The 288,358-nt window shown below is 36.9% G+C and overlaps 3 protein-coding genes across 3 annotated transcripts; 1 reads left to right on the top strand and 2 right to left on the bottom strand.

Moving 5' to 3' along the window:
• Positions 1–9,786: 9,786 nt before the first annotated feature.
• LOC150108784 (facilitated trehalose transporter Tret1-like) lies at positions 9,787–14,125 on the bottom strand. The gene is made up of 2 exons (XM_090414212.1): positions 13,885–14,125; positions 9,787–11,063 (listed from the first exon to the last, which is right to left on the bottom strand). Exons 1-2 carry the CDS (start codon positions 14,114–14,116, stop codon positions 9,889–9,891), a joined length of 1,407 nt encoding a protein of 468 aa, XP_090270338.1. The 5' UTR covers positions 14,117–14,125; the 3' UTR covers positions 9,787–9,888.
• A 6,635-nt stretch (positions 14,126–20,760) lies between these two features.
• On the bottom strand, positions 20,761–27,337 carry LOC150108783 (facilitated trehalose transporter Tret1-like). Its single transcript, XM_090403218.1, has 2 exons — positions 27,090–27,337; positions 20,761–22,798 (listed from the first exon to the last, which is right to left on the bottom strand). Exons 1-2 carry the CDS (start codon positions 27,271–27,273, stop codon positions 21,591–21,593), a joined length of 1,392 nt encoding a protein of 463 aa, XP_090259344.1. The 5' UTR covers positions 27,274–27,337; the 3' UTR covers positions 20,761–21,590.
• A 36,314-nt stretch (positions 27,338–63,651) lies between these two features.
• LOC150108782 (UV-stimulated scaffold protein A-like) lies at positions 63,652–286,819 on the top strand. The gene is made up of 9 exons (XM_090414211.1): positions 63,652–63,836; positions 102,280–102,407; positions 142,691–142,901; positions 165,306–165,425; positions 190,190–190,310; positions 216,254–216,526; positions 240,873–240,985; positions 286,594–286,720; positions 286,806–286,819. The coding sequence occupies exons 2-9, from the start codon at positions 102,289–102,291 to the stop codon at positions 286,817–286,819; spliced, it is 1,098 nt and encodes a 365-aa protein (XP_090270337.1). The 5' UTR covers positions 63,652–63,836; positions 102,280–102,288.
• The last annotated feature ends 1,539 nt before the right edge of the window (positions 286,820–288,358 follow it).

The following is a 288,358-nucleotide window of genomic DNA, read 5'->3' as shown; positions in this document are numbered from 1 at the left end:
GTGGGATAAGAGCCTTATGCCATACATAGAAGATAACTACCATTCAAGAACCTTTAAAGAAGCAGCTACAGTCGTCCGTAAAACTGAAAACCTAAACAAGAATCAAGGTCTAATTTTACCAGAAATTTGGAAAACTTTTATCAGATCATTAAATATCAAAGAAATGAACTTTCATAACAATTACGTCATGAGTCATCACGAATAAATCACGTTAACGAGACACGCACATTGTCGCGCACAATACCAATTTTTTGTATGATTTAGAACCATCGGTTATAACCTAGTCTGTAACCTTCATTTTGTGCTTACTGATTTGTATTCCCTGAGGATACCAATAGAAACAGATTGGCGAAACATGTAGGAGGATAAAAATAAAGCTGCTTGATAAATATTTTATAAAGAAGTGTAATAGTCTTATGAATCCAAAGAAAATTTAAAGGAAGCTTTCAGTTTATGAATTCACATTTATCTTACTTTTTTGTTTATGAATTACCTAATTCTTACTTTTCCGTCATTTGAGGTTTCGTTTCGATACGAAAGAACCGAAAACAAAGCAAAAGCATAAATTTCCTTGACGATTGCGAAGAATAAACGACAGGCGTCAGTTTTAACTTGTTATTTATTCATATCACAACAAACGACGAAATTCTTTACCGTCCAAGGGTATTCACACGCAGTCCATGGCCAGGGTGGGGATTCTAACTCACAATTTGTTGGTTGGAGAGCAAAGATGCGAACAAACGCCGACATCTTTGGTTGTGCTTAGAATGCATCGGTGTTTATGCGATGGTGCCTGCTTTGATAATCCCGATCCGTAGAGCGGGCACAGAAAAAAAACCTAAGCGCACATTCACGCGATCAGATTTCCTCCCGGATGTTGGTATCGAACATTGCACTGCCGGTTTGTGTATGCGATCTGTGCTTCGTACCTGAAGATCGCTGTCCTGAAGGAACTGTCGCTGTTACTGTTGTTGATTGGATTATCAGTAGAAGAAAGTAAGAATGTAAGGCCAGCATATTCTGTTTATCAATTGCTGCGGTATAATATCTTCCTACGGTAAACCCGCTCTTCTGGCGGGTTTACCGTGGGAAGATATTATACCGTAAATTAATACAGTATAATTCTGTAGTAACTTTAATTAAAATGAATGGCTACTTTAACAAATTTGGCACGAAACTAAGAAATAAAAGGACAAAGACAACGAAATAGGCAGTTACACCGAAAACATCAACTGCATCCTGGACGAAGAACCTTTAGAACAAGTAAAATGCTTCATGTATTGAGGTACAATTTTTAGGAAAGATGCCAAATTAAATATGGAAATAGACAACAGAATTAATAAAGTTGGTAAGGCAGGAATTCAACTGAATAAATTTATATGGAATAATAGAGAAATTAGTCAAAAACACTAAGTTAGCTGTATACAAGACAGTGTTCAAACCAATTTTAACTTATGGATCTGAGAGTTCAGCTAGATATAAAACAGTTGCAGAAACTAGATACCGCAGATATCAGAAAATTTATTTTTTTTTTGCGTAGGGACCTAGGAAGTAATGTCCAATTCCATAATCTTGAATGCAGGTCATAAAGGCTTTTCTTTCAGTTGTTCGTGAAAGACTTTTTACAGATTTTTAAGTTAAAATTTAATAGCGAGTATTGAAACAGAAATCGAAAAATTTCACTGCCTAGTCGCAAATATTATTTATTGAAATTTCTTAACACTGAATAAGAAGTACAAATGAAAATATAACACACAACAGATGCAGCAAGTACAGTATTACGAACAATACAAGTGATAATATGAATAGCAAAAAGAAATACTACACATGTCATAATATATTTATCGTACAATTATTTTCCAAGTGGTACCGCAGAGATTAACAGTTCAAGAAAAGAATTAAGAATGGAAATCGATTAGAAGCAACTGTACAATGTGTGTGTGCAACCAATGGCCGTAGCCACACTGGCTACTATAAAATTGCAAATGTAGGCGATACGGTCACTAAAAAAGTTAAATGACTATCTACGAGGACACACGAATACATACAGAAAATAACTGAGTCATGACATATAACATTTAGTGGAATTTTCTATAGCGTGCGTTTACAATAAAAAGTCGACATTATTTAGTCCCATGGGTAGCCTCTCAATCTTTTATACAGCAATCACTTCACAGGAGTTTTGTAAATTTCCACCTCTTTTAACAGGATGGATTATATTTAATATCTTCAAGATACCAAAGACAATATAGCAAATATTACCAAAGACAATATCAATATCTTTAAGATATTGATATTGTCTTTGCTAGTTTGAAAGTAATTTTATTCTCAATTACTGTTTTGGTTATCCACATTAATCTGAACCCCCGTATATTCAATTTTTCAATTAAAACCCTGCAGGTTGAGAAAATCTGCGCCGAAGAGCACGCCGAAATATATACCTTTAAATTTCCAGCGTGGTTAGCGTATCCGTTCTCCAGCCAACAGACTGCGAATTCGAACTCCACATGAATGTTTGTGATTCTCTTCAGATTAGAAATTCTCTTTAGATGAATTTCATCTCTGACTTGAAGCCAGGATTTCTAGACTAGGTAACAAATTAATTTTAAATTTCTATTGCACAATTTCTTCCCGGTGCACATTTTGTGTCCATCTGCAAATTTCAATAAAGGCTGACAGAAATTCTTCCCAGGATTCCTTTAATATTAGAAGAGACTAAGGAGATGTGCGTTGTACTCCGTGAAGGCAATAGAAGGAAAAGAGCTTTTCAAGTGGAGAGAAGGAGGTAGAAACCTGAAGTTTTGTACTAGAATATGTAGAATGTATTCTGAAACTGCTTTGACATAAGGAATAATTTGTAGGTATTAGGGATCTTTCATTAGTGTTTGTACAATACACTAGAGATTCGCCAAAACCGACTAGTTTCGTGAACATTTATAATCTAGTGGATTCTCAGGGATTTTTATGAAAGAAATTAAGAAAGCAGTGAATATTAAAAAAAAAAAAATAGGAAAACAGGGTATGAGGTTATCTAGATAAAGTAAACAGTTGTCATCTTCTATATTTTCTAATTCCTTTTTCTGTATTTCCGCGCTGGTGTTTGACAAGTTTTTAGTTCAAAATCAAAATTTCTTCCACACTCTTTAACTTTTGCAGCTATGTGATCGAGCTCTTTCAGTTCTGTATGAGGTCAAGTCGCGTCTTATCCAATAATGAGTGTGGCCACAGCCATCTCATTAGGCGATACTCAAAGTTAGAGGGAAATGAGGAGAACAAACGCAGGAAATGAATCCTCATTATTATTCTGAATAAATTCATTGTGAAATCAACGAAATCGACAGCCTGCATTGCATATCCTGAAGTCATCAGCGAGTATTACTGCGGAACCTCTATCTTACTGATGCTATTTGACAGCCTTCGCAGCGCTACAGGTGCACCATCAACTTCTCGCTTTATTGCTCGCTCCGTTATGTCTCAGGACGTCAGAGTTGACAACAGACCCTCTTTATCCACATGGGCGCTGGCCACGTCTCCGTATTGTACTGCATCATACGAAGGGATTCTGAGAATCAGTGCCGGTCGCAAGATTTTCAACTCATGACGAAACCCCCGTGCGTTCATCGAGTTTTTGCCTGCTTGATACCTTCCATCACTAATACTCAATCTTGCTAGGGCCCTCCGTGTCTCAGTTGGTATTAACGATTCCCTTTGATGTCAGTCTAGGAGCCAGAGAGTACTTATGCGGTGTTTTTTTTTTTTTTTCTGAGAACAGTTAGCTCGTCGCACACAGAGATAACAAAGCTTCTTCTTGAAGAAACAGTAGTTTTTGTCCAGCAAACATGCTAGACTAGAAAACACGCACTTTACAGACTAACTATCCTGGTCTCATGGCCTTGCTTCGGCATAATTCCCACCAGTCTTCCCAATCTCTCTCTCTCTCTCTCTCTCTCTCTCTCTCTCTCTCTCTCTCTCTCTCTCTCTCTCTCTCTCTCTCTCTCTCTCTCCTGGGTCATAGGGTATTTATCCAACAATTTACCCTAAAACCAGTTCAAGGAATCTTTTAGAACTGTCTTTTATTTGTCTTACTAATTCACTAGACATCCGCAACACTTTCGTCTTCTCAGAAGAGGAAAGTGTTGCGAAGAAGAGCGTGCACTGAGATTCGTCTCTCCATAACGCAGCTTTCCAAGTTCCACGTCCCACTGAACAGGCTCTTTGCACCACTGAAGAGGATTCGGGTAATGTAATGAGAGACTTGCAAATTGCTGTCCTATCATGGAAAACCATGTTGTGAGCCTCGCTTTTGAATGCTTTTGTGCTGATTCGTGTTCCTGTCGATAACCAGAATTTCACTTTCACCGTGTCGGCCGATGAATAGCTATTTTTACATATTATCCTTCATAGCATCCTACGATCACTTTCGGTGAATGTGGTGGGTCGTCCTCTTCTGGTATCACTCGCAATTGACTCCCCGCGCATCCATCACAGTATGGTATCACTGATTGCTGATCTCAAATGGTCTCTTTTGTCAACAATTTGCCGAAGCCTGCAAAGAGGCATTCCATCACACCGCCTCTTTCAAGCTTCGTCACTTCCCATCTCGAGGCCATTCCACCTGGACACAGTTGCTCTGACTTGGAGCTTTGACTTTAAATCAATACATTACTAAACAAATACCGAGTGAGTAGGAAACATTACACAAGTACAACAGAAACACGTGGAGTGTGGGTGCTGGCACATGGTAAGTCACTGCTCAGCAAGTGCGTCCGATAGTTAGCAGAGAAAGTAAACTCTGATGTGTTTAGAGATATGATGAGCGACTTCCAAATGTCACACAGAATAATCCCTTAGTTTCTCTTCAGGATCCCTTGTGAGTGGATTACCACTGTAGCCTCTTTTATGTTGTGGGAGCTGTACTCTTCTTCTATGTGTGGAATGGCGCCTTATCCCATTCAATGTTGTGGTGAGTGTTGGAGAAACGGAATGCCAACCCCGAACTGTCCTCTCTGTCGGTGTTAACATTTCCAGTATGTTTCTTTTGTCTTGTTTCTAAACTTCTCGAAGTTTGTCCTATGTAATTAAGGTTACAAGAACATGGAATGTTGTAAACTTCAGGATGTTGTTGAAAGAGTTGTGGTCCTTGGGTGAGTGTAACAGATTTCGTACTGCCATAATTGGTTTGAAGGCTACTCTAATGTCGTGAGATTTCAGGAAATTAGAAGTTTTTTGCGAAAGTTCGCCAACAAAAGGGATGGAAATTGAAGTTCTGTAATGAATGCCATGAATTTGTTGATCTACAAATATTAAACCTTCAATTTGGTGGAGATATGTAGACGACATATTCATAATAGGGAAACACGTGTAGAGGAATTACATGATTTTCTGGCATCAATTACCCTTCAATTAACCTGCTTCCATCATAAATCATCATAAATCAAATTCGCCTTAGAACTTGAGAATAAAGGAAAATTACCTTTTCTAGACATTTTAAACAAGAAACAAGCAGACGAAGGCATTTCTCTTTGTGTACAGTAAGTCGACCCACACAGGTCGTTATCCATATTTCTCCTCTTTGCACCATTTTCACAAAAATTGGGCAATGCTGAGAGAGAGAGAGCGATGTCTGTGATAAGAGATGAAGGAACATTTACCGAAGAATTCCATTCTATTCTCCAACCATTAATCAGTAATGGATATCCTAAAAAAATAGCAAAACGAATACTACTCTCTAACTTCTCTCTACAACAATTTCGTGATATTCATTACAAAACTTCAATTTTACTGCGTTGGCTTTTACTGCAAAATCCAAAGTGACCTTCTCTTGATAACTTGATGAACTTCAGGATACCAATCATCATCAAATTCCCGATAAGTACCCTTACGGGTTGTACAGGTATATTATGATACTTCAATAAATACAGTAATTGGTCTCGAGAGAGAGAGAGAGAGAGAGAGAATGTATATTAAGAATATATATACTCGTATGCAGTATTACAGAAACATATACTAATCTGTGTATGATCTGTTTTGCGTCACAGAAGCGTTACCGCACAATTGTACGTCTGCGATAATTGATAAAAAGTCAAGAGATACTCGTTGCGAGTATCTCATGTTGCGAAGCAAAAAGAAAAAAAGAACGTTAGGAAATGTTGATTTAGGAGATACGCGAGTTATTTAATGTAATCACCTATATTTTTATCCTAGTGTACTAAGTGTTCTTGCACCATTTCTGAGCAAACGTATTCAGTTAATGGGAATATATAGTCCCACAAAAATGTGTCCTTGAACGCTCAATACTCGTTTTAGATAAAAACAAAAAATAAATAAAACTCAGGATTATGAATTCGTAATTTGCATACCGAAGAGGAGTGGTTACATATTGAAGACTTTTCCATTCCGACTGTTTTCAGTTTCTAAAAGCAATTCTAAAGGAGCATACAGAAAAGTCCTTTCTTTGAGAAGAAAGATCTTTAATGATTCGGTAGATAGATAGATAGATTTTTTTTATTATATTTCTTTTGTTTTTATTTAACTTGTTAAAATAAACATTACACGATAGGTAACAAGGACTATTTACATATTATATATTATAAGTTTTTAAGTATATATATTTCAGAGAAAGAAAACATTTTCCTTTCTGGTGTACAATACAGAATGCAACAAATGAATTAAAAATTTACAGTTCAGTTTCAGTCTGAGTTATCTTTCAGATGAAGCACATTGTCGTCGTCAATCCAGAAGAGGGTACCAGTCGGATTCCACGCCTCTATGAATTTCGCGACAGTTCTTGTTTCTTTGAAGTGCTCAAGTTCCAATATCAGCCTGCTTTTTAGTTTCCGACGGAGGATATACATGAGCGTTTGTGCAGTTTCAGTGATAGATGGGTACTGGATACTTCTTGTCTATTTTAGGTAGAAGCTGTAGATGACGGCCTTAGCGCAGATGAAGATGAAATTGCATGTTCTGTGTCTGTTTTCTTCTGCGTGGACTAAATTTCAGTAGTCTTCTTGGCTGTGTGCGTAGTTACAGGTGCTAGAGGCAGTATTCAGGGCATAGGTGATTATCATTTTGTTTGCGGGACAGGTCAGATATGTGTGTTCCAAGGAACATCACAGAATAGACACAGATCCGTTTCTCTTAGCTGAAATTTGTAGAGCTTAGAAGGAGTTGGCAAGATGCTGTGCCATAGTCTCCACTGTATATCGGAATCCGGTTTGGCACATTTTGATTTATATGGCAGATCCCACTGAAAACTGTGTGGTATATGCAGCCTTGTAGATGAGAGTGTTAAGGCTGAGTATAAGAAGGGCGAGGATGGGGACACTGACATGAGGAAGTGGTATATTTTCTTGTAGTTGGAGGGAAGAATTGGAAGTGAGGCTTCAGATTGTACAAGATGGAATATTGGCCCCGAGCAGTTTCTAGAAGGAATACGGATTTCCTGAGGTGTAGCGATATCTGGATAGGATTTAATAATGGAGGCTTGCAGCTGTTGATATTGCTTTTCAGTTTTTGGGTTCTTCATTGGTAGTCTTGTGAATGCTTTCCACTTTAGGGTGTTGGTTAGGAGGTCTCCTATGACTCTTATTCCTGCCCAGTTCCATGTAGGGAAAAGAAAAGGCTGGTCCTTTGTGAGACTTGTGATGTTTCTGTTCGCAATTGTGGTTCTGTAAGTACAGCTGATTCTGTTGATCCTGTGAGTGTGTGCTGAAGTCCTGAGTTTTTCCATTGCTGTAGAGCGTCTTTGTAAAAATGAGGTAGTTTAGGAGGAGATGGTGCAGGACTGGCCATTCGGAGGATTGTGGAAAGTGTATTGCATTGATTGCATTACATCGCGTAATGTAAGTCCTCTGGTGGATGATTTCGTGATGTAATCGAAGGTGGTTACATAAGTGTGATTGCATTGAAGTGTTTTTAGGAGGAGGATTATCCTGAAGGATCTAATCTTGTTTTCAAGGGAAATCAGGCCTTGACCTCCCTTGCTGAGTTGCTTGCAGAGTTGAGGGTATGTTGTCCAGTGAGTTTTGTTCCAGAGGAAACGTTTGATTTCCTTTTGAATGTGGTAGAGAAATTCTTCAGGAGGTGTGAGTACTTTGAAGGTATGCCATAAGATACTCGCAGCCATCTGGTTAACTATTAGTACTCTCCCTCTAAGTGAAGACATGGAACGAACGCTGTTCCATTTACCTAGCACCTGTTTAAAACGATTCTACAGCTGTGTCCAGTTCAGTGAGTCGGTGCTTTCCTTTTACTTATTTCCATTTTTTATTTCTCTGATATCCGGAAAAATGTAGCACATTTTAGTTCCGATTGGCAGAAAGGGAAGAGAGTGACGATTTCTGATTCTAAGTGGATAATCGGAAGAAAAGATCCATGTGGACATATAATGTATATTTTAAATACATTATATATATTCATGAGTATATATATAAAATTGGAGTTACATATATACGAACTGGGGGTCTGAAAAGTTCTGATAAACGCTTGGAACAAAAATGATATTTAAGCAACTGTTATAACTCCAAGAAAGTGCATACATACTGCTAACAGAGCTGAAGATAACTTAGATTCTTATATTCATATATCCAGGATCCATACGGTACATCCTGGGTTTTAAACTGAAAGGAACATTTAAAATGACTTTTAAACTACAGGTACTCGCCAGTATTACGGAAAAGGTGCACAGCATTTCCCCTGGGAAAGTGACTTTCCCAACCTGAAAACAGACAAATGACGAACATAATGAACTGGTCTGGTGGTCACCATCAACTCCATAGACGACAAAACTCTAATCACGAGGTTGAGCATGACTTGACGAGTGTGGTACGAAAATGACTGATCGCTCTCTCTCTCGAAATAGCTAAGTGTCTCGAAATGCTGGATCTTCTCTGTCTCCACTTGACATTCATTGATCCGCATCCCGATATTAACTAAATACATCGCGTAATGCAATTTTTAAACGATGAGCGAAGCGTTACTCCGATGCGCCTTTCAACATTTTAGCCTCGTCTTTGTCGCAGATCAGATCAATCTCATTGCTGACAAGTATTCATTTAACGCCTAACATTTCATATGACTAATTCTTTTTCTCCTAACTGTGGCTTTCTTTTCTAGATTTCGATCTAAAAAGAAACTTTACGACAGTAATAGCAGCTGTCAAATGTCATCGTTAATGCGGAAGTACTAATCAGCAGAAAAACAATTCGATTTCGAAATGTTCGCTAATTTTCTTTGCTCCTGTAGCATGGGGTTCATGGATGCTTCAACCAAAAGCGGAACTCTCATCTTCTAACCCGTTTACTCACTTTTGTGACGTCACCTTTGAAAGCCTAGTAATCCTCGTTTCTCTCTTGTTCCGCCAGCATGAATGTTCGTGTCTTTCTGGTAATTCCTCGAGTAAATGGAGCATTTCCTTTGAAACAGTTTGATGTAAAGGGGATGGGCAGTGCTTGCCAGTTCCCTTTTCATAATTTTATTCCGTTAATTTATTTATATATTTGGTAATTCCAAAACGAGTTTATAGAAAAATAAATAAAATTAAACGGAAAACGAAACTTATTTTCACGCTTGTTGGGAATTTCATGCCGGCAACCGAGAATGAATCATCAAGATTCGATTTTGAATAACAGAAAACTTTAAACGATTGAAGAGAAGCTCGAAATAATTTATTTTTGTGTCTTTATATTTGTAACAAAAGCTTGACGGACTTTGGAATCTGCGAAGTGTGTGCATATTACAAAATGGGATTAAATTTCATGAGAAATATTTGTCTTTATTGTAGCCGTTCAGTTAGTCCCACATCTCGTGACAATCGAGTTCCTTCCAGAATCTCAAGATATTGCCTTATAAAGCAGAATTATTCTGACCGTAGCCGAGTAAATTTCCATTTCAGATGCAGTCCATGCCTTTTTCGGAAACGGGTTTAACTCGTTTGGTGAACATCAGTTGCACTTCCTCGAGAGATTTTCCTTTTGTCTCCGGCAGAAACACAAACACAAATACGCAACTACAAAGACTTGCAGCTGCATAGAACCAAAACGGCACATATTTGTGAACGTTGCTCATGTCCCCGAAAGTTTTAGTAACAACAAATACCGTAGTCCAATTAAATCCATTTGCGATTCCGCTTATCAATCCACGGAAGCGACAAGGAGATATTTCTGCAACTATTAACCAAGGAACTGGACCGAAGCCAATAGAAAAGAAGATTATATATGCTGTTAAAAACAGAAGAGGTAGCCACGAATTGTTGACGGCGTTGCCACGTTCTTCCACAACGAAGTAGGCTCCTATAGCGCTCAGGCTGACTGTCGTACCAATTCCCGATATCAGCAGCAATATCCTACGTCCTGTCCTGTCCACTACAATGCTGCTGACAAAGGCGAAAACCACCTGAATGGCAGCCACTATTACGGCGCACGCTGATGGATCTAGAGAACTCCCTGCACTCTCAAACACCGACACTACGTATGACATAATAGCGTTGATGCCCGAGAGCTGCTGCGAAATCATGAGACCGATCGATAAAACAGCCGGTATCATTGTGGTGGACCTCTTCAGTTCGCTCACAGTCAGTTTGTTTGCAAATTGCGACTTGATATCTTCTTCAATAGTTCGGAATTCCTTCACCGGATTAACTTCGGAGCCATGTAAAAATATTATGGCCTGCAGAGCTTCTAAGCACCGGTTTTGGGATAACAACCATCGCGGAGACTCGGGCATGGGGCAGAGTAATATTAGCGATAACACCGGAATAGCGAGACAAGCGATGCCCAACCATGGCCATGACATAACGGCACCTAAACCCATCACCAACAGAACCCCAAAAGTAAAGAATACTTGAAAAGATGTTCCGAGAAGTCCTCTAACTTCTGAAGTGGCGATTTCGACAACGTATACAGGCACTGTGACGCAAACGAGCCCGCAGGAAAAACCAGTGAAAATCCTTCCTATGAATATGACTGCGACAGTGCGGGAATAAACGATGCACAGCCATCCTACCAAGAACGGAAGTGAAGACAGCATCATCACGCCTTTCCTTCCTAGGAGCGTGCACAGAGGTCCTACAAGGGAACAGAAATAATTGTCAAAATACTGATGTCGATAGAATATAATTTAAATATTTCTCGAAATAATTCTGACCACCGTTTCTCGAAATGGTGGTCACAATTAAATCTAAGGTATGATAATAACGCAAGATATGTCATCGAAATCAGAAGACGTTGGTAAATCCAAACCGATCAAAATGCTTACTGGAAAAATCATGGAAATTACTCATTGAAGGAAAGAAAAAAAAAAAAAAAAAAGAGGAGATTCATCTGATTGCTGGGTTCTTGAAACCGATTTTCTCTAATTACAGGATAGTGATGATGCTCTCGCTTTATCGCTATTCCCACCAAAACTATGTTTTATTTCCAGTATTTTAAAGGAAAATACTTTCTTAGCCTAACATCACGATGTGTGAATATGTAATTTTATTCTATTTTACTTATTTATTTTCAGTGACGCTGATCGGCAACATGAACAGATTTCGTGAATTTTCCATGGATTAGCTTCCCCTGACGGATAAAACAGACTTTCAAAAGCGCACTTCGTGCACTCTCTGTTTATAAATTTCGAATGCTCTGATTCCTGTTGAACTGCAGCATTTTTTCGTGATATTTCGTACTTTTAATAAAATAAATAATTCAACGTCAGGCTAAAAAATTTTTAATTGTTCTTCCAACAAAATCTTTTTCCAAACATTATGGCGCAATTTTTTGTTAATATTAATTTTGAAAACAAATCAAATCAAATCAAAACAGAACAGTGTAGAATGTCTGGTTTAAAAATAAATCCCAAATCAAAAGGTTTAGAAACGTATAAAAATCGAATTTAAATAAATAAATTGAAAATTCGATAAATAAATAAATAAATTCATTAGTATGATTTGTGAGGAGGGGGACAAGAACATAAAATATTAATAAAATAGATAAGTAACGAAATACGACTAACGGAAACAACGAGGGGGGGGGGGGGAAAAGCGAAGTGTAACTGAATTGATTGCTCAATTAAATACCTTCGGCATCAAAATGAAATTTATTATCGGTAGTAAGGTTTTCATTATAATAAACGTTCAATAAATTATAATAGTTTATTTGTGCTTATCCATTAAGCAATTTGAAATGAGTACGTACTAATGCAAACCTCAGTTTGGGAAATCGAAACAGCAAAGCGCAACTTCAGATTTCACACGAACCAGACGGTACGACGAGGAAAACATTTACGCAAAGAGCAGTGACCACTTCCGTGTGCAGATTTAGGTATGCTCAAGTAAATGAACTTTGCATAAACATATGCAACGGCATAATTGGGCTTATTCTCCCTTCCTGGAGTGATCGGATACAAAAAATTAGTTCGCAGCCAATTGGAGGGGCCGCAATTAGTAGGAAATTATGCCTAATGAAATTGTTAGCCAAGCCAAACCGTCAATATATCTTCATCAGATTCCTGATATGGGTCCTCTGGGTGAAGGGTGTGCAGATTATGACAGCACTACATCATCATCATGAAAAGTTTACATCACCACTTAACTTCCTATTGGCAATTTTCTTAAAAAATATACCTGTCAATACTCCAGTATTACGAGATTGTATATTTCTATCTTCTAAGGCACTTTTTACTGCATCATTCCACCTCAATCTTGGTCTTCTTCTGTTTTATTTTCTGCCAGCCTGAAAAAGAACATTTGTTTTGCTCATCTTTCCTCCTCTCCCATTCTGTTTAGTGACCATCCCACCTGAGATTAGCTCTAATAACACATTCCTGAATGCTAATAATGTCAGATTCCTTCTAAATATTCTTGTTTGCTGTTAAATATATTATACCTCCGCCTATATTATATTATAAAAAAGTTATAATATCAAAATATATTATAACTGCGCCTTTTCTCTCTCTCTCCGGATATCTTGTTTTCCGAGAAGGAAGCCATGCCACTTCTGTATGAGACTAACTGACCTTAGTAAAATTTCTGTTTACGTCTTACCTAAACCGGGTGTAGAATTAGTTTCACAAAACGTTTACCAGAACACAGAAGACCCCGAGTAGGTCCTACAAACTGATAACTTCTGATAGTGGTGATACATCAAATTGAAAAGCTGGACGAAAATGACATGTTGGGGGCGGGGGAATAAATAAATAATAATATTATTATTCGCGCACAAAAAGTATTCTGTCGTTAGAAATTGAATGGAATCCATTAGCAAAGTCGATCCGACTGATTTGGGTAATTAAATAGGTAGTTTGGATGAACTCCATTCAGAGCTCTTCGAATAGAAAACGTGCATTTACGACAGTTGATATTCGGAAGTTAAAATGTTTGCTTTTGATGAACGAACAGATTTTTACGATGACAAATTCTTTGTGTGGACTTGGGTTCGGATTCTTTGTCTGTAATGATTGCAAACATGAGTGTCCGCAGAGGGGGGGGGGACAAGCAGGGCACTTGCCCCTAACTGGGATCTACTTGCGAAAAAATAAATAAATAATTAATTAAATAAAAATTTATTGATGTAATTATTCGTCTCCTTGCTTTGCTCCCCTGGAAACTTTTTTTCTGTGACGCCCCTGATTGCAAAGACAAATACAACAGCTAATGAGGGGTGTGCGCACTTTGTGAAATACTTTGCTGTGATGGCGTGATGCAGAACACTTCATCTAACAAGTCCAAATAAGCACTTGTTCGATAACATCGAAATCTGCACATTCCAACGACCTTTGCATAAAATTCTTCTGAATCTTCCATAAGAAAAAATTGAAGCAAATGTTGCAGTGACGCATTAATTTTATATGCAAGAGAAGCAATTATTTTGATAAAAGGAACTTAATCTTGGTAGAATGACTTACCTGCTGTTACTCCTCCGATCAACCCTCCGATTGCGATAAGGCTTCCTATCCACATGACGTCGTCTTCAGATATTCTCACCGGACTAGTCGCTTTTAGCATGTCTGGCGTCGCCGGCGCTGAGTAAGATACGCTCATGCCCACCGCAGTCGCATTCAAAAGAGCGGCTACGGCTGCTAAGTACATCTTACGAAATCGCAGTCTCGGGAAAGAAAACACCGCCCTTAGACTCATGATTCTGACGACGAAATATCAAGCTGCTGAACGGAAAGGATTTACGCGGACATGAAAACTGGTCTGCAGGTTCGGATTTCTGTCGAAGCTTATCCAACTGTAATTGCTTATCAGAACTCGTGACGATTTTCGCCTTTTTCCGGCTACCACTTACTAATCAGACCGAATATCAGCATCGCTATCTCACATTTCAAATGCTGATAGAAACTTCTTCGCACCTCGAAATACAAACTGGAGGGGGAAAGGGTCTTCCATTAAAGAATTTATTATTAAACGCATTTACATTATTTTAATTGCATATAATTTTAGATATTTCATTTACTTTCTATTTAATTTCCATAATAATAATTTGCGCGTGTGAATCCCATCCAAGACAGATTGAAAACCTATAGCATATTTTAATCTAACCCTTGCCATGTGACCAGGGTGAGGGTTAGATAATCCACGAATTCATGGCACTGTGGGATTCCGGCACACAGCCTGGCATGTTTTTTTTTTTTGTTTTTTTTTAATTTTAATTTTATTTTATTATTAAGAACAACTTACTCAGGATTGCCGCCTTCATGGCAGAAGCCATAATAGAATACTGTTAATATAAAAGTGCCGAATTTCGTGGGTGAAAAAAAATACTGGAACACCACTAAATTAGAAAAAAAATTTCTTTCTTATGCTTAATAATAGTTTATGCGTACTTCTCAGTACACACGAAGTATTGTTACAGTTGTTTCATGCGTCCTCTCCAAATTTCGAAGTTCTTCTCTAAAGTTGAACCCAAGAACAAGATTAGTGGGACGAGGCATCCGTCCTGGGTAGGTCACATAGCCAGCTTAATTTCTCTCTTTATATTATATTTTCTTAATAGTAATTGGGGTATCGATGACTGTAATAGGAATGCAAGCAAGTTCTAAACTATGTAATCGCGTAATCTAATACAGAGGATGGTCGGATAACGAACATAATCCGTTCAAAGACGATGTTCGCTACCCGAATTGTTCGTTAACCAATCATCGATTTACCATAGATTTTTATGGGAATTCGATTAATTCGTTCTGGAGACACAAAAATAAATAAATAAATAAATAATTATATAATTTCTTACTACGTTTATTTATAATAACAATAATACATACATACACAGTCTTGCATTTTCATCAGTCATTTTTTTCCCTTTTGTAGAGCGTTCAAAAATCTGTCCAATGTCAATTGCTTTCCTCTCTTCAGGATTTTTCGGAAGTGATTAATAGCACTGTCGTGGTAAAGATCCCCAAGCCTATTGACCTCAACCTGGTTTAGGTGCCATTCAAAGACTGTTGTTCTGACATCTCTCCCACTTCTCCAAAAGATCTTTAATAGCAGATATCGGGATTGTTCCTCTTTCGTCTTCCTCTTTTTCCGAAGAAAACACATCTCGCTGAGTTTCTTGGTGTTCTTCTGTCGTCAGATCATTTTCATGTTCCATTATGAGCTTTTCAATGTCATCTTCATTCACTTCCAATTCCAGATCTCTAGCAGTTGTCACAATTTCATCCATAATTTTAGGGACATCATCTCCGTCTCCCTGAATGCAGGATGGACACAGCTTTCGCCAAACAGAATTCAACTGTCGTTGAGTGACTTCTGACCATGCCTTTTGAATGAGACGGATAGCTTCAAGAATATCAAATTTTTCTTTCCAAAATGTTTTTAATGTCATCATTGAGGCGAACTGGCATGCTTCAAAACACTGACGAAACAGCGCGCGAGTGTATAATTTCTTGAAACCAGCAATGACCTCCTGATCGATTGGCTGAATCAACGAAGTGGTATTTGGAGGCAGAAATTGAACTGTCAGCCAGGGAAAGTCTTCCAGCAAATTATCTTCAAGGTCTTTTGGGTGTCCTGGTACATTGTCCAAAAGCAACAGTGCTTTCAATGGCAATTCATTGGTCTGAAGGTAATCCTTGATGCTTGGGGCACAAACTTTAAACAGCCATTCTTTGAAAAGAACCTGCGTGACCCATGCCCTTTCATTCGATCTCCACATCACTGGCAGTCTTTCTTTAATTATGAAATTTTTGTTGAATGTTCTAGGGTTCTCAGAGTGATAGACAAGAAACGGTTTAAGCTTCATATCACCACTAGCGTTAGCTCCCAAAAGTAACGTCAATCGTTCTTTCATGGGTTTATGCCCAGGAATATTTTTCTCATCTTTCGTGATGTAGGTACGGTTCGGCATGCGCTTCCAAAATAAACCAGTTTCATCAAATTGAAAATTTGTTGTGGACAATATTCTTCTTTTTAATGAATTCTTGAAATTTGAGACAGAACTTCTCAGCTTCTTCTTTATCTGCACTAGCAGACTCACCGTACATTACCACATGTTTAATGCCAAATCTTCTTCTAAACTTTGCAAGCTATTCAGTGGTAGCCCTTGAATTTTATCTCCTCATGTGACGAATGTGGAGTTTATTTCTTGAGTTCTTCAAAAATTTCTCTAGCCTTCTCTTGAATTTCCCTTTCTTTTATCGTTACAGTTCTACAAATCTTACACACAACATCGCTTCTTCTTGTGTTTGTTCTGTGAGGTGTTCGTTATCCGAACACGTGTTTGTTGTCCGAACATAAAAATCTTTCGCGAAAGTGTTCGTTGTCCGATTTGTTCGCAGTCCGAACTGTTCGTTAACCGATCACCCACTGTATTTGATCATAATTTTAAACCCCCATCCCCATCCCACTCCCATTTCGTGTTATGCTCAGAGGCCTGCCACGGCCAAGTAATTGGCTTCCTCGAAACTGGAAGCTGCGTATGATAAAGCAGCTCCTATGATTACCTTATCATGCTCATGATAACGCAGTCCTATCTGCATTGTCAGTTACGGCTATAAATTGCGGGTGTTGCTCTTCTGGCCGGCTTGCCTATTTTGTGGGATGAAAACCCAAGTTTCCGAGAAGAAAACCCTTCACTTGGTTACGGCTAACACCGGCTAACGCACTGTCAGATGAAAAGCCCTGATAAAGGTTTTTCGTTTGCTAGACGGTGTTTCGAAGTGAGGTATTTCGAACGAAAGGGAATCGTCTATGCCAACTCAGTCGCAGATGAATTTTATTTTAAACTCCGAAATCACATTTCTGACCATATTCCGGAAACCCAATAGTTCGTAAGAAACGAAATAAAACTCGTCAGTTCCGGTTCATCATTGGATTACAGTGGTTACAGATTTGAGTTAAGCCATGATGTGTAGTCTCCCGTATTCTACAGTGGATGGATAGAAGGATATTGGTGTATCCATGTATCCAATATCTTGGTGTATCCCTCCATCCTTTTCCTCCCAGAAAGTCGGGTTTTTGATCCCGCAGAACAGGAAACTATCCAGCAAAAACTAAGGCTGTGAGATAGTGTTATATCTGTTAATTGCATGTGTTTTCTTCTGACTGCTTGCTTCTTCTGCGAGCAGTCAGAAGAAAACACATACATGCGGGATAAAAAAAAAATTTTCTGGGAGGAAAAAGTCCGCCGTTACCTCTGCATGAGGCAGGCTAACAGGTAGGTATTGCGAGTATGAACGCTAAAATTGTTGCGAGTATTGGGAAGATGCTGACAAAAAAGTGTCTGTTTTTGAGGAGGGAAATATCCGACATCACAACAACAGTCTGACACTCAAGTCTTTCATCGTTCGTTAATATCAATTGATAATATTGATAATGATATCAATAACGGGTCAACCGTTGTTAGATGGAACGCTCCTGGAGTTCTGAAGGAAAGGGATCGATGAATGCTAATGATGAAAACTGGAAACTTCTACAACCAAGGCATTTTATAGAGGCCCTTCGAGTAACACGGAATATCATTTTGTGGTAAAATGGTATTCCAATTACAGACATTCCTCTGTTCGCATGCTTGATGGCAATGTTACGCGGCAATGTGTTTGGTGATTTTTTTTCCTTTAATTTTTGTTTTCATATTCTGAATTTTGTGCTTCGTGATATGTATGCTTTCTGTTCTGCTTTAAGTGATCATCTTTGCTATCATGTGAATACCAAGAGCTGCCAGAACGAAGACAATCACTAATTTCGAATGTCAATTTTATGGAATGCAGTTATTTTATTGTCATTATTTTTATTTTTTTATGTGAATCTCACGTATAAAAGAGTTGATCGTGGAAAGAGTGCATTATGTCCGCTATAATGCACTGTCCTCGAGGTAGATGAATTTTCCATCGACATGTGCAAAACTGCATTCCCACTTATCGAAGCTCTAAAGTGGTTTGTAAACGATCCATGTTTCGTCTCTAGAGCAAGGATTCCGGAATATCTACATCGTATGAATAAGAGAACTCACCATTCAAACTGAAATTTCAATGAAACTCTAATAAAGCTTTATGATGTTCGAACATTGAATGGATCTTATCAGGACTTAACTTTCCAGCTGCAGGGAAGGTGCTTTCTTTCCACTGTTTGTGGAGACGCCTAATTTACGAAAAACATTCTCACTTCGCAATAGTTTTGTGAATTGTATTTGCAGAGTCGTTCTCGTGCTCACGCATATTAATAAAATTATTCCAAGAAGTGTTTGTGCCTCGCAGCACCATTACTTGATCGTCACAGGACAGTTGTATTCTTTTGAGTGTCTCGCTTGGAGACTCCCACAAATTCTTACGAGAATGAAAGTTAATTAGTTAAGAGTATTTGTTTCGTGTGAAAACTGTTTCATTACGGTTACTAACAGCAGACTGATCCAAATGATGCTCCGCATAATCAGAATGCAAACTCGTTAGAACATATCTCCGCACGCTGCTGGAATGAAAAACAAAAAAAAATTTTGTTTCCATAAGGCTAATTTTAATGCTAATCTTAATGCTAATTTTACCCAATGCATAAGATTTCATCTCAGAAGTGGAGGGCAGCCATCTAGAAAAATGTAATTCATGAACCCCGAAATCAAATTCACTTCTTCAAGAAAGTCTCTCTCTTTGAAAAAACCCTGGAAAGCTTGCTGATGAAGAAGATATGCCTCTCTAATTGTATGCCACGAGGAATTCACCAACGACTGAGTAAACGATATGACATGCATAAGAACATTTATGTAATCAAAATCCATAGCAAATATTTCCGTTCTTTAAAAACTTCTGGTAAGATTTCACCGGTATTCATATTTATATCACCTTCCTTTATAAGCTACAAAATTGAATAGAATTTTACAACAGAATTTTAAGACGGCTGGTTTTTATTTATTTATTTTTCCACAATATAAAGTAGAAGAGAAGATCTCGAAAGACAAATTCATTTTTGACGAAAAGGAATCCTGCTGTCCATCGGCTTTTTTGTTGCTCCAAAATCTGTGTTATTATGTAAAATATTAGCCCAAAACGTTTGTCTTTTACTGACCATGAAAACGTGTATTGCATGTTAGACTTTCGTTCTTTAATCTATTTCAGTATAAAGTCTTATTTCCAATTACGAAATTAATTTATTAATTAATTAATAAAAAAAAAACATGCTATCAATTGTAACGATGCATTAGCTTGCGCTGGAGAGGAAAATATGTATTCGGAAGAATGACGTGTATTATTTTGTATTTGGTTATCTAAAATCCTATTGAATGGGAATTTAGAAGTCCATAATGTCCAGTACTTTCTCTTTTTCCTAAGCTGATGCCACGAAAAAGTGAGTATGGTATTAACCTAGATCTTCATGTATATTTCTCAAGCTCTTTTTACAATGCTGTTATAGTTTAACAGTGAACACTGTCCTTGTTGCATATCTGAACCTTTTGTTATCTTTTATTAACACTCCATTGCAAATTTTTCGTGCTGCTTGTGCATGATTACCGAGAATTTACATCTAAATGTTGCTCACTTCTTGAATGTAACCTGTAAGTCTAATCTTTCTCTCACGACTTTTGATTTCTTTCAAGTTAGTATTACCGTTATATTGGTGTTTTCCAGACAGCAAACTGGTTCTAAGTTTTTTTTGTTGTTGTTGTTGTTGTTGTTGTTTGTTTGTTTCTTTAGAGGTTGGAAGAACTAAATGTAAGCGTGTTTTGAAACCTGTGACTGGACGAAATACGAGTTACAAATATTAGTTAGAAATTATCCCCCCGTAATGAGTTAATTTTCAACAGGAAAGAATCCACCCCCCCTTTATACTGACAACATGCTGAAATAAATATAAATCAATCATGTGATCATTTTTTATATCAATCCCGACTGAAAAGTATTATATCACTGCCGTGTGGGTCAACTCATTTCCAATCTTAGAAAATTTAATCATTTACATTCGTTCTGATAAATATAAGAAAAAAAGTTTATTGTTCTTCACACGTCATAATCAGAGCATGTGCACACCCACTGCAATTGAGAGGAAGCATGTCAACATTAAGATTGCAGCATTTAACAAGTCCAGATCACAAAGAGAATACCATGTTCAGTTAGCAGATAAAACAAAACAACGAAATGCATCCAAGGATATTTACTCACAACTGATTTCTGTTTGCATCAGTCATATTTTATGTGGATAATTATTACTTTTAGTTTTCATTTTTAGTCGATTCCCAAAGGAGCCAAAATGGTGTTTTCTATTAAACTCCTGGAGAACATGTCATCTCAGAATTCAAAGTCTACAGCAGGAAGAGCAATACTAAATTAATAAAATATTAATAACAAAAAGCAGTCTTTACAATTATTTATTCATAACTTACGATAGCTCCGCGTTTTCACACAAACTCTCTGTGTTTATATTTACAAAGTAATGCACAGCTCTCATTCGTGGACGTACGGCATGCAGCCGTACGTCCACGAATGAAATTTTCACGAAGTTCTCTTGCAGGTCACAAAACCCGAATACTCAGAAGCATCCTCTCTCTCTCTCTCTCTCTCTCTGTGTACAAGTATAAATTAACGAAATAAATATTTCCAGTTACTTTACAAGAAATACTAACAACGTGGCAAGATGAACGCCTTCACCTTAAATTCCTTTACAGAGATCCCCCCCCCCTCGACTTTAAAATCTACAGACCGACGAAATTTACAAAGTACTTCGTTATAAATGAAAAATAATTAAACAGAAAATAAGTATTTAAGAAATATGAGTTCTTCTTTTCCTGGTATTTAAAGTATTACGCTCATCTTCGAGTTTTTTTTTTTTTTTTATAATGATTCTTCATGATTTTATTCTTCCTTTCCTCGCGAAAGAAAGGAAAGATAAAGCTTTATTATCATGACAGCCGCTACTGTTCTGACAAAAATGATCAGTGTCTAACTGAAGCCCTGAGAGCGAAGAAATAATTCTGGTATCCTGCACATTCATTATTAGCACTCATTAAACATGCAACTTATTCCCTGAATTCGCCTCGAAGTGAAAGTTAGTCGAGTTTGGCATCGCGTTGTAAGATTAAACTTGCTGCTTAACAGATCAGTTACATTCAAATTACAACCGCATATTCATTGGTAAAGAACAAGACGCATTGCTAACCAGCTGAATTGCAGAACGTCGTACATCAGACTTCATTTGTTTCGTTTAGAGTAATGGAAGATATAGTTGGTTTCTTTTTATTTTTTTCAATGGCTAAAAATATTTTCTGAATTTCTTCTAGAGACTTCTGTTTAGTTTCCGGTATGAAACGCCAAACGAAGATGCAACCACATAAGCACACTGTACTATACATCCAATATGTTCCATACGAAGAGAACAAGGAATTCATCTGATCGAAAATTTTAGTCACGAGAAATGCCATCCCCCACATGACTGCATTCGAAATGCCAAACACAACACCTCGAGCCCTAGTCGGGGTTATTTCGGGAATAATAATCCCTGTCATGCAGCCATAGCCAATATCAAAACTAATTACAAATGCTGATATACTGACTAAGGGAAGCCAACCGTGGGTGCTCATAAATAAAAAATGCTTCTGCGTGAGCAAGTCAAAAATGCCTAAAGCTATCAAGCTCAAGGCCATTCCAAATCCAGATATAAGCAGTAATGTGCATCTGCCAAGTCTGTCGGCTAACACACTGCTTGTACACGTTGCAATGATGCGACTAACTGATACGACAATAAGCGATAAGAAGAGATCCAAAGAGCCGCCTGCAGATTTCAAAACATAAACTGTAAAGCACGATATGGGGTTAATACCTGACCATTGCTGAAAGCACATCAGTCCTATAGATAACAGAGCTGGCTTGTATACCGTGGGATGAATGAACTCACGCCAGCTTGGCCGTCCTGTTGCTTGCAGGCGAAGGTCATCTTCAATGAGCGAACATTCTTCCTTTGCGTTTATGGTATCGCCTTGCAAAAAAACAATGGCGGAAATCGCTTCCTTACGTCTACCTTTGGCAACTAGCCATCTTGGAGATTCGGGCATAAAACACATAAGAATTACGGATGAAGCCGGAAAGACGGCACAACACATTGCTAGCCACTGCCACGAAACGTAGCTACCTAAAGAATTCACCAGCAAAACACCCATCGTAGCGAGCATTTGATACCACGCTCCCAACAGACCTCTCACGTCGGGGGTTGAGATTTCGGCAACATAAATGGGAACCATAGACGAAACAAGGCCGCAGCAAAAGCCAGTTAAAAGACGTCCTAAAAATATCATAATCACGTTCTTGGCGAAAAAGATGCAGAGCCATCCTGCCAGGAAAGGCGGTGAACAGAAGATCAGAATCCTTCGTCTTCCTGCAGCATCCGAGATGGGACCTGAAACAATTTATAAATTTTGTTACCACTTTTCCTTGACAATGCGTAAACAATTATAGAATATTTTTCACAAGTAAACGATGTCCATAAATAGTCACATTTTCAGATTTCAGTCGATCCACGTCGACCGTACAGAATTTAAGTTAAAAATAAATGTATGCCTAATGAACTTATTTACATAGTTAAGTAAACATTATTTTGAATATGACGAAATTTGCTAATAATTGAAAAATGAGCAAAAAGGATCGTTTGAATAATACGGAGCGATGTATTATTATGCTCTAATGTAGATGGGTGGTACTAACGCAGAAGGGAGAACTAAAATCGATAGTGTTTATTTTCAAATAGATTTAAATTGAGGCCATTAATGAAGGAACATTGGAGTGTGTATGGTAGAGGGAATAACAGTAGGAATGCGTGATGGCAAACGAACAAATGTTCAGCCTCATCGTGCTGATACGTAAAGTTTTTAACACTGTTATAATATGAAATGCTGTAAAGAAATGACACTTTGCCAGTGACAACAGGTAGAGAATATATATTAAAACAGTCAAAGATCATCCCTCTCAAAGAAACAAGAAAAGTAGAATTAGAAATCAGAGGAAACTGCGACAGTTACAGCTTTCGTGGCGGCAAGCCTCAAGAATCAAGACTACATTAGTGTGAAGATGTGTTTAAGATGGCTGAAAAGATTCCACACAACCAACCAGCTGCCAGTCAATCGTAGTTCATAAATATGGACGATAGATTTTGATATCGAAACTTTGGCTCAAATCTTGTTCAGGACGCAGAATAGTATAAGTTTTTTCATTGGAAGGTGAGTCAGGTAGCCTCACAAAGATGACAGTGTTTTCCTTCCAGAAACTCGAGGGTTCTTTATTTTATTTATTTCACAAAGGTTAACCGGCAACAAGAACACGCGATAGTTCAGACATACTGAACTATCGTCGTCTTAACATTTCCAAATAAGAGAGCCAGTAACTGTTCATCCAAAAACAATTTAGGGCATTTAAAAAAATAATAATAATTTTGATTCTGCCTGATTTGATGGTTTGGTCACATTCACTTATTCAATAAACTTCTTGCAGCCACTGTTCTAGCTTTATGACTGTCTGCGCAAGTCTCGAGTGCGGTAAGCCAATCAGAGACCTGCAGGAGTCGACCCTGATTTTTATGCTTCAGCTCGTTTCTACCAAGAGGCAGCGACTAACTTCCCCTCCAAATATTTTTCTGACCAAATGCACTATTTAATACCATGGTGTAAAATTTATTACTATACACTGCTTGGAAAGAAGTCAACGGGCACCCACATTGGCAAGATAGTTCGTGCCATGACGAGTCATGCTTATAGTTTATCAAGTCAGTGCAACTATGTCCTGGTGAAATAACTGCGAGAAGGAAACTGGCGAAATTTGAAAGAGGTGTTATGATAGGATGCCATGTTGCATGTTCGGCAAATTGTTAACAAAGTTGGCCATCCCACGTGAACAATCAATGATACCATACTGAGATGGAAGCGCAGAGAGTTAAATCCAAGTGCTACCCGCAATGGACAACCTACCACATTCATCGCGTGTAACCGTAGGGTGGATATGAAGGACAAACTACGAGGGTAATACGTAAAAACCACCATTCGTCGGCTAACACGTTGAATGGGGGAGTTCGCTCCCAGCATCGAGGGGAACACAAATCTGCACAAAAGCATTCAGAAGCGAGAATCACAACATGAGCTTCAATGGTAGGACTGCAATATGCAAGCTTCACATCACCCGAACCAACATGCAGCATCGTCTTCAGTGGTGTAAAGAGCGTGTACTGTGGGACGTGGAAGTTTGAAATTGTTTTATGGAGCAACAAATAACGCTACACCCTCTGCTAAGCAGATGGACGTCGGTGAGTGCGGCGGATGCCCAGTGGACGTCTCTAACCACAGTGCGTAATTCCATGAAATATGAAGTTGGTGGAGTGATGGTATTGTCCTGTTTTTCCTGGTTTGCCCTCTGACTTCTGTTTGTGATACCATAAACATTGAACTCCGAGAAGTATATGAACATTCTGGACAATGCAATTCTTCCTACTTTGCGGCGCTTCTCCGAACTGACCATTGTCTCTTTCAGCAAGACAGTGCATCGTGTCTTAAGTATCTGCTGATGCAACTGCGTGGTTTGTGAACATGAATGCCATGACACTTGACGCCCTGTATTGAACACCTGCGGGATGAACTGAGTTCAAGGGACGTCAGCCCCACAATAACCCACGACCTCATCACATGCCTGCAGGAAGAATGGTCCACAATTCCCATTGATTGCACTTTTTATCAATTCCCATTGATAAAAAGTGCAATCATTGTATCTCCCGTGAATTAATATCGTAGATAAAGTATTGTATATTTAGGGAACCAATCTCTACAAAACATTGAACGTTTTCCTGATATAAAGATACCAAGCAATTTTAAACCTGGTTTTACTCCATTTCCCAAGTAAGCAAACAGACTAAAAGTCAAGTTTGCGCCTGCAATTGATGCAAGTCTAACTGATCCCACAGGTAGTGCAAGACCAGGGCAACTCGTGGTAAAGGTGGAACAAGCTCTGATCACTAATCTTAATATTTACCTTTAATGGCAAAACACATCTCCAAGAAGGGGATGTATGATGTTTTGTATTAAAGGCAAGGGGCCACTACCCAGACCGGTTTCGACCTTTATTGAGGTCTCGTCAGTGGGAGCTAGGCTAGAAATAGAAATACCAAGATTTAGTAATACAGAGCTTGTAAGTATTTCACCAAAACAAGTTACCATAAGGTGTTTTAACCTTATTAAATAAAAATCTCAGGAGGAGATATAAATGTAGAAAGTATTTTTACCTTGGGTATAAATATGTTAAAGATACCAAGCAATTTTAAACCTGGTTTTACTCCATTTCCCAAGTAAGCAAACAGACTAAAAGTCAAGTTTGTATTACTAAATCTTGGTATTTCTAGCCTAGCTCCCACTGATGAGACCTCAATAAAGGTCGAAACCGGTCTGGGTAGTGGCCCCTTGCCTTTAATACAAAACATCATACATCCCCTTCTTGGAGATGTGTTTTGGCATTAAAGGTAAATATTAAGATTAGTGATCAGAGCTTGTTCCACCTTTACCACGAGTTGCCCTGGTCTTGCGCTACCTGTGGGATCAGTTAGACTTGCATCAATTGCAGGCGCAAACTTGACTTTTAGTCTGTTTGCTTACTTGGGAAATGGAGTAAAACCAGGTTTAAAATTACTTGGTATCTTTAACATATTTATACCCAAGGTAAAAATACTTTCTACACATATATATATATATATATATTCCTTTATACCTTTACCTCCTTTCATTCCCTCCCGGGATCAGGTCGAACTTCTCTAGCCCTAACTTATGGAAATCAGCAGTGAAGCCAGTCTCTACCCTTAGCTGACCCCACGGTTACTAATGATTTTAGTGACATCGCAACTAGAGTACGGCACACAACTGCCAGTGGTAATGCTTCCTTTTTTTTTTCTCTCTCTCAGAAATTACTGTTTAACTAAAAATGGCTTTTATGTGGATTAATTCTCATCTTTCGCGAGCATTTTGTATCATTTTTTAATCCGTCATTCTCTAAACACTTTTGCTATCGCTTAGCGAGACGCTGCATGCTGACTCCGTAAAAGTCTTCACAAACTGTTTGCTTTTAATACTCGTAGTCTACAAAATTGGCTCATCGAAGGGCTAGTAGGTAGTTAGAAGGTGCTAGATTCGGGCTATGAACGGTATGAGAAGCATCAGTCCAACGAAATGGTTCATGTATCCCTTGTGAGCACAATGGTGCGAGATCGGGCGGTGTCATTACAGCCCAATGTATAACTGCTCAGTCAACAGCTTCATGCACACTTTCAGATGGGAATGAATTTTCATCAGACCGACATCTTCCGCATGGAATTTTCTCACCATTCTCTCTGGTTCTGCTGTTACACATGCATGTTTAAACAGCTGTCATTTTGAGCTACGCGCGTATGTGTGTGTGTGTGACCGATTTCAGCACAACTCACTGTGATGGAAGAACTACAACTGTCTACTGAGGAACGTTAAAGCCTTTTGCCACGCTCGAAGCAAAAAGTAGGGAAACAGGCGTATTAGTTTTGTATACTCCTTCGTATATATTGTTGTTGTTGTTGTTGTTGTTATAATATAATACAATGTAATACTAATGAATAAAAAATATCTTTGAAAAATGCTTTGTATAAACTTTTAGTAAGCTGGATTTAAGAGGAACACGAGGGTAGTACCTACCTGCAGCAATTCCGCCGAACAAAGCTCCTAACGCCAGTAAACTGCCAATCCAGCTCATATCACTGTCGGTCACGGTGACTGGACTTGTGGGTTTCTCCATGTCTGGAAGTGCAAATGCGGTGTAGGCAGCGGCCATACCGACTGAAACACCTCCTACTAACGATGATAGTGCAGCTAAGTACATTTTCCTGAATTTAGTCTCACATTTTCTGGCAACAGGAACTTCACTAGACCACGGGAGGTCTGTCGATGGCACATTTAAATTATCCATAACGACGGACACACTTTTGAAGCAAACTGCTCTTCTTTTATATTTACTTTATGTCGTAATCGACTTGACTAGATGTCTGCTGACTAGGGATCTTTAAATAATTCCTTGTGTCCAAAAAAATTTATTATCCTCTTCTCGATGACTTACTGCATCTTTTAAGTTAATCTTGCTTAATTCTTAGGTTTCTGTTCTTTCCAGTTTTAACCTGTCTATTAAACCGGAACGAACTGAAATATAAACGTTCTTCGAACGCTGCCGTTGTGAGGAGATTTCTTTTTGTGACGTCGAGAAATATTTAACTCGACACAGGACGTGTTACTGGAATAACTGTCGTATTACATAGTTTATTTTTCTGTGCATTCATTAAAACTTTTCCCTCATGTACGCAGTTCATATTTTAGAATTAATAGTTTAATTCATAGGATCTTCTGACATTGTACGTAATTCTCTTTTGAATGTATTTTTTTTTAAATCTCATTAAAGCGTTATTCCTTCTGCTTGTACGCTTGTTTGCAAAGAGCAGTTATAAAACCTCTTATGTGTGGGATTACCATGGAAAATAAAATACAGCAATGGGATTTCTCCTTCACAAGTCGCCGAAAACGATGCATTGCATCGCTTTTGGAGAACTTGTAAGGAGAGGGGGGGGGAACTGTGGGTGATCATTGATTTTATGTGGGATCGTTCTTTTTGTTACATTCCTCGAATATATTGGATTGCTATACGCATTGGAGCACCCAGGGAGGGGGCCAAGAGGCCCTGGCCCACTCCAAAAGAAAAAAGAAAAAACACCAGAAAAATTTCTAAAAATCTTTCCCTAATTAAAATTCTTTTTTTTTTTTTAATTTATGTTGTGTCGTGTCTGTCGTGTACCCCCCCCCCCCCAAAGATAAATCTTGAGTGCGCCACTGGCTATACGAAATTATTGTTTCTAACGGTTTTCTGAATGTTGCAACATCGTTACATGACTTGTTGAACATTTAAAAGTTTAATTTTCAGTAAAGATGATATTTATTGCAATGAAATGGAATAATTTAATTTTGCCCATGTTGGGTAAGAAGCAGCAGTTTGTGATCCCTGAATTTCTCCCTTTTCTATAACCACTATTCTGTTATTTTAATCAAAATGCTGTCCTTATTGGTTCTTATGTTCCATGTTTTTATTTAATAAACAACAGAGAATGACAATCTTTGCTTTTGCTTTAAAATACAATGAAGTAACTAATTTAATGAAATAAATAAAAGAATTTCCCGTCGACCTTTTTTCTGATATTATAATATAATATCAGAAAAAAATGCATTTTAGGAGAGTCGCTTGCAGGTCATACTTCTGTAATCTTTGTCATATTGTTCATCATGATAAGAACTGTCACAGAATTCTAACGTATGAGGTTTTAATACGCGGATTATTAATGCATTGCGACAATGTTCGAGGATTATTTCAAAATAGAACGAGCAATTTGAGCAGTCCTTTTGGCTGTGCCATTTAAGCAGCATGGGCGAAGTACAGGATTATCACTATCTACCTTCTGCTGATATGTTTTATTAGGTGCGTTTGGTTGTCTCCTTGATGCAGACCTATTTTTAAAAAAAAAGAAAAGAAAAGAAAAGAACGTACATTACTCAAATACACAGCTTAGCATAAAATCTTAAGACGTTCTCCCTTTGCACATTGGCAACCACTTGTAACCATTTACCAATCAGTTGATACGACCCAACTGACTACTGATGGTGTCACAGAAATTCGAGATATTTCTTTTCCCCATAAAACGCACATTCTTAATAACTAAAACATGGTTACTTTATTGAAGAGTAGGTAAAGAGACGAAATATTGAGGAAGGGATATAGGGGAAAAGTCGAGTTATTCAAAGAATTGTACAAAAGCATATACAAGAATACAGGTTAATTCAGTTATGATGGGTTCACGGACAATTCATCGCGGGAAAAGAAATTGCAGGAAAATTCATCACGGGAAAAGAAATTCGCTAGAAAATTGCAATGATGTTGCATTGATACCGAGATATGAAAAGTAAATGCAGTGCAAGATAAATTTCAAAAAATATAGTGTTTTATGTATTTGTATGTATTTAATTTTATGTATCACCGCGGGATTTACATAATGATGATAGGATTTTCGGAATTTTATTATCATTTTCTTTGATATAATTACTCAAAGTGCACGATAACAGCGTACAACATGTCTTTTGTATGCAGGAAAGTGGAGTCATTTTCAAAATACACGTGCATTCAATAACTGAAACACGTCACCTTCTAAATTAGTTCAGATAAAAAAATATATCACACCTGGATAGATGTCTAAATGCGCAGAACAGAAAAATAGTGAACGGTTAGAAGAATAAATATTCTTAAAAATTGTGCCCTTTCTCCTTAACTGTTCTTAAATATTTTATTTTCCTAATAACTATTCTAATTCCATCCACAGCGCCTGTAGTAAGAAAGAATATTAATAACTTTATACGGAATAAAAAAAAAATCAGAAAGCTAAATATAATCGAAATATTAAATAATATATAAAATATTTTTTTTTCACATATGGGAAATATTTCTTCTTTTTTTTTTCATATATATCCGCGAAGAATTTTCATGCGATTAATTTTCCCGCGCTGAAGAGTCTCCGCGTCCGTTGTGAGACCGACTAATTACCTTCAGTTGAAAAGCTCTGATAACGGTTTTTCACGTCCTAAGAGGGATTCGAACCAAGGTCTTTCCAGTCAAAGCTCTTCGTTTATATGGACCAAACAACGGACCAAAGAAGCTCTACACTAGAATGCACATACGAATAGATTTTTTTAAACATACAGTCAAAGAGGTTTGTTCTTCTTCGTGTTGTTTTTCCTTAACGCTAACTAACTGTCTGAGGTAAATAGAGACAGCCACAGTTTCAAGAGGATCACCTGCTATAGTTCAATCTGATATGAATTAGTCGCTGTTTTGTTTTTTAATTTTTAATAATTTTTCCTGCTTTTTCTGTCGAGGTCATTTAGCATTTCTTGCGCTTCTTCTTTATTTTACCCTATTTTTTATTTTTATTTCTTTTGCAAACTGTTTATTTATGCAAAATGTAAATGAGTTAGATTCCTTGCGTTGATGTTAATTCCATAGTTATCCTATGGTACATTCCTAAAGACTTCTTCCAGTGTAGTAGAAAACATTTTAAGTGATATTTTGGATCTCCTTGCTTCAGCCTGCCTGGCCGGCCGAGTGGTTATCGCTAATTATACATTATACACAAAGAATAATGCCAGACAAAATAATCTGTACCCTTCCCCAGTCGCATGGCAAAATACCCAAAATGTTCTATGAGATTGCGGAAGGATATAGGTTCATTAACAATTACATAACAATAAATGAATTCCTAAACATGAAACCCAAAACAGCGCAAATCAATCTCACGCGAGCTGTAATCGAACCCCCTCAGCACCGTGAGATTGAAAGAGGACAAATAAAACAATCCTATGTACTAAAAAAAGTATTCACATTACCCATTAACCTTAAACTTAAAACATTCTTTTACAAAGTGCATCACTCCTGTTTACCCACAAAACTATGGTTCATAGGGAAAGGCATTCCACTGCACCATCCAGCCAAATGTAATTTTTGTCCCCAACCAGAAATACTATACCACATAATGCTCTACTGCCCTCATACGTCTAAAATATGGAACACCGTACAGCCTCATACACAGCACAAAGTACCCATCACAGAACACACACTCTTCTGGCTAAACGAAGGACACATTAACAACACCTCAATAATCATCATTTCAGCGATGTATGCTATCTGGACCTGCAGAAGCGATAAAGTTTATGGCAGAGAAGCAGGCCCAGATATAATTACAAAGCTGAACAACTACTTAAAACAAATCATTACAGACACTATACACAGAAAAAAGATTAGAAGAAACCAATGGCGCAGAACAGGTCTCATAACAGAAGATGTGGATGAACAAGTACTTATTCAAGAAATAATTAAAGACCCACCGTAAAACAACAAATCAAGCCCATCCCCTATATACGCATACATACAAGAGATAATGATGTAGCAATAACCCAATTAATGATATACGGCCAAAAATATATGAAAGAAACTATATGTATAGAATATGTATAATAGGTAAATAATTATATCTATAGAATATGAATGATCATATGTAGAGAATTTGTATTATATGTAAAGTAGTAATAGGTATATATGTATGTGTATGTAAATGTGTTTATACGTATATACATATATAAATATGGTATATGGAAATAGAATTCAGTTGTCAGATTAATTCACAATGTAAAATCCGAACCTGTATATGTTAAAACAAACCTTACATAGGCTTATGTTGAAATTTTTCTTGACAATTATTCATAAGACTATTACACTTTTTTATAAAATCTTTATCCAGTAGCTTTATTTTTATCCTCCTACATGTTTCGCCAATCTGTTTCTATTGGCATCCTCAGGGAATACAAATCAGTAAGCTAAAATGAAGGTTACAGACTAGGTTATAACCGATGGTTCTAATTAATACAAAAAATTGGTATTGTGCGTGACAATGTGCGTGTCTCGTTAACGTGATTTATTCGTAATGACTCATGACGTAATTGTTATGAAAGTTCATTTCTTTGATATTTAATGATCTGATAAAAGTTTTCCAAATTTCTGGTAAAATTAGACCTTGATTCTTGTTTAGGTGTTCAGTTTTACGGACGACTGTAGTTGCTTCTTTAAAGGTTCTTGAATGGTAGTTATCTTCTATGTATGGCATAAGGCTCTTATCCCACTCAATGTGATGGTTAGTAGAGGCAGAGTGGCATGAAAGGCCTGAAATGTCTTGTCTGTTATTTCTGACATATCCTATGTGTTCTTTCTTTCTCGTTTCAAAGCTTCTAGAGGTCTGACCTACGTAACTAATACCACATGAGTAAGGAATATTATATACTCCAGAGTATTTGTAGAATGGGTGAGGATCTTTCGGTGATCTTAAAAATTTCCGAATAGTGTTGAATGGTTTGAATGCCACTCTCATCTTATGTGGTTTTAAAAGGTTAGCTAATTTTTTGGAAAGGTTGTTGACAAAAGGAATCGTAATTGTACTGATGTATTGGACGTCATCACGTTGTCGATGTGGTATATCAGTAAATAGAATCTTGTTATAGAGTCTTTTTGGGTAACCATTTAAAGAAAGTTCTCTGGATATTGTGGTTAATTCCGTTAGTAGGTCATCCTTGTCTGTCGTATACTGTATAGCTCTTTTCTTGAGACTGTCTCAAGCACATTGTCACACACAATACCAATTTTTTGTATGAATTAGAACCATCGGTTATAACCTAGTCTGTAACCTTCATTTTAGCTTACTGATTTGTATTCCCTGAGGATGCCAATAGAAACAGATTGGCGAAACATGTAGGAGGATAAAAATAAAGCTACTTGATAAAGATTTTATAAAAAAGTGTAATAGTCTTACATAGGCTTGTTTTTTTAAGTGACTCCTAACAAGAGATACTAACGTAGATCGAATCCCATGTGTAAGTGGAAATATACAACAAAAATATATGAATATCATATAATAGAAGGAAATATGATTTATCAAAATAGATATGTGACTGTTAACTTAAATTCATAATATAGAATTGAATGGATACAAAAGATATGTTATATTAAAAGAAAAAAAATACTGCTCAGCTCATGTTGAAAGGACTTTAGGAAGAAGCAGACACTGAGCAGATTATGATGTTAAAAAATCCGGAAGAATAAATTGTAAAAATATATACCTATTGCTAAGATATGAAAAAATGTAAATCAAAATGCCCAATAGAATAAGCATTCTATGTACATGTGTATATATATTGTTGTACATATATTTATTTTGAATGTACATGTGTATATATATAGTTGTACATATATTTATTTTGAATGTACTTAGATGCTTTGGTGTAAATAAAGTATAGTGTCAATGCTCCACCCAAGAGGCTGCGGGTTCGAATCCCGCAAATGGACTTCTGTGATTACCGTACATACTGCAGTATGTCTTTGCGTCAATTACCTTTTTTTGCATCCGAATGGCGTGGCTAATATCGTGAAATTTTTGCACCGGGTAAACATGATCCTGTGTCCTGGCGCAGTATGTCTTTACGCCATAAAAAATCAAAATCAATCATCATTCCTAGCCGCATTCCTTTCTCTGATGGGCAAATCAGCTGCATGTCGAGTTCAGATATAGTTTTTAATAATTTACTGTGCTACTAGACTGGTCTGTTGTTTTAAGTTTTTTACTATTTCTGATTGATATAAAGAAAGAAAGTCTTTCTCAAAATGTACGAACACTAAATATTCATTTCCTTGTTCTATTATGTAGGTAACAGTGTGGATATAATTTAAGCTTTAAGCTGCGGATATAAGATTTAAGAATAAAACAAGACAAAGAATAACAAAGTTTTGGCTGTATGTCAAAAAAAAAAAAAAAAAAGAAGCCAGGTGCATTATTTCAGTGTAGAGCCTCCATAGTGCAGTCCACATAAACGAAAACCTTTCATTGAAGACACCCAGGTTCGAATCTTTCTGCTGTAGATAATGTTTGCTCTGAAGTCTGCTATAATAATCACATGATTATTATAAAAATTACGTGAATCTGTTTACGTTAACGACATAAAATTTTTGTGCAATTGTGACAGCAAACTGATTGGCCTATAGTTAATAGTATAAACTTTGCCCCTCTTTTTATATAAATAAGATCGTTATTGATTTATGCGCTTGGGATAGAATTCTTTCTCTAATAAAAAGATCATTACAGATATCCAGTACAGGCATGAAACTGCGAACCTTCTCCTTTTATGTGTTCTATTAATATATTATCTTCTTGAGGTCTTTGATTTGAATCAATGATCACGAGAATACTTAACGAAAGTGTGACAAAATCATGTTTACCCGGTGCAAAAAATTCACGATATTAGCCACGCCATTCGGATGCAAAAAAAGGTAATTGAAGGAAATGATTGTTTTGATTGGTACAAATAATTCGATACCGACTACGTTATGATAGAAGCAAACCGAGGAGGATGGCTTTGATAGCCAATGAGACTAAGTGTAGATTGTGCAGAAGGAAAGATGTACGATTTGTGGATCTGTGGTCACAGTTTGGCGGAAAGAAGAATGTGTACAAGGCTGATGGACTGCATCTAAATGGTTTTGGTGTTAGGTGTCCAGAGAGAGCTTTGTTCATCGAGTATGCTGAAACGCAAATTCAGGAAAACTTAATCAATTAGGGTGGAAGCTAGTGAGTTCTGTGAACGCATCCATGAAGCGAGTGAGTGTGAGAATGACCAAGCGAGAAATTTAGTCTCTCAAGCAAAAATATCGAATAGCGTAGACAATTCAGAAAGTAAAGATGGGTCGTAAGCTAAATGGATGCTGCAGTTTCTATATACTAATACCAGAAGGATCGGATCAGGAACAAGAGGGGGGAGTTCTTGGCATTGGTTAGTGCAACCTCGCCAAAATCATAGGCATTAGTGAGACCTGGCTAACAACAGATGATGCAGTTACAGGGACAGCATGTGAAGGGTTTAGTATTTTCAGGGATGATAGAGGATATCGGAGGGGATAAGGGGTAGTGCTGATGATAGCAGATACACTGCAGCCAAAAAGAATACGGGATAGCAGGAGGGTGGCTGTTCATTTGAAGCAGTCTGGTATGAGATCAAGGCCAATAACTGCAAAATATCAGGTTGCTGCTGCTAAGGACCAGGGAGTTCCAGGAATGATCTGAAAGACATACATGAATGAGTGCAGATGAAGTCCCCCATATTGATTATTATGGGTAACTTTAGCTATGGAGATACAGACGGGAAGGAAGAGAGATCACATGGCAGATGAAAGTGTATTTATACACCTACCGAGAGATAATTACTTGAGGCAACATGCGATAGAGGAAACTCTGGGTACGAGAGTATTGGACCTGGTCACAGGATTAGAAGAACTATCCATAACCGAGGAGACCACATTCCGTCCGATTTGTGAAGGTGACCACGCGGTCTTGACCTGGGAGATGGTAAAACATGAGGAATATTCTGTCGAGGAAGTCGAAATCCAACAAAGCAGGTGATAGGAAATCCCAAAGAGTTCTTTCGTTATGTGGCAAGTAAGAGGAAGAATGACTATGGAAAATCAACCTTAATGAGTGGTGATGATGAGACAGAGGCAGATAAAATAGTTAAGTTATTGAGTGACCACTTTGCAAGGATACATCTTCCTAGTGAGGTTGCTGCTTTAGCATATGCGATAAATACTTATGTGGGAACAGAAGTGGATGAATTGGGGGTTCTTAGGATATTGCAGAATCTCAATGTAAATACAGTTGTAGGTTTAGATGGGATATCAGCTAGAGTTTTGCAAGAATGTGCAAAGGAACAGGCAATGAATGTGAAGAGGTTCGAAAATTTAAGTCACAACTCTGTGTAGAGTCCCAAGGGAGTGGAAAGAGAACAAAATACTTCCCTTGCATAATCGAAGAAAGGGGGATGGACATGACACTGGTTAAGTGGATAAGAGGGTGGCTGCAGGACAGATATCAAAAAGTGGTATATGGAGGCAGAGGCGTAGCTAGCGGGGGAGGGGCGATTGGCCCCAGGCAGCACTTCGAACCTTTTTGAACTTTTGCAGTTAATTCTAAAATACAGTCTCGAGAACTCATTTCCAAATGTTGCAATACTACTGCGAATTTTCCTCGCAATTGCTGTAAATGTTGCTAGTTGTGAGAGGACTTTTTCTAAATAAAAGTGATTAAGAATTACCTTCGTTACTATGAAATAGACTTCGCCAATGTCATCGACGATTTTGCTAACAGAATTGCAAGAAAAATAACATTTTGGAATGTTGAAATTAAAGTTTTACTTCAAATATAAACATAGTGTTTTAACTTATTTCCCTATACGTCGTTTTGACTTTTTGTAGTATTTTTGGTGTGTGTTGAGAGGGGTGGCAAACTTAGAGATCGCTCCGGCCGGCAAAAACTCTAGCTACACCACTATAGAGGCGAAAACAGGTGACTAGTGGTGTGCCGCAAGGTTCAGAACTGGGACCATTGTTGCACACATGCTTAGACCAAAGAAGAAATATTTTCACGAGCTGCGGTATCCATGATCAGGCCCGTTCCGTACCGGGGTGCAAAGGGTGCAATGAACCGGGAAGCACAATTTAGGAGCGGTATAATCGAACATGTTCATAAAAAATAGGAAATAAATAGAAGAACATCTCAGTAGGAAATGAATAAAAAGAAGTTTTTTATTTTTTCTATTTGTGTTTTTTCTTTATTTTAATATACATTCCTCTTAATGTGCAGTATAATAAAATGATTCGTAGCGTGTTATTGTACTCCGGGATCTTTTAATTTTTAATGGAAGGGGGGGCACAAAAATTTTGCACCTAGGCGGTGCAAACCCACGAACGGCCCTGTCCATGAGGTATACATTTTGGTAGAAGACGAATATGAATTGCTCTCTAAAAACATCTGCAATCTTTTCTTTTAATAAAAGATCAAAAAGCACGTGAAAGATTAGAGTCTTTCAGAATCTGAGTATTAGTTGCAGAGTTTGAGAACATAAATCCATCCACCATCTCACGTAATGTATTAAAAGTAGAATATAACCCCGATGGAGATCTCAAAACATGAATCATACAACCGGAGCTTATTAATAGAAGACTTTTTTGCTATAGGCGATCAAATGCATTTGAGATAACTGAGAAACCCTCTGAGATGGAATGGAACCACTAGAATGGATTCCATGGTATTTGGCCATGAATTCCATACCGGTCATCTTTTGTTAGTTGAGAGAGAGAGAGAATGAGCGAGCGAGTTAGGGAGAGACAGAGAGAGAGAGAGAGTTTCCATTTAGTGTAGAAATAAATATTTTGTTACTTTCGTTCAATCTGCATTTTCGTATAACTTTTTAACATAAGGGAAAGTTTATTTTCGGTAAAATTATTAATTACAATCAGTAATTAGGCAGTAATAGGCCGTATTCATTATTAAAGTCTCTGAAATGTTTACTGCCTACCAGTAAAACTGATTTCAGAGGCAGTTAATAAAAAAAAAGCAAAGAAGCGGAGATGAGAGACGCAGTTCTTCAACAGTGGCACACCCTACTTTGGAAGAAGAGGAACGTGACATGAAGTCTACCATGATTGCGAAGAATCGACTTTGCTTTCCAAATATATCTACCAGAAAATCTACAAAAGGAGCATTTCAGTAACCACTATGCTATGCTTCTTCACATGAAAAAAGTTTTACAAATGTGGTAGTGAATTCCGTTTACTGACAACTGAGACGGAGTTGTTGAGAGGAGCGTTAATAAATTCACATTCTCTCATTCTGCTTGATCAAGTACGCGTTCAGTGAAGAATATTCGATGTACATCGAATCTTCGCTTGATGATGATGATGATGTGAGCATCACTCTTCATTGTTGCAATACATTTTCTTCTCTGTTAGTAACCACTAACAGAGAAGAAAATGTATTAAGTAACCACGCACATCTGGCATGCTGACCAACACATTTGAACCTAGTTAGATACAGTAGGCTTAATAATGATGTGCGACTTGCATGCTTTAATTGTGAAAATATTACTGTAAGACGTATATCCTGAAAATGGTTGGATTATTCACCAATAAAAGAGCAAAGAGAAATTCAATCGCATCTACAGACCCATAACTACACTCTACTTATCAAACAAATTATGCATTTCATGTACTATAACATAAAACGTTTCTAGCAGTGCATATTGTAAGTGGTGGGCCTCTGTACCCATAGTTTAAAAAGTACAACCTCCAGTGAAAGAAACAAATAAAAAGCATTGGATCATCCCACAGTATACAGTTACATGTAACCTGTGGAGTTCGAAATGGAACTGTTTCTCTCTCTCTCTCTCTCTCTCTCTCTCTCTCGCTCTCTCCCTCTTCATTAACTATATGCCTGATGCCAATCAGCTACCTCTCAGAAGTAAGATACACAGATAACACAGCAATGGTAACAGACTACCATACCGACATAAATACTGCCCAAGCAAATTTGCAATATGACCTCAATCCAATCACTAAATGATTCACTAAACGTTGACGTAACCATCTACCATTTGCTTATAAGACAAAATCAGTGATATTCAGAAATCTACTCAGCCAGACAGTTGACAAGGCACATAAATAATACTACGACATCACCATAGAGGTTGAAACATCATGATACGTTGAAATTTACCGTCATGCAGATATGATCTGCAATGGCCACATAAAAGACCTACAAAGTAAACTCCCGATAATAGCAAGCAAACTACACCGACTGAAAGATTTAGCTCCTATATATCATGTGGGCATTATGTAAAAACGTGGGCGACTTCAATCAAAATGCATAGTTTGTAGTCTGTATAGGATGCTTAAGCATCCTATACAGACTACAAACTAAACAGATGGATATCACTGCTATATGAAATAATTAAGCTGATCTTTTGGGAGCAAGGATATGCCAACTTTCTCTCTACCGTATAACAGTCAAATATCTATGCTAAATCATTACTTTGATGCTATCTATGGAATAACTAGAAGCATGCCATATAGAAGCAAGACCTGAGTCAATTAACTATAAAAAATAAAATCGGCTAACGCCGCTTATTCCGGTATATACAGAATAGGCGAAGCTGAGTGGGCAGTTCAATCTCTACTGGTACCCAATCAGAGATAGCTGGCCCAAGACTAGCACTAATTAAGTGGCATGCAGTGAAGAGACGGCTCAACAAGTGCAGCCATCTCGTGGTCCCTTACCCTAACACAAAATATATTTAATGTATGAAATAGTGTGGGTTCTACGGTCGATTTTCTTGGTTTACGGGACGAAAAACCCTAGTTTCCGGGAGAAAAAACTCTCTTCCCTGTGCTAGAGATCCATTAACTCAGGAACCGGTCAAAAAAAAAAAAAGGCTTAGAAAGGCTTCCTCTAGTCGCCGACCAGATTTGAAACCAAGTCTTCCTTTCTGCGGTCAAGAAGCGCCATGGTGTGCAAACGACACATCCAACTACCTACACAGACTGCCAAGTAAATACAGGGTGATTCAGAACTCTTGGGCCACACTTCAAGGGGTGGTAGAACACACCTAAATAAGCACTTTTCGTCATACAATTCATGGTCCGAACTCAAGCGGTGAAGGCCTAGGGGTTAGCAACTACTGTGTCAGGAAATGAAGAAATATAAGAATTACAGAGGAGATTTGAAACAATTGCAGAAATTACAGAACATAAATTAAAGAATTTTATTGAACAAATTACAGAAACTGCTCAAAAGAGCGACCCCCAACATTAATGCAGGCTTCACACCTCCGACGTAGTGATTGGCGTACATTGGCGAAAACACCAGGCATTTCTCGTACAGCAGCAGCGGCAATAGAAATCCTGGCAATAAGGTTCTCATTGGAATCGATAGGGCTATCGTAGATCAGGCTTTTCATATCGCCCCATAGGAAAAAGTCCAGACATGAGAGATAGGGCGATCGTGGCGGCCAAGCGATGGGACCACCCCGACCAATCCATCGTCCTGGAAATGTTGCATCCAAGGCGTTCCGCACATCCACTCTGAAATGGAGTGGCGCTCCGTCGTGTAACCACATACTTGTTTGAATGTTTGCTGGAACAGGGTTCAGTAATTCTGGCAAGACCTCTTGTAAAAATACGAGGTACTTTCTCCTATTCAATCCTGCTGGCAGAAGGTATGGGTCAATCAAATGGTCATGTAGGATTCCAACCCAAACATTTATGGAGAAACGTCACTGGTACCAATGTGGACGTGTGGCGTGCGGATTTCTTCTCACCCACACATGATAATTGTGGCTATTAAAAATGTCCTCACGTGTAAAGATGCATTCATCAGTGAATAAGACATGTGCATCAAAGTCCGATTGCACTGCAGTCTGCTGCAGGAACCCCTGTACAAAATCCACACGAGGCCAGTAATCTGCAGGTGTCAAGGCATGCACCCTCTGTGCATGGTAGGGGTGTAATGGTTCGTCTCGTAGAACTAACCACACCGTCGATTAGGGCACACGTACGGCATGGGAAATTGCTCGCATGCTACATTCGGGATGATCTGCGACCCTACGTAGAATTTCCTCTGTAACATGTGTCGTCCTCACACTCCTTGCACGCCCTGCATCCTGCATGCCACTGACAAAGGAGCCCATTTCGCACAGATACCGCTGCAATCACTGAAAGGTTTTGCGATCTGGCACGGCACTCGTCTGGTCAGAAAGCGCTCTAGGTACAGTCTTTGGGCTTCCCTCACATTCTCGACCGCAGCTCCGTAAATGAAATGCATGTCAACCTTCTCCTGATTTGTGAAAGACTCCATCATTTTTGCATTCCACGGTAGAAATAACGGCGACTGCAAAAACCTGCGCTAATAAGTGTTCACTGGAAAGCGCCCCTCTAGCGCTTCACCGCTTGAGTTCGGACCATGCATTGGACGAAAAGTGCTTGTTTATGTGTGTTCTATCACCCCTTAAAGTTTGGCCCAAGAGTTCTGAATCACCCTGTATATTACATATAAATATAACAATCATAATGGAAAAGCTACTCGAATATTTTATATTCCACAGATGTGAAACAAACTACCATTTGATAAGAGATACTTTGCAAACTGCAGTACTCTAAAATGAGCCCCAAGGTTACACTATGAAAGAAAAACACATACGTTACTTATTGTTTCGTACGCTTCTGTGGAATGAGGCCATACATAGAAATGTGTCGCCGGTATTCTTCCATATGAAGAAACAAATGGAATGTAAATAATTTATTGACTATTCAACCTTAAATTGTTTCCTGAAAATGTGTGTGTTTCGCATCATCAGAAAAATAAGTGAATAAACTAAAAAATAAGGGATGATTTTACATAAAGTCTGGTTCTCCCTAGTAAAACACAACACTCTCGCGGTTGTCACTATTTCGTAAGTACAGTGATGTATTCTCAGATTCTTAGATTGTGTGTGTGTGTGTGTGTGTGTGTGTGTGTGTGTGTGCGTGCGTGCGTGCGTGCGTGCGTGCGTGCGTGCGTGCGTGCGTGCGTGCGTGCGTGTGTGTGTGTGTGTGTGTGTGTGTGTGTGTGTGTGTGTGTGTGTGTGTGTGTGTGTGTGTGTGTGTGTGTGTGTGTGTGTGTGTGTGTGTGTGTGTGTGTGTGTGTGTGTGTGTGTGTGTGTGTGTCCCAAGAAGATGCACTGGCATACATATGAATTACTGCCGCTAACACAGCAATAAATGTAGTATGCAATAACTAATCAATAATATCCACACATAATCTTAATACAAACTTTGAGGATGCATCCAATTTCATCATAACTCATTCAGAGCCAATATTATTAAAATGAAAAAATATCTCACTTATTTTAAATATAGCATTGTAAATATATGTAAAAATGCAAATTTCTTTATTATTATTATTATTATGTAATAGTAGTAGTATACAAAGGTTGGATTGTAGACCAGCCCCCTACGTACAGGTCCAAATCTGTCAGTCGCGAGCCAGGAGACTTCCCGATCAACTGGCACATAATGCTGCTGCCACATACCTGTATTCTGCAAGGTCGTATCTCAAAAGTGAGACTGAGTAGTGGTATATTGAAGGCAGTGTTGAAACTACTTTATAGTAAAGAGACTGCTCATGCTTTGTATGGATGTAAAGCCCAAGAGTCTATCTCCTCTCAATGCAAGTCCCCCACTCTGTCTGTCCTTCTAACCACTAATGAACTAATAATAATCATACAAACAAAGATAGCGACACTGGCACCAAAAAAAAAAAAAAATCAGCTAATGCCTTTTTATTCCCGTATAGGGAGTAGGCGAGGCCATTTAGCCCTGTCTAACTTTTGGAGACTGAGTAGGCAGTTCAATCTCTACTGGCAAACAATCAGAGATAGCTGGCCCAAGGCTATCACTAATTAAATAGCACGCAATGAAGAGATACGGCTCAGCAAGTGCCACCATCTCGTGGTCCCTAACCCTATCACAATATATTTAATGTCTGAAATAATGTGAATTCTACGGTCAATTTTCTTGACTTTACGGAAAGAAAACCCGGGAGAAAAAACCCGTTTGCCCATGCCAGAGATCGACTAACTAGGGAACCGGTCGAAAAAAGGCTTAGAAAAATTTCCTCTAGTCGATGACTAGATTCGAAACAAAGTCTTCCTTCGTGCGGTCAAGCTACGCGTGGTATGCAAACGCCACATCCACTGAACTACAGGCACCAAAAAAAAAAAAAAAAAGAATTTCCCGTGTAAACTAACTTTAACTAAAAGCCACAATGCAACCAGTCAAAATATAAAAACAATGCCAGAATCTCCTCAATAAAAACTTGCTTTCGTATCAATTTTATTAAAATCTGTGATATTACCGAACAATTGCCATCATCTCAGTCCTCTCCTAAATAATACAGAAAATCATCAGCAGCCAACTTCTCTGCTATTGAGAGAACCAGCGGTTAATCAACGACCACCAGTATGGATTCTTTGCCATTCAGGATCCGCAGCTGACATTTTCACTTACATCACACACCGCTAGATACGTGCTATCGAAACTTTCAGTAAATTTGTGCTGTCGCTTTTGATATTTCTAGACTGTTTAGCCTTGTCTTCCATTGAAGGCTTGTAAACAAATTGCTATCCTTTGGTCTACCTGCTTTCTTCTTTAACTAGATTGCCAGCTTCTCTCTGTTCGTTCAGTGTGTCATGGATGAGTGCTTCCTCTCGTAGAGCTTCACTACCAATGCAGGAGTCTGCAAAGCTCTGTTCAATCACTCCTCTCTTTCTTTTTCACATATGACCTACTCTTAATCACAGCTAATCCTATTCACATTTTTGCAGTCGATAGTACTCTAAATTCTTCCTATTAAATGTCAAGATCATCCACAACTTGACTTAAACATAAATTTATGTACTATCTTTCAAAGGCGTGAGGACAATCTGGTCGCTTTCGTTTCCACCAAAACACAGTCTTGCCTCGTTTTCCACAAAAAAGAATTATGTCCCATAGCCTTACCCTTATTAACACAAAAATCATCAGGCAAAACCAAATCTCTCTGCTTGCAGTTACACTTACCCCAGTCTCTCCTTGAATAAACAGATCCTTCAATGGGAAACACAATCTGTTCACCTTCGTTGACAAAACAGAGTTTTACCTCTTCTCTGCAAAGTACATATCATCTCATCTACCCATATACCCAGTAAATCACCAGCCAAGATCAAATCTCTCTGCTTGGACTTACACTTACCTCCAGTCTCTGCAGGCATGAATATATAAATACAGCAGCTTCCTCAGCATCCAAGAAACCGGGGAATTCTCTTTCGTTCTAGATGCTGTTTTCAAGAACCCCTTAAGTTTATGCTAATCTCAACTCCCAAAATCTTAGAATACTGCTCACCCTGTTTGGTTTGTTACACCTAAATCCTTAAAAAAAAAAAAAATTGACTTTGTCCAGGAAAGAGCAATTTGCGCATAGGTGATCCCACTCTTAGTCTCACTTCAAATTCTATTTCGCAGATACAATGTTTCTACACTGTGTCTATTATACGGGTACTTCAATGGCTACTGCTCCACTATACATGATCCCCCCCATGCACCTACAAACACATCAAGACTGCTTCTCCTTTATCTCTTCCATTCCATTTATCTCCATCCTCTGGTCAGCCATTCACAACAAGTATTCCAAATCACCTACAAATTGCAAATCATTTACAATTTGCATCTAAAATTTGGTCACTATTGAAACAATTTACAATAGTGACCAAAAATGAATCACCAAATAGAGACGATGCGGGCAAAAAAGTAATCATGATGGGCGAATTTAATTATCCATACATTGGTTGAAACCAGTAAAATCTCTCAAGAAGAATGAAAGTGAATTGACTGAACTCTTGTGAGACAACTTACTCAATCAGCATGTGATTGAAGCAACTCCGAGTCTAACAGTGTTAGATATGATTATAAAGTCAGAGGGGATTTCAGTTAAAGGTGTTACTATTCTGCCTAAGGTTGATGACAGTGACCATGCAGTATTCACTTGAGAAGTGGCAAGGTTTATGAATATGCTTTGAGAAAAGGTTACATCCTCAACTATAAAGCAGGAAATTATGACGAACTGAGTAATATGGGGATTCAGAGCCATGGTATTGGTCGTTGGATAAAAAGGATATGGGCAGTTTTTAAAAATATTTAAATGATGAAATATCAGAATACGACCATACAGTTCGAAGAATAAATAGAGTAGGAGTAAAATGGATATCTAATCTAATTAAGCAGAAATTCGCAAGACAAGGATGCTGTGGAAGGAATTCCGTATACATTAGGATGATGTCAGTTATGAAAATAATAAGCAGCAGGGCAGAAGGGTCACAACTGCGGCATCCAAATAGCACGAAAAGAAACTGGCTTTGCAGCAAAAGACAACCCCAAAACAATTATATTGTTATGCTGCATGAAAAGCAGAGAAAGAATAACTCAAATGAATACAGTGGAGCAAAGGTGATAGATGCATCAGAGGTTGTTAAACAAACCAGTGACCATTTTGCTAAAAGATATCAATCTGATGTGTGCAACATTGTACTTGCTACTGCCATTTCACTCAATAAAGAACAAAGAATAAATAAAGAAACTTGGATGCATGAGGAGGAGAATTAGTGCTGGTGCATACTAAATAAGAATTCAGCAATAGGGACTGATGATTTATCAGCACCGATACTAAAGTATGTTCATCTGAATTGGGTATTCCTTACAGCAGACTATACAATTTAATTCTCTGAAGAGGGAAGATTCCACAGGAGTGGACAGAATGTAACGCAATACTATTGAAAAATGCCATTGAGCAACGACTGATGTATCCAACTATAAAAAGGAAAAGGTGGTACGGTTCAGATTCAGAAATGGGTTGGCAGAGAATCTCTACTTTGCAATGAACAGCATGTGTTTAGTAAGGGAAGGTCATGTTTTAGCAACTTGCTCACATTCTATAATAATGTTAACATTCAGTTAGAGAAGGGAAAGGATCCATCATGATGCTTTTCAAATTTGCTATAGCTTTTGACAGAATACAGCATGGCAGACTGCTGCATAAATTGGAGAATATGGGTTTGGATTATAAAATGTTATCATGAATAAGAGGATAGCTGACTGACAGATATCAAGAAGTGTTATATGGGGATGTGAGGCAGCAAGATTTAAGGCAACCAGTGGTGTATCACGAAGATCAGTTGTTGGGCCATTCTTATTCAATCTGTACATTAATAACATTGGGAAAGAATTGACAGGCGATACACAGCTATTTGCTGATGATGCAAAGATAGGTAGGGAAAGTGGAATTCAGTTGATATGCAGATGATTTGAATAGTCTCGTGCTGTAGACATGTGAAAATTGCCATCAATTCAATGTAAATAAGTGTAAAATCATATACTTCGGTGAGATTTCCAATATCGTATGATATTGGTGGGATTATGCTAGAAGAAATACATCAGTTTAGGGATTTTGGAGTTTTGATGGATAGGAAGTTGAAGTTCAAGGGACACATCAAAGATTGTAAATACAACTCAAAAGATAATTGCAATGTTGAAATGAACTTTGTCGTGTAAAGATAACTATGCCATTTTTTTTACAAGGCCTTGATAACACCTTACTTGGACTATTGTGCGCATGTCTGATTTCCTTGTTTCTGTGGTGAATCTGATGCAGTCGAGAAAGAGTGCAAAGGACAGTGTTAAAAAACGATATCAGAATTGTGAAAATTATGAAGACAGATTAAGAATTTTTAAGCTGCAGAGACGCTAGCAAACAGGAGAAAGGGGGGTGTGATATGATTGAGATTAACAAACTTCTGAAAGGATTATACAGAATAGCAGTTAATGGAATATTTCATTTTATAGAGGTTGGGAAAACGATGAGAGGGCATCCTTAGTATGGATGAATTCAAGGACAAGTACGATAGCTGGTTCATGTAGTATGAGTCCTCCCTCAATGAGTCCCTGACTCCCTGGAGGTCTGTCTTAAGAATAATAATAAGAAGAAGTAGAAAAAAAATCATCTAATGCCATCTGCAAAAACATTTCACAACTTCTCCGTTTTCTTCTACAGTCCATTTTTTAATGTTTAGTTTCTTCTGGTCACTTTTCAGCTTCCTTCCCTGGTTATCCAGCAACGAAAGACGGGTCCTCTAGTCTATTTCTTGCCTGATGACCAGGATCCCCAACATCTGATGTCCTTCATGACTGGGCGTTGAATGATCTAGTATGGTTTCTTTTTGCTATTCACCATCAAAATGGGAGATAGAACAGTGTTAATATTAGCCCTCCTCAGTTGAGATTTGTCTGACAAGGGAGGCCCTAATGGTAGCTATGCAACCACTAGCATAGCTTTCAACATCATTGAAGTACACAAGCCCAAAACACGTGTTACTTTGGCGGGATTATTATAATAAATAATAAATAATATAATAATCTTAATAATCTAACCCCTTTTATTTCCTTATAGGGAGTACGTGAGCCCTTTTAACCCCATCTTGCTTTTGGACACTGAGTAGGCAGTTCGAGCTCTAATAATAGCCAATCAGAAATAGCTGTTCCAAGACTATCACTAATTATAAACAGCAACTGAGGAAGAGACTAAAACAAGTGTGGCCATATCGTTGTGATTTTCTATGATTTTCTTGATTTTACGGGATGAAAAACCAGAGTTCCTATGAGAAAAACCAGCTTTGCCCTTTCCAGAGATCGACTAACTCTGGAAACAGTCAAAGAAAGACTTAGAAGAGCTTTCTTCAGTTGGTGATTAGACTTGAACTTTAGTCTATCTCAGGTGGCCTAGCAGCAAGCAATGCAAACGCCTATTGCACTGCGCTAATAATAATACATACATACATACATCTTCAAGGCCCACTCTTCCTAATTGGGTTGTGGGGACAGCAGCTGCAAGAGGAACTTCCAATGGTCACGATCCTCTGCCACCAAGCACAGGTGTTCTGATGGGATTCCCAAACGTGTCCACCCAAGGTTTTGGATATAATCTATCAAGCGAGTCCTTGGCCTCCAACCCTCTGGCTGGGAAAAGGGGGCCTGCTGAGGGAGCCTCTCTTGTGGCATTCTGACCCGGTGCCCGTACCAACCTAACTGTGATCTCTCAACACGGAGAAGCAGCGGTTGAGTATTGAGGGTTTCCCCTCAATACTCAACCGCTCAAATTGCAGAGCTTCTGAATCTATCGAGTTTTGTCAGCCCTGCAACCCCTGGAAGGAACCTCATTTCAGCCGCTTGGATTCGTGTCCGCATTCTTTCGGTCATTACCCAACTCTCATGACCATAGGTGAGGATGGGGACATAGACTGTATTGAATACAGCCAGCTTTGCCTTCTGGCTTTACTCCCGCTTCAATACTACCGAACAGACAAGCTCCTGCAATATTGAGCTTGCTAAGCCAATTCGAGTATCTAGCTCTACATCCCATTTTCCATCATTCGTGAATATGGACCCAAGGTATTTAAACTTCTCCACCTGCCTCATTGGGACTCCACTTACATTTAGAGTGCACTGGGATGGTTGTCTTGAGACCACAAATGTTTCAGTTTTGGCCACACTGATCTTCATTCTGACATCTGCACAAACAGCTAGAACCCTATCCAGGGTCCGCTGGAGGTCATCTGTGGAAGAGCTAAACAGAACTAGGTCATTTGCAAAAAGCAGATGTCCAATGCTACATTTTCCAATTCTGATATACTCACTGCCTCGGCTGTGCCTATCAATCCAGTCCATAAATATTATGAAAAGGAGGGGTGACAGAACACACCCTTGGCGGAGGCCAATGGAGAATGTGAAAGGTTCAGACTTTGTGCTGTTTACCCTGACACAAAACTCTGGGCATTCATACAGGGACTTGATGGCAGCTAATAGTTGGCCATCCACTCCATACTCCTGTACTACTTGCCAATGCTTATCCCGAGGAACCTGGTCATATGCCTTCTCCAAGTCCACAAAATATGTGTAGACATTCTTGGCATATTCCCAAGATTTCTCAAAGACTTGCCTTAAAGTGAAGATTTGGTCAGTTGTGCTTCTACCAGGACGAAAGCCACATTGTTCTTCCTGGAACTTTGACTCAACTATGTTCCTGCACCGTTTTTCCAAGCACCTAGCATACACTTTCCCAGGCAGGCTGAGCAGAGAGATGCCACGATAGCTACTGCAATCCTTCTGGTCTCCCTTCTTAAGGATTGATATTATTATGCCTGTCTGCCATTGCTTTGGTGCTCGTCCAGATATCCAAGCAGCCTGACACACTCGAGTCAGCAGAGAACACCGTCTCGATTTAAGGCTTTTAGCATTTCGGGCCGAATTTCATCATTGCCAGCCTTGCCCGATTTTAGCGATTTTATTGCTAAATGGACCTCTTCTGCTGTGAGACTAGTCATTGCCTCGATCTGCACCTCTTGGATGTCCACAACTGCTGGGCCACCGGGGTTAAGAAGGCTCTCAAAGTATTCCCTCCATCTGTGGAGGATATCCTTCTCGGTTGTTAAAAGTGCACCATCAGAGGCCTTAATTGCCCTTGCTGTGCACGATTTTCTCCTTCGAAGGCGGCGGATGGTCTGCCAGAATAATTTGTTTGCATTTGCATAGGATGAGTCTAATCTTTCCCCAAAGGATTCCCAAGCCTTCTGCTTTGCTGTCTTTACTGCCTTAGCAGCAGCTTTTCGTACCTCAGCGTATCTCAGGTGACCTGACTCTAAGCCATGTTAAGTAGGACTCCTTTTTTTTGCCCGGACAGTTTTTCGGACTTCTTGGTTCCACCAAGGTGTCCTTTTCTCACTGCCCGTTGCCACGTCGAGCCGCTTTCTACCACACCATGAGAGTGCAGAGGCAGTGAGCTAATAATAATAATAATAATAATAATAATAATAATAATAATAATAATAATATGTTCCTAAACATACTGACCTGAAGGCCCTGTGCATCTCAATGGAAGTGACGCATGCTGTCCACAGAACTAAATCGCCCGAAAAAGGAACGTCGAAAGCTCAATTCTTGTTGCCTACTAGAGGAACTTTTAATAAGCTTTTTTCTCAGGCTTCTCAAGTTAGTCGATCTCTGGCATTGACAAATGGGTTTTTCCTCCCATTAAAAACGGAAGAAAGTCGACAATAAAACCCACACTATTATCAGACATTAAACATAGTGTTAGGATGACCACTAGATGTTAGCAATTGTAAACCCTGTCTTCACCGGATGCAATGTGTAATTAGTGATAGCCTTCGCTAACTGGCTACTAGTGGATAGTGAATTCTCTCTCTCTCCTCCCTCTCCCCCTTAGTCTCCAGGTCACACTGGACTAAAATGGCCTCGCCTACTCTCGATATAGCAGTAAAAGGTATTAGCTGATTCTTTTTTTTTTTTGAACATACTGACTTACACAGGCCTAATAATAATAATAAGAAGAAGAAGAAGAAAAATAATATGGTCCTCACATACCGGTCACTGAATTAGAAACTTTTATGCAGATGTATGTAGCCCTCACTTAGGTAGCATATATACAAAATACTTGATTACGTCAGTCAACACGTGTTCTAGGCAACTATTTAAGAATGCTTCTGCTGAGTAATCATCAATAGTGATGATCACAATGGGAAAAATAAAGCAGCTTTCGGAGTCGATAAAGGCTTGACAGCTTTGAAACAAGTGTTTCAGGAAAATAAAGAAATCGCCATGGACTGAAATGAAAACATGCAGGAGATCAGAGAATGGCAGTACCATATTTCAATAACAGCAAGAATAAAATAAAAACAAAGTTTTATGGGCACATATGCAGAATGCCTACAACCAGATTTCTTCAAATTCTCGAAAACGGGGGATTAGAAAGAAAGAGACCACCTGAAAGAACCTAGAACGAAATGTAGAAAACATCATGGTATAAGGGGCCCGAATGTTACAGAAATTTAAACATATTTGGCTGCCGAGAGGTTTGGACTAGAAAGCTATTATTCACAGCCTAAGGTGGATGGGAGGATGAAAATGATGAGATCCTTGAAACCGGACTCGTCATTTAAGGTGGATATTCTGTATATCATAAACTTTTCTGCCTTTTTCTTTCCAGCTAATTCTTTAGTTAACCAGTCTCTGATGCAAGCAAGTAGTGTTTTCTCTTGGAAATTAGAACTGTAGTCCCTACATATCAGAAAATCGATCACAGAACTCACTGTTTCAGAAAACAATGCGAATGTCAACATTTAATATCCCGTGATAGGAGAACGTTGTCTACCATACTGGTTGAAATCGGTTGCCCTCAATTTCACAGACTGCTGCACATTCATCAACCTGATTGGCCAAGTGGATATCCAACAAGTAGGACGCTGGTTCGAATTCCGCCATGGGCATGGATGTTTGTGAGTGTATTTAAGTGGGAAATTAATTTCATCGTCCAGTCTGAGATCTCCATCCTCGCTTTTTGGAGGCCTAAAGTGGCTTAAAAAGTTTCATGTTTAGTATCTAGAGCAAGATTTTTCCGGACTATATAAAATAAATAAAAAATTATAAATATATATATAATTGATCAAAATGGCAAAAAAAAATCTCTAGCCGCCCACAGTACAGAATGTACTATAAGTTTTTGATAACGTTTCTAGGTGGGAACCACACATAAAAAGAAATCGAAACCCACTCTAACAAGATGTTTCGGAATATCTTTAGAAAGGCGATGATGATATTTTTAACTCATGTGAGATCGATGGCCTGATTTCTAGTGGCCTAAAGTGCCTTTGTAAAAGTTTCATGATTGGTCAATAGGACAGATTTTTATGGAATAATACCTAATTATTTGTATACTCAATATTCTAATATCCTTATAGTCCTTTCACGATCGGGATTCAATTACAAAATAAATAAATAATAAAATAAAAAATAAAAACTGAAATAAAAACTATTTACTTTTAGGTTACTTTGGTTATCCATTTAAACAACAACGACAACAACAACAACAACAATAATAATAATGCCTGCATAGCTTAGTGATAGTTGTGCTTGCATTATCTGCACTAGGCTGCCCGAAGATAGACTTCAGTTCAAGTCTAGTTGCCCACTACACAAAATTGTCCTAAGCATATCTTCAACCCGTTCCACAGTTAATCGATCTCTAGCATGGGCCAATAGGTTATTTCTCCTGAAAACTCGGGTTTATTTCAGACAGTAACATCCTGTTAGGGAGAGGTACCAAGAGATGGCAGCACTTGCTTTCCCATCTCTGCATCGGTGTCCGCTTATAATTAGAGATAATCATGGGCCAGCTATATCCGATTGGCTATCGATGGACATTGAACTGCCCACTCAGTCTCCAAAAGTTAGATAGTGTTAAAAGGGCTTGCCTACTCCCTATAAGGGAGATAAAAGGCGTCATATTATTATATTATTTATTATTTATAATAAATAATAATCCCCGAGGAAAACGTGTTTGTCATGACGATGGGGCTTGTGCACTTTGATGATGTTGAGAGCTATGCTAGTGGTTGCACAACTACCATTAGGGCCACCCTTGCCAGACAACTCTCAACTGAGGGGGGCAGACTAATACTGTTCCATCCCTCATTTTAATGGTGAAAAGCAAAGAAACCTTAGCAGATCATTCAATGCCCGTTCATGAAGGACACCAGATGTTGGGGATCTTGGCCATTAGGCAACAAGTAGACAAGAGGACCCAGCTCTCATTGCTGGACAACCAGTGAAGGAAGCTGAAAAGTCACCAGAAGAAACTAAACATAAAAAATGGACTGTAGAAGAAAACAAAGAAGTTATGAAATGTTTTTACAGATCAACACCAGAAAAACGGGGTTTTCGAAAGTATGCATATGTTTTCTAAACAAAACTTTCCAGAATCTGCAATAACAGAACAAAGTCTTATGAACCAAAAAATTTCGTTTTCTGCAACAAAAATATTCACTGAACTAGAGCAGCAAGGGTTACATAATATAACTGCAGTAACAGCAAATCATCAGAAAGTAGTAGAATGTAACTTCTAAATTCCACTCAGTCAGCATGAAGCTAACGACATAACTCAGACTGCTTTGACCGAAGTACAGTGTAAAATGAAGTCTGGATATTGAAGCACATGAACTCCTTAAAGAGGAGTTTATATATCTCAATATCCCGACATTAAACTACCAACTTGAATAGCCTTACATAAATCTAATCTAAAACATCTGCTCTTAGGGACGCAAATAACGTGACAAAATCCATCACCTGAGTCGTTTTAAGATAACGGCGAACACGCCGTCCGCCGGGGGCCTGCTCTTTAGGGGCCCAATTCTCTTATAAAAGTTACTAGCTTTTATGGAATTAACATTAACTTGATTTGGTGCATCCTACGTCGACAGTGACGAGTTTCTGACCAACGCATTGCTGATAATGCTTATGTGCAAAAGTTTTGTGCACCAAAGCCGATATAACACAAATCGAACCTTGGAAAGTGTACCGGCACTTCTAAATTTCTATTTTGAGCACTGTAAAATATAATACATAAATGAATAGAAACTTTTTTAAATCTGAACAACTTTCGTAGCTGGAATGCTGCAACATGAATGAATCTTCTCGTGCGGCCTGCAGGTGATTGTTGAGTGCCAACCATAATACATACATCGCATACTCAAGTTTCTGCTTTACAGGTTTAAACTAGTAGATAAGTATATTGTGCTATTGTCTTAGTCTAGTTTGAAAATAGTTAAAAGTAATACGTGAGTCATAGGGATATTAGGAGAAAATCCTTCCCCTCAGTACGAAACGTTACGAAAGTGGTTGTGCCACACGAAAGAAAATGAAAGAACGGGCAAGGACTATTCAAAAACTTCCAAAAAAACTAACAACATTTTTAAAGAGCAGTGAAGGTGAAGTTGTTGAGGAGAATGAAGCACGTAGGGAAAGGGAAAATATGGAATCGCCAGCAAATTCTGTTTCAATCAAGTCCTTATGCAGTAAGGACAGGAAGAAACAACCTCCGCTGGTGCTACAGCAAACGTAATGATAATTATAAGAGTTCAGATTCCGGACTATGGCCAATGGCAAATCATATCTTACAGGAGTACTAGGTTCAAAAAGGTCCATCTGAATGCTAAAATAATCAGTGCAGCTTTAGTCAGTCAGTCAGCCCTAGAATATATGGTAGGAAGTAACAACTCAGATAAAGAAACTAGGTCTTTAAAACCAGTAATGTTTTCGCGACGGTTGTCGAATGCAGAAACTCAACTTTGAGATTGGCTTATTTATTCTCCCACAAAAGGAAAAGCATATTGTTTTGTTTGTTTTCAACTTATGATTCCCCATTTATAATGAGCGGATCCAATGACTGGAAACATGGAATAAAGGCCATTTCACATCATGAAAATAGGGAGGAACACAGAAAATACATGATGAAAATACAATTTTTCTATGACGATTTTTAAACGACTGAAAAAGTACATACTTCAGTCGTTTAAAAGTACATGGGCGTGTAAACAGACAATTGGTAATCCAGTTCGACAGTGAGCGTCAGTATTGGATAGAATTATTGAAAAGAATAATTGCAATTATAAACTTTTTAGTGTCTAGAGGCCTGACGCGAAGAGGAGACAATCAAACCATAGGCTAGTCTAGGAATGGCAATTATTTAGGCATTTTGGAACTGATCAGTCAGTCTGATCCATTTTTATGTGAACATATAAAGAATATGGTAATGCAGGAAAGAGGATCCTATCATATCTATCAGTTACTGTTTGTGAAGAATTCATACAAATTACGGGAGTTAAAGTGTTGGAAACTATTGTTGCTGAAGTACAGAAAACTAAGTATTATTCCGTATCGGTGGATTCAACACCTGTTATCACACACGTAGACCAACTGATATTTATAATAAGATATGCTTCTGGAGGTATTCCTAAAGCGAGATTTTTACAATTTATTCCCATTCATGGGTATAAATCAGATATTCTCGCTGACGTAGTCACGACTTTTTTGGATCAAAATAATATACCACTAATGAACTGTAGAGGTCAGTCCTATGATAACGCAGCAAATATGTCAGGGCATTATTCAGGATGACAGGCTAAAATTAAGGAACGAAATAAATATGTATTGTGTATACCATGCGCAGGACATACCTTGAACCTTGTAGGTGTTCATGCAGTGAATAGTATCTTAAATGTCACCATTTATTTTGATTTTGTTCAAAATCTTTACAATTTCTTTTCATCTTCGCCTTATCGTTTGGAAATAATGGTTCGCATTTGGGATCTCAGCTTAAAATGGTAAAGAAATTGTCAAGAAATCGGCGGTCTGCACATGCTTACCTGATGCAGTGAGTGCTGTATAGGTTATGAAGAAATCAGATCGAGTTTGGATGATTTAGAAGGAAGTCAGAAATCATCAGAAACATTGCTTAAAGCTCAGGGTTTAAGAGACAAACTAGACAAACTAGAAACAGATTTTTGAATATTATTTGGAATGACATACTGAAACGATTTAACAGTGTGAACCAAGTCTTCCAGAGAGAAAGCATGAACTTATCTACTGCTATGAAATTGCTTAAGTCCTTAAAGGTATTTGTAACTGAGAAAAGAAACTGTTTTGAAGACTATGAATCCCAAGCGAAAGAAAAGTCATGGGATTAGAACTACCAGGATTCGTATAAACGAATAAAACAACGCAGCAGCACTCTAACATTTGTAGATGGTGGTAGAAACACAGACGACTCAGACATGCAACTTAAGGGCAGCAGGAAATTTAGAGTGGACACATACTTACTGATCATAGATTCCTTGGTACTACTTTGAATACGCGAGAAAAATAGTACGAAGAAATATTTAATAAATTAGGCTTCTTAGAAACTCTTCATATTTTAGATTATCAAGACATAAAAACTCACTGTGATGATCTAGCCAACTTCTATAGTGAAGACCTTACTTCTACGGAACTATTCATGGAATGTCTCCACTTTATGACACATGATGATGGATATAAAATCAGTGAAGAAAGCAAACGTAGGTGATAAGACCTTAACCACAAATGAAGAAGACTGTGTTACCATTAACAAAATTTACGCTTATATGAATAATGAACATATATTTTCAGTATTTCCTGATATGGAAATGTCTATGAGGATTTTTCTTTCAATGATGGTTACTAATGCCTAGGTTGAACGTTCATTTTCTAAAATTAAATTACTAAACAATGAATTAAGAAACAGCATCGCACAGTCACGATTAAACCACCTAAATTTAATGAGCATTGAACATCACGTTTTACAAAATATTAAGGTTGATGACCTCATACCTGATTTTGCCACATCAAAATGTAGAAAAGTCGTTTTATAATATTAGTTATGCTATGAGGAAGCGTGTGGGTGGGAAGGAGTGAATTGTTGTGTTATTTGTGTTTTGAATATCACCTTAACATCCACCAATAACATTACTTGGGACTTCAAAATCGATGAGTACATTATTATTATTATTATTATTATTATTATTATTATTATTATTATTATTATTATTATTATTATTATTATTATTATTATTATTATTATTATTATTATTATTATTATTATTATTATTATTATTATTATTATTATTAAGAGCCTCTGTAGCTCAGTGGATGTGGCGTTTGCACACCACCGCGCTAGGCCGCACGAAGGAAGTCTTGGTTTCGAGTCTAGTCGGCGACTAGAGGAAATTTTTCTAAGCCTTTTTTCGACCGGTTCCCGAGTTAGTCGATCTCTGGCACGGGCCAGCAGGTTTTTCCTCCCGGAAACTCGGGTTTTTCTTCCTGTAAACTCAAGAAAATCGACCGTAGAACCCACATTATTTCAGACATTAAATATATTGTGTTAGGGTTAGAGACCACGAGATGGCGGCACATTTGAGCCGTCTCTCTTCACTGCGTACCGCTTAATTAGTGATAGCCTTGGGCCATCTGTCTCTGATTGGGTACCAGTGGAGATTGAACTGCCCACTCAGTCCCCAAAAGTTAGATAGGGCTAAATGGCCTCGCCTACTCCCGTATATATGGGAATAAAAAGGCGTTAGCTGATTTATTATTATTATTATTATTATTATTATTACTACTACTGAACATTAGGAAATGTGATAGGGGGGGCTCTCACATTTCTCTTCCCGCCGGAGGTTCAAGAAGTGTCGATTCGGCTCTGCCCATCACTACCACCAGTATAAAGGAAACAAATCAGCTCTTATACAGCACAATTCATATCATTACTAGGGCCGACAGAAGCGGGCATGCGATGCATGCTGGTGCCGCCGCCGGGGCACGGTTAATAAGTTCATTTTTAGGAAACAAAATTTTTATCATAAGAACAAAAAATTCTTAGAATGATCAATATTAAAATAAATAAGCCCGGATACACCGAATAAAAATTAAAAAAAAATGTATATTCCCGCCTCTTTGATCAGCCGGCTGTTTACAATTTTGCAGCGAGAGCAGGCTAAACTTGCCTGCAGAATGTTGTGTCTACTGCAGTCTATCTAAAGTGAATCGGTGAACGGTTTTTATGCGCAGAAACGAATTTTCGTACAAAACATTTGTTGCTAGTTAACCAGTCATATGGTACGCATCTCAGAAGGCTACTGACAGCAGCGCAGTGAGGACTATTATTTCGTCTCTGTGTCGTGTTGTGTAATAATTTCTTGTGGGTATAAAATAGAAATGGAATCAATAATTAAAAAAAAAGTTATCCGGTGCACAAAATCGTAAGCGTCATGCTGCGAAAGAAGCAGTTATTAAGAAACAAACTCTTAATAAATTTGTTAAAATATTAAAATATTCTGATGCAGATTGTGACCAACTCGATACATCAGAAATCAGAGTTGAAGAACCGTGCATATCATCCAATTTGCATGAAAGTGCTATTGCAACTATTGAACAAGACGCATGATTTAAGTGAAAAACAGTTAAGAGAATATTTAGTTGTAGTTGACCACGAAACTAACACATTGTTAGTCTCTGTATATTTAGAAGATCCAGGTGAATTGGGGAAATATTGATGAAAAATTACGAGTTGCTTTAATTGAAATGGGGCCTGTTCAAAAGAAAAATATAATATATCCCAGAGATACAATATGGTCGTAAATTTGGCGACACGTATTATAATAGAAAATGGAAAACGGAGAGCTCATGCCAGGAACATGGCTCATTTATTCCGAAACTTTAAATTCTGTTTTCTGCTTTTGTTGCAAACTTTTTGCACCTACTGAATCAAGTAGTTTTGTAGAAGGTTATAACGACTGGAGACATGTAAGTACAACTTTGCATTGACATGAGACTAGTTTAACTGACATGAAAAATTTCTTAAAATGGAAGGAACTCGATAAAAATTTAATAATCAAAACTACTATTAATTGCCAGACTCAAAGCATGTATGAAATGGAAAAGAAATATTGGACGAGTGTTTTAGAACGGTTGATTGAAATTATAAAATTCCTTGGTAGCCAAACTTTAGCTTTTCGCGGATCATCTGATAAATTATATGAAAGGAATAACGGCAATTTTTTAAAACTAGTCGAACTGTTTGCGAATTTTGATCCCGTTATGGAAAAATCATGTTGAAAGGGCCCTACTTCGAAACAATAGAGTACACTATTTGAGTAAAGACAGACAAAATGAAATATTGAAACTTTAAGTAAAGCAATCAGGGATACAATTTTATTCGAAATTTTATTCGAAATTCAATTCGAAAATCTAAATATTATTCCATAATTTTAGACTGCATACCTGATGCAAGTAAAACAGAACAAATGACCATTATTATTCGCTTTGTTTCCTGTGACAACGGAATTGTCAAGATCAGGAAAAACGTTTTAGGTTTTATAGATATATCAGATTCCACAGGACGTGGTTTATGTGCTACAATAATGGAACAGCTGGAAAAATGGAACATCCCCATTGAAGACATGTGAGGTCAAGGGTATGACAATGCGACAACTATGAAAGGGAAAAAATATGGGCTCCAAAATTTCCTTTTGAATAAAAATCCCGGAGCTTTTTACGCGCCATGTGCTGCTCATACTCGAAATTTAATCATCAACGATGCAGCCAAAGTGAACGCAGATACCATTAGTTTCTTTGCAATTATTCAAGAAATACACAATTTCTTTTCATTCTCTTACAAACATTGGGAAATCCTTTTAAAGTTCGTGAAAAAATTTAACATTGAAACAGCCATCAAAAACGCGATGGGAAAGTAAAATTAATGCAATCCGCCCTCCACGATATCAGCTAGGAGAAATTTACGATGCACTTTTTGAAATTTTAAATAATGAAACTTTAAGAGCCTGTGTAGCTCAGTGGATGTGGCGTTTGCACACCACGCGCTTGATCGCACGAAGGAAGACTTGGTTTCGAGTTTAGTCGGCGACTAGAGGTAATTTTTCTAAGCCTTTTTTCGACCGGTTCCAGAGTTAGTCGATCTCTGGCACGGGCAAGCGGGTTTTTCGTCCTGTAAACTCAAGAAAATCGACCGTAGAACCCACATTATTTCAGACATTAAATATAGGGTTAGGGACCACGAGATGGCGGCACATTTGAGCCGTCTCTCTTCACAGTATACCGCTTAATTAGTGATAGCTTTGGGCCATCTATATCTGATTGGGTACCAGTGGAGATTGAACTGCCCACTCAGTCTCCAAAAGTTAGACAGGGCTAAATGGCCTCGCCTACTCCCCGTATACGGAAATAAAAAGGTGTTAGCTGATTTTTTTTTTCTGATGAAACTTTTAATAAAGAAACTCAGCATGAAGCACAAACATTATGTGCTAAATTAAAGGACTACAAATTTATTTGCTGTCTTATAACTTGCCATGATTTACTTAACAGAATAAACTGTGAGTAAAATGCTTCAAGACAAAAATATGAACATTACACTTGCTTTACAATCTATCGAAAACTTAAAAATATTCTTTCAAAAGTATCGATCAGATACAAATTTTAAAGAAGTTCTATAAACGGCAAAAGAACTGAGTGAAGAGGTGGATGGAGAACAAGAATTTTAAATTGGTACGGAAGTTCGACGACGAAAGAAGACACGACAATTTGACTACGAGCTTCATGATGAAACGCCACAATCACCAGAAGATAAATTTAGAGTGAATGTGTTTTATACACTTCTAGACGTTGCAATGTGTTTGTTAATAGAACGTTCTGAACAACTAAAAACATATTATGATAATTTCAATTTCTTGTATAGATTACTACAATTAATAACGAAGATTTACGAAAAAATTGTGACGATTTAGAGATTCTCTTGAAGGACGGCGACAATAAACACGCAAATGAAATAGAACTATATGACGAGTTATGTGCTTTCCGAGATATTTTTCAGAAAGATAATTTAAATATTCAAAACCCTTTCGATATTCTTAATTTTATTGTGTCCAATAATTTATCTTTCCCTAACTTTTCAATTGCTTTAAGAATACTATTTACACTACCTGTTAGTGTATAGCGAGCAGTGAACGTTCCTTTTCCAAGTTGAAATTGATTAAAACCTACTTAAGAACAAGTATGTCACAAAAAAGGCTTGTTAGTTTGGCGTTAATAGCTATTGAAAATGATATATGTGCGGAATTAGACGTTAAAACCATTATTTCCAATTTTGTGAATATGAAATAAATTTTAACTTTAATTAAAATTCATTTTAATTTTGTTAGCGATTCGGGTCGGTGAGAAGGCTATAATCCCTGTATCATTATATTCAACGATTAAAGTGAAGTGGCTTTGCCAAAATGTGTTTTCACTCGTAAGAATTGTTTGAATAATCCGGTTTTTAACGATTATCCTGCCTAGTCAACATCCCCTGTTCGTTACATTTAGCGAACCAACGCGTGGATGTTCTGTAAAAATTTATTTAAGAAATTTCAAATAATTAAAATTTTTATTATCGTAAAAGAACCACACACTCCCGGATCGTTACAGGGGCAATTAGATAGAAATTGCATGCGAGCGCCAAAGACCCTAGCGCCGGTTTTGATCATTACAATGAAGCTTGGTCAAACCACAGAGCAAAAGCCGAAGATGAAGCAATCTGTATCATGGGAAATTCGACTGGAACGAAAAAGTCAACAAACTTTGAGCTGATCTGAACAACTTAATGACTACTAAAGAGGACAGCTGAAAAACAACAGCATTAAAAACAGACTCAGAAATATATATTATTTGGTCAACAAAACAATTGCTGAATTCACCGAAGAGCTAAGAAACTGAACAGAAAAATCAAAAATCAAGAGATATGAAACAAGAATGAACCAATATGTATAAAATATGCAATTTTGACTGAAGCACCATCACTTCTTTCAGTCTCTCCAGAGCAATAAAAAAAAAAAAAAAACTAGAATTTTGGAAGTCAATCTGGGATAAGCCTATCGAGCATAATAAAGATGTCTCATGGATTAAGGAAATAGAATCAGAAATGAAACAAAACCAAACGCAAAATATCATTATTACTAAACAAATGGTCGGTGCATAAGCTAGAAAATTAAAACGGAGCATTGCAAAGAAGAACTACATGAATTTTAGTTTAAGAATCTAACCAGTCTAGATGACCGAATTGCAGAAATATTTCATTATTTATTGCGATCTGGTTCGGTGGAAGACGAGATGATATCTGGACGTACTTTTGTCTTCATGAACGATGAGGATCAGGGTGGGAACCCAAGTAACTATCGTCCAATAACATGCTTACCAACTATGTTTAAGCTGTTCACTGAATTCATAGCAAATTCCATATACCACCACTTTTAAGATAATAAGATTTATCCAATTGAACAAAAAGGCAATTTTCAAAGATCTAGAGTAACAAAAGACCAAATTCTTATTGATAAAATGATACTCAGAAATTCAAAAAGACGAAAAACTAACTTAAACATGGCATGGATAGAAAACATTAGACCTCTTCCCACACTCCTGGATCCTAAAATTACTACAAATATTTAGAATTAGTGAAACTTATGTTCATTTCTTGCTGTTACTATAAAATCATGGAAAACAACTTTAATAGTCAATAAAGAATGATTCGGAGATATTACCTTTAAACGTGGATTTTTCAAGGTGATACCTTGCCACCATTACTCTTCAACATTTCTTTGATACATTTGATTATGATTTTGAAGAAAATAAAATTTGCATAAGAAATTCCTAAATATAATATTAAAATTTCCCATATGGATGGCTTGAAAGTTATATAAAAAATCGGCGCAGCAAATAGACTCTATTGAACGGTTAATGTTTTCAGTCAGGACATCAAAATGGAATTTGATCTGGATAAATGCGCAATTTTATCTATTAAACGATGAAAAATTAATGACGCTTGCAATTTTAATTTTGATCAGGAAAAATATATAAAGAAATTTCAGCTAACGATTATAAATATCTAGAAATATTAGAGGCCAGTAATATTCTCCACTCGAAAGTTATACAACAGACAGCATCGGTATACACCAAAAGAGTCGGAAGTATTCTGAAAACAAAATTTAATGGATTAAACACAATTAGAATAATGAACACTTGGGCTACACCAGTGATCCGATACACAGCTGGCATAATAGATTGGATAAAAGAAGATCTGGACAAATTGGACCGCATAACTAGAAAACTAATGACTATGCATCATGCATTACCTCCATGAAGTGATGTTGAGCGGCTGTACCTACCAGGAAGAATAGGTGGATGGTGTCTGCTGCAAGTGAGACAGACTGTGGAAGAAGAAATTAGTTTAAAAAATTACATCGACAATAGTACTGAGCAAATGCTTTAAGCCATTTCACAAGAAAGCTTTCTAAATGCAATGAGAAACAAATCTGATAACAAAAAGAAACAGCAAAATAACCGATATATGACCTGGAAAAATAAACCCTTGCATGTCTAATTTCTTCGAGATACTGAAAAAAAAAAAAATTGACGCGACCAAGACGTGGCAATGGCTACAATATGTTGAGAAGGATTTAATCTAGCCGTTCAAGAATAGGTATGTATGCAAAAGTTCAAGCCGTTCTACAAGCTAATGCAATCAATGTAAAAGTTTGAACATCAATAATAACAGCAGATTGTGCTATCAGAAAGATGAGACTATAGAACACCAAATTAGAGGCTGCAACCAGATAGCCGTAACTGATTATAAATACCGCCATGATCAAGTGGCCAAAATAATTCATTGGTATGTATGCAAAAAATGTGACTTTCCTACTTCTGATAACTGCTGGCAGCATAAAATAGAGAAAGTATTGGAAAACGAAATAGTAAAAACTCTCTGGAACTTTAGAATGCCAACTGATTGGCATTTGGGACACAATAGACCTGACATCACAATTATTGAAAACATGGTCAAGTTTGGATTATTGACATCTCAGTATCCTCCGATAACAACATCAACAACAAAGACTTGGGGAAAATATCATTAAATATCAAGATCTGGTAATCGAAGCTGGCTGGCGGTGGCTTAAACACATCAAACGCATTCCAATAGTTATCGGCGCACATGGTACAATTTCAAAGACGATATCCAACTAGCCGGCCTGGTTGGCCGAGTGGATAGCTTATCCGCTTTCCACCCAAAAGGCTGCGAGTTCGAATCTCGCCGTGGGCATGGATGTTTGTGATTTCTGTGGAAATACCAGTGGTGGTTGGCAGTAGATGGCGTTGTGGTCAGCTGGTGATTGAATGGTGGAGACGGAGTCGTAGAACAGGTGTCCTCATTCGATGAGTCCTTGGATTCCGTGTCAAATAATAATAATAATAAAACTATTTATAAGAATTAAACATCAATGAAGTGACCACATATGATCTAATAAAACCTGGCATTCTTGGAACAATCCATATTTTACGACGCTACCTGACTGGACTGTTCTTAGGTTCTTCGGTAGAATTTGAATTGCTGTGTTATCAGTTAATTATCATTATTATTATTATATTAAACATTGGTTTAAATAATATCTTGTTTGACTGTGTTTCATTTGTGTGAAAAATAATAATATAGAAAAAGTAAAATAGTAGCAAAAAGCGTGTCTTTTTTTTCACGATGGAAGAAAAAGACAGAAGATTTATATCACAATAAAATAGCTATTTCGCACGAAGTACTTTAGCATACTATTCCGGTACAAATGCTATTGCTTCTGTATCGGGTTTTCTTGATCATTTTATTCTTGTTAACTTAGCTATGCAAGACTTTGTTTACAATAGTGAAATGCAATGAGAAGTAACGGAGTTATGTTCATCTTGCCAGCTTTACACGAGGACCGAAAACCTTTTTTTTTTTTTTTTAACAATAAATAAATAAATAAATTTTATTTATTGTATAAATTGTACAACATTGTAAACGTGTACAACAATAAATAAATTTCATTTATTGTTATTATTATTTTTGTTTTTTTAGCCCAGTGAAAACGAATGAGGTAAGGAACATATTTTTTTGGTGGCAAGTTGATTACATTTCACAATAATGAAGTACCACACACTCAATACTTCTCAATTCGAGAAGTGAAATTTATGAATTTGCTGTGATTATTGCGTCTGGTGACGAAACATTAAACTTCTTAGCCGCGTTAACAAATATGACTGTATGTTACTTGGTAGATTTAGCATTATTAGAATGGAAGAAGTTATTACTTGTGTGACAGTGTGTAGATCGCGGGTTGTTGTGGTGCAGAATACTCTACCTCGATGAGTTCTTTGAGGCGCTACGTAATTACTTTCTGATGCCTTGTGGCCAAAGGAGTGATTGGTTTGCAACTCGTATTCCATTTTAAATTTATTTGCAAGAATGGACGATGATAATATACGAACACCATAGCTCCCCACTAATTAAGAACTCGACAGAGCAACTTGAACGGGTATGAGTCATTATGAATTACATGACATTGTGCTTAGGAGATAATCGTAGCAAGTTAAAAAATAAAAAAAAAAGAGTTATACAAAGCATACAACAATAATGAAATTAACAAATTAAACAAAAATCTTAAAAACAAATATCACCCAGCACCATGTCTAGATATAAAAGAAAATGACAACTAATGCAACAAACACTTAAAAATATCTGTTCTCTGCCAAAACAAGTAAAATGTTAAGAAAATCCAGATTGCAAACATAAACAAACAGCCTCCAAGGGAAGAAATATGAGCAATAGCATGCACATGAAGAGAAGTCTCAACACAAATATTAACAGGAAGAAAAAGGCAAAAACAAATACTGAAAAGTGAAGAACACCACGAATTCCATGAACATCAACAACAGTAAAAATTTTGATGTGCAAGAAAACTGTGAATTTACAGAATGTAGAATAACAATCTTGGCTTAGATACCAAAATATATAAGATCTCCACAATTTATTACAAAAAAGTTGCAACAAAAAATAAAGTTACAAACATGAGAAAATAAAAGTAACAAAGCACTAAATATATTGAAATAACACAAAAACTTATGATAAAAGATGACTATAAGCACTGTGTCGAGGAAAAAAAAATGCTACATAACACCTCTGTCCTGCTTACATCTCAAAAGTTAGTCAGACCTCTTAAAGTTGGTAAGACCAATATAGCATCACTTTGGAACAAGAACAGCCACATCAATACCAGAAACTGCACCATCAAGAACCAAATCCTGTTGTTGCCCTTGAAAACTAACCTAACCTTTTAAAGTCAGTGAAACCAACCTTTCACTACATCACAAAAAGAAACACCAACTCTATTACCAAAGAATATTAATAGCAGAAATAGGTGTGAAGAATCAACATCTCTCCAGCTAACATGACCTTTTAAAATCATTAAACCAGCACGGCACTGAACATTGAACTCCTCTCTCTCTCTCTCTCTCTCTGGTTAAGTGGTCTCTGATTTAAAAAAAAAAATGAGTACAAAAAACAAATACATCACTCCATATTTTTAAGTGTTTGTTGCATTAGTTGCCATTTTCTTTTATTAAGGAAGGGGAAAAAAACAAAACAAAAAACACTGAAGGAGCACAGAGACTGTCAAGAAAACCGACAAAAAAAAAAACATAAACCAGTAACACTACTTTCAGATGAAAAACATACAAAGTTACATTTATGAAAAAAATGTATGCAGACACCTAGGAAACGATTACCACAAGCTATCAGAAAAAAAAGAAATGACATTTTCATCATAAAAATTAACAAGCTCCAATTGCAATTAACAGAAACATTAGAAGAAACATAATCCTTGAAACACTTTACCAAAAATCAAGTATAAAAATAAGCAAAAAAAAAAATAATGCTCATGCAAAATATTAACATACTAGCATTCCAAATATCAACTTAGTAAATGTAATGGAAATCAATCAGTAACAACAGTTCAGAGCTTGACATCATTCACATGACTTATGTAGCCAACATGGTGTTTTGATTTCTTAGTTATGAGAATTAGAGATGAGTAGCTTTCATTTATTAATACCTGGCACATTTTCCTAAAAGATTTGAAATTTGTAAAACCTGCATTAGCTTACTTCTGAAACAAGCAAGCAGCGTACATATGTCGTGTATTATATATATATAATACACATATGTACACCGGCTTGCAAAGTTAACAAACTCCCCATAGACAAGGTGCATAATGCTATGCAACAAGCCACTTATTTGTAGCAAATATAAATTGGAGGAATACGATGCGCGGAAATCAGTGCAACTGTGTCCAGGTGAAATGGCTGTGAGAAGGAAATATAAACCCATATATGGTAGCAAGAAAATTAAAATTTATATATTTGTCTGTTTTAAAATGATTTGGGTTTGAGGCTACATTGTAAGTAGTTAGTATATTTAATGCTCTTGGAAAATTGTTGATTTTTTTCTGTTTTATTGTGTTTTTCATTCAGTGTTTAATAGCATATTAGTGTAGATTTAGTTTTTATAACATTTTTATTAGGATATTGCATTAAATATAGCTTAAAATGGCACTAACACACATACACACACAAAGTAATAGAACACTAACAAGAAAACAGTGAAGTTGAGAACAAGAAGGCTTGTCCCACTAAAGTGGATATTTGAGGAGGATGTTGAAAATGATTTAATATCTCGAATCTTAAAGTTAAAGCAGATTATTAGACAGATGTCATGAGAATTACAGAAAGGCAAGCATCATTAAAGAACATTGGGATAAGAAAATTAAGCAGTAAATAAATAAAAGTAACAACAAAAGCACGGAATCAGGTAAGTTAGTGTGTAACGAAAATCAGGTAAGATGTGTTGATTTTAAAAATGAAGTATATTATATGGTATAGAGTGTCTATCATAAAACATGATAGACACTCCATACCGTATCAGAGCTATTGCTATTGCTGAGTAGGTTATAACTTCAAGTTTTTCCAGACTAAAAATTAAAATATAGCATATGCAATTAAAAAGCAAAGCAAAAGGGAATCATAATTTTCGTAGGTATGAATGACTTAACTAGCAATAAGTTCATTATGAGAGAGAGAGAGAGAATGAAAGGATTGTTGGAAGAAGTAAAGTGAAGAGTGAGAAAGTGAAAATTGTAAGTATATTACCTAGATATTATAATTATTATTATTATTATTGTTCCGGTCAACTCCAAGGAGTCGACAGACTCATCGAGGGAGGCCCTAAAATCATGTCAAGAACAACTATTCGACATTCACACAGTATCTATCATACCTTGCCTTGAACTCATTCATGGTCGTAGCACCCACAACAGACTCTGGAAGCTTATTCCACTCATTCACCACTCTCCAAGTAAAAAACCTAGCTCTAACACCCTTGTCAACCATGCTCTTGCCCAGCTTCCATGCATGGCCCCTAGTCCTCCCACCACCAGTCATATTTTCAAAAATATCTTCTGGATCAATCTTATAGAAACCTTTCAGTAATTTGAATGTCTCAATCATATCACCCATCCTTTGCCTATCGTCCAATTTCTGCAACCCACAAATCTTCAACCTATTCTCATAAGGTTCATTCCACAGACCTGCTATCATCTTGGTCACTCATCTCTGGACCCTCTCCACTTCCTCCCCATCACGAAGAAACCCTGGTGCCCATAACTGGGCACAGTAGTCCAGATGGGGTCTTATCAAGGCTTGATACAGAGGAACAACAACTTATCTCTGCATGTTAAAGTATTTTTCAGAAGCCAAGTGATTTGGTGAGCTGTTTTAGTCACTTTTGCAATGTGCCCCCTAAACTTCAATTCGCTATCCACCAACACTCCCAAATCCCTGGCCTCATCAATCTCCTGGAGTACGGTTCCACCAATGCGATATACTGCTGCTATTCTTTTCGCCCCAAAGTGCATATAACCTTACACTTTGCCACATTAAACTGACACCCATTTTTCCTAGCCCAGTCCTCCAAACTATCCAAATCATCCTATAAAATTTTGACATCCTGTGCACTCACAATTGCTCTACCCAACTTTGCATCATCAGCAAACAAGTGAACACTTCCTCTCAAATCCTTTCCTATATCATTGATGAACAAATTGAAAAGCATTGGTCCAAGAACAGAGCCCTGCGGCACTCCACTAGTCACAAGCTGTCTTTTAGACTCCACTCCTGAATAAACCACTCTCTGGTATCTCTCCGTCAACCACCCTCCTATCCATCTCACGAACCCTATATCTATCCCCATCTGCTCCAGTTTACTGATTAGGGTTCCATGTGGTATCCTATCAAAGGCCTTGGCAAGGTCCAGTAGTATCACTGTAAACCCATTACCCCTATCCAGTTCAGCCGTCACTGTGTTATAAAACGTGAACAAGTTACTGAGGCATGATCTACCCTTCACAAAACCATGTTGTCCCCCATACAATATCCCATTTTCATCTATCCAATCCTGTATTCTTTTCTTGACTAATTTCTCTAAGACCTTGACAATGATTCCTGATATGCTAATTGGTCGGTAATTTACAACAGCAGTCTTGGAAACACCTTTATGCAGTGGAACTATTTTCCCCTCCTTCCACCCCCACGGGACTAACCCAGACCCGAGACTCAATTTAAACAAAATGGTCAAGGGTACTGGTAATTCTTTAGCTGCTTCTCGTACAACACGAGCTGGTATACCATCCAATCCCACAGATGTATTGAAATTGAGGTTATGCAATAGACTACTCACCTCCACTTCATTCACCACAATTCCCGTATAATCTACTGGTACATTCATTTCTGCAATGTCACCACCTGGATGATATATTCTTGCAAAGTGCTCACTCAGTAACTCAACTGTATCAACTGATTCAGTTACCTCCCTACCATCGGCATTCTTTAAAATCATTCTGCCATGTACATTTTTCCTTTTACTTGCTACATATCTAAAAAAACTGTTTAGGATTCTCTTTAGCCTGCATTGCCAATGTTCTTTCATAATCCTTTTTTGATTTTCTTACCACACTCGTCACCCTTCTGGCCTGCGCCTTATACCGTTCATCTGCCTGCCAGTCGCCTTTTTCCTTAAATTCCCTCCATAGTTGTTTCTTTTTTTGCAGCTCAAGCTTAATGGTGTTATTCATCCATTTAACCCCTACTTGATTTATTATTCGGACTCTAGGTATACAGTCAACCATTGCTTCATGCAAACACTTGTTAACTACCTCCTATGTACTATCAACTTCAAGTCCTTGCAGTTGTACATGCCATGGCACTGAACCAATCAAACTCCTAATCTTGTCATACTTTCCAGCCCGATAATTCCACATGTATACCCTGTCTTAATTGAAAATTCTACACCTTTAGCCACCTCCCAAGTCAAGACCCTATGATCACTCTCACCGATTGGTGGCAATGTGGTCATATTTGTTACAGCCAAATCCTCAGATGTAATTACTAGGTCAGGCACTCTCTGACCCCTAGTATTTTCCATTACATGCTGTCGCATATAGTTATCCCTTAATAACCGCATAAAATCCAATTCCTTCCTCCCGTGTGTCCTCTTCTCACTCCAATCAATGCGACCATAGTTGAAATCTCCCATAATAATCACCCTCCCTCCACTCATTTCTTCTGTTTGCTTGTGCATACTGTCACCACCATCTTTTCCATCACCTGGTCTATAGCAGCACCCAATTGTATATTTAGTTCTGCTAGCCACAATCTCACACCAAATGACCTCAAATGTGCTCTTTTCTCTATCCTGCAATTCAACTTCTATTCTCCTTGGCTGTAGCTCATCAGCTATCATCAACAATACTCCTCCACCCATTTTATTCTCCCTGTCATTCCTGAACACACTATACCCATCACATTCAATCCCACTAGCTATATCATCTACAGTCAGCCATGTTTCACTAATACCAATAACCTGTGGTCTGGAAGTGCCAACCATGGCCAAAAACTCTTCCTTCCTTCTTGTTCCTAATACTCCTAGCATTAGTACATGAATTTAAGACCCCCATTAGCCCCAACCCTAACTTGATGTCTTATATTAACTATCCCACTCTGATTTGTTATCCTTATTTGCTCTAGCATATTATATTCATTCTTACATTCAGCTGCCTCCCTAAGGACTGTATATCTACTCCCTCCCCCCCCCCTTAACAAATCTAGTTTCCCTGAATTTGCACATCCACTGCATTCAGCAACACTTTCTCAAGTCTTCTTACACCATAACCATTCAAATGCAAGCCATCCATCTTATATAGATCCTTTCGCCCATCGAACTCACTCCACACATTCACAAATTCCACACCACTCGTCGTACATAACCCACGCATAAAGTCATTCGCAATTATGGCCCTCCTTTTAAACATTTCATTGTCATATCGTGGCAAAAGACTAATCATTCTAACTCTCTCACTCTTTTCTTTTGCTACCTCAAACAGTTCATTCAGGTCTTCTATCATTTCCATTTTATCTCCTTTCAAATCATTTGTACCTGCCACAACAATCATTTCTTTCACCCTTTCCTTTTGCTCTCTAATAGACTCAGTTACATCCTTTATGGTCGCACCAGGTTGGTACGATTTTGTCAAATCCTACTAACGCACCACATACTAACGAGTCTCCATACAGCACTCTATTCTTCATTTTGTTCATGTTCACATTCATACGTCTATTTTTCCTGTCATACTTTTTATTATTGGCTGGTTTATTCAGTCGACTTTTGTTCATGCGCTCTAGATGCTGTTTTGCCCTTTGTATCGCACCATTCAACAACGCGATCTCACTCAATGCATCCATCTCATCTTTTTTATTCTCTGTAAAACCATTAATCATTAATACTGTCATTCACACTTTCTACATTCACACTCTCACAATTCTCATGTACAACCTTGCCGTTTCTTGTCATATCCCTATTTTCTTCATTCTGAAGTTTGACAAAAATATCACACTCACGATCCGAAATACACTTCAATTCCTCATTCTCCCTACATTTTCTACACACATTCACTCCTTTATTATCATCTAACCACACTCCGACCGCACTCCGCAAAGCGTACATTTCGCAGCTAGTACACTGACTCATCTCTTTTATACTACCGTTCTTTGATAAAGATGGCGAACCATCATTATTGGCCGCCGTTTTCCTTTGTACTGGAGCCATACTTATTTGCAACATATTTTATCAAATTATAAGTTATAACACACCAAAAACACACAATAGACGCACTAAAATACGCAAGCCAAATAAAACTACGCAATATTAAGTAAATTTATCAACGATAACTGAAAATAATACTTATCTTATCAGGTGCTTGCACGAACACTACCCTATATAATATAATATTTCTGAAATTATGTTATAAAATGCTTTAGTGCAATAACTACAATAAAAACTACAATAATATACTAAAAATACACAATTAACTCTAAGAAAACACTTAATAAATCAATAAAAATAACAAATCTTTCAGGAGCTCTCTATCAGTATGTCTTTCCACCTGCTAGCCTCGACACCAATTTTTTCAATATGATAGAAATAAAGTAAGAAGACCAGCTCTGATCGCAAACAATTTGATGCATATGCTGTGGAAGGAATGGATGAGAGTTTCTGGATGTGTGGAGTGAGTTTGAGGGAAGAATACACTTGAATGCATTTAGTATAAGGTGTCTTAGAAAATTATTAATTGGTTTGAGACTTAACAAAAAGTCAGGGAAACTAAATTATGATCAGAGGAATGGAGAGAATCTGTGTGTAAGAGTGACAGTGTTACTTTACTGTGTGTTAATGATGGGAATGGACATTATCATGGCAATGATTATTAGGAGAGAATGATTTTGTGTTTGTTCAGTTTGAACCTATCAAGCATGTGCAATGATAAATGCATAAATAAGACACTAGATAAGAACAGAAATCTACAAGTTGTTCAACTGTTTCAAACAGACGATAAACAAGAGTTATCAGTTTGTGATTAAGATCCTGAATGTTCCATTCAGAAAAGGTTACATGCTGAACTACAAAATAGGAAATTACTACCAGCCGAGGAGCATGTGGGATTCTGTGCCATGGTATCAGTTGTTGGAAGGCAAGAATATAGACAGTGTATGAGCAGTGTTTAAACAATATTTAAAATGATGAAATATCAGAACGTGTCCCTCGAGTTCGAAGAATAAATAGGGTAAGAGTGAAATGGATGTGTAATTTTATTAAGCAAGAAATTAGAAAGAAAACGATGATGTGGAAGAAATTCTGAGTACATGAGGATGACAGTTATGAAAATTATAAGCAGCAGGCCAGAAGAGAGACAACTGTGGTACAGAAAGCTAAGTCTAAGTAGGAAAAGAAATTAGTTCTGCAAGATAAAGACAATTCCAAAGACTTCTTATTATTTTGCAATAAAACAAATGAAAGACTAACTATACTGAATGCAGGTGGTGCGAGGGTGATAGATGCAGAAGTGGTTCTTCGACTAATGAGTGTCGATTTTGCTAAAAGCTCTCAATCTGGTGTATACAATATTGTGCTCACTTCTACCTCTTCTTGGCATGAAGAAAATCAGGTATGTGAGCAGGAGGTATTAGAGCTGTTGCACAAACTGAAAAAGAATTCAGCAATAGGAACTGATGGAACATAAGTATGGATGAAATTATATACTTAGTTAATCCTTTATCCTAGTGTATTTCTTACTAAATAATTTAAGGAAATTACAACGTCAACTAGGATATACATTAAAATAAATTTTAATATACTTCAATATTTTGGCAATGTCACGTTGCCATTTTCAAGAAACTTAAGAACAAGACACGTGCACACAGGCACAACAAACAGTAAGTGAGGAAGAAGCAGGAAGCTATTATTTCTCCTAAAGTCCTGATGGTGCCCCCTAGTGGGCAATGTTGGTATTCTTGGATGATTGGGCTGAAGGTCTTCTGATGTAGGTTGCCCAAATTTGAGGCAGTCTCATGCAGCCAAATTTGTTGAGGTTTGGATTGTTTCTTAGGGCTGAAGCTGATTCCATGAAAAGCCTTTCATATTTGTATTTACTACGGTGTATTATCGTGGCTTTTTTCCACTGTATTCTATGGCAGGTATCCAGCGCATGGTCAGCAAGAACAGAGTGGCTATATTGGTGAAACCAGATGTAGTCCTTGTGTTCTGAAATTCTGATATTTGCTGTCCTGCCTGTTTGGCCAAAGTAGGACAACTTACAGCTGCAAGGGACCTGGATGCCAATTTTTTATATGGTCTGTAACAAGAAGTTAAATAATGTTTTTTTAGGATTTTTGTAATTTTTTCCGAGGTGCCTTGGATATAGGATATGGTGATGTATTTAGAGTAATCCTTGTTGTGAGGGGGATGCGGAGGGGTGTTGTGGTTTACTGGTTTCAATATTTTTTGGATTTTTTTTTTGGGGGGGTGATAGCCATTGGCTGAGAAAGTGTTGAGAATGTGGTTTAGTTCTGTGGTTAGGGCATTGTCATTTGAACAGATAAGTTTAGCCCTGTTGTGTAGTGTCTTAATGACTCCATATTGTTGCGAGGAGGGGTGGTGGGATTGTTGGTGAATGTATCTCCACAGGCTCCTTAAGAAGGTCACTTCTTGGACTGTGGAAATCACTAACAAATTAGAACCATTTAACTCTATACCCCCCCACCCCCATATTTATGGACTCCCAAAAATACATAAGGAAAATGTGCCATTAGGTCCCATAGTGGTCCCAATATTGATAGTCCCAAGAATATCAATATTGCCCACTAGGGGCACCATCAGGACTTTAGGAGAAATAATAGCTTCCTGCTTCTTCCTCACTTACTGTTTGTTGTGCCTGCGTGCACGTGTCTTGTTCTTAAGTTTCTTGAAAATGGCAACATGACGTTTCCAAAATATTGAAGTATATTAAAATTTATTTTAATGTATATCCTAGTTGACGTTGTAATTTCCTTAAATTATTTAGCAAAAAATGCATAACCAACGTCTAAGCTTTCCACGAGAAATATCCAAGTGTATGCAAACCAAAGTTTGTGCCTGAAGTATTATCAGGGCAGGGGCAACCCGTGGCAAAGGTGGTATGACTTTTCATCACTTGCTTTAGTATCCCATAATGCAAAGCACATCTCCTTGCAGACATGAGTAATGCTATGCATTATGGGAAAGATCACTACCCAGACCAGTTCTAACCTTTATTTGAGGTCTCTTCAGTGGGAGCTAGACCCAGAGGTGATACCATGGTTGAAGTAATGCAGAAGTCATACTTTCTTATATGAGTTGCCAAAAGGTGTTTCACATTATTAAATTCCTCCGGATTAGAGAAAGATGTTGGAAGTTTTTTTGTTTTTTTCCACTTGGTTATACAAGAAATCATATACTTAGTTAATCCTTTGTCCAAGTGTAAGCATACCAAAGTTTGCGCCTGAAGTATTATCCAGCACAGGGACAACTTGTTGCAAAGGTGGTATGATGTCACATCACTTGCTTTAGTATCCCATAGTGCAAAGCAAATCTCCTTGCAGACATGTATCTCTGTGCTTTGCATTATGGGATACTAAGGCAAATGATGCAGAGTTATACCACCTTTGCCATGAGTTGCCCCTGTCCTGATAATACTTAAGCCGCATACTTTGGTTGCTTACACTTGGATAAAGGATTAACTAAGTATATGATTTCTTGTATAACCTAGTGGAAAAAAACTTCCAACATCTTTCTCTAATCCAGAGGAATTTAATAATAAGGTGAAACACCTTTTGGCAACTCATATAAGAAAGTATGACTTCTGCATTACTTCAACCTTGATATCACCTCTGGGTGATACCTAGTCCTGAAGAGACCCCCAATAAAGATCGAAACCAGTTGGTGACTTGATTCTAGGGGAGCAGAGTTTCTGCTTAGGGTAATGGATGGCAATGCTGTAGCCAATGAAGTTTTAACTGAGGCTTGGCTGTTGTTGTTACCCCCCAGATGAGATATGAGTGGCTCTGCTCAGTGGTGGGGTGGGCCTGCCACTGGGTGGAGCCAACACTGAGAGTTCTTCTCAGTGATGGGGTGAGCCTGTTGCTGAGTGGAACAATGCTGAATTGAAAGATCCTTCAGGTCACTCTGTTGTGGGATCATGAGTTTTTGGAGAGGTAACCCCCCTGCACATAATACAGGGAAACCAGTCTGGGTAGTGACCCTTTCCCATAATGCATAGCATTATACGTGCCTGCAAGGAGATGTGCTTTGCATTATGGGATACTAAGGCAAGTGATGCGAAGTTCTACCACCTTTGCCACGAGTTGCCCCTGTCCTGATAATACTTCAAGTGCAAACTTTGGTTTGCTTACACTTGGATAAAGGATTAACTAAGTATATAATTTCTTGTATAACCAAGTGGAAAAAACAAAAAAACTTCCAACATCTTTCTCTAATCCTGAGGAATTTAGTAATAAGGTGACACACCTTTTTGGCAACTTATACAAGAAAGTATGACTTTTGCATTACTTCAACCTTGGTATCACCTCTGGGTCTAGCTCCCACTGAAGAGACCTCAATAAAGGTCGAAACCGGTTTGGGTAGTGATCCTTCCCATAATGCATAGCATTATACATGGCTGCAAGGAGATGTGTTTTGCATTATGGGATATTAAGGCAAGTGATGTGAAGTTATACCACCTTGCCAAGGGTTGCCCCTGTCCTGATAATACTTCAGGTGCAAACTTTGGTTTGCTTTCACTTGAATAAACTAAGTATATAATTTCTTATATAACTAAGTGGAAAAAACCAAAAACTTCCAATAAGCATGGATGCTAAAGGAGTGTTCAACTAAATGGCTGTTCCGTTGATCCAGGCTATATAATTTGAATCTTAGAACAGGGAAGATTAAACAGAAGTGTGAAAGAATGTATGGTAATTGCATTTCACAGTGGTATGGCAAAGACTGATGTATTCGACCATTTACCTAGTATATCTGGAGTGGTGGTAAAGATTTTGGAAAAGTTGGTCAGGACTTGCATCCAGAAACGAGTCAATAGAGAATCTCTGCTTTTGCAGTGAACAGCCTAGGTTTACTAAGTGAAGGCCATGTTTTAGCAATTTCTCTCATTCTATAATAATGTTACAATTGAGTTAGACAAAGGTAATGGATACACCAAGATACTTTTGGATTTTGCTAAGGCCTTTGACAGAATACAGCATGAAAGGCAGTTGCATATATTGGAGAATATGGAATTGGATTATAAAATATTAGCATGAATAAGATGATGGCAGACAAATATTATTATTAATATTTTCCTGATCCCCATGGAGTCACAAGACTCATTGTAGGACTTCAACATTAGTCGTACCACTCTAAAAATTATCCTCAGTCTCCATGTTCACCACTCTCTCAGGCAATGCATTCCATGCTCCTACCTCTCTACTTTCCATGCAAACTTACCTCTTACCCTTTTATTCACACCCTCCTTTTGCAACTTTCAGGGATTCTGTCGTCTCTACACTTTTATACTCAAGCTGGCAGCTACTTCACAATATGGAAGCAAGCTTATATTCATCCTATTTCAAAAGGGAGATAAAACAATGTCCGCCATCAAACTATCAATCCACTGTCCTCAACTTCATTCCTCTCTACAGCAGTGGAGATCATCAACAGTTAGTTTCGTCGCTGTTTGGAGACCCACCAGTATCAGTTCTGTTACTTGATTCAAGACAGATTTCTTAGCCTATACAAATCCCCTTGCTTCTGGACATGCACCAAGGAAAGGTTCACAAAACCTATGCTGCTGCTCTTGGCATTTCCAGGGGAGTTGATTGGTTTGTCATTGAGGCCTCTTCAGCAAATCGGCATTCTTCAACCTGCCTTGCATTCTCTGTAAATCAATAACCACAATTTTATCTCTCATCAACTGTGTTATGGTGGTCTTCTCTATCCATTATCCATACTGCTGAAGATATATTCAACTACTCATTTTAAAGCTTAGATTCCATTAAAATTCTTCATTTTTTAATGTATGCAAAAAAAAAAAAAAAAAGATAACTGATAAAACTAGTATGTACTACCTCCCCTCCTTTTAACTTTTGGTTATGCTTTTCACAGTCACTATTTGGTATACTAATGGGATTTCTACTACTATTTTAATTATTATATACTATTTTTTTTTTTTTAATCTTCACTTATATCTATATTATTGAAGTAGCAAGTAATTTTGCATATGTGTGAAGATATACGAGATGTTTCTGTGATCATCTTTATAATTGTAATCTTTATTGATTACAATTCTTGACTTGTCAGGTGTCCTCCTTCCAGGAAGTTCACTACCATGAGCCTCCACCATGTACTGTTTTGTGCTTCTCTCTTACTTTCTTCATAAGACAAAAAGGTCCAGTCCTTAATGTTTCCCATCCAATCTGTTCTGTCTTCTTCTTTTGTTTTGTCCTTGTATCATTCCTTCTAAAAGTGTTTTTTTGTAGGGATTCATGCTCTACTATAGAGCCTTCGTAGCTCAGTCAGTATAGACAAAGCCCTTTGGTTGTAAAGACCTGGGTTTGATTCCTGTCCATGATGTGAGAAACCTTTATCTGGTCTCTTTTAACTAAAGATGAGTTAGCCGGTCTCACACAGAGGCGGAGGGTTTTTTTCTCCTGGAAACTTGGGTTTTCCGTCACTCAGAACAGGCAAACCAGCCCAGTGAACACATACTTCTACAAACTAAAACAACTCTTCTTCCCCAACGTCAGGTTCTGCATCAAGTTGGTTGGGATCACTTATGTAAGGTCGCATCATGTGAAAAGGCTGACCTCAAATAGATGGGATAATGCACAAGAGGAAGAAGAAGAAGATTCATGCTTTAGTATGTGACCAGGATAGGTGGTTTTCCTTTTCATAATGGTTTTCAACAGAGTCCTATCTTCTCCAATCATCTCTAATATCTCTAAATTGATTTTTTTGGCAGTCCATGGGACTCTAAAGATTTTTTTCTGAGGATCCTCATTTCAAAGGCTTTTAGTTTATTTTCACAATATTTTGATATTGTCCAGATTTCTGCTCCATATAGCATTGACCATACGTAGCATTTGGCGTAACAGGACAATTACCTCCTGGACATTAACCCCCTCCCCTCGCCATGCAAAAAATCCTAGACAATGAACCATCCCATTTGAAATATCGGTCATCCTCATAGTAAATTTATTCACAATATGATACAATGGAAAAAGGAAAAGAGATTTATATTAAAAATTAAATATTGCAAATTATGGTGTTCCAAGTCTCTATCTTGAGCTAACTAGTAGATGTCAGATGGAGTTTTACAGTTCAGCCTACTGATGGTTTCACATATGTATTGCCTAAATTGTTTGCATGGTCTTCCTCTACTGCGATTGCCATCTTCTGGTTTGTACAGGATGTGAGGGATTCCAAAAAGGGAATTTATAATTTCAAAATTATTTTTATTTTTCAACATAATCTCCCTTAGGACTAATACATTTATTCCAATGATGCTCCAGTGCTATTATCTCGTCCTGGGTAGTGGTTGGTTCTCAGTAAGATCTGCAAAATACTCCTCTACAGCTGCAATCACCTCTTGATTTGAATCAAAATGCTGACCAGTGAGGAAGTTTTAGTTTTGGGAAGAGATAGAAGTCAGAGGGAGCCAAATCTGGGGAATAGGGTGGATGTTCTGACAATTCATAGTGCAGATCCTTTAATTTTCCCATTGCCAAAACACCTTTGTAAGCAGATGCATTGTGCTGATAAAAGATGATTTTTTTCTTCTGCAAACAGAGTCTTTTCTCGAGAATTTTTTCATCTATTTGGTTAAAAGATCGGAATAATATTCCCCGGTTATTGTTTTACCCATTTTAAGATAATTAATAAACAAAATGCCCTTAGCATACCAAAACACCAATGCCATGACCTTTCCTGCTGATGGGACTGACTTTGTCTTCTTTGGTGCTGAACAACTGGCTTCTGTCCACTGTTTTGACTGCTGTTTGGATTCTGGTGTGTAATGGTGAATCCGAGTCTCATCCATAGTAATAAACTGATGCACAAAATCAGTTTTATTCTTGTTAAAATGCTCCAAGCACTATTCAGAGATTTTCATGCGAGTGCATTTTTGATCTGCTGTGAGCAAGCGAGGCACCCATCTTGCACGAAGCTTTTTCATTTGCAATTCTTCATTCAAAATATATTCTACACATTCTTTTGAAATGCCTGTAGTATTTCACGCACTTTGACTCGTCGGTCATCCAATACCACATTGTGCACTTGATCAATGATTTCTGATGTTGTTACACTTTTTGGACTTCCTTCATGTGGATCATCTTAAAGGCTGGTATGGCCATGTTTAAACTCGGCAGCCCATTTCTTAATTGTCGAAAACAAAGGAGAAGAGTTTAACAGTTTTACTAAGTTTTTATTATTCACATCACGTATACATATTATACTATTCAACTTGTATAATATGACAATATTTCACAATACAATTCAGTGCAGAGTACAATATTACAAAATAAAATTCAAGTATTACTATCATATTCTGTTGGTACTAACGCTTATTTTGGCTATTATTTTATTATGATTAATAAAAAGTTTTCTTATATATGCAATTAGAATATGATATATTTTGAATGGTTTCATAGTTATGATAAGTAACTGGTTTAGAGTAATGTAAGTTAGTTAATGCAAATATGTGTAACCAAGGGCCGTAGCCATACTGGTTACTGGAAAAGTAATTAGCTCAAAACAGATACCGAGAGTCCGGGGACTGCATCTAAGAGGGCTCCCTTACCAGTTATAATAATGTACATGTTGATATTTTAATACTTAATTGAATGAACTAATTTGTAAATCAATACCTTAATTGGTTATGATATATGAGTTATAATGATCTCTTATACTGTACGTATAAAATAATTGTCAACATTGTTTAATCCCATCAGGTAGTTTCTCAATCTTTTTCTGAATACATATTCTGAGGTTATAGATTTAATTTCATTCGGAAGTTTATTATAGCTACTCATCGCAATGTACTCGAAAGATTTATGAAAAATTTCTTTGTTAGCCTTAGGTACTTCCAGCATGTTTCGACTGCAGCGCAATCCATAGGCTACATTATATACCAAGAAACTTTCAGTGTTTCTTTTTACATATAACAGACAACCATAGAGATATAGTTTCTGAAATGGTAGAATATTATGAATGATATACAGATCACTGGTTGAGTGTGCGAAGTCGATAGCAATTATGCTCTAATTATTCTGTTTTGTATTCTTATTAATGGAAGCAGATTGTTATAATAGTCTCCTCCCTAACAGGTAATGCCATATTGCAGTGAAGAATTTACCCAGGAATAGTATAAACATCTTAAGAATACTGCATTTACAAATTTTTTAACATAATATGGTCAGTTAATTATGAACCTAAACTTATTTGTTAAGAAAGTGGTGTGGGAGTTCCACTTCAAATTGCTATCGATATGGAGACCCAAATACCTGACAGGTTTTGTTTTTTTGATTAAGCTACATTTACAATTTAGAGTATCACTACATTTACTTTCATGCCATTTTATAGTTATACTGTGATCTACTTTGTCTGTTAATGTAAAGTACATATATCTCGTTTTGTCAGTATTAATGTTAAATCCGTTGTTGCTAAACCATATACTTAGTTTTAACATATTGCTATTAATCCGATTTTTTAGATCTTCAAGGGTTGTTTCGGTGTATAATAAAGCCGTATCGTTAACAAAGGATATCATTTTGCCAAAAAGTTTGTATTTACATAGATCATTAACATATATTATAAATAGGATGGGTCCTAGTACTGACCCTTGTGGGACTCCTTATTTTATTATGTTTGTTGTGCTTCTAAATATATCATAGCTGGTATATCGTTTTCTATTATTCAGATAGGATCTGAACCAGTCATTAGTAATTCCCCTAATGCCGTATTTGGACATTTTCAGTAGCAATAGATCATGATGAACACAGTGGAACGCTTTAGATATATCAAGAAAAACAGCTGCTGTGTACATTCCTTCATTTATTCCACTATAGACCTTTTTATGAAACTCAAATAGTGCTTTTTCAGTCTTGCATCTGGATCTAAATCCATATTGATTATGATTAGTTGTGTAAAAGGATATTGTATTTAAATAGCTATTTAAGCGTTTTGTTATCAGAATTTCAATAACCTTTGAGATTGTGGATAGTATAGATATTGGTCTGTAATTTTTGATTTCATTTCTATTTCCTCCTTTAAATAACGGTACAACTGAAGCAGTCTTTAGGTGTTCTATAAATTTACCATGTTCAAAGGATTTATTAATGATATTTGTAAAGAATTGTAATTTATGCTTAATGATAATGTTTATCTTTTATCTTTTTAACATTTATGTTGTCACATCCCACTCTTTTCCTTTTACACTCTTCACTTCATCTTTGTTTACTGCATGCAGATACATGGAATTTTTAATCCACGGAAGGTGACTGACATACTGTGCCCTTTCTGCAGGTCGAAAACAAAACTACCATAGTTGGTAAAGTGGTTGTTTATTTTGTTAAGTATATCATTGATATCATTGCCCTCTTGGAATTCTCGCGTTTTCTGTTTTGTGTTACCTATTATCATATTGACCAACCTCCATTCTTTATTTTTTTATCATTACAACAAGAAAGAAATTTCGATAGCAGATTTTATTCTTTTGCCTGTTTTATTTTTTCCTTTAGATGTTTAACGAAATTGTTATAGTCATATTCAAAATTTAAATTGTATGGATTTTTTTATGCTTATAGTAGAGCTTCTCTTTTGTCTTTATCATATTTTTTAGTTCATCTGTTATCCAGTGTGTGTGAACGTCCTTTTTTTGTAGTAACTGTTTTATGATATTGCGATTTACTGTCTGCATATTTAATCATTTTGATAAATTCATCATCATCATCATTATTATTATTATTATTATTATTACGGGCGACTCCAGGGAGTCCTTGGACTCATCGAGGGAGGCCCTAAACATCATGTCCTCACAACTATATACCTCTATATACCGCACAATATACTGTGACATTCTCACAGTATCTATCATACCTTGCCTTGAACTCACTCACTATCCTAGCACCCACAACAGGCTCCGGCAGCTTATTCCACTCATTTATCACTCTAAAAGTAAAGAACCCAGCTCTAACACCCCTGCTAACCACACTCTTGCCCAGCTTCCATAGGTGTCCCCTGGTTCTCCCACCACCAGTCCTGATCTCGAAAATATCCTCTGAGTTAATCCTATAGAAACCCTTTAGCAATTTGAATGTCCCAATCATATCTCCCCTTTTCCGCCTATCAACTAATTTCTGCTACCCACAAATCTTCAACCTGTTCTCATATGGTTCATTCCATAGACCTGCTATCATCTTAGTCACTCGCCTCTGGATCCTCTCCACCTCCTCCCCATCAAGAAGGAACCTAGGTGACCAAATCTGGGCACCGTAGTTGAGATGAGGTCTTATTAAAGCTTGGTACAGAGGTACAATAACTTGCTTGTCTCTGCTCATCAAGGTATTTTTCAACAACCAAGTGAGTTGATGAGCTGATTTAACTACTTTTGCAATGTGCCCCCTGAACTTCATCTCCCTATCCACCAACACTCCCAAGTCCCTGGCCTCATCAATCTCCTGGAGTACAGTTCCACCAATGTGGTATACTGCTGCTAATCTTTTCACCCCAAAATGCATAACCTTACATTTTGTCACATTAAATTGACATCCATTCTCCTTAGCCCAGAACTCCAATCTATCCAAGTTGTCCTGCAAGATTTTGACATCTTCTGCATTCACTATTGCCCTACCCAACTTTGCATCATCAGCGAACAAATGAACTATTCCTCTTAGATCCTTCCCTATATCGTTAATGAATTAAACAGCAGTGGTCCAAGAACAGAACCCTGCGGCACACCACTAGTCACAGGCCGTCTTTTGGACTCAACTCCTGAATAAACTACTCTTCGATATCTCTCCCTCAACCACTCACCTATCCATCTCACCAATCCTAAATCCATTCCCATATGTTGTAGTTTACGGATTAGAATTCCATGTGGTATCCTGTCAAATGCCTTTGCCAGGTCCAGCAGTATCACTGTAAACCCATTACCCTTATCCAGTTCAGCCGTCACCGTGTTATAAAACTTGAGCAAGTTACTGAGGCATGATCTACCCTTCACAAAGCCATGCTGTCCCCCGTACAGTATCTCATTTTCATCAATCCATTCCTGTATTTTTCCCTTGACTACTTTCTCCAAGACTTTGACAACGACTCCTGATATGTTGATCGGTCGGTACTTTGCAACCGTAGTCATGGATCCTCGTTTATGCAGTGGAACTATTTTCCCCTCTTTCCACACCTTCGGGACTAAACCAGACCCGAGACTCAGATTAAACAACATGGTCAAGGGCACTGATAATTTTTTAGCCGCTTCATGCAAGACCCGTGCCAGTATACCATCCAATCCCACAGAGGTATTCACATTAAGGTTCTGTAATAGACTATTCATCTCCACTTCATTCATCACAATTCCCTTATAAACTAATGGTTCCTTCATTTTTTCATATGTCGCCACCTGGATGATATACTTTTGCAAAGTGCTCGCTCAGTAACTCCACTATATCGACTGATTGAGTGACCTCCTTACCATCGTTATTCCTTAAAATCGTTTTGCCATGTACAGTTTTTTCTTGCTTGCAGCATATTGAAAGAACTGTTGGGGATTCTCTTTAGCTTGCATAGCTAGTTTCCTTTCCTAATCCGGTTTTGCTTTTTTTACCACACTCGTTACCCTTCTTGCCTGCACTTTATACCATTCGTGTGCCTGCAGGTCACCTCTTTCTTTAAATTCCCTCTACAGTTGTTTATTTTTTTGCAGTTCAGGCTTAATGGTGTTATTCATCCATTTAACCCCTACTTGTTTTACTATTCTGATCCTAGGTATACAATCAGCCATAACCTCCTGCAAATGCTCCTTGACCACTTCCCATGCTCTATCGACATCCAGCCCTTGCAGTTGTACATGTCATGGCACTGATCCAAGCAATCTCCTAAGCTTGTCATACTTGCGAGCACGGTAATTCCACATATACCCTGTCTTAATCGAAAATTCCACACCTTTAGCCACCTCCCAGGTCAAGACCTTATGATCACTCTCACCAATAGGTGGCAATATGGTCATATTCATTGCAGTCAAATTCTGAGATGCTATTACCAGGTCAAGCACTCTCACACCCCTAGTATTTTCAATTACATGCTGTCTCAGATAGTTATCCCTTAATAATTGAATAAAATACATTTCCTTCCTTACATGTGTCCTCTCTACCTTCCAATCAGTGTTACCATAGTTGAAAACTCTCCTTCCACTCATTTCATCAATTTGTTTATGCATACCATCTCCACCATCTATTCCATCACCTGGTCTATAGCAGCACCCAAATAACTGATTTGTGTCTAATAAGTCAGTTTGTGGCAGTTGATAATGTTTTATGTATCTTTCAAATTTATTATAATTGGTGCCAATTACAAATTTATTTTGACTACCTGTGCAACTCATGTTAACACTATCAGGTATAGATAGTTGCAAAAAGTATTGAATGGTGATCTGTTATATTACTAATGTAGATTGCAGTGGATACCTCATAAGCCATTCTGTTTCTTACGAACATTTGATCAATGCAACTAGTCGAGTTGTGCACTTCTCTAGTATTGCCATTGATGCAAGCAAGAAACACATGAGTAGATCATATATTTTTATATTCTTCAGTTTTATTCTTACTCTTATATAGGTCCAAATTTATATTCCCCACTAGCATGACATTGTCATATTTTAAGGTTGTTAAGACATTATTTAGCTCTTAGAATAGCAATTATAAGTATATTCATTGCTGTATTGTAAATCATTACAGTTTCAGCACTTTGCAATTTTAATTCCATAAATTAAGAGTGCCCATACATTTTTATTAACTTCGAATGAATTTCTTTTGGCGTTAAACCTTCTTTTACAAAGTATTTTATAACCGCACGATACTCAATTTTATCCATTTCAAGGGATACAGACAACACTTTTGCTTCAGATAGCTGTATAAAATACTACTTGATGGAATGACTTGCAATTTCATGTGGATGCTTACAACAGATGTACTAACTTGGAAAAAAAAAATCTTGCCGATAGTGTTGCCATCTATGGTCGAGAACTTTTCAGACCACCCTCCTACACAAAAACTCCTACCACCACCCAACACAAAAACTAGGGATCGTGAATACACTAAAATACAGAGCTTTGGAGAATTGCTCCAATGAACAAGCACTTAAAGATGAATTAAAAGTTATCAAATGGTTACAGCTAAAATACTATCAATGAAATTCTGTACAAATCCTCACTTAAAAACAAAAATAAACAAGACTATAATAAAACTGTAACCATTCCATATATTAAAGAGCTATCAGACAAAATAAAAAAAAAAAAAAAAATCAGCTAACGCCTATTTGTTCCCATATAGGGAGTAGGTGGGGCCGTTTACCCTATCTAACTTTTGGAGACTGAGTGGGCAGTTCAATCTCCACAGGTAGCCAATCTGAGAGATAGCTTGCCCAAGGCTATCACTGATTCATCGGTATGCAGTGAAGAAGGCGGCAAGCTAGTGCTGCCATCTCGTGCTCCCTAATCCTAACACAATGTTTTTAATGTCTGAAAATAGTGTGGGTTCGACGGTCGATTTTCTTGAGTTTATGGGATGAAAAAGCCGAGTTTCCTGGAGAAAAAACCCGTTAGCCCGTGCCAGAGATTGACTAACTCGTGAACCGAGTTAGTCAATCTCTGAAAAAAAGGCTTGGAAAAATTTCCTCTCGTTGGCGACTTGATCAGAACCACCAAATGCGGTTAAGCATCGTTACTACTAAAATATAACGTTAAAGCCACCTTTAAACCTCCTGCAAAATTAAAGAACTTACTCAACTCATGCAAGGATCCACTCCCTCTGCTGGCCCTGCCCTGAACACTTTACATAGAATTGACTTTAAAAGTACCAGTTGTTTACATCACATCAAAACATATTTGATGCACACAGCCTAGTTATCAAGAATACAAGTTTCATCATAAAGATGTGCAAAATTCACTGGAGAGAGGACACAAGAAAAAAGAAAAGTCATTACTCTTCTTGTTGATAGTAATATCTTCACATTGGTTCAGGATACAAGAGTATAATGGCTTGAAATAGAATAGTAATCGTCACTTAGTTTTAGGCATGATTAAAATGAAAATTATATCAACAAGGAAATTAAAAAAAAAAAAAAATTCAAGTCGAGCAACTTTTGCAGGTGAACTGTAGGCTTAACTATACAAATACTGTCAAACTCGGTTATAACAAGCACCAGAGGACTGACAAAAGTTCCTTCTTTTAATCATTACTCATTCTATCGGTGATGAGTTAAATCTATCTCTTATTTTTTTTTTTAAATTCTCTATAACTTGATAAAAAAAATTGATTAAAAAAAGAAGTATTAGAGAGAAAAAATAATATAATTACATACCTAGATATTATTTGAATGAATGTACTTGTATAAACTACAATACACTTAATATTACACAATTTATTTTTCCATAATTTTAAAACCATACATTTAATACCAAACACAGTTCATTTCTCTATAATTAATGCTAATTAATAATAAATCAGTACTAATCAATATCAGTACTAGTATCAATCTTCTTCCTCTACGCGTTTATCCTGCTTCCAATGCAGGGTCCACGTGTTACATTTTGATGCGATTTTTTGCTAGTCTTCCCCAACCAGCCTGTCACCGAGCCTGTTGCTGGGGATCAGTACTAGTATCAAAAAAAAAAAAAAAAAAAAAAAAAAAAAAAAAAAAAAAAAAAAAATCAGCTAACGCCTTTTTATTCCCGTATACTGGAGTAGGCGAGGCCATTTAGCCCTATCTAACTTTTGAAGACTGAGTGGGCAGTTCAATCTCCGCTGGTACCAATCAGAGATAGATGGCCCAAGGCTATCACTAATTAAGCAGTACACAGTGAAGAGAGACAGCTCAAATGTGCTGCCATCTCGTGGTCCCTAACCCTAACACAATATATTTAATGTCTGAAATAATGTGGATTCTACGGTCGATTTTCTTGAGTTTACGGGATGAAAAACCAGAGTTTCCTGGAGGAAAAACCCCCTTGCCCATGCCAGAGATTGACTAACTTGGGAACTGGTCGAAAAAAGGCTTAGAAAAATTTTCTCTAGTCGCCGACTAGACTCGAAACCAAGTCTTCCTTCGTGCGGCCAAGCGCCGTGGTGTGCAAACGCCACATCCACTGAGCTACACAGGCTCTCATGTATCAATACAAATGAATAATAAATCAACACTAGTTAATCTCATCCTCCTTTTCCCTCTTTTTTTACCTTGCAGCGTCGAGGGTTTATTAATCATCGGACCTCAAACGATTCACAAGGTAAGGGTCAGCCCTGCTCCTTGGTGTATCCTGTGTCCATAGTGTTGAGTTCTCAAGGCCGGCTTGCCTGCTTTGTGGGATGAAAAACCCCGCAAAGTTTTTTCCCCAGGATAAACTGGGAAAAACCCTACTGTCCATGCCCAAGACTGCCTAACTTGGCTATGGCTGAGGAAGATCCTTCGGTTCCTCACGTCATCGACAGGAATCGAACCTAGGACACTCCTTCCCCAGGCATATGGTTGTGAAGCGCACAACCACTAGGCTAGCCATGTGGACAAACTAGTTAATGATAAACACAATATCAGTTATCTAGCCAACCATTGTTATATATAAAATTGGTGCTTCCAAATTGTTTAGCAAATTTTTCTGCTTGAGCATAAAGTTCAGATCTATTAAGGATCTAGTGGTGTAGTGAACCATTGAAGCAATGCTTCATTGGCATTTGTAAGCTTACACTTTCTAAATTTCTTTTCTTTTTGTTTATTTCAGTTATTTTGTTTTCCACTGTTGATATGTAAACATCTTTATTCTTTATAGTGTTGGTACTATTGAAGAGGATAAAAAAAGCCTTTTTTACACACCTCGACATTTTTTGCACCACATTCTAACTTACAAATTATGTGAACTGAGGCACTTACTTTTAGTAGAGGTGTTTCTGATGGAACGGTTCATTTTTAACTGATTTTACAGTCATGGCAGTGTTTGGATAAAGTGGAGGGCAGAGACTAGATAATGGAGGTTCCCAAGTGCAAGATTAGGTTATAAGCTGGCCCATAATTCAATGCAAGTGGTCATAAAAGTAGTAAGTCACTTCTTTCCTTTTTGTCCATTCCCAAAACTACCTAAGCAATTAAAAATGTTTGCATAGTTACCAAAGTTTGTTCAGTATATCTGTCTAGTATGCTTGTTATAAAAGTGAGCAATTACGTGGGAATATGCATAAATTAAAATCATTACGGGGTTTTGCTCATTACAGCCATGATCTTGTTATTTCCTTGCTTGTTACACCAAAGGTCAACTGTATTAAAATTGAAAGAGTGTAAAAACAAGGACCAAACCTTGGAGTGACAAACTACAGAAAACTTTATTTGATTCAGTAAGGGAGCATTTGATGAAGTTGTCTGCAGGGGTGGAAAAATTGGATCCCCATGGTGAATGCAAGAAGTTAAAGATGCGGTCCTGGGAAAGGAAAAATCATATAAAAATTCCCATCAAGTTGGTAGATGCCCTAATTGAATGCAGTTTAAAATGTGTAGAATTAGCTTAAGAGAAGTGATGATAAGATTTGGTAAGAATATTATTATTATTATTACGGGCGACTCCAGGAAGTCCTTGGACTCATCGAGGGGTGGCCCTAAACATCATGTCTATATAACTATTTGGCATTCTCACAGTATCTATCATACCTTACCTTGAACTCATTCACTGTCATAGCACCCACAACAGACTTTGGCAGCTTATTCCACTCATCACTCTAAAAGTAAAGAATCCAGCTCTAACACCCTTGCTAACCACACTCTTGCCCAGCTTCCATAGATGTCCCCTAGTTCTCCCACCACCAGTCCTGATCACAAAAATATCCCCTGAATTAATCCTATAGAAACCCTTCAGCAATTTGAATGTCTCAATCATATCCCCCCTCTTCCACCTATCAACCAATTTCTGCAATTATGGAATATAGAAGATAAATATCAGGGTGGTGGCAAAATGTTCCGAAAATTATTGAAAAAAACTTAGTAATAAAGGAAGGAGTACAGAAAAGTAATCAGACTTGATAAAGGTGATGTGAAAACTGAAATTAAGGATATTCTGGATATCTGGTATAATTACTTTGAAAGACTGTTAAATGAAACAATCAATGATAGAAAACCGGTAGAAATTATTCAAGAGTAATGCAATCAGGAGTATATATATATATATATCAGTACTTGATGCAGAAAAAGCTATCAAAAGTTTGAAATATAGAAAAACAGCTGGAGAAGATATTTGTTTAGAAATGCTTAATATGCAAGGATAAATAATATGCAAGTTTCACAGTAGCTACAGCTGCTACACTGCAAAATTCAGAAAGCTTGTTCAGAAGGTTGAATTCTGGATGATTGGAGTAGAGCTCTTATAGTTCCCATCTATAAAAATACTACCAGCTGTCAGAATTTCCTATGTTGTGATTTATACAAGCATTCTTGAGAGGAGGCTAAGAAAAATTATGCAAAACCAACTTGGAGAACAAACTGGGCTCATTTGAAGTAGAAGTTGTCAAGTTCAGATGTTCACCTTCTGACAAGTAGTTGAGAGAGAGCATGGAAATATAAGGATATATGTTTATTATTATTATTATTAATAACATCTCACCTCCATGGAGTCAGAGACTCATCATGGGAGGTATACACTCTTGCACACAATGCTCATCCAACCGTGCCTTAAACTGATTCAATGTATCTACATTCACAACAACACACTCAGGCAATTCATTTCACTCACCAATCACTCTCCACGCAAAGAACCTGCTCCTCACTCCTCTGCTACACCCTCCTATACATTTTCCAACGATGGCCTCTTGTTCTACCCCCTCTCCCATTCTGTGAAAAATCTCTTCCATGTTGTTATCATTGGTGATAACAGCTGCTGACTAGATTATGTCTCAATCATATCCTCCTTATTCCTGCTATTCACAAGGTTGCAATTTACATTATCTCAATCTGTCCTTGTGCGCCACATTTCAAATACCACTGACCACCTTTGTGAATCTTCTATGGACCCTTTTCAACATATCCTCATCACCATGAAAACCCAGAGACCAAATCTGTCGACACTAATCCATATGAGGCCTGATCAAGGCCTTATGCAATGGCATCATAACCTCTTATTTCTGCATATTAGCGTCCTCCACATCATTGCTATTATCCGATGTGACATTTTGAGTTTTAAGTTTTCTAGATCCCAAAAAGACAAGATGCTATGAGAAAATATGTTCAGGTTCAGAACACTAAAGTTATATGGGATAAATGAAACATTACGTAGTCCATACTTAAGTTGAGTCAACAGTTAGAATTGTAAGAATTACAGAAAAGTAGGTTTGATGTAAAATCAGGTGTGTGTGACAAGGATGCACTCTCTTTCCACTTATTCCTCATGGCATAATGGCACTAATGCCACTAACCTTAGGTCTTTGCTTTGTGCAGATGTAGTACTAAACAAGTGTGGGGAAAATCTCCAGAATTCTTTAATTTAATTGAATAATAGATGTAACAAATTTGACTTGAAAATTAGCAATAAAAAGACAATTGTGAAAATAGGCAGGAACATGGATAACTTCAGCTACATTCTCAGCTGGAAAACCTAGAGAACATGTAAAATATTTCAGCTCTTTAGGCACAATTTTTTTATCATTGATCAATACCCTATTCAGCATGAAATTTCATCATTTGTAGCCAATACAGAATACAGTTTGCCTGTTTATACCTTTGATTCTTTGCAGCATGTGAGGTGAGATGAGACGTTAGGTCAGAAGCTGTAGTTAGTTCTTTACGTTCCTTAAAAGTTATGTTCAGGTCTTCTCTGAATTATCTAGTTTTAACTCTTAAGCACCTCGATAGGTTCCTTGACTACCTGTTCGCTCTTTTACTAAACACGAATGGCTCCAAGCACCTAACACCAAATCTATTTAAGTGTAATTTCCATAATGCTATCTATTATGGGACAAGAAATGCATTATTCCATTTGCATTCCATCTCCTTTCTTAGCTTTGCTGATAGCTATGAAGATTTTCCAATCCCACTAGCTACTATTTGTATTATGAGGTACTTGTTGATGCTGTGAAATTTCTGTCATCACTGAAGTATTATGTTTTATTCTCTACTATTTCCATATTTCCTGTCTCTCACTCTCATCTCTTTCATGCCTATATCACTGCCATGCACTCTTCCACTTCCATTGATACTCACATTGTTTTTTCTTGCATGCTTTGAAAATCTTGTTCGCATTCAAAACCTTATTCTTTTTTTCTGTCTGCCTAATTTGCATATTTTTGCCAGATTCTCATGTTATCCTTTCCTTTTCCCCCACAAACTACTCACATTTGCAAATGAATATATACATCACATTTCACAAAACTACTCATATTAAAGCTTTACTCAACAGAAAAATCAAAAACTATGGCCTTTAAAGGCCAAGATCCAGCAAGAACTAAAATAGTAATAGATAACAAGATCTTAGAACAGGTGAATTCATTTAACTACCTAGGATGTATGATCACATATGAAAAAGATATAAACACAAAAATTGCAAAATATTTAAAAATAACAGGAGTAATTAACTTTATATTTAAACCAAACCTAGTTCAAAAACAAACCAGACTAAAAGTATACAATACATTAGCCCCACCAGTCTTAATGTATGGAAGTGAAATCTGGACAATAAAACAAAAAGACAAACAAAGATTAACAACAGCAGAAATGAAGTTTATGAGAAAAACTGCAAAGTATACCCTATTTGATCACAAAAGAAACGAAGAAATTATGAAAGAATTAAACCAAGAACCAGTAATAGAAAAAAATTAAAAAATATAAACATAAATGGTTGGAACACGTTCAAAGAATGAAAACAGAAAGATTACCAAAACAAGCTTTAAGTACAAGCCATTAGGAAAAAGAAAATCAGGACGTCCTCTTAAACGATTCGACGATGACTTCTAAGGCCGGAACAGACCATGCTAGGCCTAAATCCTTAATACGCGTGATGATGATGATGATTAAAGCTTTACTGATAGCTAACTGACTCTGTTCTTATTTCTCTACATTTGCTAACTACCTCAATAATTAAATACCTTACCAGTTAAAATTCCAACAATTAAACATTCTTATCAAAACTTCAAAAATATGATTTCTTCTTTTCTAGGACCTCATCTTTAACTTCTTGAGCCCATCATGAAGTTCTGATTTTTTTGTATATATAAATTATAATTTTATAAAATAATATACATGTTGCTGATTGAATTGGCCTCCCTAGTGAGTCTACTGACTCCATGGAAGTTATTGTAATAATGGTATTCAACATTATAACTAATAATTAAGGAATTGACAACATACACAAGAAATATAAATTAAATCAACTTTAATATATACTTTCCGATATTTTGGCAACGTCACGTTGCCATCTTCTTGGGAACTTAAAATAAAGACAAGTGCATGCAAGTACTACATAACAGCAAATGAGAAACGAAGTGAGGAAGCTACCATTTTCCTAAAATCCTGATGGTGCCCCCTAGCGGTCTATATTGGTAGTTCTTGGCCTTTGTGCTGAAGTTCTTCTGATAAATGTTTCCCAAATTTGGGGCAGTCTCATGCATCCAAATTTGTTGAAGTTTGGCATGTTCCTAAGGGCTGAGGCTGATTCCATGAATAGTCTTTCATATTTGAACTTGCTGCGGTGTAATACTGAGGCTTTCTTCCACCTTATTCTGTGGCGAATATCTAGAGCATCGTCTACAAGCCCAGAGTGGCTGTACTGGTGAAATCGGATGTAGTCCTTGTGCTCTGAGATTCTGATATTTGCTGCCCTGCCTGTTTGGCCAAAGTAAGACAATTTACATCTGCAAGGGACCTGGTATACACCAGGTAGGTCTAGGGGAAGTGGTTGGTCTTTAGTGGAGCGGATAAGGGATGCCAATTTTCTATATGGTCTCTAACACGTGGTCAGGTCATGTTTTTTTAGGATTTTGTTGATTTTTTCCGAAGTGCCTCAGATGTAGGGAATGGTGATAGATTTAGAGTAATTTTTTTTGTGAAGGGGGGGGGGAAGTGGGTTGTGGATAACTGGTTTAAGTATTTTTTGGATTTTTTTTTTTTTTGGTGGGGGAGGGTAGCCATTTGCTGAGAATGTGTCAAGGATGTGATTTAGTTCAGTGGTTAGGGCTTGATCATTTGAACAGATTAGTTTTGCCCTGTTGAATAGTGTCTTAATAACTCCATACTGTTGTGAGGGGTGGTGATGGGGTTATTGGTGAATGTATCTGCCTGTATGGGTGGGTTTTCTATAAACTGAGAAAACCAAGGTTCCATCAGGTTGGTGTGTGACTAGTGTGTCTAGGAAGGGGAGGTTATTGTTTTTCTCTTTTTCCAGGGTGAACTTGATTCTAGGGTGTTGGTTGTTTAAGTGTGTTAGGAAGGAGAGGAGTGAATCCGGGCCATGTGGCCAAATAGCGAACACATCATCAATGTAGCGAAGCCATATTGTAGGTTTTTGTGGGGCTGAGTTTAAGGCTTTCTCTTCAAAAGCCTCCATAAAGAAGTTGGCCAAGGGTGGGGAAAGTGGTGAACCTATGGCTGTCCCCTCTATCTGTTTGTAGAATTTTTCCTGCCAAACAAAATAGCCTGAGTTCATTGTGAACTGAAATAGGGCCGAGATATCGGGAGGAAATTTAGCTTGGATTAGCTCTAAGGTTTCTTTGAGGGGGACATTTGTGAATAAGGAGAAGATGTCAAACTGACCATTCATTATGTTGGAGTGTAAGGTTTTGAAAACGGTAGCTTCCTCACTTCATTTCTCATTTGCTGTTATGTAGTACTTGCGTGCACTTGTCTTTATTTTAAGTTCCCAAGAAGATGGCAACGTGACGTTGCCGAAATATCGGAAAGTATATATTAAAATTGATTTAATTTATATTTCTAGTGTACGCTGTCAATGCCTTAATTATTAGTTATCATGTTTAACCAGCATATAAGCCTTTCTACAAGGTATTCAACATTGCAGCTGCCAGAGTGGTGTAAGGCTGGGAGACAATGTTAACACATTGTCTCCCAGTTAACGCCACCTACCACCATTTAAAGACTATATCATTTGTAGCATAGTTGATGATTTCATAGTTTTCTACACTTGTGGTATGTACCAATCCCATTGTTTAAAAATGTGGCAGGTGAGGGATAGTAATGTGACGTATGTATCTAAAATGTAGGCAGTGGGATGCACAGAGACACAAGTATTTCAATCTCAGCATTTAGCAGCACAGATAATGCTTCGGAAACATGAATGTCGATTTGTGAATACCAGTAGCATGATAAAAGGTGAAGAGAATTTGAAAGATCTATATATCGATTTGACTTTGGGCATTGTGGAAGAGAGAGAGAGATGGCCATAATTTATGTGAATGTCAGTTGAAAGCAGGATGTGTGGAGAAAGAAATGGAACTGCTGAGAAAAGGGATGGAAGGCATGAAGACTAAGTTGAGGAGGGTGAATGATGATTAGGAGGCTGGAGTGAGTCTAATTAGTGTGAAGAGAATGAGAGTAGATGTGAGAGAGAACAAGGAAGAAAAGGTGAAAAAATGAGAGATGGGAAGAGTGGAAACAGAAAAAAAGTTGAGAAAGTGTAGAAGCAAGGAACAGAGAGAGTGAGAGAAAGAGAGATGAGTGTGAGGAGAGAAAGGAGAGTGTGTGTTTGGAAGCAGAAAGAGTCAGGGATGCCAATGAGGGAAGAATGAATGAATCTGTTCAGAATATCATGTGTAGAGATTTGATGATTTGGGGTGTGTATAGTAGAGTGGAAGAGGAGTGCTTCCCAGGCAGAATGATAATGTAGCAATGAAGTGAGGTGAAAATGTAGAGGAGATTATATTATTAATAGTTGATATGATGACCTGAGAAGTAGCGTGGATCGTGTAACGAGAGATATCAGATTGATGTTGGAGATAGCACAGAAATGTTTCAGAGGGAATGCAGTGAGTGTGTAGCCCAATGATAATACAAAGTGAAGGAGAAGAGCAGTGACGATGATGAATGAGATGATAGCAAGAACATGTAGAAAAAAAGGTATGGAATTTGTTGATGCAAGCAGTACATTTGCAGATAGCAGAGAACTATATGCAAAATATGAATTACATTTAAATGCAGAAGGATGCAGGCATTTGGAAAGACTGTTAGTTTTTGTGAAAGTGAGTGTGTTAGTGCAGTGAAACTGGAAAAACCAGGGTTTTCCATCCTGGTTTTTCAATAGTGATAACATCTTGTGGGAATACCTGCTTGAGAAATGAAAGGCATACACTATATTGCAGAGCAAAATGTAATATGGACAAGGTAATAAATGTAATAAGAATACAGGCAATGTTCTGGTTTTTCTATATACAAATGCTAGAAGCATTAAGAATAAAGGGAATGAGTTTGTGGCATTGATTGCCTCTCCAAAGATTGTTGTATCAGTGAAACTTGCTTAATTGAGGAAGATGTTTTAACAAGAATAGAAATCATGGGGTATAGCATATTTCAGCAGGATAGGGATGGTAAATGTAGTGGTGGAGTTTTAGTCATGGTAAGAGATGAATTGTGTCCTCTTAGGGTGAAATAACAGTGATGGCTTTGAGAGTATGTGGTTTGAAATAGATTTTATAAGACAAGATATTTAATTTAATGTCGCTGAATATAAAAAAATATAAATGGTAATCAGCATGAAAAGTTTAGGCAACTTAGTTTGGCAAGTGATTATTATTGGGACTTGAACTATAGCAATATAAACTGTGCAGAGGAGGCAGCATGCGGTACTAAGGGAACTGGATTTTTGGATTGCTGTGGGACCACTGTCTTAGATATCATGTGGTGGACAGAACACGACAACAGTTTTGAATTTAGTCATAGCATCAAAGGGACTCATTGTCACTGAGATGTCATACTTTCCCCATGTTGGTGGAGTGATCATGTATGATTTCGAAGATGAATAGGCACATAGAAGTATCAAAGCAGAAGGAATTTATGTGGAATTATAAATTATAAGGCTGGCAACTATCATTGACTTCGAAACCAGTATGCAGCAATACAATGAATAAAATAATTTGAAGAAAGAGAGATCAGTAGTGCATGGAAGATTCATCATCAAATTACTGACATTTACCCTCATTTACCCTGTACAGGATGTGATAGTACTACATGAAAAATTTACATCATTACTAACTTCTTACCTACAATTTTCTGCCAAATCAATCTGTTACCTGTCAAAGCTACAGCATTGTCAGATCTTATATTTATATATCTATCTTCTAAGGCACTTTATACTGTATCAATCCCCCTATATCTTGGTCTTCCTCTGGGTCTTTTTCCTGCCAACCTGGCAGAGAATACTCATTTGGCTAATCCTTCCTCGCCCATTCTGTTTAAGTAACCATACCACCTTAGATTAGCTCTGCAAATGCATTCCTGGATGCTGACAATGTCAAGTTCTTTCCTAATATCCTCATTTTTAATATGATATTGCTATTGATGCCATCTGTTCATGCTCCTAATCTTTCTCAGAACTCTCATATCTGTAGTCTCTAGTCTTTGGTCAAGTGTTTTACTTTTGACCCAGCTGTCAGATCCATAAGTTAAAATTGGTTTGAACACTGTCTTGTATACAGCTAATTTAGTGTTCCGACTAATTTCTTTCTTATTCCATATAAATTTATTCAGTTGACTTCCTACCATACCAGCTTTGTTGATTCTGTTGTCTATTTCCATATATAATTTACCATCTTCAGTAAAAATCGTGCCTAAGTACCTGAAATGTTTTACTTGTTCTATAGGTTCTCCATTCACAATGCAGCTGATATTTTCAATGCTTCTGCCTATTTTCATTATCTTTGTCTTGTTATTGCTGACTTTCATACCATATCTATCACAACAGTTATTCAATTTACTCAGGGAATGTAGCAGACTTGTAGCGGATTTATTTAGAAGTATAACATCATCCGCATAAAGCAAGGAACTGATCTTAACATCTCCAATTTTGATATCAGGTTTAATACCACTTTCCTTCATAATGTAATTCTTATAGATAATGAATAACAGAGGCGATAATGTACATCCTTGTCTCACACCAGATTTAACATTAAACCATCTCCCTGTACTTCCTTCAATTCTAACTGCTGACTTACAACTCAAATAAAGACTAAGTATTCCTTGATATAATGCCCCACTGACACCATACAACTGTAGTGTTTTGAATAGCTTCTCTCTTGGCACCTTGTCATATGCTTTTTCCAGATCTACAAAACTTAAATACAGATCTTTGTTATATTCCCGTGACTATTCAACTATTTGTCGTAAAGTGAATATCTGATCCTGACAGTCTCTATTTGGCCTGAATCCTGCTTGTTCCTCACCAAGCTTCTCTTCCACAATCCTTCTCAACCATTTCTCAAGTATACTGGCATAAATCTTACCAGGAACACTCAGTAGAGAAATACCTCTGTAATTCTCACAATCAGTTTTATTTCCCTTTTTATATATGGGTACTATGAGAGCTCTACTCCAATCATCTGGAATTCGTCCTTCTGTCCAGGCCCTCTGAACTATGCAGTGTAGCCACTGTAAAACTTTTATACCTCCATACTTGAGCATTTCTGGTCTAATATCATCTACTCCAGCTGCCTTTCCACATTTCAGACTTTTGATGGCTTTTTCTACTTCAAGCATTTATATGTATTCCTGATTGCATACCTGGTCAGTGTTTTTTTATCACTGTGCTCTCATCACTACTAGTTTCATTTAGCAATTTTCTGAAGTAATTACTCCATACTTCAAGGATATCTTTTTCTCCAGTTTTCATATCACCTTTATTATCTCTAATTCCTTTTACAGCACTCTTTCCTCCATTTCTGAGCTTCTTCAACAACCTCCAGAATATCTTGCCAGCTTCTTGATATTTATTTTCTATGTTCTTACCAAAGTCTTCCCATGACTTTTGTTTAGTTAGTTTTACACAGTGTTTAGCTTTCTTACATTTGTCTCTGTATTCTCTAAGAGCACAAGCTGACTTATTTGCCAGGAACTATTGATGTGCTTTCTTCTTTTCCTTCACTGCCTCTTTAATTTCCTATGTTCACCAGGGAGTTCTGATTTTTCAATCCTTGCAGACAACCTCACCACATGCCTCTCTGGCAGAATCAACCCATGTTTCCTTCAGAGCTTGCCACTGAATCTCCAAGGTTTGATTCCTGTTCCCAGACTCTTTCATTTTATCTTGAATAATGTTTGTATATTTTAGCGTACAGTTCACGTCTGAGAGCTGCTCAACTTTTATTCGCTTTCAAACTTTCTTACATGTTCTTCTTTTCAATATGAAATTCAATTTTATCCTGCTTAAGACTAAATGGTGATCACTTCCAATTTCAAATCCTCTGTGCACCTAGTGTTCTGCACCAGAGAGAAAACATCACTATCAGCAATAACATAGTCAATGAGACTTTCCTTATTCCTTGCCTCTTTTCTCCATGTGAATTTGTGCACATTTTTATGTTGAAACATGGTGTTAGTAATAACCAGTCCATGTCCTGAGCAGAAATCCAACAAGTATTTTCCATTATTATTAGGTTTGCTCTTTTCTCCTAATTTTCCCCCAAAATTTTTTTTTGTCTGACATTCATTTCCTACTCTGCTACTTAGATCCCCAACAAGGACCAACTTTTCATTTTTCATTGTGTCAGATGCTTTTTCTAAAGCCTCAAAAATTTCCTCCATTTCTACCATAGGAGAGCCTTCTGTGGAACCATAGGCACAAATAAGTCTCATTGTCCAGTTCCCCATTCTGATATTAGCCCACATCACTCTACTTGAAATTGCCTGCCATTCAAGAAGATTAGCCTGGTATTTAGTGTTGAATACTATGGCTAATCCTTCTTTTCCTTGATTGTTATTGCCTGAATATAACATTTTGTATTTATTGCTCAGAAAGATCTCACCAGTTTTGGTCTTTTTTGTTTCAGTCACCCCTGTTATGTCGATCTGGTACTTATCTAATTCCTCAGCTAGCTCCATTTCTTTGCCATTCAGGCTTCTTACGTTGATAGTACCGATCTTTAACTCTGGTGATGTTGAGTTGGGGTTTGTTTTCAGATTTGTTCCAGTAGCTGACTTTTCGCTGTTAGCCCTGGTTCCCTGGCGAAAACAACGGGGGCCTTGTTTAACCGGGCGACGCCCCAGCCGGCATGAAATTTTGTCATGTTGTACCATCATTTTTTATTTTGGTTTAACCAATAAGAATACAATTTGGTCGGCTAAATCCCAAATTGCCAGCCCATCCTCGTTCGTTCAGTATTAAAGTAGATACCCAACAGGGTGCACCACGAGAAGGTGAGGATTGGACATTCGGTTAGAAGCCCTGGTCAGTTCTCCACATTCCTTTAATGGCTATGTGGAGGTCTCCTCTAAGTTATACAGCTTTGACCCTTAAGCACCCCATGCATGGAAGATTATTATTATTATTTTGCACCTCCAGTGAGTACAAAGACTCATCGAGAGAGGGCATCCACTCTAGGACTCTGTCTCCACTACTCACAATCCACCAACTGACCACAACTACATCAACGCTATCTATCGCCGACCACCACCACTGGTATTTCCAAAGACAATCACAAACATCTATGCCCACGGTGGGATTCAAACCCGCAGCCTTTTGGCCGAGGATCAGATACACTGACACTGACCACCTGGAGGTGTCAAATTATTATTTGACACCTCCAGGTGGTCCAAAGACTCATCGAGGGAGGGCACCTACTCTGCAACTCTCTGTCTCCATCACTCAACTTCATCATCTACACCAATGCCATCTACTGTCCACCACCATCACTATTATTTTCACAGACAATCACAAACATCCATGACCACAGCAGGATTCGAACCTGCAGCATTTTGGCTGGAGAGCGGATACATTAACCACTCGGCCAATCAGGCCGTCTCAGAAATCATCACTACTCTGCAACTCTCCGTCTCCACCACTCAAATCCACCAGCTACAACGAACCGCATCATTTTCATACTCCACACCAGCACCGACCACCACTAATATTTTCACAAACATCCATGCCCACTGCGGGATACAAGATACTTGATAGAAAATTGACAGCAATGACAGATTGTATATTTTGAGTGAGGAAAAAGCGATTTGCAGTCAAATGGATGACTAGAGAAATTAAGTAGCAATTTCAGATGAAAAAGAGATTATGGAATATATATGAAGAGAGAGAGGTGGAGATCTTTTGAATGAAGAATATAAGGCTCAGGCTAGGGAAGTGACTAGTTTTATGAGGAGTGAAGAATCGAGCAGACTAGTACTGCAATCAAAGGAGAATCGCAAAGAGTTTTTTAGCTATGTGATGAGCAGAAGGAAAGGTGATGGGGAATGGGATTGATTACCTTGCTGAATGGAGATAGGACTCGGGTGACCAATGCAGATGACATAGTTGAGCTATTTAATTATCACCTTATTAGTGTTCCATCCTGGTACAGCAGACTTTATCCCTGGAGGAATAAGGAAGGATGAGCTGTTAAAAGTAAATGAACATGATGCAGTCTAAATACTGAGTACTTAAAATGTCACTGAGGCAGGGTGACTAGATGGAATTTATCCCTGTGTTTTAAGGGGATATGCAATAGAACTGCCATTGATGTGGCTGTTTCTTGCAACAGGCCCAATTCCTGGAGAGTAGAAACAGGATAAGATGGTGCTAGTTCATAAAAGTTGCAGCATAAAGATAGAGTGGAGGTATCAAACTATAGATCTCTGTTTGTATTTCTTCTGTAATTGGTAAGAACTTGTATACTGAATTGGGCAGATGAAGTGATATTATTTATGCCGACCAGCATGGATTTGTTAACGGGGTGCTCTTGTTTTAGTAATCTTACCTTTTTATAATAGCATAACAAGAACAGTGGATAATGGCTTACACTGTCATTGTTTTGGATTTTGAAGGCATCAATATCCAAATAACTTGATATCCAAACCCATTAAGTTGCAACATATAGGTTTGGATATCAGGTTGATGGATTGGGTTGGTAACTGGCTTTCTGATAGATATCAGAGTTGTATATGGGGGAGCATTATCAGGTGGTAGGATAGGTTATAAGTGGAGTTCCACAGGGTTCAGTACTGGGACCATTACTATTCGTTTATATTTATTTACATAAATAAATATTTATGTAAATAAAGATAAATAAAATAAATATTTACATATTTATTTGGGGACTGCAGGGTGCTATTCAGTTGTTTGCAGATGATGTGAAGCTTGGGAAGGTTATTAGTAATAGCGCTGATATTTTGGTTCTTCAGTAGGATTTGAACAAGCTGGAAAGGCAGGCAAATGAATTGGAATGCCAGTTTAATGAAATTGAATGTCAGGTTTTTGAATTTGGGATCCACAGATAGGATGCTTTATATTCAGTGGAGTTATACTGGAAGACGTGAAGGAAACAAGCCATCTTGGGGTGATTATAGATACAAATTTGAAGTTCAGAAGATATATTGCAAAGGTTGTGAAAACATCTCACGGAATGCTGCAATATTAAGGAGGACATTGACCATGAAAGACAAAAGGGTGGTTCCATTGTATAAAAGCTTTGATCAGACCACATCTGAATTTTCCTGCTCAGATCTGGTCACCAGCATTTGAAGGGGATGAAGTTGGACTGCTATAGAGACAGATAAAAAATGATATCATGGCTGTACAATATTGGTTATGATGATAGACGGAGGACATGCAGACTACACAGTTTGGTGGATAGAACTTAAAGGAGGAGATATAATTGAAGCTGGAGTGATTTTTCATATGATGACAATAAGGAAGGCACAAGAAAAAGGAGCTAACCTGAAAGTTGCAAAAGAAAATAGTGAAAGAAGTAAACTTTTTTCCATGGAGAGTGGTAGGAGTAAGGAATGCATTGCCTGAGAAAGTAATGAAAGTGCATATGATGGATGAGTTTAAGGAGTGGCACAGTAGATTTTGTGTTGACTATCATTGACCTCTCATGATGAGTCTTATGATGCTATTGATGGCAAGAGAATAATAATAAACAATAATGATATCCATTTCCTATTCTGTGTTGATCTTCAACAAAGAACCAACATTTCCTCTTTCATGAGTTGTCCTTTATAATCTTGTTAAGTAAGTTTTTATTGTCATTTAAATTCTCTATTCTTTTAATAACTATTTAGTTTAGATTTTTTAGTGTGTGGTGTTTAAAATTTATTGTTTGTATTTTGAGAAAACGTTTATGGAACTTATTTAATATGGATTTCAGTAGACAAAAATGGCTGGTTTGGATGTAGTTCAGTGTAATGAACTTTCAAAGTCTATTGATGCCTTGACAACAAGTGGTAAAAAAGTTTTACATGAAGAAACTATGAAGAAAGTGAAAAACATTTGCAAGTATGTAAAATATTTGAATTCATAAATGATAATTTATTCCACTTCTATAGGTTACATTGGTTACAATTAGCAGTAATTAGAATATAAGTTAAAAGGGAAGACATTGGAAGCATATGCATATTAAATAATATTTCCATTTTACATCTGTAAATTATATACATGTATATAATTATATACATGCACACAAATATATCCATAGAAACTAATATATTTTTTCATTTTGTTTTTATATCTGCATGTGCTATGTTATGCATGTATTAATTATATATTTAGAAACCTGCACAATTTTTTAGAAAACTGAAAATATAACATGCTGTAATGTTCATCATGTTGTTAGTTGTTGCATAAGTTATGCATGTTCAGCATGTTGGATGTTGTTTCAAGAATATTGAAAACAGATGGCTATTGTGAAGCTCTTTTCAATATTTTTGATTAAAGTTGAGCATCATCATCATTATTATTTTATAATAAGTTTAGTTTAATCCTTTATCCAAGTGTAAGCAAACGAAGTTTGCACCTGAAAGTATCTTCAGGACTGGGGTAAGGTAGTACAACACCGGGCAACTCGTTGCAAAGGTGGAGAAAGCTCTCATCACTCCTATCTCAGTATCTCCCATAATGCAAAGCACATCTCCTTGTGGATATGTGTAATGGTATGCATTAAGGCAAGGGCCACTACCCATACCGGTTTCGACCTTTATTGAGGTCTGGTCAGTGGGAGCCAGGCCCAGTAGTGAAGACACCAAGGCAGAAGCAATGAGAGGTCATCCCAACCTATAGGAGTTGCCAAAGGGTGTACAACCTTATTAAATTACTCCTGATTCAGAGAAAGATGTTGAGAGTTTATTTATCACTTGGTTAGACTATAATAAATTTAGTTTAATCCTTTATCCAAGTGTGAGCAAACAAAGTTTGTGCCTAAAAGTATCTTCAGGACTGGGGTAAGGTAGTACAACACTGGGAAACTCATTGCAAAGGTGGAGAAAGCTCTCATCACTCTTATCTCAGTATCTCCCATAATGCAAAGCACATAATGCAAAACAAACACAAAGGAGATGTGCTTTGCATTATGGGAGATACTGAGATAGGAGTGTTGTTAGCTTGCTCAACCTTTGCAACGAGTTGCCTGGTGTTGTACTACCTTATCCCAGTCCTGAAGATACTTTCAGGCGCAAACTTTGTTTGCTCACACTTGGATAAAGGATTAAACTAAACTTATTATAGTCTTACCAAGTGAAAAATAAACTCTCAATATTATTATATAGTATCTCCATGGTGTCTGAAGACTTATCATGGGAGACCGAAACTAACTATTATACACAAAAACCTATCATACTGCTCCTTAAATGCATTTACTGTCAAGAAACTCGCAACTCTGGTATTTCATTCATTCATTCATCACACTCCATGCAAAAAAAAGTCTGGTCTGCACACCCATACTAACCACATTCTTACACAATTTCCACAAATGACCCTTAGTTCTCTGACTACTTGTCATATATTGAAAAATTCCTTTGCATCAATTTTATAAATCTCCTTTAATTTAATATCTTAAAAGTATCTATCATGTCCCCAATTTTCCACTTATCAACTAAACTTTGTAACTCACACACCTTAAGCTTATCCTAATAGAGCGCATTCCACAGACCTGTCATCAGCTTAGTCACTCATCTCTCACCAACCAATTATAATTGGTCAGTTTATTATTATTATTATGTGACACCTCCAAGGAGTCCAAAGACTCATTGAGGGAGGGCACCTACTCCACAATTCTGTCACTACGCAATCCATCAACTACAGCAAACCGCATCATCTCCAACAATGGCATCTAGTGTCTGCCACCACTAGTATTTTCACAGACAATCACAAACATCCATCTCCACGGCAGGATTCGAACCTGCAGCCTTTTGGCTGGAGAGCCAAAAGGCTGAAAATTCGAATCTTGGTCAACCAGGCTGGCATTATCTTATCCATACTCCTTGAAATTTTATTTTACTGCATGTTTGAATCTGTTGCTCATTTATTCTTAAATTTAATAAATTAGGATATACTAGCAGGCCCTCTTTGCCAAGCCAGAGGGTGGGAGGCCACGTGGAAGGCCTAGGACTCGCTGGATAGATTATATCCAGAACCTTGGGTGGACACGTTTGGGAGTCCCACCAGAACACATGAGCTTGGTGTCGGAGGATCGTGACCATTGGAAGTTCCTCTTGCAGCTGCTACCCCTACAATCCAGTTAGGAAAGGTGGGCCTTGAAGATGAATGAATACTAGTTTGCTTTTTTTTTTAAAAAAAAAATCATATATTTAGCAGACAGATTTATAATCATATTGTTATAAATAATTCATTCATGGAGCATCTAAATTATAGTATTTGCTTCACCAACCAGCACCCTAAAATCTTTTATGAAAGAGATATTTTCTGTGTACATAACCAGTCACACTGTAACTTCTGGAAAATGCTGTCATTAATACTGGAGGATTGCCAGACATGCAGAATTTTCTATTAATAGATTGGGATGTACTATTTTGGGCCAACAACTCATTCCCAGAAAACTTCTACTTTTTAAGGGACCTGGAAAGAAAAAAGTTTCAAACTGGACACATCAACTGAATACGACTCAAGAAATGACTATTAGAGTACGATTTTGGGACATGGAATACAAGAATATTATCTAAAGACAGGAGCACTTAAAACACTTATATCAGAAATTTATCGATACAAATTAAAATTAGTGGCAGTACAAGAAACAGTCTTGAACAAGATGAATCAGAACAGAAAATTTACAATTTTCTCAAGTGGGAAAGAATTGGGAAAACGTGAATTTGAGTAGCATTTATAGTATATAGAGACATTAAAGAGAGTGGTTTTATATTTTAGACCTTGAATGAAAGGTTGTGTGCAGATGCTTATGCACCAACAGAAGAAAAGGAAGATATGGAAAAACTGGATTTCTTCTGCAAAATGGAGAAGTTGTATGATTCATCTATCTAATAACATCAAAATGATTATTGGAGATATGTACAGGAAGATTATAAAGGAACAATTGGAAAACACAGGCTACATATGCACTCTTATTTTATTGGAGAGAAACTGATAGATTTTGCTATAAGTAAAAATATGGTTATATCTTCTACATGCTTTCCTCATAAAGACATCCATAAAAGTACATCAATATCCCTAGATAGTACAATATTTAATAAAAATGATCGTACACTTTTAGATAAAAAATCATCATCACAAACCACGGGCACACTGCCTGTTGGTGTCCAATGCCTCCTTCACTATCTTCTTCCACCTTTCTTGGTCCAGTGCACAGTGTTGCAGTTTCTGTAAACCCATTCCACACCAGTCCTTTGTGTCGTCTATCCGTTCTCTGTAGATCATACAGATAGATCTTCTGTTTACACTATCCATAATATCAAACTTGAATGGCTCTATCTTCTGATCCTGACTTATTTTGCTGATGTGTCTAAATAATTGCAGCTTCTGTTGTATAATCTTCTGCATTAACCATGCTACTGGCCAGGACGTATATATACGTCCACATTTCCATGGATGTGAAGTGCATGTTAAAATTGTAATACCATTGATATTACATTGAAATTAATGATGGATACGAAGCTTTTGAGGATGCGTATTTGATCTTTAATGGCCGGTAAGGTGGTTAAATTCTCCTTTGGTTGTCTTCCAATAGAGCTCTTTGGGATTTTCTGTACCCATCCATTCTTAGAATCATCCTGTAACAAGTTCTTTCAAATGCCAAAATTCTTTTTCTTGATTCCTTATTTATTAGACACATTTCAGATCTGTACAGTACACTGCAAAAGATGCATGTTTCTAGTACTCTTAATTTCCTTTGCAGGCTGATCGCTTTACTCTTCCAGATGTTATCCATGGCATTCAGACCCTTTACAATCCTGATCTTTATTTCTTTTTTACAGTCCAAGTCATATTACTTCCCAAATATGTGAATTGTTCTACATTTTCTGTATCAATTCCATCCACTTGTATCTTTTGTTTCATGTTCTTCTCACCAAATACCACTGTCTTTGTTTTTTCCAAGTTCATAACAAGTCAAAATCTCTTCCCTTCCTCATTGAACAGTTTCAATGTGTTTTGTAGTTCTCTTTCGTCGTCTTCAGTAATAACAATGTCATTTTCGAATCTCAGATTGTTAATTCTCATCCCGTATACTACTGATATTCCTTTTGCATCTTCTTTCATTTTGTCTATTGCTCTTTCTAAATGTGTGATGAAAATGGTTAGTGATATTGGGACCCCCCTGTCTAGTGCCTCTGCTTGTTCTAAACCATTTCCCCAGATCCTCAATTTTAACTTCCCACTGCATTCTTATAAACATCTTTTAATATACCTATTAGTTTTCTGTCAATTCCATAGGATTCTAGTACTGCTAATGTCACTTTCTGGTCGATACTGTCAAATGCCTTCTGAAAATCAACAAAGCAATTACATATGTTTTTGTTTTTTCTCCTAGCTTTCTCTACTGTTAACCACATTGTCAAAATCAGTTGAATTGTACTTCTATCTTTCCTAAACCCTGCTTACTCATCTGCAAGCTGTTTCCAGTTGTGTTCTCAATCTTTTCTCCAGTGATATCATTACCAGGACTCTTGTGTTTTAACCATCCTATTACTTTTTCTATCTCCTCTTAAAATGTCCATATCATGCCCATTACCTGTTGGTGGTATCTGCTTCAATTCTTCAGTTAGTTTCCTAACGCTATCTAAATCTAGTTTTTCATCATATAACTCACTACAGTATCTTGTCCACTGCGGTACAGTTTTATCTTAATTCATCAATACTTTGCCTTTTTCATCTTAATTGTGACCTGTTATGGTTACCACCTTCTATTAATGGTTCTAACCATTTTGTACACCTCCCTAGTTTTCGGCTCTCTATAGTGCTGTTCTATATTGTTGCATTGAACTTCTAACCATTTCATCTTATTCATTCTGACTGCTTTTTTTCACCTCATTACACTTTCTTCTATATCATCAATCTATATCATCTCAAATTCCTAGACAAGATGAGATTTCTCTTCTCAAAATTACCTTGACATCAGGCCTCTCCTGGCATAAACACATCACAGCCATTGCATCCTCAGCTTCTCAAAAACTAGGATTTCTCTTTAGCACAAGACGTTACTTTACCCTTGAAGAGATGTTAACCTTATACAATCATAAATCCAGCCAGCTATTGGATACTGCTCTCACACATGGAGTTCTTCCCCCCCCCCCAAAAAAAAAGCTCTCTCAAAATGCTTGACTCAATACAGAGGACAGCAATTAGACTTAGTAATGACCCATCTCTTACTAACTCACTTTCCTCCCTCTCCCACCTTCTCACACAATTGTTGATTTCTGCAACATGTGTATTCTACAAATATTTCCATAGGAAATGTTCATCTGAAATAGTATCAATAATTCCCCTACTTAGTACCCCATTGGAACATGTGCAGCTGCTGCTCAACATCCCTTCACAGTGCACCTTGAAACCCACAGATCAAATTTCTTTTCCTTCTCCTTCATCCCTGCAACTTCTGTACTGTGGAACAATTTTCCCCTTGTTGTTGTTCCCCAAGGAATATACTATACAATCATTTAAATCAAATGTGAACAAGTTGTTCCTTTCCCAATCCACTACCTCTTACATGGTACTAATGCTCCTCTTGTGTATGGGCTCAACATAAACAGAATAAAAATATTATAAAAAAAACATTAAAGTCTAATTAAATAAATAATACTCAAAGAACCTAAACTATAACTTGTATTTTCTAAATGTTTTGCATGCATTTTTCATATATGTTTAACTTTACAATGATGATTTCAGTTTTCTCTATGATGAATTTTTTGGTGAAGAATTTCTCCTGCACTAAACTGTTGTGGATGAATTGTCCACAGAGAATTGTGTGGACATGTCATACATTTAGGTAAACAATTATTTGAGAAGTTTTGGGGATTTTATATAAATATTCATCAGATTTTTGTTGATTTCCAACAGGCATATGACAACATTAATAGAGGAAAACTATATGAGATTATGATAGACTTTGGAATACAAATTAGCCAGTGAGGTTTACAAGGCTTCTTGAGTTTTCTGCAATTGAGCAGATTCTTTAGTAGCAGAAACTTTCCTTCCACTCTCTTCTGTTCTGAGCCTTCTCTTTCGAGGTTGTGTACTTGTCTCCATTCAGCATGTCATCTAGCATTGTTTTCCCATTGCTTTCCTATTCTTCCTCTGCGTCTTTTTCCATCTATTTTTCCTTCGATGGCATCTCTGATGATTCCATTCCCTCTCAGAATATGTCCGATCCAGTTTCCGTTGCTTCTTTTTACCCTTCTTAACAGACTCCTTTCTTCTTCTACTCTTTTTAAGACCTCTTCATTAGTTATTTTATCTGTCCATTTGATTTTTTCCATCCTTCTCCAAATCCACATCTCAAAGCTTTCCAAAATCTTAATTTCTTCTTTCTTCAATGTCCAAGTTTCAGCTGCATAGAGGGCAACATTCTCCACACATAACATTTTATTAGTCTTTTCTTTAGGTTTCTATCCATTTTACTTCTGAATAAATTCCATTTTCTATTAAAGATCTCTTCCCATCGCTATTCTTGCTTTTATGTCACTTTTACATCTTTCACCACTGCTAATCACAATTCCTAGACATTTAAATGTCTTGAGTCGATTTTTCCCCATTTATTCTGATATCCATATTTGCCTCTTTCCTTGCTATTTTCATTACCTTTGTTTTTCTGATGTTAATTTTCATTCCATAATTGATACAGGATTCCAGTAATCTGTTCAACAGATATTGTAGTCCTGTTTCAGTATTTGATAGTAATGCCTTGTCATCTGCGTATATCTTATTGCAAATATCTGTCTACCTCCAATCTTTATTCCTTCTTCTGAATTCTCCAGTGCTTCTTTTAACACTGCTTCGGAATACATGTTAAAGAAAATTGGTGACAGACATGGACAAACACCATGGTAGTTTGTCCATTTTTTTTTTACAACGCTAACAACAGAAAATTCAGAAGCACATGTTAAAATACAAATGATGCAACAGATCTTTTCCTATAACTTGCAGATAAAAACAAAGTGATTATCTAGCACCAATGCTTTTAAACTTAGCCTTGAAGCTTATTATTCGATCATTGCCTACTAATGATATATATACTAATGATGCTATAATTAAAATTCAGTGCTGATTGTGATATATGTAGATGACATTAACATCATGTCAAGAACCAAACAAAAAGCAGGAGAGAAACGTATTTCAAACTAGAAAAATCAGCATCTGAGATATGGCCAATGTTAATCAAAAAAACCAAAATAATGATTAATATCAGGCAGAATCAATTAACGGATACAAGTGTAAAAATTGGAAACCTTGAAATAGAAAAAAAGTGGAAAAATTTAAATATTTAAACGATCATTAGCGATCCAAATGAGATGGTTGAATGCAGAATTGAATAAAGATAGGCAGGGCCGCATTTACCATTAGGTGCATGAGGCACAAGATGGGAGTCTCACTCTCTAGGGGGGCCTCATTTTAAAACCTTACTCCTCAGAAAGAACAATAAAAAAAACAGCGTAGTTATAGTTGCAAAATTGAATATTTATTTTTAAATATTAAATTCATAATATAAAAACTAGATGTCGTTGAAAAATTTGCGAGGCTTCCCGCTTCCATTTGAAATATATTGTTCTTTCCTTAGATTATAAAACTAACAGGAACTCTATTCCATAAAATTCATGTATGTAAGCGTACCATTTCTTTGCTAGACATATATACACGTCCAGCAAACCTGGATGATATTCTGTTCACCTGCTGAAAGAACAGTGATAAGAAGTGTAGTTTGACCGTCATGTCCATTAGAAGGTGTGATAATCCTTCACACTGAAAACAACACTTAACTACATTACCTGACATATGTAGTAGCTACGTTCTGTGGCCTACAGCAAGAAACGCAGTTGCTTGCTATTTACTTGGTAACCGGAATCTAAGTTATATCAGACTAAATACCTATGATTTATATTTATTTTGCTGCTTGTTTTTATTGTATAATTATAGTTTTTAATGCCAGTGTAAAATAAGAAATCCTTTCATACTTTCTTCGCTTCATATTGTATCACTTTGGAAGATCAATGTCACTATCAATTTTTTTGCTAATTATTTTAATCGCCAATACATTTTAAAATTCTCCAAGAACTTGATTGAAGATAATTATTTTTGTCAAACAATTATTTTATAAATTCATGAAAATCCGAATCTAAAAATGAATACAGCCTCCATCTGTTCCAAATTAAGAGTCCTATTTTATTCATAATCTTAGTTCGAAGGTTAATTATCATAGGTAAATCTTGCATCATATGTAATGCATAAATTTTATAACATAATCTGTAGGTTTTTGCATTTCAACTTTCTTAGTTCCCCCCTAATCACTCACTACAAATCAAAATAAACGGCAGTTATGAAGTCAACTGTTTTGTACATATTTTCAGCTAATTTCGATATTATGCAGCAGTTTTGAATTAGCGATATTTTCCCTACAGTTTACCTTTTGAAACATGTAGTTTCAAAAGGTAAACTGTAGGTGTAGGTGCATGCATCAAAATGAAATTTTATTTCCAAAATTTTCATAGCAGAATTAATTCGCCTTTAATGGCTAACTCCCCCATCCAAAATTACCTCCCCCCCACACACAAATACTGCTAGATAACATGTGTGCACTTTCTTTTTGTTTGAATTTGTTATTTTTCCAAAGTAATTGTACTGTTCCAGTTTTAAGCAAAAGACAAAGGCGCAGAATCGCTGATAAAATACCATTGGATATAAATTAAAAAGATTCACAATTGGAAACCCCGAGCAATGCAGTTTAACACCATTTGTTGTTCATAAAAAAAAAAATTAAAAAATCGTTCCTAAAATTGAAATGTGCGGCCCATATAATCTTATTATATGGGTCAATAATTCTTCATCAGCAGAATGCTGACGAAGTTTCATCAGCATTCTGCCTATTTATTGGTCAAAGGGATTTTGAGTATATTTGCGAACAGATCAACATAACTTAACCAGTTTTTTGTAAAAAAGTGCCACATTTGAAGAAATATTAGCGGCATAATAAAATAGCAAAATTCATAATGCTTCAGAATAACTTGATAATTTTGATAATACCAAAACAAGATATGACACGTCTGTAGAAATCTATTATTATTATTAGAGTCCTTTTAATTATGAACTCAATAAAGATATACTTAATAAATTTGTATTTTTGTGTTTTTAAATAAATAAACTAGTTTCATTTTGTCACAGATGGTTTTTGCTGGACTACCTGGACTTTTAGACTATTGTTCTTATCAATATTGTAAAAACTTGATTGTAGTTTAAATATTCCAAAGCACATTACATCGATTTTTTTACTTAGGTCAAGTCCCATAAGAATGTTGTAAAAAATAACCTTGTTTGTCTCTGTATATTTTGTATTATATTTTTGTAAATAGCCCTTTGAAAATTAACTGTATATACTTCTTTAATAAGAATATATTAGAGTGTTAAAAAAAGACAATGTTTTTCACCGGAGCTGTATGTAATAGATCTACATGGTGGCATTAGAAAGGTTGTTTATTAAATTTTGTGTGTATGAGAAAGGCTTACAAGCTCTGCATGTAAACACCTCCAAAGTCAGTCAGAAAGGTTCAAACAACTTTCCGATGGTTGGCAACTTACAATCAAAAGAAGGCACAGAAGAGAACAAAGACCGGGCCGAACTTGAAACTTAAGATGAAAAGAAAGAATCATGCCGAATTCTTCGGGGGGTTACAAACTTCTTGCGAGGTCTCAGAGAAGGCATGATAAAAGGGGACAGAGCCAAGCATATAGAGCTTCCCAGATCCAGAAGTCGCTAGAGAGAGAGTGCTTCCTGTTGCCTGAGAGGAGTTTCCCTGTTCCAGTTTTAAGAGTAGGCTTCAAGTTGCTGAAAGAGATGTGCCAATCGCCAGAAAAAAGCTTCCAGGCCACAGAGGAATTCCGGATGACAGTTGGCTGCAATTCCAGTTAGTGGAGGCAACAGAAAAAGGAGGCAGTCATCCAAGCATTTTTGGCGAGCCCAAGCAGAGGAGAAAAGGTGAGACAAATTACCCGAAGCACCTTCGCTCGAAAGTTTTTATTTTTGCCGTGGGAGAATAACTTTTTGCCGGAGCTGTATATGAGTACCATAGGGCGCAGTTCACAGTCCGCTAGTTTCCCGATGAGATATTTCTGAAGCCAGATTGCCTGAAGGAAGCCCAAGATCTGAGATGAGAGAATTGCCTTAGAACTTTTTGTGCAAGACCTTTGATTGAATGTGCGATACAGAGCTTGTGTAAGTTATATACCTTTGTACAATTCCTCTTATAATGTGTTTTAGTTGAACAATTAAGATTTAGATTAACGGTAACAAGAAGTGTCATTAAGAGAATCCATTAAGAGAAAATATTTGTAGTTGATATACAGTTTGTAAAAGTAACTTAATAGAGAGTTAGCTAACCTCTTTGCAAGTATACTTAATAAGTGGAAATTGTAAACAGAGTAAATAAGTTTTTGAGTTAAAGAAAGTTTTGCGATTATTTTGAAACACGTTCCAGAGACAACAGAGGTTTTTTTGTGTGCTGCTGCTATTTGTATTAATTAGTTGGGTAAGAGCAGTTTCTATATCACATAAATAGAGCTTCTGAATTTCAAGTTTATTATTATTTATAAATTAAATTGATATTTCAGTTCATTTTTTGTGCATCAAGATTCTAGTCATTTTAGGGTAAAATGCCGAGTAAAAAAGTTGATGTTAGCGAGCATAGCAAGTTATCGTTACTATTTATTGCCTCTACGTTTGAACTAATGCTGGAATTATTATGCTTATTACTGCAACTTAAAAAAATCAAAGCTGGAGTTGACTAAATCTTGTAATAAATAAATGTTGTAATTCCATAAATATAATGATTTTTGCTATAATTTTTATTACCGTAAATTCAAAATTTTTATTTTTAGTGAGAATATCTGAACTTTACAGTTCATGAAGTTCCAATTTTTACCTTGATTAGCAAGCTCAATTTGATTGCATTTAAATTATTTTTTTCAAAAAAAAAAAAAAAAAAAAAAACTTTTATCCTTATAGTAGATTATTACCATACCTTTTAATATTTTTTCGGTATTCAGAATTTTTGTAGCAACTATGATGCTTGTGAAACAAAATAAACGTTCTCAAAATCAATAATCAACACTGCAATTGAAATCTTTCACAGAAAGATTTTAATTACATCTTTAAATTAATTATGATTCAATTACATGGATATTTAAAAGTGTAAATAATATATATATTTAGAATTACATTAAAAGATTTTAAACTATTTAGAAAATTTAATATTAAATATAAAGTATGTTGCATAATTATTTATAATCCATCGATATAAGTTAGTCATTTATTTATATAAAATGACTTACAAGGTTGCTAGTTTAATATTGCCAAAATTTTTTTAATATTAATATTTATTGTAATTCTAGTAGCAAGGCTTATACGTTGGTCATACATAACTGGTAATTAGCTTACAGAATTAACGCATATAAAGTATATTAATTAAAGGCAACTTTAATGAATAACTTCTATATTTCGGCAATGTCACGTTGCCATCTTCAGGAACATAAAAATATGGTATGTACACGCAGGCACTAACAAAAGCAAATGAGGAAGAAAGCAAGAAACTAATATTGTTCCTAAAGTCCTAATGGTGCCCTCTGGTGGGCTAATTTGGTTGTCTTGGCCGTTGGGGTTGAAGTTTTCATAATATAAGTCTCCCAAATTTGGGGTAGTTTCATGCACCCAAATTTGTTGAGGTTTGGAACGTTTTTTAGAGCTGCTGATGATTCCTTGAATAATCTTTCGTACTTAAACTTGCTGTGGTGTATTATTTTAGTTTTCTTCCAACGAATTCTATGGCGGGTATCTAAGGCATGGTCTGCCAGCCCAGAGTGGCTGTACCGGTGAAACTGGATGTAGTCTTTGTGTTCTGAAATCCTGATATTTGCTGTCCTGCCTGTTTGGCCAAAGTAGGACAATTTGCAGCTGCAAGGGACCTGATATACACCAGGTATGTCTAGGGGAAGTGGTTGGTCTTTGGTAGAGCGGATAAGGGATGCCAACTTTTTATATGGTCTGTAACAAGAGGTAAGGTCATATTTTTTGAGGATATTGGTTATTTTCTCAGAGGTGCCCTGGATGTAGGGGATGGTGATAGATTTGGTGTAATCTTTATTGTGGGGGGGGGGGTTGTGGTTTACTGGTTTTAGTATTTTTTTGGGGTTATAGCCATTGGCTAAGAAAGTGAAGAGAATGTGGTTTAGTTCAGTGGTTAGGGCCTTGTCATCTGAGCAGATTAATTTTGCCCTGTTATATAGTGTTTTTATAACCCCCATATTGTTGTGAGGGGGGGGGATTGCTGGTGAATGTATCTGCCAGATGGGTGGGTTTTCTGTAAACAGAAAACCAAAGATCCATCAAGCTGGTGAGTGATTAAAGTGTCTAGGAAGGGGGAGGGTGTTGTTTTCCTCTTTTTCTAAGGTGAACTGGACTCTGGGGTGTTGGTTATTTAAGTGTGTTAGGAAGGATTGGAGTGTATCTGAGCCATATGGCCAAATAGCAAACACATCATCCACGTATCAAAGCCAAATAGTGGGTTTTTGTGGCGCAGAGTTTAAGGCTTTCTCTTCAAAGGTCTCCATAAAGAAATTGGCCAATGGTGGGGAAATTGGTAAACCCATGGATGTCCCCTCTATCTGTTTGTAGAATTTTCCTTGCCAAATGAAATAGCCTGAGTTCATTGTGAACTGAAATAGGGCTGAGATATCGGGAGGAAACTTGGCTTGGATGAACTCTAGGGTTTCTTTTAGTGGGACATTAGTGAATAGGGAGGAGATGTCAAAACTGACCATTATGTCAGTGTGTTGGAGTGAGAGGTTTTCTGAGAGGATAACAAGGTAATCCCTAATTGTGTTAAATTGAAGCACTGTTTTACTTCACAGAAAGCTATAAATTATAAATAGATTATAAATACTCTGCGTATTTATAATCACACTAGCTTCGCCCTATTAAGAGAACAAATTACCGCAACACGTATTCTCCTTGCTGACGAAAACAAAACCTTACGGGCGCTAGAGGAAGAGCTTTCAGATACGCTCGGCCATGATCTTTGGATGATTCTTTATGACGTCTCATGTGCTTCGGCAAGAAAAGAATTCGAAAAAATACATAGTCGACACTTAAAAAAATACGAAAACCTGATAAAGAATTCTACTTCCTTACCACAGCCACCACTCAACACTGTAGTCAACCTCTCGTTTGTATTTTTAAAGCCTGAAGCACTCACCGCACTTTCATGTGGCCACAGTTTCGCCCTAGCTCCTAAAAGAATACCTGCCGAGGAAATCATAATCCAAATAGAATCTGGGATTCGCAGCCTTCCTAACCATATCGCCAACAACATCAAAATGGATGTAGTTGGTGTTCTCATCAAAGCAAAACCTCCAAAAACCACCTTATCCAAAGACGAATATGCAGCCCTACTAGAAGTGCAGCAAGTTTAAGTACGAAAGATTATTCAAGGAATCATCAGCAGCTCTAAAAAACGTTCCAAACCTCAACAAATTTGGGTGCATGAAACTACCCCAAATTTGGGAGACTTACATTATGAAAACTTCAACCCCAACAGCCAAGACAACCAAATTAGCCCACCAGAGGGCACCATTAGGACTTTAGGAACAATATTAATTTCTTGCTTTCTTCCTCATTTGCTTTTGTTAGTGCCTGCGTGTACATACCATATTTTTATGTTCCTGAAGATGGCAACGTGACATTGCCAAAATATAGAAGTTATTCATTAAAGTTGCCTTTAATTAATATACTTTATATGCATTGTTAATTCCATAAGCTAATTACCAGTTAATATTTATTGTATACATGTGAAATTCGTTTATATTTTTGGGAAGAGACACGATAAATAAATTGTGCACCAAAAAGGGTCAAATATCGTAAAACAGTAAAGGAAATTCCAAAAAATGGTAATTAAACTGATAGTTTAGTTACTGTTATTTGGAATTATACAAGTGTATGTACCTAATTATATGGTTAAAGTAGTTGTCGCAGTCGGTATGAATATATTATTCAATTAATTATTATTCTTATTTTACTGTTACTCGTTTATTTTAACAAAACCAAGATACTACTTTTCTATTTTTGTATTTTTTAAGTTTTTAATGTAGTTGTTTATTTTATTTATGTTTATTTTGGATTTAATAAATATTTATTTCGCTTTTGATAGATTAATACACATAATGATGCCAAGAAAATTTTAATCTGGAGCTAGTAAAAGAAAATGACCTAGAGAAAATGAAAAACAGCTAAATAGTCAAAAGGGGCAATTTGTCTTTCTTGCGTTCTGAAAATGAAGAATTTCGTAGAACTGAAGTTGTACTTTGCAGTCCTTGGAATGAAAAAGAAACATTGGTATCATTATTAGGAGGAGATGAAAGTGAAAATGAAGAACATCAAAATGATATAGAAAACATAGAAGCAGAGAAAGAATAAATGAAACAAATCAAGAGGATTCTGAAGAAAATTTTCAATCGGAGTCTGTACTTACCAGCAAGCAAGCTATCTCTTATCCTACCGATATAGCAGTGTAGCCACTTACTATTAATGAACACTTTATCGAGCATATTTTAATAAATATGCCCCAGAATGTTGGTAAAATCGAAAATTTAAAAAAAGAATACACAGAACGCAATAGAATATATGTCAGAAACGTAATTATATCACAATTTTACTGTAAAAAGGCGAATGGAAAAAGGAGAAACGACAGCTGTATAAAACAAACTATTCTATCAAATAGTTTGTTTTATACAGCTGTCTGAAGCAAAAGTGTTGTCTGTGTCCCTTGAAATTGATAAAATTGAGTATCGTGCGATTATAAAATTCTTTGTAAAAGAAGGTTTAATGCCAATAGAAATTCATTCTAAGTTCATAAAAGTTTATGGGCACTCTTCTCTTCATTTTTGACAATTAAGAAAATGGACTACCGAGTTTAAACGTGGCTGTACCATCCTTGAAGATGATCCACGTGAGGGATGTCCAAAAAGTGTAACAACACCAGAAATCAGATGAAGTGCACACTATGGTATTGGGTGACTGGCGAGTCAAATTGCATGAAATTGCTGAGACTATCGGCATTTCAGAAGAACACATAGGATATATTTTGCATGAAGAATTGCAAATAAAAAAGCTTTGTGCAAGATGGGTGCCATGCTTGCTCACAGCAGATCAAAAATGCACTCTCATGAAAATCTCCGAACAGTGCTTGGAGCATTTTAACAAAAATAAAACTGATTTTGTGAGTTATTATTATTACTATGGATGAGACTTTGATTCACCATTACACACAGAATCCAAACAGTGGACAGAAGCTGGTTGTTCAGCACCAAAGAAGACAAAGTCGGTTCCATCAACAGGAAAAGTCTTGGCATCGGTGTTTTGGGATGCTAAAGGCATTTTGTTTGTTAATTATCATAAAAGGGTAAAAGAATAACCAGAGAATATTATTCCAATCTTTTGACCAGACTAGACAAAAAAATTCATTAGAAAAGACCCGGTTTGCAGAAGAAAAAAATCATCTTTCATCAGGACAATGCACCTGCAAACAAAGGTGTTTTGACATTAGGAAAATTAAGCACTACGAATTGTTGGACCATCCACCCTATTTCCCAAATTTGGCTCCCTCTGACTTCTATCTCTTCCCGAAACTAAAACTCTTCCTCGCTGGTCAGCGTTTTTCTTCGAATCAAGAAGTGATTGGAGCTGTAGAGGAGTATTTTGCAGAGCTTACTGAGAACCACTACGGGGATGTGATAATGGCTCTTGAACATCGCTGGAATAAATGTATTAAGGGAGATTATGTTGAAAAATAAAAATAATTTTGAAATTATATATTAGTTTTTTCATTGTTAGGCCGAGAACTTTTCAGACCACCCTCATATTGATGTGTTGTATTAGTCCACTAAGATAGGTGAGGTAACAGTTGAATCTGAAAACTTGTACTGACCAAGTATGAAATTCTTTCAAGCCATTTCAGGCCATGTTAAGTGAAATGCTAGTCTCACACCAGGTGGATTAAAATCATGTTCTGCCTGAAGAAACCACAAACATCCATACCACAGTGGGATGTATGACCACAACTTGTTGGTTGGAAAATGCTATTCAACTGACCAACCAGACTAACAATTTGGCACTTTATTTGTACTTTTATTACTATGATTAAGTATGTTTCTAACCACATTGAATTATTTTTTCAAAAATATTTATGATTTTTCAAATCAAAGCTGATCTGCTGAAACCAGTTGAAGAAACCACAAAGAAATCTAGATAAGTGATTAATAGAGTGCCGGGGCTACTTATGCACAGATGCATGAGGCTCTAGCTGGGGGCCTCAGAAACTTAGGGCCAAGTTAAGTGCCACAAACAATGAGGGGGACCCTCATTGTCTTGGGCCCTGCCCACTGTTCCCTTGGTGCATCATTTCTAAATTGTTATATGGAAAAAAAGAAAAGGGGGAAAAATAGGAAAAGAATAATTCCAGAGGAATATAAACCTTAAATGCTTTGATCTTACACTCTCAACATTTAAGGTTTATGTTCCTCTGCTAAGAAATGCTAAGAAAGAGTATGCGCTTGGCATGTTTTGAAGAGATGACTGTCAAGACATCCAGTGCTGCAAACACAGATATAATTTATGGTATCATTAGTCATTAATGCTGTAGTGGGAAACACACTAATATGCTTTGTTCAAAGAGCATGAGTTCAAATTCTGTCTAGAATGTGAGAAATATTTTAATAGCTTTTCAACAGAATGTGAGTTAACTAATGTTTGTGAAGTGGTATGATTTTTTCCCCTCAAAAACTCATATTTTTGACTCGTGTTTATTTTTCAGTTCCATGTTGCAATTGACATAGCTATCTCAGAAGAGGAAAAAGATATTTTCATATATAATGTTGAAAAATATTCACTCAATGATTTTTAATGTATTATACACTGGTATTCAAAACTTAATGATGAACACTATTTCTGAAGATTACAACTCAAATTTAGATGAATCAGCTTGTGGTAATTTATACAAGTGACGATTTTGAATAGAAAATAGGTATATTATTATTATTATTATTTGACGCCTCCAGGGAGTCCAAAGACTCATCAAGGTGGGGGAGGCACCCGCTCTACAGCTCTCCACCAACTGACCGCAACTACACCAACGCCATTAACCGCCGACCACCACCATCACCATTTCCAGAGACAATCACAAACATCCATGCCCACAGCAGGATTCGAACCTGCAGCCCTTTGGCTGGAGAGCGGATCCGCTACCACTCGGCCAGCCAGGCTGGTATACATTCAGATTTTTGAATCACAAGCAGAGGTGTCATGTTGTTGCACTCAACAAGATAAAAGGAAAAAGACTGTGTTTGCAAATTGTGTTTGAAGGAAGCTCATTTTGTGAAGAAATAAAGTTGCAAATTTGGATGTCTTGTAACGTCATGTAGATTATCACCTAGATCAGTGTTTCCCAACCTTTTTGATGTTGTGGAAACCCCTGTAGCAAATGTTAATTCACTGCGGCCCCCATAAAATCCAAAATGGAAATTTTTTTATATTTTGCATATCATAAAGATGAAGTAATAAATTACAATTTTACAACACTAAATGTGTCATTTATGACAATTTAATACTGTTATAAATGGAGATATTCGGAAGAATATGAACATATCAATTAGGCCTAATATTATGAATTTAACACTCACCTAATGTGATGGCTGGTGCTGTTTTTCAGACGTCAATTTTCGCATGTCAGGATCAAAACTGGATAACTTCAGACGTAGATCTAGCTCCACGTTAACTCTGTTGTATTTGTTTTTCATATATACAAAATGAGAAAATGTTGTCTCGCACAGATATGTAGTGGCAAATGGCAACAGATGTCTTACAGCCCTTTTGGAAATTTAGCTTGGAACCAAAACTCCAGTAACGGTAACGAGGAAACAGCATTTTGAACGGATCAGTGTTTTCCAGCCTGTGGTCCACGGACTCCCAGAGGTCCGCGAGTAATTCAAAGGGGGTCCGTGGGATAGTTTATTTTCATTAAACTTTATCTTATCATGTTGCTCACACCTGGGATATTTGCAATATATATCTCTGGCTCTTGAGGCCCATGGTTTAAGTAAAATTTAACAAATGTTGGTACTGTTACTTCTTCCCTTTGTAAAGCAGAGGTGAATAACCAACCCTTTGTAATTTAATTTAATTTAATAAATTATAATTTATAATATTATATTAGGTTTGAGATTTATAATATTATAATTTATATCTATATTTATATGATTTCATGTGGGGAAGAATTATTGGAAAGCTGTACAGTTTTCCAATCTCTGTGTTTCAAACACCTATGGAATTCCGGGCGTTTACTTAGTAGTCACCCTCGCTCTACCATGGAGCGTGAAGACAGATTTTTGGTTATAACAGCAAAATGTAATCAATACACCATGGCAGGTCAGCTTGCAAGTCGGCTCCATTCAAGCACAGGCATGTGAATAACTCAACAAATTGTGGCAAGATGTCTGTGACAAGTAGGCCTATACATTGAAGGCCTGTAATCTGCATCCCTTTATCCATAGCTCATCGTAGAGCACATTTTCAGTGATGTATCCATAAAAATTAGACAAGACACCAGTGGGCTAATGTGTTCTTTACAGATGAGTCATTTTAGTCTTTCCTCTGATTCTAGACAACACTTGATCTGATGTGGAAGTGGCATGGAATGTTCTTGAGAGGGATAGATACGGCGATGCTGGGATCATAGCGATGGGGAGGCATTATGCTTAATGGACGCACAAGCTACAAGTGCTGGAAATAGGGATTGTGACTGGTGAACAATATTGCAACAAAGTTCTTTAACATCATGTTTGATTGTTCTGTGGTGCTGTTAAGTGAAGAATTAATTTTTATGGATTGGAATGTTACACTACATTGTACACCTACAGTGGAAATACTTCTGGCAACTGAGGATATTAATCGAATCGAGTGGTCAGGATGCTCCCAAGATCTCAACCCCATAAAACATGTCTGAGACCAACAATGCTGCTCGAAATTCCAATCCAGAAAACAAACAAGGCCTTATCCTTGCTCTGAAGGAGGAGTGGGCTAGTTTGCCTCAAGAATTCTTGAATGGCTTGGTGCTAAGCATGTTATGACATTGTGAGCTTCATTGCAGTTCCCGGTGGACATATTCTATACCGAAATGTTTCTCTGGATAGTTTTCTCTACGCACTGTACATTAATTCATTAACTATGTCCTTAGGAAATTTGTAACTTTTGCAAAAACATATTGCAATTTAATTTAACACACATATGTTAAGAAGGTTATATATCAATATATATAACCTTCTTTATGTTTCTAGGCTTATTAATAAAATTGTAATTAAATTACTTTATTATTATAATGAGCCTGTGTAGCTCAGTGGATGTGGCGTTTGCACACCACGGCGCTTGGCCGCACGAAGGAAGACTTGGTTTCGAGTCTAGTCGGTGACTAGAGGAAATTTTTCTAAGCCTTTTTTCGACCGGTTCCCGAGTTAGTCGATCTCTGGCACGGGCAAGCAGGTTTTTCCTCCCAGAAACTCAGGTTTTTCGTCCTGTAAACTCAAGAAAATCGACCGTAGAACCCACATTATTTCAGACATTAAGTATATTGTGTTAAGGTTAGGAACCACGAGATGGCGGCACATTTGAGCCGTCTCTCTTCACTGCGTACCGCTTAATTAGTGATAGCCTTGGGCCATCTAGCTCTGATTGGTACCAGTGGAGATTGAACTGCCCACTCAGTCTCCAAAAGTTAGATAGGGCTAAATGGCCTCGCCTACTCTCGTATACGGGAATAAAAAGGCATTAGCTGATTTTTTTTTGATTTTTTTATTATTATCATTATCCAAGTATATCCATGAAATCACAAGATGCATCATTAGAAGGCACACTAACCATCGAACACACTGCACTCACCAGTTGGTGAGTGTTAATGCAAAAGGATGTGAACATCAGTGAAGAATCTGGTCATCGCATTTTTCCTAACAACATTCCTAGTCTACATTAGTAGCCACTTGTTCTCACCTTTCCTGTGATCTTGGAAGTTTTTTTCACTTTGTTAGACTATAATAAATTTAGTTTAATCCTTTATCTAAGTGTAAGCAAACAAAGTTTGCACCTGAATTATCTTCAGGACTAAGGCAACTCGTGGTAAAAGTGGACCAAGCTCTCATCACTCCTTGTCTTGCACACCATTAACACCTACTTGGAGTTAATGGTATGTCCACTGACCACCTCAAAGTGGATTAGACCCTCTCAGTTCAACTAGATGCACAACTTGTCCTTGAACAACCAACCTGTTTTTGGTTTGAAGTGATGATTCACCAAGGTTAACCTGTTGATTTTGTTTATTCAGACACTGAGTATCCTGCTTTTCATTGTAGGTGATACTTCATTTGATGAAATGTTTATTCTGAGGATTTGCAGGCAATTCTCTGTAGATATTGATGTATTGCTGAGTTTGTTGTGGAGTCAGTTCACACAGAACATTTCAAGCCAGCCAGGTTGATCAAGTGGTTATCGTGCCTTCTTTCCACCCAGCAGGCTGTGGGTTAGAATCACACTGTTCACATGGATGTTTTCTGTATGTCTTGAGGGGTGGTAGATGAATAGTATTACTTCCAAACCTCCATGGAGTCTGAAGACTCATTGCAGGAGGTCACACAACTCATAGACTAGAATAATTATCATACCGTGACTTGAATACATTCACTGTTGGAGCACTCACTATATATCCCTGGTTATAGTGGATATATACCAGGGATATATCCACTATATCCCTGGTATAATTTTCAGGGATGACTTCTCATTCTTGCATCATCTATTATACTATGCAATAATTCCCCTGAATCTATTTGATGGGCACCTCTCACCAATGTATATGGTTCATTCATATCGCCCCTCCTCCTACCTGCCATGATCTGAAAACCACATTCCTCTAATCTATCCTCATACTCAATATTCCAGACTGAGATGTCTTAATTATTTGCTTCTTCACTCTCCCCAGCATTTCCTTATGCCAGTATAGCCAGATCAGTGCACAGAAATCCAAATGAGGCCTAATTTGCACTTTATACACTGGAACTGTCACCTCTTTATCCATACATGTCAGCATTCTTCACATAATAAGAGCAGTTTTTTTTTGGGTAACCCATACAACTTTTATGATGATGAACCCTGAATGTCAGCTCCCTATCCACCAAGATCTCCAGATCCCTTGCTTCTTCCACCTTCTGGAGCAAAGCTCCTCCATTGTGTTAAACCTCATTCTATCTTCTCTGGCTAAAGTGCCTAACTTTACACTTAGCAACATTAAAATGATATCCCTTTTCTTCAGCCCAAAGCACCAACCTATTCAAATCTGCTTTTAAGAACAACACATCAAAATTTCCTGACATTGCTCTTTCTAATTAATCATCAGCAAACAACTGAATATCTATCTCCCTTCAGTGAAGCATGTAACTGATATAACAAGTTAAACAACAGTAGCCCCCAGAACAGAACCCTGTGGCACCCTACTCATCACCTTCCTTATTTGGGACAGTGCACCTCCATACACAACTTTCTGGCTCCAATTAGTACTATCCCAAATAATTATTTGTCCCCATCCTGCCTCAATTTCAACAATAGTTTATCATGCAGTATTCAGTCAGATGCTTCAATGAAATCCAAATAAATCACTGTAAAAAGCATCTCTCCTGTCCATACGTGGATATATGGAATATATGTGCTAGTCACCTTGGTTACATTTATAACAGATGTTACTTATCGTGTTTAATAAACCATGACCACTCAGAAACCCATGCTGCTCTCTCTCGAAAGATTTCCAATCTCATCAATCCAGGTTTGTATTGTCTCTAACCAGGCTCTTTGACATCTTCACCACTACACTCGATACACATTGGTCTATAGTTTGACACCAATGGTTTAGATTCTGACTTATGCAGTGGCACTATTTTTCCTTTGTTCCACTCTTCTGGGACTGTTCCTGTTGCTAGACTTCCATTGAACAACTAAGTAAAGGGCACTGCCAGCTCTCTTGCACATTACCATAATACACAGTACATGAAGATACCCCATCCACTCTTACAGCCTTATTAATATCTTAGGTTTACGTAATATGATGCGACTTAATAAGCTGTCACTCGTGTTTCATCTCCAGCAGCTAAACTTATTCCACATTTACCCACCCTTCTACTAGCAATATAACCATAGAATTTTCTATAGTATTGCTTCACTGCTTTGGCCAATTTCTTTTCATATTCCAATTTCCCTTTTCTTACTACACTTGCCACCTTCCTAGCCTGTGCCTTATACTTTTCATGCTGTTCAGGGATATCTTATTCTTCATATCTCCTTCTTAACATTCTCTTCCTCAGATGTTCTTGCATTATTCCATGATTCATTCACGTCACTCCTACTTTATTTATTCTCCAAATCTTAGGAAAACAATCTGACATTGTCATAAGTAATTGATTCTTGACTAGATACCATGCATAACTGATATGAGAAATATTAAATGAGGGAGGATGAAAAGGAGTTGTTAGAAGAGGCAAAATTGAAGATCGAGAGGTAAAGATTGTACGTCTCCTGCCATGCTATGATAGAAGCGAACTGAGGTGGATGACATTGATAGCCAATGAGTCCATACATAGATTGTGCAAAAGGAAGGATGTAGAATTTGTGGATCTGTGGCCTCTGTTTCATGGAAAGAAGATTCTGTACAAGGCTGATGGACTACATCTAAATGGTTTTGGTGTTAGGTGTCTAGAGAGAGCTTTATTATTATTATTATTATTATTATTATTATTGTTCCGGGAAACTCCAAGGAGTCGACAGACTCATCGAGGGAGGCCCTAACATCATGTCTGGAACAACTATTCAACATTCACACAGTATCTATCATATCTTGCCTTGAACTCATTCACAGTCGTAGCACCCACAACAGATTCTGGAAGCTTATTCCACCACCAGTCATATTTTCAAAAATATCTTCTGGATCAGTCTTATAAAAACCCTTCAGTAATTTGAATGTCTCAATCATATCACCCCTCCTTCGCCTATCGTCCAATTTCTGCAACCCACAAATCCTCAACCTATTCTCATAAGGTTCATTCCACAGACCTGCTATCATCTTGGTCACTCGTCTCTGGCCCTCTCCACTTCCTCCCCATCACAAAGAAACCCTGGTGCCCATAACTGGGCACAGAAGTCCAGATGGGGTCTTATCAAGGCTCGATACAGAGGAACAACAACTTGCTTCTCTCTGCATGTTAAAGTATTTTTCATAAGCCAAGTGATTTGGTGAGCTGTTTTAGTTCCTTTTGCAATGTGCCCCCTAAACTTCAACTCCCTATCCACCAGCACTCCCAAATCCCTGGCCTCATCAATCTCCTGGAGTACGGTTCCACCTATGCGATATACTGCTGCTATTCTTTTCATCCCAAAGTGCATAACCTTACACTTTGCCACATTAAACTGACATCCATTTTTCCTAGCCCAGTCCTCCAAACTATCCAAATCATCCTGTAAAATTTTGACATCCTGTGCACTCACAATTGCTCTACCCAACTTTGCATCATCAGCAAACAAGTGAACACTTCCTCTCAAATCCTTTCCAATATCATTGATGAACAAATTGAAAAGCAGTGGTCCAAGAACAGAGCCCTACGGCACTCCACTAGTCACAAGACGTCTTTTTGACTCCACTCCTGAATAAACCACTCTCTGGTATCTCTCCTTCAACCACTCTCTGGTATCTCTCCTTCAACCACCCTCCTATCCATCTTACCAACCCTATATCTATCCCCATCTGCTCCAGTTTACTGATTAGGGTTCCATGTGGTATCCTGTCAAAGGCCTTGGCAAGGTCCAGTAGTATCACTGTAAACCCATTACCCCTATCTGGTTCAGCTGTCACTGTGTTATAAATCGTGAGCAAGTTACTGAGGCATGATCTACCCTTCACAAAACCATGTTGTCCCCCATACAATATCCCATTTTCATCTATCCAATCCTGTATTCTTTTCTTGACTAATTTCTCTAAGACCTTGACAATGATTCCTGATATGCTAATCGGTCGGTAATTTACAACAGCAGTCTTGGAACCACCTTTATGCAGTGGAACTATTTTCCCCTCCTTCCACCCGCTCGGGACTAACCCAGACCCGAGATTCAAATTAAATAAAATGGTCAAGTTTACTGACAATTCATTAGCTGCTTCTCGTACTACACGAGCTGGTATACTATCCAACCCCACAGATGTATTGACATTGAGGTTATGCAATAGACTACTCACCTCCACTTCATTCACCACAATTCCCGTATAATCTACTGGTTTATTCGTTTCTGCAATGTAACCACCTGGATGATATATTCTTGCAAAGTGCTCATTCAGTAACTCAGCTATCTCAACTGATTCAGTTACCTCCCTGCCATCAGCATTCTTTAAAATCATTCTGCCATGTACATTTTTCCTTTTACTTGCTACATATCTAAAAAACTGTTTAGGATTCTCTTTAGCCCGCATGGCCAATGTTCTTTCGTAATCCTTTTTTGCTTTTCTTACCACACTCGTCACCCTTCTAGCCTGCGCTTTATACCGTTCATGTGCCTGCCGGTCACCTTTCTCCTTAAATTCCCTCCATAGTTGTTTCTTTTTTTGCAGCTCAAGCTTAATGGTGTTATTCATCCTTTTAACCCCTACTTGATTTATTATTCGGACTCTAGGTATACAGTCAGCCATTACTTCATGCAAGCACTTCTTAACTACCTCCCATGCACTATCAACTTGAAGTCCTTCCAGTTGTACATGCCATGGCACTGAACCAATCAAACTCCTAAGCTTGTCATACTTTCCAGCCCGATAATTCCACATGTACCCTGTCTTAATTGAAAATTCTACACCTTTAGCCACCTCCCAAGTCACGACCCTATGATCACTCCCACCGATTGGTGGCAATGTGGTCATGTTTGTTACAGCCAAATCCTCAGATGTAATTACTAGGTCAAGCACTCTCTGACCCCCTAGTATTTTCCATTACATGCTGTCACAGATAGTTATCCCTTAATAACAACTAGATTACAAGCTGTGAATCACATTGATGGCATTGTACTCCAGGAAATAGATGAAGCTAGAGATTTAGGGATGATGGTAGACAGAGACTTAAAGGTTTAGAGGACATTGTTAAAGTTGCTAAGGTTGTATAAGATTATTTGGTATTTAAGAACACATTAACAAATAAGACTCAAGGAAGTGGTTATTCCTCTTTATTAAGCCTTGATATGCTCACATCTGGATTACTGTCCTCAAGTCTGTTCCCCTGAGTTTCTTCGGGAAGTACAAGCAGTGGAAAGGATTCAGAGGTGTGTGTGTGGATTGCAGAAGTTGGTTGATACAAGAAAAAGAGAGGATATGATAGAAATATTTAAGTTGCTTAAAGGGTTTTGTAGCATAGATGCAGGGGAAATGTTTCAGCACTTGGCTTGAGGGACCAAAACAAGGGTTCATCCCTGGAAGTTGAATAATGATGTGGTTAGTAGATGTGAGGACTAGATTTTTTACTTGGAGAGTTGTGAATGAGTGGAATGGGTTGCCAAAGTCAGTTGTCTGTGCTTTGTCTGTTAATGAATTCAAGGAGAAGCGTGATAGATTGAGTCTTCGAACTCTATGGAAGTGCCCGTATAATAATAATAATAATCATTTCTCTCTTCTTCAGCTTGAGCCACTGCACATCACTAGTGTTTGCTTAATTTATCATAATCCTCTGCTTTTTAATTGCACACATCTTCTTTGTTCCATGAAACTTGTACCTAGCTAGCCATTCCCCTCATCAAAACCACACGATCACTCTTCTCCTCTCATCTATATGAGTTGATATTATTAAATCTAAAACTCAAGTCTCACATTCCTTCAGCTACAGGCTGCATGAGATAACTCCATAAGTAGTTAAAGAAATTCGATCTGCTTACTCACACATATTTCTTACTTCCTTTCAATACTTGCATAGTTAAAATCGCCCGTTATTATCATCCAGCAGTCACTCATCAGTTCTTATGTCTGAACATTTCAGGGTCATCTCCCTCTGCATTCCTTGTCCTGTAGCAACATCCCACTAAATATCTAAAATTTGTGCTAACCTCAACCTCGCACTAAATGGCCTGAAAGCAATTATTATCATTATTGCTCTCCAAGTTCTACGTTGAGAAGACATAACTGTCTTGAAATCACCAGTATCCCTCCTCTTACTGTTATCTTTTCAAAAAAATGCTAGTATCATAAAATCCTATTCCCATGAGTACATCATACTCTGTTAACCATGTCTCACTGACACAAATGATTTGTGGACTGACTATCTGTACCAAAGCTACAAACTGTGCACTCTTACTCTTGTACTCCTTTTTTATCATCAAATTTATCCCATACATCAACAAACTCAGCTTCTCTCTTCTTGCACTTGCACATTCTAACTATTATATCATTTGTGATCATTGCTCTTCTCAGTTCTCTACTATCATACCTTGGCAATACACAATTATTCCATTCATACTCTTTCATTTCACTGTTTGTAGCATCACTTTCTAATCAAACACTACCTCATTCACACTCCTCGCAATTCATTTGTTCCAACCGGTGCAGTCATCTCCTCGCCACAGCATCAGTCACTCTTCCTATCATTGCTCTTCTCAGACATACTTTTGACTCCTGCTCTATTTTCATATCTTTCACCATAGCATCATCATCATGCGTCATCTCTGTCCAGGAGGTTGATTACCATGATGTGACTCATGGAATGTGGTGAGGAATATCTGTTCCACATTGTTATAGGTATTCATGGCTGTATCTGTGCGTGTTCACGGGACTGGTTTGCCTGTTCTGAGGAATGAGAAACTTGAGTCGCCAGGTGAAAAACCCTCTACCTCTGTATGAGACTGACTAACTCACCTTTAGTTGAAAGCGACTAGATAAAGATTTTTTAATCTGATCAGGGTTCAATTGAACCCATGTCTTTCCAACTGAAGGGCTATACTGACTGAGCTACCAGAGGTTCTAGCATTCCCATACACCACTACATTACATTCCACTTCAATCATGCACCTTTGACTCATTTGCCACTAACACCTTCCTTCTTACACTTCCAACTACCGATCTATTCTTGCTTTAGTGTATAAGCACAGCAACTCCCCCCCCCCACCTTTCCTTCCCACAATTCCTTTTCTCATAATTCAGTTTGACTCTGTTGATCCCATTGAAGCCAACCCTGCATCCCTGTCTTGTCTTCCTTTTTCCTTTATCTCACAACATTTCTGATATCTTGCACTCATAATCCTGCCATCTAGTTTTTGCTTCTCTGACTGGCTACATGCTCTCATCAATAATCTTTCTTTCACAAGCCTGCCAGCAAACCACCACCTGGTGAACCTCTGACAGTCTTCCCTCTGAAATCTACTTCACACCCTGAATTTGGTCACTAAAATAGGATTTCCAGAGTTGATTTAACCTTAGCTCACCTACCCATGGCTTCTTTAATGCTAAGATACTTCAGGTTACTTTCATGGTAGAATTTACATAAATGCCCTTGATTATGCCATTCTAGTGAAGATGAAGGACTAGTGAAGATGACATTGCACATCTTTCCTTGGTATACTGAGTTTAGCTAGCATTGTAAGAACATTGAACCATATTGACTTCAGTAGCTCAATCCCCCAACTGGCCAGGATGTCTATAGACATCCAGCTAAATCTGGATATGATTCTGTAACACTTGTTGAATAACATGGATAAGAAGTGCAATTAAGGGTCAAAACTGTATAACGGAGAGGAGACCTCCACATAGCCTTTAAAGGAATGCGGAGAACTGAACAGGGCTTCTGACCTAATGTCCAATCCTCACCTCCTCGTGGTGTACCCTGTTGGGTATCTACCTGAATACTGAAAGAACAAGGATGGGCTGGCAATTTGGGATTTAGCCAACCAAATTGTATTCTTACTGGTTGAAACCAAAATACAAAATGATGGTTCAACATGACAAAATTTCATGCCGGCTGGGGTGTCACCTGGTTAAACAAGGCAACTTTGTTTTTGCCAGGGAACCAGGACGAACAGTGAAAAGTCAGCTACTGGAACAAATCTGAAAACACACCCCAACCCAACATCACCAGAGTTAAAAATCAGTACTATTCACATAAGAAGCCTGAATGGCAAAGAAATGGAGCTAGCTGAGGAATTAGATAAGTACCAGATCAACATAATAGGGGTGACTGAAACAAAAAAGACAAAAACTGGTGAGATCTTTCTGAGCAATAAATACAAAATGTTATATTCAGGCAATGACAATCAAGGAAAAGAAGGAGTAGCCACAGTATTCAACACTAAATACGAGGCTAATCTTGAATGGCAGGCAGTCTCAAGTAGAGTGATGTGGACAAATATGAGAATTGGGAACTGGACAATAAGACTTATTTGTGACTATGGTCCCACAGAAGGTTCTACTAAGGTAGAAGTGGAGGAATTTTTTGAGGCTTTAGAGAAAGCAACTGACACAATGAAAAAGGAAAAGTTGATCCTTGATGGGGATCTAAATAGCAGAGTAGGAAATGATTGTCAGACATACAAAAATATTTTTGGAAAATATGGAGAAAAGAGCAAAGCTAATAATAATGGCAAGTACCTGTTGGATTTTTCCCTCTGTCATTGTTTTAGAATGTCTTTAGACATTCTAAAAGATAGTAAAGCGCACAATGGCTCAATACTTGTGCACGGCAAGGGAAGAAGCAAGGCTTCCCAGGTTGTAAACCAGCGAAATCCTTGTGCATTCATTGGGACATGGAATGTGAGAATCCTCCTACAAATTGGAAAATTTGAAGAGAGAAATGGATAGCTTAAAAATAGCCATATTGGGAATTAGTGAAATGAGATGGACTGGAACTGGAGACTTTTGGAGTGGTGATTACAGAATCATTTATTCAGGTGATGAGACAGCAAAAAATGGAGTCACGGTGGTTCTCAATAAGGAATGGGGTAGAAGAGTAATCAACTCAGTAAAATGTAGTAGCAGATTGATAATGGTAAAACTAGAAGCAAAACCAACAAATATTATAATAATACAAGCTTACATGCCTACTAGCGACCACAGTAATGATGAAGTTGAGAGAGTATATGTAGATATTGAGAATCTAATCAAACTGACCAAGAAGGAAGATCATCTTATTGTCATGGGGAGATTGGAATGCAGTCATTGGTGAAGGCAAAGATGGTAGAGAGGTGGGAAAGTATGGATTTGGATGCCAAAATGAAAGAGGAAATAGACTTTTTGAGTTCTGCCACCAATTCAATCTGATCGTTAATAATACCTGGTATGAGGTGCCAAAAAGAAGAAGGTATACTTGGAAAATGCCAGGGGATATAGGGAGGTACCAAATAGATTATGTTATGACAAGAAATGGATTTAAAAATCAAGTAAAATCATGCAAAAGTTACCTGGGAGCTGATGTTGATAGTGACCACAATTTGGTTTTATTGAAATGTAATCTGAAATTTAAAAAGTTGTCACAACCAAGGAAAAGGCCCAAATGGAACGTAAGTAACCTGAAAACCGAGGAAAACCATAGAAACTATAAACAGCAAACTGATGAAAGTATTAAACTGGAGAGAGGGTAAAGAAAAAGATAGAGGAAAAATGGACTCATTTGAAGGACACACTCATCAAGGCTGCCAATGACTGCATAGGATTAAGGAAGAAGCAAATAAAAAAACCATGGATCACCCAGGACATTCTCCCTAAAGGAAGAAAGCAAAGACAAATATAAACATATAAAAAATATGATAAATAGAAAGTGTAAAGAAGCAAAAGAACAATGGTTTACAGAGAAATGTAAAGAAATAGAAGATCTAACAAAGACTGGAAGAATCGATAAAGCTTATAACATTATAAAAGGAATAAGCCAGCAAAACAAGACACAAAGTACAATTATCAAAAATAAACAGGGGAACATACTTATAGATAAGGAAGAAATTTTGGAAAGATGGAAGGAGTACTTAGAAGATCTATATAGTGGAAAAGATCTAGATTCCAAGGCTATAGAAGATGAAACAAGACTTGATATGGAAGAAATTGGTCCAACTATATTAAAAGATGAATTTGAATGGGCACTAAATGAATTGTCAGCCAACAAGGCACCAGGCACTGATAACATCCCCTCAGAATTCATAAAATACTCAGGAAACATAACTAAGTCATACCTTTTCAAGATCATAAAGGATATTTATGAAACAGGGATCATCCCCAAAGATTTTACACAATGCTCTGTCATACCCATTCCTAAAGTAAATAATGCAAACAAGTGTGAAAATCATCGAACAATAAGCTTAATATCACATGCTTTGAAAATACTACTCAAAATTATACAAAAAAGACTAACAAAGAAGGTTGAAGAATATGTTAGCAATAACCAGTTTGGATTCAGGAAACAGCAGGGGACAAGAGAAGCAATCCTAGCTCTAAGAACAGTTATTGAAAGAAGATTGGAGAAGAATCAAAATACTCTGATAGTCTTTCTTGACTTGGAGAAAGCCTTCGATAGTATTGACTGGAATCAAATGTTTCACCTCCTAAAAACAATAAAGGTAGATTGGAGAGATAGAAGGCTCATATTTAATCTTTACAAGCATCAAGAAGCCTTAATAGAAGCAGCCAGCAATACAACAAAAACCGCAATAGCAAAAATACGTAGAGGTGTAAGACAGGGGGTGCTCTCTTTCACCCATATTGTTTAATCTGTACATTGAAGATGCAATAAATAAACTGAAAGAACTGATAGAAACCGGAACTAAGATAAATGGAATTGATATTAACTGGCTACAGTTTGTGGATGATATAGCAGTTTTAGCTGATAACGAAAACAAACTGAAAGCCACCCTAACAAAGATAGAAGAAATCTTCACACAGTACAGCCTAAAAATTAATTATAAGAAAACAAAATTATTAATTACAAGTAAAGCAAATCCAATGAAAATAAACCTGGAAATAAATAAATAACCTACTACAACAGGTATCCTCTTTTAAATATCTTGGACACAGAAGATGGAAGAAACCAATCAGATATTAAAGCACGAATAATCCTAGCCAAACAAAGCATTCTATAACAGAAGAATCATTTTTACAAGTAAAGGACTTAGCATCCAGCTCAAAAAAAGGCTAGTGAAAACATACATATGGAGCATTGCATTATATGGTTGTGAGGCCTGGACTCTAACAAAACAAGACATGAAAAAGTTGGAGGCATTTGAAATGTGGTGCTGGAGAAAGATGATGAAAATTAGTTGGACATAAAAGAAAAGTAATGAAGTTCTGAATATAGTTCATTGTTAGATCTGAAATAGGAGACTTCAAGTTTTACATGACGTCACCATTCCAGAATCTAACAATTAACAAAAAAATATATATGCATACTTATCTTTTAGCGCAATGTAAATATGTTTTTTTTTTTGTAACAACATCTTGTGTAATAAACTGTGAATTTTGTGAATTTAAATTAATGTATCTAAATGTCTAGCATGAATGTAAGTCAGCAAAAAGGGGCAAAATAAGAGAGAAATTATTAGTGAAATATCGTAAATGAAAGAATGCGTATTATTCAGCAACATAGGGCAAAGATCGCCTTAATACTATAAGAGCAGCATAAGCATCCGCGGGCATTACATCTAAGAAGGAAACAAGAAGTCCCGTATGTTGATCGGTGAAGTCACCCAGCCGGAGACTAATGGCTGAGACGATATGAGAAATTCAAACTCGGAAAGGTGGCGCATTAGGAGAGCGAATAAAACCCGCAACACGGAAGCAAATGACCCCCGTTTTTTCTTGTTCCTGCATTTCTCTTCGTGTGTGCTCCAAGAATTCATCGTAGTTCAGCTCTCATTTTTGAGGGCTGACTTACGATAGGATCCAGCAATGACACCGCAGTAGATTTTGGCAAGATTAACTGCAGGCCGCTATGAGAAGATCATCGACGTAAAACCGTAGCAGAGGGATAGCACCCAGCCCAGGCGAGCACATATAACCCACGTGGCGATAAAATCGATGCAACCAGAATCGAAACAAAGAAGGAAGGAAGGACGGAAGAAACTGATAAAGAATAGATAAGTTCTCTCACTTGTTCTAGTCCCTTTTGAGAATTGACTAACAGTGTTAAGAGAATGCAACTTAAGATTTGTAATGAAAGAAAGAGTGAAGAACTAAGATCTATGTAAATGACTATGCTTTTGAAATGAACTTTAAGAAATTTCAGTTTGATAAAGATTCGGTTGTAATTAATCTGAGAGAAGTTATAAAATGTGTTAAATTGCCTTATTGTCCGATTGAGCTGTAATTATGAACGTATTATATGTTGAGTTAATGAATTTCTTAATACTTTGAAGTCAATGCATAATTGTTTTTGAGAGTGAATGAATGGTAGAATTTTAACATTAGATTTGATAACCATTTTAACTTGTATGGCATTATTTAATGAGTTTAATAAATGTATTGATTTCTTACTTGCATGTGTTTCTGATCATGATGACTGACTCTGACCCTTCATAAAATTTCAAACCTGTGTGCGTGCATGTGTGTGTGCGTGTGTGTGTGCGCGCGCGCACGCGTGGGAATACCCCAATAGAAAGTAGTAGGGCACGACTGCAAATAAGATAAAAATAGCCAGAGAACCCAAGTTTCTAAGAATTTAATTTTCATTGTTAGTGGCACCTGATATTCTATGATTATCCTAAAGGCTGAGTTTTCTCTAACCTTGAGGCCCAGGCTGGCACAGATAAAAATAAATTTGCCTGAGTGACCAGGATAACTCATGGAATTCAGGGAACGGGTAATTTCTGGTGGCCCTTAAGAGTTAAATTATGTTAGAAAAGGTATAAGAGAAGCAAGACTTAACGTTAAATTTGATATTAAGGAAGATCATATGAAAATGGCGCAACCTACTTAACAAAGAGGTACATGCGATAGAATTTGATATAGCGACTGAAATAAGAAAGGATAAAGTTAAATAAATTGCCTCGATGTATCAATATCAGAGATATACGGTCGCAACATCATGAAGAGTGGTCGTTAATGAAACACATCAATAAGAGAAGAAAAAGCCTAATTGGACACCATTTGAGGCATGGGGGACTGATTACAGAAATAATGGAGGAGACTGTAGAAGGAAAGAGGCCACGAGGCAGACCAAGAATTTCATATATAAATAACATAATGATGCTAACTGGTGCAAAGAGTTATGAAGAGATAAAAAGGAAGTCACAAGACAGGATGTTGTGATGTGCTGCTATATTTACCAATTTTCAGATTGATGCACCAAAGAAGAGAGACCTGTTTGATTTCTGCTCAGGACATGGACTGGTTATTACTAACACTATGTTCCAACATAAAAATGTGCACAAATTCACATGGAGAGAAGAGGCAAGGTATATAAAAAAAAGTCTCATTGACTATCTTATTGTTGATAGTGATGCTTTCTCCCTGGTACAGGACACCAGAGTGTACAGAGGATTTGAAATTGGAAGTGATCACTATTTAGTCTTGAGCAGGATAAAATTGAATTTCATATTGAAAAGAATAACATGTAAGAAAGTTTTAAAGCGAATAAAAGTTGAGAAGCTCTTGGATGTGAAATGTAGACTAAAATAGACAAAGATTATTGAAGAAAAAATGAAAGAGTTTGAGAACAGGAACCAAACCTTGGGGATTCAGTGGCAAGCCTTGAAGAAAACCCTGATTGATTCAGCCAGAGGAGCATGTGGTGAAGTTGTCTGCAAGGATAGAAAAATCAGAACTCCATGGTGGACACAAGAAGTTAAAGAGGCAGTGAAGGAAAAGAACAAACGTCAAAAATTCCTGGCAAATAAGTCAGCTTGTGCTCTTAGAGAATACAGAGACAAATGTGAAAGCTGAACACTGTGTAAAACTAGCTAAACAAAAGTCATGGGAGGACTTTGGTAAGAACATAGAAAATAAATATCAAGATGGTGGCAAAATATTCTGGAGGTTGTTGAAAAAGCTTAAAAATGGAGTAAAGAGTGCTGTAAAAGGAGTTAGAGATGATAAAGGTGATATGAAAACAGGAGAAAAAGATATCTTTGAAGTATAGAGGAATTATTTAAAAAAATTGCTAAATGAAACAAGCAGTGATAGCACAGTGGTAAAAAACACTCAACATACATACAGTCAGGAATGCATATCCATACTTAAAATAGAAAAAGCCATCAAAGGCTTAAAATGTGGAAAGGCAGCAGGAGTAGACGATATTCGTCCAGAAATGGCTAAGTAGAGGCATGAACAGATGGCATCAATGGCAATATCATATTAAAAACGAGGATATTAAGAAAGAACTTGACGTTGTCAGCATCTAGGAATGCCTTAGCAGAGCTGATCTCAGGTGGTGTGGTCACTTAAACAGAATGGGAGGGGAAAGATTAGCAAAACAAGTGTTCTCTGCCAAGTTGACTGGAAAACGACCCAGAGGAAGACCAAGATATAGGTGGAGTGATATGGTACAAAGTGCCTTAGACAATAGAAATATAAGATCTTATAATGTTGGTGTCTTGGCAAGTAACAGACTGATTTGGAGGAAAATTGTAGATAGGAAGTTAGTAATGATGTAAATTTTTCATGTAGTTCTATCATATCCTGTACACCCCTTGAGGGTACATGGCAGGAATTTGATGATGATGGTGATAAGTGCAATTCAGTCTCACTATTTATCCACCTCTGCTTGTAGGGGTGTTAATACAGTATCTCTGGATTAATTCAGATTGGCTAACTGGAATGATGTTAGTCATTGAAAGTGATGTTACCAGCCTTGAACTTTTTGAAACAGTGAAATTATTATTATTATTATTTATAATAATAATAATTTATTATTATTATTATTATAAATAAGAGTGTACAAGAGTGTACTTGGTGAATGTGGCGGTCGTGTTTAGTTAGGCTAGAAAACGTGTTTTTAAATTTAAATACAATGTAGCTTTTTTTTTGTCTCAAATTATGCTGCAGTTGTGCATTGGTTAGATACAAGTGTCCTTCAGTGGTGTTATTGTTTGGAACTGTGTTGTATATATTGTGTTTTCGCTGCCATTTGTTTCACTACTTCAACGTGTAAAGATGGCATCCAACAAGAAACGTACGTCGGCGGTGCACAGGACTTCTACACGAAAGGCTGGCTCAGCATTAGATTTTTCGCAATGGATGTGTTGTGGAAACTGCTACATGTATGCGCCGAAGAATGTGAAGGAACTGTGGTCGGTCTGGCTAAATGAGAAGAACTAAAATGTTGATGTATGTGAGAAGTGTCGGGATAGGCTGGAGCATTTAGGAATGGAAGCTGATATTGGGACCGTAGCGGAAGAACTTCGGCGGGAGTTCATGAAAATGAAAAATGACGTTCATCTTCTGCATGAATTTGGAAGTGCTCAGTAAGGAGATACTGGAAGTTAAAACTGAGTTTAATGTGTTAAACAGAGAAATTAGGACTATAGAGATTACTTTAGCTGAAGTAACTAGAACAGAATTACGTATGGGTGAGTCTTTGGTGAATGATGCAGTAATAAATAGTATGGGAGTGATTGGGAGTCAACAAAATAAAACCACAAGACGCTTAGAAGAAATGAGATGTCATGAGAGTGGGGGGGGGAGTAAAAGAGTGTTGAGTAATGAAACTGGGAGAGTCTTGCTGAATAGCATAGAAAATGAGTCCATGAGTGACACTTGTGTGGACTTGAATGAAGTTAAGAGTGGTAAGATATATGTTGATTCTATGATTAAGGGTATGGAGAGTGGTATGCATGAGGAGTGCTTGGCTGGTGGGACAATAGAAAGAGTGGCTTTAGCAATAAAGAGAGGGCATGAAGCAGACAAGATGATAGTTATGGTGGGTACAAATGACCTGAGTGGTGGTATAAATCGGGTAGGAAAAGATTTAAGAACATTGTTAGATATTGTGAAGAGGAAAAGTGTCAATGGGAGGATAGTGTGTGTGTGCTGCCTCGTTTTGACAATTATGTGTTAAGTAGACGAGCAATGATAATGAATGATATGATTGCAAGAATGTGCAAAAAAAAAGAGGTCAGGAATTTGTTGATGTTTGGAGTGTGTTTGAAGGAAAAAGACGGTTGTATGTTAGAGATGGGCTGCATCTGAACATGGAGGGACATAAGCGATTGAAGAAGTTACTGTTTTCTGAACAAGTTGAAGTAATTGGGCAGGGAAATTAATATTGAAAAGGTTGAGTGTAAGAGAGAGAAACTTTAGCACTGATGGTATATTTATTGATCTTTATTCACAGAATAAATTGCAGAAGAGAGGGGATAAAAATCAGCATGGGACTACTGAAATTAGTGACTTGTATATCAGTTCTAAAGCTGGTACAAGATCGAGAGGGAATCTGCAATTTTTGTATACCAATGCAAGAAGCATTCGAAATAAGAGAGAAGAATTTTTGGCATTAGTCAGTGCAATCTCACCAAAAGTTGTAGGCATTAGTGAAACTTGGCTGTCAGTAGATGTGGTCACTGGAATTGAATGTGATGGGTACAGTATTTTCAGGGAGGATAGAGAAGATAGAACAGGCAGAGGAGTACTGTTGATGATAGCTGATGTGTTGCAGCCAAAGAAAGTTGTATATCAAGATGATAGACATGTGAATGAGAGTTCATTTGAGGCGGTCTGGTGCAAAATAGTGACCAATGCAATCAAATATACAGTTGGATGCTGCTGTAGGCCAGGGAGTACAGGGGAAGATATTGAATTCATGCATCAGCAAATTAGTGCAATGAGTGCAGGTTTAGTGATTATTATGGGGGATTTTAATTATGGTGATGTCAATTGGAAGGAGGAAATATCACGTAGCAAAAAGGAAATGGAGTTCATACATCTTCTACGAGATAATTACTTGAAACAGCACATAACTGAAAGGACACGTGGTGTAAGAGTGTTGGACCTGGTTATTTTTTCAGAGGATATATGCATAAGTAAGGTGTCCTCGTTACCTCCAGTTGGTGAAAGCAATCATGTGGTATTGACTTGGGAGGTTGCAAAATCTGTGGATTTTTCTGTTAAGAAGGGGTATATATGGAATTACAGGTTAGGCAATTATAACAAGTTTCGGAGTGAGCTTGCAGCCATCCCATGGCAGAACATATTGCAGGAGAAAGATGTTAGCAGTGCATGGGATAAAATCAGCAGGTATCTGAGGAAAGCAATATCAGATTGTGTCCCCATGGTCAGGAAGTCAAACAAGGCAGGTGTTAGATGGATGAGCAGTAGTATCAAGCTTGATCTGCAAAAAAAGAAAATGCTATGGAGAATTTACAAGGAGAAAGGCGATCAGTACACCCATGAACAGTACAAGGCTCAAGCTAGGAAGGTTACCAGCATAGTAAGAAAAGCTAAATCAGATTATGAGAAGACCTTAGCCAAAGAGATCAAGGGTAATCCCAAAAGTTCTTCCGCTATGTGGCAAGTAAAAGGAAGAATAACTTTAGTGGGTGCTGATGGTATTGAGGTGACAAAATCAGATGTAATAGTCGAGTTACTGAGTGATCACTTTTCAAAAGTCTATCACCCAAGTGAGGATATCTCTGTACCTGTAGTAATAACTAATGTGAGAATTGAAGCTAAGAAATCAGAGGTATTTAATATATTGCAAAATTTAAATGCAAACACTGCTGTAGGCTTAGATTAGCTCGGGTGTTGTGTGAATGTGCAAATGAATTGTCAACCCCCTCTTACTTGGATATTTAATTTAAGTTTGAACTCTGGTATGGTCCCTAGGGAGTGGAAGTTAGGCAAAGTGGTTCCTTTGCATAAGGGTGGCTCTAAACCTGCAGTAGTTAATTACAGAACAATCACCATCTCAGGAGTAGTGGTAAAAGTATTGGAAAAGTTGGTTAAAGACAAAATTCAAGAATAGGTGGATCAGGATATGATACTCTGTAGAGGCCAACATGGTTTTTTTAAAGGTAGATCCTGCCTTAGCAATCTATTAACTTTTCACAATAGAATGATATCTGAGTTGGACACTGGCTACACAGTGGTACTTCTGGATTTTGCTAAGGCTTTTGACAGGATACCCCATGGAACACTGTTATGCAAATTGGAGCAGATGGGAATGGATACTAAATTGGTGATATGGGTAGGAGAATAGCTCAGGGAGAGATACCAGAGGGTGGAGGAGCTGAGTCCAGGATGAGGCAGGTGACCAATGGTGTGCCTCAGGGCTCTGTGCTCAGGCCATTGTTGTTTAATTTGTATATAAATGATATAGGAAATGGCTTACAGGGAGATAATCAGTTGTTTGCTGATGATGCAAAGTTGGGTAGCGCAGTAATAAATCAAGCTGATGTTGAAAGTTTGCAGGATGATTTAAATAAGCTGGTAGAATGGGCAAAAGGTAGTGGATGTCAGTTCAATGTGGAAAAGCGTAAAGTCATGCATTTTGGGATTAAAAGATTACCAGCTGTGTACTACATTGATGAAACAGTACTCCAAGAGATTGATGAGGCTAGGGACTTAGGGGTGTTGGTAGATAGGAAGATGAAATTCGGAGGACACATTGCTAAGGTGTCCAAGATTGCACATAGGATTACTTGGTTGTTGAAGAACACACTGACATCCAGAGATAAAGAGGTTATTATTCCCCTTTATAAAGCATTGATACTTCCACATTTGGATTACTGTGCTCAGGTCTGGTCACCTGGATTCCTTGGAGATGAGGAGGCTGTGGAGAGGGTTCAGAGAAGAGTGATTAAGTTGGTGAGTGATGTAAAAAATGCTCCCTACATTGATAGATTGAAAGTTTGTGGATTGCAGAGGTTGGTTGATAGGCAGAGAAGAGGGAATATGATAGAAACATTTAAATTACTGAAAATTTTTTATAGGATTGATGCAGGGGAAATGTTTCAGCTGTGTGATGGTGACCTCTTGTTCTTGGAAGAACAAGAGGTCATCCCTGGAAATTTAAGAGGAGTGTGGTTAACAAGGGTATCAGAACAAGGTTTTTTGCCTGGAGGGTGGTGAATGAGTGGAATTCATTGCTTGACTTAGTTGTGGGCTCTTCGTCTGTAAATGAATTCAAGAAGAGATATGACAGATATTGTTTTTCTAGTTTGGGTCTCCCGTGATAATTCTACTGACTCCATGGAGATACCCATAATAATAATTATAATTTATATGGGTACTCCATATAGTCAAAACACTCATTGTGGGAGACCCACACTATCCATTAACATGAAAGCTGTCATACATCTCCTTAAGCCTGTTCACCATTGGGGTGCTCATAACTACCTCTGGCAATCCATTCCACTCACACTCTCCAAGTAAAGAACCTAGTCTGCACACTCTTGCTAACCACACACTCTTAGACAGGTTCCAGGTGTGATGCTTGTTTTCCCCCTTACTACACATGTATTGAAAAATTCTTTTATGTCAGTCTTATAGAATCCCTTTAGTATCATACTGCCTTTCCTTGCTTGTCAGCTAAACTCTGCAACCAGCACACCTTCAATCTGTCCTCAGAACTGTCATGAGTTTGGTCATTCATCTCTGAATCCTCTCCACCATCTCTCGATCACCCAGAAATGAAGGTGACCAAATTTGTGCTCTTGAACTTTTTGAACCAGTTATGTGTAATGCTCTTTTCACACCATTCTGGATGTTACCAAATTTAAACTTTTTTGAACTGAAATGCCCTTTTCACATCATTCTGGCCATTTGCTTTGTGGATGTTTTGAGCTGCTTTAGTTACAGTATTTTGATATTTAAATTCATAAATTAAAAGATCTCAAATTAAACAATTTTAACTACTCTCTGTAAATAAAAAATTAATCATAAAAATGAATAATTTCTAAATGATTTATTTCCATATTTCTTTTATCTGTATTTATGGAAATTAAAAAAAAATTATTTTTAATTTTTAATTTTTTCAATTTCAATCTAATTTGATTGATATATAAAATCCTCCTGGATCATAATTTGTTGGTATCACAAGTGAATTCTTTCTTTTATTAGGGTATCAGATGAATATGTAAGACAATCATACCATCTTCTGATGACACAGTTGAGCAAAGAACATGCAGAAATAAGATACAGTGTAGTACTTGTTATTAATGAGTTATTCAGAAGATCTCATATCTTTAGAGAACTTCTTTTGGCTGATTTTCAAGAATTTTTGGAATTAACAACTGAAATTGATTCTGATCGTCTACTTCCACCACCTAAGGTAAGGACATTTTTGAGTGCTTTTGTAAAAGATGAGCGTATGTGTGAACAGGATCAAAAATCCACTTGCCTGAGGTGAGTTAACTTGCTTTTATTTTGGAATTTAATCTTTTGTAACTTACTTTTATAATTAGAGCAAAATTGACAGTTAAGTAGATGCAAAGATTTGTAAATTTCATCTTTGCAGTAATATTCCCCAAGTTATACATGATAACGTGTTGCATATGATTTTAATAGATATTACATCAGATTTCTAAATAATATTAATTGCAGTGGCTGCCGGTGAAAATTTTAAGTGGGGAGGCTGCATATATGGGGAAAAAAACACTTTTTTTTAATCAGTAACGAATTTATTAATAAATAAATTTTCATATTAAAAATTGCTTTATTAAAAATATTTCATCCTCACCATGAACAAACACCAATAATAAAAGTTTCGTATCAATAGCAATGACAAGCCCAAAAGAATATCGGCGTTAGATCGCAGTGCATTTGTTTCGTGCAACGGTAATTGAAAAAATATAATTCTTTTCATATTTTCAACAGTGACACTCGTCATAATTCAGCCTTGTATCTATAATAAATAAATAATTATATGTTATTTTAACAAAATAAAATAAGATTTAGAAGAAATAGTTCACCACGAACACCTCATCAGGCAAAATAGCCGTAAATATAATAAAAATAAAATGATTTATAAAAAATAGTTCACCACGCACCAGTAATGTAGTTTCATATCTCACAGAAATAAGGTCCGTAAGCATACTAAAGATATACTGTCGTTTCAGCAGTGTGGGAATGACGTAACGTGACAAGCAAAAACGAATATTGGCGTTAGATCGCAGTGCATTTGTTTCGTAATCTAAAGCGTTTAATAGAACAATTCCAATTATTAACTATTCAATCAATGTCGAAATATAAGCTGTAACCTTTAACATGTTGTATTGTATTTATATAATGTTGTAAGCATTGTTATTATTTATAAACACATACAAAATTTAATTTTTTCATTTTTTCTTTGGGGTGTGCTGCAGTGTTGCAGTGCTTATGTTCGTGCCACAACTGGTTAATTTTAAATTTAACATTGTCACTATCATCATAATTTTCTGGTGTATTCCTTCAGACAATATAGTTATATAACTAAATTAAACACACATGAACCACAGTAGTAGGTTTTTTATTATGTAAATATTTCTTCCTAGTTATCTTAGGACATCATTAGTAGAGTAGAACAGTACTAGCAATGACACAAAGGATAGGGTGCGTACGTACAATGGAATCCAAATTGTGTGCAGTGGCGCATTGCACCCCGAACTTAAATTAGATTAAATTGAAATAAATTAATTAAAAATGAGACTTTTTTTGTGGTTATGAGACCATCGGTACTTTATTAATATAATCCTGCCTACTAGTTTCGCTAGTGACTGTCTAGCTTTGTCAAGGCTGAACGGTACACACAAAAAAATATGAGAGAATACAGAAACGTTGCTAACTGTTAGGCAGTTAAGTTTGAAACTATGTGTGACAATGCGTGCATGTGTTGAGAAGCTTCAGTCAGTATCATGGATATGTGTTGTATGCACACGTGTTACATGATTTTTCGCGTATTGTAGTTCCGTTAAACTGAGTAAGGAGTGATTTGATTAAGTTTTTCCATATATCTTTCAGTATGGCACCCTGATTTCTGTTGAGATTTTTACCCATTCTTAATACCACTGCTGCTTCCTTGAAAATTCTGTAACCGTAATTATTATTATTATTATTATTACCCAAGACCTCATGGAGTCAAAGACTCATCTGGGAGGTCCTTTTATCACACACACACATCTCATCATACCGTGTCTTAAACACACTCAAACTCCTTGCAGACACCACAATCTCAGGCAAGCATTCCAATCATTCACAACTCTGCACGTAAAAAAACTGCCTCTAACTCCCCTACTCACACCCTCTTTATACAGTTTCCAGGGATGACCTCTGGTTCTCCCCTGATCTCCCACTATTCTCTGTAGAACTTCTCCACCATTGATCTTATAACAACCCCTTACCAACTTGTAGGTCTCTATCATATCTCCCCTCTTCCTTCTCTCCCCCAGACTCTGCAAATTACATCTTCTCAATCCTTCCTCATACTCAACATTCCAGAGGTCAGAAACTACCTTAGTCAGTCGCCTTTGGACCCTTTCCAACATCTCTTCATCCTTCTGAAAACCAGGTGACCAAATCTGGGCACAATAGTCCATGTGTGGCCTAATCAAAGCCTTATACAATGGAACAAGAATCTCCCTACTTCTACAAGTCAGTGTCCTCTGCATCATTCCCAGAAGTCTTTGTGTTGTCTTCACAATTTTGGCCATGTGTCCCCTAAATTTTAGATCCTCATCCACTATCACCCCCAGATCTCTTATTTCCATTACCTCCAACAATATATTCTCACCAAGCATAAATTCTGCATCCCATCTATGTTTTCCAAATTTTAAAACCTTACATTTTGCAACATTGAACTCACATCCCCATATGCTTGCCCAATCACTCAATTTATTCAAGTCTTCTTGCAAGGCCACAACATCTTCACTACTCTTTATGGTTTGTCCCAACTTTGCATCATCTGCAAACAACTGAATATCTCCTTCCAGATCTTCGCCAGTATCATTAATATACAAGTTAAATAGTAATGGCCCTAAAACAGACCCCTGAGGCACTCCACTAGTGACTTTCCTTTTCCTGGTTATCGCACCCCCATACACAACTTGTTGATACCTATCAGATAGCCAGTCTCCAATCCTATGCACTAATCTAATATCCAACCCCATCTGCTCTAGTTTGACTGTCAACTTATTATGAGGTACTCTATCAAAAGCTTTTGTGAAATCCAAGTAGGCCAAGGAAGCAGTCACTTTATTGTAATAAGTAAGTACATTACTAAAACATGACCTCCCTTTAGCAAATCCATGCTGTCCATTAAAGATTATACCATTGTTGTCAACCCAACTCTGGATCCTAGTTCTCACAAGCTTCTCCAACATCTTAACCACAACACAACACACAACACACAACATCTTAACCTGACACAGAGATAGGCCTATAGTTTGATGCTTGAGTTCGATCACCTCCTTTATGAAGTGGCACAATCTTGCCCTTCTTCCACTCTTTAGGAACTTGACCAAGTGCAAGACTCGTATTAAAAAAATATGTCAAGGCAGGTGTCAACTCTCTGGCACATTCCTTCGGAATACGTGGTGATATATTATCAAGTCCCACAGCCTTATTTACATCTAGTTTACTCAACTCCCCAAACACCTCTTGCTCACTTACAGTCAGTCTCTTCTCCCCATAATCAACTGCTCTCAATCTCTCCATGAAGTCACATTCACAAGATTGAAAGATCTTTATGAACTGCTCATTAAGTATCTCCACCACACATTCTGCAACAGCTGTCTTTATACCATTTCCTCCAATCAATGTCATCCTTCCATAATCATTCTTTCTTTTGCTGTCTACATATCGAAAGAACTCCCTAGGATTCTTTTTGGCTTCATTATCTAACTGCTGTTCATACCTCTCTTTAGCTGCTCTCACCAACCAAGTCACCCTCCTTGCCTGGTCTTTGTAGACATCATGAAATTGGTTACTTCCACTTCTCTTATGCTGCCTCCACAATGCCCTTTTTCTGTGTATCGCATGCTTAATTTCTTTATTCATCCATCTCACACCTACTTTATTTAACCTTCTCACCCTTGAAATACATTTAGACATTGCATCTGCTAGATAGTTTTGAAAATCCCCCAAGCTGCATTGATCTCTTTTCCATCTAACTCCTCATTCCATGCTACACCCGAAAGCTGTCTCCTGAGCTCTTCATACCCCCCCCCCCCCCTTGTAGTTCCACATATACCCTTTTCTCAAAGGGATCCTTGCACTGCTGGCAACCACCCAGGTAATCACCTCATGGTCACTTTCACCAATTGGTGGATGATTTGACACCTCATTTATAATTACATCCTCTGATGAGATGACCAAATACAAGACGATTAATCCTCATGTGCCCTCTGTTACATACTGTCTGAGGTAGTTATCCCTCAAAAACTGAAGAAACTCATTTTTTTTTACTTTCAGTTGCTATCTCTTCATTCCAGTCTATATTGCCATAATTAAAATCACCCATAATGATCACCCTTTTCTTATTTGCTTGGCTAATTTGACTATACATTTCATTATCACCACTATCCACATTACCAGGTCTATAACAACATCCCACCAAGTATTTGATTCCATTCACCTCTATCTCACTCCATACTGCCTCAAAACCACTGGCCCTATTTCCCTCTTGCATCTCTACCTTGTATGGACATAATTCTTTCTCTATCATCAATAGCACTCCCCCTCCCTTTTTACTTCTTCTATCCTCACGAAACATATCATACCCTTCCATCTCTATTCCTGTCAGGATGTCGTCCTCATCTAACCATGTCTCACTTATTCCGACAATCTTTGGGTGAACAGACCCAATTAGTGCAACCATTTCATCCGCCTTGTTTCTTATACTTCTAGCATTGGTATACAAACACAACAGCTCATTTCTGGATCTACAGCTAGTTCCACTGATACCACACTCACTCGATGTGATCTCTCCATGCTGGACTGGGGCCATTTCCCTTTCTGCTTCTTCATTTTAGAACCCTTTTCAATTCCATCTGTTTCCTCTTGATCCAAATATTGCATAGAGCTATTTTCCCAGTCAATTGCATGGTTGGAAGTTGCAAACTTCCAACCATGATGTTAATCACAACAGGACAGTCTAAGGAGACTGTCCTGTTCTGATTGACATCCCCAACATGCTCCTTCTGTCTGATTTCCAGGCTTCTTGAAGTTTGCCCAATATATGAAAGGCCGCACGTACATGGAATTCTGTAAACACCTGGATATTTGAAAAATGGTCCACTGCCTTTTGGAGATCTTAATACTTGTCTGATGGTAGTGGTTGGCTTAAATACCACTCTGATGTTATGAGATTTTAACATTATTGCTAATCTTAAGGAGACTGAATCTACATAAGGGATGACTACTGTTGAAGCGTACTTGGTGACTGTTCCTTGTAGTTGGAGGTTGTCTTTATGGAAAACCATTCTGAGATAGTGTTATAGCAATTTGAGAGAGTTCTGGTTGTACCTTTTCTTCATCTGAAATAAACATTTTGGCTCTGTTCCGTAACATGTGAATGATGCTATGTTTTTGTGATCTATGATGGTTGGAAGAATAATGTAAATAATGTCCAGTATCTGTAGGTTTTCTGTATATAGAAAGTTTAAAATTATTCTCCTGCCTTTTCACCAGTATGTCTAGGAAGGGAAGTTGTCTGTTTTTTTCAGCTTCTAGAGTAAATTTAATCTTGTTGTGAAGAGAGTTTATTCACTCTAAAAAGAAAACACCTGTAGGTTTTCCATGTTTTCATTCCAAACGATGAAAATATCATCAACGTGTCTCCACCATATCGATGGTTTAGGTGTAATTTTGGTAAAAATTTCATTTTCTAACTTTTCCATGAATAAGTCTGCACAAGGTGGTGACAGTGGGCTACCCATTGCTATGCCTTCCAATTGTTGGTAAACTGTGTTGTTTACTTTGAAGAAATTTGATTTAAGGCAGTGATTGAACAACTGTGTAATGTCTGTAGGGAAGAGATCTTTAATAATGTGAATATTCCACTGGAATATTCACAAATAAAGATACTACATCCAGGCTGGCCATTATGTCCATTTGTGATATCTTGATGTACTTCAGTTTCTCTACAAATTGTTCAGGGTTCTTAATATAGGACTCTGTTTGTCTAATTTTTCCTTTTAGTCAATTCGCAAGGTGTTTAGCCAATACTTATGTAGAGGGAGGATCTGCCATCTACAATCGGATTCAGTGGAACACCCTCCTTAGGCACTTTGGGTGCACCATAAAGGCGAGTAGTTATGGGATATGTGGATTTGAGTTTTCTTTTTAATTCCTCAGGCCAACCAGTTATATTTCTGATCAGCAGGTTTGTTTCGATAGGATTTTTCTTTAGTATTTTATACGTAGAACTGTCCGACAGGAGATTGTTTATCTTAGTGAAAGTCTTTTGAGTTTAGAATGACTGTGGAATTCCCCTTGTCAGCTTTAGTAATGATTATCTCTTTGTTGTTTTGTAAGTTACGAATGGCCTTTCGTATGGAGTGTTGTTCTGTTCGAGTTGTTTTGCTGTTGCAAGAATAATCGTGGTCTGGAATCTAATATCGTTAGCTGCAGCTTCTGGGAGAGGATGGAGGCCTTTTTCAATTCCACAAATGAAGTCCATTTTTGGAATGAAATTAGGGGTGATGGAAGTTGAAACCTTTCTTTAGGATGTCGGATTCTTGTTTGGTAAGGCCGTGATCCAACATGTTGAAGATAACATTGTCATCTGGGAGGTTGTTATAAGAATGGTATTTTTTCTTCTACAGTTCTTCCAATTTTTTAATTTGGTTCACCTTGTTTAACTGGAAAGTTTTCTCATAGCTCAATTGTAACATGTGGTCTATACTGTCCCATTTTGATAATTTTGATGTGTTGTATCTCATTTTGATTTAACAGTGACATTTTGATTTAACAGGTCTACAGTTTCTTTATGGGGGATATTGGTGAAGAGAGAGAGAGACGATGACACACTCAAAAATTATGAAGGAATACAATCTTGCTGCCACCTACAAACCCATCAACCAGATCCACAACTTGTTACCTTCGCCCAAAGGCATACTTTCACCTATGCTACTACCTGGTGTATACAATTCCATACTCCTGTAAACTCTCCTATTATGGACAGACAGGCAGATCAGTTTTTAAATGCATTTCGGAACATCAAGACCACATCTGCCTCATCAAACTGCAAAAATCGGGCCTCGCTCAACACGGAGTTGAAAACCCAAACCACAAGATCCACTGGGAAAAGACAAAACTCCTACACAGATCTTCATATAAATATGAACACTTATATAAAGAAACTGCTGAAACCGTACTTCACAGACCAAATCTAAACCGCAGTGATGTTCTTTCCATCCCTAAAGTATGAGAAATTGTCATACAAAATTGTTAAAACTAACTTGATTGTAATTTAATTTTAATTTAATTTAATTTATTTATTTGAATTTAATCTAATTTAAGTTAGATTAAATTAGTTCAAGCCACAAAGTTCCACTGCACGCAATTTGGATTCCATTGTACGTATGCGCCCTATCCTTTGTGTCATTCCTAGTATTGTTCTACTATACTGATGATGTCCTAAGATACCTAGGACGAAATATTTATGTAATAAAAAACTTACTACTGTGGTTCACGTGTGTTAAATTTAGTCACGAATTCTCCACAGGTTTCTCTATATAATCAAATATAGTTATATATTGTCTAATATACTAGATATTATAACAGCCTTATGTGATTAATTGTTCATTGTGAAGAATTTATGGAGACAAAAACACTATTTAGAGTAATTATTTTACTTATACTTATGAAAATAACACTTGATGTTTCAGCCTCTGTATTGAGGTCATCATCATCAAGAAAACATACATATGCACAGACACAAGCTGCATGACACTACACAAAAAATATTTAAATACTTTTGTTTGCATGTTATGAATTTTTAATATGAAGTAGTGTTTGTAGCAGTAATTAATCATTTAATTGGTAAACAGTAAATAAAAAAAATAAATTGGCATTAATCATCATCATCAAATTCCTGCCATGTACCCTCAAGAGGTGTACAGGATATGATAGTACTACATGAAAAAAATTACATCATTACTAACTTCCTATCTACAATTTTCCTCCAAATCAGTCTGTTACTTGTCAAGACTCCAACATCATTATCAGATCTTATATTTCTATCATCTAAGGCACTTTGTACTGTATCAATCCACCTATATCTTGGTCTTCCTCTGGGTCGTTTTCCTGCCAACCTGGCAGAGAACACTTGTTTTGCTAATCTTTCTTCGCCCATTCTGTTTAAGTGACCATACCACCTGAGATTAGCTCTGCTAACGCATTCTTGGATGTTGACAATGTCAAGTTCTTTCCTAATATCCTCGTTTTTAATATGATATTGCCATTGATGCCATCTGTTCACGCCTATAATCTTTCTCAGGACTCTCATATCTGCGGTCTCTAGTCTTTGGTCAAGTGTTTTACTTCTGACCCAGCTCTCAGATCCATAAGTTAAAACTGGTTTGAACACTGTCTTGTATACAGCTAATTTAGTGTTCGGACTAATTTCTCTCTTATTCCATATGAATTTATTCAATTGACTTCCTACCATACCAGCTTTGCTGATTCTGTTGTCTATTTCTATATTTAATTTACCATCTTCAGTAAAAATCGTGCCTAAGTAGCTGAAATGTTTCACTTGTTCCACAGGTTCTCCATTCACAACACAGTTGACATTTTCAATGATTCTGCCTATTTTCATTGTCTTTGTCTTTTTATTGCTGACCTTCATGCCATATCTATTACAACAGCTATTCAATTTAGTCAGAGAATCTTGCAGACTTGTAGAGGATTTATTTAGAAGTATAACATCATCCACATAAGGCAAAGAGCTGACATTAACATCTCCAATTTTGATATCATGTTTAATACCACTTTCCTTCATAATGCGATCCATATAGATAATGAATAACAGAGGGGATAATGTACATCCTTGTCTCACACCAGATTTAACATTAAACCATCTTCCTGTACTTCCTTCAATTCTAACTGCTGACTTACAACTCAAATAAAGACTAAGTATTGCTTGATATAATGCCCCATTGACACCATATAACTGTAGCGTATTGAATAGCTTCTCTCTTGGCACCTTGTCATATGCCTTTTCCAAATTGACAAAACTTAAATACAGATCTCTGTTATATTCCCATGCTTTCTCGACTATTTGTCGTAAAGTGAAAATCTGATCCTGCCAGCCTCTATTTGGCCTGAATCCAGCTTGTTCTTCACCAAGCTTTTCTTCCACAATTCTTCTCAACTGTTTCTCAAGTATACTTGCATAGATCTTGCCAGGAATACTCAGTAGGGAAATACCTCTGTAATTCTCACATTCAGTTTTATTTCCCTTTTTATATATGGGTACTATGAGAGCTCTACTCCAATCATCGGGAATTCTTCCCTCTGTCCAGGCTTTCTGAAATATGCAGTGCAGCCACTGTAAGACTCTTATACCACCATACTTCAGCATTTCTGGTCGTATATCATCTACTCCTGCTGCCTTTCCACATTTCAAGCCTTTGATGGCTTTTTCTACTTCAAGTATGGATATGTATTCCTGACTGCATGCCTGGTCAGTGTTTTTTACCACTGCGCTGTCATCACTGCTTGTTTCATTTAGCAGTTTTTCAAAGTAATTACTCCATACTTCAAGGATATCTTTTTCTCCGGTTTTCATGTCACCTTTATCATCTCTAACTCCTTTTACAGCACTCTTTCCTCCATTTCTAAGCTTCTTCAACAACCTCCAGAATATTTTGCCACCTTCTTGATATTTATTTTCTATATTCTTGCCAAAGTCCTCCCATGACTTTTGTTTAGCTAGTTTTACACAGTGTTTAGCATTTTTGCATTTGTCTCTGTATTCTCTAAGAGAATAAGCTGACTTATTTGACAGGAACTTTTGATATGCTTTCTTCTTTTCTTTCACTGCCCCTTTAACTTCCTGTGTCCACCAGGGAGTTCTGATTTTTTTATGCTTGCAGACAACCTCACCACATGCCTCTCTAGCAGAATCAATCAATGTTTCCTTCAGAGTTTGCCACTGAATCTCCAAGGTTTGATTCCTGTTCTCAAACTCTTTCATTTTTTCTTCAATAATCTTTGTGTATTTTAGTCTACAATTCACATCTGAGAGCTGCTCAACTTTTATTCACTTTAAAACTTTCTTACATGTTATTCTTTTCAATATGAAATTCAATTTTATCCTGCTCAAGACTAAATAGTGATCACTTCCAATTTCAGATCCTCTGTACACTCTGGTGTCCTGCACCAGGGAGAAAACATCACTGTCAACAATAACATAGTCAATGAGACTTTTCTTATTCCTTGCCTCTTCTTTCCATGTGAATTTGTGCGCATTTTTATGTTGGAACATGGTGTTAGTAATAACCAGTCCATGTCCTGAGCAGAAATCCAACAGATATTTGCCATTATTATTAGCTTTGCTCTTTTCTCCAAATTTTCCCAAAATATTTTTGTATGTCTCACAGTCATTTCCTACTCTGCTATTTAGATCCCCAACAAGGACCAACTTTTCATTTTTCATTGTGTCAGTTGCTTTTTCTAAAGCCTCAAAAAATTCCTCCACTTCTACCTTAGTAGAGCCTTCTGTGGGACCATATGGGACTTCTTTTCCTTATTGTCATTGCCTGAATATAACATTTTGTATTTATTGCTCAGAAAGATCTCACCAGTTTTTGTCTTTTTTGTTTCAGTCACTCCTATTATGTCGATCTGGTACTTATATAATTCCTCAGCTAGCTCCATTTTTTTGCCATTCAGGCTTCTTATGTTGATAGTACCGATCTTTAACTCTGGTGATGTTGAGTTGGGGTTTGTTTTCAGATTTGTTCCAGTAGCTGACTTTTCGCTGTTTGCCCTGGTTCCCTGGCGAAAACAACGGGGGCCTTGTTTAACCGGGAGACGCCCCAGCTGGCATGAAATTTTGTCATGTCGTACCATCATTTTTTATTTTGATTTAACCAATAAGAATACAATTTGATCGGCTAAATCCCAAATTGCCAGCCCATCCTCGTTTGTTTAGTATCCAGGTAGATACCCAACAGGGTGCACCACGAGAAAGTGCGGATTGGACATTAGGTCAGAAGCGCTGTTCGGTTCTCTGCATTCCTTTAAAGGCTATGTGGAGGTCTCCTCTCAGTTATATAGCTTTGACCCTTAAGCACCCCAATTGGGATTAATTCTTTTAATAATAGGAAAGTAAAATTTAAAGTAAAATATAAAACGTCCCACAAAGTTTACCCTTGTTGCACCTAAAGTCTCAACAGTTTTTGTTTCTTGTGAATGCTCTTGTCTCTTGTATGCTTTTCAAAAGAATGTTGGTTTTTTTTTTTTTTTTTTTTTTTTTTTTTTTTTTTTTTTTTTTTTTTAATATGTTTCTTTACATACATACAAACTCATGGAAATCATCACAATTCATTCCCCTGAAATAGGTTTCTATAATTGTAATTGACACTGCCTGACACATTGGAACCAGGCAGTGTCAAAATTAATCAACAACCATTTTCAAATTCTCAAAAGAAATATTTTTCATTATGAAAGTGTTGGAAATTTTCTTTCTGTCTGTCACTAACAGCAGTCTGATAATCATTCCAGAATGACGTTTTTTCTTCTGTATGTTATAAATGAAACTCTAAATTAAATAATTATATCCCATTCAAGAGCAATCCTTTATCTAGAAGTTGACTCATGGATAACTAAGGGCATTACAATGTGTAGTGAGGAGCCTATCTCTTCCACATATTGTCATAGGTATTCATGGCTGTAAATCCGTATGTGTTCACAGGGTTGGTTTGCCTGTTCTGGGGGATGAAAAACCCAAGTTTTTGTTGTGAAAAACCTCCTCTCTCTGTAATGAGACTGGCTAACTCACCTTTAGTCGAAAAAGATCAGATGAAGGTTTCTCACTTCACAGACAAGAATCGAACCTAGGTCTTTCTGACCAAAGGGCTTTGTCTATACTGACTGAGCTATATTAATGCCCAAAGTATCAGAAATGAGGAGGAGGAGTTTTTGGCATTGGTCAGTGCAACCTTGCCAAAAGTTTTAAGCATCAGTGAGACTTGGCTAACAGCAGATGATGTAGTTACAGGGATTGATTGTGAAGAGTTTAGTATTTTCAGGGAAGATAGAGAGAGATATGATGGGGGGGGGGCTACTGCTGTTGATGATAGCAGATGAATTTCAACCAAAAAGAATAGGAGAACAGGCAGGAGTGTGGCTGTTCATTTGAGGCAATCTGGTGTGAGATTAAGGTCAGTATGACAAAATATACAGTTCGTTGTTGCTGTAGGCCAGGTAGTTCCACAAATGATCTGGAAGACATGCATTGCCAAATTAGTTCAATGAACTGGTCGAGTGATTATTATGGGAGACTTCAACTATGGGGATATAAACCGGAAGGAAGAAAGATCACATGACAGGAAAGCAATAGAATTTATACACCTGCTGAGAGATAATTACTTAAGGCAGCATGTGATGGAGGGGACTAGAGGCGGCAGAGTATTGGACCCATCTAGGATAAGAAGAGCTATCCATAAGCAAGGTAACAACATTATTATTATTATTATTGTTGTTGTTCTGGGAAACTCCAAGGAGTCGACAGACTCATCGAGGGAGGCACTAGCATCATGTCAAGAACAACTATTCAACATTCACACAATATCTATCATACCTTGCCTTGAACTCATTCACGGTCGTAGCACCCACAACAGACTCTGGAAGCTTATTCCACTCATTCACCACTCTCCAAGTAAAAAACCTAGCTCTAACACCCTTGTTAACCACGTTCTTGCCCAGCTTCCATGCATGGCCCCTAGTCCTCTCACCACCAGTCATATTTTCAAAAATATCTTCTGGATCAATCTTATAAAAACCCTTCAGTAATTTGAATGTCTCAATCATATCACCCCTCCTTCGCCTATCGTCCAATTTCTGCAACCCACAAATCTTCAACCTATTCTCATAAGGTTCATTCCACAGACCTGCCATCATCTTGGTCACTCGTCTCTGGACCCTCTCCACTTCCTCCCCATCACGAAGAAACCCTGGTGCCCATAACTGGGCACAGAAGTCCAGATGGGGTCTTATCAAGTCCAGATGGGGTCTTATCAGAGGAACAACAACTTGTTTGTCTCTGCATGTTAAAGTATTTTTCAGAAGCCAAGTGATTTGGTGAGCTGTTTTAGTCACTTTTGCAATGTGCCCCCTAAACTTCAACTCCCTATCCACCAACACTCCCAAATCCCTGGCCTCATCAATCTCCTGGAGTACGGTTCCACCAATGCAATATACTGCTGCTATTCTTTTCACCCCAAAGTGCATAACCTTACACTTTGCCACATTAAATTGACATCCACTTTTCCTAGCCGAGTCCTCCAAACTATCCAAATCATCCTGTAAAATTTTGACATCCTGTGCACTCACAATTGCTCTAACCAACTTTGCATCATCAGCAAACAAGTGAACACTTCCTCTCAAATCCTTTCCAATATCATTGATGAACAAATTGAAAAGCAGTGGTCCAAGAACAGAGCCCTGTGGCACTCCGCTAGTCACAAGATGTCTTTTAGACTCCACTCCTGAATAAACCACTCTCTGGTATCTCTCCTTCAACCACCCTCCTATCCATCTCACCAACCCTATATCTATCCCCATCTGCTCCAGTTTACTGATTAGAGTTCCATGTGGTATCCTATCAAAGGCCTTGGCAAGGTCCAGTAGTATCACTGTAAACCCATTACCCCTATCCAGTTCAGCCGTCACTGTGGTATAAAACGTGAGCAAGTTACTGAGGCATGATCTACCCTTCACAAAACCATGTTGTCCCCCATACAATATCCCATTTTCATGTATCCAATCCTGTATTCTTTTCTTGACTAATTTCTCTAAGACTTTGACAATGATTCCTGATATGCTAATCGGTCGGTAATTTACAACAGCAGTCTTGGAACCACCTTTATGCAGTGGAACTATTTTCCCCTCTTTCCACCCCCTCGGGACTAACCCAGACCCGAGACTCAAATTAAACAAAATGGTCAAGGGTACTGACAATTCTTTAGCTGCTTCTCGTACAACACGAGCTGGTATACCATCCAATCCCACAGATGTATTGACATTGAAGTTATGCAATAGACTACTCACCTCCACTTCATTCACCACAATTCCCGTATAATCTACTGGTTTATTCGTTTCTGCAATGTAACCACCTGGATGATATATTCTTGCAAAGTGCTCACTCAGTAACTCAACTATCTCAACTGATTCAGTTACCTCCCTACCATCGGCATTCTTTAAAATCATTCTGCCATGTACACTTTTCCTTTTACTTGCTAGATATCTAAAAAACTGTTTAGGATTCTCTTTAGCCTTCATGGCCAATCTTCTTTTGTAATTCTTTTTTGCTTTTCTTACGACACTCGTCACCCTTCTGGCCTGCGCTTTATACCGTTCATGTGCCTGCCGGTCACCTTTCTCCTTAAATTCCCTCCATAGTTGTTTCTTTTTTTGCAGCTCAAGCTTAATGGTGTTATTCATCCATTTAACCCCTACTTGATTTATTATTCGGACTCTAGGTATACAGTCAGTCATTGCTTCATGCAAGCACTTCTTAACTACCTCCCATGCACTATCGACTTCTAGTCCTTGCAGTTGTACATGCCATGGCACTGAACCAATCAAACTCCTAAGCTTGTCATACTTTCCAGCCCGATAATTCCACATGTACCCTCTCTTAATTGAAAATTCTACACCTTTAGCCACCTCCCAAGTCAAGGCCCTATGATCACTCTCACCGATTGGTGGCAATGTGGTCATATTTGTTACAGCCAAATCCTCAGATGTAATTACTAGGTCAAGTACTCTCTGATCCCTAGTATTTTCCATTACATGCTGTCGCAGATAGTTATCCCTTAATAACCGCATAAAATCCAATTCCTTCCTCCCGTGTGTCCTCTGCTCACTCCAATCAATGCGACCATAGTTGAAATCTCCAATAATAATCACCCTTCTTCCACTCATTTCTTCTATTTGCTTGTGCATACTGTCACCACCATCTTTTCCATCACCTGGTCTATAGCAGCTCCCAATTGTATATTTAGTTCTGCTAGCCACAATCTCACACCAAATGGCTTCAAATGTGCTCTTTTCTCTATCCTGCAATTCAACTTCTATTCTCCTTGGCTGTAGCTCATCAGCTATCATCAACAATACTCCTCCCCCCATTACCTCCAATTGGTGAAGCTGACCATGCAGTCTTGACTTGGGAGCATGTTATTCCTCTTTATAAATCCTTGATATGCTCACATCTGGATTACTGTGCTCGAGTCTGGTCCTCTGGGTTTCTTGGGGAAAAACAAGCAGTGGAGAGGATTCAGAGGTGAGTGACCAAGTTGGTGAGTGGCCTGTGGAATGTTCCCTAAGAGGATAGATTGAAGGTGTGTGGATTCAGAAGATGGTTGATAGGAGAAAAAGAGGGGATATCATAGAAACATTTAAGTTGCTTAAAGGATTTTATAGGATAGATGCATGGAAACTGTTTCAGCACTTGGCTGGATGTACCAGAACAAGGTGTCATCCCTGGAAGTTGAATAAAGGTGTGAGGACTAGATTTTTTGCTTGCAGGTTGTGAATGAGTGGAATCGGTCCAGTGTCAGTTGTGAGTGTGCTTTCTGTTAATGGGTTAAAGGAGAGGTATGATAGATTGTTTGGATAGGTTGGGTCTCTTGCGATGAGTTTTTGAACTCCATGTAGGTGCCAGTATAATAATAATAATTCTTTTAGAAAACATCTGCTGACTGCTTCTTTAACTTGTGTCCACCATGGTGTTCTTATATTTCTATCCTTGCAGACAACTTCACTACATATCTCCCTAGTTTTCAGTTTGTTTAATTTTTCTTCAATAATGTTTGTATAGTTGAGTCTCTAATTTGCATGTAAAAGCTGCTCAACTTTAATTCTTTTTAAAATTTTTTACATACTGTACTTTTCGATCTGATATCCATTTTTATCCTGCATAATACTAATGGTCACCTCTGATTTCAAATCCTCTGAAATCCTTCTGTAAGTTTGATTGTCAACAATGATGTAGTAAATGAGGCTTTTCTTATTTCTTGTGTCTTCTCTCCATGTCATCTTGTGCACATCTTTATGTTGAAACAAGTTGTTAGTAATGACTAGTCCATGTCCTGAGCAGAAGTCCAATAAATACTTGCCATTATTATTAGCTTTGTCCTTTTCTCTAAATTTTCCCAAAATGTTCCTATATGCCTGGTGGGATTCATTTCCTACTCTGGTGTTCATATCCCCAACAAGGACTACTTTTTCCATTTTCTTTATGTCATCTGCCTGTTTTAATGACTCAAAAAATTCTTCAACTTCTTTCTTAGAAGAACATTCTGTGAAACCATAGGCACAAATAAGTTTCATTATCCATCTCCCCATTTTGAAGTTTGCTCACATAACTCTGCTTGAAACTGCCTTCCAATCAAGAAGTTTATATTCATGTTGGTATTGAATGCTATCGCTACTCCTTCCTTTCCTTGATCATTATTGCCTGAATATAACATCCTGTACTTATTATTTAGTAAGATCTCGTCTGGTTTTTTTTTTGTCTGAGTAGTGCCAATTATGCCAATTATGCCATGATACTTTTCCAATTCTTCTGCAAGTTTGATTTCCTTTCCATTAATACTCCTTATTTTGATCATTCCATTCTTCAGTTCTTCTAATGTCAGATTTCTTCTTCTTCTTCTAGATGTTGAGTTGGAGCTTGTTCGTAGCTGACTTTTCACTGTTATCCCTGGTTCTCTGATGAAAACAGCAGTGCCTTGTTTAACTGGGCAATACCCCCAGCTGACATGAAATCTCATCATGGTGTACCATCGTATGCATTTGTGGTTCAAGCCAATATGGAGTGCAATTTGGTCAGCCAAGTTCCAAATTTCCAGCCCACCCTTGGTCAGTGCCAAGTAGATAACTACCAATGGGGGTGTAAAATATCGTGAGAAATAAGTTTTGTTTAACGGATTTTCGCTAATTATTTTACAATTAGAATTTTTGTCTAGAATAATAAAATATATGAATGTACTAGGTAGTTGCAATAATAAAAGAATTGTAAAGATGTATGTGCTGTTAAAAGTGCACCTGCACTAAAAATAATATTACTAAGAGCTTAAAAAGACATAAGTCGATTAGCGCCGAGCGCCAAAAAGATCATAAGGTCAAACGGCCTGCGTTGACGTAGGTTCATTCATTGCTCGTGGCTAATACCGGAATGTTCTGAATTGAGAACAAAGAACTGTGATTTGAATAAAAGGGCAATACAGCACGTGGTTCAAGGCTTTTTTTCGACCAGTGACTGACCTTTCCTGGACTTTAGCGCAGCACCTACGAGGGCTCCTTCCGGAAGTAGAAGGATGATAGTTTTTCCTGCTGCCAATGCCGGATGTACTGCCGCCCGCAGTACATCCGGCATTGGCATATCCATTGCCATGGATAGCCACGGCAGAACTCCAGTGCATAATTCGAAGGAAGACTATTGAGGATTTGACCTGATAGAAGTGGCCACGTGTATCATTAAGGAATCGAACTTTCCTCTCGGGAAATTGTTAACAAGTAAGCCCTCTAGACTTCTGTGGCTAATTGGTTCAAAAGATATATTTCGGTGATTACACCACATTTTTTTTTATTATTCAGTTATATAAAACACTGAAATAATAGTTCCTGACAAGTTTCGTAAATCGTAGGATTTACATCTTCAGGGGGTAAATAGTATAACTTAAAGTTTAAACAAGAGAATTAATAAATACAACTCATAACCGTCTGGCTATTCATAAAACTCAAATAACAGAATGCAGATATATGACGTTACTGACGTTGAACAATACTGGACGATGTCACATGTTCTTGTTCTCGTTCATACAGTCCGAGCTCAGAGTTCGGACTGTATGAACGAGAAATGTGGTGAAGTTTCACATACTGCAAAACAAAACGAGGGCTTACTTTTGAAGTAAGCCCTCATTTTGTTTTGCAGTATGTGATACGATTGTGTCTAGAAATCGTAAATAGAAAGAAAGAGACTAATTGTTAACTGGCAGCTATATGTGAACTGAATGTCTTGTTTTTTTGAAGAACTTGTTTTGTTAATGTTATCTGATTCTCGGGATGCTTGATATAATATCTGAATTAGCCTTAATTAAGAAGTAAAATGTAATGGAAGAGAATTAACTGCGTTAATGTTCTTATAACAATTGTGTATGCTTATGAGCTATATTTGTCCCATAGAGGATATTCTGTGATAAGTAAGATTGAGTAATTTTGCTAGTAAAGGTGTTATAATCTATGATGTTCAGATAGTGAGTAAATGTATGATATATGGTGCATTTTGTTTAAGTTAGTATTTAATCATTCTTTCTATGCTTTGTATCAAGTCTTTGAAGTAAAAATAAATATGTTTTGTTTTTACAATTGCCTGATTCTAATTCCTAAGCCAATGCATTATCCCAAAAATAATTAACCAACTTGCGTGAGTAAATTATAACAGCGAACCACGACTTGCGTTTTTGGATATTTGTGTAGAAGTGTAAGATTACATTTTGTCTCCTTCTCACCCTGACTGTTAACATAAGTTATATCAATTAAGTGGCACAGTCGTTAAGATAAATAAATTTCTTAATTGATTTGTGTACGATTGCTCAGGGATTCGTACACAAATCAATTAAGATAGATCTTAAAAACGAGGTCTATCTAGCAGCAGAAGAAAAGGGGGGAGGGGCAAGAAGTAATACTAAGTAAGGAAGTAAAATAGATAGAATAAAAGAAGACACGTTATATATTACAGGGGTGTACCACGTGAAGGTGAGGATTGTTCATTAGGTCAGAAGCCCCAGTCAGTTCTCTGCATTTCTGAAATGTCATGTGGAGGTGTCCTTCCAGTTATTTGGCTTTGACCCTTAAGCGATGCAGATGTTTTTTTCTGAAGAAAAAAAGAAAATTGTATTTTGGAAGGTGAAATTGAAACTGAACCATTGAAAATTACGAAGTTGTTATCATTGAGGAAATCAGAGTTTAGGCACTGATTGTAAATAATTTTGAAGCTTAATATGATTGAGCATTTCAGGGTTTGTTTTATGAGTAGGATGAATGAAGAGTGCTGTTATCAGCAAAACTGTGGATAGGGTTTGAAGCCAGTGAGAGAAGGTCATTTTTATATATGAAGAAGAGATTGGTGAAATAGTATAATTCTGTAGAATACCTGCATTAACAAGAAAATCTGAGATAAGAGCACCCTCTATCATAACACACTACAAGTGATATCTGAGAGAAAACTGGCCTGTGAGAAAGCAATTTGTTGAGAAGCCTTTGATGCCAAACCCCATTGTATGCCTTGGTAATGTTGAATTCCACGACACTAGTTTCTCTAAATCTTTCCATGGCACATGTCCTGATGTAGGTGTTTTAGATAAGATGATCTGCTCCTTGCCTGCAATACCCACTTGTTGACTGGCAGAACCCATATTGTTGAGTAGGTAACAGTTTTCTAGGTATTGAAAAAGTCTAATACTGATGACCTTCTGTTACCTTAGACCATACTGAGGTGAGAGCTGCAGGTTGATATTTTGATGGTAAGATACCCATCTCCATTTTTTTTTTTTTTTGAATCTGCTATATATGGGCTTGCATCCATTCTGTAGGGTTGATGCCAGATTTGTATAATATGGAGATGATAAAGGACAGATGTTAGTTGAGGAGCACATCTCTTGACCACAGTTGGTAGGTACTATCAGGACCTGAACCCTTTTTGGTATCCAGGATATTCAAAATTCTTCTCATGCTTTCCTGGTGGAAGATCACACGAAGTATGTGATGCAGTGTTTGGCATATGAACAATTTGTGTGAGGTCACTGGTGATAGCAGATGTCTTGGCATCTCTGTCTGCTATATGAATACAAGCTGAAGCTGTTAGTATTAAATTGTCCAAGGAAGATGACCTCACTATCAGGAAATTTGGATTGTAGGAAATAAACATTTAAAGAAAGAAAAAAAAAGCAGGAGTTGGTGGCATTAGAAGAGCAATAGAGACAGCAACAGTGACAGAACAATAGAGACAGCAAATGAATTTGATAAAATAAGGAAGAGAGATTTATAGTCAGAGATCATACAAAGGAGATTTGTAAGCCAGAAACTCTCTCTAGAGAACATATGTTGCCTTTGAGATGAAAAGATGCAAATCTTATGTAACTGGGAAAACTGAGTAGAGTAATGCTTGAAGAAGCTGAAATTTGAGTTTCTGTTAGGACAAATAAATGTGGTTTTGCAGACTGGAGATGGACATGAACATTGTTGAGGGTGGAACATCCATCATTAAGGGAAGATCAACATCTCAAAGTTCTCTCTGGAACTTTGAGATGTTTGCTTTTATTTGGATGTTGGCTCTTTCTCTTTGCTTGACATTTCATAGTTGTTTGAGTTCAAATTCGAATATATGTAATGGTGGGACACAGAAATTGAGGATTGGACATTGGATCAGAAACCCTGGTTGGTTCTCCACATTTCTTAAAAGTTAATGCAGAGGTCCCATCTCAGTTATCTTGCTTTACTGAAAAGAAGAAATATACTGATGCATATGTTTCTGCATCACAGTTGCGCAACTAAAATGGTTTTATTTCCAAATATGAAGAACATCACACTCATCTATTACTGCAACAAACATCATTATAGTTATTATTGCCATTGTTACTTAAAAAAAAAAAAAAAATGGAAAAGTTTCGAGAATCGGCTGTATAAATTCTTCTTTTGTCATATTGAGAGAAGCTGATTGCAACCTGAGGGGCTAAAAATAAACAAAATATAATGTATGTGGCTATCTTATGTAATGTCTCATAGCATCAGTTCTATTTTAAATTAAATTCACTATTACAAATCTTTCATTTGGTCCCTATACATTAACTTTAGTGTGAATTGATTGTATAAATTCGCTTGGGATATTGAGAGAAGCACATTGTGACTTAAAGGTTAAAAAACAAGCAGAATATATAATGACCTGATCTAGAAGAGTGCACTCCCCCCCTTCCCTAGTCCTTATAAAATGAGACAATTTTCTGGTGTATATTTTAAGATTTTGTATGTAAGTGAATTAGGAAACTCGAGCTGCTCATTTCTCAAAGCAGTAGCTAGTTTATGTACAGAACATGATCATATTGGTCTAGCTTTGATGTACAATGGGATTGAGTCATTATGTTCATTTGACCCATTTGTACTTGCATCACCCTGTTATAAACCATGCTGCAGGATTTAGTTGGGAATTATAGTGGAAGGATGTCATGAATAAGAACTTAAAAAATTTTTTATCATTATGAAGATTTTTGAAGTTATATGATTTCTAAGGAAGAATTTTTAGTTAACTAATCTAAAAAATTACTGTTACCAACTAATAAAACTAATGAGTCAAAGCTAAGCTTTGATTCATTAGCTTAAAAACTTTATCACATGTCCATTGTTCTGTGTGTTATGAGATAACATGCTGCTCAGTAAACAGGTTGGTGCTTGAATGTATATAATTTTAGACCGCCACATTACTTAACGGATGCTGAAGTGGCTTGAAAAGTTCTATATTTGGTCGCTAGAGCAGGATTTCCAGATTATGTAATCCTTAGCTCACCCATAGTGCTAATACAATAGGTTTACAATCTTCAGGTTGAAGTTTACATTAAGAAATGCTACAAATTTCACAAGATACATATGCCTTGTAGCATAATTCATATTTTACAGTAACGTATTTTCTGCTGCTTCTCTAGTTTGTTGTGCATTTTTTTTTCTCCTTCACTACATCAGTTTTATGATGTGAAAGTCACTACACAACCCTGATGTTTCATCTTATGAAGCAGCGTTCTTCTTATTAATTTTGTCTAACAGCTATCCATGTTTTTGCTTGCATCCATTTCTCATGATGTAAAGCATATTGGTTGTGTATCTACCTCATTTCTTCTTTTAACAGTCTTTTATGTAATCTCTACAAAAGATAACACTTTCAGTTTTTTGACATATTTCAATGATGGACTCTGGTCATGTGTTAGTGGTACACCGAGTGCATGACTACATTATCTTTGGTTTCCTAGTGATGCATGATTCCCAGCATTTGATGTAGGGTATTCATTCTACAATCTGGGAAACAGAAAAAAAAATACACTATCACCAACAACATCCTTCTCTAATGCATTATCTCAGAAATTGATCCATGTCTTTTCGATGTTTCATATTGCTTTGAATGGATGGTCTGCTACAGCATTAACAGGCATATTTTTATATTCTTCCATCTTTGTGCTGCCATATCCACTTTTGAGTGCTAGATCACCTTATGTTTGATGGGTAGCTCAGTGCACATATCATTCAGTTCAACGATAATTGTCTTTTCTAAATGGTCTCCTATATCAAGATCTTTTTTCTTTCTAATAGTAACTGCTATATTTGTTACTCCTTGTTTTTCATTACAGGAAATTTTCATTGAAAGTGCATAATGATTCAGTAGCTTTTCATTGTATGCATGTTTATATATATATTTATTTATTTATTTATTCTGTACAAAATTAACAGACTGCAAACTTCATTTGCCAATTTTATGCAGAATGTGTCAAGGGATTTAAAAATGAAAACGTTGCAACTGGTGCAGGAATGGTATCAGTCATTTGGAGAAGGCTACAAACAGCTTGTTTTGGCTTATAACTTTTTGAAAGATTGTAAAAAGGTAATTTTCAAAAAAAAGATTTCTAATTTTTTAATAATGATGGATTTTATTAATTAAAATTCATAACATATCAACTATTCAGTAAAATTAAATAGTGAACAGCAGTCGTTATATGTGATATATGGAGTCAACAACTGTTTGAGATAAAAACAATAATAATAAAATTATATGTTTTGACCTTCAATTTAAATTCAACCTTCAATATAAAAACTCCCTAAAGATCCTCCCCACCTCTAGGAGTATACAAATTAAAAATTGACCTAAGCATTTAATGAAGGCTGTTCCTGACCCATGTCTTACTAAACTGTGCACAGAGAATTGAAGATGATCAGCATTGGCAATTGCATGCCTATATGGAAACCACTGATTTCTGTGAATAACCAGAGTTCGTTTACCGGTATCAGGAACACTGTGACTGGAGTGGTGTCAGGAGTGGTGTCTTTGCCAATGATGTGCAGTTAGGTAGAGCAATAGTTAATACAGGTGATGTCTTTGCCGATGATGCAAAGTTGGGTAGAGTAGTAGTTAATACAGATAATGATAACATTTTGCAGGATGATTTGGATAGACTTGTAGTCTGGACAAAGGAGAATGGATGTCAGTTTAATGTGGCAAAGTGTAAGGTTATGCATTTTGAGATGAAAAGATTACCATCTGTATACCACATTGATGAAACTGTACTCCAGGAAATTGACGAAGCCAGAGATTTGGAAGTGTTAGTGGATAGGGAGTTAAAGTTTAGTGGGCACATAGCAAAAGTGGCTAAAGAAGCTCATTAGGTTACTTGGTTACTAAAGAATAATTTGATAAACAGAGACAAGCAGGTTATTATTTCTCTTTATCGAGCCTTGATCCCTGACTATTGCGCACAGATCTGGTGACCAGGGTTTCTTGGCAGTCAGAAAGAGGTGGAGAGGATCCAGATGTGAGTGACTAAGATAGTAGCAGGTTTGCAGAATGAACCTTACAAGAATAAGTTGAAGATTGGTGGGTAGGTACAGAAACTGGTTGATGGGTGGAAAAGAGGTGATATGATTGAGACATACAAATTATTGAAGGTTTTTTACAAGATTAATTTAGAGATTTTTCAGAACAGGTCTGGTGATGGGAGAACTAGGGACTGTTCTTGGAAACTGAGTAAGAATGTAGTTAACAAGAGTGTTAGAACTAGGTTTTTTGCTTGGAGAGTGATGAATGAGTGGAATAGGTTGCCAGAATCTGTTGTGGTGCCATGACCGTGAATGAATTCAAAGCAAAGTGTGATAGATAATATGTAAATGTTGGATAGTGCTTGACATGATGTTTAGGACCTCCCTTGATGAGTCTAAATATTCCATGGAGTAGCCTGCAACAATAATAATATTCTGATTGGCTGATGTAATTAATTATTAATCATACTTAGATATTTTATTGTACACACACACACACACACACGTATGTATGTATGTGTATATATTATTGTTGAGACACCCCTGTTATTTGTAGTTACGGAACATTCCAGGTTTGTTAATGACATAAAAACTGGTGTACAGATAGTAGGAAGCAGTATTTCACCATAGCAGTTGAATACAGATGGTATGGCAACACAACGTAAACTCAGTGGCTTTGAGAGGGGTATCATCATGGGTTGTCACATTGGTGGTCCATACGTGTCATTGCTGCTCAGTTGGAACATCCAAAATCACCAGTTGGTGATGTGATCAACAAATGGAGGCCCTATGCCATCACTGGTGCAGGAAAACACCCAGGGTAGCTGGCGAAAATGACTGACAGGGACATGAAGGTGTTAAAACGGGTGGCACACAAAAACTGGCTACAATCGGCACAGACTGTCTGTGATGAGCTCCAGAGCTAGTAACACCATGGTGAGCACTAATACTATACGAAAAGAACTCCATTTACTTGGTTTCCACAGTGAAACCCATTTACTTAGTTTCCACACCACAAGAACAGTGACACACAAGCCAAACATCACAACAGTGAACAAAACGGCTCATCTGGCCTGGGGCAAAGAGCATGTAAACTGGACAATTAACCAGTGGTAAACGGGAATCAAAGTTCACCAGTTTCCAATTTGATGGCAGGGTGTGGAGGCAACCTGGTGAATGCTTGTTATCACAGTGTGTTGTACCCACTGTAAAGTTTGGTGGTGTAGGAGTAATGGTGTGGGGGTGCATTTATCTGGTTTGGAGTGGGACCACTGGTCATTGTCTATGGTTCTCATGAAGGCAGCTCAGTACCTTGATATTCTGGATAATCAGGTGCTGCCTACACTGTGGAGTTTTTAGGGAATAGACCCATGTTAATCAAGATGACAATGCCCCATGCCACAGAGTTGCATCTGTTGTGGAATAGTATGAAGAGATGGGTGTTAAACACCCTGGCTTGCACAGAGTTCTGACCTCAACCACGTCAAACACCTGTGGGACGAATTGGAGCTGCAATTGAGGTCCAGAGCAGCATGTCCTCAATCTGTTGCTGAACTCAGTGCTACTTTGGTGGAGGAATGGAGACGAATTTCACCTGATGTCTGCTGCACATTGGTGGAAAGCCTTCCTCAAAGCCAAAGGTGGGCATACTGAATATTAGGGTTTGTCTGCTGGTATCAATTCTAAATTGCTGAAGTGTCTGGACAATTATTGGTAGATAGTGTATGTATATGTATATAAATTTTTATTTTAGCTGTTTTTAGTTCTATTATTTCATTAAAAGAACTATTATTTCAATTTAATTTTAATTAATTGAATTTTATATTTTATTTATTTAGTTATTTTTAACCACAAACGTTTCATGCTACGCTTATTATGATATGTTGCTAGTTGTTGTAATATCACAGTTGTATATAGGTGTATACAGAGTCTGTCAGCAAAATGTATACATGCTTCAGCAAAAGAAAAACCTGTATAAAAATTGCAATACTAAATTTATACAGACATTAATGGATGAATACAAGTTACCTTTGACTTCTACAATTACACGAGGTGTTCAAAGTGGACACCTCGTGTAACCATTAGCATCCAGACACTTATTATTACGATGAACTACTGCTTGGGCAACATTGGCCAAAGCGTCCAGCGGGATTGCTGTGCATGGCGTTTCAATTTCTTTCTGAAGGTCGTAGTTGGTTTTCTACATTACACTACATCCTTTAGAGTCCCCCATAGATACAAGGGTGTTAAATCAGAACATGGGGGAAACTCAACACCTCTTCGCCTGTCTGTTATCCCTGCAAACTCTCATCAAGGTAAGCTCTCATGTCTCAGTGGTAGTGTGGTGGTGCACCATCTTGTTGGAAGAGAAATTGATCATTCCCATAAAGTGCATGAATTGCAGGTAAAATGAATGTGCATAGCATGTCTGGTTACATTTGACCAGTAACAGTACCTTCAAAGAAGAATGGTTCTATTAAACCCCTAGATGACAATCAACACCAGACATTGATCCCTGGTAAATTGACTGCCTTGTCCACATGAATGCCTGGATTTTCTGGAGCCCAGTAAACACAGTTATGTCGATTCACTGTTCCATTAAGCTTAAATTGTGCTTCATTAGACAAAATGTGCACACAGTAGTCTAGATGTAATCATAACCAAAAGACTTTATAATGAGAGATAATATCGTCCTTATTCCTACTTATCATTGTGTTATTCAACATCCAAGAGTGATCCTTTTGTGTTATTTTGCCTACTTATGCAGCATATCCTCTGCACTTCACCACCATGTCCACCATCAACGCAGAATCCTTAATCTCATCAGTGTCAATGTAATGTCCAAATTGATCCTTTTTTTTTTTTTAATTGCACTGGCAACCATTATTCTTTGTCCATGATATCATTCTGTTTACTGCAAACTGGATATTCACCCTCCTAAATCATTTCCAGTCATTATTTACAAAAGTGGTCCAAGCACAGAGATCTGTGCCATCACTGGTCACTTGCCTTCTCCTTGAGAGACACTCTTTGATGTCTGTCTCTTAGCCATCCTCATAGCCATATCCATTGATTTACATAAGAGCTTTCCATGTGGTGACTTGTTCAGATGCCTTTATGGAGTCTAGCACTATCATTGCATAGAAATTTTCTTTAACTCAGCTTCTCCTTTGTTATGAAAAGTAATAATTTAATGCTGTTCTGGTTGGCAAGGTGGACAGCAAGTTAATCCATGACAGTAAATTCCACTGTAGACATGGATGTTTTTTAATGTCTTTGGTGAAAGTTTGAGATGAATTTCATCACTCGATGCAAGGTTATTACTGTTTACTGGGGCATGAAATAGTTTGCTAAAAAGCTCCTTTACAGCAAGATTATCTTATCCTTAGCCTTATGAAGAGTAATAATAGTAATGCACAATAACAGGCTTACAACTTTTTGTATATGAGATTCAGTTAAAAAAAAGTGTCCACACCTACCATATTTCTGCCCACCTATTCCTGAATTTTGGTCTTAACCAACAATTTCAGTACTTAATACCTTAATTACCACTCCTGGTATGCATGCTTGAAAAGTCTGTCATTGGCTACTGCCTCCTTGACATTGAGAACTTTCTTGTTTTCTTTTGTTCTATTAGAAATCTGCTGGTGCTGAGACTTTAATAGCCTAGTCAAGAACACTGCTGATTCTCATGACATATAAGCCAATATCACTTATAATCCAGTGGCCATATTTTTATAATAATTTTGTAATGTCTTAAGTACTTTAGCACAAATTTCGATAGGTGGTGCCTGTGAATAAGTTTCATTAAACTTGTGCTCCCCCACTTTATTGTAATTGCAAGTGTATTTTTGTGCAAAATAACCAGTAAACAGAAAACTAATAGAGAGTACTGAGGCACCAATTACTTCCACACAACTCGTAAGTACCCATAGTCCTTCATATCAGTTATTTTTACAATTAAAAAATGGCCATGTGAAAGCGCACACTATGCCTACCATGCAAAGTAAAGATGGCGGCAACAAAGGTCAACAACAAAAGATTACCTCGAGTCCCATCAGCAAGTGCAGCCGATCGCCAACAAACCAAATGACAATATGAAGTACCGCAGCTGCGAATCCGAAGTTACTGAAAGAAAAATATTGTGCAATTTCTGTTGCCACTGGCTACATACTTCCTGCACGAAAATAGATGAATTGGTGCACAAGCTTTTTATCGATCTCAACCAACCTTTCTTCTGTTCAATGTGCCTTTCTTCTGTTAAACAGCTACTGAACCTAGGCAGATGAGTTGAAAACCTCGAACAACACCTTAATATTGCGATTGATACTTTCTCTTCCAAAATCCAAAAGTTCGAAACTAAGCTTGAGATACTCGACCACAAGTGGCCGATCGCAAGTGCATCCGTGCCTGCTAATGAACTCCGCAACCTAATCGCATCAACGGTACACGAGTCATTCGAGGCTGAAAACAGGAGATTCAATGCAGTTATTCTGAACTTTCCGGCAGTAAACAGTAAATCACTAAAAGAAGATGTCAGTAAACTTGTAGTAAAAATGTAACTTTGATCCCAGAAATATTGTCAAATGCCATCGTTTCAGACCCATAAACAAAAGAAAGGAAGGAATGAAATTTCTACATCTCGTGAAAGTGACCTATGACACACCAACAAATACATCCAAATTAATAACAGTGATAAATAGCAAGCTAAAGGACAGTTGTACCCCAATCATGCATATGTGTTTGACCTGATTTAACTTTTGCACAGAGGAAACAGAGATGCCAGCTCTGAAGACAGCTAGAAGAAAAACACCAAAATAGAAACAATAGTTAGACCATAGACTACAAACAAACAAACCAAACTAGTGCAAAAATCAAGTGATGCCACTAGTAGCCACCAAAGAGACCAGTATGCAGGCACGCCATAGGAAACGCGCAAGACCCTTGTGGTCAAAGCTTGTATCTCACAGAACCTTTCATATCCACTTCAACAGCATCCATGGGCTCAATTCCAACCTTAATTGTGTCCACTATCATCTGCAGTCAACCAAACCACACCTAATCTTTCTAACAGAAACTGAAATCTCACTTTTCCCCAGCACTATCCATCTCAGCCTTCCAAATTATACACTATTTAACTCCTTTCGACCCATGGGTGGTGTCTGCACATATATCTGCTCTGACATACCCTGCCAGAGAACACCTGACCTAGAATTGCCCAACTTTGACCTTCTTTGGTTGAAAATATCCCTCCCCAATCAGTCAAATTCATCTGCTGTCTCTATTGCTCTCCTAACACCACCAACCACTCTGAGCTCTTTAATTTCCTCTCCTTAAAAGTTGATTTTCACCATTCCTATTCTCCTAACAGAGAAATCATCCTCCTAGGTGATTTTAATGTTCATAACACCAACTGGCTTTCCTCTTCCAGTTGCACAGATCCTGCAGGCAGAGATGCTGAAACATTTGCCATCAGTAACGACCTTACACAAATTGTTCACAAGCTGACCAGAATATTAGATAACTCGAATCATTCCTCAAATATCCTAGATCTCTTCCTTACCAATGCCCTTCCAAACGTGCAGTGAATGTAGAGTCCTTCGGTAATTCTGACCACAACCTAGTGCTCATCTCCTCCCCCATGCAACAACGTTTACACAGTCATGCCCACACAAGAGTAGTTTGGCATTATAACAGTGCCAAAATGGGACAGCCTCCGAGACTACTATGCTTCATTCCCATGGTAGGACTATTGTTTCCGGTCTTCCAATTCAAACATAAGCACCGAACGCATCACCAAAGTAATCCTCACTGGCATGAAAACATACATTCCCCACACTTCTCTGAACTGCAGTCCCCTATCTAAACCCTGGTTCTCCAGGGTTTAGATATTTGTACAGCCTTGCCAAAAGATGTGGCAAAGCTGTACAAATGAGAAATCTAGAATACCACAGCTTACTCAAATCAAGAACCTCCATCCTCCTTCTGTGCCTATACTGAAGCCCTAAACAGATGCAAGAAAATTATCAATGCTTCCAAAACAGAATTTGAACATGCACAAAGTAGGAAACTTGCAGCTTGTCCAAACAGCAGCCTTGCCTTTTGGTCTCTTGCCAAAGCAACTGGTCACAACTTTTGTCCTACACTATTCTCACCCGTATCATACCCAGATGGCTCAATTGCAACATCACCCACAGAAAACGCTAATCTCCTGCCTTCACACTTTGCCTCCAATGCATGCATAGCCGACAATGGCAAACCCCCCCCCCAGTAATTCCAACTGCCCAACGTACAATGTCCCCTGTATCCTTTTGCCAGAAAGAGATCATAAACCTGTTGTCTAAATTAGACACAAAAAAGGCTCCTGGCCCCAATGGCATTCCTCCAAATGTCCTGAAGGTTTGTGCAGCAGAACTGACTCCTATCCTATGCCGTTTGTACATACTCTCTTATTCCACTGGTATATATTCTATATCGAAAAGTGTGGAAATTGGCCTATATTCAACCCATTCCTAAAAAGGGTTACAAATCGCTCCCATCTAACTACCGCTTCCTCTCACTTCATCCTATCTAAAGTGATGGAGAAAACATTAATTCTCAACTCCTACTCTACCTTGAAGATACCCAGCTATTAAGCGAGCACCAATACGGATTCTGTCGATGCTGATCAACAGGTGATCTGCTCTCAATGCCATGGAGAAATTTGGCAAATCCCAAGTAGTTGCACTTGATGTCTCTAAATCCTATGACCGGGTCTGGTACAAAGGCTTGCTAAGCAAACTCCCATCATTTGGACTGTCTCAGGACTTCTGCAGATGGATTGCCAGCTTTCTGTCTGGATGTACACTATGTGTGATGGTAGACGGCTCCCTATCTTCTCACCATCCAACTAATGCTGAGATCCCACAAGGTTCAGTTCTGTCACCAACCCTCTTCCTTCTGTATATGAATGACCTACTTCAGTTGACCTACAACCCAATATGCAGTTTTGCAGATGACAGCACATTGCATTCCTCCTTTCATTTGATAAACCTTACTCTACACAACATACTTCAACTCACAGAACATCAGCCACAACCTCCCTTAATTCAGACCTCCAAGCTATCCTCTAATGGGGCTCAGATAACCTTGTCAGCTTCAAAGCTAGTAAAACCCAGTTCTGTCTTATTTCCAACAAAAAACGAACCATTTTCCCCCAGTATTATTTTTGATAATGCTCAAATTCCCAGACAAGATGAGATTTCTCTTCTCAAAATTACCTTGACATCAGACCTCTCCTGGCATAAACACATCGCAACCATTGCATCCTCAGCTTCCAAAATACTAGGATTTCTCTTTCGCTCAAGACGTTACTCCACCTCTAAACAACTGCTAACCTTATACAAATCACAAATCCACCCAGCTATCGAATTCTGTTCTCACATTTGGAGTGGAACTCCTAAAAGCTCCCTCAAAATGCTTGACTTAATACAGAGGAGAGCAATTAGACTGATAAATAACCCATGTCTTACCAACTCACTCCTCTCGCTTTCACATAGACGTTTAGTCTCAGTAATTTGTATATTCTATATATATTTCCATGGAAAATGTTCATCTGAAACAGCATCAATAATTCTCCCTCTCTGTACTAATCCCATTGGAACATGTACAGCTACTGCCAAACATCCTTTCACAGTACACCTTGAAACCCACAGAACAAGTTTCTTTTTCTCCTCCTTCATCCCTGCTACTACTGTACTGTAGAACAGTCTTCCCCATGTTGTATTTCCCAAGGAATGCAATATACAGGCTTTTAAACCGAATGTCAACAAGTTTTTCCTTTCCACTCACTACCCATATACAGTACTAAAGTACTATAGGTTGACCAGCCAACCTCTCGTATATGGGCCCAACGTAAAAAAATAAATAAATAAAAAACTTCCAGTTCATCTACCTCTCTTCTCACATTAATCCTGTGACATTGGTCACTACATTATCTCTTCTAGTGTGATATATCCTTACAAATTTCTTACATAGGAACCTCTATGGAGTCTGAAGAGTCATCATAAGAGATCCCCACAGTGTCTATCATACCTCTCCTCTAAATGAATTCATTGACAAAGCACTCACAACAGACCGGCAGTGCATTGCACTCATTCACCATTATCCAAGTTAAATAGTCCTCACACCCTCCTAATGACACTCTTACTTAGTTTCCAGTGATGATTCCCTGTTTTATCACCTGAAAATTTCCTCACCTTTCCATCAATTTACAGTGCTATAAAACACTTTCGGGTGTTTCATATCCCTTTTTTTCTGCCCATCAACAAACTTCTGAAATCCTCAGTCAATTGTTTTAAGAAGCATTCCACAGACCACTCTCTATAGGTCACTTACTTTTGGATCCTTAGCCTCATGTTACAGCTTTAGTGCTGGGAGGATCTAATGTTGCTGTTTTCCTCCATTAAAACAGCCACAAGCTTTTTATGTTGTTAATATATGCAGATGATGTGTTCTCTGTTGACACATTAGACTCTTTCCTCTGTCATTCATAAAATCCTCATCATAGAATCCCATTTACAGTGGAGAAGGAAACCAACAGTAATCTAGCCTTCCTTAGATCTTAGTAACTTTCCTTCCTAATGGTAACCTCTCTCTCTCTCTTTTGCAGTATACAGGAAACCTGCTCATACAGGGAGTAGGTGTCCTGTATACTGCATACATCTCTCCTCTCAACAATATGGTATCTTAAAAACTCTGACCAATACAGACTACAGTGTTTATTCCAATGTGGCCTCTCTAATAGTAGAACTGAGTCATATATGCCACACTTACCTATCTGGTGATTACAGTTCCTACGGAATCAAAATATAATTAGTCCTTCTCTAATCTATGACATTCTCTTCAGAAGGATTTTAGTAATGCTATTATGATTCCCTGTGTTTGAAGCACTGGTTCCTACAAATTGGCCTACTGTGAACAGATATGAAGATCAACACCATCCATATAGAAGAACATTAAAAATACATCTGCAATCATGACTATGGTCAATCAGGTCTTGTAAACCATGCTTTAGATATTACACACAGAATGAATCATTTGTTTTTAAAAAAAAAAGCATTTTCCATCAATAGCAAATTTAGAAGAGAAAGAGTTTTTTTGAATTTGCAACTGCTCTCAAAAACCAGCCTAATCTGAATAAATATAGATGGATGTGTAAAACCTCCCAGACTATGGAAAACAATAATCCTCTGAAATCCCAGTTTATAATCAAGATCAAGGCCTCCAGCATTTGTCCACAGAAGGTGACCCCCACCTAGTTAGGATTCTAGTCTTTCATTTATTTGTTTCAGTTAGTTTTGTATTGCCTTTGTATGCACGTTACAAGTATTATGATATATTCCCTGAGGATGTCTCTGTGACAAACAAATTGGAAGATTTGCATAGTTTACACGTAGGTTTCTGTGGGAAGTTTCTGGTGTTGAGACCACATTATAATATAAATAAGGAGTTTATTAAAAAGAAGTGATTTAAACCTGACAGGTTTCGTACGTCATAAGACTTACATCATCAGGGGTAGTGGTACATGAAAGTTTTACACAACAAAAGCCTATTAACAATTAATTACACATGATAAATGTTTTTCATAACTTCACAACTGTTAAATATAATTGATAAACAAACGATAAATGTGTTACTGTATGAGTGTTGGAACATTGCTATCACAGTTTGTGGTATCATGTGTGCTATATCTTAGGTCCATCCTAGGTATATCCATCACCATCCATTGCAAAAGATAGGTATAATCAAAACTTTATGAGACAGGGCATACATTATATTAAGAACGTTAATTAAAAGGATTGAAGAACTGCACTACCTGAAACAGAATCTCACACTTAATGGTTTTGAACCCAAGACGATCAGAAAAATTCTTAATACATCTCCTGCAACTATTTTACTTAAACGAGATTTCAAGAATGCAATTATGCTACCTTACATCAAGAATATCACAGACAAAGTTGCTGCATTGCTCTGCAAGTACAACATAAAAGTAGCATTTTATCTTTACAAAAAATATCATGATTCCTACATCCACCAAAACCTGCACATCACCCCATGAATAAACCAGGCATCTATGATATTCATTGCTCTTGTGACATTTGTTATGTAGGCCAAACAGGAAGGTAGGGAGAGATCCACAAGTTTGAACACGTAAAAGATGTCGTAAAAAAGAAGAGAACATAAATCACCCTGGCATTCAAACAACCACTACTGGCCATCAAGTATTCTGGCAACAAACAAAAATGTCATATATTCATAATAACTATTTTACAGTACTCTCTGCAAACAAAACGAAAGAATAATACATACTAGATTTATGAATTGGCTCTTAGAAAATGACAAAATCAACTTCTACCAAACAGCATACAGGTCCAAATACAGTACAGAAGATCAATTATTTTATCTTTGCCAATCAATCATAGATGACTTTCAAGAAAAGCCACCAAAGAAGACAACAGCAATTTTCTTAGATCTTACAGCTGCCTTTGATCCTGTGTGGAGACAAATGTTAATAAAAATTGCATACAATACTGGAATAAGGGGGAACATTAATTTGAATTTCAGATTTCATGAAAGGAAGAAAAATTAAAATAAAAGTTAATGGAACTTCTTCCAACATACATTGAACCTGGGCTGGAGTCCCACAAGGTTCTGTTCTAAGTCCGCTCCTATTTCTCATCTATATGAACAATATTCATCCTCGCATAATAAATGACACAAAAATAGCATGCTGTGCAGATGATATAGCAATCTGGCACACAAGCAATAATCCTCAACAATCTGAAAAAGTCCTAAATAAATCAATAAAAGGCTTAGAAAGATGGACAAAGGAAATCAAATTACAGATAAACCCCGAAAAAACAAAAAACTCAGTATCATCTCCACTGACAGAAAAAATAGGTACAATTACAACCCCCAAATCAAAATATATAAATACCAATATAGGAAAAACAGTCTCCCAAATTCTTAGGCCTAACCCTAGATACTGAACTAAGATTTACAACCCATATCACAAATATATCTAATAAAGCTCTTAAAAAGCTTAATATCATCATAAGGCTTTGTTGAACAAAGTGGAGTGCAAAACCGAAGACACTCAAAACTACATGTACAGCACTCACTCATATGACCCACTATGGAATATGCCTCAACAATCTGGGTTCCAGCTTCCACTAGCTCAAAAGAAAAGCTTGACAGAGTACAATCAAGAACAGCAAAAATTATTATACATGCTGTCTCATCCACAGATAATTTAAAAGCTCAACAAGAGCGTGGCTTCACATACTAGAAGACAGAAGAAAACTCTCCACAGTTAAGTTCATTAACAGAATCAGGAGCCAACAACAGGATCGCATCTCACTCAGGACTTTCAATGCCTGGACCAGTAAATCTAGACTAAAGAGATCATCTACTTTACAATATGATCATGAAATTAGAAAACAAGCTTAGACCACCTGTCCATTGAAATAAGCAAAGAACCATTCTTTTCCACTAAACTACCAAAAAAAAAAAAAAATTATTAACTTAAATCTCCTGGAACCATGTTCAAAAAAGGATTCACAGCATGGAAATAAAAGAAAAGGACTTGACACTGTACACCACTTAAATAATCTAAACCATGTCATTGCCTACACTGATGGATCATCTAATGAAGCATTCAACCAAGGAGGAGCAGGGGTTTTATAACCCCTGCTCCTCCTTGGTTGAGTGCTTGGTTTATAACTCTGCTTGGAAGTGAGGAAATGCAAATCAAAACCACAGCTGGCAAAATAGCTTCAAACTTCACTTGTGAATTAATAGCAACTCTCAAGTTCTATCTAATATAGTATAGAAGGAACAACCATCTAGAGCGACTCAAAATCTGCACTTGAAACATCCAAAAATGGAAAAACAAAATTCGCACAGTAAATTCATGTACAACTAACAACTTTAAATTTGAAAAATAAGAACTGTACACTGCAGTGGATACCAGCTCATGTAAATATTGAAGGCATTGAGAGAGCAGACATACTAGCCAAAGAAGCCAGATACTTACCTAAAAAATCACACTAATTGATGCAATCTCTGTCGCAGAAATAAGACTGGGAAAACAAACCATCAAGAAGAAAATGAAATCTGCAAAATAAATGAAAATAGAGAAATAACCACAATCAACACTAGGCTAAGGACAGAACACTTTAAAGGCATGAAAATTCATCCAGACGGTACTAGAAGTTATGAAACATGCAAGAACTGTCCATCCAGGGATCGAACTAACACCTGCCCCCATATCTACTCTTGTCCAGCAATTACCGCTGCTCTACAGAAAATTGACAGTAACCCTACAGTAAAGCCTATCAAAGTTCAAGAGATTGCCAAAGCAGTTCTACAGGCCCATGGTCATATCTAGAAACTCTTCAGTGGACTCGAAAACAACAACTATTTTACAAGAAAATTTAAAGAAACCTCACATATGCATTATGATCCCTACACAATGCAATGAAAATCAAGGCTTAATTTTGCATCAAGTATGGTCTGCTTTCATCAAAAATTTCACTGCCACGGACCTAGGATATAGAACGTGTGATAACACAGCACGTGATATTAACAACTAGCAATATTCCAACCATGCATCTTCTTTTCAGCCATTTTCTGTCCACTGCTGGACGAAGGCCACCTTCAGTTATTTCCACCTTTCTTTGTTCTTGGCAATGGTTGACCAATTTTCCCCAACAAAATTTAACAATTCATCACTCCACCTTCTTTTAGGATGTCCTCGGCCTCGTTTCCCTTCTTTTGGAATCCAGTTTGTTAGTATGTGATGGTCCATTGCTCATCTTCTCTTCTGGATAGATGCCCGGCCCATTTCCATTTTGTCGCTTATGATGAAGAATGATGTCGGTGATGTGAGTCGGGCTTCTTATCCAGGTGTTTCACTTCTTATCTTTTAATGTGATGCCTAGCATCAACATCTCCATTTTTTATTTTTGAGTTGTTAATTATTTGTCAGTGGTTTTGTTAGCAACCAAGTTTCACAACCATATGTGAAGACAAAAGAAAGCTCTCCACAGTTAAGTTCACTAACGGAATCAGGAGCCAACAACAGAATCACATCTCACTCAGGACTTTCGATGCCTGGACCAGTAAATCTAGACTAAAGAGATCTTCTAATTTCATGATCATATTGTAAAGTAGATGATCTCTTTAGTCTAGATTTACTCCATTGAAATAAGCAAAGAGCCATTCTTTTCCACTAAACTACCAAAAAACACAATGATTAACTTAAATCTCCTAGAACCATGTTCAAAAAAAGGATTCACAGCATGTAAATAAGAGAAAAGGACTTGACAGTATACACCACTTAAATAATCTAAACCATGTCATTGCCTAATGTCTTCCTTTTTAAACAGAGTGGGACATCATTGTTTTGAAAAATGCTTTTCAATTTTCTGAATGCACTCTAGGCTGTGAATGGACTCCAAAAGGAAATAAATAGGAGAGCACAGTTTACATCAATGAGATAACCGAAGTATGTACATGAGGATAATCTTTCCAAGAAATTGTTTTCTATTATTAGGTTTTTTTTTTTTTTTTTTTGGTGTTACAAAATGATTAAACATGCTTTTAGTTTTTTCTCTGTTCGTTTTTAGACCGACTTTTCTGCTTTCATGATATAGGTCTTCTATCATTATATTAAGGTCTTCTGTAGTGTTTGCAAAAATTATGATATCGTCTGCATATCTTAAGTTTCTGTTATTAATTTTTATACCAAGGTTTGTGCAGTTTATATTATTAAATATTTCTTGAAGGACTGCTGCAAAGATTTTGGATGATAGAGAGTCTCCTTGTCAGATACCTTTTTCAATTGATTTATTGCTACTTGTGTGAAGTTGGATTGTTGCAGTGCAGTATATTTCCTGGAGAAGGTCCATATATTCTCCAGGAACTCCCAGATTCTGGAGTGCTTTGATTGTCACATTAGTTTTGATAGAATCAAATGGTTTTTCATAATCAATAAAGGCTAAACAGAGAGGCAATTGGTTTTCTTCTGCTTTTTCTATTATTTGTTTTACTGCATGAATATGATCAACTCATGCATTAACCATGTTCAACCAGTAGAACAAGCAGGATTCCTTTACAGAATCCTGCTTGTTCTACTGGTTGATTTGAGTCTAGAAGAGGGGTTAACCTGTTGGTTATTACTTTTGTGAGAATTTTGTACAGATTAGAGAGAATACTAATTGGTCTATAGTTCTTTACTTCTTCTTTGTCCCCTTTTTTAAATAATCAGAGTAGCATTTTTCCAATTTTCCAGTATCTTCCCCTCTTCATGGCATAGATTTAGTATGTGACATAGTGAATTATATTGTTTCCTCCCCATTTAATTAATTCTATGTGAATTAGGTCTTCACCAGGACATTTCCCATTTTTCATTTGTTTTAATGATTGTTTTATTTCATCTGAAGTAACAGGGGGATGAATTCTATATGCGATGGAGAAGAGTTATTTATATTTGTTTTAACTATTGAAGGATCACTATAGAGTTCTTTATAAAATTCTTCTAGCCTGCTTAGGATTTGTTCTTGGTTCCTTATTGTAGTTCCATTCTTATCTTTTATTGCAGTTATTTGACTTTTGACAACTGATAAATGTTTTCTTAGTATTTTCATATTTTTATTGTTTTCAATTGTTTCTTTTATTTTTTTAGTGTTATAAGATCTTATTTCATTTCTCATTTTTCCTTATGCATAGTTTGCATATTCTATTTTAGAAATTAAGTTTTTGTCTTGTTTCATATTTCGTCTCTTTTTTAGTAGTGATTACCTTGTTTGTTGCTTTTGAATTCGTTGGCTGCTGAGATTATTACTTCCGTTAGATTTTTGTTTATTTTATTTATGTCGTCTTCTTCAACTATATTTATTTAGTCTAGTTTTTGATTGAGTTTTTCTTCTAATCCTGCTTGTTTTCAATAGGTTTTAAGTGAAAACTTCTTGATTTTTTTGTTGCTTAGCCATTTTATTCTTTCCAATTTGGGGTTTATTTTAATTTTGGCTCTCACCATTTGGTGGTCACTTCCTGTTTTTACTTGATTTAGTACTGCAGTATCTTGAACTATTTTATTATTACACAGTATATAATCTATTTCATTATTCATATCTCCATTTGGACATTTCATGTCCATTTTCTTTTGAGATCTTTTTTAAAAAATATATTAATAATATAAAACTTGTTACTGATAGAGAATTCTGTAAGAGCCATTCCTGAGTTGCTGCTTGTACCATATATGTATAGTCCTATTGTGTCTATTTGGTGAATGGGATGACCTGTTTTGGCATTTAAATCGCCCATTACTAAAGTAAAATTTTGATTGCTGTTTCTTTTTTTGTCTACAGGTGCTGCAGTGAGTCATAATGTGTTTCTATCTCTTCATCAAGTGGGAGCATATATTTGGATGATCATAAGTTTGGAATTTATTTTAAGTGTGATTTCTATTATTCTTTCATCTGTATAATTAAATTCTATAAGGTCATCATCATCAAATTAATGCCATGTGTACCCTCAAGGGGTGTACAGGATATGATAGTACTACATGATAAATTTACATCATTACTAACTTCCTATCTACAATTTTCCTCCAAATCAGTCTGTTACTTGCCAAGACTCCAACATTATCAGATCTTATATTTCTATTGTCTAAGGCACTTTGTACAGTATCAATCCACCTATATCTTGGTCTTCCTGCTAACCTTGCAGAGAACACTTGTTTTGTTAATCTTTCCTCACTCATTCTATTTAAGTGACCATACCACCTGAGATTAGCTCTGCTAATGCATTCCTGGATGCTGACAATGTCAAGTTCTTTCCTAATATCCTCGTTTTTAATATGATATCGCCATCCGTTCATGCCTCTAATCTTTCTCAGGACTCTCATATCTGCAGTCTCTAGTCTTTGGTCAAGTATTTTACTTCTGACCCAGCTCTCAGATCCATAAGTTAAAACTGGTTTGAACACTGTCTTGTATACAGATAATTTAGTGTTCCGACTAATTTCTCTCTTATTCCATATGAAATTATTCAATCGACTTCCTACCATACCAGCTTTGTATTCTGTTGTCTATTTCCATATTTAATTTACCATCTTCACTGAAAATCATGCCTAAGTAGCTGAAATGTTTTACTTGTTCCACAGGTTCTCTGTTCAAGATGCAGTTGATATTCTCAACAATTCTGCCTATTTTCGTTGTCTTTGTCTTTTTATTGCTGACTTTCATACCATATCTATTACAACAGTTATTCAATTTAGTCAGGGAATGTAGCAGGCTTGTAGCGGATTTATTTAGAAGTATAACATCATCCGCATAAAGCAAAGAGCTGACATTAACATCTCCAATTTTGATATCATGTTTAATACCACTTTCCTTTATAATGTGATCCATATAGATAATGAATAACAGAGGGGATAATGTACATCCTTGTCTCACACCAGATTTAACATTAAACCATCTTCCTGTACTTCCTTCATTTCTAACTGCTGACTTACAACTCAAACAAAGACTAAGTGTTGCTTGATATAATGCCCCATTGACACCATATAACTATAGCGTATTGAATAGCTTCTCTATTAGCACCTTGTCATATGCCTTTTCCAGATCAACAAAACTTAAGTATAGTTCTTTGTTATATTCCCATGCCTTCTCAACTATTTGTCATAAAGTGAAGATCTGTTCCTGACAGCCTCTATTTGGTCTGAATCCAGCTTGTTCTTCACCAAGCTTTTCTTCCACAATTCTTCTCAACCATTTCTCAAGTATACTTGCATTATCTCACCAGGAACACCCAGTAATGAAATGCCTCTGTAATTCTCGCATTTAGTTTTATTTCCTTTTTTATTTATGGGTACTATGATCTACTCCAATCATCTGGAATTCGTCCCTCTATCCATGCTTTCTGAACTATGCAGTGCAGCCACTGTAAGACTTTTATACCACCATATTTCAGCATTTCTGGCTGAATGTCATCTACTCCTGCTGCCTTTCTACATTTCAGGCATTTGATGGCTTTTTCTACTTCAAGTATGGATATGTATTCCTCCCTGTATGTCTTTTGAGTGTTTTTTACCACTCTGCTATCATTGCTTGTTTCATTTAGCAATTTTTTGATGTAATTACTTCAAGGATATCTTTTTCTCCTGTTTTCATTCCTCTATAAATACATCGGGCTTAGCTGACTCTGGCTATCAGTACCTGGTTAGGGGCCCTACCTAGGGTTATAAGGAAAATTAAAGGATTCGATCCTCTGCAGGGGTGTGCCTGTGTGCAAAACTTTAGTTGCTGCCCCTATATCCCTCCCCCCAATAAAAAATCACTTTATAAAAACATATCAGTGAGTAAAAATGAAATACGAAATATAATAATTATAAGTTTATTGAACAAAATGCAGAAATTACAAAAAAACGTATATACAAAACAATAAACATACAAGAACGGTACAAAAATAAAAACAACAAAAATAATTTTGAAAAAATAAAGTTATTTATGATATTTGTCAAGAAAATCATTTGCAAATTGCCCCTTATATACAATTCACGTAAATTAACAGATAAACTTACAGTTTTATAAAAACAAAAATATTGAATATTTTTTGGTACAAAGTTAAACTAACTATATTTTATTTGGCAAGAAAATCACTTTGTCATTTGTACTTTGTATAGGTATAAATAAGAAACAGATAAACTTACAAGTATATAAAATAGGAACATATTAAACATTATTGGGTAAAGAAATAGGTAAATAATTATTTAAACAAAGAAAAATCACTTAGTGAATTGAACTTTTCTAGTTTTCATTAATGAAAATTCTCGTGTATATCAAGTTGATCCAAAATATCTGATTCTATTGATATAATGGCTAGATTTGAAAGTCTGTCTTGTACCATTGTGGGGCGCAAGTAGTTTTTAATAATTTTAAGTTTAGAAAAGGACCATTCCGCAGATGCAACAGATACCGGTAATGATAAAAGAATCCGAAGAACAATTGTAAAGTTTCCGGTATCCCTTAAATGGGACAGGAGTACAAAGACTCTCCAGGCTCAAAATGGTGTATCCACTAAAACTAGGAATCTGGAATGTCAGAACCCTGTATGAAGCAGGTAAGCTAAGAAATGCTATCCAGGAAATGAAAAGACTTGGAATTGGGATTTTAGAAATGAGTGAAGTTAGGTGGCCAGGATCAGGCAAAACTCAATTTAATGACATGACAATGTACTACTCTGGAAGTGGTGAAAACAACCATCGAAACAAAGTTGGAATAATATTAAACAAAGATGTCAATAAGTCACTGTTGAGCTTCATCCCCTACTCAGATAGGATGATGTTATTAAAACTGAAAGGTCAACCACTAGATATTAATCTTACACAGGTCTGTGCCTCTATTGTTGACAAGAATGATACCGAGATCGAAGAATTTTATCATCAATTAAAAGAACTACTGTAGAACACACAAAAACACATGATATTAACATATTCATGCATGATTTCAGTGCTAAAGTTAGGAAAGATGGAAGTGGAGATATAGTTGGCGAACGTGGACTAACGCCTCCGTAGCTCAGTCAGTATAGATGAAGCTCTTTCGTTGAAAAGAACTGGGTTCAATTCCTGTCAGTGATGTGAGGAACCTTTATCTGGTCTCTTTCAACTAAAGGTGAGTTAGCTGGTCTCATATGGAGGTGGGATGGTGGGTTTCACCTGAAAACTCGGGTTTTTCATTCCACAGGACAGGCAAATCGGCCCCATAAATACATGAATTACAGTCATGAATACGTCATAGCCATATGCCAATCCCGAGCCCGGATAAAATTGGAGGGGGTTGGGGAAAGCAATGGTGAACTACCCTGTAAAAATCTCACCAGGAATTCTTTGTGGGCAATGCCTACAAAGTCACCTACAGTCGGAAACAACTGAAAGGGAAAACCAGTCAGCATGGACTAGGAATAAGAAATGAGAGAGGAGACCATCTTATTCAATTCTGCCAAGAAGAGGAACTTATAATTGCAAACACATGTTTAAGCTACCATCCCAAAAACTATATACTTGGCAATCATCACAGGATAATAATGCAAATATAATCAGAAACCAAATTGATTACTTGCTAATTAATCAATGATTTCGAAGTTTCATAAAGAGTACAAAAACCTATCCTAGTGCAGATATTGCTTCTGATCATAATCTACTGGTGACAGAATTAAAACTTAGAATGAAAGCGATACTTAAGAAATCAACAAAAAAGGTTTGATCTAGGAAAGTTAAAAAACCCAGAGATAAGAAACAAATTGAGTCAAGATCTGAATCAAGAGACATGTCATGAAAGTTGATGAATCATAGGACAAATTAAAACCTGTCTTCATAGAGAAATGTACCAATGCCTTGTGTCCTGATAGAGCAGTAAAAAAGAAAGATTGGATAACTGACAAAATTCTTTCTCTCGTGTGGATCAATGCAGATCATATAAAAATCATAGTCCAACAAAATATAAAGTATTAGTATTATTATTCAGACCTCCATGGAGTCAAAAGACTCATCGTGGGAAGTCCTTTCTAAGAAACACAAGTCTATCAAGACTCATCGAGGGGAGGTCTCTCCTAGGAAACACGAAGTCTATCATACCACTCCTTAAACGCATTGATCGTTCTTGCTCTCACCACTCCATCAGGCAATGCATTTCATGGCTCAACCACCTTTCATGTAAAGAAACCACTCTTCGCCCTCTTTCTCACAGTTTCCTTTTGTAACTTCCAGGGATGGCCCCTTATCATGACTCCTTCCCCTGTTCAACCAAGTGAAAGAACTCCCCAGTGTCAACCCTGTAACCAACTCTTAACAGTTTAAAAGTCTCAATCATATCACCTCTCCTTCTATCCACCAAACTCTGCAGTCCACACTCCCTCAGCCGATCCTCATAACTAACATTGCACAGTCCTGACACCATCTTTGTTATCCATCTCTGTACCCTTTCCACAGTTAACTTATCCTCTTCAAATCCTGGGGACCATATCTGAGAACAATAATCTAAGTGTGGTCTGATCAGAGTCTTATACAACAGAATGATAACCATTTTATCTCTGCAGGTCAGTGTCCTTCTCATTATTGCAACAATCCTCTGTGTTACCTTCACTACCTTTGTAATATGTCCCCTAAATTTCAGGTTTCTATCAATCATCAACCCCAGATTTCTTGTCTCCCCTACTTCCTTCAGTTTAACTCCTCCCATAGAGTATGCAGCATCCCATCGATGTGTCCCAAACCTCAAGACCTTACATTTTGCTGCATTAAACTGAAATGCCATTTGCCCATCTATCTAGCTTATTCAAATCCTCTTGCAGGGCTACCACATCTGCACTATTACTAATAACCCTTCCCAGCTTCGCATCATCTGCAAACAACTGAATATCTCCTTGCAATCCACGGACGATGTCACTGATATAAAGGTTAAACAATATAGGTCCTAGTACTGAGCCCTGTGGAATCCCCACTTGTAACCTTCTGCTTCTTTGATATTGCTCCACCATACACAACTCTCTGATATCTATCAGACAGCCAGTCCTGAATCCAGTTGACCAATCTGACATCCAGACCCATGTGCTGCAACTTAAATATCAGCTTATCATGTGGCACCCTGTCAAATGCCTTTGCTAAGTCTAGGAAAATGGCAGTATATGCCTTTCCCTCATCTAATGCCCTTGTAACTTTATCATAAAACGCTAGCATATTGCTAAAACAAGAGCACCCCCTTCACAATTCATGTTGACTCTCACAGATAACATTACCCTCATCTGCCCAATGCTGTATGTGGTCCCTCACTAATTTCTCCAATATCTTAACTACTGATGACACACAAACTGGCCTATAATTAGACACTTCCAGTCTGCTACTGCCCTTATGCAAAGGCAGTATCTTACCTTCCTTCCATTCCATGGGCACCTTTCCCGCAGCCAGACTTTCATTGAAAAGCCAAGTCAAAGTCCTGTTAGTTCTTTGGCACATTCTCTCAAAACTCGTGTTGAAATACCATCCAGTCCCACAGCTTTCTTAAAACCATCCAGAGTACTCAGTATGTGGAACACACTCTCCTCCTGTACTTCTAAACCTCGAACCTGCCCTATCCCTCTAGTATTCAAATTGACTCCTCCAGGATGAAATACTCCAATAAAGTGTTCATTGAACAATTCCACTATGTCCTCTGCATCAGTCACTCTATTCCCATTTTTATTCCACAATGTCATTCTTCCACAGTCATTTCTCCTCCTACTGGCCACATAGCTAAAAAATTCCCTAGGATTTTCCTTGGATCTAAGGGCCAATCTTTTTTCATATTCCATCTCATATTTCTCATAAAGAGGTTCAGAAAATTATTAAAGGCAAGATCAAAGAAGCAAAATAAATCTGGATGAATGAAAAATGTAATGAAATAGAAATTCTACAGGAAAAGCATGACAGTTTTAATCTACACTGAAAGAGACCTCAGGTATATTTAAGAAAAAACAACTATGTATCTTTTGAAACAAAAAGGGAGAAATATATCCAAAAAGGATGACAAAATACGAGAATGGGTGAAATATGTAGAACTCTTTACTGATAACAGACAGAACCCAGGAAATACTTATGAACAGATGGAAGGTCCATGCATTCTAAGATCAGAGATGGAATGTGCTGAACTCAGCTAAAAATGGTAAAGCCATAGGTAAGGTCCTGATAGAATACCAGCAGAAATAGTAAAGTTATTATAAGGTGACAATATTACTATATTAGTAAAGCTATTTAATAAGATCTATGATACAGGTATAATCCCTCAAGACTGGTTACAGTCGACCTTCATCATGCTACCTAAAAAAAGCAAATGCAAAAACTTGTAATGACTATAGAATGATCAGTCTGATGAGTCATGTTATCAAAATGTTTCTGAAAATAATTCAAAAAAAGAATATACAGAAAATGTGAAGACACCATCACTGATACCCAATTCAGATTTAGAAGTGGTTTGGGAATAAGAGAGGCTCTTTTCTGTTCTCAAATATTATTCCAAAAATGTAGGACCAAAACAAGAAAGTATTCATTTGCTTCATTGACTTTGAGAAAGCATTTGACAAAGTCCAACATACTAAAATGGAACTATTAAAAAGAATTGGATTATGGTAAACGGTAATGGTAAAGACATCAGGATCATTGAAAACTTATATTGGAACCAAATGGCATCTGTTCAAGTCAATGACATTATTACAGACTCCATTAACATCAGACGAGGAGTAAGGCAAGGATGTGTGCTGTCGCCTCTTCTTTTTGACATATACTCAGAAACCATATTTCGAAAAATCTTAAAAGGAAGAGAAGAAGGAATTAATTAAGGGATAAATGGTGAAATAATCAGCAATATCTGATATGCTGATGACACAGCTCTCCTGGCTGATAATATTCAGAATCTTCAAAATCTTCTGGAACTAGTGAACGAAGAGAGTGAAAAAATGGAATTAAAAATAAATATCACCAAAACTAAATTCATGGTCATAGAAAGAAACCAAATTTTAATTCATCAATTTCTTTAAATGGGAAACAGATAGAAAGAGTGACAAAGTTTAAATATCTCGGATGCTGGTTAAATGAAGAATGTGATCCAGAAATGGAAATAAAAGTTAGAATTGAAATGGCAAGAAAAAATTTTCTCCTGATGAACTGTGTAACCACAATTTAAATTTAGAGCTTAGAGTATATGTGGTTAAATGCTATACGTAGTCTGTACAATGCAGAAACTTTAACCTTGATGACAACATCAATAAAAAAAACTTGAAGCCTTTGAGATGTGGTTATACAGATGAATGTTAAAAATCCCATGGACAGCAAAAATGTCCAACCAGGAAGTACTGGAACAAATGAGAAAATCGTGAACTTTTAGATACCATTAAAAGACGGAAAACCGCATATCTTGGTCACCTACTTCATAATGAAAAATATAAGTTACTTTAGTTGATTATAAAAGGGAAGATAAATGGAAGAAAAGGACAAGGAAGACAAAGAAAATGTTGGCTGGTAGACATCAGACAGTGGACTGGCATGAGCTCAAGGGACTGTTCAGAGTGGCCGAGGATCACTCAAAATTTGCCAAGGTGGTTGCTGACCTCCGATAGGAGATGGCACTCCAAGAAGAAGAATAATTTAACAGTTGTGAAGTTATCAAAAACATCTAATATGTGTAATTAATTGTTAATAAGCTTTTGTTGTGTAAAACTTTTTTGTACTACTAGCCCTGATGATGTAAGTCTTGTGACATACGAAACTTTGAGTTTTAATTGCTTATTTTTAATAAACTCCTTATTTATATTTCAATGTTGTCTCAATATGGAAAACTTCCCACAGAATTGAATTTTACATAGTATTTTACTCTATTAACTCTCCAAAATTATCCTGGATTCTCTCCCTCACTTCCTGTTCTTCTATAAAACATGTAACCAGATCTGTGCACAGTAATCTAGAAGTGGCTATCAAAGCCTTATAAAGAGGAATGATAACTGTATTTCCCTGCTAGCATGTTCTTTAATAACCAAGTAATCTTATTAGCATTCTTGACTTCTTTTTGCATTATACCTTCCGAACTTCAACTCCCTATTCAACATCCTCAAATCCATCATCCTCAAAATTCCCCTTGAAGGGGATTTATTTTTTGACATAGATGTATGGATCAACAAAGTAATGCGGATGTTCTTAAGCATGCCTGAAATTTGCAAATGGTAACATTTTATTTGCTGATAAGTTTTTCATTTTCATTGCAGATAGACTTTAACAATGCAAATCTTCAAAATATAGTCCAGAGAAGTAGACAAGAGCAGGAACAGCAACGCCTTCAAGATGTTATTCAAAATAATGTGAATAAAGCCATCAAAGAAATGCAAGGTAATATGTTCTGTAGCAGAGTAATAGGAAACTGTTATTCATCTGAAAATGTAAATTATCTTTCTACACATTTGTATTTCTAAATGTTTCTGCATTTTTATACATCATTCAGATTTTGGAAGAAAAACCCTCCCACATTTCATTTCTTCTAGGGAAAAACGTTTTTACTGGAGCAAACTTTAGTTTAATTTAGGAGGAAAAAAAAACAAAAAAAACCCTGCCAATAACACATTATTTTTTTTTCAATGAAACACTGATATTTTAATTATGGAGTGCAGTATCTGATTGTAATAATTTAACATGAAGGCCATAAGCTGATGAAAACAGAAATGAGCTAGAATTAACCCATACTTCAGAATTACTTTGATGCAGATTATGTTTTTTATATCTTTTAACATATATAACAAAAATAAAATTGAAATATAGCTAAAAGAGAAATTAGAGTCTTACATAGAAGGAACTGGAAGAACTGTCTAAAAGAACTAGAAACAGAGTTAAAAAGAATGCAATTATTAATATATTTTTAAATATCTGAAAAACAAGATAAAGAAATAAGCAAATAAAAAAATCAGAAGAACCACACAAAGAAACAATTTTTTGAAAGTTTATTTTTCACTTGGTTAGAGTATAATAAATTTAGTTTAATCCAAGTGTGAGCAAACAAAGTTTGCGCCTGAAAGTATCTTCAGGACTGGGGTAAGGTGGTACAACACCAGGGCAACTCGTTGCAAAGGTGGAACAAGCTACCAACACTCCTGCCTCAATATCTCCTATAATGCAAAACACATCTCCTTGCGGATATGTCTAATGTTATGCATTAAGGGAAGGGCCACTACCCAGACTAGTTTCGACCTTTATTGAGGTCTCTTCAGTGGGAGCCAGGCCCAAGTGGAGATACCAGGCAGAAGCATTAGCAGGTCATCTCTACCTATAGGAGTTACCAAATGGTGTGCCACCCTTTTTTAATAAATTACTCTGGATTTAAAGAAAGATGTTGAAAGTTTATTTTTCACTTGGGTAGAGTATAATAAATTTAGTTTAATCCTTTATCCAAGTGTGAGCAAACAAAGTTTGCGCCTGAAAATATCTTCAGGACTGAGGTAAGGTGGTAGCTTGCTCCACCTTTGCAACGAGTTGCGCTGGTGTTGTACCACCAGACCTCAATAAAGGTCGAAACTAGTCTGGGTAGTGGCCCTTTCCCTAATGTATAACATTAGACATATCCGCAAGGAGATGTGTTTTGAATTATAGGAGATATTGAGGCAGGAGTGTTGGTAGCTTGCTCCACCTTTGCAATGAGTGCCTGGTGTTGTACCACCTTACCCCAGTCCTGAAGATACTTTCAGGCGCAAACTTTGTTTGCTCACACTTGGATAAAGGATTAAACTAAATTTATTATACAAAGAAACAAAGCATTTTGACTGTTTGAAGATTATCTGTTAGGAGATTTGCCTGTATTCTTAAAAGAAAGCTATTTAATATGTGCATTATTCCTTTGTTTACCTATGGAAGTGAGACATGGGCACTGGCTAAAAACATTAATAATATTCTATTCAAGTCTTTCTGAAGGGGAATTAACATCACCAGTGCTCCTTATTCTCCTGAACTTTTATCATCAGCAAACAGTTGGAGATCCACAGCCAGTCTGCATGAAATATCATTCACAAAAAAGTAAAGCAGTGGGTGTTCAAGAACAGAACTCTAAGGCACATCACTGGTTTTGTTATTTTGACTCTTTGTTTTAAGGTTACATGGTGATCAGCATTCATATTTAAGAATTTAGGGACACAAAACACGTGTTGAAATGATTATTTTACTAATTATTAATAAAATTAGTAAATAATTAGTAAAATAATCATTTCAACATGTGTGTTTTGTATCCCTAAATTCTTAAATATGAGTATTTTATTTTGAGACACTACTCCATTAAAGACAACTTGTTGGTATCATTCAGAGAACCAATCTCCAATCCATCTAATATACTTTCCATTCCCTTGCTCTTTATCCAACACACTCAGTACTTTATCATAAAATGCAAGTAAATTGCTAAAAACAAGACCCACCCTTTACAAAACCATGTTGACATCATAAAGAAGCCTATGCCATCAACCAATTCTGTATTCTACTGCTAACCAATGCTCTCCTAGAATACAATTGCAGTTATACAGAGTGATCTATAATTGGAAACTTCTGTCCTAGAACCATGCTTGTGGAGTGATACTATTTTGCTTTTTTTTTTTTCTCCTTAGGAACTTTTTTTTACTGCAAGACTTATTAAATAACCAAGACAAGTGCATAGCTAACTGTTTTGCACATTTCCTAAAAATACACAATGATATGGCATCCATTCCTAAAGGCTTATTAACATCTAACCTAGTGGGACAGTGAGAAGCATCTCTCTCTCCTGGCTGCCTGTTCTATCTAATATTGCTCCACCACACATACAGAGAAGACAAGCCTCGATTAAGGAATTTAATAAAGCAATGAGCAACCCACTCCTGCCCCTACACCAAACTCTCATAAACCCACCTAATCTTCACCTCAAATCTAGAAAGCCTCTCTGGTCCATGGACGAACTCTTCAGCTGCACTGCCATCAATATCTGACATATGGAGAGAATACTGGTCCAACAATCTCCCACCAAACGGCTTCCTGGTAGAAGATTCCGTGCTCCGCAGCCTGGTTTTGATCTTCCTAGGAAGATTTGGTCATCAATAAACAGGATCAGAACTAGTCAGGACAGATGTGGCTACGTTCTACATAAATGGGGGCTGTCAGATCACCCTTATTTTGATTGTTCTCTCATGGCTCAGACGATTACTCATATTGTGTACGACTGGCCAAGGCGGCAATTTCATGGTGGTGGCCTACAGGACATCCACAATTGTGATGGATGGATGAAAGGTGATGGATGAGGCCTTGAATTGGCTTTCCAGCCTGGACCTTGACCTGTAGTTGGTATGGTGGTGGCGGTGGTTATGGAGGAAACAGAAGATCATGGTCCCATCTCACCACGAAGACGTTATTCTCGTAGTCCTCGTCATAGTGTCGGCAGAACTCCTCCTCGTGTTAGAAGATGATGATACAATGTGAAATGGGCATCCTCTGATGGATCAAGTTTTCTCACACAAGACACAACTGCTCTCTACTTAAACCTCAGATACAGCTACATTTATGTTGTGAAGTGTTGTGAGAACATGCAGCCTTGTCATACTTGTTGCAGCAGGATGATAATTGTCTCTGACTTGATTATGACAAGTTACTTTGCTTTATTTTTAAAAAAAAAGGAAAGACATAGTAAGCAGGTTGTGCCTTTTATGCAATGAACTTTTATATGTTAAGATTTTCATCATTTGTTTCTGGAAATTTTGATTGTACTTTTCACTTACCAGTTTCATGTAGCCATAAGCATAAATAAATAAGTGGTTTCAACCTTTTTTTATTCTACAGTGCACTAAAACTAATTACTAAAATTCTGCAGAATACCATTCAAGTATTAAGAAATATGTCGACTGTTTCAAATAAAGACGAAACCTGTCGCAACCCTCTTTTTGAAACATCTCTTTGAAACCCCATTTATTTATGACACCTTATAATGAAATACAAAAGAATAATCAAATTTTTTTAGACAATAATTATTTATTAATTTTTTCTAATATACATGTAACATAAATGTATTTTTTTAATCAATAAGACACCTGAGCTTGGCATTGTTTTGTCACGTCCCTTGTGTGAGGTCAGATTGTAGATAGGCATACCCTCAGATTTTCTTCCAAGGTTTCAAGCTGCAAGCTATTCTTGTTTTCTATAGTATTCATTATAGAAAAGCTAGCTTCACACACATAAATGAAGTGGAGAAAGGAAGAAGTACTTCAATTTCCTTTTTTTTTTTGTGATAATGGGATATTTACTTTGAAGAGACAACCAGAATGAAATAGTATCTGTTGTTGAATATTTAAGTTTAAATCCTCTGTCATTCCTTATTTCTGTTCCTTATTCCATTCCTTATTCCTTAGCTCATCATCTTCTGCAGTGTTTAAATTTGCCAACTGACATACTTAAGACAAACTGATCTCTTACCCAATCTAAGGATGATACATCAAGTGAGGGAAAATATTTTTCAATATTTTTGCTAAGTCATGTTAAACTTTGGAAAATCAGATCTATAAGATTTTTATCCAGTCCACAATCTTTTGTCACCTCAAGCATTTCTGTTGTGTTTTCTCTTCTGATTCTTGCTTCCCAAAGTGTTAGTTTTTCTTTGAAAGCATTAATTTTGCCAGTGCAAGTAAGAATATTTTCATGCTTTTCTTGCATACTTTTATTAAGAGTGTTCAAAGCTTGAAAGAAATCAGCAAGGAATGGAATCTTATTGCATCACAGCTCATTGCTAAGAAAATCAGCTAACTCAGATTGTTGAGTTGCCAAAAAAAGTTAGAAGCTCCTCTTTTAGTTCATAGAACCTTGAAAGAACTCTCCCTCGAGATGACTACCTCACTTCTGTATGCATTAGCAGCTGCGTGTGAGAAGCTTCCAATGAGGAGCATAGTTCTGTATACAATCTTGATTGTAACAGTCTACTTTTGATAAAATTAACAATTTTGACCGTCTCATTTAGTACTCTTGTCAGCTCAGGTACTAATGATTTTGAAACTAGTACTGCTTTGTGTAGAAAACAATGAGTAAAAACCATTCGGGGTTCTTTTGTTGAGCCACCATGATAAATCTTTTTACACTTCCCAACATAGAACGAGCACCATCCGTACAAATATTAATGCATAATTGTAATGTTCCTGTACAGGAACACAACATTACCATTTGTATTCCCTATGTCAAAGGTATATCAGAAAAGATAACCAAAGTACTAATGAAACATGACCTTCGCACCACATTCAAACCTCATGTCAAATTAACAACCCTTATCTGCTGTCCTAAGGATAAGCTTCACCCTCTAGCACACCCTGGAGTGTATGATGTTTCCTGTGACTGTGACTTGGCCTATTATAAGCAGACAAGAAGATCTGTTAACATCCACCTGGAAGAACATAAAAAATATATTTGTTACCATTATTATGGCAAGTCAGGACTGGCAGGCCACGCTTTGGACACCCCTTGAGACAGGATTAGATGGAAGAAAGAAAATATGCTATTTAGAAGTTTACAGATTTGAATATTTTCAGATCTATAAACTGTTATTATTAAACTGTTAGGTCACTCTTGGAAAACAGATGCTTTTATGTGGACCTGGGGGGTAGGAAGAGCTGCTGGCACCTCCAAAAAAATGGCCTCCCCCACAGAAGTGTGTTATCACCATTACTTTTCAACATCTACGTCAATGATCTTTCCAGGAACTAGAAATTTTATCTATGCTGATGACCTTGCCATAGCTACTCAATCAAAAAATTTTAAGTCCATTGAAACTATTCTAGCACTTGCCTTAAATAATCTAACCACATACTATACCAGCAATCAACTAAAACCAAATCCTTTGAAAACCCGGACTGGCCTTTTCCACCTTAACAATAACGAAGCCAACAGGAAGCTACAGATTTCTTGGGAAGGCTCTAAAATAGAACATTCCTGGAACCCAATCTACCTCGGTGTGACTCTTGATCGCACCCTCTCATATAAAACCCACAGAAAAAACAAAGGCAAAAGCGAATACAAGAAACAATATATTACGAAAGCTTACCTCCTTCAAATGGGGTGCAGACCCTAACACACTGGGATCTTCTGCCTTGGCCATTTGCTATTCTTCTATTCTTGGACCTTTGCTATTTCTGCTGAATACGCCTGCCCAGTATGGTCCAGATCCTACCATGCTGAAAAACTTGATCCAGCATTGAATGAAAACTGCCGCTTAATTACAGGATGCCTGAAACCAACACCACTAAAAGACCTGTATACTTTGGCTGGTATTGCATCCCCTTCAATTCGAAGATCTGCAGTCTCAGCTGATGAAAGAAGCAGACAAATGAATGATGAACGCCACCCACTGTTCGGCCAGACCGCAGTGCCCCAAAGACTAAGATCCCGACATAGCTTCCTGCAACTGTTGAACCACCTAAAAACCTCCCAGAAACAAGACTTCGACAATGGCTAGCACTGTATCCTGAAAATAATACTGGTATTCCAATAGCCGAACATCTTCCACGTGGTGCCCACTTGGACTGGAATACTTGGAAAAGCCTCAACAGACTTTGAATGATGGACGCTGCAAACAAAACCTCATCAAATAGGGCTACCTCATTGGCCCAGACAATTGTGAGCGTGGGTCAACCCAGTCCATGGAACACCTTCTTGCTTGCCCCTTTCTTCCATCACCTTGCACAAAAGAGGACCTTATATCCTGCACAGAAAGAGCAGTTGATTGTGCTAGATACTGGAGGAACATCTGACCATATCTGTTGTATATAAGTTATGTATAGTTTACTTTTTTCATATTTAATTATTATTTCCCTGTATAATTCACCTACCAAATCTAAGCTGATCTCATTGTAATGTATCCTCATTTGGTGTAAATCATGTTGTACCACTTACTTACTACTGTACTACTTGTGTTTGGATACGAAATAAAAATTAAACTGTTATCATACTTCTATTATTAAGTATGAGTCAGCCATGGCTATGAAGAATCCTCCTAACCTGAACAAATATGGTTGCATTAATTTGCTGAAAATTTGGGCGACTGTTATCTTAAGAGTAACTCCCACATATAGCTGTATTATATATATATATATATATATATATATATATATATATATATATATTCTTTTTTTGTGAAGAATTGAATGACTAGAACCGAGATTTAAGTAAAAAGGTTTTAATATAAAAACACTACTAGTTTCGGCCTGCAACAGCCTTCATCAGGTGACATTATAAAAGAAAGAAAAAAGAAAAAACACTAAACACTGGTGGTTAAAAGACTATGAACAACGTAGACAGTCTCTATACATAAGAGAATCATTGAAAAATTCCTTCTTAATCCTCCTAGACATCACTCAGAAGAAACAAATAGATTCAAAGGCAATATATCTAGTCCTTACATAAGTACAGTTTCACATAAATTAGCAAAAGTCCTAAGAAAATACAATATCAGAACCTTGTTCACTCCACTCCCAAAGATCCGTTTCTTAATAAGCCACCCAAAACCTTGTCATCATCAACTGGTGTATATAAAATATTGTGTGATTGTGATATTCCTTATTTTGGGCAGATAGACAAATCTGTCGAATTACATATGGAAGAACACATGAGGGACATTACTTACAAGAGACAGCGAGCCAGTGCATTATCAAGTCACATCCTTTTCTCGGCTAATCCTAATGATGAAAACCAAAGTCACAAAGTCTGCTGGGAAAAATCTACTAACATCTTCCATTGCAAGAGAAAATAAATGAAATGAAAGAAATGATGAAGAGAAAAATCGTGGAATCTAGAGAAATCATTCTTCATTCCTGTTCATCTAAATAATAACTTGAGCTACAACCTCCCCAATAGTCATTCAGCTGTAATCATGTACTGGCATTCACGTGATGCTGCAAGCACGCACTCTCCCAACAGTGCAACAAATGAAAGAACACCTTTAAATACAGCTACAACGTTTTCATGCTAATTATGTAAAGACTATGAACAAATTAGCATGTCATGCTAATTTGTTCATAGTCTTTTAACCATCAGTGTTTAGTGTTTTTTCTTTTTTCTTTCTTTTATAATGTCACCTGATGAAGGCTGTTACAGGCCGAAACTAGTAGTGTTTTTATATTAAAACCTTTTTTAATTAAATCTTGGTTCTAGTCATTCAATTCTTCATAAAAATATGTATGTTAACTGAGTTAATGATCACTCTTTCATATGTATATATATATATATATATTAGAATTCATATTTACTCGGTTAAAATGATCTGAAAATTAATAAAGTTTAAATGGCTAAACACTGAGAATAATTAAGAATAGGGTTTAATAGGAACAATACTAGTTTCGTTGATAAAACAACTTCTTCAGGTTCCAAGTACAAAGAATTATATACAAAAAACTACAGAAACATTACATAATAACGATAACAGATCTACTAAAAACTGTAGTACAGTTTAAACTGGAGTATGTGCTATAATTCCAGCAGAAATGTGTGCATCAGATAAATTGTAGCTGAGGCTAGTATTCTTTCCTTCCTTCCTTTCCGTGTGATGGTACAGTATCCCCTTTTTACGGGCATGTACAGCACCATCTGAGTTCCCCCAAATTTTATCCTGGCTCCGGAAGGAACTGGCATAGACTGACGAATCAGGCCTATTGTTGGGTCAGTATTCCTGACTGTAATCTGTGTGTTCAGAAGACCGGTTTGCCTGCTTGCGGGATGAAAAACCCCAGATAAACTGGCAGAAAAAACCCTGCTGTCCATGCCCAAGACCGGCTAACTTAGCTATGGCTGAGAAAGATCCTTAAGTTCCTCACGTCGTCTATGGAAATCAAATCTAGGACACTCTTTCCCCAGGCATATAGTTGCGAACCTTCATCAGGCAAAGCCACTAGGCTAACTGTGCAGATGAGGCTACTATTCATGTGGGTTGAATCGAGTGAAATTTCTTTAGATTCAAAAATATGTCTCTCAAGTTCACATAACATTTATGCATGTTTGAAGTTTGAGACCAGTCTATAAGATGTTGGCGGCCTTTGTCAGAGTTTATTGAGAATAGGACGTGGCTGGAGAGAGCGCTAGCTCATGTTCTGTTGTAGGAAATATCTCTTTTGTATACACACACACACACACACACACACAGAAGGCACCAAATTAGGACTTGAGATCTTTTGTCCACTACAATTCTATTGTTTCACTTAATCACTATCACACATACATGCTTTGTTGTGCTCTGATGATGCTGATTTAAAATTCAGTGAAATATAAGCAACTGAATAAAACATATTTTTTTATAAAATAGTTCATTTGGGTGTTGTTAGTACTGTTAAAAAATATGTCATGAACATCTCTCTCTTGTTCTGTGAAGCTTGTATATGGCTAGCCTCCCATTTAATCCACATGTTTACTCTCACCAACTGGTAGCATTGTGGTGACATCTTCTATTATCACTGTATGAGAAGATATTAAATCTAACATTCAAATCCCACATGTTGCTTCAGCTACATGCTGACATAAGATAATTGTCCCTAAGTAGTTCAAGTAATTCCATTTTCTTCCTGACACATGATATTTCCCACTTCCAGTGAATACTTCCCCAGTTAATGTCATCCTCCTGTTGCTTGCCAGTCTCATCTCCCTGTGCATTTCAGAATATGACCTCCCTCTGCATTTCCTGGATTTAATATTATCTCACTAAATATTTAAAATTTGTACTAACCTCAACCAAATGATCTCAAAAACATTATCGAGTTCCATTATATAGAGAGTAATTACAGAACCCATATAGAGTTCTTTGTTCTTATAAGTTGGCCTGCTATGCAGAGATGGAAGAACATAAAAAAATATATTTGCAGTCAGGTCTTGTAGACCAATCTTTAGATATCATATGAAATAGGATAAAAACACTACACTACACTCTGTTGCAGCAATTTTAAAAGCAAAACATTTAAATAAAAAAATAAAAAAAAATCTGTAGCCACCTTCAAAAACCAATGTAATCTGAGTAAATATGGATGTAGGGGATTTTTTTTATTTATTTTTTTCTAATTATGTTTATTGGTTGAAAGTATCAGTATCTAATAAATATGGATTTATTAAACTTACCAAAATATGGGAAACTTTAATTCTTGGAGATCTGAGATTACAATCAATATCTAGTAGACCATGCTTTAGATATTATATGCAATCAAATGGGGAAAAGCTACCATGCCCCATATAGAGCAGTTTTAAAAGTGAAAACTTTCTAGAATCTGCAGCGATCCTCAGAATCAAGCCAATCTGAATAAATGTGGATGCGTTAAACTTTCTAAAATATGGAGAATCTTAATTCTTGGAGATCCCAGAACCAACGCCTTTTGTTGGCTCTCTCACCTAGTTAATACTCTATCCTTTTGTCTATCAAGTTTCATTTATGCTGCCTTTGTATGTATGTATGTGCTTTAAGTTTTTATTGTACTCCATATTTCATATTGGAAGAACTAAATATTAATTTTAATCCCTTCTAACTGCTGTTTTACTCATTAGGCTTCCAACATTACTTCTTCCATCCAGCACTTAAGCCTTGACACATGATTACTGTGCTTTTTAGATCATCCTGAAGGATTCCAACATCACCTTTATTAACTGTTACCCTTGCTATAGCTTAATTGCTGGATATTTCTTATTTAGCTTAATCCCTGAAATCATTCCTAATATCATTAATGTAAAAATTAAGCACAAGTCTAAGTACAGAGCTCTTTGGCACACTAATACTTATATGATTACCACCCACAAAAGGTTATTACTAAACCTATGACGGCAGTCTGAAAAGTTCTCGGCCTTGGCCATAGATGGCAACACTATCAGCAAGATTTTTTTTTTTTTATAAGTTGGTACATCTGTCATAAGCATCCATGTGAAATTGCAAGTCTTTCTATCAAGTAGTTTGTTTTATATACAGCTGTCTGAAGCAAAAGTGTTGTCTGTAACCCTTGAAATGGATAAAATTGAGTATCGTGTGGTTATAAAATTCTTCGTAAAATAAGGTTTAATGCCAAAAGAAATTCATTCTAAGTTCATTAAAGTTTATGGGCACTCTTCTCCTTTGTTTATGACAATTAAGAAATGGGCTGCCGAGTTTAAATGTGGCTGTACCAGCCTTGATCCACATGAAAGACGTCCAAAAAGTGTAAGAACACCAGAAATCAGATGAAGTGCACGATATGGTATTCTTGTGTAGAGGCTTAAGTGCTGTGAGGACATTATGTTGGAAGTTTAATGGATTTTTTACAACACTCAAAAAGAATTAAAATAGAATTTAATACTTCCTATATTTCGTCCTAGTCACTAGGACATCTACGGGGATTACATAAACAATTAATGTAACATGCACGCAAAAACTTACAATACTAAGCCCAACCATGTGGGTGACACTAAAGTCCTATCTAGGTGGAGCGCCCTCTAAGGGAGGTAGTAGGTGGCCTGGAATGTAAGGTGGGACCTCTGGTGATTATTGTTTCCCAAATCTTCGGAAGCTTAATGCAACCTTATTTGTTAAGATTTGGTTGGTTTTTGAGAGCTGCTGCTGCTTCTAAGAAAAGTCTCTCTTTCTTGAATTTGCTGTGGTGGAGTATGGTGGTTTTCTTCCATGATACTCTGTGGGTGGTGTCCAAAACATGGTCAGCCAAGCCTGAATGGCCATAGTTGTGTTTAACGATGTACGACTTGTGTTCCTCCAGGCGGATGGATGCTGATCTGCCTGTCTGTCCAATGTACGCAAGCTTGTGCGGAAGTCTCCATTTCGGAAACTTCCGCACAGAGAGAATTTCAAAAAATAAAAAACAAACACGTCAAGAAATACAGCAACCTGGTTAAAGACAAACCACAACCACAAATTCAACCGCTCCAGACAGTAATAAACCTCTCTTCCAAAAGGCTCAACGAGGATGCCATCAGCGCCCTTTGCCTCGGCGGTAATTTTGCCGTCACCCCGAAAGGAGTGCCGGTGCTCGATGTAATGGCTAACGTCGAAGGGGATTGGTCGCTTACCGTCGGAGGTAGCCAACAACATCAGACTCGACGTAGCCAACATCCTTGCTCGCTCTTCGCCTCCAAAAAGTAACTTATCTTATGCCCAACGCATGGCTCTCCAGAAACTACACAAAGAAAAAAGTATCGTCATCACCAGAGCGGATAAGGGTAATGCCACAGTTGTTCTTAATACCAGCGAATACAATCGTAAAATGAACATTATCCTCCGCGATCGCGCTACCTACATCCCGCTAGAACACGACCCCACAAAAACACAAGTTAAGAAATTAAAAATCTTACTTAAAAAAGTACCCTCCTGGCCCCCTGACGTCACGAAAAAACTTAAACCTTTCTGCTCCCATCCCCCCCGAATATACGGTTTACCAAAAATCCAGAAACCCAATTCCCCACTCAGACCTATAGTAGATGCCACCAATGCACCTTGTTACAGACTGTCTAAACAGCTGGCCAACTCTCTGTCCCCCCCTCACCGGAAATTTAGCTTCCTACATAAAAAACTCGACCCACTTTAAAGCCCTCACAGAAAATTTAACCTTAAATAATACAGACATATTAGTATGCTTCGATATCTCCTCTTTGTTTACCAATATTCCCTTAACTGACACTTTATCTCTCTTAGAAAACGTTTTCCTCTCTGACATCTTAGATCTCTTTTCCTTTGCCATCAACTCTGGGTATTTCTCTTGGAATAACAAAATCTACAAGCAGATAGAGGAAACCGCCATGGGTTCCCCCCCCCCCCTCTCACCCCCCCCTTGCCAATTTCTATATAGAAGATTTCGAAAAACGAGCCATAGACTCAGCCCCACTCAAACCTTCTATCTGGCTAAGATATGTAGATGATGTGTTCTCTATTTGGTGTCATGGCCCAGACACGTTAGACTCCTTCCTCGGTCATCTCAATAGCCTACATCCAAGAATCCAGTTTACTATGGAAAAGGAAAAGAACAATTGTTTACCCTTCCTTGACACCTTAGTCACGCGCCTGCCTAATGATACACTTGCCTTCACTGTATACAGAAAACCCACACACACAGGCAGATACATTCACAAACTCTCCCACCACCACCCCTCACAACAATATGGCATCATTAAAACCCTTACCAAGAGAGCCCACAATCTTTGTTCCAGTGGAACCGCCCTCACTACTGAGCTTAACCACATACACAGAACTTTCCTCTCCAATGGCTACAGCGAACACAGTATCAAAAAAATAATCAATTCCTCCCCCATTCCCCGTCCCTCTCGTCAACAAGATTTTAAAAATGCCATTACCATACCCTACATCCGTGGCACTTCGGATAAAATAGCCAAGATACTAAAAAAGTATAACCTACACACAGCATATAAGCCCTACCGCAAACTTGCTACCCTTATCCGTTCTACGAAAGATCAGCTCCCTCCTCTCTCTCTGCCTGGAGTTTACAAAGTACCCTGTTCCTGTTAGTTTGCGTACTTTGGACAGACAGGCAGATCAGCATCCATCCGCCTGGAGGAACACAAGTCGTACATCGTTAAACACAACTATGGCCATTCAGGCTTGGCTGACCATGTTTTGGACACCAACCACAGAGTATCATGGAAGAAAACCACCATGCTCCACCACAGCAAATTCAAGAAAGAGAGACTTTTCTTAGAAGCAGCAGCAGCTCTCAAAAACCAACCAAATCTTAACAAATACGGTTGCATTAAGCTTCCGAAGATTTGGGAAACACTCATCACCAGAGGTCCCACCTTACATTCCAGGCCACCTACTACCTCCCTTAGAGGGCGCTCCACCTAGATAGGACTTCAGTGTCACCCACATGGTTGGGCTTAATATTGTAAGTTTTTGCGTGCATGTTACATTAATTGTTTTTGTAATCCCCGTAGATGTCCTAGTGACTAGGACGAAATATAGGAAGTATTAAATTCTATTTTAATTCTTTTTGAGGGTTGTAAAAAATCCATTAAACCTCCAACATAACGATATGGTATTGGATGACTGGCGAGTCAAAGTGCATGAAATTGCTGAGACTATAGGCATTTTAAAAGAACATGTAGGATATATTTTGCATGAAGAATTGCAAGATGGGTGCCATGCTTGCTCACAGCAGATCAAAAAAGCACTCATGAAAATCTCTGAACAGTGCTTGGAGCGTTTTAACAAGGATAAAACTGATTTTGTGCATCGATTTATTATGGATGAGACTTGGATTCACCATTACACACCAAAATCCAAACAGCAGTCAAAACAGTGGACAGTAGCTGGTTGTTCAGTGCCAAAGAAAACAAAGTCAGTTCCATCAGCAGGAAAGGTCATGGCATCAGTGTTTTGGGATGCTAAAGGCATTTTGTTTATTAATTATCTTGAAAAGGGTAAAACAATAACCAGGGAATATTATTCCAATATTTTGACCAGACTAGACGAAAAAATTCATTAGAAAAGACCTGGTTTGGAGAAGGAAAAAAAGCATCTTTCATCAGGACAATGCACCTGCCCACAAAGGTGTTTTGGCATTGGGAAAATTAATCACTGTGAATTGTTGGAACATCCACCCTATTCCCCAGATTTGGCTCCCTCTGACTTCTATCTCTTCCCGAAACTAAAACTCTTCCTCGCTGGTCATCATTTTTCTTCAAATCAAGAGGTTATTGCAGCTGTAGAGGAGTATTTTGCAGATCTTACTGAGAACCACTACAGAAATGAGATAATGGCACTGGAGCATCGTTGGAATAAATGTATTAGTCATAAGGGAGATTATGTTGAAAAATAAAAATAATTTTGAAATTATAAATTCGTTTTTTCATTGTTAGGCCAAGAACTTTTCAGACCATCCTCATTTAGTACATCTGTACCATGGGTGGCCAGTTGCATGCTCTCTCTCTCCTTGACTCAAGTCTAGGAGATAGCAGATAATAATATACTACTCTGATGTCTGTCCATCAGCAACTTCTCTGTCCCCATTTGCTCCAGTTTACGTAATCTGGTTCTGTGCAATATTTTGTGAAATCTTTTGTAAAGTCTAGCAATATCACAGTATAGTAATTTCTCTCATCCAACTCTACTATCATTTTGTTGTATAGAATGTAAATAAATTACTAATCAAAAAAAGGAGCCCTTCTTCACAAACTGTGCCATCTTCCTTATAGATTATCATATTTCTCTCCATCCATTCCATAAATCTATGCTTAGCCAATTTTTCCATTTCTTTAAAGTCTGTAATGGAATCAGTCTCTTAGGAGTAAGGATCAACAAACAACACTCTGGAGTTATTTGTTGGCGTAATTTACATCTGTCCTGAAGCCTTCTTTGTATGACAGAACTATTTTGCTCTGTTATGCAATAAGTCTAAAGAGTTGAATGTTGTATGAAGTTGCCAGTTCTTAGGCTTAAATTAAAAAGCCTAGTTAAGAGTTCTGCCATTTCTCTTGCTCTTTTTTGTAACACGAGCTGATATCCATTCCATTTGCATGACTGGATTCACATTGAGATTTCTTAATATCCTAAACATTTCCAGTTCATCTACCTTTGCTAACATTAATTATTGGATTATCTCTACTTGGATGATACATCTTCAAACAGTAGTCAGTTATTTAATTTCTTCGGCCTCTCTCGCTTCCCTGCCACTTTTGTTCATTTGACACATACTTGCATAATCGTTTTTCCTTTTACTCATTACATAATGAAAGAATTATGTAATGAGTAAAAGATTTTGAGATTTCCTGTAGCCTGCTCAGCTGATTCTGCCTTCTTTTGTGCTGTGATCATCCTGCTTGCTAATTATATTTCTCTTTATGTTCCCTTACAACTTTTCTTTTTCATCTCCCTCTTAATGAAGCAGCTGGTGTATTTACCTTCCTAATTTGATTTTTTGACCTTACGTATGTAGTCTGATGCTTTCTCTTTTGATTTGACATTTTAAGAATGATAGCAATTTTAATTCCCTCTTATTTCACTTGTTTAATAATACCACATTGCGTACATAAATATAAAGAGCCAATCGGCTTCATTTCTGCGATTTGAACATTATTTAAATTAAGGGGGATATTAAATCCCACATTGTTTTAAAACCGAATAAGAAACTCAGAGATCAGAATCAAAGAGTTTCATGCCGAATATAGTAAACTATAAAAGTATCAGCGACTACTAGCATAAGCTAAAGCACGTAGCCCAAGTACGTAGTACAATCTAGGGCAACTCGTAGCAAAGGTGGGGAAAGTTCTGATCACTACTCTTATTATTGCCCATAATGTAAAACTCATCTCCTAGGAGATATATGATGTTATACATTATGGTAGGAGGTCACTACCCAGACCGGTTTCGATCTTTATTGAGATCTCATCAGTGAGTAGCTAGACCAAAATAATACCAAGGGTATAGCGAAAAGAACTTATATACTTTGCTATACGAGTTGTCAAAAAGGTGCACCATTGAATTACGTAAATATAAAGAGCCAGTAGGCTTCATTTTGGCGATGCAAACATTATTTAAATTAAGGGGATATTAAATCCCACATTGTTTTAAAATCAGATAAGAAACTCAAAGATCGGAATCAAAGAGTTTCATTCGGAACTATTAATTGGAATTTAAATAATGAATATGAAGTAACGAACCTAAAAATCTGCCAAAATTTGCTTTATCTTAGCATTACACAAAAAGGATGGTAAAGAATGGATATCAGGAAGTTTAGATGAGAAGAAAAGATAATAGTGTTGTAGGAAAGGTAGTCAGTGTGCTGGCCAGGTATGACAGTGATGTGTTGAGGAGGGGGGGGGGGGCAAAGATCATAAAGGATTAGCAAAAATGTGTGAAGAGAAAGGAATGCAGTTTAGGAATGTATGGAATGAGTTTGAGGGACAAATGGAACTCTATAAGAGTGTTGGACTGCATTTGAATGTTTTTGATGTGATTCATCTGGAGAGCAGCTACTGGAAGAGACAGTAATATTTGCAGAGAACAGATCTGAGTAAGTAAGAAGTGATGTGGAACAGCAGAAAGGTAAGGAAGGAGGGATTGAAAGAGTGTTTATGAATAAAGAATTGAGTAGCATGAGTAAATAGAATGAGAGAACAGGTGTGCAACAGAGAGGGAAATGGGAGTTATGGGTGGATAGGGGAACACCGCATCAGAAAGGTCAATGCTAGAAGAGAAAATGAACATGTGAGCAGACATGGAAGGAATGCAATGGCCTAGGATGTGGAGAAAGCATTTGGGACTGGAGAGGGTTCAGGGATGGATAATGAGAGAATTGGTTGGTTTGGATTACGACCAAAGCAACTGAGGCTGTGAAGCCGATGTGCTATGTCTGTTAATTGTATGTTTGTGATTTTTTGTCTGTATGCTTGTTTTGTGGGATGAAAAACCTGAGTTTCTTAGAGGTAAAACCCTGCCATCTCTGTATGAGACTGGCTAACTCGCCTTCAGTTGAAAAGCCCAGTCCTGATGAAGGTTCTTTGCATCCTAGATGGGATTTGAGCCCAAGTCTTTCCAAACAAAGGTCAATGTCGAAACCAGCTGAACTATGGAGGATTTGAGAGATGGTGGAGTCACATCTAAGAAATTGTATTAATGGAACTTGTTATAGACATAGAGATGAACTTTAATGCTTGTATATGAATGTGGAACAAAGTTGTTGCATGGATTAAATCCCCCCCCCCCACCCCAAAAAAAATGTTGGAATAAGGGAGTCATGGGATTATATCCTGACAGAATAGAGATCAAAAGGTATGATGTTTTTCAGGACAATAAAAAAATGGTAGTGGAGTGCAGATGATGATAGAAAAGTTGTGCCTATGCAGAGATGCAAGTTGGAAGTAGTGGCAGTGTTTTTGAGGTAGTCGTATGATGTGAGGTAGAGGTGGACAGTGACATTGAAAATGTTAAGCAAATTAGCCAAGCAAATAGGGAAAGGGCGATCATTATGGGTGATTTTAAGTATGGTCATATAGATAGGATAACATCCATAAACAAAGAAAATGAATTTCTCAAGTTTTTGAGAGGCAACTACCTTATGCAGTATGTAATAGAGGGCAGACGAGGATCAAGGGTTTTGGGTTTTGGATTTGATGATCTCATCAGAGGACATTATTATAAATGAGGTGTTGAATCTCCCTTTGGTTGGTGGGAGTGATCATGAAGCGATTACCTGTTTTTTATGTTGGACCCATACACGAGAGGTTGGTTTGTCAACCTGTAGTACATTACTACTTTGTATGGGAAGAGAATTGGGAAATGGGGAACATATTCAATGTGAAGGCTTGTGCATTGTATTCCTTGGAAAACGCATAGGAGGGAAGGATGTCCACAATGGAGCAACAGGAGGAATGAAGGAAGAGGAAAAGAAACTTGTTCTATGAGTATGGAGTGTGACTGTGAAGGAATGTTGGGTGGTAGCTGCATGAGTTTTTCAATAGATTTGGTAGAGAGTGGGGGAATTATTGAGGATAGCTCTGATGGTTCGATGAACATTTACCATGGAAATATTTATAGAAGATATATAGTGATCGGAGTGAGCTGGTAAGAGATGAGTCGTTAATCAGACTGACTGCTCTCTTCTGTATTGCTGTATTGCGTCAAGTATTTTTAGAGAGCTCTTAGTGCCCTCCCCTTCCCCCCAGTACTTATTGCATGGGTGGATTTGTGATTTGTACAGGATTAATAGCCACCCTGCAATAGCAGGGTGGCTATTAATTAATCTTGTACAAATTAATTAATTCTATTAATCCTGTACTAGAGAGATAAAGTAATGTGTTTGAGTGAAAGAGAATCCTAATTTTTTGGATACCAAGGAGGCAATGGTGGTAATGTGTTTATGCTAGGAGAGTCTTGATGTCAAGGCAATCCCAAGGAGAGAAATCTCACCTCACCTAGAGATTTGGGTGTTGTCAAAGGTAAGGCTGGGATAATATTGATCATTTATATGGGAAATAAGGAAGAACTCTGTTTTAACAGGCAGTGAAATTGACAGTGTTATCTGAGCTTCATCAAAGCCCAGATAACACTGTCAATAGTTTGGAAATTTAAAATTTAATTTCCAAACATGAGCATGGTTTGGAAATTAAAATTTAGACTTGCAGAGGTTGTTGCTGTGGTGGTTTGTTTGATGCAAGGTTTGTCAAGTGAGAAGACGGAATGTAGCGTACTGTTGTCGACAAAATTCTGTATTAGATTAATGGTCAACTGGAGCAGGTCATTGATGTGTAGAAGAAAGAGGGTGGGTGAGAGGACAGACCCTTGTGGCACTCCGCCATTAGTTACATAGTTTGAAGATAGAGAAAAGTCTGTCATATGCAATGTGCATCCAATGAGAAAATTGGCAACCCAGTTGCAGAAGTCACAGGAAAGATCAAATGATGGAAGCTTATTTAATATGCCCTTGTGCCAGACCTGGTCGAAAGCCTTGGATATATCTAGTGTAGCCACTTTGATTTGCTAAACTTTTCCATGGTGTTTATCCAGAGGTGTATGACATAGGTGAGCACAGTGTTTCCCAACCTATGGTCCATGGACCCCTGGTGGTCCACAAGTAATTCAAAGAGATTCCACAGAATAGTTTATTTTCATTAAACATTATCTTATCATGTTGCTCACACCTGTTGTTCACACCTGGCCTAATTGATATGTTCATATTCTTCCGATATCTCCATTTATGACGGTATTGCATTGTCATAAATGACACATTTAGTGTTGTAAAATTGTAATTTATTACTTCATCTTTATGATACGTAAAATATAAAAAATTTCCATTATGGATTTTATGGGGGCCGTGACATATTAACATTCGCTACAGGGGGTCCGTGACTTCAAAAAGGTGGGGAAATACTGGGCAAGCAGATCCCCCTGTTGAATGGCATTGTCAGAGTCAATACTGGTGATTGTTTATTAGTTGAGTACTTTCAAGATAGCATAGAAGTTGGCTGTTGATTGTTCTCTCCATTACTTTATAGAGGACTGAGGTGAAAGAGATTGGGTGATATTTTGATGGCAAGGATCTGTCACCCTTCTTGGGAATAGGTTGGGCGTGGGTTAATTTCCTTAGTGTAGGGTAGTTGCCTGTGGAGTAAGAGAGCATAAAGAAGTGACATAGACTAGGAGTCAATTCTGATGCACAAATTTTCAGGACAATTGGAGAAATGCTGTCAGGGCCAGGGGGACCTTTTGATATCTAATTTGGATAGGCGTGTGGAAAGGCTTATGTGTTCGTCACACATGTTGATTGGATTTTAACGGTATAGATGTGAACACAGATTGATAAAATAACTATTTATTAACTTAAATGCTAATATTTCGCTGGTATTATATCCAGCATCTTCAGAGCACACAAACCAAGTTTGTTACAGTAGCGAGACAACCGCAATCCAGTGTAACAGTGGGACTAGTATGAGTAATTGTAGCATGCAGCACAAAGTCCTAATTAGGCGCCATTTAAGTTTTTTTTTTTTTTTTTTTTTAAATAAGCTGTGGTCCAAAGTTTTGAAAAATAGTAGTCCAAATGCCTGTGAAAGTTTTGATTAATTTGGTCTTAGGATGACTGTCTCCCAAATCTTTGGTAGATTTATACAGCCATACTTGTTGAGATTTGGAGTATGTTTCAAGGCTTCTGTTGATTCCAGGAACAACCTCTGACTTGTAAAAGCTTCTGTGCAGTGCTTTTCTTTTCTTTTTTTTTTTTTAACCTGTGTGCAGGGGTATCCAAAGCATGGTTTGCCAGACCCGATTTGCCATAGCAAAAGTGGCAGATATATTTTTTGTGTTCACTGAGGCGGATGTCCACAGTTCTTCCTGTCTGTCCATAGTAGGCTCGATGACATGAACAGGGCACTTCATAGACTCCTGAATGTGATAAAGGAGAGAATCTGTTCTTAGGTGAATGGATGAGAGTTGCCAATTTCACATAAGGTTTAAATACAGTGCGTATTATAGCCATTGGGTAGGAAGATGTGACACAGGTGAGAAAGTTTCCCCAGTAACAGCAATGTCATTGGAACAAATTGCTCTAGCTCTGTCGGTTAGTGTTTTTAAGATACCCTATTATTGAAAAGGATGATGGTGTGATTGTTAGTGTAAACATACTCCAAACTTCAACAAGTAAGGCTGTATAAATCTACCAAAGATTTGGGAGACAGTCATGCTAAGACCAAATTAATATGTTTTTTTTTTTTCAAAACTTTGGACTACTATTTTTCAGAACTTTGGACCACTTTTTAAAAAAAAAAAAAGATTTAGATGGCGCCTAATTAGGACTTTAGTCTTTGTGTTGCATGCCACAATTACTCATACTGTTACACCAGATTGCGGTTGTCTCGCTACCATAACAAACTTGGTTTGTGTGCTCTGAAGATGCTGGATATAATACCAGTGAAATATTAGCATTTAAGTTAATAAATAGTTATTTTCTTATCAATCTGTGTTCGCATCTATACCGTTAAAAATCCAATCAACATAATTTGGATAGGATTTTTCTGATCACTTCCTAATGAAAAGTCAGAGGAGGCATTGAGTGTTGCATTTAAGAAAAAGTACTATACCAGGAAATTGACTTTCTCTGTGGGTGGTGATGCAGTAGACCCATCTGGGTACAGGAGCAGTAGGAGTGGTGTTGGACAAAAGTTGTGACTAGCTCCTTTTGGCAAGAGCAAAATGTTCAATTCCCATTTTGGGAGTCATTCCACATGCATGGTGTTCTTATAATGTGAGGTGACTCGTGATTGAGAATGGCTGAGTGGGTGTTGATTGGTAAGATAAGCACAAGGTTGTGGTCTGAATTACCCAAGGGAAATATAACCATCACAATATATTTGGAGGGATCACTAATGAGGAATCTGGTACTCTGGTGGACATGTAAACAATTTTCTTAAGGTTATTTGTGATGGCAAATGTCTCAGCATCTCTATCTGCTTGATCTGTACATTTGAAGAAGGGTCAGTTAGTATTGTGTACATTGAAATCATCTAGGGTGATAACTTCATTACTAGGAAAGTTGGACCGAAGGACTTGCAAAGAGAGGAAATCAGAGTTCCGAATGATTGGTGGCACTTGGAGAGCGATATAGAAATCATATGAATTTGAAAGTGGTGCAGAGAGATATTTTTAGCCAAGTAGATCGTGATCTAGTGATTCTAATTTGAATGCTCTCCGGCATAGTATTTCAGAGCAAACGTATGCACAAATGCCACCCTTGAGCTGAAATGAGTCGAAGAGTGTGTATTTGGAGAAGTTCAGATGAGTAGTGCTTGGAGAGTCTGCAATTTCTTTTGAAATTTCAGTCTGCCATATCTTATTCCTTTTTCTGGCAGGGAAATTAGGTGGGATTTTGCTAACTGGAGGTGAAAGTGTGGTCACTGTTGAGGTTGGAGCAGAGACCATGCATAATCGTAAATTTCATCTGAAAGTCTATGTGGGGTTTGTTGCTGATTGAGTAAGTCATATACATTTTCTATGCGGTGCTTTGGCTTTTAAGTTGGCTGTTAACACCACTTAATATTTGTACTGGAATCCTCTTTTGTAGTCGATGTACCATGTTTCATCGCTGCTTTGTCATTTTTTTCCCAGTTGTTTGCGAAGTCAAACCTTGTTCAGCGTTGTTCATTCTGATTAAAGGTAGGGTCAGGCCTGACTCGTGTGTATGATTGGGGAGAACTGACTTTGAGGTTGTTCATAGCTGCCATTAATTCTGATGCACTCACTGGTGTGTCACAGGCTACTTTCACCAGTTACAAGAAAGTCGCCTCATCTCTTTTTTTGTTCATAGATTTGAAACAGTGCCATCTGGCAATTTTGCTGCAGTCGAAACTGGATTTTGTCATTAGTTTGGTGATGTCTTCCTTCAGTGTATTTGCTTTCAGTGTGGAAATTGAGGATAATGGCATTGTTTTTTTTTGTTTTCGTCCTTGATCGAGTCATGCACCATTGATGTGATGAGGCTACAGAACTGGCTGGTATCAGAGGTGGGTGGTTTTTCGTATGAATGCTGATCATGCATCTTTTCTAGCTTGGCTTCAAGTAATTAGTTTTGTCGGAGAAGGTTTGGTCAATAGTAGTTAGGCACAGCTCCAATCTATCAATGCATTTTTCTAAGCCCCCTCCTTCCCTTCTTTAGGATCAGCTATTTAAATATATGCTTGCTTCCTTACTAGAAACTGTCAGCAGAATGTATAGATGATATAGGTTGTGTGTTAAGTGAGGTACTCATTTTGAACACAATATGTGTGTTACTGTTAAGTTCTGAATGAAACTGTATTAATTTATATTTTCTTCAGAACTTAACATGCATCTTACATTTTGGCATATACTGATATATCAGATGGATAAAATTGCTTGTAAATTACCAGCAACAATAATAATTTAAGAGTCTATTTATTTGTCCATAGTATTTTAATGTATTTACTGTCCATTGTTTAAACTTTGTCCATTGTTTATATAGTCCATTGTTTAAACTTTGCTAAAATTTTATAAATATTTGTATGTGACTGGGAGAAGGCTAATCGGATTAAGTACTGATAGCCAGGAGTAAAACATGTACGCGTGCATGGTGGAAAGAGAGCATGCTAGGGGAGATTATGGCAGTAGGTGCTGAGAGATGTAAGGTGATGTGAGCAAAGAGGGAGAAAATTTATGACATAGTAAGGAAGTGTTGGGTGTGGAATTTAAAAAGCGAAGCAGCGCCAGCTCAGGGCTTTTTCTTTTGTTGCCCTCTTTGCTTGGCGATGTTCATCCCCGTTCCTTGGAAGGATCGTTGAAGCAGAGACTGTGGAGAATGCCGAGGAGTCCTTGGGAGATCGCCGGTTAAGGAATTGCCCAGCAGAGCTGAATTCCTGATTATCGCAGAAGCAGCTAAGCCCTGCCGAGCCAGATGACCAGTGAGCGGCGAGCACTTGCTTTCGTCGCCGGAGATATATCCAGTCCAGACCATTCAGTGGGGTAATGCAGATAAAGCAGAACGGATGGTGGACCTGGAGGTGATGTTATGTTGTGATATGTATGATGTTCTAATAGTTCCCCAGCAATTGGTAAAGTAGAAACTGTAATCTATTTAGTGAATGTATAAAAGAAGAAAGACTGTAATTATTAGTTGGACATTAAGTTTAGAAGGTTGTGAATTTTATGCAAGGACTTTAGAGGTATAGTTTAAGAGGGTAGTGTAACTCTGAGACATGAATGAAGAAATTAGGGTTAATTTTAATGTCAATGAATGAACAACCTTTAGTATTGTGGAGTTTAAGCTCATGATTTACCTTTGATAGAATGTTTTAATTGAACTGATACTTATGCATGCTAAGAGAGAGTAAGAAGGGTTAAATAATTATGTTTTTCATTGAGATTGATATTGAAACTAGCATGTGCCAAAGTTTATTCATGATATGTAATATGACTAGAGTGTAATTAAATGTTTTCTTTAGACTCAATAGTTGACTTGTCTGATTTCATTTTCTATTGAACTGCTCATAAATAACACTGGCCAACAAAAAAAAAAAAAATTTTCTGCTAATTATGATCTGACACTTGTTTTTTACTAATTTGGGTGCGCTGATTTCAAATATCAAACCCATTTTTCTCTATCATGTCAGGTTTTTCCTCTATGGCATTTTCTTTTTGCTAATTTGTAAGTTTTTGATAGTTTTAAGGAGGCAGTACTATTTAGAGGATAAAAAAAATTGATTTTTTAATATTATTTTCTAACAGTATGTACTTTTAAAAATCTGTTCCTAACTTTTTATCAAGACATTCGAAAAATTCCCGAAGATATAGCCTATTATTCAAAGTGGTGCACAAATCAGAATCGGAGCGCTCACCGCTCTCGCTTGTTAGTAAACGAATAAATGCGTAAGAACCTGCAACGGCACGTACTGGTGCTTTGAATGCGAGAGAGAGGCCGATAACCAACCTAATACATTTAGGTGATGAAAAGTAGGCGATGACAACTGCCTAAAACAAATGAATGCTATATGCGTCATAGCGGACAAAGAATGATCGAAATCAGTCAATCGTTAATCAATCGTGAAAGTATGATGAGTAAATTCCCAAAGATATAGCCTATTATTCAAAGTGGTGCGCAAATCAGAATCGGAGCGCTCACCGCTCTCGCTTGTTAGTAAACGAATAAATGCGTAAGAACCTGCAACGGCACGTACTGGTGCTTTGAATGCGAGAGAGAGGCCGATAACCAACCTAATACATTTAGGTGATGAAAAGTAGGCGATGACAACTGCCTAAAACAAATGAATGCTATATGCGTCATAGCGGACAAAGAATGATCGAAATCAGTCAATCGTTAATCAATCGTGAAAGTATGATGAGCGCTTATAACGTTTCAGTAAAGTCTCCGATTAGTACGTGCCGTTGCAGGTTCTTACGCATTTATTCGTTTACTAACAAGCGAGAGCGGTGAGCGCTCCGATTCTGATCTGCGCACCGCTTTGATTAATAGGCTATATCTTCGGGAATTTTTTGAATGTCTTGATAAAAAGTTAGGAACAGATTTTTAAAAGTACATACTGTTAGAAAATAATATTAAAAAATCGATTTTTTTGATCCTCTAAATAGTACTGCCTCCTTAAAACTATCAAAAACTTACAAATTAGCAAAAAGAAAATGCCATAGAGGAAAAACCTGATGTGATAGAGGAAAATGGGTTTGATATTTGAAATCAGCGCACACAAATTAGTAAAAAACAAGTCTCATATAAAAGTCAGCAAAAATTGGACTGTGTAATCGAACCACGGCAGGAGGTAATTTATAGGGGAGACTACGACTGCAAACTAAGTTAAAGATGGATGAGGTTTGAACTACTTCATATAGTTTAAGAAATTAGGGATAGTGTGCTATGCTGAGTTCTGGTTCTTTGATTTTTCATTGTTCAGAAATCTAGGATTCAGGGTGGCACAGTATAATAGAAATTTTCCCTGAATCCAAAGAAAGAACCAGCACCAGCACTGAAACAAAGGAATTGCCATTGTCCATTGGGAATCTCTTTGTCTTCTACCCACGTGCAATATCCTTAAAGTTGTTAACGGCCCAAAGTAAATGTTGAGACTGCACAAATTAAAGAGTTAATGAAGTATAATTAAAGTTCTAAACAGAAAGTGTTGAATTAAGGAATTAATAATGATATAGACACGAAGTAAATATTATAAGACAAGTAAGAAGACATATGAGGAAAGTGAGGACGTAACATTACCATCAAGACCAAAGACTCATTGGTATCTAAGCTATTAATGTTTCTTTTATATACACACACACACACACATATATATTTAAAGTCTAATAATGTTTTTTTTCTAATTCTTTATAGAAATGGCCCCTGACATTGAGAATGTGGCTACACAAATGGAGAACTGCTTCCAACTCTTGATCACTTCTGATAATCTTTTTACAGAATTAGATTTTCAGACTTCAAATAAAACAACATATTCAGAAAACAGTAAAACTGAATTACAGCCAGAGAAATCTGTTTCTTTGCAACAAGAAAGTCTTCAAGGAGATTCATTATTGTCTTCCTCAGAATTTATGAGAAGTCATGGTTTAGGAAATATAAAATATCATCTTGCCTTAGAAATAAAGTCTGGTAAGTCTTAAATTTTCTCTCTTCCTCTTTACTGTTCTTTTATATTTGTTAACTGTATTACTTTGATGGAACCTGTGTTTCATTCAGGATTTCTCAATTGAGTGCAGGTCACAAAGATGCCTTCAACGATCTTGATCTTGACCATCTCTCTTCCATGTTATACTCTTAGATTTCACCAATCCCATCTTGTAGGTAGTCTTCCTGGTTTTCTCTTTATTCTTGGCTGCCAATTAAGTATTTTATATGTCCATCTGTTATCCCTGAGTCTGGCTATGTGGCCTGCCCATTTCATCTTGCTTTCATATACTGCAGTTACCACATCTTTTATGCCTGATCTCTCTCTCTTTCATATTTTTAACATGTTCCATTTTGCTAATGTTACAAATCTTACATTCAATTGCACATTGAGTTTTCCTGAGCGTCTCTTCTTCTTCTTGTCTTGTTGTGTTCCATGTTTCTGATCCATATGGATGGAAAAATCTCACTATTAGTTTTGCCTTCACAAAGATGTCAAGATTTGGATCAGTAAGCATCTTTTAGTCTGTTGAATGATAGCCATGAGGCTTTCTTTCTTTTTACTAGTTGTTCAGATAAATTGTTATTCATTTTTATTGTTTGTCCTAAGTAACTGTAAGAGTCAATTTGTTCTATAGGGATGTGTTACGCCATAGTTTTCACTAAAAATCTTAATGCTTTCTTTAATGTAATTTCCTTCCCTATACTGTGATCTATCCCTTCCAGAATTTTCTAACCTTAACACGTTCGCTGTCAACTATGAGTATACTCGTAGTTGGTATATGAGCCCCACAAGCCAGCTACGAGTATACTCGTATGATGCTTACTGCCGTCAATGAGATTACCCGTACTGACCTTGAAGACGTGAAAATGCTTGGCGTGTGGGGCTAGCAGCAAAACTGTGTATACTCGTACTTCGTATATGAGCCCCACAAGCCAGTTATGAGTATACTCGTATTATGCTCACCACCGGCAACGAGATTACCCGTACTGAGAAGTCAAATTGCTTGGCGTACAGGAACAAACTATGCCGAAGTAGCGTGGCAGCAGACATGTTAAACTTCGAATCACCCTTTTGTAATTTCCCTATGAAAGTGAAAATTAGCCGCCAACTAAGAGTAAATTCCCTAGGCCTTCTTTCTGGAGCCGTCTCCTTTTCAGATACTGACAAATTTGTTTTTTAAATCTGCGCCAGTCAGAGTCCTAGGACAGAAGAATCCTTATTCAGAGAGACCTTCCCAGAATCTTAACGCCTATTTTATCTTACTAAAGTTCTACAGCGTCTGTAGAATTCTTAGCTTGCAGTCGTGACTCTAATGTTCTAAATTCCCCTTTCTTATTCCTTACGCATAGGTTCAGATTTTATGAGTGGTAAGTTGGTCTCTTGCTCAGACAACACTCAGGTTTACGTAACAAAACATGTTTATTAGGATCTTAGAGTACTTTTAGATTCAAATACACACAAGAATTTAATCATTTAAACACTAAATCAAACTGGTGAATACAAATGAACATTCTAATGAATAATCAACAACTCTAGCCTCTAAGTTGATCAATGATACACATAACATTCACAATACAAAAATTCAAATCAGATTCTATCCACAATTCTAGCTCCATACATTAATTTGGTCACACATGAGCATATGTTTTTAGACAACCAGTCCAATGAAAACACCAACAAATTACTAAGCATATTAGTCATTCAAAGTTCCCTAAGTATCTGTCCATAATCTCCTTTCCACTAGAAACTGATTCGCCCTTTCTTCTAATACTATTGGAAAATAAGAAAGTTCTGTACGTTACCATCACTGTGTCTGATTACCATCTCCGCCTGGTCCATCTTCTTTTGTTGGATAAGACTTTGCACTTCTATCAGTTTGCGTCCACGTGGAGATCATATTGTTCATCCGATAAGGCCTTTCTCTGCACTCAGCGATGCTAGCGTTCGTCTCGATCTTTTTCGGGTCACTATGGTCAGCTTTCCCACCTTTGGGGAATAACTTTCCGCTGCCTCATTCCGGTAGGACTTCTATCGACGGCCCGAAACAGTGGACGCCAACATCTCGCATACTGCTCATCTGGTACCCATCAAGCATTCATGGGGAAAAGCTTGCCATCCAACATTGCAGCACTTTCTTCTATTGGTCAGCAACCTCAGGTCCAAGTGAGAACAGGAACAAAAACACCAGAGAGCTTGAAACTCGTGTGAATCCTTTTTTATTCCATCTCCGTTGCGCCCTCTTTTTTGCCGCAGAGATCTTCACACGGAACTTTTCCTTGTGCCCTTAAGCTGTTTTGTCATAACTCTTCTCCTCGAGGAGTGCTCTTTTCAGGGAACACGAGCTCAATTTGCCTTCCGCATAGGCCTTCACCTCAGGCATTATGCTAAACTGGGTGGTTAGCACGCTACCCTTGGACTTTTGTTTACACTGGATATACATTTCCAGTAGAATACATTTTGATAACTACAACTTACAAACCGGAATTTCTTATTTAGACAAACAAAATTCTTTTTTCCTTTGTACTTCACATTAAAGTTATTCATTTATGCTCCCTTTTTACAATTCGTTTCCTTACTATAGTACAAGTATCTCTTAGTTGTTATTTTATTCTTGTTAAATCTTTAATGAAATAATTTTAATGAAATTTCCTCATTCAAGATCTAACAGATGTTATTAATACATAGGTGACTGTCACTTGTGTAAATATTTTTAATTCACTTTGTTTTTTTTTTCTAGATTCATTTCTAAGCCTATCTTATTGCTGTTTGCATTAATTTTTTCACCCATTTCTTCTAGATCTTCTGGGTTTTGAGATATTAATATTAGATCATCAGCAAACATAAGTATTTGTAGTTTTTCACCATTTATGCTTATTTCTCCATTTAGGTCTATTTCTTTCAGTATATATTCTAAAGTACTGGTAAATAGATTTGCAGAGATCACATCACCTTGGCGGACCCCTCTCTTTATATCTGTATTTATATGTTGATCAAATAGGGTTATTTTTGTGGTGTAATTTTTGTCAATTTGTTTTATCATGTGGATGTAAATAGGATCCACATTTATTTCTAGTAAGGCACTGAAGACTGCATTGTGTTCTATGGTATCAAATGCTTTTTAAAATCAATAAAGAGGAAAGATAGAGGGATTCGGTATTCTTTGCCTTTTTCTTTTAATTACAAAATGACCTGGATATGATATATTGTGGAGAGAAGCCTCTTCTGAATCCTGCCTGCTCTCTAATAGAATTGTCTTCAAGAGTGTTTTGGATTCGGTTCAGTATTACTCTGTTCATGATTTTATGTTGTGAGAGAGAGTAGACCAGGACCACCACATCCTGAAGTGGGCCCCCCCAGGCCAGGATTTTTGGCAGGCCCCCTACCTGTCACTCAGGTTAAGGACAACACATTGCCCTACAGGGTTTAGGATCAATTAGTTTAAATGATAACACAAAATCATTTTCCAAATCATTTCATTAGCACTTAGCGAAATCATTTTCGATGCACAAAATTGCTAGATGATTAACGTTCTTGGCTATATCTAATATACCTAAGAAATTCCCAATACGAACATCTCCGATCTTCGTGTTTTCTCCTTGAAATGCTAAACCTCTGGATGATAAAAATAACGTTACATCTACAATCCATTGCAGAAGTGCTCTCCACTTATTTGTTTCATATTGAATTTGTAGTTATAAGTGTTTATCAATTCCATGTCCTTTCAATGACTGCAAAAGGGATTTCCAAGCCAGATATTCTTTTCTGTGTTCGGCACTATTTTTGTGAAGATGCAACATACCATAAAACTTTTTCCAATGGTTATTTATAGGCGAAAATCCTTCTTGGGCTAAACTGCCTAAGTTTTTGTTATTAGAGTTGCAAAAAATACGACATGGTAGACAATAAAGATTTTCTTTCGATACACCCCATGTTAACCATTCTCTTGGAAAATGTTCTCTTGTTCTTTCATCTTTCATTTTCGTATAGAGCAAAAAATCTTGAAATTTCATACCATTAAGATTTCTTGGCAATTCCTTATAAATCTTTTGGAATTCTTGAAAGCTAATGGTTCGTACTGTCTCTTGCCGCATGTTGTTTGAGATTACTCTAAGCCAAATACTAGGGTCATCATATTTTATATCAGATTTTTCAACAGGACCTGCAACTGAAGCATCAACTGTATCATATTCTTCCATAGTCACACCTCCTGCAGGTTTTTCACTTGTGGCCTTTTCTTCCGTTGTAAGAGGTTCACATGTAACAGTCACTTGACTTTCGACTGCTTTATGAGTTTCGATTTGACACTGATATTCTGTTTGGATTTCAATGTCACAAACATTATCACCACCTTCACTATGATCAATACTGGAGACTATGTCCTTTTCATTTTCAGATTTTAAAAATTTGGTTATGAATTGATGACCTCGTAATGCTTTTGATTCTCTCTCTCTCTCGGATTTAAGTTTCCTCTTCTGAGCTCCGGACTTATGTTTGTACTTTGAATCAGACATTGGAATTTTATTTATTTTAACAATTTATTTGAGAGCAATTTATTTAAATATTTTTAATATTTCAAATTTGTATGATCTGGAAAAAAAAATTAAGTTTGTTTCATACAAAAAAATCATAACTAAAAAAGCTTTATATTTTCTTTTACTTACTAACTAGCAAAATTTTAATTCAAATAAGACAAATTCTTCTCAAATAAAGAATTTTGTAGAAAATTTTCAGTTTCTTGAGATCAACTTAGCCAACTAAAACTATCAAATTAAGCTTTCTCTTTTATGAATAAAATAAAATTCTCTCAGCATCTGTAGCATACGCACCGGTAGGGTAGTGTGCTGGTAACATCGGGGCAGCGTCGGCATTGAAATGATGCTGTGCATTAGAAAGCGAGATGGGCGAACGAAAAATGAAAACTAAAGTAAATCCTTTCAAATGGGAAGTACAGAAGCGTAACCATAAGTCTGAAAAGATGGACACTGTGTTGGAAACGATTGCAAAATCTAGTAGTCCCTCTCAGCACATATTCATTCTTATTTTATAAAGAGTTTCTTTTTGTCTTTTGTTAGTCTCACTTAACTGGCCAACCCAACAACACCCCCCCCCTAATTCTGGGCCCTCAGGCTAGAGCCTTGTCAGCCCTACCCTTGTGAGGGCCATGGAGTAGACAGATTGGATGATATTTTTTTTTTCTTCCTTGTTCCCTTTTTTTTGAATAGAAGTATGATTTTTGAGGTCTTCCATTCCTATGGAATCTTTCCTTCTTTGAAGTAACATGTGAATCTGCTAGCAAGTCTTTGAATATAGTTGGTCCACTTTGTTGGATTTCTTTGGCCTTAGCATGATCAAGTCCTGATGCTTTACCGTTATTCATTTTCTTAAGGGCATGTTCTATTTCTTCTGGAAGTACATCTGATATATTGCTTGATTTTGGAATGAAGTTTCTGAGACTTGGTATTTAGTTGCATAAAGTTGCATATAGAAATTCTGCACAATTTCTTCTATTTTTTTTCTGTTAGTAGGTTTTTCTCCATTTTGATCCTGTAGAGCAGATGGAATTGACTGTTTAAAATTTAAGTCTTTCTCTCTATTTTTTTTTTTTTTTAATGTTGGTTTTTGCCTATGCTGCTTCTCTTAGTTTTTATACCCTGAAAACTTTGTAGTCTTCTGGAATTCTTTTCCTTAGGAACTTACAGATAATTTTGGATTCTAGAAAATTTCCTTCAGATTTCTTTAGTTCTTTTCTCTTTTTCAGTAGTTCTATGGTTTGAGGTGAGAGCTGTTCTCTTTTCTTTTGTTTCACCTGATTTTTTGTTGCACTCGTTAAATTTATTAATAGATTCAGTAGAGTCGTCATTTATGTAGCAGTTCTTAGTCCATTGAGTATCTTCTATGCACTTCTTGAATTTGTGGTAGTCTATTTGTTTTGGTTGTCTTTCGTGGCTTGATGTTGCCCTGATATGTTGTTCTTTTTTGTGGTCTATTCTTATAATTGCTCTGAGGAGTCTGTGTAGGGTTCTGAAGTGTTCACCAAAGCTCTGTTATAGTGGTATTGGGTCTAGATCCGATAATGGCTAGGATTCCCAGATTCCTCTACCTTTCCATGGGTGCACCATGGAAAGGTAGAGGAAATATTTTGTACCAGTCTTTTACAGTCTGTTAAAATGTAGTCAATTTCATTTTTTGTCTCTATTCAGCAATTGCCAAATCCATCTTCTTCCTGGGTATTTGTTGAAAAAAGTGTTCATAATAAAGAGTTGTTCAGCTGCAGCAAATTCGGCTAATCTCTCTTCTCTTCTGTTTCTCTCTCCCAAGCCATTTGGACCTATAAACTTTTTGTTTTGTTTTAAGTATCCTATTTTGGCATTAAAGTTTCCACCAATGAATGTGCATGTTGACTTGTAATTTAAAGCTTCTTCAAGATCATTGCAAAAATTTTCTATTTCTTGGTTATCAGCTACAGATGTTGGAGCATAGCAAGATATTAATTTTATTGTTATATTGTTATCTATTCCAAGAAAGGATCGACTTGGTGAGCTTAGATTTAAAAATAAAGCCCACTACGCATTGTTTGCCACTGCTTGAGGATGCTCCGAGGATTATCTGTGAGCCATCGTTCAATCTTGATGTTAGCTCTTCTAATCTTTTTGTTTCATTCATTAGGATATCTAAGTTGATATTAGTTAGTTTTTTGATTAATAAATCTATTCCGTAGTCGCTTGCCAAAGTTCGAATATTCAGGATACTGATTGCCATTTTCAAAGATCTAATAGGCAGCCTACCTTCATCTGCAAGATTCTTAGCACCCCTGGCCTCACTCAGTGCCTTACCACTGCTGTAGAAAGTGTGGGCCGTGCAGGACTCGGCCATTTCTGTTGATGCAGTAGGCATCTTTGCTGTAGTCAGATATACACTTCTCTTGACTAGGGTTCTGAAGTGTTCACCTGAGCTCTGTTATAGTGGTATTGGGTCCAGGTCTGATAATGGCTAGGATTCCCAACACCCTAGGGTGAAGACAGGAAGGTAGAGTTGGACTTTGCACCCCATTAACTGTATATCTATTCTTATTCATATGAATGCTTCTTTTAATTATCTTCATTTATTTATTCACAATTTGTACTTTCATTCCTACTAGCACAATTGACTATCATTTTAGCCAACATGGTTATAACCAACTAGAAAAGTTGGGTATAACCATATTGACTTCAGTCTTTTCCACTAAAAGACTGAGTCCACCAAAGTTAATAGGTGCAACACTATGCTAAATAAAATTTACTATAGTAAATAAAATTTACTATTCACTAGTTTGCTATAAGGGGCAAAGCTGTATAACTGAGAGGAGACCTCCACATAGCCTTTAAAGGAATGAGGAAAACTGACCAGTGCTTCTGACTTAATGTCCAATCCTCACCTTCTTGTGGTGCACCCTGTTGGGTATCTACTTGGATACAGAATGAACAAGGATGGGCAATTTGGGATTTAGTCGACCAAATTGTATTCTTATTGGTTAAGCCAAAATAAAAAATGATGGTACAACATGACAAAATTTCATGCCAGCTGGGGCGTCGCCCGGTTAAACAAAGTGCCCGTTATTTTCACCAGGGAACCAGAGTGAACAGCGAAAAGTCAGCTACTCGAACAAATCTGAAAACAAACCCCAACTGAACATCACTAGAGTTAAAGATCGGTACTATCAACATAAGATGGCAAAGAAATGGAGCTAGCTGAGGAATTAGATAAGTACCAGATCGACATAATAGGGGTGACTGAAACAAAAAAGACAAAAACTGGTAAAATCTTTCTGAGCAATAAATACAAAATGTTATATTCAGGCAATGACAATCATGGAAAAGAAGGAGTAGCCATTATATTCAAAACTAAATACGAGGCTAATCTTCTTGAATGGCAGGCAGTCTCAAGTAGAGTGATGTGGGCAAATATCGGAATGGGGAATTGGACAATGAGACTTATTTGTGCCTATGGTCCCACAGAAGGTTCTACTAAGGTAGAAGTGGAGGAATTTTTTGAGGATTTAGAGAAAGCATCTGACACAATGAAAAAGGAAAAGTTGGTCCTTGTTGGGGATCTAAATAGCAGAGTAGGAAATGATTGTCAGACATACAAAAATATATTGGAAAAATTTGGAGAAAAGAGCAAAGCTAATAATAATGGCAAATATTTGTTGGATTTCTGCTCAGGACATGGACTGGTTATTACTAACACCATGTTCCAGCATAAAAATGTGCACAAATTCACATGGAGAGAAGAGGCAAGAAATAAGAAAAGTCTCATTGAATATGTTATTGTTGATAGCGATGTTTTCTCCCTTGTGCAGGACACCAGAGTGTACAGAGGATTTGAAATTGGAAGTGATCACTATTTAGTCTTGAGCAGGATGAAATTGAATTTCATATTCAAAAGAATAACATGTAAGAAAGTTTGAAAGCAAATATAAGTTGAGCAGCTCAAAGATGTGAACTGTAGACTAAAATACACAAAGATTATTGAAGAAAAAATGAAAGAATTAGAGAACAGGAACCAAACTTTAGAGATTCAGTGGGAAGCCTTGAAGAAAACCTTGATTGATTCAGCCAGAGAGGCATATGATGAGGTTGTCTGCAAGGATAGAAAAATCAGAACTCCATGGTAGACACAGGAAGTCAAAGAGGCAGTGAAGGAAAAGAAGAAAGCATATCAAAAGTTCCTGGCAAATAAGTCAGCTTGTGCTCTTATAGAATACAGAGACAAATGTAAGAAAGCTAAACACTGTGTAAAACTAGCTAAACAGAAGTCATGGGAGGACTTTGGCAAGAACATAGAAAATGAATATCAAGAAGGTGGCAAAATATTTTGGAAGTTGTTGAAGAAGCTTAGAAATGGAGGAAAGAGTACTGTAAAAGGAGTTAGAGATGATAAAGGTGGCATGGAAATGGGAGAAAAAGATATCCTTGAAGTATGGAGTAATTACTTCGAAAATTTGCTAAATGAAACAAGCATTGATAGCACAGTTGTAAAAAACGCTCAACAGGCATACAGTCAAGAATACTTATCCATACTTACGTAGAAAAAACTGTCAAAGGCCTAAAATGTGGAAAGGCAGCAGGAGTAGATGATATTTGACCAGAAATGCTGAAGTATGGTGGTATAAAAGTCTTGCAGTGGCTGCACTGCATAGTTCAAAGGCCTGGGGGAAGGACGAATTCCTGATGATTTTAGTAGAGCTCTCTTAGTACCCATATATAAAAAGGGAAATAAAACTGAATGTGAGAATTACAAAGGTATTTCCCTATTGAGTGTTCCTGGTAAGATATATGCAAGTATATTTAAGAAACTGTTAAGAAGAATTGTAGAACAAAAGCTTGGTGAAGAACAAGCTGGATTCAGGCCAAATAGAAGCTGGCAGGATCAGATCTTCACTTTACGACAAATAGTGGAAAAATCATGGGAATATAACAAAGATCTCTATTTGAGTTTTGTAGATCTGGAAAAGGCATATGATAAGGTGCCAAGAGAGAAGCTATTCAATACGCTGCAGTTATATGTTTTCAATGGGGCATTATATCAAGCAATACTTAGTCATTATTTGAGTTGTAAGTCAGCAGTTAGAATTGATGGAAGTACAGGAAGATGGTTTAATGTTAAACCTGGTGTGAAACAAGGATGTACATGATCTCCTGTGTTAATCATTATCTGTATGGATCACATTATGAACGAAAGTGGTATTAAACATGATATCAAAATTGAATATTAAAATATCAAAAGCTAATAATAATGGCAAATATCTGTTGCATTTCTGCTCAGGAACATGGACTGGTTATTACTAACACCATGCTCCAACATAAAAATGTACACAAATTCACATGGAGAGAAGAGGCAAGGAATAAGAAAAGTCTCATTGACTAAGTTATTATCGATAGTGATGTTTTCTCCCTGGTGCAGGACACCAGAGTGTACAGAGGATTTGAAATTGGAAGTGATCACTATTTAGTCTTGAGTAGGATAAAATTGAATTTCATATTGAAAAGAATAACATGTAAGAAAGTTTTAAAGCGAATAAAAAGTTGAGCAGCTCTCAGATGTGAACTGTAGACTAAAATACACAAAGATTATTGAAGAAAAAATGAAAGTTTGAGAACAGGAATCAAACCTTGGAGATTCAGTGGCAAGCCTTGAAGCCCTGATTGATTCAGCTAGAGAGGCATGTGGTGAAGTTGTCTGCAAGGATAGAAAAATTAGAACTCCATGGTGGATACAGGAAGTTAAAGAGGCAGTGAAGGAAAAGAAGGAAGCATATCAAAAGTTCCTGACAAATAAGTCAGCTTTTGCTCTTAGAGAATACAGAGACAAATGTAAGAAAGCTAAACACTGTGTAAAACTAGCTAAACAGAAGTCATGGGAGGACTTTGGCAAGAACATAGAAAATAAATATCAAGAAGGTGGCAAAATATTTTGGAAGTTGTTGAAGAAGCTTAGAAATGGAGGGAAGAGTTAGAGGAGTAAAAGGAGTCAGAGATGATAAAGGTGACATGAAAACTGGAGAAAAAGATATCCTTGAAGTATGGAGTAATTACTTTGAAAAACTGCTAAATGAGACAAGCAGTGATGACAGCACAATGGTAAAAAACACTGACCAGGCATGCAGTCAGGAATACATATCCATACTTGAAGTAGAAAAAGCCATGAAAGGCTTGAAATGTGGAAAGGCAGCATGAGTAGATTATATTCGACCAGAAATGCTTCAGTATGGTGGTATTAGAGTGGCTGCACAGCATAGTTTAGAAAGCATGGACAGAGGGACGAATTCCCAATGATTGGAGTACAGCTCGCATAGTACCCATATATCAAAAGGGAAATAAAACTGAATGTGAGAATTACAGAGGTATTTCTCTACTGAGTGTTCCTGGCAAGATCTATGCAAGTATGCTTGAGAAACAGTTGAGAAGATTTGTGGAAGAAAAGCTTGGTGAAGAACAAGCTGGATTCAGGCAAAATAGAGGCTGTCAGGATCAGATCTTCACTTTACGACAAATAGTCGAGAAAGCATGGGAATATTACAAAGATCTGTATTTAAGTTTTGTCGATTTGGAAAAGGCATATGACAAGGTGCCAAGAGAGAAGCTATTCAGTATGCTACAGTTATATGGTGTCAATGGGGCATTATATCAAGCAATACTTAGTCTTTATTTGAGTTGTAAGTCAGCAGTTAGAATTGAAGGAAGTAGGAAGATGGTTTAATGTTAAATCTGGTGTCAGACAAGGATGTACATTATTCCCTCTGTTATTCATTATTTATATGGATCACATTATGAAGGAAAGTGGTATTAAACATGATATCAAAATTGGAGATGTTAATGTCAGCTCTTTGCTTTATGCGGATGATGTTATACTTCTAAATAAATCCACTACAAGTCTGCAAGATTCTCTGACTAAATTAAATAACTGTTGTAATAGATATGGTATGAAGGTCAGCATTAAAAAGACAATGAAAATAGGCAGAATCATTGAAAATGTCAACTGTGTTGTGAATGTAGAACCTGTGGAACAAGTAAAACATATGAGCTACTTAAGCACAATTTTTAGTGAAGATGGTAAATTAAATATAGAAATAGACAACAGAATCAGCAAAGCTGGTATGGTGGGAAGTCAATTGAATAAATTCATATGGAATAAGAGAGAAATTAGTCAGAACCCTAAATTAACTGTATACAAGACAGTGTTCAAACCAGTTTTAACTTAGGGATTTGAGAGCTGGGTCAGAAGTAAAACACTTGACCAAAGACTAGAGACCGCAGATATGGGAATCCTGCGAAAGATTATAGGCATGAACAGATGGCATCAATAGCAATATCATATTAAAAATAAGGATATTAGGAAAGAACTTGACATTGTCAGCATCCAGGAATGCATTAGCAGAACTAATCTCAGGTGGTATGGTCACTTAAAAAGAATGGGTGAAGAAAGATTGGCAAAACAAGTGTTCTCTGCCAGGTTGACAGGAAAACGACCCAAAGGAAGACCAAGATATAGGTGGATTGATACGGTACAAAGTGCCTTAGATGACAGAAATATAAGATCTGATAATATTGGAGTCTTGACAAGTAACAGACTGATCTGGAGGAAAATTGTAGATAGGAAGTTAGTGATGATGTAAATTTTTCATGTAATACTATCATATCCTGTACACCCCCTTGAGGGTACATGGCAGGAATTTGATGATGATGATGATTATAGTTTGCCATAGTGGATCTCTTTATTATCCCTTATAGTGACAACAGGAATAGTTTTTCTATTTCAGTAATCCCTATGTGACCTTATATGGATACTTAGACCTAATTATCACTCTTGTTTTTGTTTAATGGAATTAACAGACTTTTAGAAATAATTAACTTTTTATAAAGTTATTATTAATAGCTGACATTTGCCTTGATTTTCATAGGCATTTTCATAGGAACAAGGATATGAGATATGCATGTGCTTGCTATCTCAGCAGGCAGGCAGGCAAACACAGACTAATTTCAAAATCATGAGATTCTGTCATTATAATAACTGTCGAATCATACCAAAGAACGTGCCATTTAGGAGTAGGGACTCTCGCCACTTTCAACTCGTGTCTAAGTGCATTTTTCATACTCTATCACGTTTTCATGCCTTGGTCACCAAGGTGAAATATTGGCTAGTATTGACTTAATAAAAAATTATTATCTCTAGATGTCTATTTCTTCTGTTAAATGAAACGTATGGTTTCCTACAAATTTGCCGTAGTGAAGGTTAATGGTATAACAGTATAAATACCAGTGATTGCTTTTGCCTCATCTCCAGATGACATCCTCCCAGTATCAGATTTGTTATGCAGTTAATTGCTAAAATCCACATCAGTATGAAGTTGTAGCGGTGCATAGACTATTTAAAGTTTAAAAAAGTTAAACTATTACATGAGGTTTCTTTGCAGTCTAAATGAGATAGGTATTGAAAGTTTACAGTGGTATAGTCTTTAGGAAGTATATTTATTGACTTTCTCAGTTGCTCCAGAGTAATATGGAGTTATAGGCTGGAATTGTTTTATCCTTTTGAAGTTCCTCACAACAAATGTTTTAGGAATAAGTATCTTATCCTGGGGGTGCTTAAGGGTCAAAGCATATATTACTGAGAGGAGATCTCCACATAGCTTTTAAAGGAATGCAGTGAACCAACCAGGATTTCTGACCTAATGTCCAATCCTCACCTTCTTGTGGCACACCCTGTTAGGTATCTATCTGGATACTGAGCGAATGAGGATGGGCTGGAAATTTGTGATTTAGTCGACAAAATTCTATTCTTATTGGCTTAAACCACAAATAAAATCATGGTACAACTGACATAATTTCATGACGGCTGGGGAGTCGCCTGGTTAAACAAGGCCCCCATTGTTTTCACCAGGAAACCAGGGCAGAACAGCAAAAAAAATCAGCTACTGCAACAAGTCCTGAAACCTACCCCCAACTCAATATCACCAGAGTTGAAGATTGGTACTATCAGCATAAGAAGCCTGAATGGCAAAGAAATGGAGCTAGCTGAGGAATTGGATAATTACCAGATCAACATTATAATAGGGGTGACTGAAACAAAAAAAGACAAAACCTGGTGAGATCTTTCTGAGCAATAAATACAAAATGTTATATTCAGACAATGACAATTAAGGAAAAGAAGGAGTAGCTGCAGTATTCAACACTGATTATGAGGTTAATCTTCTTGAATGGCAGGCAATGTCAAGTTGAGTGTTGTGGGCAAATATCAGAATGGGGAACTGGACAATGAGACTTATTTGTGCCTATGGTCCCACAGACGGTTCCAGTAAGGTAGAAGTGGAGGAATTTTTTGAAGCTTTAGAGAATGCAACTGACACAATTAAAAATGAAAAGTTGGTCCTTGTTGCGGATCTAAATAATTGAGTAGGAAATGATTGTCAGACATACCAAAAATATTTTGCGAAAATTTGGAGGAAAGAGTAAAACTAATAATAATGGCAAATTCCTGTTGGATTTCTGCTCAGGACATGGACTGGTTATTACTAACACAATGTTCCAACATAAAAATGTGCACAAATTCACATGGCAAGAAGAGCCAAGGAATAAGAAAAGTCTCATTGACTAAGTTATTGTTGATACTGATGTGTTCTCACTGGTGCAGGACACTAGAATGTACGAGGATTTGAAACTGGAACTGATCACCATTTAGCCTTGAGCAGGATAAAATTGAATTTCATATTGAAAAGAATAACATGTAAGAAAGTTTTAATGCATATAAAAGTTGAGCAGCTCTGAGATGTCAACTGTAGACAAACTATACACAAACATTACTTAAGAAAAAATGAAAGAATTTTTAGAACAGTAACAGGAACCATGATTTTGAGAGTCATTGGCAAGCCCTGAAGAAAACACTGATTGATTCAGCCAGAGAGGCATGTGGTGAGGTTGTCTGCAAGCATGAAAAAAATCAGAACTCCATGGTGGACACAGGAAGTTAATGAGGCAGTGAAGGAAATGAAGAAAGCATATGAAAAGTTCCTGGCAAACGAGTCATCTTGTGCTCTTAGAGAAAATACAGAGACAAATGTAAGAAAGCTAAATACTGTGCAAAATTAGCTAAACAAAAGTGATGGGAAGACTTTGGTAAGAACATAGAAAATAAATATGAAGAAGATGGCAAGATATTCTGGAGGTTATTGAAGAAGCTCAGAAGTTGAGGAAAGAGTACTGTAAAAGGAATTAGAGATGATAAAGGTGACATGAAAATGGGAGAAAAAGATATCCTTAATGTATGGAGTAATTACTTCGAAAAATTGCTAAATGAAACAAGGTAGATACCACAGTGGTAAAAAACACTCAATAGGCATGCAGTCAGGAACACATATACATACTTGAAATAGAAAAAGCCATCAAAGGCCTGAAATGTGGAAAGGCAGCAGGAGTAGATGATATTAGACCAGAAATGCTCAAGTATGGAGGTATAAAAGTCTTACAGTGCTGCAATGCATAGTTGAAAAGGCCTGGACAGAGGGAAGAATTCCAGATGATTGGAGTAGAACTCTCATAGTATCCCATATATAAAAAGGGAAATAAACTGAATGTGAGAATTATAGAGGTATTTCTCTACTGAGAGTTCCTGGTGAAATTTATGCAAGTATACTTGAGAAATGGTTGAGAAGGATTATGGAAGAAAAGCATGGTGAAGAACAAACTGGATTCAGGATCAGATTTTCACTTTACGACAAATAGTTGAGAAATCATGGGAATATAACAAAGATCTGTATTTAAGTTTTGTAGATAAAAGGAATATGACAAGGTACCAAGAGAAAATCTATTCAAAATGCTACAGTTCTATGGTGTCAGTGCGGCATTATATCATCAATACTAAGTCTTTATTTGAGTTGTAAGTCAACAGTTAGAATTGAAGGAAGTACAGGAAGATGGTTTAAATTTAACTCTGGTGTCAGAAAATGATGTACGTTATCCCATCTGTTATTCACTATCTGTATCAATCACATTATGAAGGAAAGTGGTATTAAACATGATATCAAAATTGGAGATGTTAATGTCAGCTTTTTGCTTTATACAGACGATCTTATACTTCTAAATAAATCCGCTACAAGTCTGTAAGAGTTCCTGACTAAACTGAATAATTGTTGTAATAGATATGGTATGAAGGTCAGCAATAACAAGACAAAGACAATGAAAATAGGCAGATGCTTTGAAAAGATCAATTGCATTGTTAATTGAAAACCTGTAGAAGAAGTAAAACATTTCAGCTACTTTGGCATAAATTTTAGTGAAGATGGTAAATTCAATTTGGAAATAGACAACAGAATGAACATAGCTGGTATGGTAGGAAGTCAACTGAATTAATTTATATGGAATAAGAAAGAAATTAGTCAAAACACTAAATTAGCTATATGTAAGACAGTGTTTAAACCAATTTTAACTTATGGAGGTGGGCCAGAAGTAAAACACTTGACCAAAGACTAGAGACTGCAAATATGAGTGTCCTGAGAACGATTAGGGTCATGAACAGATAGCATCAATGGCAATATCATATTATATCATATTAAAAATGAGGATATTAGAAAAGATCTTGACATTGTCTTCATCTAGGAATGCGTTAGCAGAGCTAATCTCAGTGGTATGGTCACTTAAACAGAATGGGAGGGGAAAGATTAGCAAAACGAATGTTCTCTGCCAGGTTGGCAGAAAAGACCTGGATGAAGACCAAGATATAGGTGGATTGATACAGTAAAAAGTTCCTTAAAAGATAGAAATATAAGATCTGATAATGTTGGAGTCTTGACAGGTAACAGGTTGAATTGGAGGAAAATTGTAGATAGGAAGTTAGTAATGTTGTAAATTTGTCATGTAGTACTATCATATACATGGCAGGAATTTGATGATAATGATGTAGTTTTTTTTTTTTTTGTTTGTTTAAATTAATAATTATTTTAAATTATTTTTTATGTATGCAACTTTCTACAATTATTCCTTTGAACTCTAATAGTGTAATATCATATACTTCAGCTGTGACTGAGACATAAGCTAATATATACATGATTTATGACTTATTATTGGGATTCATGTTTTGAATGCAGCTAATGATGTTTACCTCTGACAATGTTCACATAACATTAGATGAAATATATTGAAGATTTTGAATATTCTCTAGATGTCAAAGAGAAAGTGCATGAAAAAATAGAGGAAGTTGTATTAACATCCCAACCGGCCATGACGTCTATAGATGTTCAGCAAAATCTGGATATGATTCTGTAACACCCGTTGAATAATATGGATAAGAAGTGTCATTTGGTCTCACTGTTTCATCCACCATGGCCGGTAGAGAGGTTAAAGCTATTAGAAGAGCTTGATTCCAATTAAGTAGTCAATTTGGATTGTATATTTATTGGAATCTGACAGATACCGACTAAATGTGCAAGAGAATTAACAATATCTCTTACTTAGTTGTTTAACTTGAGTCTCAACATATATCTGATGCCTAACAAATGGAAAAAGAGAGCAAGATAATTCTGTTATACATAGGCGGCACTAGGACTGATAAAGTAAATTATAGACCATTCAGTATCTCTGATGTGTGATCATCAGGGTTCAGAGGACACTGATTAGGAATTTCATCCAGAGGTTGATAGATAGTACCAGGATCCTTTTGTAGAGGATACCATACATCATTCTGCTCATTTTCTGTAATAGAGTGACAGCAGAATTATATAGGAGGAATGGATATACCACAGTACTTCTAGATCTTGTCAAGGCATTTGACAGGATTACACATGCAAGGTTGTTATATAAACTCAAAGAGATGGATATGCAAAATAATACTTTTAACATTGCTAGGAGAGTGGCTGACCAACAGATGTCAGAAAGTGATATATATTTTTATGATATATCATAAGATATGTCACATAGATTTTGATTCTGCTATTTATCATGAATGATCTTTTTAAGATTTTTAGCTACTATGTTTTTCAAATCAGTTGATGTGAGGTTCCTGTAATGATAAGTGACATATGATACAGAATCCCTGTGGGCTGACTTGAACAGACTAAAATCAGCAATAAAAAGACAAACTCTGTGCAGGAACATGGAGACATTAAATGTGTTCTTAATGATGAACCTACAGAACAAATAAAATATAAAATGAGCTATTAGGTATAATTTTTAGTGAAAATGGAAATTGATAATAGAATAAATTTATATGAAATAAGAGAAAAATGATCCAAAACACTAAACCTGCAGTACACAAGACAGTGTTCAAACTAATTTTAATTTACACATATGAGAGTGAAGTGAAGTTATAAATTAAACAGTTGATTAAAGACTAGAGACTAAATATGAGATTTCTGGAAAAAAATTAGAAGTGAATGGATTGCATCGCTGACAACATCATGTTAATAATGATGAAATTAAACCAACCTGACATTGTTAGTATTCAAGACTGTGCTATAGGAAAAGTTCCGAAAATAACCATTCGATGACTGATAAAGATTCAGGGAAAGATCAAAGTCTTTGTTTATTGATGCTGTTAGTAGTGACATAGAAAAGCAAACTGTAAAATTTGACAAAATTGGAAATCTGACAGTTAAGTTGGAATGAAATTGTTAATAGGGATGTAATAACAATGTAATCTTAAATATTCAGTGCTGCCATTGTATACTGTACATCCCTTGAGTGTATATATCAGGAATTGATGTTGCTGATTAGTCTTATTTAGCATTATATTTCCTGTTTTTGGACTTCTTGGTATTATGAGTGATGTTGACATGGTATTTCTGTAATTTGTCTGCTAACACTACTTTTCTATGTTGATGCTTCTATATTGATACCTCATATTCAACACTGAGTTTCAACTTGTTCCATTTGCCTGGTTTTAATATTCATCCTGGTTCTGTGTTAAAAATAATGGTTGCCTTGTTCACTGGACAATACCTACATAATATTGAACCATGTTACACCATCATGTTTGTGTTTTTATTTAAACCAGTATAGAAGGGAATTTGGTTGGTTAAATCTCAGATTGCCATCCCATCTTCATTTGTTCACTATCCAGGTAGGGAGTGATCAGAATTCCCAGCCATTTCTTTATCCCTCCATTGTGTTTTGTTTATAGGGTAAAGTAATGGCATCTCTGTAGTTAAGGTATGCTTTGATATTGGATTCTTTTTTGGTTGTTTGTCATTATTGTATTTTGTATTTTAACAACATTTAATTAGGTATCCTGCTATGTTTGTTTTCCTTCCGTGTACTGTATGTATAAGTTTATTCTAGATGGAGATGAAGGTTAATATGTCCAAAAAAAAAAAAAAAAAAAGAAAGAAAAGAAAAAAAGCATGCTGTTGTTTTCTATTTCAAACTTAAACTAATTCTAGAGTGTAAACAGGAGGTAAATTTGACATGCTGTATCTTAGATTCTGTTCTCACCATATCTAATCCACTGTTTTGGTTTATGGTATCCTTCCATGTGAATGTTTAAATGCTGCAGTGAGAATGATGATAAAAAGTGTTGGTCTCTATAACTCAGTCAGTACCAATGATTTCCTTTGGTTGCAAAGACCTAGGTTTGAATCACAGGTAGGAGATGAAGACCATTCATAAGTGCTTTTCAACTGAAGGTGAGTTAGTCTTATATAGAGACAGGCAGACTGGTCAGAGAATATTTTGGGACAAATAGTGCAGGACACAAAAAGATCTCAGATGTATGTTATTTGGGAATTTTAGGGCGATTATAATAATACCTAAGTGAATGGTGTTTCTTTTTGACATCTGTTTCAAGATGATTTCATCTAGAAGTTTCTTTAAATTCTGATATATGAGGCTGTAGAGCTCTTTCTTTGATAATTACTATAATTCTGGCATTGTGTAAGATAAATGGTGTTATTTTATTTTATTTTTTTTTTTTGTTTCTGTAGTATCGAACCCCCACCTACAGTACAAGAGGCCACAAAAACTGTAATACAACAGTTCCATGTGTAGGCAAAAATTGTAAGAAGGAACTTGCTAAAGAGTTTCTTAAACAGGTCCTTGAGGAAGAAAGAGTGTGAAAACAGGTGTCAAGTGGTCATTGCTCTGTTCAAAATAGCAGAGGTAGATAAAAGGAAAAAGGATGAGAAGTAGGTTTGGTAAGTTTTCAACATACATACAAGCTGAACTTGTATATTAACTCTAGCATATATAGACAATTCCATCTGTCTCTATATGCTAGACCACTAGAAGAAAGATCATTATAAGTTAGATAGAGCAAAGAATCTGGATGTGATCAGCACGATCTGCATGATGTCACACAGTATTTCATTGGTTAGCAACTGAGCCAATTTTGTACATTTTTTGTGATGAAATGAATGTTGTCCTTATGGTATTCGATCATCTATCATAATTGCTGAAAAGATAAAAATGGTTCATCTCATCTATATGTATGTCTCCTATGGAAATGCTATTACTGATCTCAGAGTCAAGTATTAACTCAGTTCAAAGAAAACTTAATCATTCTATTATAGCTGAAGCAGTGATTACTCCAAATATATTAAAAAAAATAATAAATCAAATCTTATTTGGTGTTTTATCTGGGGGTTTTGGTTTCATATTGCGAGTGGTGAGTGGTCATGTAATTTAGCACTCGTGTGAAATTACTGATTTTTATCTGTTTTGTTGCTTATTCATCAGAAAATTATAGTATTATAGTGTATTAGTGTAGATTTTCATGTTTTTAGAGTATTAGTATATTTGTAACATTTTTATTGTGATATTGTCGGCATGGCACCAACTTAACGAACAATGGCGGCGAAGACCACGTTGTCAGGTAATTTGAATTTTCAGGATATTATTCAATGCTGCGTATGCGAATTGAACGAGAAAATTAAAGAATATGTGGAAGGAAATTGAAACTGGAGAGAGCATGTATTAAGTGTTTTAAAAGTGAGTGTCTGTTAGGTGACGAGAACATAACAAATACTGACAAAAAGATGGAAAAGTTTGTTAATGATGTTGAATGTGTGGCTGTGGAAATAGAGGATAACAAAATGAATATCAATAAAGAAATAGCGAGCTTAAATATTATCCTTCATAGGACAAGGCTTGAAGTTGAAAAACTGCAGAAGCGGCAAGAGTTAAGCAGGACTGAAAAAAGAAAGAAGCAGGTGATACGAAAAAAGAAAATTGTAGATAGGAAGTTAGTAATGATGTAAGTTTTTCATGGAGAACTATCATATCCTGTACACTACTTGATGGTACAAGTCAAGAATTTCATGATGATGAGGGTCATTTTCATTATAGTACTAACTATTAATATATACTGCATACACGAATACAAAGTGAAAAAGGACAAATTCTCCTTTTCTGCCTGAATGAAGGTCAAGTACAATGAGTGTTTGACCCTTCTCCTCATGAACATGTTAAGTAAATCATCTTACATTTATATCCAACTTTTTCAGACGATGTGTTGATGTCTAAGAAGTAATCCAAAAGACAAAATGAACCATGAAGCAAAATTTTCTCATTCAAGAGTTAAGAAATTAAAAACAAACACAAGAAAAAGAAATTAAAAACAAACAAAATAAATTAGTGAGCAAATGAATGCAGAGTTAACTACAGAGGCTGTGTCAGAGACTTTTTGTTCATGGTGGTATTAGTGTTCAGCCACAAGGGATGACCGACATTAATGATTGGCCAAGCTGCTGGATTGTTGATTAAAAAAAAAAAAAATTCTGTGCAAAGTATAATGGCTAAATTATCAAAATAAGAGACTTTCATGCAGGATCATTGTTAGGATATATGCTTCTCCTACATTCAAAATATGCATAAATTTTTTAAAAGTGTTTTTTAATAGTTGAGATAAAATTTGCAGGACTTTGCAGCTCTCTAAGCCTGTTTCTAAGCATTGTCTTAGTTTCTTAGTGGGTTACTACCCTGCTTGGATGTACATTATGTAAATAAATGGAAAGAAGTCTTGAAGTGGGAAAGATGATAGGCATGAACAGGGCTCAAAAATGATACAAAATTCTGCTCACCATGAAATAAAATATATGCTTACGTATGACCCTCCCCCCCTCATACTACACACACACTTGTTTTTTTAATTATATCCTAGTAAGTCAATAACAATTCCATAAAATGATTAGTAGTGCTGTTTGGATAAAACCTTTCCTTTGTGTGAGAACCATTCCAATAAGGATAAACCAGTTAATAATAAGAAGAACAATAACGATCGCATAATAATAATAGATTAATAATAGGGAACAGTAACGATAACAACACTAATTTTTTGGAAAAGATTATTTGTTACATTAATTTTTGTTACTAGAATGACCCTCATGGCATATTTGTTTGTTTTCTTAAAGTTGAAAAAAAAAATACTGTTTACAAAGTTATTTTTATTAAATAAAATTATATTCCATTTTGTCCAGTGTGCAGTTATTCACCGGCTATTCTCCTTCTTCTATCCACCAAACTCTGCAGTCCACATTCCCTCAGTCGATCCTCATAACTCATATTGTACAGTCCTGAAACCATCTTTGTTATCTGCCTCTGTACCCTTTCCACAGTCAGTTTATCCCCTTCAAATCCTGGAGACCAAATCTGAGAACAATAGGCTGTGTGGTCTGATCAGGGTCTTATACAACGGAATGATAACTCTTTTATCTCTGCAGGTCAGCATCCTTCTATGTATTGCAGCAATCCTCCGAGTTACCCTCACCACCTTTGCAATATGCTCCCTGAATTTCAGTTTTCTATCAATCATCACCCCCAGATCTCTTGTCTCCCCTACCTCCTCCAGTACAGCTCCTCCAATTGACTATGCATCCTCCCATCGATGGATCCCAAACCTCAAGACTTTACATTTTGCTGCATTGAACCGATACCCCTATTAATTTGCCCATCTGTCTAGTTTATTCAAATCCTCTTGCAGGGCTGCCACATCTGCACTATTACTGATAACCCTTCCCAGCTTCACATCATTTGCAAACAGCTGAATGTCCCCTTGCAATCCATTGACAATATCATTGATGTAAAGGTTGAACAATACAGGTCCCAGTACTGAGTCCTGTGGAACCCCACTTGTAGCCTTCTGCTTCTTTGATATTGCCCCACCATACACAACTCTCTGATACCTATTGGACAGCCAATCCTGAATCCATTTGACTAACCCGACATTTAAACCCATGTGCTGCAACTTAAATATCAGCTTATCATGTGGCACCCTGTCAAATGCCTTTGCAAAATCCAAAAAAATGGCAGTATATACCTTTCCCTCATCAACTGCTCTTATTACTTTATTATAAAAGGCAATCATGTTACTGAAGCAAGAGCATCTCTTAACAAATCCATGTTGATTCTCACAGGTAACATATTACCCTCATCTGCCCAGCGCCATATATAGTCCCTCACTAATTTCTCCAAGACCTTAACAACTACTGATGACACACAAACAGGCCTATAATTAGACACTTCCAGTCTGCTATTGCCCTTGTGCATTGGCACTATCTTACCTTCCTTCCATTCCCTGGGTACCTTTCCTGCAACCAACTTTTATTGAAAAGCCAGGTCAACGGAGCTGTCAGTTCTTTAGCACATTCTCTCAAACCTGTGGTAAAATACCATCCATACCGTCCAACAGCTTTACTGGTATCCAGAATACTCAGTATTTGGAACGCACTCTCCTCTTGCACCTCTAAACCCTGAATCTGCCTTATCTCTCTAGTATTAAAACTTCCTCCAGGATGAAATACTCCAGTAAAGTGCTCATTGAACAGCTCCACTATGTCCTCTGCATCAGTCACTCTTCCCATTTTTATTCTGCAATGTCATTCTTCCACAATTGTTTCTCCGCCTACTGGCCACATAGCTAAAAAATTCCCTAGGATTTTCTTTAGATCTTAGTGCCAATCTCTTCTCATATTGGTCATATAGGTCTCCTCTCATATAGGTCAATACTTTTTTTTTTTATTCTTTCTTTTCATATCCTTTAAATATTCACTTTTCTCTTCTAGCAAAGGAGAGTACTAGCACTTGTTAATAGTAAATAATTAATAGAATGTATATTTTATTTGAATAGCTTATTCAAGAAATACACATTTGCTCACATCACTCTACTGGATATTGCTTGACATTGAGATACATTGTTTTTGTATTTAGTTTTGAAGACTATAGCTACTCCTTCCATTCCATGATCATCATTACCTGAATATAATATATTCTAGTTGTTATTCAGAAGTATTATGCCAATTCTTCTGCCAGTTCCAATTCTTTTCCCATTGATTCCTCTTATGATTATGGTTCCTCTCTTGAACTGTGCTGAGAATTTTTTCCACTTTTTTTTTTTTGCCTTGGTTCCCCTAATGAAAACATTGGGCAATGCTCAACTTTGCATGATTTTGCATCTTCTTATATCATCGTCTTTTGGTTTAAGCTCATACAGAACACAGTTTGGTAAGCTAAACCCAAAATTGTGAATCCTTCCTCATTTGTTCAGTAGCCAGGTAGATACTTACTAATGGGGGTGCACTATAAGAAGATGAGAACTGGACATTAGGTTAGAAGCCATGATCACTTCTCCACATTCCTTAAGAGGCTATATGGGATCTCCTCCCGTTTATCTAGCTTTGATCCTTAAGCAAAATCCCATATTTTCTTTAAAGTTTATAAATAATTATTGTATTTAATACTTCTGTTGATGTTGAGTTTGTTCCAGTAGATGAATTTCTGATGTTTACCCTGGTTCCTTGGTGATAATAATTTATTGCATGTTGTGTTTTTATATATAACTTTTAATAATTGTGTTTTACTGTACTGTTAGATGGATTAATGATTGAAGAAAATGAAAATACTTCTTGTATCATAAAAAACCTTATGGAATTGCATAATCAGATTTCCACACACTTTTTACCTAAATTGTCAAAGTGGATAAAGGTATGTAGAATTTTTAAGTTTGCCAAACTTTTTTTATATTTATACTGTTTTTAATGTTACACTAATGATATTTTTGTATTATTCGTATAGTTAGTACAGTTTTTGATTATCATCATCATCAAATTCCTGATATATATACCCTTAAGGGATGTGCAGGATATGAGAGTACTACATGAAAACTTTATATTATTACTAACTTCCTAAAACAATTTTCCTTCAAATTAATCAGTTATCTGTCAAAACACTCCAACATTATCAGATTTTATATTTTTATCTTCTAAGGCAGTTTTTACCATATCAATCCACATATATCATGATCTTCCTCTGGATCTTTTTCTTGCCAACCTGACAGAGAACACTTGTTTTGCTAATCTTTCATCTATCATTCTGTTTAAGTGACCATACCACCTGAGATTAGCTCTGCTAACACATTCCTGGATGCTTTTTCTTTACTTTAAAAATGTGAAGTGATTAATGTTTCCAATAACATCAATTATATATGTCATTTTTTTTCCACATTATTGAAGTTTATCAGTTTTGGGTTACTTGCGTATCACACCTTATATTTAAAATCCGTTCTTTAATTCAAAAATTATTAAATAAATTTTTAAACATTCCAAATTGCCAGCCCATCCTTGTTCATTTAGTATTCAGGTAGATACCTAATAGGATGCACCATGAGAAGGTGAGGATTGGACTTTAGGTCAGAAGCTCAGGTTGGTGCTCCACATTCCTTTAAAGGCTATATGGAGGTCTCCATTCAGTTATACAGCCTTGACCCTTAAACACCCTTTAAGCAATTTGGGATTTAGCCAACCAAATTGTATTCTTATTATCTTGGATTTCTGCTCAGGACGTGGACTGGTTATTGCTAACACAATGTTCCAACATAAAAATGTGCACAAATTTATATGAAGAGAAGAGGCAAGAGATAAGCAAAGTCTCATTGACTAAGTTATTGTTGATAGTGATGTTTTCTCAGTGGTGAAGGACATTAGAGTGTACAGAGGATTTGAAATTGGAAGTGATCACCATTTAGTCTTGAGCAAGATAAAATTGAATTTCATATCGAAAAGAAGAATATGTAAGAAAGTTTTAAAGTGAATAAAAGTTGAGGAGATCTCAGATGTGAACTGCAGACTAAAATACACAAACAGGATTGAATAAAAAAATGAACGCGTTTGAGAACAGGAACCAAACCTTGGAGATTCGGTGGCAATCCCTGAAGAAAACACTGATTGATTCAGCCAGAGAGGCTTGTAGAGAGGTTGTTTGTAAGGATAGAAAAATGAGAACTCCATGGTGGACACAGGAAGTTAAAGAGGCAGTGAAGGAAAAGAAGAAAGCATATCAAAAGTTCCTGGCAAATAAGTCAGCTTGTGCTCTGAGAGAATACAGAGACAAATGTAAGAAAGCTAAACACTGCGTAAAATTAGCGAAACAAAAGTCATGGGAGGACTTTGACAAGAATATAGAAAATAAATATCAAGAAGGTGGCAAGATATTCTGGAGGTTGTTGAAGAAGCTCAGAAATGGATGAAAGAGTGCTGTAAAAGGAATTAGAGATGATAAAGGTCACATGAGGAGAGGAGAAAAAGATATCTTTGAAGTATGGAGTAATTACTTTGAAAAATTGCTAAATGGAACAATCAGTGATGACAGCACAGTGGTAAAAAAAAAAAAAAAAAAAAAAAAAAAAAAAAACACACTGACCAGGCATACAGTCAAGAGTACATATCCATACTTGAAGTATGAAAAGCCTGAAATGTGGAAAAGCAGCAGAAGTAGATGGCATTTGACCAGAAATGCTTAAGTATGGAGGTATAAAAGTTTTACAGTGACTGCACTGCATAGTTCAGAAGGCCTGGACAGAGGGCCGAATTCCAGATTATTGGAGTAGAGCTCTCATAGTACCCATATATAAAAAGGGAAATTAAACTGAATGTGAGAATTACAGAGGTATTTCTCTACTGAGTGTTCCTGGTAAGATATATGCAAATATACTTGAGAAACGTCTGAGAAGGATTGTGAAAGAGAAGCTTGGTGAAGAACAAGTGGATTCGGTCCAAATAAAGCCTCTCAGGATCAGATTTTCACTTTACGACTGATAGTTGAGAAATCATGGGAATATAACAAAGATCTGTATTTAAGATTTGTAGATCTGGAAAAGGCATATGACATGGTGCCAAGAGAGAAGCTATTCGAAACACTACAGTTATATGGTGTCAATGGGGCATTATCAAGCAAAACTTAGTCTTTATTTGTTGTAAGTCAGCAGTTAGAATTGAAGAAGTACAGGAAGGTGGTTTAATGTTAAATCTGGTGACAGACAAGGATGTTCATTATTCCCTCTGTTATTCATTATCTATATGGATCAGATTATGAAGGAAAGTGGTATTAAACCTGATATCAAAATCGGAGATGTTAATGTCAGCTCTTTGCTTTATGCAGATGATGTTATACTTCTAAATAAGTCTGCTACAAGTCTGCAAGTTTCCCTGACTAGAAGGTCAGCATTAACAAGACGAAGACAATGAAAATAGGCAGAAACATTGTGAATGGAGAACCTATAGGACAAGTAAGACATTTCGGCTGCTTGGGTATGATTTTTAGTGAAGATATGAAAATAGACAACAGAATCAACAAAGCTGGTATGGTAGGAAGTCAATTAAATAAATTCATATGGAGTAAGAGAGAAATTAGCCAAAACACTAAATTAGCTGTATACAAGATAGTATTCAAGCCAATTTTAACTTATGGATCTGAGAGCTGGGTTAAAAGTAAGACTAGAGACCACAGATATGAGAGTCCTGAGGAAAATTAGGGACATGAACAGATGGCATCAATGGCAATATCATATTAAAAACAAGGATATTAGGAAAGAACTTGACATTGTCAGCATCCAGGAATGCGTTACCAGTGCTAATCTCAGGTGATATGGTAACTTAAACAGAATGGGAAAGGAAAGATTAGCAAAACAAGTGTTCTCTGCTAGGTTGGTAGGAAAAAGACCTAGAGGAAGACCAAGATATAGGTGGATTGATACAGTAAAAAGTGCTTTGGAAGATAGAAATATAAGATCTGATAATGTTGGAGTTGACAGGTAACAGACTAATTTGGAGAAAAATTATAGATAGGATTTATTTTAGAAATTATTATTATGTTACAATTCCAGGGAGCCCAGTTGTAAAGTTCATAATTTCTAAAATGAATGCTGATCACCGCGCAACACTAAAAGAAAGGATTGTAGATAGGAAGTTAATAATGTTGTAATTTTTCATGTAGTACTATCATATCCTGTACACCTCTTGAGGGTATATATCAGGAATTTGATGATGATGATGATTGGCTTAAACCACAATATAAAATGATGGTACAGCATGACAAGAGTGAAATTAGTCCAAGCACTAAGTTAGCTGTATAAAAGAAGTGTTCAAACCAAATTTAACTTATGGATATGAGAGCTGGGTTAGAAATAAAACACTCCACCAAAGACTAGAGACTGCAGAAATGAGAATCCTAAGAAAGATTAGGCATGTGAACAAATGGCATCAATGGCAATATTGTATTAAAAATGAGGATATTAGGAAAGAATAAGACTTTTTTTATGCAATGAAATCGGTGGTGAATTCATCCCAAAAATACACACGTACTAACCACAGCGATAAGTTTTAATACGTAAATATTTCATCCCAAGTATCTTGGGACATCCTCAGTGCAGTAATTCAAACAGTACTAGAAATAACATACAGTTAGGGCACATGATTACATTGGAATCCCAATATGCTTGCAATAGTGTGTTATAGAATTAAATATAAATGAAAAAAAAAAATATAACATATATAAAGAAATTATTTTACACAATTTTGTATGACAATTTCCCATACTTTAGGAATAGCAAGAACGTCATTACGGTTTAAATTTGGTCTGTGTAGTAGGGCTTCAGCACTTTCTTTATATAAACGTTCATGTTTATATAAAGATCATTGTAAAACTTTCTTTTAGAGTTACACAGTGATCAGCATTGATTTTAAAAATTTATGGAATTTACAACCGTGTTAAAAAACTTTTTTTATTATCCCGACGTTTCGATCTTCACATCAAGATCATCATCTGGAGCATACATCAATATACAAGACAAGCTGAGTTACATTATTAACTGTTAGCTAAAGAAACAATGATTTGATCATATGTTATTCTACTGGCATGACCTCTAGTGGAAAAAAAATATTTACATCTCAAGCTAAATTCTATTTACGATGACAGGAATAAACATTCTTTCAGATGGTTTTCTTTCAGAAACAATGATGTCCTATTTTTAGTATTACAATTCTTATTTTTGCTTTTAAGATACTGGATTTTCTACAGTCCGGTTTATAGTTGTTCTTAGTGAGGAACGTTCCGTGGGTCGAATATATACCTTCCATATGTTTGGGATTTTTAGACCATCATTATTGTTCAGATTGGGGTGGTTGATAATAATCTCACATGCTTCCTTAAATTTCCATTCATACCATGTTTTCGTGCGATGTAGACAGCTAGTGCTTTTCCAGTCAATTTGGTGTAAGGAATTCAGGGCATGATCAGAAAGGCCAGCTTCACCATAATTATTATATTTAATGTGTTGTTTATGTTCCTTTTGTCTGATCAGAATTGTGCGTCCTGTGCAACATACCATACATAGGAGATGCAGGTGCAGTAAATACAATATACTAAAGGGCGGGCTAGTGGAGGGAGTGGGTCTTTGGATGAGTTGAGTAAGCATTTTAATTTTGCAGGAGGTTTAAAAGTGGCTTTGAGTTTGTATTTTCGTAGTACTCTGTTACTTTGTCTGATGTTCCTTTAATGTAGGGAATAGTTATAGTTTTACTGTAGTCTGGTTTGTCTTTGTTTTTATTGAGGTTTTGTAGAGAATTTTGTTAATTGTGTTTTGGCTGTATCCATTTTTTTGGAAAGTATTAAAGATAATTTTAAATTCATCTTTTACTACCGGTTCGTTGGAACAGATCATCTGCACCCTGTTTTTTAGCATGTTGATGACACCTAGTTTTTGTGTAGGGTGGTGGTAGGAGTTTATGTATATATATATTGTCCTGTACGTGTTTGTTTCTGGTAAACAGTGAAGGAAAGATTGCCAGAGGAAAGACGTGTGACAAGTGTATCTAGAAATGGAAGTATGTTGTGTTTTTCAATTTCAATTGTGAATTGCGTTTGTGTTGTTTGTTTAGGTTGCTAAGGAATGTGTCTAATGTCTGGCTGCCATGGGACCAGATCATGAAAATATCGTCAACATATCTAAGCCAGACGTTGGGTTTTAAAGGGGAGGAACCTAAGGCACGTTGCTCAAAATGTTCCATGTAAAAGCTAGCAATGAGGGGGGGGATAATGGCGAGCCCATGGCCTACATTAAAGGAACATCAGACAAAATAACAGAGTACTACGAAAATACGACCTCAAAGCCACCTTTAAAACTCCTGCAAAATTAAAAAGCTTACTCAACTCATCCAAAGACCCACTCTCTCCACTAGCCCACCCTTTAGTATACTGTATTTACTGCACCTGCAACATACCATACATAGGAGAAACAGGATGCACAATTCCGATCAGACAAAAAGAACATAAACGACATATTAAATATAATAATTATGGTGAAGCTGGCCTTTCTGATCATGCCCTGAATTCCTTACACAGAATTTGACTGGAAAAGCACTAGCTGTCTACATCGCACTAAAACATGGTATGAAGGAAATTTAACGAAGCATGTGAGATTATTATCAACCACCCCAATCTGAACAATAATGATGGTCTAAAAATCCCAAAACATATGGAAGGTATATATTTGACCCATGGAACGTTCCTCACTAAGAACAACTATAAACCGGACTGTAGAAAATCCAGTATCTTAAAAGCAAAAATAAGAATTGTAATACTAAAAATAGGACATCATTGTTTCTGAAAGAAAACCATCTGAAAGAATGTTTATTCCTGTCATCGTAAATAGAATTTAACTTGATGTAAATATTTTTTATTTATTTTTTATTTTTATTTATATTTTTTTCATAGAGGTCATGCCAGTAGAATAACACGTGATAAAATCATTGTTTCTTTAGCTTACAGTTAATAACGTAACTCAGCTATGCTCCAGATGATGATCTTGATGTGAAGATCGAAACTTCGGGATAATAAAAATTTTTTTTTAACACGGTCGTAAATTCCATACGTGTTTAAAGTGGATCATTGTAAAAGTTTTGTGTTTTCCCAATGGATCCTATGGTTTGGGTTTGAAAAAACGAATGTGGTCCTGATGTTCCGAAATGCGTTTCTGAACAGATCTACCTGTCTGTCCATAGTAAGACAATGTGCAGGAGCATGGGACCTTATACATGCCAGGTAACATCAGAGGTGAGAGTTTGTCTTTAGGAGAAAGTAACAAGTTATAGATCTGGTTGATGGGTTTGTAGGTAGTGGCAAGATTGTATTTCTTCATAATTTTTGAGAGACGTTCGGAGATGCCTTTGACATAAGGTATGGGAATCTTATGGGCTTGTTCTTGTCTAGGTTGATGTGTTGAAAGTTTATTTTTCACTTGGGTAGACTATAATAAATTTAGTTTAATCCTTTATCCAAGTGTGTGCAAACAAAGTTTGCACCTGAAAGTATCTTCAGGACTGGGGTAAAGTGGTACAACACTGGGCGAAAAGGTGGCACACCGTTTGGCAGCTCCTATAAGAGGAGATGACCTTACTAATGCTTCTGCCTTGGTATCTCCACTTGGGCTCCCACTGAAGAGACCTCAATAAAGGTCGAAACTAGTCTGGGTAGTGGCCCTTCCCTTAATGCATAACATTATACATATCCCCAAGGAGATATGTTTTGCATTATGAAAGATACTGAGATAGGAGTGTTGGTAGCTTACTCTACCTTTGCAAGGAGTCGCCCGGTGTTGTACCACTTTACCTCAGTCCTGAAGATACTTTCAGGCGCAAACTTCGTTTGCACACACTTGGATAAAGGATTAAACTAAATTTATTATAGGTTGATGTGTGTGGTGGGGGGGAGTGACTGATGATTTTTTGAGTTGTTTTAAGATTCTATCCATTTAGTATGGCTGTATTTTTGATTATTTCTAATTCTTGGTTTAGAGATTCTTCAGAGGAGCAGAGTCTGTGTGCTCTGGTAACTAATGATTTAATGATGCCAAATTTTTGAGATGGATGATGAGCAGAAGAATTGTGAATGTAGTGACGTGAAAATGTAGGCTTGCGATAGATTGATGTGCCGATGGAACCATCTTCTTTTCTTTGAATGTGTAAATCCAGAAAGGAGATACCCTGTGGAGATTCTTTTTCTAGCATAAAGTTGATGTGAGGGTGAAGAAGGTTTATTTTATCTGGAAACAGGTGTAATTCTTGTTCGGAATGATCCCAGACTGCAAACACGTCGTCGACATATTGTAGCCAAGATTTTGGTTTGGGTTCAAATGTGAAAATTTTTTCTTCAGGGTATTCTAGAAACAGGTTTGGTGATAAGGGAGACCCCATTGCTGTTCCTTCCTCTTGCTTGTAAATTTTTCCTTTTCAAGTCAAGTAACCAGACAAATTATTTATTTATTTTTTTTTTCAATTATATTTAATTCTGTGACACACTACTGCACGCATATTTTGATTCCATTGTAATCATGCGCCCTAACTGTGTGTTATTCCTAGTATTGTTTGAATTACTGTACTGAGGCTGTCCCAAGATACTTGGGATGAAATATTTATGTATTAAAACTTATCACTATGGTTAATACGTGTGTATTTTTGTGATTAGGAAAGAACTTGACATTGTTAGCATCCAAGAATGTGTTTGCAGATCTAAGCGGTATGGTCACTTAAACAGAATGGGTTAGGAAAGATTAGCAAAACAAGTATTCTTTGCCAGGTTGTCAGGAAAAAGACTCAGAGGAAGACTGAGATATAGGTGGATTGATACAGTAAAAAGTGCCTTAGAAGATACAAATAAAAGATCTAATAATGTTGGAGTCTTGATAATTAACATATTGATTTGGAGGAAAATTGTTGTTAGGAAGTTAGTAGTGATGTAAATTTTTCATGTAGTACTATCCCTGTACACCCTATGAGGGTACATGTCAGGAATTTGACGACGACGACGTGCTCCTCTCCTTCAAGCTTATGACAAGAGTTTCTCATTATCAAAACTTTAATGGAATTAGATGGTTATAACCCTCATCAAATCCAACAGATAATTGACATCTTCATTCTAAAACCTAAGGAGTTTTCAATTGATTGCAAATGTCCAATCCTTTATATTTCTGGGATCTCTGAATCTGTTAGTAGAATTTTGAAAACGTATCACCTGAATCCAACATATTTTCCTATCAGCAAAATTTCTCACTTTTTACCATCTAAAAAAAGATAAACTGTTGCCCTTAGCTGGTGTTTACCAGATCCGTTGTGAATGTAGTTTGACATACTAGGCAGGCAGGTCATTCAATTGAAAAAAGAATTAATGAACATCAGTATTACAATGAATACATGAAACTTCAAAAGTCTGGTCTATCAGCATACTATTGATATTAAACACATTATCCTGTGGGAGGAAGCTCATTTTCTCCATGGAAGCAATTTTACTTATGAATGTCTTTTCAAAGATAGTTGTTAAGCCTTTTATATCAGTCTAACTTGAATCTTAACAATTGTCTCTCCGTCCAGAAAAGTGTGGGAGATTCTTATTTTATGTAAACATCAAAAAGGGTTTTAACATTATTTATTAATTAATATTGATTTCTATCATGCAGCAACCGTTTTTAGGAACACGAGGACAAACAACAATCATTGTTTGTCCTCGTGTTCCTGTTCTCTGATTTGCCTTGTGGTTTCTACATACTGCTGATGTACTGTTATTTTCAGTACAAAATATCTGTGGTTATCGTGTAATTTTGTTGTTTTGCTACTAGATCTATTGGTTCTGTGTTGATATCTTTAACCTTGTCTCCAAAATCTTTTGAGCTCTTAATGTATGACTTTTTTTTATCCATGTGTGGAGTCATCAGTTTAGATAAATATCTAGGTAGTTGTAAGTTGGGAAAGATTGTCTAGTACCAATAGTTGATGGTACTGTAATTCAAGTAAATTACATTTTAGGTGCATACATCATCAGTTTTAGGTGCTTCATAAATCGAAAGAATATAATGTTTTCAGATTAATTGTTCTTTAATCTCTGTGGGTTATTTGCATAAGTGTTTAATTAAATTGTTGGATTTCTTGTGTGTTGACTAAGTGGGATCCTTTTCTGTCTTCTGTAGTATCGGAGTCAGTCATCTTCTTAATAAGTCAATCATATTGATCTATAATCATCTTTGTATCCATTCTTGCACTTAAAATTAAAATTTCTTTTTCTTTCTCAGTTTTCAATACACTGATATCTTTATTGCTGCAAATGTTTTGTGATCTAGGAATTCTGCTTTGGTGATATTATTTACAGTCTATTTATTTATTTTTTTAGCTCATTTAAATTTCACTTTGTGTAAGATATGCTGAATTTGTAGGAAATTTCTTTAGATATTTCTCCATGTTTGCTATTATATCAACATCAGGGATTTTTTTTTTTTTTATAGTTGTAGCAAAATTAAATTACCCTTAGACCATTACATTTTTCAGATTTTCCCATTCAATTTCAAAAGAAGTACAGGCAGCCCTCGATTTATGACGGTTCAATTTATGCTGATTCACAATAACGCAGGATGCCTGCGCTTGCTTTCTTACTGTAGTGTGGTCTGACAGAGAAACAACTCTAGCAGTCACTCTCGTGTTTGAGTGTTTACCGAGCCACTACGACTTATATGTATGAAACTAGTTTTACTGTTGAATCTACCTAACTGTTCTATTTAATTTTTTTTTACATACATACATATTTCAATTGATAAAGTATGTAATTATATACCATGTCTGATAAAAGAAGTGCAGAAAAGTTAGCAGAACTTGATGTTAAGAAGGCGCGGAAATCAATCACTTGAAAAGAGGATGGAGATGATTCAAAGAATGGGAGATGGGCAGACATGTTTTAATGTCTGTAGAAGTATGAACTTACCTCCATCGACTATTACTACAATTATGAAAAATGCAAATAGAATAAAACAGTCTGCGCAACGATCTATGGCAGTACTAAATGCAAAACATGTAATGATGACTTGAATCAGAAAAACATTCCTCTGACACAGGCTGTTATAACCGAGAAAGCAAAATCAGTTTTTGAAGATCTTAAAAAGACAGATGGAGGCGAAGAAACATTTTTAGGAAGCAAAGGTTGGTTCATGAGATTTAAGTCTCGAAGTAAGTGCCATAGTGTCAAAGTATGTGGTGAAGCGGCAAGCAGATGTTGCGGGAGTGGCTGCTTTTCCTGAAGAATTTCAAGACTTTGTAGAACAAGGAAGTTATCCTCCTGATCTCATTTTTAATGTTGATGAGACTGGGCTCTGCTGGAAAAAATTGCCATCACGCACCTTCATTTCTTGTGAAGAATGTTCTGCTGCAGGTTTTAAAGCTGCAAAAGATAGGCTTATGCTTTTGTTGGGTGCAAATGTCTCCGGAACTTTTAAACTTAAACCAATGTTGGTATACCATTCACAGACACCATGCGCCTTCAAGGGTCTAAAACCCATGCTGCCAATCTATTGGAAATGGAACAAGAAAGCTTGGTTTACACAAGACGTTTTTATAGATTGGTACACAAATTATTTTTGTCCTACCGTGCTTTGCTTTTGTAAAGAAAATAATTTGCCAGCCAAGGCATTGCTTCTCTTGGATAATGCCCCTGGACATCCTCAAAACCTTGCTGAAGTAAGAACATTGAATGTCAAGGTTGTTTTCATGCTCCCCAAACACAACATCGTTTTTGCAACTCATGGATCAGGGGATTATATCAATCGTCAAAGTCTATTACCTCCGTATAACATTTATGGAAATGGTAAGATTCTTGGACTCTTACCATTTCCATAAATGGTTCCTTCAGGAAAAACTATTAAAGACTATTGGTGGTCATTTGATATTTTGAAGGGCATTAACAACAACAAGGCAGCTTGGAACAAAGTGTCAGCAAAGTGTTTAAAAGGAGCATGGCGAAAACTTCTTCCACTATTGATGCACGACTTCGAATAATTAGAGCAAGAGGAGAATGTTATTGAAGATGTTACCAAGCTTGCGCGAGAGGTGGGATTGGACGATATTACAGCTGAAGATGTGACAGAAGTCTTAGAGAGTCGTGATAAACTGCTTTTCGATGAAGACTTAAAAGAATTAGCCGAACAATTGAGTCAACATCCAGAGGAGGAGAAAGAAAGAAACCAAAGAAGGTCCTCTGAGAGATATGAAAACAGCCAATTTACAGCGTATCCTTTCAAGCATAGAGACATTGACTGATGAACTCTGCGAAATGTATCCAGTTAACAATGGATACTTTTTTCAAAAAAAATGCAGGTGATCCAAAACCAGGAACTTCAACATTGAAATATATAATATCTTTTCGAAGTTTCATATTTTTTGTATATAATTTTGTTTTGATTTTGTTATTAATAATTTTATTTTAAGAAATATATATGTATGCATTATCAAAGCTTTAAATATAATAATGTTACACATACTTCATGTGCATATTTTTTTTGACTGCTCGGGACATAACTTTGTTCCTCCCATTAAAATTGGGTTCAGTTTATGCCTGTTTTTTCAGGAACGGAAGTGAGGCATAAACCGAGGGCTGCCTGTATTTCATCCTTTTCAGAAACAAATGGATGGAAGTGCTTGCCATGATAGTAATAGAAGTGAAGTGGAAGCTCTTAGGCAGGAGTTAATGAAAATGAAGAGTGAGGTTAAATGTATGGAGAAGGAAATTGAACATTTGAAGAAGATATTAACTAATGTAAATGATAAGGAGATTAATAAGAAAAAGATAATAGGGTTGCTTTATATGAAGATAAATTATTAAAGGTGTGGTAAATAATAAGATACATAAAACCTGTTTTCCAGATGGTATAATGAAATGAATATCTTATGCTTTGCATGGAAGAAAGGAACGGTCATCAGAATTAGTGTTAGTGGTGGGCGCAAACAACTTGGATGGTGAGACAAAGAATGTGTAAAAGGATTTGAAGAAGTTATTGCAGGAAGTGAAAGATAATGTTGTCATTGGAAGAGTATTTAGTTTGTTGCCCAGTTATGATAATAGTGAACTGAGAAGGAGAGCAATGATACTGAATGAGATGGCTGAATTATGTCAGGCCATGCAAAGTTTGTGAATGTATGGTGTGAATTTAAAGAGAAGTTAGAATGGTTTAAAGCTGATAGATTGCATTTGAATGGGTTCAGTGTTGGACGTTTGGGGCAGTTGTTGTTTGCTGAGAGTACACATGTTCATATGAAATTAGCATGGCTAAGGGTCAGAGAGAAAGCAGGAGCTGGTTGTTTAAGGACTGGAAGAAGATGGAAACAAAAATGAGGGAGTGATTATGGCAGAGCAGGGTGATGCAGTGCAAAAAGGTTGGGATGATAAGGATATAAATGACGTCAGGATTAGGGAAACAGGTGATCAAAGAGAGAGAGAGAGAGGTGTACCATAGTAGAGAGAGAGAGAGATTACATTTGGTAGGATGGCAAGAGTGGGGAATTGTTATGTTTATATACTAATGTAAGGAGTATCAGAAATAAAGGGGCTAAGTTTGTAGCATTGATCAAGTCAGTATGTCCAAAGATAATTAGTATAAGTGAAAATTGGTTGGTTGTCTGAAGATGATTTACTGTCAGGACTAGAAATGGTAGGATATAGAATTTTGTGAAAGGATAGGAAGGTGATGAGAGGAGTGGGATTGCTGTTAATGATAGCAGAGGAATTGTGTATTTCAAGAGTGGAAATGGAAAATAGTAATATGATTGAAGATTTCGAAACTCTTTGGTGTTTTGGCTATTTTTAAGATCAATAGAATAGTATATCTGCGAGGTGGGGGAGGGGTCTGGAAAGTTCTGACAAACGCCTAGAACTAAAATGATATTAAAGCAACTGATATAACCACAAGAAAGAACATATGAGAATATAAGAACACAAGTTATCTTCATAACTCTGTTACTAGTATGTTCTTTCTTGTAGTTATATCAGTTGCTTTAATATCATTTTTGTTCCAGGTGTTATCAGAACTTTGCAGGCTCCCTCTCATAATAGGATGTTGTTATAAGCCAGGGAATGTGTGGAGAGCACTGATTGTAAAATGTTTAGAGAAAATTAGTAAGTAAAAGGAAGGTGATAGGATTCCTAATGGGAGATTTTAATTAAAGAAATGTGGATTGGAAAGAAGAGGTAGTGTATGATAACAAGAAGAGCGAATTTGGGATAACTAGGGGCGATTTTTGGGGGTGCTATCATAAGCAGCATGTAATGGAAGCAACCTTGTAAACGAGCCAACAGGGGTCGGCTTGTTTACAAGCCACGAATTCTGCTACCAGTGATCTACAGTATAGCATAGTGCAATACAGTCTTCTATAGTTTTCTACAGTTTTATAGTGTGACTAGAATCTTCTTTATCGGTGACATAATGACTAAAACTCAACGGCCCTTATGGGAACCAACCCTGGCAATCATCTCACACAATACAGAGGGCCTCTCCTCTGTAAAAGATGATCTTATTGCATAAATGTGTAAAGAACAAAAATGTGATATTTTATGTCTACAGGAGACACACAAAGGACCTCAACAAGTCAGACCTAAAATTGCTGGAATGAAGCTCATAAAAGAAATACCACATGAAAAGTATGGAAGTGCCATCTTCACTCAGCAGGAGCTCCAGGTTACAGGATGTCTTATCACAAACCAAAATAACATAGAAATCCTTTGAATAGATCTGGATAACATCAGTGTTTTCTCAGTATATAAACCACCTAGTATAACCTTTTCTTTTGAAATGTCCCAGTACTTGACACAAAGGAAATTTGCTATTATTATAGGTGACTTTAACAGTCATAGTACACAGTGGGGTTATAATGAAACAAATGAGGATGGAGAGTTAGTTGAACAGTGGACTGAAAGTAATCAAATGAATCTTATACATGATCCTAAACAGCCATCATCATTTAACAGTGGAAGATGGAAAAGAGGTTAAAACCCAGACCTTGGATTTGTTAGTAATAGAATAGCTAATCTGTGCACTAAGCAGGTACTTGCACCAATCCCAAGTTCACAACATAGACCAATAATGCTGCAAGTTTTCCCACCAGTCTGACTTAAGGAGATCCCACTTAGAAGACGCTTTAATTTTAAAAAAGCTAACTGGGAACAGTTCTCAAGAGAATGAGACATAAACCTGACCAACATTTCACCCAGACCAGAAAATTATGGAAAGTTCATCAAAGCTATTAGTCGGTCTGCTGCCAGGCACATCCCAAGAGGTTGTAGAACATGTTACATTCCAGGTTTTACAGAGCACAGTGTGGAAATATATGAAAGATATTGTGACCTATATGATAAAGATCCATTTTCATCAGAAACAATTGATGCAGGAGAGGAACTTGTAGCAGCACTGTCTGAAAAAAAGAAGTCAACAATGGGCAGAGAAAATTAAAAGCTTAGATATGAAACACAGTAGCAGGAAGGCCTGACTCTTATTCAAAAAATTATCTGGTGACTCCACAACAGCAGCAACCGAAGTTAATATAAATGCAAACCAAAATGCAACTCAGCTATCTCTGAATGGTAAACCAAGTACCGAAGGAAAAATACCTAAAGATTATATCAAAAAAGTTAGGGATTCAGAAAATAATCTCTTTGAAGCACCATTTACTAAAGAGGAACTAGAAAATGCCCTAAAAGCCTTAAAACAGGAAAAGCTGCCAGTATAGATGATATCAGAAATGAGATACTAAGGAATCTGGAAGAAAAAGCAACAGAGTGGTTGTTAGAATTTTTCAACTTTTGTTGGAAATTTGCTAAAATACCCAGCATATGGAGGCAAACGAAAGTAATACCTAACCTGAAACCGAGTAAACCTGCTGAGGATCCAAAGAGCTACATGCCTATAGCTCTCCTATGCACAACACTGGAGCTGTATGAGAGGTTAATCATGAACTAAAAAGTCCAGAAATAGAGAAGGTGCTGATAAAAGAACAGACAGGATTTAGACTAGGAAGATCTTGCACTGGACAAGCATTAAACTTAACACAGTTTATTGAGCACAGCTTTGAAAGAGGGGTTAGCAACAGGAGATGTATTTATAGATTTGACAGCAGCATATGACACACTAAATCTTAGAAAGCTTATGGTCAAAATTTGCAGCAATTCAAACAGCTATCGTTTAGTGGAGATATTTAGGTCGCTGCTGTTCAGTAGGAGATTCTTTGTTGATTTTCAAGGAAAAAAGAGCAGATGGCATATCCAGAAAAATGGTCTACCTCAGGGAAGTGTGCTATCTCCCCTCCTCTTCAATATATATATACTAATGACCAACCTATAAACCCACGGTCAAGAATCTTCTTATATGCAGATGACCGGGCAATAGCTTATCAAGCAAAATCCTTTAATGACATTGAGAAGCAGCTGACACAAGAGCTAGAAACCCTTACAGTTTACTATAAAGAAAACCAACTGAAACCAAATCCCAGTAAAATTCAAATGTGTCTCTTCTATCTCAATAATAGGGAGGTGAGGAGAGAGTTGAATATAGAATGGAATTGTGTGAAACTGGTCAATTATCTAAATTCAACTTACCTAGGTGTTACACTAGATGGGACCCTAAATTATAAGCAACACATAGAGAAGACAGCATCTAAAACTCTCAGACACATAATAATATTCTGCGCCGATTAACATCATCTCGGTGGGGTGCAAATCCACAAATACTGCACACCTCTGCACTGGACTCTGCTTTTTGACAGCTGCGTATGCTAGCCCTGTTTGGGAAAGATCATCATATGTCAAAATTTTTGATAAGGTTCTTAATGAAACATGTCGGCCTATTACCAGCTGCCTTAAGCCATCAGACGGACTACACAGAGTGGAAACACCAACTAAATGATGAATGGCATCCTTTGTATGGACATGTTGCAGTACATAAGAGGCTAAGATCAAGGAAAAGTTTTATTCGCTGGAACCATTGGTTGATTTCATAAAAGCTACAAGGTTAACAATGTGGCAAGAACAATCTCCAGAAGCTTTGAACTTAAACGAATCTCTTCCTTCTGGCCTACATCTTGACTGGCAAAGATGGAAGACATTGAATAGACTTTGTCCCGGAATGGGCAGATCAATGTTGCAGTACATAAGAGGCTAAGATCAAGGAAAAGTTTTATTCACTCAGTGAAACTGTTGGTTGATTCCATAAAAGCTACAAGGTTAACAATGTGGCAAGAACAATCTCCAGAGGCTTTGAACTTAAATGAATCTCTTCCTTCCAGCCTACATCTTGACTGGCAAAGATGGAAGACATTGAATAGACTTTATCCCGGAATGGGCAGATCAAAGCAGAATATGGCCAGATGGGGCTACACAGACAATGACAGCTGCTTATGTGGTGAAACACAAACCATGGATCATCTTTTGCAGTGCTGCTTAATAGACATTAATAATATATGTACCCGAGAAGATTTAATGCAGTGTAATGAAACAGCTTTAAAGTATATGGTGTCACGTATTGGAGTATTGGAGGTGTCATGAATAATAATATATGTAACTGGATGAGTGAAATTTGACATTTTATGTTTTTACTTAATATTTCATGCAAGTTGCATTTTGTCTTTTAATGTATGCTTTTAATCCCAATTCTTTTAATGTCTGTTTCTTTAAATGTATGCGTTTAATCATTTATATGTGTGCTCTTACATTTTCTGTAGTTTGCACACAAAATAAATAAATAAATAAATGGAAGCAACATGAAATTTTCAGGTGTTGGATTTGGAGTGGAAAGAAGGTAAAATAATACCTATCCAGTTATGGTCAGAGTGTTAGAGAAATTGGTTAGGAATAGAATAAAGGATTGGGTTGATGGTCAGCATGCGTGAAAGGCAGATCTTGTTTTAGCAACCTGCTTGCATTTTACGATAAGGTAACAGATGTGTTGGATAAGGGAAATTCATATACAGTGATTTTCTTGGATTTTACAAAAGGCATTTGATAGATTACCACATGAGAGATTAGTGTATAAGCTACAAAAGATGGGATTCGATAACAGATTGATTAGATGAATTGAAGATTGGCTTTCTGAATGATTCAGCAAGTTGTATAGTGGTGCAATATGACCAGTGGCATCCTCAGGTTCTGTTTTTGGGCCCTACTGTTTAACTTATTTTTTAATGATATTTCATGTGGATTGACTGGGGATCTTCAAATGTTTGCCGATGATGCGAAGTTAGGTAGAATTATCAGGGTTGCTGTAATTCTGATGTTAATTCTCTACAGGAAAATTTGAATAGACTTTTAGCTTGGACAAATGAATGGAGTTGTAGTTTTAATATTAATAAAGGCAAGGTGTTACACTTTGGAATACAGAGATATAAGGCTATGTACTGTATTTGTGGAGCTGTACTTCAGGAAGTGGATGAGATTTGGGATCTCAGAATGATGGTACACAATAGACTGAAGTTCCAACATCGCAAGTGCTGCAAAGACGGTACATTGTATTGCTGCTTCTATGATAAAAAGTATATTGACATATAGGGATAAGATGGTAGTTGTGCCTCTATATAAGGCATTAGCCAGACCACATATGGACTGTTGTGCTTAGATTTGCTCACCTAGTTTTCATTGTGATCTGAAAACACAGAAGGTCCAAAGATGAATGACCGAGGTGATACTAGGGGAATGTGGATTACAGAGTTTTGTATATAGGAGGAAAAGAGAAGATATCATTCAGACCTTCAAGTTGATTAAGGGATTAATACAGAAGGAATTATAAAAAAGAGTGGATGTTAAAATGGTATGAAAGAGTGGCCATCCCTGTAGATTGTATAAAGATGCAGTGAAGAAGAGTGTGAGGAGTAGAATTTTTACTTGAAGAGTTGTTGGTGAGTGGAACACATTGCAGAGTGCATTGTGAATGCAGGGAGTGTAAATAATTTCAAAGTTCAATATGATAGACATGTTGCTAGTTGAGTGGGCCTCCCATGATAAGTATTAGCTCCATGGAAGTTATTGTAATAATAATAATAATAAACTTTCCTTTTTGAAGTTTTTCCTCGTTGCTTGAATGTGAGATTAGACTCGACCATGACTTGATGGTGATCACTGCCAACATTTACTCCTGGGTGAGCTTTATAAGATTTGACATGATTCCAGAATCTTTGCTTTGTTACTATTTAGTTAATTGGGTATCTTTTAAATCTTCTGGCATTTTCCAAATATATCTTCTCTTTTTTGTAAATAAGAGAAAATATATCTCTTTTTTTATAATCTTATTGAAGATTATAGCTGTTCCACATCTTTCTTTTTCTTTCCCAGAATATACAGCATTGATATTCATCACTCCAGACTCTCCATTTCCTTTCCACTTTAGATACACTAATAATGTGCAATCTGCACTTGCTTTTCAGTTCCTCCAATTTTCCTGTCTCCTTTATTAGTAATGGTCGTACAGTCAAGTAGCAATTCTGATGCAAGGATTTCAATTTATAATAATCAAAGTACCTTATAACCCTTGGCTGCCAGACATTGACTCTTCATATCAAGCTGGCCTTGTTGGCTGAGTAATTAGTGTATCCCCTCTCCAGCCAAGAGGCTGCGGGTTCAAATCCTGCTAAGGGTATGGATGTTTGTTTTTTAATTATTATTATCATTACGTGACACTTCCAGGCAGTCCAAAGACTCATCGAGGGAGAGCACCTACTTTACAGCTCTGTCTTCACCAACTACAACGCAACTACAATGGCGTCTACCACCCACCACCACTTGTATTTTCACAGACAATCACAAACATCCATGCCCACGGCAGGATTCGAACCTGCAGCCATTTGGTTGGAGAACAGATACCCTAACATCCTGGCCAACCAGGCCAGGATGTTTGTGACTGTCATATTAACCAATTACCATATGTACTGCTGTGACCTATGTCCTGACTCAGTATGATCCTTGTTGTCTTTGTGCAATAAAAAATCAAAACAAATAAAAAAAAAAAACTTCATATCAAAGCTCCGTTTTTGTGATTTTTTCTCTCTCTCTTTTTTTTTTTTTTTTTTGATTCTTTCTTTACTACCATAGAAAGAATCAAATGAGCTTATCTTGGAAAATATGATGCAGTAGATTCCCATTGCTTTCTGCATCGTAGTACTTGGACCAAATTCTGCATTACATATATGTAGTTGTTTACCCAATATTTCACAACTTAACCATTCTTTATTGTTTCTTTGTTTCTGTTAGAATAATAATATCTACATTTTGTTTATGTATTTCTTGTTGAAAGCTCATATTTACCTCTCTGATGTTTCAAGTTCCTTAGTATTGAAAGAGAGTTTTTGCTCTCTTAAGGTTTCCGTCTGGTCTCTGACAAGAACAGCCAGTTCGAAACAGCTGTCAGACCAGTGAAACCTTAAAAAATGGACCAAATTAGAAAGCGAATATATATGGACACCTGGGCAGCGTGCATGTGGGCGACTCATGGATGCCAGCGGGCATATTCCCGTAAGCTCTCTGTTCATCTTATTTTTACAAAACTTTCATAGTTTCTACATTCAGCTTTGAAATAATGCTGGATCTAATATCTGTTTGATTTTTATAATTTTTGCATTGCCGAACTTTATTTTAGTCAAAAAGAATTGTCTGTTTTCTTGCAAAGCCATTGTAAAGAAGATCAACCAGTATTTATTTTATTTTATTTTTTTTTTTGAGATTGTGAGCAAATTTTGCCCTCTACCTAACTTCCATATAATGAAAAATTTCAGCAACTGATAGCCCATAACACCCTCTCAGAAGTTTATAGATTTCTATTATATTATCCCTCTTTCGCTTGTCTACCAGTGTCTGCAGTCTACATACTCTCAGTCTATCCTCATAATCTACGTTCCATATTCCCAATATCATTTATATAACTCTTCTTTGCACAGCTTCTTTATCTCCTTGCAATCCAGGAGATCAAATCTGTGTGCAGTAGTCGAGGCGCATCAATCATAACAATTCCTTGTAAAGAGGCAAAAAGACTTCCATATCAGTGATCATTTCAACATTGCTATTATCCTCTGGGTTATATTTGCAATTTTTGCTATGTGACCTTTGAACTTCTTATCCATACCTCCAAGATCCCTTTCCTCATCAGTTTAGCCAAGCACAATCTCACAAATATAATATTCTCTTGGAAATCTCATCATGCTAAAGTGCATTAATTTACACTTGCTAACCTTGAATTGTGACAACCATTATCATTTTTCCATATTCTAGCCTATTGAAATCACGTGATATCCTATCAAATGCAAATCAATTTTTAAATGATTAAAGGTCTGATGAAAGTTTCAAAGAACTTGTAGAAAGCTAAAATTAATTGCAGTAAAATTTGACGCAGAATCTGTATTTTGTAGTAGTAGACCACTAAGGCGATGTAAAAAGACATTTGATTACAAACATGAAAATAAAAATATAGTAGATCCTGAAATTTCATTTAAAGTAAATTTTTTTTCTCTGCATAATAGATCAAACATTAGAATCTTTGCAGGAAAGATTTACCTTATTAAAAGAACATAAGAATTCATTTCAGTTTTTGTATTTGTTAAGTACTTCACAAAATAAAAAATATTTATTATCTTGTAAAAAGTGACGACAAAACATGAGAATCATTCAGACATTCATGCAGATGATTTATGAGAAGAAATTTTACACTGCCAACCATTTATTTTTAATTTTAAAAATGATATATATCAGATAATTCAGTATATTTATTCAAACGACTTAATCACAGTTTATCCAAACTTTACAATTGCTCTTCTGATTCTTTTGTCATTAGCAGTATCTATAGCATCTGCGGAATGGTCCTTTTCTAAACTTAAAATTATTAAAAACTACTTGCACTCCACAATGGCACAAGACACACTTTCAAATCTTGCCAATATATCAGTAGAGTTAAATAATTTGGATCAAGTTGATATAGATGATATTATTCGAGAATTTTCATTAATGAAAACTAGAAAAGTTCAAATTTACTAGCTGATTTTTCTTTCTGTTTAAATATTTATTTACCTATTTCTTTATTCAATAATGTTTAATATGTTCCTATTTTATATACTTATAAGTTTATCTGTTTCTTATTTATACCTATACAAAGTACAAATGACAAAGTGATTTTCTTGCCAAATAAAATATAGTTAGTTTAATTTTGTACCAAAAAATATTTAATATTTTTGTTTTTATAAAACTAAGTTTATCTGTTAATTTACATAAAACTATATAAGGTGCAATTTGCAAATGATTTTCTTGCCAAATAACATAAATTACTTTATTTTTTTCAAATTATTTTTGTTGTTTTTTCTGGGAGGGGGGGGGGGGATAGGGACGCTAACCAAAGTTTTGCACACAGGTGCCGGACACTACTGGCGCGCCCCTGGGTGATACTTTACATTATTGGCTTTAAAGTGGCTGATGGTTGTATGACAGATAAGGCACAGAACCCTTTCACCCTTAACAGTAAAAGCAAAATCGTCATCCCATTGTTGGTTAAATTAAACACTCTCATTTCATGTTTCCGTATTTCCATTTTATACTCTTTTGTTGCTCAGTCATTTTAAACAAGGGTTTTATAACTTTCACTAAAATCAATCTTAATTATTTATTAATCCAAAAAGTACTTATCTACACTGAAATTCACTAGTTATGTTTCGCTACCACCACAAGCTCATAACTTGCGTGTACTACATGAAGAGTGATGATGCAGAGTCCAGGCAACGGAGGCAGTGGATAATGCAGCGATCATAGCAGTCACTTTTGGAACTAATTTTGGCAGGAGCGACACAGGCCATAAAATGTTGAAACACTTTTTACCAACCAAATACAATAATAAAAATCACATTAACAAACCCAATTTGGGATTTAGCTGACCAAAATTGTATTCTTATTGGTTAAACCAAAATATAGAATGATGGTACAACATGACAAAATTTCATGCCGGCTGGGGCGTCGCCCGGTTAAACAAGGCCCCCGTTGTTTTCGCCAGGGAACCAGGGCGAACAGCGAAAAGTCAGCAACTGGAACAAATCTGAAAATAAACCCCAACTCAACATCACCAGAGTTAAAGATCGGTACTATCAACGTAAGAAGCCTGAATGGCAAAGAAATGGAGCTAGCTGAGGAATTAGATAAGTACCAGATCGACATAATAGGGATGACTGAAACAAAAAAGACCAAAACTGGTGAGATCTTTCTGCGCAATAAATACAAAATGTTATATTCAGGCAATGACAATCAAGGAAAAGAAGGAGTAGCCATAGTATTCAACTCAAAATACGAGGCTAATCTTCTTGAATGGCAGTCAGTCTCAAGTAGAGTAATGTGGGCAAATATGAGAATCGGGAACTGGACAATGAGACTTATTTGTGCCTTTGGTCCCACAGAAGGTTCTACTAAGGTAGAAGTGGTGGAATTTTTTGAGGCTTTAGAAAAAGCAACTGACACAATGAAAAAGGAAAAGTTGTTCCTTGTTGGGGATCTAAATAGCAGAGTAGGAAATGATTGTGAGACATACAAAAATATTTTGGGAAAATTTGGAGAAAAGAGCAAAGCTAATAATAATGGCAAATATCTGTTGGATTTCTGCTCAGGACATGGACTGGTTATTACTAACACCATGTTCAAACATAAAAATGTGCACAAATTCACATGGATAGAAGAGGCTAGGAATAAGAAAAGTCTCATTGACTATTTTATTGTTGATAGTGATGTTTTCTCCCTGGTGCAGGACACCAGAGTGTACAGAGGATTTGAAATTGGAAGTGATCACTATTTAGTCTTGAGCAGGATAAAATTGAATTTCATATTGAAAAGAAGAATATGTAAGAAAGTTTTAAAGCGAATAAAAGTTGAGCAGCTCTCAGATGTGAGCTGTAGACTAAAATACACAAAGATTATTGAAGAAAAAATGAAAGAGTTTGAGAACAGGAATCAAACCTTGAAGATTCAGTGGCAAACTCTGAAGAAAACATTGATTGATTCTGCCAGAGAGGCATGTGGTGAGGTTGTCTGTAAGGATAAAAAAATCAGAACTCCCTGGTGGACACAGGAAGTTAAAGAGGCAGTGAAGGAAAAGAAGAAAGCATACCAAAAGTTCCTGTCAAATAAGTCAGCTTGTGCTCTTAGAGAATATAGAGACAAATGCAAGAATTCTAAACACTGTGTAAAACTAGCTAAACAGAAGTCATGGGAGGACTTTGGCAAGAATATAGAAAATAAATATCAAGAGGGTGGCAAAATATTCTGGAGGTTGTTGAAGCAGCTTAAGAATGGAGGAAAGAGTGCTGTAAAAGGAATTAGAGATGATAAAGGTGACATGAAAATGGGAGAAAAAGATATCCTTGAAGTATGGAGTAATTACTTTGAAAAACTGCTAAATGAAACAAGCAGTGATGACAGCACAGTGGTAAAAAACACTGACCAGGCATGCAGTCAGGAATACATATCCATACTCGAAGTAGAAAAAGCCATCAAAGGCTTGAAATGTGGAAAGGCAGCAGGAGTAGATGATATTTGACCAGAAATGCTGAAGTATGGTGGTATAAGAGTCTTACAGTGGCTGCACTGCATAGTTCAGAAAGCCTGGACAGAGGAACGAATTCTCGATGATTGGAGTAGAGCTCTCATAGTACCCATATATAAAAAGGGAAATAAAACTGCATGTGAGAATTACAGAGGTATTTCCCTACTGAGTGTTCCTGGCAAGATCTATGCAAGTATACTTGAGAAACGGTTGAGAAGAATTGTGGAAGAAAAGCTTGGTGAAGAACAAGCTGGATTCAGGCCAAATAGAGGCTGTCAGGATCAGATCTTCACTTTACGACAAATAGTCGAGAAAGCATGGGAATATAACAAAGATCTGTATTTAAGTTTTGTCGATCTGGAAAAGGCATATGACAAGGTGCCAAGAGAGAAGCTATTCAATACGCTGCAGTTATATGGTGTCAATTGGGCATTATATCAAGCAATACTTAGTCTTTATTTGAGTTGTAAGTCAGCAGTAAGTTAGAATTGAAGGAAGTACAGGAAAATGGTTTAATGTTAAATCTGGTGTGAGACAAGGATGTACATTATCCCCTCTGTTATTCATTATCTATATGGATCACATTATGAAGGAAAGTGGTATTAAACATGATATCAAAATTGGAGATGTTAATGTCAGCTCTTTGCTTTATGCGGATGATGTTATACTTCTAAATAAATCCGCTACAAGTCTGCAAGATTCTCTAACTAAATTGAATAGCTGTTGTAATAGATATGGTATGAAGGTCAGCAGTAAAAAGACAAAGACAATGAAAATAGGCAGAATCATTGAAAATATCTACTGTGTTGTGAATGGAGAACCTGTGGAACAAGTAAAACATTTCAGCTATTTAGGCACGATTTTTACTGAAGATGGTAAATTAAATATAGAAATAGACAACAGAATCAGCAAAGCTGGTATGGTGGGAATTCAATTGAATAAATTCATATGGAATAAGAGAGAAATTAGTCGGAACACTATATTAGCTGTATACAAGACAGTGTTCAAACCAGTTTTAACTTATGGATCTGAGAGCTGGGTCAGAAGTAAAACACTTGACCAAAGACTAGAGACCACAGATATGAGAGTCCTGAGAAAGATTATAGGCATGAACAGATGGCATCAATGGCAGTATAAAATAAAAACGAGGATATTAGGAAAGAACTTGACATTGTCAGCATCCAGGAATGCGTTAGCAGAGCTAATCTCAGGTGGTATGGTCACTTAAACAGAATGGGCGAGGAAAGATTAGCAAAACAAGTGTTCTCTGCCAGGTTGGCAGCAAAATGACCCAGAGGAAGACCAAGATATAGGTGGATTGATACGGTACAAAGTGCTTTAGACGATAGAAATATAAGATCTGATAATGTTGGAGTGTTTACAAGTAACAGACTGATTTGGAGAAAAATTGTAGATAGGAAATTAATAATGATGTAATTTTTTTCATGTAGTACTATCATATCCTGTACACTTCTTGAGGGTACATGGCAGGAATTTGATGATGATGACATTAACAAACCTTTTTGCCAGTACCATTTAAAAGCTAAATATGTAAAGTTTCAAAATATATGTTTTTTTACTTATCTTTAAAGCATTTACGAAATAAAATATTCTAATATTGGTACACACTATACTATTACTATAGATTATTAATATAAAAGTTTAGAAAAAATGGCAATGAAAATCAACATTGTCTTGGGAGCAGCATAGAGTAGCTTTGGGAGCCACATGTGGCTTGCAAGCTGCAGTTGCCCACCCCTGATCTACTCCAACGGCATCTACTGCCCACCACCAGTATTTTTTGTCTGTAAATTGTGTGTGCTCTGAAGGCCGATTTGTCTGTATGATAAAAAAAAACCTGTTACCTCCGTATGAGATTGGCTAATTCACCTTCAGTTGAAAAGAAAAAAAAAAAAACATATTAAGATTCCTCTTATCATAATGAGAATTGAACTTAAGCCTTTTCAATCGAAAGGTACATTGTGCTACAGTCTTGTTAAACTGAAATGTAAAGCATTTGAGACTTGATATACTTACTATACTCTGATAGTTAATTTCAGTCTTCTTTATTGTAATTCACAATTGTTAAATGTTGAGATATATTTTGTTTTTTGTGAAGACATTCTCTTTAAGTTAACGAAGACAACATATCAGCCATTACTACTTAACTTCTCGCTTGCCATTTACAACGAAGTGTGCATGCTCACTAAGGAGGTTGATCTGGGATTGACAGCTGACAGAGTGAGTGTTCGGGTATCCATAGTAATTTTGAAAAAAATCGTAGAGAGTAGAGAGAGAATGGAAATTCTCTCTCTACTTGTCTCTCTAAAATTCTCAGCCAGAGAATTTTGTTCTTAGGAAGTTTTTAAGAAAATATGGCAGACAGGAGAATATTATTAAAAGGTTCTGAAAAGGAAACGGCAAGTGCTGTGAATCTTTCAACTGTAAGAGTTAAGACTATCAAGAAGTGTTTAGTATTTAGAGAAGATATTTAGCATTAAGAAGATATTTGAGTAGATGTTCTAATTTGATATTCGGGGTTCAAGGTTATATCGTAGTGTGTAGTGTTCGTGCAAGCTCCTGATAAGATAAGTATTATTTTCAGTTATCGTTGATAAAATTACTTAATATTGCGTAGTTTTGTTTGCCTTGCGTATTTTAGTGCGTCTGTTTGTGTGTTTTTGGTGTGTTATAACTTATTATTTGATAAAACACGTTGCAAATAATTATGGCACCTGTACAAAGGAAAATGGTGTCCAGTAATGATGGTTCGCCATCTTTATCAAAGAACGGTAGTATAAAAGAAATGAGTCAGAGTACTAGCTGTGAAATGTACGCTTTGCGGAGTGCAGTCGGAGTGTGGATAGATGATAATAAAGGATTGAATGTGTGTAGAAAATGTAGGGAGAATGAGGAATTGAAGTGTATTTCGGATCGTGAGAGTGATATTTTTGTCAAACTTCCGAATGAAGAAAATAGCGATATGACAAGAAACAGCAAGGTTGTACATGAGAATTGTGAGAGTGTGAATGTAGAAGTGTGAATGATAGTATTAATGGTTTCTCAGAGAATAAAAAAGATGAGATAGATGCATTGAGTGAGATCGTGTTGTTGAATGGAGTGATAGAAAGGGCAAAACAGCAGCTAGAGTGCATGAACAAAAGTCGACTGAATGAACCAACCAATAATAAAAGGTATAACAGGAAAAATAGACGTATGAATGTGAACATGAACAAAATGAAGGATAGAGTGCTGTATGGAGACTCGTTAGTACGAGGTGTGTTAGTAGAGGATTTGACAAAATCGTACCAACCTGGTGCGACCATAAAGGATGTAACTGAGTCTATTAGAGAGCAAAAGGAAAGGGTGAAAGAAATGATTGTTGTGGCAGGTACGAATGATTTGAAAGGAGACAAAATGGAAATGATAGAAGACCTGAATGAATTGTTTGAGGTAGCAAAAGAAAAGAGTGAGAGAGTTAGAATGATTAGTGTTTTGCCACGGTATGACAGTGAAATGTTTAAAAGGAGGGCCATAATTGCGAATGACTTTATGCGTGGGTTATGTATGACGAGTGGTGTGGAATTTGTGGATGTGTGGAGTGAGTTCGATGGGCGAAAGGATCTATATAAGATGGATGGCTTGCATTTGAATGGTTACGGTGTAAGAAGACTTGAGAAAGTGTTGCTGAATGTAGTGGATGTGCAAATTCAGGGAAACTAGATTTGTTAAAGGGGGGGAGTAGATATACAGTCCTTAGGGAGGCAGTTGAATGTAAGAATGAATATAATATGCTAGAGCAAATAAGGACAACAAACCAGAGTGGGATAGTTAATATAAGGCATCAAGGTAGGGTTGGGGCTAATGGGGGTATTAAATTCATGTACCCTAATACTAGGAGTATTAGGAACAAGAAGGAAGAGGTTTTGGCCATGGTTGGCACTTCCAGACCACAGGTTATTGGTATTAGTGAAACATGGCTGACTGTAGATGATATAGCTAGTGGGATTGAATGTGATGGGTATAGTGTGTTCAGGAATAACAGAGAGAATAAAATGGGAGGAGGAGTATTGTTGATGATAGCTGATGAGCTACAGCCAAGGAGAATAGAAGTTGAATTGTAGGATAGAGAAAAGAGCACATTTGAGGCCATTTGGTGTAAGATTGTGGCTAGCAGAACTAAATATACAATTGGGTGCTGCTATAGACCAGGTGATGGAAAAGATGGTGGTGACAGTATGCACAAGCAAATAGAAGAAATGAGTGGAAGGAGGGTGATTATTATGGGAGATTTTAACTATGGTCGCATTGATTGGAGTGAGGAGAGGACACACGGGAGGAAGGAATTGGATTTTATGCGGTTATTAAGGGATAACTATCTGCGACAGCATGTAATGGAAAATACTAGGGATCAGAGAGTGCTTGACCTAGTAATTACATCTGAGGATTTGGCTGTAACAAATATGACCACATTGCCACCAATCGGTGAGAGTGATCATAGGGTCTTGACTTGGGAGGTGGGCTAGAGGTGTAGAAATTTCAATTAAGACAGAGTACATGTGGAATTATTGGGCTGGAAAGTATGACAAGCTTAGGAGTTTGATTGGCTCAGTGCCATGGCATGTACAACTGCAAGGACTAGAAGTTGATAGTGCATGGGAGGTAGTTAAGAAGTGCTTGAATGAAGCAATGGCTGACTGTATACCTAGAGTCCAAATAATAAATCAAGTAGGGGTTAAATGGATGAATAACACCATTAAGCTTGAGCTGCAAAAAAAGAAACAACTATGGAGGGAATTTAAGGAGAAAGGTGACTGGCAGGCAGACGAACGGTATGCAGCGCAGGCCAGAAGGGTGATGAGTGTGGTAAGAAAAGCAAAAAAGGATTACGAAAGAACATTGGCCATGCAGGCTAAAGAGAATCCTAAACAGTTTTTTAGATATGTAGCAAGTAAAAGGAAAAATGTACATGGCAGAATGATTTTAAAGAATGCCGATGGTAGGGAGGTAACTGAATCAGTTGAGATAGTTGAGTTACTGAGTGAGCACTTTGCAAGAATATATCATCCAGGTGGTTACATTGCAGAAACGAATAAACCAGTAGATTATGCGGGAATTGTGGTGAATGAAGTGGAGGTGAGTAGTCTATTGCATAACCTCAATGCCAATACATCTGTGGGATTGGATGGTATACCAGCTCGTGTAGTACAAGAAGCAGCTAAAGAATTGTCAGTACCCTTGACCATTTTGTTTAATTTGAGTCTTGGGTCTGGGTTAGTCCCGAGCGGGTGGAAGGAGAGGAAAATAGTTCCTCTGCATAAAGGTGGTTCCAAGACTGCTGTTGTAAATTACCGACCGATTAGCATATCAGGAATCATTGTCAAGGTCTTAGAGAAATTAGTCAAGAAAAGAATACAGGATTGGATAGATGAAAATGGGATATTGTATGGGAGACAACATGGTTTTGTGAAGGGTAGATCATGCCTCAGTAACTTGCTCACTGTTTTATAACACAGTGACAGCTGAACTGGATAGGAGTAGTGGGTTTACAGTGATACTACTGGACCTTGCCAATGCCTTTGACAGGATACCACATGGAACCCTAATCAGTAAACTGGAGCAGATGGGGATGGATATAGGTTTGGTGAGATGGATAGGAGGGTGGTTGAAGGAGAGGTACCAGAGAGTGTTTTATTCAGGAGCGGAGTCAAAAAGACATTTTGTGACTAGTGGAGTGCCGCAGGGCTCTGTTCTTGGACCACTGCTTTTCAATTTGTTCATCAATGATATTGGAAAGGATTTGAGAGGAAGTGTTCACTTGTTTGCTGATGATGCAAAGTTGGGTAGAGCAATTGTGAGTGCACAGGATGTCAAAATTTTACAGGATGATTTGGATAGTTTGGAGGACTGGGCTAGGAAAAATGGATGTCAGTTTAATGTGGCAAAGTGTAAGGTTATGCACTTTGGGGTGAAAAGAATAGCAGCAGTATATCGCATTGGGGGAACCGTACTACAGGAGATTGATGAGGCCAGGGATTTGGGAGTGCTGGTGGATAGGGAGCTGAAGTTTAGTGGGCACATTGCAAAAGTGACTAAAACAGCTCACCAAATCACTTGGCTTCTGAAAAATACTTTAACATGTAGAGACAAACAAGTTGTTGTTCCTCTGTATCGAGCCTTGATAAAACCCCATCTGGACTTCTGTGCCCAGTTATGGGCACCAGGGTTTCTTCGTGATGGGGAGGAAGTGGAGAGGGTCCAGAGACGAGTGACCAAGATGATAGCAGGTCTGTGGAATGAACCTTATGAGAATAGGTTGAAGATTTGTGGGTTGCAGAAATTGGACAATAGGCAAAGGAGGGGTGATATGATCGAGACATTCAAATTACTGAAGGGTTTTTATAAGATTGATCCAGAAGATATTTTTGAAAATATGACTGGTGGTGGGAGGACTAGGGGCCATGCATGGAAGCTGGGCAAGAGCGTGGTTGACAAGGGTGTTAGAGCTAGCTTTTTTACTTGGAGAGTGGTGAATGAGTGGAATAGGCTTCCAGAGTCTGTTGTGGGTGCTACGACCGTGAATGAGTTCAAAGCAAGATATGATAGATACTGTGTGAATGTTGAATAGTTGTTCCAGACATGATGTTAGGGCCTCCCTCGATGAGTCTGTCGACTCCTTGGAGTTTCCCGGAACAATAATAATAATAATAATAATTCAGTGTTCGAAGAAACACTGAATGGAAATAGAATAATGAATCTATTCATTATTCTATTGGAAAAAGCTACAGAATGAGTGAAATCTGAAACCGTAAAGTGACTTAATATGAAGAGCTCTATTTAGATGTGTTACTTATGAAATATTGAAGATTGGTGATTTGTCCAACCTCAAAGTCTTGCATAAATACTGGAAGAAGTTTTTGCCAAGGTTTTGAGGATGTTCAAGGGCATTATCCAAGAGAAGCAATGCCTTGGCTGGCAAATCATTTTCTTTACAGAAGTGAACACAGTAGGACAAAAATAATTTGTGTACCAATCTATAAAAACGTCTTGTGTAACCCAAACTTTCTTGTTCCATTTCCAATAGACTGGCAGCATGGCTTTTAGGCCCTTGAAGGAGCGTGGTGCCTGTGAATGGTACACCAACATTGGTTTAAGCTTCAAAATTCCGGAGACATTTGCACCTAACAAAAGTGTAAGTCTATGTTTTGCAGCTTTAAAACCTGGAGTCCTTGTAGACAGGCTTATACATTGGTTATGCATTACTAAATTACTTAAGGAATTGACAACATAGATAAGAATATAAATTAAATTACACTTTAATAAATATTTCCAATATTTCAGCTACGTCACGTTGCCATCTTCAAAAGGAACTTACAAAAAAGGCACGTGCATGTAGGCACTACAACACAGTAACTGAGAATGAAGTGATTGAAGCTATTGTTTTCCTAAAAGTCCTGAAAATTCTACAAACAAATAGAGGGGACAGCCATGGGTTCACCACTCTTCCCCACCCTTGGCCAATTTCTTTATGGAGACCTTTGAAGAAAAAGCCTTAGCCTCTACCCCACAAAAACCAACCCTATGGCTTCGCTACGTTGATGATGTGTTCGCTATTTGGCCACATGGCTCTGATACACTCCTCTCCTTCTTAACACACTTAAACAACCAACACCCCAGAATCAACCCATAACACCTCAGTTCACCCAGGAAAAAGAGGAAAACAACAGCCTCCCTTTCCTAGACACACTAGTCACTCAACAGCCTGATTGAACCTTGGTTTTCTCAGTTTATAGAAAACCCACCCATACAGGCAAGTACATTCACCAACAATCCCACCATCCCCACCTCACAACAATATGGAGTGATGAAAACACTATTGTTACTTTCTCTTTATTTTACAGATTTATATCTTCCTATGCTATCTTTCTATTGCTATTTTACTTTGTCAGATATCGGGTCTAATATGCTTACATCTAGGATTGTTACCTCTTCGGATACTGGCAAATTTATATTATGCTGCGCCAGCCAGTATCCTATAGCAGAAAAGATCCTTGCTCAGGGAAACAATACTAGATTCTGAAGTGTTCTTACACAATATCTTATTTTAACATGGCCGTATAGATTCAGACTGCAGTCGTGACCTAAATCTATAATTATATACACTTTCTAATTCCTTCCTGCCAAAATAGGTTCTATTTTTATAAGTGGTAGTTTGGAATCGTAATCAGGCATGAATCAAGTTTAGGTAAATATGACATGTTTATTGGAATATCAAAACAAAATACACTAAAAAAATTTATACATTCAGTTTGACTCAATACTAAATAAGGAAACTCGAGTTAAGAAATTAGCATATTCTAAATTAAATCAAAGATTATGAAACATCGTAAAACACAGTAATTGAAAATTGGGATAGATTACAAATGATATGATGTTAAGCTAAAACTCCCTTCTGCAAGCTGTTCATAAGATAATATAAACAAACATTCTAATGTTACTCAGTTACTAAAATTCCAAATCCTCATCTCGTTAAGTTAAATCAATCACATACAACACAAAAGACTTCTTCCAAACAATTCTTCTTATTCTCAGAAGGAGGTTAACTATCTAATTAGAGTCTGTCCACAAAGTTCTTTAGAATAATGTTCATAATTTACATTTACATATAAGGAATTCTAAACACAAAATAGAGTAATTTTTCTTTACCGAACCTTTTCCCACATCCTTCGGCATTATGCGTACGTCTGGTTACTTCTTGTCTATTGGCTGTCCTTACACCAGCGTAGGGGTTACACTATCTTCATAATTTCTGCTGAACATGGACTTGAATCTTTGCGGCTCAGGAAACATTTCGATGGGACTTTTCAGCGATGGCTTGATTCTGCTAGGACTGGAAATTTTACCTTCAGCTCTGCGTAGAATCCTACTCCATTCTCAAGAAAGCTTGATGTCCGACATCTTAGCACAGACGCTTCATCCCCCCTTACTCGAACTACCCGCTAACTTCCGAATCAGGAATCGGGAAAACAATAAGACAAGAGCCCTCGATACGGCGCTCGTCCCCTTATATTCTTCGTTCGAGCGCCCTCTTTTTTCTCAGTCGCCTTTGCACACAACTTATCCTTTCTCTCCTTGCTCTCCCCTTTGCTGTTATGCTCTTGTATTCCCGGAATTCGTGTCGACGTACGTTCCACGTAAGCTACTGCCGCCGACGTTATGCTGGACACGTGTAGTAGTATACCTTCTAAGAATTATTACTTAATATCTATCTGGTGACTCAGTTATTCTATAACTGAGTTACCAGATAGATATTAAGTGAGGCTTAAGATAAGGTAAATTACAGCTTAAATGAGGCTTAAGATAAGGTAAATTATTCCTCTTTTAAGACATTCTCTAATTTGATCTTAATATGATCACAATAGATAAAATGCATGGTACATAAATTTAATGCAATTTTATACATATGTGAAGAAGTTTCACTTTTAATTTTAGCTGATGTGCAGGTATTTCTCTTTGTCTGTGTAGTTTAGTATGTTAGATTCTGAATGAATGATTTCTTTGCAAGATTCCTTCATTCAGGATCTAACACTATACAACAGGGCTAAAACTAATCTGTTCTAATGACAAGGCCCTAAACACTGAACTAAATCACATCCTGAACACTTTCTCAGCCAGTGGCTACCCCCTACCCCCAAAATCCAAAAATATTGAAACCGACACCCCCCCCCCCCTCCACAACAAGGATTACTCTAAATCCATCACCATTCCCTACATTTGAGGCACCTCAGAAAAAATTACCAAAATCTTAAAAAAAACATGATTTGACCTCCTGCTGTTACAGACCATACAGAAAATTGGCATCCCTTATCTGGTCCACTAAAGACCAACCACTTCCCCTAAACCTTCCTTGTGTATACCAGGTTCCTTGCAGCTGTAAACTGCCTTACTTTGGCCAAACAGGCAGGACAGCGAATATCAGAATTTCGGAACACAAGGACTACATCCGTTTTCACAAGTACAGCCACTCTGGTCTTGCAGACCATGCTCTGGATACACACCACATAATACGGTGGAAGAAAGCTAGAGTAATACACCGTAGCAAATACAAATTCGAAAGACTATTCATGGAATCAGCCTCAGCCCTAAGAAACTTTTCAAACCTCAACAACTTTGGTTGTATGAGACTGCCCCAAATTTGAGAGGCTTACATCAGCAGACCTTCAGCCCAACGCCAAGAACACCTACTTAGCCCACTAGGGAGCACCATCAGGACTTTTAGGAGAACAATAGCTTCATAACTTCATTCTCAGTTACTGTGTTGTAGTGCCTACATGCACGTGCTTTTTTGTTTCTTTTGAAGATGGCAACGTGATGTTGCCGAAATATCGGAAATATTTATTAAAGTGTAATTTAATTTATATTCTTATCTACGTTGTCAATTCCTTAAGTAATTTAGTAAAACCTGGAGTGGAACGTTCTTCACAGGAAATGAAGATGTGTGATGGCAATTTTTTCCAGTAGTGCGCAGTCTCATCAGCACATTAACATCTCGTGAACCAACCTTTGCTTCCTAAAAATGCTTCTTTGCCTCCATCTGTCTTTTTAAGATCCTCAAAAATTGTTTTTGCTATCTCAGTTATAACAACCTGCAATTGAGGAATGTTTTTCTGATTCAAGTCATCCAACCATGATGATAATAATTTTTCCATTTTTTCATGAAGTTTACCCTAGCTTTAACTTACATATTTTGCGTTTAGTACTACCGTAGGTTGTTGCACAGACTGTTTTATTCTATCTGCATTTTTCATAATTGTATTGTAAAATTCGATGCAGTAGAAATTTTCCTTTTTCTTGCATCGACTTTTACAGAGGTCGCAACTTGTAAACACACTTAAACTAACTTTGCATTAACGTTGTAAATAAGCCCATGTATTTAACCCCAAGGAATTAACATGCAAGATTGTAAAAAAACAGAAAATCTCTAAACTGTAAGGTTTATAGGCAATGCCTTAGAAATCGGAATTGTATTGATGTAAAAACTGTATATCATGTAAGTGAAATTTAATGTGCTCAGAGTCAGCCTGATACTACCTTCTAGGTCTGTGGTAAAAGGGCAGTATACTTCTGAAGTAGTTCCGCCCTTTTAAAAATAGGATTAAATGTGTATATTTGGTGAGAACTAAAAATGAGCTTTAACGTGAAGGTCAAGACAGTTTGCATGGGAATGCTCGGGGGCCTCGACCCTTCCTCCAGAGACCCGTGAAAATTGTATAAAGGTCATTTAGGAATAAAAAAAAAAAAGGGAAGAAGAGAAGAGAGAACTTCAGAAGAAGTCGATTCGCCATGTTTGTTGGTCCAGTTGAAGTTGTAAGTGACAGCCATGGGAACCATGTAACTACCGAGGGAGAAGAGAAACAGGACCAGCATGCATTTCCAATACGTCAATATGCTACGTGCCTCGATCGTCGGACCCTTTCGGCCTATTCATAGACATCGGGAAAAATATGCTCCCGGCCCCGCAAGTCATTTCAAGAGAGACGACAGTGCCGATGGAATCTCTGCATGGAAGTCAAAACCTGAAACAGATGAGAAACCAAAAGAACCTAAGAAGGAACTAGGAACAGGTGCATAATAGCATTAAAGAAGATATGTGAATTAATTTCATTGTGTTTGCTTATGATATGTGAAACTGTCTGAGAAGGGCTGATAAGTTTCTTTAAGTGTTGATATAACTAGTCTAAGAATAGTTTGTTTTCAGTTATAGTTAGAAGTATTAGTTACAGGTAACAGAGCATGATATTCCTTGAATTGTAATGGGCTGATAGTTTTTTGAATGTTGATATAATATGTTGCATGAGTCCGTGCATGTTCTAAATGTTAAATTGCTGAAGTTTTAAGCTTAAAAGTGGAGTTAAGAGAGAATCTTTCCGTATTGTATGATTTTGTATAATTGAAGTTTAGTGTAAATAAATATGTTTGTTTTGTTTACGAAGCGTGCTGCCGGCTCTTTACGCAATGCACTGTTTTGAAATAAACACAAACCTGTGAGTGAAGGAATTTAATGTTAGCCATGACTGTGTAATTTTAAGAAGGGCTTTAGGATAATTTCAGAGTGAACTCTACTGGAAATATTATTATATATCTTATACCACAAGGAGAGCACTGGTGGCACAATCGATTAATCTAAATAAATTTTAGATTAATCGATTATTTTTCCTATGCCCAGAGTCCTCCCGGCATAGGAAAAATACTAAAAGTAGAGTAAAGTTAATAAAATAAAGTAGTAAAGGATAAAGTAAGAGAAACATAGAAAGTAGAATAACGTAATAAAAGAAAAAGCAAGAATAGAAAAGATTAATAATAAAAAATTACAAAATAAGCTCACACATAAGATAAAGTTTACAGTAGTAACAGTCGATGGAGGTAAGTTCATACTTCTACAGACATTAGCACGTGTCTGCCCATCTTCCATTCTTCGAATCACCTCCATCTTCTTTTCAAGTGTGTTTGATTTCTCATCATCATCATCAAATTTCTGCCATGTACCCTCAAGGGGTGTACAGGATATGATAGTACTACATGAAAAAAAGTACATCATTACTAACTTCCTATCTACAATTTTCCTCCAAATCAGTCTGTTACTTGTCAAGACTCCAACATTATCAGATCTTATATTTTTATCGTCTAAGGCACTTTGTACCATATCAATCCACCTATATCTTGGTCTTCCTCTGGGTCGTTTTGCTGCAAACCGGGCAGAGAACACTTGTTTTGCTAATCTTTCCTCTCCCATTCTGTTTAAGTGACCATACCACCTGAGATTAGCTCTACTAACGCATTCCTGGATGCTGACAATGTCAAATTCTCCTAATATCCTCGTTTTTAATATGATATTGCCATTGATGCCATCTGTTCACGCCTATAATCTTTCTCAGGACTCTCATGTCTGCGGTCTCTCTAGTCTTTGGTCAATTGTTTTACTTCTGACCCAGCTCTCAGATCCATAAGTTAAAACTGGTTTGAACACCGTCTTGTATACAGCTAATTTAGTGTTCTGACTAATTTCTCTCTTATTCCATATGAATTTATTCAATTGACTTCCCACCATACCAGCTTTGCTGATTCTGTTTTCTATTTCTCTGTTTAATTTACCATTTTTATTTGGTCTCGAGTAAATAATTTTCCAGATTTAAAAAAGAATTGAGTTAAAGGTCCTTGTAACAATCGAAATGTACTTTTTTTGTAATTAATACTTGGTGTAAAAAACAGTATCTTTACAGAGATATAACAATTGTGCACCTGACAGATTTTTTAAAAATAACAAGAACAGCTGACTTGACTGTAATAAAAATAACAGTAGCACTTTGCACAATGTTATATATACCAAGTCGATATACCTTAGTGAAGTGAGCATTCATTATTTGAGTAATGTTATTTGTCCACATTCATTCTTTTTTTTCACTTGCAGCATAATGATAAAATTCTTTTGGGCTCCCTTTAGCCTACATCAGGACTGTCCAACCTTAGGTATTCTGAAGGCCTCATTAAAAATAAAAAATAAAAACATTTATCCGAGGGCCATATCACAATGTGTATCTAGTAATTTGATGAGCATCAGCAACACAACCTTGATAGCTGAACAAACGAACAACACTAATCGTGCACTTGAGTGCCTGATGCATGCATGTTGGAACAAAACAGTGTAAGAATGCTACTTTGACACATTTAGTATTTGATAAACACGTGGGTATATAGTGATATAAAAACACCAAATAAAATTACCAACATTGAGATTATCAATTAGTGATAAAATTAAATATCTAATATGTATTCGATTCAAATTATTATTTTATTTTATTCACTCGTGAAAATCAAAACCCACAGGTGGGTTTCACAAATCACACCGCAGGCTGGATGTGGCCCGCGGCCGTGCTTTGGTCAGCCCCAGCCTAAACTATCCATTTCTTTTTGTATTCTGACTGAGCATTTTGTATAATATTCATAACTTTTCTATCCTTCTCTTTACATATTTTGTAACCTATTCCATCCTTGTGTGTTTGCCTAAGTAAGGAACATTTCCTTAACTTTGAAGTCATGGAAAATAATGTTTGTGATGCCATTCACTCCTTTCCATTGCTATTCTTTTCATTTGTTTGTAACTGTGCATTCTGATATCTTAATTACTTGCTCCAGAAATTTCTGTCCCGGTCTTCCACACTGTCTTATCCATCACATTTCTTTCAAAAATCATTTTCATAAAATTGCTGTGCCTCAGAATGTGTGTTATCTATTTTCCTCTTGTGTTTTTCACTATCTTTCACCATTCTTTCAGTCCTTCGCTTCATTTTCACTATTTTTCACTATAATATTTCTATCTTCTTATTTGTTGGAGTAATTTTTTGCTTATCCTTATTCTCACAATATTCTTTCCACATCATGAGAAGATGATGATATTGCATAATAAGGTTGCACATCCATTTCACTCCCATCCTGTGTATTCTTTAAACTCTAGAGACATTTAGATACTATGTTATTTAAGCACCTTCTGTTTCTAATGCTCCTGGCATTTGTGAGTCGATATAACAAATTACCTCCTTACTTCTGAGGGTGTTTGTGACAGTTGGGCAATTTTCTCTTTTACATCTCTGCAAGCACTAAAAAGTCCAAGCCGTAGTCCACCCCTTTACCAGATTCCTAACTGTGTGCATTGACATTTGTATTGCTTTTACTTCTACATACCCTAGCTAAAAGGGAGAATGTGAGTATAACTAAAGTTATACTCACATTCTCACTGTTCCTCTCAAGATGATATGGTTTACCTGACTTGGTTTCACTCCAATAAATAATTTCTCTAGGCAATTAATGCCATCCTCTATCATCAAACTCACTCCACACAATCAAAAACTCACACCCATTTTTTCTGCATATCCTTTGCATTGAATCATTTATCAACATGTTCCTTCTTCTTAACTCTTTACTATTGTACCTTGCTAATAAATTAATAATTTTCACTTTCTCACTTTTTGTCTTGCTTCCTACATCACTCCTTTCATATTCTCCCTGATACTATATTTGTCACTACTGAAATCATTAGTTCCAACAAACACTACCATCTCTTTTACTTTTGTTTTCTGTTTCTATGTTAATTTCTTCACCTCAGCTCCCAGGAAGCTCATTGTAGTAATGCCATCATCAAATGCAAAATTAATTACTGAATCATCATATCATACTGTAGTACCATAATTCAAATGCGGTCTGATTAGTGCCTTATGCAGTGGAATTATCACCTCCTGATACTTATGGGGATTATTTGCATTATAGCAGCAGTTTTCTAGGTAATCCACAGCAAGTGCTACAACAATTATTATGGGAGACTTCGACTATAGGGACATAAATTGGAGGGAAAAAGTGGGCCAAGTTGAATTTTTACAGGCCCAGCTCTGGCTCAGTTCTAGGAGAGTGGAAAGAGGGTGTGATAGTTGAATATCATAAAAGTGACTCCAAGATAGAGGTAGCAAACTACAGACCAATTAGTATATCAGGAGTAGTTGTTAAAGTATTGGAAAAGTTGGTTAAAGGTAAAATCCAACAGTGGATAGGGATATGATACTCTATAGTAGGCAGCACAGCTTTGTTTTAGTAATTTATTCACATTTTATATAGTAAAATGACAGTGAAAATGGCCACATAGTGATACTGTTGGACTATTCAGATGCATTTGACAGAATACCAAATGGAAAAACTGTTACAAAAGTTGGAGCAAATGGGAATGGATGTGAAGCTAGCAGCATGGATGGGGAGGGGTGCTGACAGACAGACACTAGAGCAGTATATGGTGAAGTGGAATCTTGGAGAATGAGAGCAACTAGTCAAGTACCACAGGTTCTGTACTAGCTACTACTCTTTAAAAAGCTTTCCCTATATCAATGATATAGGGAAAGATTTAAGGTGGATATTTAGTGGTTTACTGATAATGCAAAACTGGGGAGGGCAATAGTTGATAAAGGTGGTATGGATATCCTGCAGGATAATTTAAATAAATTGGCATTGTCGGCAGTGGATTCTGATTGTCAATTTAATCTTGTAAAATGTAAGGTCATGCACTTTGGGTTGAAAAGGTTGAATACTGTGTGTCAAATTGATGTTACTGGATTGCAGGAAATTGATGAGACTAGAGACTTTGGGATAACGGTGGAAGCTCAGGATATATTGGAAACATTGATCAAATAGCTCAAAAGATTACTTGGATTTTGGAAAGCATGCTAACAAGTTATTAGGCTGTGATTTGGCTGCATATTGTGTATTGTGCACAGATTTTATCACCTAGATTTCTTGGGGATCAGAAGGTGGTAGAAAGGATTCAGAAATGAGTGACCAAGTTGGTGACAGGGCTGTGGAATTTTCCCTATTGCGGATAGTTTGAAGGGTGTGTGGGTTACAAATTTTAGTTGATAAATATGAAGTTCTAAAGGCTAACTCACCTTTAGTCGAAAGAGACCAGATAAAGTTTCCTCACATCATGGACGGGAATCAAACCCAGGTCTTTCCAACCAAAGAGCTTTATCTATACCAAATGATCTACGGAGCCTCTAAAGCTTTTGCATTGCATAATAATTATTATACGATATCTCCATGGAATCCAGAGACTCATTGTGGGCTACCCACGTTAACATTTATACACACAAAACCTATCATACTGCTCAAACTCATTCAATGTACGAGAACTCGCAATTAATTCTGACAATCCATTCTACTCATTTATAACTTTCCACATAAAATATCTAGTCCACATTCTTACATAACTTTCACCGATGTCCCTGGTTCTCTATTTGTCATATAACAAAAAATTTTCTATTTATAAAACCTCTTTAATATTTTATAAGTTTCTATCATGTTCCTTCTTTTGAAAAACCATTTTGGGGGAGAAAAAAAAGTTAACATTGACAGACTGAAATTCAAATGGCCAAAAGATTTAAACAAGAGAACTTGTTAAGTTCCAACTTATTTAAGTTAGTGTTGATTAATGAGATAAAATAAGTAAACATAATGGAAAAGTGTGGAATACCAATTAATAATGAAATATTGAGGATAATTTCGATATACCGATTATGATTTTACTAGCAGAAAATGATTTACTAAGCTTACTAAATAGTGACCTAAATTGTGGCTTGGCATTTAACATATGTGCTCTACAATCAATAGACTGTGTGTTTAAATCTTGTTGTAGGAATGGATGCTTGTGATTATCTTTAGTTGGAAGATGAATTCCAATTCTGTCTGGACGCACACTATGTATGATGGTAGATAGTTTCCTATCCTCCCACCATCCAACTAATGCTGGGGTCCCACAAGGTTCAGTTCTCTCACCGACCCTCTTCCTTCTGTACATCAATGACCGACTTTAGTTGACCTCCAACCTAATGCGCAGTTTTGCAGATGACAGCACATTGCATTCCTCCTTTCATTTGATAAACCTTACCTTACACAACTCACTTCAACCCACAGAACATCAACCACAACTTCTCTTAATTCATCCTCCAATGGGGCTCAGATAACCTTGTCAGCTTCAATGCTAGTAAAACCCTGTTCTGTCTTATTTCCCACAAAAAAAAGAACCATTTTCCCCCAGTATTATTTTTGATAATGCTCAAATTCCCAGACAAGATGAGATTTCTCTTCTCAAAATTACCTTGACATCAGGCCTCTCCTGGCATAAACACATCACAACTATTGCATCCTCAGCTTCCAAAATACTAGGATTTCTCTTTTGCTCAAGACATTACTTCTCCTCTAAAAAACTGTTAACCTAAAAGCTCCCTCAAAATGCTTGACTCAATACTGAGGAGAGCAATTAGACTGATAAGTGATCCATCTCTTACCAACTCACTCCCCCCACTTTCACATAGACATTTATTCTCTGCAATTTATATATTCTGTAAATGTTTTCATGGAAAATGTTCATCTGAAACAGCATCAATAATTCCCCCACTCTGTACTAAAACCATTAGAGCACATACAACCACTGCCCAACATCCCTTCACAGTACACCTTGAAACCCACAGAACAAGTTTCTTTTCCTCCTCCTTCATCCCTGCTACTGCTGAACTGTGAAACAGTCTTTCCCCTGATGTATTTCCCAAGGAATACAATATACAGGCTTTTAAATCGAATGTCAACAAGTTTCTCCTTTCCCATCCCACTACCCATATACGGTACTAAAGTACTATAAGTTGACTAGCCAACCTCTCGTATATGGGCCCAACATAAAAAAAAAACTAAATTTCCTGGTGAGAGTCCACTGCTCAGCTTATTTGGAAGCTTGAAGTGACTTGTAAAAGTTCCTTATTTATTTTATTTTTCATTTTTTATTTTATTATTATTATTATTTTTTTTTCAAACTTTCTAAGACTATCATTTGGACTACTATTTCAAAACTTTGAACTTTTTTTTTTTTTAAACCTAGATGGCGCCATATTAGGACTTTAGTCTTGTGTTGCACGCTGCAATTACTTATACTAGCCCCACTGTTACACTGGATTGTGGTTGTCTTGCTTTTGTAACAAACTTTTTTTTTGTACTCTGAAGATGCTGGATATAATACCAGCAAAATATTAGCTTCTAAGTTAATAAATAGTTATTTTCTTATACATCTGTGTTCATATCATACCGTGAAATCTATTACAACATGTCTGATGAACACATAAGCCTATCCATGCTTGTAAAAGTTCCATATATGGTCTCTGGTGCAGGGTGTTCAGACTTTGTAAAAAAATAAAAAAAAATATCAAAAAATGTAAGAACGAATCAGATACTTTTCACTTGTTTGGTTATTTACTCTGTATAAATCCCAAATCTGCACTACTTTGGATTACTTTCTCTCTCTCTCTCAGAATAGGGTAGTGTGCTGAAAACCTCTCTAAAAATTTGTGAATGCTGTTCAGAAGAGAACAGTTTAGGATTGATAACCTTCTCTCATAGACTCTCTTCAGCCACCTTCTCATAGATGGTCTTCATTTTGTCAGAATTATGGAGAGTACTACTGTGTTAAGAATAATTACTTTAATTTCCCAATGTTTCAACCTTCATGTCAAGGTCATCATCTGGAGTACGCACACAAACACACACATGTATATGTACAGACAAGCTACATTGCAATTCAAACTGTATGCCAAAGTGACACTAACTATAGAATTACACCTATACCATAGTAAAAATGAATTTTTATCTTTACTGTGGTATACATGTGATTCTATAGTTATGGATAGATACTCTACAGGTCTCATTATACAAATAAGTGACACTAGCTTGATAAACTGCTATTCTACTGACTTGATCTATAGTAAAAAAAAAAAAAAAAACTTAAACCGAAGATACATCATGTTTTTACATGGCCAGAAAACAAACTCATATTGTCTTTTAATACAGCCAGAGTCATGATCTAATCAATACTTTATTTTGTTTTAATCAATAGTTTATTTTATTAAGGCTAAAATACTAGAGTATTATAGTCCTAATTTTATACGATTTATAATGATCTCTTCGAACCAAAAGTTACATGGGTAGAATATGCATCATCCATATTCTTGAGATTTTTAGGCCATCATTATTGTTGTGATTAGGGTGGTTGATTAGATTATCACAGGCCTCTTAAATTTGTGCAAGACATACAAGATCACAGCTAAAACTACTCATGCACTATATTCAGGATACATCTGATAAGATAGCTGGAGTGCTAAATAAAAAAAAATCTCCATACCACTTATAAAGGGCATAAGACTTGCAACCCTAATTTCTTCTAAGGACGAACTCCATCTTTGACACTTCCAGGTGTGTAAAATGTCTTGTAAATCTATCATAAAATAACACTGTGAGTTTTCTATGTTAGATAACCTCAAAATCCTACTTTAGAAACCAAACATGGAATTTTTGCAAGTGACTTCAGTCCTCCGGTTATCAAGATTGTATGTAGTACTCTCATGCAGAAGAAGAAATTCATTTTCTACCCAAAGATATTTGCAAACATTCATGCCTATAATTGGACAGAGCCACAGCATGGTTGTCAGGCATGCTCTCCACTCATGCAACCAGACTGACGTGGACAGAGAATAACTTGACTTCATTGGTAAAGAATGTAAGAAATAAGAATTATGTCAAATTATGTAGTCTGGACTTAGCAGCCCACACAGTCCTTTCGCACAGATGAAATGGGAGAAAACTGTAGTACAACATAAAAGTCATAAGTTTGAGGGACTATTTTTGGAGTCAGCATCAGCAATGCAGCAATTCATTAACCTTGCCAAATGTTATATTAATTTATTCAAGATATGGAAGGTGATTGTTTTAAAACCACCTAGGTTTAAGGTAGTCTGCAATCCAATAGGTTGTAGACTACCATAAATCTAGTCCTACAGTACAGGATGCCATGATACGACCGTAGTTTTTTTTTTTTTTTTTTTTTTGTCCATTTCAAATTTTGAATTGTTTATTGTTTTAAAGTGTTTTAGCAATATGCTTATGTTCTATGATAAGGTGACGTATTTATTGGAAAAGGGAGATTGATATACAAAGATTTTTTTGGACTTTCTAAAGGCATTTGATAGATTACTGCATGAGAGATTTGTGTAAGCTGCAGAATATGGGATTAGATAGAAGAGTGGTTAAATAGATTGAAGATTAGTTTTCTGAAAGATACCAGCAAGTTGTGTATGATGGAGCAATGTCTCAGAACCGGAAGGTGACCAGCGGTGTGCCTTAGGGTTCTTTTCTTGGGTCCTTACTGTTTAACTTATTTGTTAATGATATTTCATGTTGATTGATTGATTGGTGATCTTCAAATGTTTGCTGATGATGCAAAGTTAGGTAGAATTATCAGGGGTACTGTAGAACTGATGTTAATTCTCTATAGGAAAAGTTGAATAGACTTGTATCTTGGACAATGAGTGGGGGTTGCAGTTTTAATATTAATAAATGCAAAGTGTACACTTTGGGATACAGTAAAATAAGAATATGTACTGTATTGGTGGAGTTGTACTTCAGGAAGTGGATGAGATTTGGGATCTCAGAGGGATGTACACAATAGACTGAAGTTCTGAGGACACATTGCAAGTGCTGCAAAGACTGCACATCGTATTGCTGCTACTATGATAAAAAGTACATTGACATATAGGAATAATAAGTAGTGGTGCCTCTATATAAGGCATTGGTCAGACCACATATGGACTATTGTGCTGTGACCAAATCTAAGCACAATGATGTGATGTGAACAAATGACCAAAACGATATCAGAACTTTGAAGTGTTGGTTACAAAGAGCATGTGAGGGAATGTGGCTTAGAGGTTGGTGGATAGGAGGAAAAGAGGAGATATGATATGGACCTTCTAGTTAGGTAAGGGATTCTATCAGATTAATATGGAAGGAATTATAAAAAAGAGTGAACATTAAAATGGGAAGAAAGAGAGGCCATCCATATAGGCTGTATAAAGATGTAATGAAGGAGGACATGAGGAGCAGATTTTGTATGTGGAGAGTTATTAGTATGTGGAATGCATTGCCAGAGTGCATTGTGTAAATAACTTCAAAGCTCATTATGATAGACATGTTGCTGGTTGAGTGGGCCATCCATGATGAGTCTGACTCCATTGAGCTTACCAAAATAATAATAATAAAAGTATTTTAAAGTGGTTCTGTATGCTGTGGCAGGTATTTTGTGCTCCAAGATAGCTGGTTCAAATTCCAGTGAAATATCAGTAGCTTAATAATTTTTCATATTTTTAATTTTTAACTGTCAGCATCCTAACCCCTCTGTATATGTTAAGAAAGGGAGCAGTTTCATCCTTCTTTGTTAGCACTTAGTTATAAGTTTCGTATTTTTTTCTGATTCTGAAAATAAATATATGTATTTGTTTTTATATAGATTTTCATTAAAGGATTGAACTGTAGTGATTTCTTGAAGAAAGCTATAGATATAAAGCATATTTTAGAGAATCTTGTAGGTAAATTTAAGAAAATGAAAATTACTCCAAAAGAGTCAAGTGACCAAGGTAATTTTATGTGTAATAATAGAACTTATGGTTTAATGTAGCTTAAATTCTTTATTAAAGTAAGTGTTTATTACTCCTATTTCAGGAATTCAACTCTAAATAATGCAACATCTCTCATAATACAACATAAACTCATTAATTGTCCTTCCACTCTCTGCAAGATATCTAGTCACCACTTTCTGTGCAGATATGTTCTCATACTTTTCCAGGCTTGAGAGATGGCATTTTGCTTTTTGAGCCCAAAATAGTTCTTAACTTGTTTAAAAAAAAAATATATATATATATATGAAAAAGTTTTAATGACTGTTACCGAGAGATAAAAAGATGACAAATATATTTAAAAAGATACTACTAGTTTCGTTGAATAGATCAACATCCTCAGGTATCACAATCAAAGAAATATATAAAAAAATTACAGAGATTTAAAATTGTAATAACAGAACAAGTATAAAAAGACAGTAACGTGTTTGAAAAACAAATGCGAGTATGAGTTCCAAACAAACGTATACTACGCGCTATCGCGAGTGCGCCAGTACTGAACAGAAGCAACGTGTGCATCAGAGAGATTGTAACTCAAGCTGTTGTTGATATGAGAGGAATCCAGAGAAATTTCCCTGGATTCGACAATCTTTCTTTTGAGTTCATCGTAGCACACATGGATGTTAGAAGTTTGAGTCCAGTTTACAATGTGTTGGCGGCCTTCGTCTGAGTTAGCTGAAAAGAGAACGTGGCTAGAGAGAGCGCTAGCTCTAGTCCTGTTATAGGAGATATCTCTACGGTGTTCATCCAAACGTAGAAGGATGGATTTGGCAGTCTGCCCATAGTATGGCTTTCCACAATCACACAAAATCTTGTACACTCCTGAAAACTGAGTAGGAAGATGTTTATGTTTGCTAAGTAATGAACGAAGTTTTGGAAGCGTAGTGAAGCAAGTTTTGAAGTTAAATTTCTTGAGAATCTTGGCCAGTTTTGGTGAGAGAGAGAGAGCTGATGTAAGGCAAGGAGATGACGGCTCTTGGGGAAGAGGGATCTTCAGAAGTAGTTAAGTGCCTGGGGGGAAGAAATTTGTCAATTTTCTTTGGAGAGAAACCATTGTTAATGAAAGTTTTTTTAAGAAAAGGAGTTCATTTTTAATTTCTGTTTCTTCTGTAAGTAATGATTTGGCTCAGTGAGCTAAGGTGGAAATAATACCACATTTTTGTGGGGGATAGTGATGGGAGGAAGCATGAAGGTATCTATCAGTATGAGTAGGCTTTCTAAAAACTGAGAATTTAATGCTCTCAGCACATTGGTAAGTTTGAGGTCTAAAAAGGGAAGGCAGTCATCTGATTCCAGTTCGAAGGTGAAAGAGATTTTTTCATGGCACTTGTTTAGGTGGTCTAAAAATAAATAGAGGTTATTGACACCGTCTTCCCAGATGGGGAAAATATCATCAATATAGCGGTACCAGACTTTTGGTTTAAAGTGAAAGGAATTAATAGCTTTTTCTTCAAAATTGTTGAGAAATATATCCGCGAGAATCGGAGAGAGTGGGCTGCCCATAGCCAGACCTGAGTTTTGTAAGTAGATCTTATTATCATATTTGAAGTATCCTGACTTTATGCAATGGGAGAAAAGAGCAAAGAGTTTTTCTTGAGA

The sequence above is a fragment of the Typopeltis vanoorti genome, chromosome 2, assembly GCF_054136105.1.
Source record: "Typopeltis vanoorti isolate ZY-2024b chromosome 2, IOZ_Tvanoo_1.0, whole genome shotgun sequence".
Lineage (NCBI taxonomy): Eukaryota > Metazoa > Arthropoda > Arachnida > Uropygi > Thelyphonidae > Typopeltis > Typopeltis vanoorti.
The sequence above is the reverse complement of the archived record's forward strand: the minus strand, read 5'-3'. Positions and strand labels throughout refer to the sequence as shown.

Coding starts and splice junctions, on each gene's coding strand:
- LOC150108784 (XM_090414212.1), bottom strand. CDS start 14,116: ATGAGTCTAAGGGCGGTGTTTTCTTTCCCGAGACTGCGATTTCGTAAG. Junction 11,064..13,884: donor GATCGGAGGAGTAACAGCAG/GTAAGTCATTCT, acceptor GTTCCCTTGTAG/GACCTCTGTGCACGCTCCTA.
- LOC150108783 (XM_090403218.1), bottom strand. CDS start 27,273: ATGTACTTAGCTGCACTATCATCGTTAGTAGGAGGTGTTTCAGTCGGT. Junction 22,799..27,089: donor GTTCGGCGGAATTGCTGCAG/GTAGGTACTACC, acceptor AAATTGTTTCAG/GTCCCATCTCGGATGCTGCA.
- LOC150108782 (XM_090414211.1), top strand. CDS start 102,289: ATGGCTGGTTTGGATGTAGTTCAGTGTAATGAACTTTCAAAGTCTATT. Junction 102,408..142,690: donor AAAGTGAAAAACATTTGCAA/GTATGTAAAATA, acceptor TTCTTTTATTAG/GGTATCAGATGAATATGTAA. Junction 142,902..165,305: donor GTCTACTTCCACCACCTAAG/GTAAGGACATTT, acceptor AATTTTATGCAG/AATGTGTCAAGGGATTTAAA.